The 275,973-nt window shown below is 51.8% G+C and overlaps 11 protein-coding genes across 49 annotated transcripts in view; 6 read left to right on the plus strand and 5 right to left on the minus strand.

The window, feature by feature from the left end:
- Positions 1-11,814: 11,814 nt before the first annotated feature.
- LOC310677970 (trypsin-like) lies at positions 11,815-15,829 on the minus strand. Of its 6 annotated transcripts, none has more exons than XM_083441217.1 (5): positions 15,645-15,829; positions 14,007-14,157; positions 13,523-13,776; positions 13,005-13,144; positions 11,815-11,992 (listed from the first exon to the last, which is right to left on the minus strand). In XM_083441217.1, the coding sequence occupies exons 1-5, from the start codon at positions 15,685-15,687 to the stop codon at positions 11,843-11,845; spliced, it is 738 nt and encodes a 245-aa protein (XP_083297343.1). In that variant the 5' UTR covers positions 15,688-15,829; the 3' UTR covers positions 11,815-11,842. The 6 variants fall into 6 exon arrangements, with proteins under 6 accessions (XP_083297343.1, XP_083297339.1, XP_083297342.1 ...); XM_083441213.1 differs by having other exon boundaries at positions 11,815-12,093; positions 13,005-13,180; XM_083441216.1 differs by having other exon boundaries at positions 13,523-13,779.
- Positions 15,830-21,933: 6,104 nt separating this feature from the next.
- NCBP2AS2 (NCBP2 antisense 2 (head to head)) lies at positions 21,934-22,832 on the plus strand. Its single transcript, XM_083443770.1, has one exon. It carries the CDS (start codon positions 21,935-21,937, stop codon positions 22,451-22,453), a length of 519 nt encoding a protein of 172 aa, XP_083299896.1. The 5' UTR covers position 21,934; the 3' UTR covers positions 22,454-22,832.
- A 1,629-nt stretch (positions 22,833-24,461) lies between these two features.
- Positions 24,462-137,529, minus strand: PIGZ (phosphatidylinositol glycan anchor biosynthesis class Z). Of its 4 annotated transcripts, none has more exons than XM_083442172.1 (5): positions 43,033-43,111; positions 41,876-42,537; positions 35,880-35,961; positions 29,856-30,054; positions 24,462-29,462 (listed from the first exon to the last, which is right to left on the minus strand). In XM_083442172.1, the coding sequence occupies exons 4-5, from the start codon at positions 29,974-29,976 to the stop codon at positions 27,856-27,858; spliced, it is 1,728 nt and encodes a 575-aa protein (XP_083298298.1). In that variant the 5' UTR covers positions 29,977-30,054; positions 35,880-35,961; positions 41,876-42,537; positions 43,033-43,111; the 3' UTR covers positions 24,462-27,855. The 4 variants fall into 4 exon arrangements, with proteins under 4 accessions (XP_083298298.1, XP_083298297.1, XP_083298296.1 ...); XM_083442170.1 differs by lacking the exon at positions 43,033-43,111 and adding an exon at positions 35,615-35,721 and having other exon boundaries at positions 24,463-29,462; positions 41,876-41,999; XM_083442171.1 differs by lacking the exon at positions 43,033-43,111 and having other exon boundaries at positions 41,876-42,797.
- Positions 44,307-68,405, minus strand: MELTF (melanotransferrin). The gene is made up of 16 exons (XM_083441058.1): positions 67,149-68,405; positions 64,309-64,463; positions 62,457-62,556; positions 61,744-61,926; positions 60,888-61,044; positions 58,310-58,377; positions 57,690-57,880; positions 57,260-57,440; positions 56,280-56,431; positions 54,343-54,439; positions 53,316-53,510; positions 52,437-52,593; positions 51,975-52,042; positions 51,707-51,894; positions 46,339-46,534; positions 44,307-45,158 (listed from the first exon to the last, which is right to left on the minus strand). Exons 1-16 carry the CDS (start codon positions 67,195-67,197, stop codon positions 45,088-45,090), a joined length of 2,208 nt encoding a protein of 735 aa, XP_083297184.1. The 5' UTR covers positions 67,198-68,405; the 3' UTR covers positions 44,307-45,087.
- Positions 70,563-163,666, minus strand: DLG1 (discs large MAGUK scaffold protein 1). Of its 14 annotated transcripts, none has more exons than XM_083442021.1 (25): positions 163,545-163,666; positions 163,153-163,284; positions 161,197-161,363; positions 140,423-140,593; positions 110,941-111,030; positions 109,504-109,557; positions 106,791-106,841; positions 105,935-106,059; positions 105,003-105,172; positions 104,361-104,497; positions 100,210-100,354; positions 99,233-99,359; positions 96,918-97,074; positions 96,168-96,270; positions 91,504-91,618; positions 85,173-85,349; positions 84,131-84,200; positions 80,414-80,513; positions 76,822-76,863; positions 75,844-75,894; positions 75,209-75,310; positions 73,620-73,792; positions 72,294-72,403; positions 71,733-71,824; positions 70,563-71,605 (listed from the first exon to the last, which is right to left on the minus strand). In XM_083442021.1, exons 1-25 carry the CDS (start codon positions 163,561-163,563, stop codon positions 71,499-71,501), a joined length of 2,787 nt encoding a protein of 928 aa, XP_083298147.1. In that variant the 5' UTR covers positions 163,564-163,666; the 3' UTR covers positions 70,563-71,498. The 14 variants fall into 14 exon arrangements, with proteins under 14 accessions (XP_083298147.1, XP_083298146.1, XP_083298150.1 ...); XM_083442020.1 differs by having other exon boundaries at positions 104,361-104,500; XM_083442024.1 differs by lacking the exons at positions 80,414-80,513; positions 110,941-111,030 and adding an exon at positions 79,955-79,988.
- Positions 163,667-176,629: 12,963 nt separating this feature from the next.
- Positions 176,630-185,345, minus strand: BDH1 (3-hydroxybutyrate dehydrogenase 1). Of its 2 annotated transcripts, none has more exons than XM_083442391.1 (7): positions 184,994-185,345; positions 183,666-183,794; positions 180,981-181,053; positions 180,160-180,270; positions 179,107-179,248; positions 178,587-178,739; positions 176,630-178,239 (listed from the first exon to the last, which is right to left on the minus strand). In XM_083442391.1, exons 2-7 carry the CDS (start codon positions 183,758-183,760, stop codon positions 177,770-177,772), a joined length of 1,044 nt encoding a protein of 347 aa, XP_083298517.1. In that variant the 5' UTR covers positions 183,761-183,794; positions 184,994-185,345; the 3' UTR covers positions 176,630-177,769. The 2 variants fall into 2 exon arrangements, with proteins under 2 accessions (XP_083298517.1, XP_083298518.1); XM_083442392.1 differs by having other exon boundaries at positions 184,024-185,345.
- A 917-nt stretch (positions 185,346-186,262) lies between these two features.
- On the plus strand, positions 186,263-201,269 carry LOC310677853 (D-beta-hydroxybutyrate dehydrogenase, mitochondrial-like; the record flags this gene model as incomplete). Its single annotated transcript, XM_083441036.1, has 5 exons — positions 186,263-186,436; positions 191,642-191,752; positions 194,450-194,594; positions 197,553-197,705; positions 198,278-201,269. The coding sequence occupies 5 exons, from the start codon at positions 186,263-186,265 to the stop codon at positions 198,745-198,747; spliced, it is 1,053 nt and encodes a 350-aa protein (XP_083297162.1). The 3' UTR covers positions 198,748-201,269.
- A 6,545-nt stretch (positions 201,270-207,814) lies between these two features.
- LOC310678325 (very long-chain specific acyl-CoA dehydrogenase, mitochondrial-like) lies at positions 207,815-217,268 on the plus strand. Of its 12 annotated transcripts, none has more exons than XM_083442158.1 (20): positions 207,815-207,914; positions 208,339-208,454; positions 208,915-208,981; positions 209,277-209,349; positions 209,449-209,513; positions 209,928-210,122; positions 210,408-210,552; positions 210,827-210,956; positions 211,047-211,172; positions 211,394-211,592; positions 211,678-211,782; positions 211,937-212,023; positions 212,537-212,599; positions 212,715-212,816; positions 214,019-214,116; positions 214,538-214,610; positions 215,760-215,832; positions 216,204-216,276; positions 216,435-216,510; positions 217,064-217,268. In XM_083442158.1, the coding sequence occupies exons 2-20, from the start codon at positions 208,384-208,386 to the stop codon at positions 217,199-217,201; spliced, it is 1,959 nt and encodes a 652-aa protein (XP_083298284.1). In that variant the 5' UTR covers positions 207,815-207,914; positions 208,339-208,383; the 3' UTR covers positions 217,202-217,268. The 12 variants fall into 12 exon arrangements, 11 of the variants coding, with proteins under 11 accessions (XP_083298284.1, XP_083298289.1, XP_083298290.1 ...); XM_083442163.1 differs by having other exon boundaries at positions 212,718-212,816; XM_083442164.1 differs by having other exon boundaries at positions 209,988-210,122.
- A 7,249-nt stretch (positions 217,269-224,517) lies between these two features.
- On the plus strand, positions 224,518-229,213 carry APOD (apolipoprotein D). Its single transcript, XM_083441305.1, has 5 exons — positions 224,518-224,624; positions 226,417-226,572; positions 226,827-226,948; positions 227,550-227,638; positions 228,582-229,213. The coding sequence occupies exons 2-5, from the start codon at positions 226,450-226,452 to the stop codon at positions 228,815-228,817; spliced, it is 570 nt and encodes a 189-aa protein (XP_083297431.1). The 5' UTR covers positions 224,518-224,624; positions 226,417-226,449; the 3' UTR covers positions 228,818-229,213.
- Positions 229,214-233,716: 4,503 nt separating this feature from the next.
- On the plus strand, positions 233,717-248,939 carry PPP1R2 (protein phosphatase 1 regulatory inhibitor subunit 2). 2 transcript variants are annotated; one of them, XM_083441346.1, is made up of 6 exons: positions 233,717-234,119; positions 234,689-234,796; positions 235,307-235,384; positions 235,569-235,669; positions 237,267-237,461; positions 245,291-248,939. In XM_083441346.1, the coding sequence occupies exons 1-6, from the start codon at positions 233,902-233,904 to the stop codon at positions 245,356-245,358; spliced, it is 768 nt and encodes a 255-aa protein (XP_083297472.1). In that variant the 5' UTR covers positions 233,717-233,901; the 3' UTR covers positions 245,359-248,939. The 2 variants fall into 2 exon arrangements, with proteins under 2 accessions (XP_083297472.1, XP_083297473.1); XM_083441347.1 differs by lacking the exon at positions 245,291-248,939 and adding an exon at positions 243,224-243,293 and having other exon boundaries at positions 233,734-234,119.
- A 2,299-nt stretch (positions 248,940-251,238) lies between these two features.
- The window catches only part of ACAP2 (ArfGAP with coiled-coil, ankyrin repeat and PH domains 2), a 28,853-nt gene continuing 4,118 nt past the window's right edge, over positions 251,239-275,973 (plus strand). Inside the window, exons 1-21 of one of the 5 annotated variants that reach the window (XM_083441286.1) lie at positions 251,359-251,516; positions 258,236-258,293; positions 258,846-258,965; positions 259,439-259,492; positions 261,531-261,589; positions 262,227-262,410; positions 263,466-263,510; positions 263,761-263,856; positions 264,300-264,374; positions 265,642-265,754; positions 267,493-267,513; positions 269,781-269,832; positions 270,342-270,442; positions 271,433-271,538; positions 271,954-272,159; positions 272,269-272,338; positions 273,031-273,125; positions 273,606-273,799; positions 274,439-274,543; positions 275,288-275,368; positions 275,962-275,973. The exon at positions 275,962-275,973 is cut by the window's right edge and continues 182 nt beyond it. In XM_083441286.1, the coding sequence (XP_083297412.1) occupies positions 251,464-251,516; positions 258,236-258,293; positions 258,846-258,965; positions 259,439-259,492; positions 261,531-261,589; positions 262,227-262,410; positions 263,466-263,510; positions 263,761-263,856; positions 264,300-264,374; positions 265,642-265,754; positions 267,493-267,513; positions 269,781-269,832; positions 270,342-270,442; positions 271,433-271,538; positions 271,954-272,159; positions 272,269-272,338; positions 273,031-273,125; positions 273,606-273,799; positions 274,439-274,543; positions 275,288-275,368; positions 275,962-275,973 (1,900 nt within the window). In that variant the 5' untranslated portion in view covers positions 251,359-251,463. Of the gene's footprint in view, positions 251,517-258,235; positions 258,294-258,845; positions 258,966-259,438; positions 259,493-261,530; positions 261,590-262,226; positions 262,411-263,465; positions 263,511-263,760; positions 263,857-264,299; positions 264,375-265,641; positions 265,755-267,492; positions 267,514-269,780; positions 269,833-270,341; positions 270,443-271,432; positions 271,539-271,953; positions 272,160-272,268; positions 272,339-273,030; positions 273,126-273,605; positions 273,800-274,438; positions 274,544-275,287; positions 275,369-275,961 lie in introns of all 5 variants that reach the window. The other 4 variants (XM_083441287.1, XM_083441288.1, XM_083441289.1 and 1 more) reach the window with 4 other exon arrangements.

Consider the following 275,973-nt stretch of genomic DNA (forward strand, 5'->3'; position numbering starts at 1 on the left):
ACCGGATTGATCTGTGCCTCAACTAGGTAAGGTCCTAGCTGCTTATGTCCGAGTTTCTTCTTAGCTAAGGATCTGGTCGGCACTGCGTGGGCCGCTAACCACACCCAGTCTCCCACCTGTATGTCTTCACCAACCCTCCTGTGCTTGTCAGCCTGCAGTTTGTATGCGTGCTTTGCCAGCTCTAACTGCCTCCTAAGCTGCTCGTGGACTTCCTGCAATTCCGCCGCCAAGACTTCCGCTGCCTGTGGCTCCCCCTCCCCCAGTCTCTCTAATCCCGGGAAGGTTCTGGGATGCCTCCCGTTGTTGGCGAAGAACGGCGTCACCCCTGTGGACACGTGCTTCGTGTTGTTGTAAGCGAACTCAGCGAGCGGCAGGTAGTCCACCCATGTCGTCGGCTGTTGATTTGCGTAGCATCTCAGGTACTGCTGCATGACGGCGTTGACGCGTTCCGCTTGTCCGTTGGTCTGCGGGTGTCTCGCCGACGCTAGGTTGATCTTGACGTTCAGGAAACCCATCAGCTTCTGCCAGAAGCTCGAAATGAACTGGCGCCCCCTGTCGGACAAGATAGACCGTGGCAGTCCATGCACTCTGAAGACGTGGTCTATGAACAGTTTGGCGGTCTGTTCTGCCGTGGCCACCTTCGCGCACGGAATGAAGTGGGCCATTTTAGTGAACATGTCCACCACCACTAGCACTGCTGTTTTACCCCTTGAGCTGGGTAAATCCGTGACAAAGTCCAGGGCCACCCTCTCCCACGGTTCGCTCGGAGTCTGCAGCGGTTCGAGCAGTCCCGCCGGAGGTTTGTGCACTGACTTGGCCCTTTGGCAGGTGTCGCACCTCGAGACGTACTCCGCGACTTCCCCCCGCATCTTGGGCCACCAAAAATCTCTGGCAACGAGGTCTGCCGTCTTCTCCTTGCCAAAGTGCCCGGCGGTGGGTGCGTCGTGTAACTGCTGCAGTACTTTCGCCCGGAGGTCGTCTCCCGGTACATAGAGAGCTCCTCTGCGGATGAGCAATCCGTCTCGTACTTGGAACTCGTCGTCCTTCACCGTGCCCTTGTGCACCTCCTCCATCTTGGCTTGTGCAAAGGGGTCCCCCTGCAGTGCTCGACGGACCGCCTCCAAGTCCACGGTTGCTGCAGCGCACGCCCACGCTTTCGGAGCGAAAATGTGCTTGGCCGCTGCTGGTGCCGCCTCTTCGAGGTATTGCGGCTTCCTGGACAGTGCATCCGCCATGATGTTGTTGTCGCCCGGGATGTATTCTATCCTGAAGTCGAAATCCGCGAAAAATTCCGCCCATCTGATGTGCCGCTGGTTTAGGAATCTTGCCGTGCGCCAGTACTCCAGGTTCTTATGATCCGTGCGAACCTGCACGGTGTGCTTGGCCCCGACGAGGAAGTGCCGCCACGCCTTGAATGCTGCATGAATGGCCAGCAACTCCCTGTCCCAGATGGTGTAGTTTTGCTCCGACTTGCTGAGCTTCCTAGAGTAGAAGGCACACGGTCTCCAGTCCCCATGCGGGTCCTCCTGCAACAGTACGGCGCCCACGGCTCTGTCTGAGGCGTCTGTTTCAACCCTCAGCGGTTTGCTGGGATTCACATGCAGTAGCTGCCCTTCGGACGAGAAGAGACGCTTAAGGTTCTGAAAGGACTGCTCCGCTTGCTCCGTCCAGATGAACTTCTTCTTCTTAGAGCTGAGCGTGTCAGTAATGGCCGCCGTCTGCATCGCGAACCCCTTGATGAACTTGCGGTAAAAGTTGGCGAACCCCACAAACCGCTGGACCTCCTTCCGATTGCGCGGGCTCTTCCAGTCCAACACTGCGCGAACCTTGGCGCTGTCCATGGCAAGCCCCTTGTCCGACAGCTTGTAGCCCAGGAAATCCACCTCCTTCCTGTCGAACTGGCACTTCTCTAGCTTGGCGTACAGCCGATGCTCCTGCAGTCTCTGCAGAACCTCCTTGACGTCTCCTTCGTGGGTCTCCTCAGATTCTGAGAATATCAGGATGTCGTCCAAGAAGCAGACGCATGTCTTGTAGAGGAGACCCGCCAGGACGTGATGCATGAAAGCTTGAAAACAGTGGGCGCCATTTTGTAAACCGAAGGGCATAACTCTGTATTCATATGTGCCCAGGGGCGTGAACATGGCAGTCTTCCACTCGTCTCCTTCCCGTATGCGAATCAGGTTGTACGCCCCTCGCAGATCCAACTTTGTAAAAACGCGTCCTTTCCTCGCCGTCGCCAGCAGGTCATCTATCTTGGGCATGGGAAAGGCCGCGGGCTTGGTCTTTGAATTTAAGAGCCTGAAGTCCACCACAAGTCTTTTTTGGGGCGTGTCCCTTTTCTTCACGAAGAATACGGGACTGCCCCCCGCTGCCTTCGACTCCCGGATGAAACCGCGCTTCAAGTTGAGGTCTATGAACTCCTTGAGCTCCTGCAGCTCGTCCTCAGACATGGAATACAGTTTCCCGGCTGGCAGCGTCGCTCCTGGCAGGAGGTCAATCTTGCAGTCATAGGACCTGTGGGGAGGCAGCTTGTCCGCTTCCTTCTCGCAGAAAACCTCCAAAAACGCTGCGTACTTGCGCGGCACTGCTTGCAGCGTGCCTAAGTGTAGCTGCGGTTCGTCCCCTCCTTCTTCCGGGCTAGGAAGGATGCAATGTTCCGCGCAATAGGAGGAGCCGAAGGTGAGTTGGCGCTGGTACCACGCCAATGCTGGGCTGTGCCTGTGCAGCCAACTCATGCCGAGGACTACCGGCGTGTCCGACAGGTGGGTGACATTAAAGCTGATGACTTCTCGGTGATTTCCAATCCGCATCACCATTGGTTGCGTTTGTTGCACCACCTGCCCCCCTAACAAGTCTCTGCCATCCACCGTGACAACGTTCAGGGGCAGCGTGGCTGGTAGCAGTGGTATATTGTGCTGCTGAATGAATTCCAGTCCTATAAAGTCAGCGTTGCTGCCGGAGTCAATGGTGATCGGCACCTCCAGAGTGCGTCCATTGGGCAGTTGGAGAGACGCTGTAAGCTGCACCACTGGTTTGGGTGGGAGGGGGTCTGTGGGTTGCAAAAGTGCTGGGGATTGTTTCATTGACTTGTCTGGCTGGACCCCAGTGCCTCTTCCTCCAGCCAGACTCCGTCGTTTAACTGTTGCTGCGTTTTCAATTGAGCTGCTTCAGCGACTGTTGCCGAGGCTGCAGTGTGCTTGTGGAGCCTCTGGGGACACTCTTTCGCCATGTGTTGAGCACTGTCGCAGATGTAGCACTTCCTGTTCCCTCTAGGAGGCTTCGTTTTGGCTGCTCCTGGCGTTAGGGCTCTGTTAGCTGACTGAGCCCTGGCACCTCCTATCTCCATCGGCTCTTCTCCCCCTCCCTGCGAGGGTGTGGAGTGCGCACGCGCTGCTTCTCTGGGAAAGAAGGGAGGTGCTCTGGCTGGTGCCCTTCCCCAACGCCCTTCTTCCCTGTTCCAAGGGCGTTCTTCCAGATGCACCCCGATCTCCAGAGCCCTCTGGACTACCTGCTGGGTGCTCCTTGGTCTCTCCCCTCTTCCAATCTCCGCTTTTACATCTGCATTCAACCCCTCCCAAAAGAGGTCTCTGACTGGCGCAGAATCTTTTTCCCACCCCAGGGCATGAACCAGTCCGAAAAATCGAGTATGGTACTGCCGCACGCTGGCTTTGCCTTGTCTAAGTCCATGTATGTCCCTCCTGGCAATATCAACATCTACCTTTGATAAAAAGCATGAGTCCATTGCTTTAATAAAAGCCTTCGCATCTTGGAGCGCTGGATCATTGTCCCTCCATAGATTCCGCAGCCACGTTTTGGCTTCCCCATGCAAATGGGACAAGATAAACCCCACTCTCTCTCTCTCATCTCTAAAGTCTTTGTCAAGGAGATCCAGCGCAAACAGCAGGTCTGCTCTGAAGTTGGGGTACTGCTGCAAACTCCCGTCGAAATGCGATACAAGGCTGCCTCCCCTCCTCCCCAAGCCAATGCCTTCTGCCTTGGATCCCGTTTGCCCCTGTTTAGAAAGCACGTCCAACCTGGCTTGGAGATCCCGGCAGGAGGTAACCATTTCCTCCTCTCTCTTCCTGGATGCAATTACCTCCGTGCTGAGGTGCGTCACCGCTTCTTGCAGGGCTTTTATCTGCTCTTCCGTCGTCATCTTGCCTGAGTTTTGTGAGCTCTGTAAGCACCCCTCCTCTGTCCTCGCTGCGTCGACTCACGTGGCGAGGTTCTTGGTGCCAAAACTTTAAAAAGGAGACAGAGCTTACTGTCAGAGCTGGCTCCGGGTCCCAGCTCACCAAGGACCAACGCTAGCCGATCGTACAGTGTCAAAGTCTTTATTGAAGAATAGTCTCCATTTACAAGTCTCAGCGTCCCAGCCCTACGTCTGGACTTTAGACCGGCGAAGCTCTGTCTGGATCTCCACCCCCTGTGCACCAGCTTAAGACTCTAATCTTACTCCACCTCTTCCTTCTCTCTCTCTTCCTCTGGGTTTTACTACCCCCCGGGGTCTCATTCCTCCTGGACTCTTCCGACGCAGAGCTTGACCCCTCTGACTCCTCCCCCTCTCTTCGGCGGGCTTTAGGACCTGGCTCCCTACCCGGGCTGCCCACCTTGCCGCCCTCCTGTACATTTGAACTTGGCGCGCGCGCGCGTTTTACTTTCCGGATGACCGTTTCCTCGCTCCCTGACGAGGGTGTGGTCAGTCCTGCCTCACGTTCTCCCTCTGCCTGCGCGCTCCCTGATCCCGCTGCCTTGGACTCCTCCCCCTTACTGCACTCTGGGGGGGACGCTGGTCCGGATTTCCAGCTGCTACTCTCTGAGTCCCCTCTGGTCCCTTCTTCCCGAGGTGTCCCCCTGGGCACTCCCCTTTCCCTGACCATGGGGGCCCCTTTCTGTGAATCCTCCGAGTCACTGGAGAGACTCAGAGACCTCGGACTACTGTCGCCGCTGACATTTCCTTCCGACTCCTCCCCCTCGCTCTCCGTTTCTTCCCTCTCCTGTGACTCTGCTCCTGAACCCCTGACAGCGACGATCTTATTTCTTTCTAGGGTGGAGGATTATTATAGTCATATCATGCAAAGGAAATAGAGAGAGTTTTTTCCTCCACCCCCCTTCATTCCAGCCTTACATTCTCATGGTGGTAATTCATCAAAAGATTTACTTATCCATCCGTCACTCCCGATCACAGATATGCATTAATCAGCAGTCTTTATCGTCGAGCTTCACTTGATATATGTGCTTCAGCCTTCTTTCCGATCCGTTATTTCCAATTAGTTCCAATTATAATTCCAAGCTGAAGCAACCAGCACGCGCTGATTGGAATCGGCGTCGGGAAGATCTGATTCCATCGAGGGCTGTGCCAAGTGTTCCACACCCCCGTCTCTCGGATCAGGGGGTGCATTGTGAACACTGCTGGCAGGGCAGCCCCCCCCATACCCTTGGGGGGGGGGGCAGGAAGGCTGCCAACTTCCCATAGCAGCCCTTTAATACCTCGTATGGGTCAGAGAGATGTTATTGTCGGCCATCTTCCAACGCGCCACCTAGTGGCCCCCCAGTAAGCTTGATCTTTATTGATCTGTTGCAACAGGGTACTCCCCTCACACGCAGGAGAGGAAGAGGACCCCCAAAATTGCTGTGCAAGGGCTTATAAAGACTTTTGAAATTCCCATTCTCTAGATCAGGACCACCCCCAGAAACATTATGCATACATCACAGAAGGGGTGTAACCTAAGACCACCCCTCAGATACATCCCACCTACATCACAGAAATTTAAATGTTGTTTTTCTCCTGTCACAGTTTATCTCCTGTCTGGCAAGTTACTTGATTGGATTGCCTGGGGTGCCTGGCCATTCTTTTGTAGTGGTAAAATACTTATTTCCTGGGCCAGGTCACAGGCTCACACCTTATTCAAACAGACATATCTTGTGAGGAAAGAGACAATGGGGAGGCTTTCCAGTTTAACCTTGCAGAGAACGGATTTGGTCAGTTTAGGAATCAAAATGGTTCCAGGTTGGTCTTCCTGTGTTGATCTATGTATATGCAGTTATGAACATTACCATCTATCTAATACCATAAAATTCCTATCACAGTGGTGTAGCCTTTTTAATCCATGGGTAGGAATAATTGTTGCACCCGAGCAGAGACAAAAGGAGCCAAACGACACCAAGGGGTTAATCCAGAGAAAGAGCGTTTTATTCTGCCATCCGGAGGGGCAGAGGCACCTGTGTGATTCAGTTCACAAAAGACAGGCCGCACCGAAAACATTTTACAAGCAGGCTTTATCCTTTTTTCAAACCCCCTTTCCCCTCTCCCCCTTCACACATTCTTACATAGAATGTTGCTTTTTTCGTTCCCTGGTTCTGTTCCCGGAAGTATGTTGCAAATCAATGTACCAGGACAAGGTTGCTTAGATCTGGGAACCCAAAAGGTTTTCTGTTCTCAGCTCTAGGTTTGTTACAGCGTTTTTGTTACAAAGAGGACTGCTTAGCTTGTGCTTTTTGTCTTAGAGGAAATTGCAGTTTTTAAAATGCGTACGCCGAGGCCTGGCTGGGGGGGGGGGAATTCACAAACAGTTTTTAGGGCTTTCTGGGGTAACCCTAACTGTACCCCTTCAGTGGAATCATTTGGGTCCTAGTCGTTGAAGGCTTTTCTTTGCTTCAAAGAGCCTTCTTCCCCTGGGGGCTCCCCAGCTTGGGCCTCCCCCCAATTCTCTGCATCCAGACAGTCCATGACACCCCTGTCCTGAGACCAAGCTTCTGGTCAGCAGAAGCAGGAAGGCCTAGAAGGCCTGGCAAGGCCTGCACAAATCTCTCCAGCCTAACTGTTAGCAGTCAAATGCTGGGACTCCTCCCTGTGATAGGAATTTTGAGGTATTAGATATATGTTAAATGTTCATGAGTGCACCAACCAAGCACGTACATAGATCAGCACAGGAAGACTGACCTGGAACCATTTTGATTCCCAAACTGCCCCAAACTGACCAAATGTTTTCTCTGCAAGGTCAAAGGGAAATGGAAAAGCCTCCCCATTGTCTTTTCCTTCACAAATCCTGTCTGTAAGGGTATGTCTGTGTTTGAATAGGGTGAGCCTGTGACCAACCCAGGAACTAAGTATTTATCATTACGAAAGACTGTCCAGGCTCCCCAGGCAATCCAATCAAGTAACCTGCCAGACAGGAGATAAACAAGGACAGGAGAAAAACAACATTCAAATTTCTGTTTTAAACATCGCTTGAAATAGTCGCCAGGTGCTCTGTGGGCCTGAGGGTGTCTCAGCCAGGAGGAGTCTGTGGAATTGGGCTGCTGCTGCTGCTGTGTAAACTAAGGCAGAGTGGCTCCAGGACCGCAGTTAATCTGTAAGGAGCCGCTCTGAGCACTCTGTGTATGCTCTTTGGCTGTGCTGTTTAGGAGCAAGTTTATTTTCTCAAGTCAAGTCTCATTCTGTTTCTAAAGAAGACTCTGCCTTGATTAATTCACCGCTGCACGACAACCACTGCGCGACAGCTTCCATCGGCTGCCAATCTCCCAGAGGTCTGGGGGAAGATGGAATTGAAGCAAGAGTTTCTTAGCCAATCAAATGACCAAGGATTTGAGGGAAAGTCGTCCTTGATTAGTTGCAACTAGTCTCCAATCTCGAGAGACTGAAGCGATGTATGCACTTCAGGCCAGACCTTGGACCCATTTCGAAAGGCAAGCCCCTCATGATGTAGGGGCAATGAAAACTGCTGCTCTGACATCATTTATGACACAGGATGGAATTCTACAACGCCACTTTCTTATCTTCAAAGAGTCTTCCATTCTCCAGAGTTGGCCAGTTTTCTCACTTCCTGGGTGAATGTGACCTAGGTTGCAAGGATTTCCTAAAGAGCAGTCACTTACTGTTCTCTTCTTTCAGTGTTGGGGTCTCCCTATTAGCTTTGGGGGTACATTCTGTCCTTTTGGTCTCTTCCGAGCAATCTTAAATCTTACAAGCTTCTTTTTAAGGCATTCATTCTCTTGTTCCCTGTGTCTTCCTTGAGCTATTTTAACTCCCCTTCATTAGCAAGATCTTGCCTTCCAAGATAATATCTGCCTCCTATCTCCTGACAAGGTTCCAGCTGCTAGTTTGCTGCTGTTGTTGTTGTTTAGTGGTGTCCGCCTCTTTGTGACCCCCTGGACCAGAGCACGCCAGGCACTCCTGCCTCCCACTGCCTCCCGCAGTTTGGTCAAACTCATGCTGGCAGCTTCAAGAACACTGTCCCACCATCTCATCCTCTGTCGTCCTCTTCTCCTTGTGCCCTCCATCTTCCCCAACATCAGGGTCTTTTCCAGGGAGTTTTCTCTTCTCAGGAGGTGGCCATAGTCTTGGAGCCTCAACTTCACGATCTGTCCTTAGTCTTCCTAAAATAGTACTCATTATAAGCAGTTTTCCAAGACTTTTCTATATTTATAGATAATATTGGGGTACACAACAGCCTTCTGTTCAGAGAGACTCTCTACTCAGCTTTTAGGGTGTCCATGTAAATAGTACTGTTTGAGGACAGTCTCTTATATGGATTTTGATCACCTTTTAAAATCATTAAACTGTACTGTTTTGCTTTCATAAAATTCCATTGTACGCATTCCCTGTACAATTTGCCCTTGGGAGACCAGAGTTTGAATCCCCACGGCCATGGGGTGAGGGGTCAGTCAGTGCCTGTCAGCCTGGTCTACCTCACAGGGCTGTTGTGGGGATTGAATGAGGAGGGAGAGAACCACCTTGGGCTCCTTGGAGGAAAAGGTGGGATAAAAATGCAATAAAAAAGTAGCCCTGGAGCATTTTTGTTCATTACATTGATATCCCACCTTTGCTCTGAGGAGCCCAAGATGGGGCACGTCATTAACTTCTCCCACATTTTGTCATCACAACGACCCTGCAGGCAGGTTAGGCTGGGAGGAAATAACTGGCTGCGGAGAGTCCCAAGCCCGGAAGGAAGCTAGGCTGATAGCAGAGAGCCACTTTAGGAGGGGGTCCTACTGCAAGAGGCCCCACTGCCCCCACAAAACAGGAAAGCGTTGCCAAGGGAAAACCAAAAGGAAAAATCGGGGGAGGAAAGGTGGTGGGGGAAGAATGCGCGCCAGAGAGAAACTGCGGCTCATTTGCATCAACTATTTCTTGTGACTTGCAAATTCATCCAATGTTAGCAAGAGCTAATGGAAAGTGTCAGGGAGCTAGCAGTGCCTTTTACCAGCTTTGTCTGGTTCGCTAGCTGCAGTAGGGCCATTCCTGGACGACGGATTGCCCCATTCCCCACTCCCTATAGCTCTTCAGCCCCTCTTATTTCTCTGAGTCCCTGTCACGGAATAGGGCGGGACTACTGTTCCTCGCACCATACAGTTGTGCTGGTTGAGACTGATGGGCTTTGGACGGATAGTCCAAAACATCTGGAGGGCACCAGGTTGACAAAGGCTGTTCTCTGTTATGGCCTGTGATGAAGTCTTCCTGAAGCAAGCTATGCCTGGCTTTCATCTTTCCCCATTATTATTATTATTATTATCTTCATCCACAAATCTCAGGGCGGTTTACCACCTAAAACTGCAATATAAAAAACACAAAATGCATAATAAAAAGAAGAAAAACAGGCATCTCCCCACACAACACATTTAGAAAGCTGTCAGATGTCAATCAGCCAAAGGCTGGGTTGAAGAGGAACATTTTCGCCTGACGCCTACAGATAGGTCGCGAAGGTGCCAGACGAACCTCCCTGGAGAGAGCCTTCCACAAACAGGGAGCCACTGCAGAAAAGGCCTGTTCTTGTGTAGCCACCCTCCTCTCGGGGAGGAGGCACCCGAAGAAGGGCCTCAGAGGATGAATTTCCCTTGGAAACGCCTTTATCCTTTGTAGAAAGCACCGAGGCCCAGTTCGTCATCCCTAGACCCCTTTGAAAGGTGGGGTGGTCTGTTCTTCTCATCCTGCGGTCTCTCTTCTCTCTTCCAGTTGTCACCCTGCATTCTGAGATCTGGTTTCTGGACCGAGCTTTCTACTGGCATTTCCTCACCTCAACCTTCACCGCTTACTGCCGGCTCCTGATCACCCACCTGGGGCTGCTGCATTGCCAGTATGCCTTCACCAGCTACGGCATCAGCCCCCAGGCTAAAGACCGTCCCTTTTCCTAGGCTCTGCCACTCCTGCTCATTCTGTCTTCACAAAAGCCCTGCGAGGGAGGTCAGGCTGAGAGTGAGTGACAGGCCCGAGGTCACCCAGTGAGCTTCATGGCCAGATGGGAATTTGAACCCCGGCCTCCCGGGCCCTAGACTGACATTCTGATCCACTGTTTCTTCCCAGCTGTTGTCTGGACCCAAGTTTGAGAAACACTGCTCTTACCACTATGCCACACTGACTGGCTGCTGCTCTCCAGGGCTTCAGGTGGCATGGTGGGGGTCTCTCCCAGCCCTCCTTGCAGATACCAGTGAGGATTTGCCTGCAACATAAATGCTCTTGCCTCTGAACTTGAACACTGACTCTTCAGGATTTGGGCCCTGGATCTGCACACTAGACTTCTGTGGAGGCAGCCGAGAAGAGCATTCGCCTTTTTTGCTGCTGCTTCTGCTGCTGCATCACAGCGTTAAGCTTCTGGTCTTCGCTCACCCCCTCCCCAGCCTAGCCCATTCCCTGCTAGGTTGCATCTGTCCATGAAGGCCCCCCTGCAAGAGCTATGCTTCTCAGCCATACTGGCATCCTGTCCTGCATTTACTCAAGTGAAAATCCCACATTGCCCCCTGCCCCCCCCCCATGCTCACTGCCAAGGATTTTGCTGCGCTTGCCTGTGCTTTTGCTGGTTTTGTAAACTGCTTTGAGCGTTTTTGTTCTACAATCAAGCAACACATACTTTTCATGAAATAGTGAAATGGAAACATGGCCACCTGCCCAACCTGAGGAGGTGTGTGCAAATCTCCAAAAACAGATTGGGTTTTCGTTGGAAGGGGACAACACCTGCTTCTGGTGCTCATGAGCAACAGTGAGTGAGTGTCAGCTGCAATCAAAGTGTACTTCCTGCATTGCAGGGGGTGGGCTGGATGACCCTTGGGGATCTCTGAAGCCTACAATTCTCTAGAATCTGAGGCAAACTGACAGAGTGTTTAGCTTGGGTGTTGGTGCCAAATGAAGGCCTTTCTGCGGCAAATAGCCTGGATTGGCATAGATTTTTTCTTTGGGCCTTTCCCTGAACCCATAAATTTGGGACTTGCTTCCAGAAAAATGTGCAGGACAGACCTGCAGCCATTCCATGTAAAGAGAAAAGACCAAAAAAAAAGAGAGACCTCTATGCTGACTTGCCCATTTCAGGATAGTTTCACCCAGGTTCCAAAATGTCACACTGATCTTTACAAAATTCATTTCAAGTTAGTGTGCATATAGCCATAGCCTTATATTACTGTTAAGTTTGCTTCAGATGATTCAATTGGTTTCACTTCTGCCGTATGTGTTTGCCAAAGGACTGGCTGTGGACTTTTTCGCCTGTTCTTAAAGACCACAAAGACCACAGAGAGAGCAACTTGCGCAGGGGAAACGTCTGCACCAAATGCATCAGCGAACCCAATGCACCCAGGTATCCCTCCTCGTGTGAGATAGAGAGTGGTTGCCAGTCAGTGCAGAGCAGCCTTTCTCCACCTTGGGTCACCCAATGTTGTGGGAATACAAGGCCCATCATCCCTGACCACTGGTCCTGCTAATGAGGTCCTGACCACTGGTGGCTTGGGCATGCTGCAGGCCCCATGGTGAGTGCCGCCCAGCATTTTGTCACCCTCCTCAGTGGTGACGCCCAGGGTGGCACACACCCACCGCAGCAAGATACCAGGTCAGAGCTCAATCTGGCTTTATTGCTCTTCAGTTGTTGGCAATTGTGTAGTGGATCCAGTCTTCAAAGATGCAGACCTTGGTGTACAGCCCCAGCCGGTTCTCTTCACTGCAGCTTTTCTTCCAGGACAGCAGTCCTTGGAGGGCTTCTTCACACACCAGGGGGCTGCCCACATCTCCCTAAGACATAGACAACAGCTTTGGGACTCTCCAGGGGACAGGATCAAATCATGGCAATTTCTCACTGTCGTTATTTGAACTCTCAGGCCCTGGAGCACTGCCTGCAGCAGTAGAGAGGGAGCTGTGTGAGGCTTTCCCCAGCCACAAGTACCTCCTGAGTGGTCCCAAGAAGTTGGCTCTTGCAGCTGGAGAATTTCCCTTCCCCTGTTGGGGTGGGTGTACGCTTGCGCTTACAGCCCCTCTGCCCCTCTCAAGAATGCGGGAATGACATAAATGCTATTTAACTTTGATATGGGGAGGATTTGGCACGTGCCTTTTTATTGTACTTTTCAAATATATTATGCTTTGTTGTTTAGTTCTGGTTAATGTCTGGCCAGTAGCTACTAGCCTGCCTACGGAGCATGCTTGTGCTTGTGAGTGAATTGGTTGGAGACAGCTCTAGTCTGAAGGGAAGCATTCATCTATGGTGTGTATGGATGCACATAATTAGACCATGTTACTGAACTCAAAATCAGGGACACCTATATGACCTTACCTCCCACCCAAAAGTGTAGGCGCAGGGGGCCACCAAAACCACACCTCTCACCCATGGCTTGGAGTGGCTAGGAGCACACATGCCCATCTGGGAGGCCAGGCAAGGCATGCAGGCTCCTCTAGGCACCCATCTCATCAGCCCTGCAGGACCATCTCCCAGGTTGGCCAGTGGTGCTATTGGAACTGTGAGTGGAGCGCCAAGTGGCGCTTGGATAGAAGAAATAGAGACAGCAGGTGAGAGTTGCAGGAAGAGAGGGAGGGAGAGAGGAAGAAGAGCAGTCCTGATGGTCATGGAGGAAATCACAGGCAGAGCATGAAAGGTGACAAAAAGCAAACCTTTAGAGTTTCTGGTCCAAGGTCTCTCCCAGCTTCAGATGTACTGATACAGCTTCTGGCCAAGATCAGAAGGGAGTCAAGGTATGCCTCTGCTAGTCTGCTCCCCCCCCCCCCATCACTGGACTTCCCCGTGATGCCTCACCTTGCAGGCATCTTGGCTGCTGTCCAGCTGTCCAGCACAAAGCATCCTGTCAGTGAACCGTCCTGGGTAGACATTGTTGCACGTGGCATCAGATGTGACTGGAAGGTAGGAGCACTGCAGAAGGTTGTCTGTTCCATCAGCTGTAAGCCCAAAATATGTTGATCCTGAGCCGCTGCCTGGGGCAAGGCAGGAGGGAGACTCTTATGCTCAGGCCTCACCCCTCTCTCCTTGAGCTCTTTCTGCTTCAAGGGGGCACTGCCACCTGCCATGAATCTATCATAGTACAATGAATTATTGGTGCCTCCCTCCCACCATTTGCCGTTCATCAACCCTTCCCTTTTTTGCATGGTGTCATTTATCCCATGCATCACTAAGGAACTTCAGTGCCCCCTTGCGTTTCCCCACCATAATCCCTCAAGGCCACGAAGAGGGGCATCTTCCAGCAGCCCCCTGCTCCAGTCTGTCACAGTTGTTGCTGGTCCTGGTTAGTCTCTCAGCACCACCCTCTCTGTACTCACAGTTGCTGCTGATCCATTCTGAAGCCAGGCACCGGGTCTCAGCTATGGCACATTGGCTGGGCAAACTGATGGGCTGCACTAGCTCACCCAGGACAGCTGGTTGTGCAAGCTTGATGAGCATGATGTCATAGTCCAGTGTGTAGTTGTTGAACTGCTTATGAGGGACCAACTTGGCAGCAGCAATGACCTGTTGCTTCTCCTTAGGAGGAGTCTCAGGGACTTGTAGGCCAAGCCAGACCTCCATGTGGTCTGGGCTGCTGGAAGAAGAGCAGGTGGGTCAATAGTGTTCTCCCTAGAGTTTTTCTGCCTCAGCCTGGGTTGAAAGATTCCTTGCTCACCCTCAAGGATTCTTGTAGGCAGGCTGTCAAATGCACAAGTTGCCCTCCTATTTCAAATGAGAACAGAGCAGCCAACAGCAGAGAATGGACTTTATTCCCTGTGGGAGACAGATTGTGTGCAAAGGGTGAAGCAGGCTTATACCCACCTCCTGCTGCACTGAGCTGAGGACAACACCCATTCTTGGCTGATGAGGGCCCCACTGCAGACATGGTGCACTGACTGGAGGGAGACTTCCCATGGCACAGAATCTTGTTGGCACTTGGCACTACCAACCAACTTCTCAGCAGCTGCAACAGCTCAATATATAATTGGTAGAGGAAAAAATCAAGACTTTTTCAATGGTTAGGAACATGCTAAAATGCAATGTGGCCTCGTGAACTCAGGAAATGGTACCCAGCCTATCCCATGACATCTGTCAGCCAGACTACGGTGGCTAGATGAGGGCACTGCATGCAATCTCTTCCTGCTAGTAAACAAAGGCTCAACTTTTTGCCACCATATCCTGCTTTCCACCTCCATCTCCCTGCATAGGAATCCTTAGAATTATTGGTCTCATATTGCAAGTAAGTGTGGCTGGCAACTGTTCCTGATTAATTTCTGCCAGAGTTCTACATACCATCACTCATACTGCTAAAATAAAAGCCACAGTTTTAAACCACAGGAAAGATCATAATGTATTATTGTAGACTATTCCAAAACAGTAACTATAACAAGTAACTATATAGTACACTGCTGGTTTGCCCCATGTAATAGTGACATTTCCTCTTTGTAAAATCAGCCCAAATAATTGACTGCTTTTGATTATTCTGATATGAGCTGTTAATTTATTTTCCTACAACCTGCACATATATATGTACTGTATAAGTGTATTATTATATATGAGAATAAAATCAGCATGAAAACATCATTAAAATGCCAATAAATACTAATTAGTTAACAGAGTTGAGATTCCTGCATTGCAGGGGATTGAATTAGATGACCCTAGGGGTCCCTTCCAACTCTACAATACTATGAAATAAGATTCATGTTACAAAGGCTTCTCTAAACATTAAAGTTTTCAAAAGATGTCTGAAGGGAGGGATGGCTCTTGGTGGCAGGGAGTTCCACAGGGCAGTGGCTGCCACACCAAAGGCTCAATCCCTAATGATGTCCAGCTAAACCTCAGGGTTTATTGGGGCGAGAAGTCCAGCAGAAGTGCCCCATCAACAGATCTTGGTGGTCACGTTGGAAAGTAAGTACTTTGGGGTCTCAAGGTACCTTGGGACCAAGTTGCTTAGGGATATGTCAGTTTCACACACTGTTACAGAACAAATTCAGTGATGGACAGCACATATTGACCAAATGCTGCTATGGTAAGTCTAACACCATTGAGCTTTTTTAATAAAGTGAGACTGGGTGAATAGTCTGAATGGTCAGTGTAGAGAATGGGTTTTTGGGTTGTATCCAACTAAGTAATACTCAGAGTAGTCCCACTGAAATCAGTGGACTTAAGTTAGGCATGTCCATTAATATCAGTGGGTTAAATCTGAGTATGACTGACAATGGAGATAGCCCTCCTGCATTTCTGTTTCCTGGCTTAACTGCCTGGTTCTCCTTCCCCTCCTCTGTTGCCAGGACACCTCTACTTGCACACTGAAATCTTAGCCCTCTTCTGGATTTATGGCCGTGGATTTGCATTCCAGCTTCTGTACTGCAGTTTTGTTCATCCTCACCCAACATTTCGTGACTATTCTTGGGCAGATAAATTGTCCAGATTTTTTTTTTTGGGGGGGGGGGATTGTACCTGCAAGAGCCGCCAGCAGTAAACTGCAACCCAGCCACAGCATGTTCTCTTCTCTCAAGCTGGCCTCACTGAGAATGCGGAGTCCTGTGTGCACCTGGAAGTTGTCTAATCTCCCAGAATGGAGAGAAGATAAGAAAGAATGTTTGCACAGCTTTCACATTGACTTTTGTCCATGCAGTTAGGCTATTTTTAGTAACATTTCTGAAGGAGATAAGATTGCTGCTCCTTTGGGTTTGTAGGAGGTCTGGGCTGCAGGTTCCCCAGGTTTTCAGAGCATTTTCTATTCAGACCCAGCATGGGGGCATTGAGCAGCTCTTTCAGCCTGACAAATCATCAGTAAAAACAATTACAGCCTAGAAAATACTACAGTGGTACCTGAGGCGCACTTTCGCTAATGAGGCCTCCCGCTGCTGCCAGCCGCTGGCACGCAATTTCAGTTCTCATTCTGGGGCAAAGTTCTCAACCCAAGGTACTACTTCCGGGTTAGCGGAGTTTGTAACCCAAAGTGTTTGTAACCCGAGGTACCAGTGTATAAACAAAGCGGCAACAAAAATATGCTAAACATTGCAATTACAGCAAAAGTCATATTATATGATTAACAAAGCATTTATAATCTATAAAACAGTATTAGCAACTAAAAAAATAAACCAAGCGCTGTTAATACACACACTCTCCATGCCCCCATGACTCATAATCTTTCACTCTATTCAGTTCATTGAAATAAACATAATGTCCATTGCTTAGCCAGCCTAGCTAGATGCTGCAGCAGCTGGTATCATTAGGTGGTGGGCCAGGGCGGAGACGGTGGGACATAGACTAACATCTACCTTTGGGTAGCTCTTCCAGGTGTTGTTGATGTGGAACATGTTCATGTCACCCTCAGGAGGTCAATTCCCACTCAAGGAAGTCCAAGATGAGCCTGTCCCTCCAGAGCAGCAATCCTGCTGACATGTGCTTGAACAACTTATTCTAGCGGCAATATAGGTATTCTATGAATTTGAGAGGGGAAACCCCCCCCCAACCCCAAGAAAATAATAAATCATAGAATAGAATCATAGAATCAATGATAGGGTTTTGATTCATAGGGTCATTGTCCTTGCCCTTGCAATGCAGGAATCTCAACTAAAGCATTGATTTGGAATATGAAGGGAAAATACAAACGGCAGACGAATTATGGGCAAGCTTATGGAAAACAACCTGGCTATGCTAGGGCTACTAAGAAGCAATGCAGGGTCACTGAGGGCCATTGGTAATGCAAGAGAACTGTCCTTCCTGTTAAGTTGTGGGTTGACGGGGGCCACCAGGTGGCGCGTTGGAAGATGGCCGACAATAACATCTCTCTGACCCACACGAGGTAATTAAGGGGCTGCTATGGGAAGTATGCAGCCTTCCCGCCCCCCCCCCGGACAGTGGGGGGGCACTGTCTTGCCAGCGGTGTTCACAATGCACCCCCTGATCCGAGAGATGGGGGTGCTGAACACTTGGCACGAGCCCTCGGTGAAGTCAGATCTTCCTGACGCCGATTCCAATTAGCGCGTGCTGGTTGCTTCAGCTCGGAATTATAATTGGAAACATACGATTGGAAAGGAAGCTGAAGCACATATATCAAGTAAAGCTCGACGATAAGACTGCTGATTAATGGATCTCTGTGACCGGGAGTGACGGATGGATAAGTAAATCTTTTGATGAATCACCACTAGGAGAATGTTTGTTTGGAACGAAGGGGGGGGGGTGGAGGAAAAAACTCTTTTTTTCTTTGCATGATGTGATATTAATAACCCTCCACCCCAGAAAGAAATAAGATTGTTGTGTTTTAATAATCATAAGCAGGATTTTAAGAACTGTGTGGGATGGATTACAATAGGAGGGAAGATTTGAATGGTGAGAAAGAGGAAAATTTTTATGACGCAGTTAAAAAATGGCGTCTCGCCAAGACAGGCTTGCCGGAGAAAGAAGAACAGGGGGAAGAGAATCAGGATCGTTCGAAAGAGAAGGAATGTTGGAATGCAAGTCCGACCTGACAGAGCCCCCGGATTTATTTTATTTATTGGGCTAGCCTGAGAAAAAATAAAGGACACACTGAAGATTAACTTTGTTTATGGAAGCGTTGAACAGAGGCTGTCCCTGAACTATATGGTCTTTGAAGAGCACAAACCCACACAGAAATGCCAGTTTTTCAACCTGTTTGTGAAAATCATCAGAGATCGCAAAGAAAGGAATATATGATAACAACAAGAAGAGAAAGAAAGTAATAAAGGACTATCCGGATCGAACTGGATGGAACTGTCTAATTAAAGCAGTAAAATAAGTGATGCCTGGAGTTCTCCGGAATTTTGGACTCGTGCGGAGCTTGATGTATGGGTACCCTCAACAAAATTTAAAATTTGACTGTATAATTTGGAACTAATGTGATTTGAATAATGTGATGTGATTGGCCTGTTAATAATTTTTTTTTTTTTTTTTAAAGTTGTGGGTTGACATAGCAGACGACACAGCGATTTCTCCAAAGCAGCTCTTTATTTTGTAAGCTGGAACAGAACTGAACTGAGGAGCTCAGTCAGCCTGCTTATATAGAGCTACAGAACAATTATAACTGTTGCAACGTTCTAAAACTATCCAATCACGGAACGTCACTTTTCCATCCTTCATTTGTATACAAAACTATCCAATCACTAAATGTCACTTTCGATCCTTCATTTGCATAACTATCTACAGTATCCCCCTGCTGGCCCAGGGTGAGAACTTCAGTACATAACACTTCCCCCCTGCCCAGATGTACAAACAGAGACAGGAGATTTGGAAGGCTACTGGGGTAGCAGAGCATGATGTCATATGTAGAGTTGGGGGCTGAGAACAAAGGAGAAAACCATTTTGGCAGGATGGCTGAAGAGAGGCTGGGAGAGATGCCTTGGACTCCACTGCTGCACTGCTGTGGGGAACAAACCCCTCTTGGATGACCATGTTGTTAGATCTGGACTCCTTCCATCCAAATTCAGGTGTAGATATGTCAATATATCATATTTCTTAAAGCTACAACAGCCTCCTCCATGCCTTCATTCTCAAGGGAACACAGACCCTGGGTAAGTGCCTGGGACTCCCCTGGACTCTTGCCAAACCTCAGCGGAGATTGTGGGTGGCGTCCAACCAACAGGTGATATATAGATGTATTTATTTTGTGGAAAGATAACAAAGCAGTTCTGGTATGTTTCAGGGACTTTCCTCTCTCAGTTATTAAGCTGACATTTGGGAATGCTACAGGCAAGGTTTTCCAGGCCCCCATATGCATCAGGCATCTTCCATATAAAAGACTGAGAGCCAGTGTGGTGTAGTGGTTAAGAGTGGTGGACTAGTAATCTGGTGAACTGGGTTCGCGTCTCCGCTCCTCCACATGCAGCTGCTGGGTGACCTTGGGCTAGTCACACTTCTTTGAAGTCTCTCAGCCTCACTCACCTCACAGAAAATTTGCTGTGGGGGGGGGGAGGGAAAGGAGATTGTACGCCATTTTGAGGCTCCTTACGTAAAGGTAAAGGGACCCCTGACCATTAGGTGCAGTTGTGACCGACTCTGGGGTTGCGGCACTAATCTCACTTTATTGGCCAAGGGAGCCGGCGTACAGCTTCCAGGTCATGTGGCCAGCATGACTAAGCCGCTTCTGGCGAACCAGAGCAGCACACGGAAACGCCGTTTACCTTCCTGCCGGAGCGGCACCTATTTATCTACTTGAACTTTGACGTGCTTTCGAACTGCTAGGTTGGCAGAAGCCAACTCCTTAGGGTAGTGATAAAGTCATAGAATCATAGAATCATAGAATCATAGAGTTGGAAGAGACCACAAGGGCCATCGAGTCCAACCCCCTGCCAAGCAGGAAACACCATCAGAGCACTCCTGACATGTGGTTGTCAAGCCTCTGCTTAAAGACCTCCAAAGAAGGAGACTCCACCACACTCCTTGGCAGCAAATTCCACTGTCAAACAGCTCTTACTGTCAGGAAGTTCTTCCTAATGTTTAGGTGGAATCTTCTTTCTTGTAGTTTGGATCCATTGCTCCGTGTCCGCTTCTCTGGAGCAGCAGAAAACAACCTTTCTCCCTCCTCTATGTGACATCCTTTTATATATTTGATATCATATCACCCCTTAACCTCCTCTTCTCCAGGCTAAACATGCCCAGCTCCCTTAGCCGTTCCTCATAAGGCATCATTTCCAGGCCTTTGACCATTTTGGTTGCCCTCCTCTGGACACGTTCCAGTTTGTCAGTGTCCTTCTTGAACTGTGGTGCCCAGAACTGGACACAGTACTCCAGGTGAGGTCTGACCAGAGCAGAATACAGTGGCACTATAACTTCCCTTGATCTAGATGCTATACTCCCTTTCCTTTTAGTATTACTGTCCATGGGATCTCACCCAGCACTTCCCTAAGTTTTATGAAGTCAGCTTTCTTAAAGTCAAGAAATTGAGTCCTAGTATGCTTGGCTGCTCCTTTCCGCTGTATAGTAAACTTCAGAAGAGCATGATCACTTGCGCCTAATGATCCTTCCACTTCTACCCCAAATATAAGTGCTGGCCATCAGGGCTGGAGTGTGCAGAGCTTTGGTAACCATATACCACTGTGCCTATCATTTATTTGTCTGACAAATAAATTATTATTTTAATTTCTCTATTGCTGCGTTGAATATTTCATTCCAGCTAAGCGTTAACCACAAGCAGGGTGCTACAACACTTCTGTAACCGGGACCAAACCCTGCAGTTTTTGCACACAGAGTAGCAGACCATGGTGGAGAGCTTGGGAAAGGGTCTATAGCAGCTCAGGACAGGAGCCCAGCAAGGGGCTCACAAGCCTTTGGTTGAAGGCCACAAGCAGTTCATTGAAATCAGAAGCCCCCAGCTTTGGCATCCTCAGAGGATGCAAGTGCACCGCCTCCTATGCCTCTCTCAGGATTTCCTCATGCACAGAAGTCACAAGAGAAAGTAGCTTTTCTCCATTATTTCTTTCCCCAACAGGAGGGCCTTTGGGTCCCAACTCCAAGAGTGACATTTAAACAGTTAAAAATTAAACAACTGCCCCATCCATTCCCTCTTTCCCATCATTCTCTTCACACTCCCAAATCTCTTCCTGAAAGGGGAAGGGGTGGCTTTTGTCTCTCCCCTCTGCAAGTACCTGATGAATCTTCTCTTTATTCAGGAATAACTTTCTGATAGCAAGAGCTATTTGACAGTGGAACACTCTCCCTCAGGAGAATGTGGACTCTCTTTCATTGAAGGTTTTTAAACATTGGTCATCTGTCATGGGTCCCTTGCAACTTTACAATTCTATGATTCTATCATTCTGCCAGAGGTGTACTGGGGAGAAGGGGAGTCCCAGGGCTGCAGGGGGAGGATGCATGGATCTCTTGCCCTTCCCATGTAGGAGAGAACTAAGTCAGGGAGCCAAGGTTCCTCCCTCTCTTCCTCTCTGCAAGGCCTGGGAGGGGGCAAGTTTGCAGGAGGTCTGCAATGATATTCTTCATTTGTATCAATATGCTGCTTGCAGGGGCAAAACTAGGCTTTATTTCACCAGGGTCAAAAATGCTTAGGATTCTGGTAAAATACTGCAAGCCTTTACGCAATGACCTGGGAGTAAGCTCTATTGAGTTCAGTGGGGCTTACTTCTGAGTAGACATGTTGCAGTGAAAGGCTCGATTTACAATAAATACTCCACAAGTTTCCTTAAAAAATTGCTGGTTGAGCTGAACCATTCCATTTAAAAAATGTGAGGTGGATTGGCTACATTTTTCTTCAAAATTAGAAGAATGCAGGAATCTCAACTAAATGAATCTCCATGACAGATGGCCATCCAACCTCTGCTTAAAGACCTCCAATGAAGGAGAATCCACAACCTTCAGAGGGTAAAGACATGGCAGAGGCTAATGTATCAATAAGATAAAGAGATATAAACAGCAATAAAGGATATTGCTATTAACAGAGATAAAACTGATGTGCACGCATTAGTTTCATTGCTTTGACACATTTGGTAATTTTTACAAGTTACAAAATTGTATAAAAGGGTTGGCAATGCATATGTTCGAGGCCTGGGGCCTTTGGGTTTTGACCTGGAGTTACCGGTACTGACCTGCTCCTGTAGAATTAATTCAATCAATAAAGTGATACCTCTTAGGTGCCTTACTGCTTATCTCTGGTCTTGACAGTATATTTCAGACAACTAAAATCCTACCTAGGAGAAACTGCATTTCCATGACAAGGAGATTTTAGTTCTCCTAACTAAAAACCAGAGCTTTTACTATACGGTGGCAAGGTGATGTCTCTGCTTTTTAAGATGCTCTCTAGGTTCGTCTTGACTTCTAGCTGCCCTTTAGCCAAAGGCCCGGAAGCTGCGTTCACTCCCGCCCACAGGACCCGCTACTCTATGGTCAGGCGGACCAAGTCACGCCAGTCAGGGCGCACGCGCGGCCTTCAGCTCCCCCGGCCAATCCCGACGCCAGGCCAGCACGTGACCTGCCCGGCGCCTGCTCCGCCCACTCGCCGCTCGCGAAGCGGCTCCTTCTCCCGCCTGGAGTCTTCGGTCGGCGGAGGCCGCCTGCCTTTCGCGGCGAGGATGGTCCTGCGCCGGCTGCTGCTCGCCCTGCTGAACGACCACCGGCTCCTGGAGCGGCTGGCGGAGGCGAGGCCTATCCGGGCGGCGGCGCGCCTCACGGCCGCGGCCCTGACGCGCGGACTGCGCCTGCGCGACACTTTCCTGCGCGAGCTGAAGGAGGAGGCCAAGGCCAGCGGCTGGTCCAATGAGGGTCGCGGAAAGGACAAGGGGCGGGATCCCTGAAGAAGGCCATTCAGGAAGGACGGAGCCCAAGACGGACGCTGAGGCGGCCAATAGCGGACTCGGGCCCGCCGCGTCCCCTGCCGGCCAATGGGCGAGGCTGCCAGCGCCCCCTGGAGGAGCAAGCGGCGAATAAAGGGGGCGGCCCGCTTTGCCCCGCCCGCTCCGCGTTTGTCTTGCGCGCGGGGGAGGGAGGCGGCGGTCGCCATGGCAGCGGCCGGATGGAGGCTTGGCCCCGACCCCGTTTTACGGCTGTGGAAACTGAGGCTGGCGAGGTCCCTGCGCTGAGCTGAAGTCGCAGGCCGAGCCCTCCAGAGACGCAGCACCCCCCGCCCCGCTCCCTCCCCGGACAGCCTCCCCGCAGGGGGACCTGGAGCCGCCTCCGCCCATTGCAAAACTTGGGGGGGGGGGCAGGAGCAGTTGAGTCCCCCCGAGATTCTCCTGCGGCTCTGCTTGGCGGCAGAAGCAGGCCCCGCCCTCTGGTCCCGCTCCTGTTCCAGCAGCCGCTTCGCCTTCCTGTAGCAGGGAGTTCCACAGGACTGGGCCAATGACACCAAAGGCGCGACTCCTTGTCAGACGAGCCTCACCAACTCAGGGAATGACCAACGATGGTTCTGCAGATGACCTCTGTGATTGAACTGGGGTATGATGGGGTATCCTGGACCCAAGTTGTTTGGGGCTTTGTCAAGCAATGCAAGGACCTTGAACCTGACTCAGTAGTAAATGGACAGCCAGTGCAGCTGTTTGAACAATGGCCAGATGCCCACCGCCACCACTGCAGTCCGGTCGCTGCGTTCTCCCATCAGCTGGTGCTTCTGAACCAAACCCAAAGACGGCTCCACACAACAGTGTTGTGTTTCCTTAGAAAAGTTTGAGATGGCTCACAACTTAAAAAACATAAAATACAATAAAACAATTGCAAAACTGAACAGAATTGCAGAGCAAGAAATAAAAGCAGTTAAGACAGTGGCAATGCTGTGTTTAAAAACACCCGTAAAAAAGAAATGTAGGTCATTGCTAAAGTCTGATCTTTAATGTAAAATGCAGCATCTTGAATTGGGCTCAAAGAATGAGGAAGTCAGTGCAGTTGCTTTTGCTCTGGAGTAACATGTTCCCTCCCAATGCCTGGTTTTTGTCAGCATCTTAAGCTGTAAATTTTGTGCAAACTGCATCTGCTGTCCCAATGTAATAGCCAGCTCTGCATTCCCCAGTTTGTGGCACAGTTGGCACACCAGCCCCCTAACTGTGTGGTGCCACTTTGGCATCCAAATCCAGAAACAGCTCTGAGGCTATGGACCTATCCAGGAGAGGCCAAACCTGTTTCTAGATGGGTTGTTTTCTTCTTGTGATTTGGAAGTTGTACTGTTTGGAACTGCCTTTGCCTATTTAGCCCTGCGAGGAAAACCTCCCCTGCATAATTGAAGGAGCAGACAGACCAGGAGGACTTTGACTTGTGCCTGGAAATGGAATGAGAGCTAGTGGAGCTCCCAGTATGTGCATCCATCCAGACTTAATGATCAGGCCAAAGTCACCATGTTTTGCAGTAGAACTGTGGGATAGGGGGCCTTGAAACAAAATGCTGCAATTGCCACCAGGGATGCTTTTGTTATGGGCTGCTCCAGCCAGCCTGGAACAAGGAAAAGAAAAAGCAGTTTTCTTAAAACAACAAAAACCCTTACCTTCTTGAAATCTTCACAAGCTTGGCTATATATGTAGCCTAAAAGGCTTCAGTTGAGGGCTGACTGCCAGTTCCAACCTGAAGTACTTTGAACATAATAGAAAGCTACTTTGTACCAGGTCTCTAAGGTGGAGATTTTATCCTGGAAGTTTCTTTGTTTACAACATACAAACCATGTGCTCTACCAATAAACTGTGATTCCTCCACCTATTATGGTTGTTATTATTAATGTTATTTATATTTATCATTACAGTTCAGTTTTAAAAACCACGAACCCGGTTCCCCAGATTACGAGTCAATCGCTCGTAACCACTACACCACACTGGCTCTCTATTGCTCTGAGGAAGGGAAGGATACGTTCTTTCCCCCACTTCTTCCCTCCTGAAGCCTTGCATGTAGCAGCAGCAGCAGCCTGGAGGGGGCAGTGCTGCCCTCCGAACACCAGTGTCACTCCTACTACCTGGATAGGACTGGCATGAACCTGTGGGGGCCACCAATGGAGCAAATTGGGGGCAGGCTTCGGGGCATTGATTTTATTATATATATACATATGTGTGTGTATCATAAAAATGTATCGCAGCGCTTTACAACATAAACACACAAAACCCAACAATAAAATAGCAACAAGTTAAAAGCAAAAAGAAATGTAAAACACTTTCACAGGTCCAGCCTCCCTACTGCCCTTCCCCATGCCAGCCCATCCAGGTAAGCTGCAGCAACAATGGTCAGGAGGACAGCTCCACATGGGCTACTGCTGGGGCACCAATAGGGTTTTTCTGGGGCCAGTACACTAGATAGATTGGGCCCTCTAACCCACTTGCAATAGAGGACACTGATTTGCATAATAATTGCAAATGCTTTGAGTCATGCAAAATTATGTGATTTCTTGCAGGTGGTGTGGAGGACCCAAAAATAAATTGGTGGTGACACAAGTAATAAAACAGACAGAACGTGAATAGATGAAGCTTTCCCCATAATTGTATTTCTATTCTGCAAAAGGCTTGAATTTCTGCCTGCTACACAGTTGGTAAAGGCAGTAGAGCCAGGGGCATGCTTTGTGAGGATATTATTTATTATTATTAATTTTATTACCCATCCTTCACCAGTGGGCTACAGCACTCTAAACCTCAAAACTGAGGACAGTTACAATCACAGGAATAGGGTGGGCTCTGAAAATGCAGGTGTCAAAGGCTATGGTAAATGTATGTAGAGCTTGTTTTTACCACCACGTGTCCTAAAACACCTTCAGGGTAGTTTACAAAACAAAAAAAAGCAATTACATTTTTTAAAAAACCAGCATTTAAAATTATTATTAAACCAAAACTATCCTAAATCACAACAACGGGCAACAGTATCATAACAGCAGAATCACAGAATCGTAGGCTTGGAAAGGACCCACAAGGATTATCTAGTCCAACCCCTTGCAATACACAGATATACACAGCTATCAAAATTCCCAATACAGATTCCACAATAGGGGAACAACCACTTGTATCTAATCTAACCTCAGAGGACCGCTTACTTATGAAGGGCTTAGGACCAGGGGAGGCTTACACCAGAGTGCTCAAATCTTTGCGATCGTCAGACCCAGCATTTAAAATTATGCCCAGAAACCAAGGGAAAGCCACTGCCAGGGCTGGCCCAATACATTTTGTCACCTGAGGCAAACCATGAAATTCCCCCACACCTGAGAAGAAGGCAGTGGCTGCCGGGGGGGGGGGCAGATCTAAAGCACTCTGCAGCTGTCACTGCCAGCACAGCAGTGGGCAATGCATTCCTTGGAGGCTGGATTTGCTGCTCTTGTGGCTTCTGCCAGTAGAGGCAGCCAATTTCTATGTCTTCTAGTGGAGAATTCACATTGCCATCTGGGTTATGGGTAGAAAGGATGCCAGAAGTGTTTGCACATTGTGGCAGGGGGAGCGGCGGTGTCACTCCAGAAGGAAGCCACGAGGGTTGCTGTGGCAGAGACTGACCCAAGGCATTTCATCTGGAGGATTTGAGGGTGCTAAATAGCAGCTCCCCACCTCAGTACAGTCTTAGGCGTATCTTGATTTTGGACACTTTCATTTTCTAGCAGATAATGTTCCATGCCATCAATACTGATGCAATCATGTGCCCTTTGGTTCCTTACTAACAAAGGAGGAGTTTGGCAGTGGCAACTGCGGTGCATAAAGCAAACTTTTTGCAAGGGCCTCTTTCTGGCTTCGAAATGCAAAGAGCACCTTTCAAAGGCAGTTGCCACAAGTGCCCTGGTCAAAGTTTTCTTAAACTGAGCTTAATTTATATTATTGTTTATAATTATTATCCGGTCTTTGCACAAAGTTTTCTCAAGGCAGCTTAGAATCAATTTTAGAACACATTTTTATAAACAACACTATAAAACAATTTCTTCAAAAGAAACAAGCAAACAACAATAATGACAGATTGAGGTGCTCATGAAACTCAGGTCAGAAGAACAGGTGACAGGCAAATATTCCTGACGAGAGTGTCCCACAGTCTGGTTTCTCTCCAGGAAAGGCCTTGTCCCCGGGTGCCACCCACTCAATTGGCTCTGGTAGAGGTATCGGGTTCAAGTGGCAACAGAGTTTCTGAAGGTGATATCAATGAACTGGCAGCTTCCGAGAGGGGTAGGCAGCCCTTCAAGATCCTCTGATACACCTCAGACTTTTAAAGCCCCAAACAAAATCAGTTTCTTGAATCATGCCCAGAAACAGAGTGTGTGTTGGTGGATGCTGCTGCTCATCTTGGTAGCAGTTTTTGTCTCGATGCCAATTCTAGAGCAATTCACCAGGTCTAGCTCGTTCTTGCCATTACACCAGGCTGTTTCCACCAGGCTGTCTGTAAACATGTCAGCTGGCCCATCTTGGCTTGGAGGTTTCTCACATTAGCATATAAACACATATTTCCACGCCTGCCTCCAAATGTCTTGGGCGCGAGCATTTTAGCCCAAGGAGCTTTGGCCTCTCTGAATTGCTATCAGTGTCCCTGCACTCTAAATGCCTCATTCTACCCCTCCCCTATTTAAATCATCATGGATCTTTTCTCGCCTTCATCCTTATTACAGGAGAGGAGGAGATATGTTCCAAACCAGATCCTCCTTAGTTTCTTTTGGCTTTCCCTGCAAAAAATTGCTCTGCCACCTTTTAAGTGCCAGCAGTCTGGTTCCACACTGGTTCAAGTGAAGCCCATCCCGCTTGTCCCAAAATGTTCCCTGGTGCCTAGAGTTAATCCAGACCTTTCCTCTCCACACCCATGTCTCATTCACGCATTGAAGCTCCACAGATGTGTCTTTCTAGCTGGCCCTGTACATGGACCTGGTAGCATTTCAGAGAAAATCACACATCTAGCCAAAGTGCCTGTGGTCAGTGGCGCACTGGGGTCCCTAGAAGGCAGAGGCAGGCGGAGGCCCTGGGACACACAGCTATGAGACAAGATGGCTAGATTTTTGGCTGGAACAGAACAGAAGATGCTGGAAACTGAGAAGCAGGAACTGGGATGGATGGCATTTGGGGCACTTGGAAGTTGAAGAAAGGAAATGGGTTGCTTGGGGAACACAGGACTGTGACACAGTGTTTGGTGGGTGAGGTGTATTGGGAGATTTCTGCCAGCAAATGGAAGCTACAAAATGCACCTGCTCTATATAGGGTTGAGAATAACTAGGGTTGTTGTGGACTGCATGTTTGTGCGCCAAATGTTCTTTAGCTTCTTTGCTTAGCTCACCTTGATGCTAGATGCTCTTTTTATTTCTCTCCAGATACAGGATATGCAGTCCTAACTGGCTTCTCCACTTTTCACTAAGGAGAAAGGACATTTGTGGTGGGTCTTCCATCGTCAGATGTGGAAATATTACTGTCTCCTTCTTGACCAGTAACGGACATTGCTCTATTATGGTTCTGACGGTGCCTGGGATGATAACCAGCACCTGGCAAGTCATTTCCTTGCCCAGTTCTCTATTGACACAGGCAGGACCATTCACTATGGATCCCAGGATCTGGCAAAGGAAGCCTTTCTCGGCCCCAGCCATGTCGACAAGCTCCACCAGCGTGTTGCTCTTGTTAACATTAAGCAGAAACCTGGGAGGCATGTAGGTCCGAGCAAAGAGTAGTGTGTAGTGTGTGCGATGGCTCAGGGACTCTGGGGAATGGGTGAGCTGCTCCAAGTGGAAGAGGCAAGGGACTATGCCTCCCTGGTGGAAGCAGCCAAAGAAAAGGGCACCAAAGAGATTGAACACAAGGTTGATGGATTTCCACTGCTGGGCCTGTGTATGCTGCGTGACCAAAAGGACCAGAGGCAAGATGAGAGGGATGAGGAAGCGAGGTTCTTGATGGCTGAATAAAGAAAGAAGTGCCAGAGGGATAAAATAGAAAGCCAGCAGTGCCAGTCTGCCTTCTGGGCATGTGATAGCTGAATGTGAGCTCCTCTTCAAGGCCTTCAACCACATAAATTGGCTGATGTGCACTTTCAGGAGCTTGATGCCATTGCTAACAGCTTCTACATGAAGGATCCCAAAAAGCAGGACCCCGTTAACTGCAAAATGTGTAAGATGTGGGTGAGTCCCGTGTTGTGCAAGGTTATCAGGGTTGAGGTTATAGGTGAGGAAGTTCAAGGGGGTCACAACGACACTCTGGCGCAGCCTGGCAAGGATGCTCAGTGGGCTGGCCTCATAAAAGCTATGCAGGCTAATTCCTGACAGGGGAGAAGTGAAATACCAGGTGTCAGCAGCTATGAAGAAAACAGCAGTGAAGGCGGCACTTGGGGCAAGACAGAGAACATGGTGTATTGTTCTTCTAACGCTTTGCTGGCATGTAGCACCTGCACATACCCAATGCAACAACGGCACCAAAGCAAATGCCAGAAACGTTGGCCTGTTAAAAAATCCAGCAACTATGATCATCCCAATAAGTCTGTGATTTAGAGGATTCTGCCACCGATAGGCTGAGGCCGAGGTTTTGCTGGCTGCTTTTGAAGACACTAGTAGAAGCAGCAAGGCAAAGAGAAGTCCTTCCACAGTGTTAGCAAAAGTCCTCGTGTAAAACACAAGTGTGACGTAGGAGCCAGCAAGCAGAGCCAGTGAGTTCCACGGATCCGCTCCCCACAGAGGAGCCAGCTGGTAAACACTGTAGTCAAGGATGAATGAGAAGATGGTGAGGAGGAGGCGGGGTGAGACGAGGAGGGTGTAGCTGGTGATGCAGCTGGTCGAGAGGCCCAGGTGCTGAAGGGCTTTGATGGCCCAGAAAGCAACTCCAGATGTGATCAAGGGAAACACTACTGTCCTGCAAGGAGACTTGGGGAGGAATTCCCAGGGGTGGTAAACCTTTAAGTCCAATATGCTGCCTGAGGAGGAGTGGGGAAAGGTTAACACAGTTAGCAGCTGGAGCCCTGTCAGCTAGAAACCTGCCCCCCACCCCAGTGACTTGCAACATAAGATTAGAAAAGTTAAAAATAATTGAAGCCTTTGACTCACTAAAATAAAAACAAATAAAGAATCTAATTAAAATCAGAACCAACTGCAGAAGATCAATAATTTAGCAGACTCAGAATTGCTCTTGTTGCTCTTTATAAACCAGGCTGCCTATATGTGGCCTGTTTGGAACAATGGAGGAAATGGAAAGCAGCTCACCTGCCATGTGGTGGCGGCCCTAGAATTTAACTCGTCACCGACCCCCCCCCCCCCCGCTCCCAAAGACAAAACCTTTTCATACCACATACATAAGATGTCAACTTTACCTGCCATGACCTCTGGAGACTGGAAAAACTCATCTGGGTGCAGGTAGCCAGTCTGAGGAAGAAGACACCAGCCAACTCTAAGCATGCAAAGAACTCTCCAAAAGGTTTTGGGTGAAGCCATCACACTTTCACCAGACCTGCCTGGATTGGAAGGTTGTCCACTGGAAACAGCAGCAGTCCTAGTTGTCAAAAGCCAGCCCTGAAAAGGACAAAATACTTATAGCACAAAACCCGATTGAGCATTGTTGGTGACAGAAATAATTCCTAGTTAGACTAATATTGACACCTTTTTCAAGCCTCACCCCTTAAGATAAAAAGTAAAGGTCCAACAATAATTTACAGTCTTTCCTCTTCCCTCCCCTCTCAAGAGCAAAGGGAAAAAAAGCAAGTTATAACTGTATATCCTTTAAAATTGCTGCTGCCGCTTTGCCGTGAGTCTTGGGGCGGACCGCTCCCCCTTGAAGCCCATTTTCCACCTTGGGCCTGGGGGCGGGCCCCATACTCACCTCCGCATACTCAGCCTATGGGGCTCCAGGGAGGCCTCGGGTGTGTGGGGTGGGTGTTTAGTTGGGTGTGGGAATTTGTTTAATTTAATTATGTTGTGTTTGTAACTTTGTTTTTTGTTTTTATAGTTTTATTGTTCTGTTAGTTTGTTTTCTGTATAGGTTTTAATTTGATTTTAAGGGGAGGGGTCAGGGCTGCCCGGGAGTGGGTCCCAGCAAACAAAATGGCTGGGGCAGGTTCCACAGGGGGGATGCACTGGGACAACCGATCTCAGTGATCATGGGTAGGAGGAGGAGTTACGCAAAGACCAGACCATGTCATTACCGAGGAAGCAGGCTTAGTCGTTGTCTGAGGACTATCCCTGCCTCCAGGTCTGGTCCTGACCGGACGGATACTGGAATCAGCAAGGGATACCCACACGACCTGAAGGTGCTGCTGTGCAATGCCAGGTCAATGATCCATAAAACCATTGTGATCCATGATTTGATCGTGGATGGAGGATTTGACCTGGCATGTGTAACAGAAACTTGGTTGGATGAAGCAGATGGGCCTGTCCTTGCCACTGCTTGTCCTCCAGGTTTCTCTTACACACAGCAACCCAGGCCTTGTGGGCGGGGAGGAGGGGTTGCAGTGATTTTTAGGAAGTTATTAGTTTGCACCAGGCGTCCTACTGGAAAGACCCAGTTCTCTGAGTGCATGTTCGGGAAGTTGGGCAATAGGGGCAGTACAGGATTCCTATTGGTGTACTGACCTCCCCGCTGCACCAAGGATTCCTTGCCCGAGCTGCTTCAGGTCGTGGCGGATGTTCTCCTGGAGACACCTAGTTTGGTTGTTGTCAGGGGTTCAGGAGCAGAGGCACAGGAAAGGGAGGAAATAGAGAGCGAGGGGGAGGAGTCCGAAGGAAATGTTAGCGATGACAGCGGTCCGAGGTCTCTGAGTCTTTCCAGCGAATCGGAAGATTCACAGAAAGGGGCTCCCATGGTCAGGGCAAGGGGGGTGCCTAGGGGGACACCCCAGGAAGAAGGGGCCAGAGGGGACTCAGAGAGCAGCAGTTGGAAATCAGGACCAGCGTCCACACCAGAGTGCAGTAGGGGGGAGGAGTCCCAGACATCGGGATCAGGCGGCGCACTGCCAGCGGGAGGACATGAGTCAGGATTGGCCACGCCTCCATCGGGGAGCGAGGAAACGGTCAAGAGGAAGGTTGAAGGCTGGGCGCGCGCGCCAAGTTCAAATGTACAGGAGGGCGGCACAGTTGGCAGCCCGGATAGGGAGCCAGGTCCCAAAGCCCGCCGAAAAGAGCGGGAGGAGTCAGGGGGGTCAACGTCAGCGTCAGAAGAATCCAGGAAGGAAGGGACCCCGGGGGGTAGCAGAACCCAGAGGAGAAAGGAGAGACGGAAGAGGTGGAGTAAGGCTAGAATCTTAAACTGGTGTACAGGGGGCGGAGATTCAGATGGAGCTTCGCCGATCTAACCCTAGACGTAGAGCTGGGGCGCTGCGGATTGAAAATGGAAACTGTACTTCAATAAAGACTTTTGTACATTACTACCGGCTAGCGTTGGTCCTCTGTGAGCTGGGACCTGGAGCCAGCTCTGACAGTTGTCCTAGGGGATTTTAACATCCATGCCAACACGACCTTACAAGGGGCTGCTCGGGACTTCGTGGAAAGCATGGCCTCCATGGGGCTGTCCCTGAATAAGTCTGGCCCAACTCATAGCCACGGGCATGCCTTAGACCTGGTGTTCACCTCTATGGATGTTGGTGATCTGACACCAGGTAAAAGTGAAACCAAAGAAGTGCCATGGTCAGATCACTTCCTGGTGCAACTGGACTTCTCTGCGACCCTTCCCCTCTACAGGGAGGTGGGACCGATTCAGATGGTCCGCCCCCGCCACTTAATGGATCCAAACCGTTTCCAGAGAGTGGTAGGGGATGTTTTATCCCATGTTGATGGCCTTTCAGCCGATTCCCTGGTGGCCTGCTGGAATGTGGAGTTAACCAGGGCTATTGACTGTTTGGCTCCGAAGCGCCCTCTCCGATTGCATGGAGCCCGGACAGCCCCGTGGTTTTCCACGGATCTGAGGGCAATGAAACAATCGTTGAGACGGCTAGAGCGCCGGTGGCAGAAAACTCATTCTGAATCTGACTGGACATGGGTTAGAGCTCAATGTCGAGCCTACCAAGTGGCAAGAGCGACGGCGAAGAAGACCTTCTTCACCGCCTCTATTGCATCTGCGGAAAACAGCAGCAGGAGACTCTTTCAGGTGGTTCGCAATTTAACGGAACCACCTGCTCCATCAGGGCCCAGTACGGGCCACATAATCTCCTGCAATGACTTTGCAAAGTTTTTTGCAGATAAAGTCGCTCAGATTCGAGAAGAGGTAGACTCCACCATGGGAGCAGGGCCGGGGCGGGAGAGTGCTAGAGTCCTGTCTAGTCAAGTTGTGTGGGATCAATTCCAATCTGTTACCCCCGAGGATGTGGACAGGCTGCTTGGACAAGTGAAACCAACCACTTGTCTCCTTGATCCTTGCCCATCCTGGCTTATAAAAGTTAGCCGGGAAGGACTGGGTGATGGGCTTCGTGGGGTGGTGAATGCTTCCCTCAGTGAGGGAGCCTTCCCAGACCCGCTGAAAGAGGCGGTTATTAAACCGCTTCTTAAAAAACCATCTTTAGATGCGGTCACGATGGCCAACTATCGCCCAGTCTCAAATCTTCCATTCTTGGGCAAGGTGACTGAGCGAGTGGTTGCTGAACAACTCCAGGCACGCATGGAAAAAGCGGACCATTTGGATCCCTTCCAGTCGGGATTCAGGCCTCATCATGGGACTGAAACTGCCTTGGTCGCACTGGTTGATGATCTCCGGCGGGCTAGGGACAAAGGTGAGAGCTGTTTCCTAGTTCTGCTGGATCTCTCAGCGGCGTTTGATACCATCGACCATGACATCCTTCTGAACCGTCTTGAGGGGCTGGGAGCTGGGGGCACTGTCATACAGTGGTTCCGCTCCTTCCTCCTGGGCCGTGTTCAGAAAGTGGGGGGGGATGAGTGTTCAGACCCCTGGGCTCTCACTTGTGGGGTGCCTCAGGGTTCTGTCCTCTCCCCCATGCTTTTCAACATCTACAAGAAGCCGCTGGGAGAGATCATCAGGGGATTTGGACTGGGTGTCCATCAATATGCAGATGATACCCAGCTCTACCTCTCTTTCAAATCAGAACCAGTGAAGGCGGTGAAGGTCCTGTGTGAGTGCCTGGAGGTGGTTGGAGGTTGGATGGCGGCTAACAGATTGAGGTTGAATCCTGACAAGACAGAAGTACTGTTTTTGGGGGACAGGAGGCGGGCAGGTGTGGAGGATTCCCTGGCCCTGAATGGGGTAACTGTGCCCCTGAAGGACCAGGTGCGCAGCCTGGGAGTCATTTTGGACTCACAGCTGTTCATGGAGGCACAGGTCAAATCTGTGTCCAGGGCAGCTGTTTACCAGCTCCATCTGGTACGTAGGCTGAGACCCTACCTGCCCGCAGACTGTCTCGCCATGCTCTGGTTATCTCCTGCTTGGACTACTGCCATGCGCTCTACGTGGGGCTACCTTTGAAGGTGACCTGGAAACTACAACTAATCCAGAATGCGGCAGCTAGACTGGTGACTGGGAGCGGCCGCAGAGACCACATAACACCAGTCTTGAAAGACCTACATTGGCTCCCAGTACATTTCCGAGCACAATTCTAAGTGCTGGTGCTGACTTTTAAAGCCCTAAACGGCCTTGGTCCAGTATCCCTGAAGGAGCGTCTCCACCCCCATCGTTCTACCCAGACACTGAGGTCCAGCACCGAGGGCCTTCTGGCGGTTCCCTCACTGCGAGAAGCCAAGTTACAGGGAACCAGGCAGAGGGCCTTCTTGGTAGTGGCGCCTTCCCTGTGGAACACCCTCCCAACAGATGTCAAAGAGAACAACAACTACCAGGCTTTTAGAAGACATCTGAAGGCAGCCCTGTTTAGGGAAGCTTTTAATGATTGATGTATTTTAATATTCTTTTGGAAGCCGCCCAGAGTGGCTGGGGAAAAAATATTATTATTATTATTATTATTATTATTATTATTATTATTATTATTATTAAATATAGAAGAAGTGGTTACAAATCACCGGCGCGGGGGGGGGGTGCATCTTAAAGATCAATCACTTAAGCTTCTCAATTTGACAACCCCCTTCCTTTATTTCTGATGGCAGACTTTTTATTTGTACCTTTATTTTTTCCAACAGCTTATTCCCATGCAAGGCAGCATGTAGACTCCCTTTTCGTTTTCCAGTCAATACAACAAATAGTTTCAATAGGCTAAATAATTCACAATTAATCCTTTTGTTCCTTTGGTTAAAATTTTGGAAACTGACCACTCCTGAGACGGGGCAGCCTGCTGCTGGACTGTGTCAGAGCCCAGCAACCACGGCTCCACCACCGGGACAACCTGGCTCCTCGTGGGACCAAGCAGGCCCATTGGGAGCTTGTTTGGTCACCACAGGACGCATCAACATCCTGGTCATCCCCAGACCTTCTTCAGGGTTCTTGTTGCCTCCGGGCTACTCCAAAACTCAAAAAAAGCAGCAGCTTCTTTAAAAGAGGCCTTACCATCGGAAATAACTCTGCTGGTTGGCTCCTAGAGGATGCCATGCAAGCTGCAAACTGAGCCTTCTTCGCAGCCCACACTACCAGATGGCACACCTGATTATGTGCTTTGTTCAGTTGGCTTCAGAGCACGACTTGAATCATTTGCACACTAATCTTTGTCCAGCTTGCTTCATAGTCCAGAGTTCCCCAGGATGCCAAGGGGCCACTTGAATTTTACTAAGCTGGACAGGATACTTGGGGGTAATTGTGTCATCGCATTGCATAGCGAGACCGGGGCTTTGACATGATCACAGCTTTATCCACCAGAAAATCCCCAGAGCTTTCAAAAACATATCAGTTCCATCAGCCTCTGAGGGCAGGCCATCTAAACAGGCCCACCAACCTTTCAGCAGGGAGTTGCCAGTCCCATTCCAAGCTTTATTGGGCAATGATCCAACCATGAAAAGGGAGTGCATTTCACCCCAGACCATCCTTTGTCCATTTCACATATCACTTTGGGCAAAGACTACAGCTCCTTGATGTAGACCAATGGCCACTTGAGACAGTCGCATGAGCTGGCCTAGTGGGAGCCAACATAAGAATATTGAAGTCACCCAGAACTATCATCCTAGAGTCATCCATCAGTACCCCAGATATTACCTTGGCCAGCTCCATCAGAGAAGCTGCTGGGCAACAAGGTGGTCAACAGACCATCAGCATTCCCAGTCTGTCTCTTTGGACCAATGCCAGGCGGAGATTCTCTGAACCTGTCCAAAATCACGAGTGGCTTTTTGGTAAAGGAGATGGTGCTTTATGCACAATAGCTACACACCCACCCCTCAACCCTCCCCCATCGAGCCTTGTGCTGTACCAAGTACCCATATGGTCACAGCTGGGTATGGTCAAGCTCTCCCAGCTCACTCACCTAAGTCTCAGTAATGCAAGCCATGCCAGTCTCTTCATCCATGATAAAGTTGTAGATGATCATGGCCTTATTTTGCACCACTCTGAACAACAAGAAGAAACACGTTGGCTAATAATATACCAACAATAATTTTATGACACTATACTGTTTCGAAGTCTACTCATGGTGACAATTCCCCCTCCTTTATCAGCTGGTTTTATGATAATGTTAGTATCATTTGATAAGTCATTAAGGCAGGCATGTTGGGACTTGGTTAAATTGTCCTGGGTCCTAGGGCTCCTCTTTTCAAGTTTATCCAAATCACAGATCACCAATTGATGAAACAAAGTGATGGAAGGATTAAAACTGGGCAGGATAAAAGATGATTTAGGTCTAAATTGCTGTGGCTGTTGATCTCTGATACCAAACATGTCACATAACTTAATATTACACACAAATTTATGTAACTCTACCCTGGTGCGAAAAGCATTATAGTGATGCTTAGGAACAAAATCGAGACCCAATTATAGGCACTGCTTTTCTTCTGTTATTAAGGAATGTGAAGAATTGCTTACTATTAGTATTTTGTTTCATCAATTGGTGATCCAACCTCCAATGACAATGGGTAGATCACTGCCAGGTGTGTTTTTTTACTGTGAGTAGATTGCAGTCTCTTGGAAGTTGGACGTGCCTGACATATCCCATATATATTTCATGCATTCACCTGTGGAGCCAGGTTGAGGAGCTTCATAGTCACATACATAGTAGAATTATATAGCTGATCAATCTCTTACTGATAAATTGTAGGGAAAACTAAGGGCACTCAAAATTAAAATCATTGAATCGTAGAGTTGGAAGGGTTCCCAAGGATCATTCAAGGATCATCCCAGGAAATTCAACTAAAGCATCCATGACAGATGGTTAAAAACTTCCAAGAAAGGAAAGTCCACCACCTCCTATTTCACTGTTGATCAGCTCTCACTATCAGAAACTTCTTCCCCTTGTTTAGTTGGAATCTCCTTTCCTGTAACTTCAAGTCACTGGTACCACTACTCCCCTCTGGAGCAGGAGAAATCAAGCTTGCTCCATCTTCCATGTGACAGCCCATTAGATATTATCATATCTCCTCTCATTCCCATCTTTCCCAGGCCAAACATACCCTGTTAACATATTCAACCATTCCTCATATGGCTTGGTTTCCAGACCCTTGACCATCTTGGTTGTCCTCATCTGCACACATTCCAGCTTGTCAATATCCTCCTTAAACTGTGGAGCCCAGAACCAGACATGAGATTCCAGGTTTGGTCTGAACAAGGCAGACCACTTACTTCCTCACTCTGGATACTATACTTCTGTTGATATAGGAATATGGGTGGTGCTGTGGTCTAAACCACTGAGCCTCTTGGGCTTGCAATCAGAAGATTGGTGGTTCAAATCCGTGCAACATGGTGAGCTCCCGTTGCTCTGTCCTAGCTCCTGCCAACCTAGCAGTTTGAAAGCACACCAGTGAAAGTAGATGAATAGGTACTGCTGCAGTTGGAAGGTAAACAGCATTTCCATGCGCTCTGGCTTCCATCACAGTGTCCTGTTGTGCCAGAAGCAGTTTAGTCATGCTCGCCACATGACTTGGAAAGCTGTCTGTGGACAAATACTGGCTCTCTTGGCCTGAAGCAAGATGAGCGCCACAGCCCCATAGCCGTCTTTGACTGGACTTAATCATCCCAAGATCCTTTACCTTTACCTTTTTTTACTTCTGTTGATGCAGCCTAGAATAGTAGTACCTTTTCTTGCTGCTGCATCACACTGTTGACTCTTCATCATCATCATAATTTATTTCTACCCCACCCATCTGGCGGCTCCCAAGAGAATAATAATAATAATAATAATAATAATAATAATAAAGCGACAAAACATCAAACATGAAAAACTTCTCTTAACAGGGCTGCCTTCAGGTGTCTTCTAAAAGTCAGATAGTGGTTTATTCCTTGACATCTGATGGGAGGGTGTTCCACAGGGTGGGCGCCACTACCGAGAAAGCTCTCTGCCTGGTTCTCTCTTAAGCTTGTGGTCTACTAATATCCCTAGATCCTATTCACATGCATTACTGGTAAGCCCGGTGTCCCCCATTTTATATTTGTGCAGCTGGTTCTTCCTGCCTAAATGCGGAACCATACATTTGTCCCTACTGAAATTCACTTTGTTAGCTTGGACCCAGCTCTCAAATCTGTTAAAGTCATTAATGAACACTCTTGGTGTTGTCAGTCAACTAGCTACAATCTACCTCAAAGTTACATCATCCAGCCCCCACTTTACCAGCTTCTCCTCAAGAATACCATGGTGGCCTTTGTCAAAAACCTTACTGAAATCAAGATACACTATATCCACAGCTTTCCCCTGATCCACCAAGCTTGTAACTCAATTTTTTAAAAAAGAAATGAGATTTATCTGGCACCACTTTTTTTAAAAAAACCCATGCTGGGTCTTAGTAATCACAGCATCCTTTCCTAAGTGCTCACAGACCGACTGTTGAATTATCTGTTCTACGAGCTTTTCTGGTATCGATGTCAACCTCGCCAGGCGGCAGTTACCTGGCTCTTCTTTTTGCAGATTTGCCCTCCTCCAGCCTGCGGGGACCTCACTTATTCTCCAAGAATTCTCAAAGATTTTAGACAGAGATTGCATCCGCAAGCTCCTTTAGTACCCAGCTTGTTTCATGCTGCTCCTTATCATAAGACTCAAACCAATGGAAGAGTCCCACTAAACATGTGAAGAACTTTCTAACAGTGAGAACAGTGGAATGGACTCCCTTGGAAGGTGGTGGTCTCTCCTTCATTGAGGATTTTTCAACAGAGGTTGGGTGGCCATCTATCAGGAATTCTTCAGCTGTGATTCCAGCATTGCAGGGAGTTGAATTACATTTGTGGGTCTTTTCCAACTCTTCTATTTTAAGAGTTTATTGGTCTATGACGAAGGCTTTATACATCCAGCATCTTTTAAGTGGGTATGATGCATCCCACACATGCATGTCTTCTGCCTTGGTGGTACCTGCATCCAACTGTCATTTAATTGAGATTTCCCTGATCCATAGATACTGCAGTAAGGTGGGGAAAATCTAACATAAAACCAAATGCTACCAAATGGTGAGCATATTGAAGTGCGTTGTGTGGGCATGTATTTTTACCCCTGTGATGTGATGGTTTGCTAGGTGCCATTTGTCCCCACACCCCCTCTTTCTGTTGGTGAGATGCTTTAGGTGAGTTGCTGGTGGCAGCAGTCATGACACACACTTAAAAAAAACAGTCTACTGTTTTGTGCAAGTTTGGCATATTGGAAAAATTTGTATTTCCAAAATAAAGTTTTAAAAATGGCTGCCAGCACAGGTAGTCAAATGCCCTCTCAGCAAAGCTCAGGGAGGGTGGGCTGGAACCCACACGTTTTACAGAAAATATGTTCAACACACTGTTCTGTCAGAAAACTCACATCTATTTTTTAAAAGAAATTGGCCATGTACAAAGGCAAACAAATACCTCCATGTGTGCCCACAATAGACCTCAGATTTCTGGCACTCAGGGAGTGCGGGAAGTCCTGAGTGAGGGGACAATAGCCTCCAGGCAAGCACAACCCACTAGTGTGCTGGGAAACATTGAGGAGTTCAAGTGAAAGTGCTCATGTCAACAAATGTGAACAAAAGCCCACATGGAAAACATGGGATCTGTGTGACCCATGTGCAGGTTATCACTCTGGTGTACCCACAGCCTAACACAAACTCCTGGATAGAGTTCTTCTGGGGCAGAGCAGGAGGGAATGAAGCCAGACCCACAGAGATGTCTGGGGGAGGGTTTTATATAGGAAGCTGACGGATGCAGGGATTTTCATAAGGACAGTTCTCAGTGAAGAATCTCTGGGTGCAAGATGTGGTACTGCATCAAAAGATTAGATTTCCTTATCTGGTCTGGCACAGCAAGGCAAGGAACTGGGTGAGTCACCACTGGGAAGCAAAAAGCCAGGAGCTAATCACAAAAACACACCCTGTGTTGGAAGAAGATAGGGGGGAAGGCAAAGGTGGAGCAGAAAGGAAAAGAAGCTGGAGGAAGGAGTTGTGGAAGTACAGGAGTGTGTGGTGGAACAGCGTGGGATAACCAAGGGAGCATAGCAGAGGTGCAAGAGATCACTCCATCCATCTGCTGTGACAGAACCATCTCATCAGACCTCTTCTCCCTCCATTGTCACTTGGGGGCAGCCATTCCAGCAAACAGTCTTCATGGGAGACGTGGGAAACACAAGGCTCCTTGCATCCACTTGGCTGGTGGTCCAGTGCCATTAGGCATTTACTGCCTCTGAGCTGTGCCACTGGCCAATAGAAATTGGTGCCCCAGTTCTGATTTTCCTCTTTCCTCCTTGTCCCTTTGTGTGTTGTTTTTCTTCAATTGTAAGCCTGAGTGGGAAGCATCTTCTGTGATTTTATGTAAGCTGCTCTGAGAACATTTATAATCTGTTCTTCAAATTCTCTAAATAAATAAATACATTAATAAAGCACCTGGGTTTAGACACAGGAGACACTCCGAATGCTTTATTCTTTTGTGTATGTTACTCTATTAATCCTGTTACACCTACAGCTGAATAAAACTTTTAAACTATTGGACTTGGACTGATCTATCACCACTGCCTGTTCAGATGGACTCCAGGTTCAACCTTCAAGCAGGGCAGCCAACTGTTGGAGGGTGTTGGGGTCACATTATAATATATCTCACTGGTTCTACTCTTCTAATCTTCTGGAGGCTGCCTAAGGGGACCCAAATATCCATGTTACTTTGGCCACTGGGACACATGTAAGGTTCTACACTTAGGCAGAAATATAAAATGGGGGACACCTGGGTTGCCAGTAGTACATGTGAAAAGGATCTAGGGATCTTAGCAGACCACAAGTTTAGCATGAGTCAACAATGTGATGCAGCTGCAGCAGCAAAAACAAGTGGGGGGAGATAATGCTATTCTAGGCTGCATCAACAGTAGTATCCAGACTGAGGGAAGTACTGCTCTATTCTGCCTTGCTCAGACCACACCTGAAGTCTTGTGTCTGGTTCTGGGTGCCACAATTTAAGGAGGATACTGACAAGCTGAAATGTGTGCAGATGAGGGCAACCAAGATGGTCAAGGGTCTGGAAACCAAGCCATATGAGAAATGGTTAAGGGACTTGGATATATTTAGCCTGGAGAAAAGGAGACTAAGAGAAATGACAGCCACCTTCAAATATCTAAAGGGTGTCACATGGAAGATGGAACAAGTTTGTTTTCTCCTGGTCCAGAGGGTAGGGGTCAAACCAATGGCTTCAAGTTGCAAGGAAGGAGATTCCGACTCAACATCAGGAAGAACTTTCTGACAGTAAGAGCTGTTTGACAGTGGAACAAACTCCTTCGAAAGGTGGCGGACTCTCCTTCCTTGGAGGTTTGAAAGCAGAGATTGAGCGGCCATCTGTCCCGGCTGCTTTAATTGAGATTCCTGCATTGCAGGGGGGGGGGATTAAATGATCCTTGGCATTCCTTCCAACTCTAGACATTTCTTCCAACCTCTGGGCATTTTTTTTACCTGAGAACCTGGGTACCGATTGTGAACCCCCTGGAAAGAGGAAAGAAGGTGACCAGATGAGAGCTGAGCAGTGGACTATCCCCTGATGGAGACAGTGTTGGGGCCAGAGGACTGACAGTTGAGGTGAGGATCCCTGCAAGCGGAAAGATGAGGCAGCACAGCGCAGTCACTTTCTTTCGCTCTAACCCAGTGCTTGCTGCTCTGTAGTGCTGTCTGTGTTATATTGCTCCATTATAGCAGATACAATATAGCCATTAGGCATATTTAATATCAGAAGGGATAATCGGGGAAGGGAAGAGGGTACTCCAATTGCCAGCCCTGGCCATGATGATTTGGTGGGCAGGCCAAGAAAGTTCGCAGACCTGTAATACAGTCCCCCCCCCCTTTAGCTGCTCTCCATTTTAAAGACCTCGTTGCCACATGAACGTACCCGTGAGCATTGAAGTACTGCTGTTAAATGCCAGTCCTGTGCATGGTCGAACAGCAGCTCTTGAGGACATGGAGGAGGTTGCTGACTTGTCTTGCACTGACAAGATCTGGCTGGACCAGGCAAGCTGGATTCTTGGGACAGCATCTTCAACCTAGACTCCCTGACCAGGAAGCCATTTTTCCTGGAAGAGGCTATTGTAATGCCAATCTCCTTTGCGTCTCTGTCAATGTATTGCCCATGCCACTGCCAAGTTAGGAGTCTGCCTGAATTGGCAGAGCTGGCTTCAGATTTGGTGTTTCAGGCTGTCAGGCATTTGGCTCTTGGGGGCCTTCAGCAACACCAAGCACCCCCACACCCCCGGCAGTGCTCTAACCACCACAAGGCGATCCCAAAGCATTGTGATCCCTATGTGTGTGGCAGATCCCATTGGACTTGGGGTTCTCTGCTGGGCAAAATGATGGCAATCCAAGAATGGGGGAAGCAGCTGTGTGATAGCCGGTGTGACTGGACGAGGTGTGGGCATCCAGAGATTCCGAGCCCCGGCCTGAAAGTCCAGCTGCTTGGCTTGGCGAGGCGGTCAGATCCTGGCTCTCCAGGGCACTTGTGGCCTTTGGCTTTCCTGCCGGCACAGCTGCAGATTCTGCCGAAGCTCTGCTCCTGCTCTGGAACACAGAGGTTTCCTGGGCAGTCGGGGCTGGGACTAGTCCGAGCCCCCCACCCTCCCTGCAAAGCGGCGCATGGAGCCTCCCAAGGACCCTTCGGGGCCCTCCAGCTTAGGAACAGACTTGGGGCCCGGCGGCGGCGGCAGCAGCAGCAGACCCCGGAGGGTCCTTCGGGTCGGGCCTCCTGCTCGCCCGGTGGCCAACCGGGCGCCCCCAGGGGAAGCCCCCCAGCAGCGCTGCTCTCTCCGCTCGGCGCTCATTCGGCCGGAGCGAGCGCAACCCCCTCCCGCCCCTTCGGAGGCGCCCCGCCCGCCGGTCTGGCCCCCACCTCCCAGGCCGCGCTTTCTCTCCCGGCCACGGCCACCATTCACACGTTCTGGAGAGGGACGCGCATCTCCCGGGAGACGAGGCAGCCCCGGCGCCGCCCTCCCTCTCTCTCTCTTCTCGGGCCGGGGCGAGGGGCGGGGCCGGGCAGGGGGCGGGGAGGCGGCTTACCTGGGCACCAATGGGCGGGCGCCATGCAAATCTCCTGCTCCCCGGGACGCCAGCGCGCCCTCGCCGAGCCGGGAGGTCCCCCAGGGCAGCCGAGAAGAGCGCGCTAGAGCGGCGGCGGCTGCCACGACGAGCAGAGCTCCGAAAAGGCTAGAGGGGACCGCTTCCGGAGGGTCGGGAAAGACGGCGCGGCCTCGGGCGGCAGATGCTGGCCGGGGAGCCCGGGCGCGGGAGGGGCCAGGCCGCCCTTCCCCGGGGAGGGAGGGCCGGGCAGACGACCCCTGGCCGCTGCAGAACGCCACCTGCTCCGGTGGTGCTTCAACGCTGTGTTGGGCAGATTACACAATTTGCAAAACAACGAAGACCACCCTCTGCCAAGATGGGAAAGTTCCCGCAGAGCAGCTCAGGGAATTGCATGAATGCTGGGGGAAAGTCAGCCATTCCTCAACTGTAAGGTGCTGAGATACTGACCTGCACTGGTCTCCTCTCTCAGTTAGCCCTACACTCTCACACACACTCGATGTGACATCAGATAATGCCATCCATTTCCTTTGCACTGAATGATGTGTCCAGTGGGGAGGCCAAGCCTTCCATTTCCACCCCTCAAAACCTGCTGGAGCTCATAACAACCAGCACTTGGGAACAGGTGCCATGGAGGACAGAGGCCTGGAGGCTGTGCTGATCAGTAGAGAGAAGAAATTGTGATACAGGTGCCTATTCCCATCAGACGGAGATGTTGGGTTGTGCAATTAGAGTCTGTGGCAGAAGGACAACCCTCTTTGATCCAGATTATCTGCACCTGCCCCAGACTGGAGATTATGCTTTATTTCAACCTTTTCAGAGCTGGGTTTTGACAACTAGGGATTGTCGTCGTTTCCAGTGGACAACTGCCCAATCGAGGCAGGTCTGGTGAAGCTGAGATGGCTTCATCCAAAGCATTGGGGAGGGTTCTCTGCATGCTTAGTGTTGGCTGGTATATTCTTTCTCAGACTGTTCATCTGCACCCAGGTGAGTTTTTCCAGCCCCAGAAACCATGGCAGGTATGGCTGACATCTCATGTTACTAAGGTTTGCTGTTATTGTTGCAGCAAAATCCTGGAAACTGCAGTTACTTAACTTTGTCCCTTCACGATAGCTACTGCAGGCATTTACTAAGAGGTTGTGCCCTTTTGTTGCTTATGGGAGGGCTCTTTGGCGTTGGATTTCTAGGTGCTGCAACATATAGCCAAGATAGGCAGGGCTGGAAAATGCCTTCCTTGCCATCACCTCTCTCTCCTGTTTATTCTGTTTATAACCTGCTTTTTTATTCATAGCGGGACTCTCAAGGGAGTTAATAAATACAGTAATTGTGTTAGTCTAGTTAGTATAAAAAGATGGACACAGTGATGCTCTTCAAGCAATCAGACATGCAGCTGCTTGCCTCCTCCCAGCACACCTGAGCCCAGGGCCATAACTGCAGGCAGACAAGGGGGGGGGGAATAGAGAGTCATTTCTGGATCTCTGGATGCAGAGCCAAGCCTCCCAAAAGGGGCTGCAGTCAGACATCACAAGGAAGCCTGGCTAGTCCTGGAGGGAAGGAGACAAGTCACCCCCCCAGCTCACCTACTCCAAGCTTTTGCTCCTTTTACTTAAGCACAGTTAAGGATGTGGCTATTTTTAAATTTGCATTGTTGAAACAAGTCTGCTTCATAAGCCATCGCTTGGAGTTAACTTGTTTCAAACAAATGTCAGTTATGAATAACCAGTTTGTCAGTTCTGAACGACACGATAATTAACCAAAATGGTAAGCAAAAGCTTCTGAGCCCCCCCTCAGGACTGTGCCAGAGAAGGAGAAAGGAAGGCTAGTGCAGGAGCCCTGGAGAGGCCAGGCTTGTTCCCACCACAATGGAAATGCTTTAGCAACCATCGTTTGTGGTCTGAGGAAAAAGGAAGGCCCAGCATGCTCCACTTCTTCCAGATGGATCAGGCCAGCTGATTTGATTGCTTTGTTGACTTTGTGGTGGTGGTCCATGTTGCAGCTGCCTTTTGCCTCCTGGCATGTTGGCATTCAGCCAGTGGATCACGGACAGCAGAATCCAGCAAGACCAAGACTTGTCATCAGCAGCAGGAGGAAGACATTCACTGACAAAGCTGGAATGTAACATGGACATAAAGATATAAGCAGGGCCTGCAGGACCAACAACCTGCTCTCCCATTGGCCAACGGGAAGCTGGTAGGAAGCCCAGAAGCAGGACCTGCATGGAATAGCACTAGTTGCATTTGGGATTCCCGACAGCTGAGATTCAGAGGCAAACTGCTTCCCACAGTGGAGGTAGAGCAGAGCCATCAGGGCAAGGAGCCCCTGACCCTCCAGGAATTTGTCGAATCCTCTTTTAAAGCCATCCAGGTTGGTGGCCATCACTGTCTCCAGTGGGAGGGAGTTCCAGAGTTTAACTAAGCTGTGTGAAGAAGGATTTTCTTTTCTTTGTCCTGAATCTTCCAACACTCCGTTTCATTGGATGTCCACAAGTTTCAGTGTTGGGAGAGAGGGCAAAAAGCTTTCCTCTATCTACCTTCCCCATGCCATGCATAAGTTTATAAACTTCCAAGTCAATTGATAAAGTAAGTTATGGTTTATGGTAAAATTTGTAAAGTTTTTTTCTTTGTGAAAAATTAATTAAAAATATTTTAAAAGCAAACCGACTTCTATGCTACACGGAAGGCGTGAGGATCACTGTGTTCCACAGAACCTTTGAGGCCCAGATATATGCAGGGACAAGGATGCCTATCCTCCCCTCACTCCTTCCCCAGATTGGTGAGGGGGGAGCAGTCTCTTTCCTCTCAGCTCAGTGCTAGGACTGGGATATGGATTGCTTCCTCTCCCCTCACAGCCCAGGATCAGGGATCCCTCCCCCCCCCCCAGGGACCCTCAGGAGTAGCCAGACACATTCATTAACAAAAATTCACACAAGCTTTTAAAAGGACATTGTTTCAATGGTGTTTTTGCACCCCAGGCTCCTTTGGGAGAAAGGGTGGGATATAAGTTGGATGAAAGTGATGATACTATACTTAGAAATGGCAGAAATGGGCAAATCAACTGAACTGATTCAATGGAGAGCAGGGAGGCTGTGACATACTCACTGTGTTGAGAGACAGGCCTGTTTTGTCGATTATGGGAATGACAGAAATGGAACTGTCATATAATAAACTAGTATGCTGATGTGACCCACACAAAGACACTGGGCATGCTGGATATAGCCCATGGGTCACCTCTCCCTGCTGCAGGGACAGGAGGGGGGGGGGGAGAGTCCATGGGGCTTCTCAGACTCACCTGCACCAGAGCACCTGGAAGCCCTCAGGCCCTGCAGGGCCTCCACAAATGGCTCCCCCAGCCAGGAGATGGCCGTCCTCCTCGCCCCAACTGGCACAATGGCAACGGTGGAGTCCCTGAAGATCAAATCTTTCCCTTTGAAGGCTGCAGAGTTGAACATTTGGAATCCGTTTTCATTGTGGTCGCCAAAGAAGTCCTGAAAGCCAAGCAGAGGTCCCTGGTTACACCCAGGAGCACCTCTCCTTTTGGAGCGGGGGGAGGGGCTGAGGAGCTGCTGCCTGCCAGAGTTTGCAGTGAGCAGGCAGGGGGGTTCCCAGCACCTTGTGATTCCCAGCACCAGAGCGGGGAGAAGCAAGAAGTTCGCTACACTGGGTTGCCTTGTTTGGCTCACTATTATCTTAATTCCAAAAGGTGAATATGCTTAGAAATTATGCCTCACAACTAGATGGACTAGAAGAAATTGGGGGAGCTCTGACCTTAAGCAAACACTGGCTGATTGCTCTGTCACTGCCATTGTAGTGCTAGGCTTACACCATTTTAAAATGATACTGTTCTAAAAAATACTATGCTGCATTGCTTTAAGTTGTTTTGTTTCCCTCTAACTTCAAAATACCATTATCTTCTGAGAAGATAGCATGCTTTCAGGGAAGCTTTGTATACCAATAAATTGCTTTCTATTATCATCTTGAGTGTGGTTTTTATCACTGGCCGTTTAGGGAACTTTTTAATGTTTGATGTTTTTTTTCTGTTTTTAATCTGTTTGGAGCCACCCAGAGTGACTGGGAAAACCCAGCTGGGTGGGCGGGGCATACATTCTTCTTCCTCCTCCTCCTCCTCCTCCTCCTCCTCCTCCTCCTCCTCCTCCTCTTCTTCCTGAACCTCTACTGGAGGACCCAGTGAAAATTTGTGCGCCAACCAGGAACTGCTCAGGTAAGCAACTAACACTTTTAGTGGGTTACAGGTAGGTAGCCGTGTTGGTCTGCCATAGTCAAAACAAAATTTTAAAAATTCCTTCCAGTAGCACCTTAGAGACCAACTAAGTGTTATTGGTATGGCTTTCGTGTGCATGCATACGAAAGCCATACCAGTAACAAACTAGTTGGTCTCTAAGGTGCTACTGGAAGGATTTTTTTTTTTGTTTCAACTTTTAGTGGGATTCCTTTTTGTGATCTTATCAAGTGTTGTGTTCATTCCTTTTTGTTGTCTGCATTTTAAACTCTGTTTTGAAATTAATTTCATGTAAAAAACCCCCACAAAGGTTCAGATCATATTTTGGGATCATATTTTTGAATGAGACAATTTATACTTTTCAAACATTCCATAAGTGCTGGAAATATAAATGGATAGTTTTGCTAGCGTCTTGCTTTGTAGCATCACAGATGAACCTAATCTGTACTCCTGAATCACAGATTAGTCCTCACTCGCCTGGAGGCTCCTGGGCCACCTCCAGACCAAGAATCCTTCCCACTCACAGCCTGCAGTGCTGCTATAAATATTTACTCAAGGAGGAGGCTGAGTCTGCTGGGCTGCCAGGGATGGGTGACGCTGCAGTGCTCTGATTCCTTGGATTTTTCCATGAGAGTTTAAACATAACCAACAACTCCGCTCTACACCTTTCTGCAACAACCTTTGCATTGTTCATCCCCCCCCCCCATCATTCATCTGCCCCTTCTCCTCCATTACTGAAACCTTTTCCTGATTTGATTTGATTTTCATTCCATGCTGACGGCACCTAGATGCCCATTTACTATTTCCACGCTTGAAGCTTATAAAAAAAAACTTAGCAAAAGCCAAGCCTGGCTACTGAGAAATACCGCTGCTTGGCTGCTCCACAATCCTGCTGTGACCATGTTGATCCTATTCTCATTTCTTGTTCACTTGCATCCAGAAGTTAAGCACAGACTGGGATGGCCTACCTAGCAGGGATGATGTAGTCTTGGATTTCCTGCACTGCCAGGTGGTTGGACTAGATAACCCTTGAGGTCCCTTCCAACTCTATGGTGCCAAGTGGGGTGGGGGGGTGGAGAGTTTCCTATTAGGGTACTGTCAGAGCTGGCTCCAGGTCCCAGCTCACAGAGGACCAACGCTACCCGGTAGTAATGTACAAAAGTCTTTATTGAAGTACAGTTTCCATTTTCAAGCCACAGCTCCCCAGCTCTACGTCTAGGGTTAGATCGGCGAAGCTCCATCTGAATCTCCGCCCCCTGTACACCAGTTTAAGACTCTAGCCTTACTCCACCTCTTCCGTCTCTCCTTTCTCCTCTGGGTCCTGTTACCCCCCGGGGTCCCTTCCTTCCTGGATTCTTCTGACGCAGACGCTGACCCCCCTGACTCCTCCCGCTCTTTCCGGCGGGCTTTGGGACCTGGCTCCCTATCCGGGCTGCCAACTGTGCCGCCCTCCTGTACATTTGAACTTGGCGCGCGCGCGCAGCCTTCGACCTTCCTCTTGACTGTTTCCTCGCTCCCCGATGGAGGCGTGGCCAATCCTGCCTCATGTCCTTCCGCTGGCAGTGCGCCTCCTGATCCCGATGCCTGGGACTCCTCCCCCCTACTGCACTCTGGTGTAGACGCTGGTCCTGATTTCCAACTGCTGCTCTCTGAGTCCCCTCTGGCCCCTTCTTCCTGGGGTGTCCCCCTCGGCACCCCCCTTGCCCTGACCATGGGGGCCCCTTTCTGTGAATCTTCCGATTCGCTGGAAAGACTCGGAGACCTCGGACCGCTGTCCTCGCTAACATTTCCTTCGTACTCCTCCCCCTCGCTCTCTATTTCCTCCCTTTCCTGTGCCTCTGCTCCTGAACCCCTGACAGGTACATTGTTGGAAACAGGGTTGAGAAAGTGCATCAAAACCGGACTTCCGGGTTGGCGCTTCTGGTAATGGCGGATTTCCTCCATCTAAACAGGAAGTCCGCCTTCCGTTTTGTAAAAAGATCAAAGCAAAGCCGTCGTAAGCTAAAGCCTGGGAAAAGTATTCTGCAAAGTACTAATTTTCACCATTTAAGATATTGAATACCCCCTCGGAAGCAGGGGAAGAGGGGGGAACTCTTTTGTGGATGATTTAAACCTGCAGGAGAGTGAGGAAGATGACTTAATTTACCACTGTCTCGAGCCTGGGATCGGGCTGTCAAAGAACTTTACGATTTGAAAAAATAACAACGGGGAATGGAACACATCTTGATGGACGGTTGAATAGAGATATATAATTTTTTTTGCATTGGCTTTGTGATACTTAAAAAGAAGAAAAGTTGAATTGTAACTTTGTAACTGGATTCTGGCTGGAAATAACAAAAAATAGAAACTGTTGCCGATAGAGGGAGCTTCAGAAACTGTTGTAACTGTTACATTTGAGAGGTGGAAATTTCCACCAACAAACAGAGGCTGTGAAATAAGCGGCCTTGAAGAGTCTTAAGATTAGAATGGAAAAACAAGAAGCTCCAGGGAACATGTCTGATAAAATAAATGCTCTGTTAGAGCAATTGTATGAAACGAGAGACTTGACGATAAAGAAAGTGGACACTCTTGAACAAAGTGTTTCTGACTTGGAACAGAATGTATCTGTCTTGGAACAAAAAGTGAGTAGGAGAAGAAGATGGAACGAACTGTTTCGGCTCTGCAAGAAGAAACTCAAGTGGAGGCTTTGGCCCCAGTGAACCAAATTGATGGATACAAATTGAAGTTTGAGGTTATGGACTTTGAAAGCCAGAATTGGAGAGGCAGTGCCCCACTTGGACCGAATAAGGCAAGATGGGTGGACTTTCTGTTGGACTGCGGGAAAGTTCGGAAAAGTGGAGCTCCACAACCTCAAAGGGACTGTGGAGTATGTCTTGGAACACCTTTTGGATTACAATTCTGATTATGGAGTATGGGCAAACATGCTGAAATGGAATAAAGGAGCTGCTGAGAAGAAAACCCTTTGGGATTTAATTTTAGGTACTGAAAGAAATCTGCAGACAGAACAGGGAGAAGAGTTAAGAGCCTCGGACATAAGAACACCAGGTTGATGAATTTTATGGAACTGACAGAAAAGACTGATAAAATTGGCAGAAAAGACTGATAAAATCTGAAACCAGGGAGAAGAAATGGTGGAAAAAATTGGGAATTTTTAAAACAGTATTTAGTATAATATTGTATAGTTAAGGAATGTTGGGAGATGGTGGAATGAATTTATATGACTTTAGTGGAAACATGATAAGGACTTGAGGTTTCAGGATCTAAGGGTATAAGACTTAAGGTTTTTTTCTTTTTATTAAATTGGAGTATAGATAATTTCTTAGATGTCGATGGGAGGATAAGGTTTAAATGGATTAAGATAAATAAGTGAGTAAGCAGTGAAAGATGGAAAGAATTTGCTGACTTAATTATTAACTGGAATACAAAAAGGGAGGTGGGAGGAGGTCGAGGAAATAAGTTATTGAAGGATGGAATCGTGAAAAATGGAATTGTTTCTTTTTTAAATGTTTTTGTTTTTTCTTCTGTTGGTGGTGTGGAGGTGTGGTGTATTTTTTAATTTTTCTCTATCCTTGTTTCTTTTTTTATTTTTGTTGTACTTTGTCTTTTTCAATTTTTTAGGTATTTGTTAAAATTGGAATAAATATCATTTTTTTTAAAAAAAAGAGAAAGTGCATCAAAACCAAGCCCACAAATCTCAGGAGCAGGAAGCGTGGATGGTAGAAGGGGGCTTCATTTACACCCTGCCTTTTTGTTTGATCCTGACCCACAAGGGGAGTGAGCAGAAACAGAGCGACAACACTAAGGGCTTTAACACTCTGTGTTGGAGCATTTATTTTGCCTCAGAACTTTCCCCACGAAAACCCACTCTTTAGTGCTCAGTCAGAGCAAATGTCAATTGGGGTTTTCTTGCTCCAATTGAGCTTTAAAGAGTGGGGTTGGGGGGGAGGCTGTAGATCAAAAAGGGTGTGTGTGTTTGGACACAGAGCATTAAATTGTGGGCCATGCCTGCAAAGAGCGGAGGAAAGGGAAGTGTGGATAAGCCCCAAGTTCAAATAAACCAGCAGCAGAATAAACTACCTAAACCATGTGAAGGCAAACGGGGATCCAAGAACTAGCAGGGACCTCTGCTGTCTGATCTTGCATCCCCACCAGGGGTCAGTGCCAAGGGGTGTCGGGGCCCCTCCTGAGAGCACCAGGCTCCTTGCTGCCAGCCTGGCCTCTGAGGGCAGAATCACCAGAGGAAATGCAGACAGAAGGAGTGCCCGGCAGTGCTGGATCAGGCCAAGGGGGCCCACCTCCCACTGGCCACCCAGGGGCCCAACAGGAAGCATAGCAGTGAGAGAAAAGAGCGCCCTCCAGAGGATGAAGATGGTGATGGTGCCCTCTTGTGTTTTCTCTCTTCTAAGCCATAAACCGGTACCTGTGCAATGTTCAGAAGTCCAAAAACAGCCAAAGCATTTGTGTCTGGGTGGACCATGATGGCGTGGGCGGGCACCTGTCCCCAATGACAGTGGGCAAACTGGCTAACTTCCGCACGGGCACCATTTGGGCACAAGAGCTGGAAATCCCCCGAGCGCAGCTGGGAGGCCCAGGAGCCCATGTTGTTCCCTGGAAGGACAAGAGTGCTCAGAGAGTGGCTTCAAGGAGAGGGAGGGAGGGGTCACAAAAGAGAGGAGTGGGTAACATACCATCTGTGTTTTCAAAGACTGTGGAGTGCTTGACAAAGGCCACATCGCCTTTACCCTCAGCTAAACACCTGCAAAGAACACCAAGAGGGTGACCTGGGAAGCAGGTGGCAGAAGGACCTCCAGCAGCAGCAAAGCAAGGCATGGGGACACCCCCCCCCCCCCGTGGAATGGCCAGCGGCAGCCAGGAGCTTTGGCTGATGTGAACAACTTCCATAGTTGGTTTTGTGGTTGTGGGCTGAGAGGAACCAAGTCCATCCCCCTTTTTCTGTACTGAAAATACCCTTCCCTGCTGCAATCAGTGCCATCTGACTTGGAGAACACATGTGCCGCTCTGTCTCAGGGAATGCCCCATGCTCTCCCCAGAGCCTTCCAGGTGGCAAGCAAGAGGAAAGACCCCCTCCTCTCTCCTGCCAGGCACTTGAGGCTCAGGCCAGCTGGCACCCCCCTGCCAGTCCCCGTTACCTGAAGGCTCCAGCGTGGCCATAGTAACGTTCTTGGCTGCTGGCATTGCACTTGTATTTGCCACTGAGGTCCCCAATGCAGAGCTCACACAGGCTGTCCAGGTAGCCGTCTCCCGGGGCCCCAGGAACGCAGCTGCCAGAGAAGAAGGTGCTCACCGCTGGAACGAGAGGAGGAGGGCGAAGCCGGGCATGAGCCCATGAGGGTGTGGTTCAGCAAGGCCAGGAGGAGCCCCAAGAACAGCTGGGCACTCGGAAAGAGTGACTTGGAAGGGGCCCAGCCCTGCCTGGATGCATGAGGCTTCATCAGGTCCCGGATGAGCCAGGATGAGGGCAGAGCTTTGGGCCAAAGTTCTCCTAAGCCAAACTCTGACTCACCTGAGAGGCTGGTGGGCCACAGCTCAAGGGCAGAGTCCCTGCTAGGCATGCAGAAGGTCCCCGGCGCAACCCCAGGCAGCGCCAGTGAAGACTCCCTGCCTGAGACCTGGAGTGGACTAGATAACCCCAGGGGTCCCTTCCAACTCTACGATGCCGTGAGACTCCAGAGGGCGAGTTCTGTTGTCAGCACAGGCAAGACTGAGGGGTGGGGATCACTGGCCTGCTTCAGTACCAGGCGGCTTCCTCTGTTGGGCCAGAGGGTGCCTCAGCACCTGCCTTACCTGGCCTGGTGGTGGTCATCCCATGACCCCCCTCGGGGGGGCAGCCAATTGCAGGAGCTGGGAGAAAGACAGGGGGAGAAGGGGGGTCAAGGGCCCCTCCACCCTTTGCTCCCCCTTCTCTCTCTCTCTCTCTCCAGCAGAGGTCTGTGTATGCACTCCATGTCTCCCTTGGCCCCAAAGGGTCAACCCAGAGTCCCAAACAGCAGCCCCCTCCTGCCCCCTACCTTTGGGGATGTTGCAGTCCTGAGGACGAATGAACCCCTTCTTCAGCAAGAGGCCAATGGGCATCTTCCACCCAGCCATTGTCCCATAACCTGCGTGGCAGGACTTCCTTCCTTGCAGCTCGTAGATGGTGAAGGCGTCATCAGCCACCCGCCTCACAAGGGCCACTGCGTAGTAGGTGCTGGTGGTGTCCTCATCTGGGGGGGGGAGCACAAAAGAAACCCTGAGCCCCCTCTGCCCCCTCCTTTAGCTGTTTAAAAGGGGATCTCTAAAAGAGCAGCATTTTGGACAAGAGCGTGAAATGAAGGGGTCAGGAAAGACAAGGGGCACCATAGAGGCACAGGGGTCATTTCTGTTTACACAGTGGAGGGTCGCCCCCCCCCCCGAGACACACATGCTTCCCTCCTTGGGTCCTCCTTGTTCAATGACTGTTGTCTTAGAGGAAAGAGGGAGAGCTGGGCAAAGACTGGCAGCCAATGTGCCCCTCCAAGGCACAGTACGAGACTGGCAAGGCAAGCCCCTGCCCCAGTCGGGGTTACAGGTGGGCAACGTGTGCCCCCCCAGCTCTTGAAGGACTCCTTTCTTGTCCTCCCTGGCCAAACCTTCTGGGGCCAGCGTGACCCAGGAACCTGACAGGTTGCCCACAACTGTCCTCAGGGGAGCCCAGCCCCAGCACAAAGGCCGGAAGGAAGCCCTCGGCTTGTGAGCCCCACGGGGCAAGAGAGCAAGGGGGAAAGGAGTGTGGTGGGTCTCCTGTCTCCTTGAAGATCAGCACCTGAGCGCAGTCTGAGCCAGAAAGCTGAGGCCTCCAGGCTCTTTGCGTCTTCGCTGCCAATCACCAATTGCCCCACGGACCTTTGCGCTTGGGGGCTCCTCCTGGAGGCCTGGAAAGGTCCTTAGAGAATCTCTTGGTTCAGCTCTGTGGTGCCCAGCTGGGCGGTGGCCACGTTTGTGGGCACTGAGTCGCCAGCCGGCTGGCCACAAAGCAGCTTGCACACAAGAGGCCTTCAGTCCTGCCAGCCTCCTCACCTGCGTAATGCTCGCCAGCAGCCGGCACCAGGCCGTATGTCTCCCCGGCCGTGTAAATATCCTCTCCGGCCAGAGACACAACGTCAATGTCTCTGTTCTGAAAGGAAATCAAAACATCCTTTTAAGACCCGGCTGAGTCACGTTGGGGGGGGGGAGCGGAGGTGCTTGCCTGCCCCAATGCCTGTCCCCAAATGGCCCCCTTCTGCACTGTCCTGTCTTGCTCACAGGACACAGAAGGAAATGGATGCAGAGGGGCAGGCTGAGACCCAAAGGGGATGGCAAGGAGAAGCCAGTGCAGCCAGCCCTCCTGTGGCCTGGTAGTCTGTTCCCCGCCAGATACGTGACATCCATCCTGCCCTCTAACCCATCTGGGCATGGCTGTCTGATAGCTTTGCTTCGGCTTAGTCCATGCCCAGATGCTCACATCCCTCTGCTTCACTCCACCTCCCTTGGGCTAAGGAGGGCTCCCTGAGCACAAGCCATGAATTCCAGATTCCCAGTCGGAAATCACATGGCACATGCTGGGAAGAGCTTCAAGAGGGTAAAGAGCCATTCAGCGGTGGACGGTGGACTTCCTCAGAAGGTAGTGTTTTGAGCAGAGGTTGGATGGCCATCTGTTGTGGATGCTTTGAGCTGAGATTCCTGCACTGAAGGGGGTGGACTAGAGGACCCTCAGGGGTCCCTACAATTCTAGGATTCTCAGTGCCCAAAGGACCACCTCGGTGCCCATGCAACTCTGCCAGGCTGTGAAGGCAAGACTAGCCAAAGGCTCTTCTCTAGACGCCAATGACACCCGCCCCCAGCTCACTGCCCAGACCTCCACCCTGGGATTCATGGATGGTGATGCTCTGGGCTTCACCTGCTGTTTTTACCCAACGTCTTTTATTGGTTTTGATAGGTGCAGGTTTTGTGATTTTTTTAACGTTGTTATTTGGCTGCTGGTCATTATTTTGAATGAATAAAGCAAAGGGCCGGCATGTCTTTCTCTAGTAGCTCTGGTGCTCCTGGTGAGGTGAGAGGCATTTGCACCTGGAGGGATGTGCTTGGGAGGCTGTGCGTCCAAATGGCGCCAACCCCCAATGGAAGAGGAGCGGGGAGAAGACGAAAGGCCCCCACTGCCCCAACTGGCGCCCGGTGCTTCAGGGCCGCTGCAAACTCTCTCAGCCAAGGCACCGATTCTGCTATGTCCAGGCCCCTATTTGGATGTGGAGAACAGGAAGGAGCAGCTGCCAGGAGCTGGCTCCCCCTGCCTGCCCCCCACGGCCAGAACAAACTCTTGGCTCCCATGGCCAGTTGCCCCGGTCCTGGGGGGGGGGGATTAAGCCCCATCCATCACCAAGGGCAGGAAGAGGGGGCTCCCTTGCCCAGCCAGGGCCACAGGGAGGGAAGAGCAGAAGGATCCTGGCAGAGGATCCTGGGCAGCTGCCTCCCCTTCCCAGCACTGTCTCCCTGACTGGCAGACATGGCCCTCCTGGGGTTTGGGGCGAGGCCCTCCCACAGCCCCACCTGGAGTTGCCCTCCGGGATGGAAGCTGCATGCAGAGCCCTGAGCTGTTGCCCTTCCCCTTCTGACTGTTTCCCAGCCCCCACTTCTTCCTCCTGCCTTTTCTCTCCTTGGGGCAGTGCCTCTCTCTTTTATTCCATCTGTCTGTCTCTCCACCCGCCTTTCAGTTGCCCTGAGCGGCTTTGAGAGACAATATTTGCCTGGAAAGCAGAATGAAAATAGAAAAAAGAGATACAATAGAACACTACCACCCCATGTCAGGTATTCTCATGCAGCCTAGTCAAACAGCCTGCTGCCTGCCTGGCAAGGACCCTGGGATGAGACCCCTCCCCATCTCCCTGATGGCCACCTGAGGTCTGCCCAGGTGCCCCTGGGCCCTGCCAGGAGAGGGCAGCAGCAGCCCCCAGGCTAACCCATCACGCTGGGCACCACACCTGGATGCGCTCCATGCACTGCTCGGGACTCTCTGCCGAAACACACTGCAGCTCCGGCTTCAGCTGCTTGTCCTTGAAGGCCGTGGCCATCTGGCTGCATTTCCAGATCTCCTCTGTAGACAAGACGCACCAGCGCAGGAAGGGAGGCAGCCCTGTAGCCCCAGAAAAAAGAGCGGCTGAGAACATGGCAGGCCCACGGCAGGTCCAGCTCCCAGGCAAGCAAGCAATGGGTCAGCAAATCCCACGCTGAGGGTGGCATGACTGAGATCCTGGGGGTCCTTGTGCAAAGACACGGAGAAGAAACTCGGTGCCTGCCACGAGGGGGAAAGAGCACCAAGCTGCAAGTGCACTCTTCTCAGAAAGGCTGCCATCAGGCAGGTGAGATGTTGTCTAACATGTCTCACACTCATCAGAAACACCTGGAGGGCCACAGGTTAAGGAGAGCAGAGCATCTGGAAACAGATCAAGGCCCTGGAGCACATGGACCTTGGGCGGGAAAGGTTCAGGAAAGCACCACCAAAACGGTCAGAGGGAAGATTGCAGTGCTGGGGACTTCTCTTTAAACTAAAAAGTCCCAGAGGCAAGGAAGAGGCAGCATGATAGAAGTTTATAAAATTCTGCCTGGCATTGAGAAAGTGGAGAGAGAGAAAGTTTCCTCCCTCTCTTCTAACTCTACAACTGGTGGACCCCGCCTGAAGCTGAACATTGGAAGGCAGACGAAAGGAAGCCCTTCTTCACACAGCACAGAATTCCCCTGTGGAACTCCCTCCCACAGGAGGCAGCTCTCACCACGAAGCCTCCTTGACCACAGACACCCAGGCTAGTTTGCCTGCCCTGCCCCATTGCTGACCCTCTGCCCAGCCCTTGTGGCTCTTTCTCTCCCACCCAACTCCCAGGGCCTCCCCTCCACCCAGGGGCTGATTCTGAGATAAAGGAGCCACCGCTCTTCCTTAGAGGGACAACCCCCAGATGCCCCATACTTGTAGGGTCACAGTCCAGTCCCCGCACGACATGCATGTACTCTTCCCCCAGCCAGGCCTGGTAGGACTGCCCCACAATGGGAACCAGCTCCATGGTGGAGTCTTTGAAGAGAAGATTCTTTCCATCATAGGCTGAAGAGTCAAACATCTGGAAATCAGCACCTTCGGTGTTAAACCTTTGCTGCAACAATGACAGAAAAGGAACTCCCGGTTAGGAAACTTGGCTCTTCTTAACACCACAATCTCCCCCAAGTCTGCAATGGAGGGAGAAGAGCCCAGAGAAGCTCAGCCTTCCTCTCCATCTCTGCAGAGCAGGGGACACTGGGAGATGCAGCAGGCCGTGGGGGTGGGGTGGGCAGCCCTCATCTCCAGTCAGGCCAGCAGCTGAAGCAGAGGCCGGGGAGGGGGCCGGGGAGCCAGAGGGACCCACCTGCCCCTGGCTGAGCAGCTGGAAGACGAGGCTGGCATTCGCATCCTCCCTGGCCACCACGGCGTGCGCAGGGACACGGGCCAAGTGGCAGGACCTCCACTCCGTCACGGCCGCTCTGCTGCCATCCCGGCAAAGGAGCTGGAAGTCCGTGGCCTGAAGCCCCAGCGGGATCCACGAGGGGGGAGCTTGGCCTGGAAGGCAGAGCAGAGCACAGGCAGTGACCCACATAGGCCGGGGACAGCTCCCCTCCCTGCAAACCAGGACTCCCACGGGCACCACTGGAAGGGAGACCGCAGGAAACTGCGCCAAGCGGAGCAGTTTTGTCACTGTTCTTGCTTCATGCCTTTGTGTTCCATTTATTTTAAAAACTGCCCCAGGAGAACCATTAGCAGAAAGGCACTTATTCCCTCCCCAGGTGAGGTTTCCCTTCTCACCTAGAGATGCAGAGGGAATAACTCCCTCCTGACCCATAAATCCAAAGTTGTTGAATGAAGAATTCAACTCCTGGAAAAGGAGTTCGTGCCCCCTCTTCGGTCCCTCTCCCAGCACCTGCACATGCCTAAATCTTCACCCAAGAGGCCACCGGCTCCCCCTGGCAGAAGCAGCGCAGGCTGACTCACCCTCGGTGGCTTCGGCGACTGTGCTGTGCTTCACAAAGGCCACCTCCCCTGCTCCGTCCACCAGGCACCTGAGGGGGAACCGAGGCACAGTCAAGGCCCCACAATGGCTGCAGAAGCACAGCGTGGTGAGAAGCTTTTGGCCGCTGCTCCCAGGAGGACCCTGAGTGAGGATCCTGCCCCAAGCCAGCCTCTGCCTCTGCCTGCCCCACTGCCTCAGCCCTAAACAAGTGGGGCAAGAAGTCAGAGACGCCCATTTGCAGGGGAGCAGAGTGCATAGGGGAGTGTCAACCTGAGCTTCTCCTATGGTTTATTACTGTAGGTCATCAGGACATGAGTCGGAAGGTTGGCATAACTTAATATGGCAGGATATCCCCATTATGAACTTTCTTGACCCTGGTATTAGTCTGATCTCAAAGACATGTCCTGGAAGACATTGAAGAACATATGTGTCAGGGGTTCAGGAGCAGAGGCACAGGAAAGGGAGGAAATGGAGAGCGAGGGGGAGGAGTCCGAAGGAAATGTCAGTGATGACAGCGGTCCGAGGTCTCTGAGTCTTTCCAGTGAATCGGATGATTCACAGAAAGGGGCTCCCATGGTCAGGGCAAGGGGGGTGCCCAGGGGGACACCCCAGGAAGAAGGGGCCAGAGGGGACTCAGAGAGCAGCAGTTGGAAATCCGGACCAGCGTCCACACCAGAGTGCAGTAGGGGGGAGGAGTCCCAGGCATCGGGATCAGGCGGCGCGCTGCCAGCGGGAGAACATGAGGGAGGATTGACCACGCCTCTGTCGGGGAGCGAGGAAACGGTCAAGAGGAAGGTTGAAGGCTGCGCGCGCGCGCCAAGTTCAAATGTACAGGAGGGCGGCACAGTTGGCAGCCCGGATAGGGAGCCAGGTCCTAAAGCCCGCCGAAGAGAGCGGGAGGAGTCAGGGGGGTCAACGTCTGCGTCGGAAGAGTCCAGGAAGGAAGGGACCCCGGGGGGTAGCAGGACCCAGAGGAGGAGGGAGAGACGGAAGAGGTGGAGTAAGGTTAGAGTCTTAAACTGGTGTACAGGGGGCGGAGATTCAGATGGAGCTTCGCCGGTCTAAACCCTAGACGTAGAGCTGGGACGCTGGGGATTGGAAATGGAAACTGTACTTCAATAAAGACTTTTCTACATTAATACCGGCTAGCGTTGGTCCTCTGTGAGCTGGGACCAGGAGCCAGCTCTGACAATATGTAAATCTAGCCAGCATTAAAAACTAATCAACACCTTGTTACGGAAATTACGGGGGGGGGGGCACATCTTTAAAGTTAAATGTTACAAATATTATGCCTGAATGTATCCTTTCAACTTGACAGCTCAGGGAAGTTACCTAGCTTTAAAAATAATATAAAATCAACTCCTTTGCCAGTTTCCTCCATTCCAAAGCTATTTTCCCCTTAAAAAAGGACTCCAGGAAGTGCCCAGAGGTGACAATTGCTGAGCTGATTGTTGGCCAAGGAAAGCCTAATCCCATCACCAAACTTGCCAAGGGGCCAGACATAGAATCATAGAATCATAGAGTTGGAAGAGACCACAAGGGCCATCGAGTCCAACCCCCTGCCAAGCAGGAAACACCATCAGAGCACTCCTGACATATGGTTGTCAAGCCTCTGCTTAAAGACCTCCAAAGAAGGAGACTCCACCACACTCCTTGGCAGCAAATTCCACTGTCGAACAGCTCTTACTGTCAGGAAGTTCTTCCTAATGTTTAGGTGGAATCTTCTTTCTTGTAGTTTGGATCCATTGCTCCGTGTCCGCTTCTCTGGAGCAGCAGAAAACAATCTTTCTCCTTCCTCTATGTGACATCCTTTTATATATTTGAACATGGCTATCATATCACCCCTTAACCTCCTCTTCTCCAGGCTAAACATGCCCAGCTCCCTTAGCCATTCCTCATAAGGCATCGTTTCCAGGCCTTTGACCATTTTGGTTGCCCTCCTCTGGACATGCAAAGGAAGTTCTATTGTACTTTGGGTGGTGGGACTTCGGAGGTGTTTGCCTGTGCTAATCTTATACCTGAGTCTTGTCCTGCCATGTCTGCTTATGCTAATCTTATACCAAGGACTTGTCTGGACATGTTTTCCAAGGTTGAACTAGTGTAACCCTTGTCTACCCCTCCCCTTTTGTGACATGTCAGTGATGTAGCAATGATGCTGTACGAACTGTATTCAGGGATATGGTGGGAAAGTTTTAAAAGTCCTCAGGGTTCAAATTTCCTCTTTGAACCTATTGCGCCACAAACTTTGGTCTACAGCTATTTGCTCCGGTTGGTAGCTGGAATCCTTCCTTTATTTTGCAGGGACCTGCGGACTCTGCCCGATGAGCTGGGTGACTGAGCAGCTTCACACCTAGATTTTTCCGTAACAACCTGAATGATTGCCACTTTAGCACAGGGTAGGGTTTGCTGCCTGCTTCAGTTGTAGTGTTGCTGCCTGAAGAAGCAGCATTGATACATTCTGTTACTTTCATGTCATATAATAAGCCAAGCTTTCTTTATTCCTCAGCATTCATAGATTTCCAGGGGAACGGGCCCCACTCTCTTGTCCCCCAAAGGTACCTGAAGGCGCCCATATAGTCGTAATATTCCTCGTTGGGGCTCAGCTCACATTTCCCCCGGCCGGCCCCGTCTCCTCTGCAGAGCTCACAGAGGTTAGCTGGGTAGCCGTTTCCACTGGCTCCAGGGACGCAGCTGGCACTGAAATAGTTGCCCACGGCTGGAAGAGAAGGAGGAGTGAGGGGCTGGACCCACAAGCCAGGCCAGAGTACCCCCGCTGCCAACCCTGGCCCCAGGGGAGAAAGCAGCTGGAGAAGCAGCCTTGCTGGGCTCAGGTCAAGGCTGGAAGGAGCTCTGAACACAAGGAGGGACGGCCCTCCCTCTGCCCAAGAGAGCCGCCCTGGCCCAGCTCAGGGGACACACCTGTGCAGCTCACAGCCAGCCAAGGAGCCACAAAGCTCCACATGCACACACAACCCCTGTTTCCCTCTGTGCTGAGCACAAACCAATGCTGGGGAGTGAGAGTCCTCTTCTGTGTGTGCGCAACTGAGTACATCAGGCCCCAGCATGTTCAGGGCTCTGCAGGTGATGCTGTGCGCCTTCCCCGACCCCAACACACACACACACACAAACTGTGGGGTGGGAAGAGAACCCTCTCTCTCTCTGGGACTTTTGCAAAGCAAAGCAAGGCTCTGGACTTGGCAATTGCAGAGAACATGGTCAAATTCTGCACACAAAAACCTCCTTTGGCAGGACACGGGGGTGTTTCTGTGCCAGCTGCAACCCAACCACAACCCCAGTCCAGAATATTGCATAAATGTACGGACATCTGTGCAACTGCTCAGAGGAGCAGTTTGACTCTCTGCAATTCAGAAACTGGTGGCACGTCCTCAACCAGCCCTTTGCAGGCAGGCCTCACCTGCAGCTACCTCGCAGCCCATCACTGGCATCCGGCCGCTGTCGCGAAGAAAGCCAATGGGGACGTTCCAGCCAGCTGTCCTGTTGATGCCCGTGTGGCACGACTTGGTCCTCAGCAAGCTGTCGATGGTCAAGCTGGAGTTTGTTCTCACAACAGCCACTGCGTAGTAGGATGTGCCAACATCTGCACAGGGATGGTGGGAAGGGGGCCTGTCAGTCTGAGGAAGGGCCTCAGCAGGATGGCACCCTGGATGCCACTGGAGTCCTGTCCAGTCAGCATGGGTTTTCATGCACACAGTCACTTGGCTGTTCCCCACATTTGAACTGTACTCAGTGCTTGACTTGGCCTGCTGGAATCAATTGCTGCTGCAACTGGGAAGAGCCATTGCCCAGGTGGGCAGTGAGTGAACTGGATTTGGCTCAGAGAGATCCTGCCTCCCAGTGCTGGCCTTGCTGGACTGAACTGGCCAAGTCACTTTCTCCACTGCGTTCCTCCACACAAAATGGAAACACCAGTGCTTCTCTTTCCACGTGGGTGTTGTGAGGCTGGATGCAAGGAAGGTGGCTGTGCATACATAATACAGATTATGTGGCACTGATCTTCCCCCCAGCACCCCTGTGTTATCAGCAGAAAAGGCATTTGTGGCACACAAGTGGAGCAGCTGCTGGGTCCTGCCTGAACAGAGGGACGGATGCTGGCAACAACTCACTTACCTTGGCCATAGGCTTCTCCCACCACTGGCTTCAGGTTGTATTCCTTCCCAGCCTGATAAATGGTGCCGCCATCCACGGCTGCCACATCGGCCACACTTGCCTGTCAAGGAAATGGGAGGGCATTTTAGGTACCTGCTTGGCAGCCCCTTAGGAGGGAGTTGCAGGCTCATGCCAAGAGACCCCTCTGCCCAGCCCAGCCTCCCTCCTTCAAGAATTTGGTAAGCGGGTAGCCATTTCCACCAGGCTTCCTCAAAGACACCAGCCCCCAAGTTTCCCTGGGGTCTCATTGAAGCCTCTGAAGGTAGTGTGAAGGTAGAGAGAGAGTTAAAAATAAGCTGAGACCACATAGTGGCCATGAAACAAGAAAAGAGTTTACTAAAGTGGGAAAAATACGGATTTTTAAGAAAAAGAGGTGCAGCGTGTTTCCCTTTGGAGACAAATAGCAAAAGAGAACCAATGAAAATCCCCCCCCCCCACTTTCCCTGGGCTAAACATTCCCTCAACTCAGCAGGCTCTCTGGGGAATCCTGCTCTCGAGTAGCAACACTTGGTCTGCCAATCCTGCAGCTCACTAAGGTTTTCCTTCTCTCTCATGCAGAGTTCCACCTTGAACTGCCCAACTGCCAGGATGACGACATCTGGATGCAACCCCCCACCCCCATCATCATGCAGGCTCAGCCCAGTGGGATACAGAAAGCCAGAGAGCCTCTCAAACAGGAGACTGACCTTTCCCACATCCACAATGGGGTTTCACCGTCTTGACCTATAATCCCCAAGGAACCACCAAAGAAGGTACGTCACAGGCAGCAAGATATGTCTGCCCATATCTCACACATCCGCACAACAGCCCTGGCTAGCAAAGTTCAGTTCCTGGCCAGAAGGAGCTGCCTTCCTCCTGGTGGCTGATCCCAGATCCTGCCCACCTCATAGTCAGCCATTAAACAACCGGGTGAACACCACAGGAATGTTTCAGCACAGCCAAGCCGCCAGCCTAGCCTGGCCTTGCTGATGTGCCTGAGGGAGGGAAGGAGGTGACCAAGGGGGAGCAGAAGAAACAAGGATTCAAAACTTGAGACTGGAGGAAGAAACAGAGGCAAAGGCATCACCCTGTGCTCTGCACACCTGCCTGCCTGGCAATTAAGAGAAGCAGCAGGGAGGAAGAAGCCCGCCGCTTGCCACTTTCTCCTTCACAACGGCTGGGCAAGCCCATCTCCCAACCTCCCTGTCTCTCTGACAGCATCAGCAAAGTGCAGCCCAGCTGGCATCAGGCTGTCGGAAGGGGAAGCAGGGGCAGCCGCTGAGTGCTCAGGACACAAGCCCAGCAACACCTCTTGCTGTGGTCCCCAGCAATTCCTAACACATCCATAGGATGTTACTGCCTGAGACGCGGGTGGCGCTATGGTCTAAACCACTGAGCCTCTTGGGCTTGCCGATCGGAAGGTTGGAGGTTCAAATCCCCGCTCCAGTTGCTCTGTCCCACCTCCTGCCAACCTAGCAGTTCGAAAGCATGCCAGTGCAAGTAGATAAATAGGTACCGCTGTGGTGGGAAGGTAAATGGCATTTCCATCATGGTGTCCCGTTGTGCCAGAAGTGGTATAGTTCTGCTCGCCACATGACCTGGAAAGCTGTCTGTGGACAAACACCGGCTCCCTTGGCCTGAAAGTAAGATGAGTGCTGCAACCCCGGTCACCTTTGACTGGACTTAACTGTCCAGGGGTCCTTTATCTTTTTACTGCCTGAGAAAGAAGAGACTCTACACCCAAGGGGACAGGCAGGGCCAGAACTTCCATCCAATCTTAGCCAGAAATGTTGCCTCCCCTCCCCAACCCCAGACCCAAGCAAGTTAGACTTACATTGATCATCGATATGCAGTCACTGGCTGAGACACCTCTCACACAAGTCAGCAGGGGTCGAATGTTGGCCCTGAAGAAGGCTTTGCTCATGTCGCTGCACTTGGCAAGCTCTTTGTCAGAGACTGTGCACCAATTCAGCTGGTCCAAGGCAAAGACTGAAAAGCACACACGTGCCAAGTGAGACAGGGAGGAACTGCTGGGGTTGAGCATCTGATCAGGGCCTGTTTGTGTCCCTGGGGAGGGTCCCAAAGTCCTGTAGGACCTGAGCGAAAGGGCAGTGCTCCAATAATAGTAGTAGTAGTAATAATAATAATAATAATAATAATAATAATAATAATAATAATATTTTACTCCGCCCGTCTTGCTGGGTTTCCCCAGCCACTCTGGGCGGCTTCCAACAGAATATTAAAACAGGATAAAACATCAAAGGTTAAAAACTTCTCTAAACAGGGCTGCCCTCCTCTTGCTGTCTTCAGCAGCTGACATCCAATGGCACAAGGCCTCCCACAGAAGCCACGGACAGCCTTCTCCTCCAGGAATGCGCTTCTCTGTCTCGAAGGGTGTCATTCCCACTTGTCCATCTAGACACGAGGGGCTGTGCTGGGCCTCCCCAGAAGGGATCTTTTATCCCAGACACAGGGACCCCTGTGAGACAGGAGCCAAGCAGGGCCTATTGTTCAGCTTGGCCCGTGTCACCTGGGGGCAGAGGGGTGGAGCAGGATCCTTGGGGGCTGTTTGTAAAGAGCAAGGGTGGCTGTATCCTCTGTAGGGCTTTGCTGCTGCCGCCCAGGGGCAGACCCACTCCCACCCTTTGCTTATGGAATGGCTTCCTCAGTCAATTTCATGTGGTGAATATGGGTGGCAATTTACCACCCAAGGTCACTTGCTAAGCCTCCACCTTTCCTCCTGATGTGGCAAATCCCAGGTGCCATCATGTGAGGTCATATTCAGTTGTCCAGCAAGAGAAAATGACCAGCAACATTTCTTCAGGTTCTCTTGATGATGGTAAAAATGATGATAGGAACTTGGCCAAAGTGGTGTTTACAGGTCACTCTGTTTCTGTATCTTTCTGTCCCATCTTTGCAGTGAAGACAAAAGCTGAGGCCACCTGGTCCTTGCACAAATGGACCAAAGCTGAGCAAAGCCAAATCATTTAGTTTCTACATACATAATATCTCCTGGCTTTTTCCCTGACGAGATTCAAAGTGGCTCATTTCTCCCAACTCAGCATTGTGTGGAGAACGACAGCCCAGACTGCCACTATATTTCCACAAACAACATTCCCATCAGCAGTATTAAAACTGGGCCCCCAAAGTTGCTGGAGAAGAGCTAGGTGGCCTGGGGCCTTTCTGCCATGGATAGGCAAAGAGGGGACGGACCTTCTTGCCTTTTCCCCTCCTGAAAGTTTTTGCTGCTGCCTTCAGCAGGATGGCTGAACCCATCCTTTGGCACGTCCTGGTCTCTGTCTATGGCCCAGCAGCCTCAAGTGCCTCTGAAACTCAAAGCTTGTAGCAGAATCTTGTAGTTCAGTACAATTCCCCAAACCTACAATTTGCTCTTGTAAGACTGCTGAATGAGGGGATGGTCAATACGGGTGGCCTTATGGAGGACTGGAACAGAGGACTGCACACAAGGCAATGGCAATCCACCCTCCTTGGACCTCAGCCTGTGTCTTACCCTCCCTAAGCTTGTTTGCCAGGCATCCTGGACGCCAGCTGCCTCTGTCCAAAGTGCATGGCAGCTGCCCAGAGCGATCAGTAGGATCAGCACTAAACGCCCTGCCTGGCCTTGCCCCGCAGGCGCCCTTCCCCATATTAGCCTGATCCTAGAAACATTTCTGAAGTCTTCAGGGGTCCACGCTGCGCCCATTGTACACCACTGTCCTGGGATTTGCTAGAGGGACAGCGGAGCTGGACCTGCGTGGCTGGTTGGAGGCCAAGTGGCTGACCCGGCAGGACTGAGCAGCTGCCCCAATCACTCTTCTTGGCCAGAGGGCCTCTCTTCCCTGGACACCTAGGGAAGGGCTCCTTTTGTCCAGCAGCATACAGAAAACAAAATTTCTCAGATCTGGGACTCCTCTTTGGGACGGTTTGCGTGAACCGTCCGTGTGGGCTCTGCCAGAATCCACATCCCCTTTGGATGCCTTCTCTCTTCTTCACTCCTTTTTCACTCTTTCCCTTGATTACATGTCTGATTTCATGTGGGGGTTTCTGGCCATCTCTGCCCACCCCCGGCCTGCCAAGAAAACGGGTGATGTGGGACGACCATTTCCTCATTTCCTGAGAGAGCTGGTTTTAAACGAACACGCTCCTGGAAGCCAAAGTCTACCCCAAAGCAGGAAGAACAGCAGCCACTGCCCTAGCGGGTCCTTTGCTCTTTGGACAGGCCCCGCTCCGAGACTCCCACGGCTGAGCCAGAAGGGGAAAATAAGACTCTTGACCCTGACAGGGTGCTCTGCCAAGGAAGAGTGGGATCGGGCCCTTGCCTCACGAGAGAGTACATGAGTTGGTATTCCTATTGGTATTCCTATTGCCAAATGAACACTTGAGTCATCCTGCTTGGATCCGTGCATCAGCCAGAAGGGCCTGTTCCCTCGCTGGGGCCAGAATCTCTGGGGCTGCTCCCTCCCAACTGCCCTGTCGTGGCTAGGAATTGGGCCATGCTTAAGCTAGAGAGAGGCTGGGGAAACCCCAAGAGTGGCAACCAGCCCTAAAAAGCCACAGGGTGCCTAAACCCACCATGAAAGGGGGGGTCCCTTCCCCCCACCTTGAGAATTCCCAAGAAGAAACTTCCTTCTCCACGGAATCTGACCCTCATCAGAGAAGAGAGTTTCAGCCTACCAGCTTGAAAGCAGAGCAGAAGGGCAGAAGGACGGGCGACGCTCTTCATGGTGGAGGAAGGGAGCTCTCTGGAAGCTGCTGCTCAGCCTTCTCTCTTGGATTCCTCCTCTGGAAAAGGAGGCAGGTGATGCCACCCTGCATGTCCCCACCTCCAGGGGGAGGGGGGAAGACTTTGGATCTGGCAAGGTGAATGACTGCCTTCAAGGAACGCCCCCCCCCCCCCAGACCTGGCAGTCGGGGGACAACAGAGCTTGCCATTGCTTCACTACCACCTAGTGGCTTAGCCGATTAACAGCCCGTGCAAAGGCATATCCTGGAAGCTGCTGCAGCCTAGTGGACCAGCAAGGGCAGGAGGGGCTCCTGGGACCTCTGGGCAGCCTCCTCTTCTGCAGCAGATGCAGACAGAAAAGCAGCAGGCGGGAGAGGCAGCAGGTGAGCACCGGGGGTCCCAGATGGAAAGCCAGCCTCTGCTTGGAGGAAATTAAGGCAGGTTCAGCAGGCGGGAAAGTGCGCAGAACAAGAGAAGAGGAAGGAAGTTCAACAGATGGTAGCAGGAATCTCCTCTACCACAAGATCCCAGATAGGTGGGGGATTCCCCCCCCCCACCGCGCCTCTGCTGCTTAAAAGCCTCCAGTGAAGAAGTCCATCACGTTCTGAGACAGAGTCTGCCTCACAGCTGGCACCAGCATGAAGGTCTTTGTGATGCCTAATTCTGTTCCTTGTGGTGTGAACCTGATGGCCCATATCCTGCCCTCTGGGCAAAAGGAAACAAGCCCTTTGGGTGGCTTTCCTGGTGCTCTTAACAATCCCCCCCCCCCAATTCCTCATAGGACATTCTTCAGAGGACACTTCTCACCACATCTTCCAGACTGTTGACACTCTTCTTAAACTTCTGTGTTCAGAATCAGACAATCTAGGTGAGGTCTAATCAAAATGAACAAATGGCACCATATGCCTTCTTACAGTCAGGAGACTACACATCCATTAATGCAACCTGGAATTGCATCAGACTTTTTTGCTGCTGCATTGCACTGCTGGCTCTACTCCTGGGTTGCTCATGCTGTGTTTGTGAATCTTACTCTTCCCACCTAAAAAGTAGAACTTTGACTTTCATCCTTGCTTTTAGTATTTTACTCTGAATTTGAATTGCTTTTAATTTTGGGTGGTTGGCAACCTTGGGGGTTATTTTGAAAACTGGAATGTGTATGGGATATTCTTAAAAGGTAAATAAAATAGCAGCAGTCAGGGTGGCAGGGACAGGATGTGTTTCGGGTGGGGATGAGACAAGAGGGTTGAGCCAAAAGTGTGTGTGTGTGCTACACAAGGGGGTGCAGATGGAGCTCCTGGGGGGAGCAACAGGCAGAGGGTCAGAGGGCACACACTGGCTATGCTGGGATACCTCTGTACTTTCAGAATCCTGCCTGAGGGAGCAGTTGCTGAAGGCCAGCAGGGACCCTAATCTACACTCTGGCACTGGGACCAAAAGTCGCATGGGTCTTTGTTTTTGGGAAAACTGCTGTGGGGAAAAGTTGTATGGGCCACTGTGCCCTGTGCAAGGGAGCAACAGAAACAGGAGAGGACTGTTGTCCTCATGTGCTGCTTTTGGGCTTCCAGAATGTGAGATGGAGGCCTAGAGAGGCCCCTTTGGGCAGATCAGGCTACAGAGATCTTCTCTTCACACAAATTTGCAAGTGAAATCTTGAGGCTGGAAGGGATGGCGTCTCCAAATCACCCAAGGGGAAAAGAGCGACTGAAAGGTTCACTTACTCCTTCTCTTTCAAAACCAAGCAGGTGCTGTGCCCAATCTCCAGTTAAAGGCATGGTTTTTGACATCACGGAAGCAATTTGCCCGATGGGTTTGGAGGTCCAATTGGGACATTTTCTGCAGATGGGATGGGCGAGGAAACAGTTGGGGAGCTTCTTCCTCTTGACTGCACTGCACTGATGAAGTCCTGCTCTAACAGGAACTCCCGCGACTTAAAATGAATTTCAACAGGGACAAATGTAAGGTTCTGCACTTAGGCAGGAAGAACCAGATGCACAAATATAAGATGGTGGGCCCCTGGCTTACTTGCAGTACATGCGAAAAGGATCTCGGGGTCTTGGTGGACCCCAAGCTTCACATGAGTTAACAATCTGATGCAGCAGCAAAAAAGTGATGCTATTCTAGGCTGCATCCACAGAAGTCTAGTGTCCCGACCAAGGGAAGTCATAGTCCCACTCTCTTCTGCCTTGGTCAGACCACACCTGGAACACTGTGTCCACTTCTGGGCACCACAATTTAAGAAGGGTATTGACAAGCTGAAAATGTGCAGAGGAGGGAGACGATGATGATCAAGGGTCTAGAAGCCAAGCCTTATGAAGAGTGGTTGAAGGAGCTGGGTATGTTTAGCCTGGAAAAAAGGAGACTGAGAGGAGATATGATAGCCATCTTCAAATATCTCAAGAACTGTCACTTGGAAGAGGGAACAAGCTTGTTTCCTCTTGCTCTGGAGTGCAGGACTCAAACCAACGGCTTCAAGTTACAAGAAAGGAGATTCCGTATAAACACTAGGAAAAACTTTCTGACAGTAAGAGCTGTTTTGACAGTGCAACAGTCTCCCTCGGAAGGTGGTGGACTCTCCTTCCTTGGAGGTTTTTAAGCAGAGGTTGGATGGCCAAATGTCAGGGATGATCTAGTTGGGATTCCTGCATTGCCGGGGGTTGGACTAGATGACCCTTGGTGTCCCTTCCAACTATGATTCTATGACTCGGGCAACTTATGCTGACCTTTGGACTATGCATGTCTCCTGCTGCCTTTTTAAAGGTTTATTAAGAAAATTTATGTTCTGCTTTAGTGTTCAATAAGTCAACAGAAGAAATTTAAAACCAAACTGAAAGATTACAGAATCACAGAACTGTAGCACTGGGGGCGACTCCACGGGTCAGTATCATTCAGTATCATTCCTAGTTTGTTGCTATCTCCAACCATCCACTAAAAAGCTCAGCTCCCTCATCCTCTCTCTCTTGGAGGATTTGAACAGCAGCAGCAGATGGAAGCTCTTTACGAAGGACTCAGACTGCCGGCTGGGGCAACGGAAGGAACCAGAGCTGCGCCTGGCGAGTGGGAGAGGAAAGCTCCTCTTGCTCCCACCTCCACTGAGAAGCGGAGGGCCAGTGCAGGGGAACTGCCAGCTCTTCCGGGGCGAAGATGCACGTCCTCCTAGGAGCAAAGAGGAAACTTGAGAGCTGGGAGCTCCTGGTCCACAACTGGGGAGGGGAGGGAGCTGGGCAGCTCACAGGGCCACCATCACCTTGGGCACTGCAAACCCTTTCAAATGCGACGATAAAGCAGTTCTCTCAGGGATCCTGCAAACCAGCTGCAAGCAAAGGAGTTCTGTGCACAGCAACATAAAGAAATTCCCACAGTACAACTTTAGTTAAAGAAAGTTTAATATATATATATATATATATTTGTATGTATATAATATGTTTTATTATAACAAAATAGGCAGTTATTGTGGGTAAAATATTCATTAAAATCTGACTTCTAAGAACATATTTATATTTCAGACTCTGAATCGTCTCTTATGATAATCTTTCAGAATATTTTCAGAACAAAATTAATCATTCCTATATGAAGTACAAGCTTTTAAAGCACCTAAACTGTATTTGGATTCAAAAATGTAATGACCGTTACCCATTGATGATATCAGTAAGACACTCCAAATAGTCTTGTGTGTGCTAGTTTAAAAACAGGAGATACTCTTGCCCCCAACAACGGCATCAGCAAAAAATGAAAAAATAGACTATAAAGAATATTCTTATGAAATTATGAAAATGGGTTTTCCCTTGTGAAATAATGGCAACTCCATTTACATTATCTTGGACATTTGAACAAAAATCTCCTATTTAACTGCCTGTAAAATAAATGTGTTGCCAACAACAGAAAACTACAGAACTACGGCCTGCAGCCACCCCGTGAATCAAATCATGCAGGTCAAGTCACGCGTGCAAAACTGCTCACCATTTACATCATTAAGACCACTTTTCTTTTGTTAGGAAATATTTAAAAGGGTGTATATAAAGATTTGTTTTCTCAAAATCTCTGAAGGATACTTTCCCTTAAACATTAAGGAGTTTTACCACAAAATTCTCCATTTCGTATCCACACAAGCGGATCGAGCCACTGCCCTTTGACCCTTGAGAAAATGGCCGCCCGCCAGCAGCTTGTGAGAATCCACACCATTGGAACAAAAGGGGGCACTGGGAAAATGCTACGGGAGCCACGGGGGCCCATGCAGGACAAGGGCTGCCCCCAGGTGGGAAGCACGGGAGGGGGGAGGCACAGCGGCCCCCGCTGGGCGGCCTTCAGAGCTTCTCCTTGGCGGGGACCCAGATGTAGGGGCTGGAGTGCTCCTCAATGACTTGCTTGACTTGGTTGTAGATTTCTTCCAATGTGTCTCCTTGCACAATAGCTGTAGAGGAGAGAAGGAGGAGGAGGAGGCTCTTGAGGGCCTGGACTGGCGCAGCTCTTGCACCACTCCCCCCAGCACTGAAACCCCCCAGCCGCTGCCTTGAAAGGAACACAGCTGAGCAACCAACCTGTGAAATGTTCGGTGAATTCTTGCTCCAGCTTCATGGCTCTCTCAAAGGTCTTCCGAGCTTGCTCATCCGTCAGCCGCTTATTCATTTCCCTGAAATTACAGCACAAATCAAACCAAGCTACTGATGACAAGGCTCAGCCATTCGGATGTGATGTTTAAAATGAAGCACCTTCCTGCAACCCCTGGGGGGCACCACGTTGGCGACTCCTGAGCTACCCTCAAGCAGCAGCTCAGGAGCAGCAGAGTCACTCTGCTCTTCTCCAGAAGGCAGAGCCAAAAACCAGAAGAAGGAAGGACAGACATTTTGCTTTTAAAGTTTGGCTCTGTCTTCTTCCTGCAGAGGATTGGACCTTTGCTGGCTGCTTTTTTTCTCCTGCTGAAAACAGCAGGATATTATGGGTTGTGAAATACACTTAGCCCCCAGGGAAAGCTCCCTTCCCGGAGACCGTGATTGATGACCTTCCTGGAAGAGGAGGCCACATGCCGCAAGGAGGGTCACCAGAACATGCGCAGAGAGGAAAAGGTCGGAGGGGGCAGGACAAGGCCAGCTTTCACTCACATGATGTTCTCCACTGATTTGGGTTTGATGAAAACGGAGATTGGGTGCAACTGGGCGATTTGGAGCCTCTTGATTGCGTTTCCGGAGACATCGAGAATGCAGTGCTTCCCCTGAGGCACGGAGGGAAGAGGCATCTTAGAGCAGAACATCCAAGGCATCGCTGCTGGCAGACAGCGCAGCCAAGCCTGTCTGCATTTTAAAGCCCGGCGGCTGAGACTGAGCACCCTTCCCCCTTAGTTTAGCTATTTGCAGACATTCCCTGGAAAGCCATTTTCTTGGGGTTGAGAGGAGGCCTGTTTGGCAAACCTATGGGGACCTGTGGCACTGCCTTAGGCAGCAACTCTAGGCCCACTTCCTCCGCAGTGTAGCGGCAAATTCAGAAAGAAGGGTCCCATCCTGGCAGCCACACCCCTTCCAGATGAGCCAATAAAAAAGAGCTCTCCCTGGCCTTGCCCAAGCTCCTCCCCGTCAGAATCACCCTGGCCAGCTTTCTCTTTGGTTCCCTGTGGTGGAATGTAGCAGAGCTGCCTTGCTTGCGCTGCAGGGCGCCTTGGGACTCCAAACCCTTCTTTGCTGAGCTTCCCTTTGGGACTGCCATCCTAAGACTCACAGTAACTGCATCTGGGCAGAGCTGAGTTGGAGGAGGAAACCTAAGCAGGGGAACTCCTGATCCAACCTCTGGTATTGCCCCCCCCCCCCCAGGTGCAGATCTCAGCCAACATGCTTCAAAGGGAAATGCACAAGCAACACAGATCTCTTTTGCGTGTGCCGACCTGCCCCTTTCTCAGAGGGACCTACAAGGCAATCCTCAGTGGCCAGTTCTGCTCCTTTCCCTTGGATGGACTCCAGGCAGCACAAAGGGCATGGAAACATTTTCTCGGGGGCTTAAAAGCTCTTATTCGAGGCTGACAGGGTGCTGGGGCCAGGAGGGACTTTGGACCGACTTCTTCTGAGTCATGGTGTGATGGGGGCAGACTCAAAAACCATACATATCCCTTTAAAAATCACAATATTTTGGGATTTCTAAAAAGACCCAGGTAGTGCTGGGCACTAGCTTTGCTGTATAAGATCTTCAGATATTTTCCATGACACAACTGAGGCAATGGACTGAGGGCACTGACTTCATGACATTTAGTTAATAGAGATCTTTGGGCTCAGGAGGCAGGCTCCTGAAGCGCTGGAGGCTTAGCGGAGGTCCCACAGCAAGACGCCCTTTCCTCCTTGTGAGGCTGCGTCATGACTGATTGGGGAAGGAGACCCTGGGGCAGACCAGGACCACCCCTCATCTCTCCCAAGCAGACTTTGGAAAGAGAGGAGCTCCTTTACCTTCTCTGCCACCTCCCGCACGGACTGGACACTCGTTCCATACAGGTGGTTGTTGTACTGGCCGGCTTCAATGAACCTGTGATCCTGGATATCTTTCTCCATTTGTTCTCTGGACGTAACAAAGTGGTAATCCCGACCGTCCACCTCGTAGTCTCGCTTTGGCCGGGTCGTATCTTTGCGGAAAGAGACAGGCAGCTTTTAGGCAGGCAGGCAGGCAGGCCCAACACACAGCAACCTCAACGCTGACTCCAAATACTGGCACTGAGCACCTTCCGCTTACTGCGCACAACAGTGGGAGGAAGCAGATCCAAGGTGGGATCCTGGCACCCTACAAGTGCGTTGACCTTCAAGTGCTAGATCAGAGTCTGACCTTCACATCTAGGGCTGACTGAAGCTTCCAGACGGCCTTCAAAGGCAGCCCCATGTGGAACGCAGGGCAGCAGTCCTGTCTGGATACAGGAATGAACCCAGCCTGCCTTCTCTAGATTGGCCAAAGTGGAGAGAGGGCACTGTGTCAGCCGCCTCCAGAACAGGCTGAGCCCCCCCTCACCCAGCAGCCAACTACCTGCCTTGTGTGGACCAAGCCCTAGCTTGCAAAGCCCTATCTCCCCCTGCACTGAGTCCATTCCATTGCCTTCCTGGATTGACAGGAGCGAGAAGCACTGCTGGGTGTCGTCTGCACACTGGTGACGCTCCAGTAGGTTTGGAAAGGAAGAGCCCAGGGATGCCAGCAGGCAGGGGGAATGAGGAGACAAATGGGGCCAGGGCAGGGGAATCTCATGGCCTCCATGGGCCAGATCCTTATCAAGATGGGCCACATGGGCCAGATCTGACAGGCAGGCAGTGGGGTGTGTGGGTGTGCACAGCTAGCAGTCAAACGCCCCGCGGCAGCTCTGCAAAGTGCCCTTTGAGGCAGCCTCTCCCTTCCATTCACACGGCACTTGGCACCAAGAGCCTGAAGCCCATCTCCATGACTGAAGAGGCAAAGTGCCCTTTGAGCCAGCTCCCAACCCCCACCCCAATTAAAGGACAGCACTTTGCTCTGTTGCACCCTTAAAAGGGAAGGAAAAGGGCTACAATCTTTGCTTATCAGCTGATGAGCAGATTAAATCCTGCTGCCGAGGCTGCATGATCCCGTTCCCTGTGCAGGATCAAAATCCTGCCCTCAGAAGGTGCCAGGCTGGTGTTAATACAACATTCTAAAATCAGTTCAAATCAAATTAATGGCAAGATGCTAGGAGGATGCTGTGCCCAGCAGCTCCTCATGGCTCCTGACTGAGAAAGGGTCTTCTCTCCCCCAGGGAAAGCACTTGTGGCTTGTGCTTGGCTGGGGACTGCATGAAAGGGCTCTTGAGGGCAAGAGGCATCTCTGCTTGCAGCCAGGCAATGCCCAGAGCTGCCCAAGGGAGGCCCTGGGTGTCTCCATGCCAAGCAGGAGGACTCTGGCCCCCGCAAGGGCTCTGCCCTCACTGCTGGCTCCCAGCCCAACAACACCCCTGCACTGTGACCCTGGCCTGCTCTTTCCCAAGCTGAAACACACTTTTGCCTGTGTGACAAAAGCTTCCCTGGTAGGCCTTTGCCATACATACGTGGAACGCAGGATCCGAACTCGTCAGGGAATTCGGAGATGAGGTCGTCATTGATCCGGTCTTTCATCGGTCCCAGAACAATCACAGGCCGCGTGTAGTTGACTGAAGGGGGAACAGAGCCAGGAGTCAGAGAGGAAGGAAAACAACCAACAACCTCCTGTCCCTTCCCCCCCAAGTTCCTGGGGGTCAAAGGCTCGCCTAAGCCAGCCTCCCTTCCCCCCCCCCCCCCCCGTCCACCTGCCAGCAGGAGTCCCTGTTGGGCATTCTGCTCCTTCCAGAGCTTTGCTCGGCAAGAACGCAGGTGAAGGCCTTTCCTGTGGCCATGGCCAAGTTACGGGAGACATTGATCTGACGGCTTCCCCTTCCGACGGCAGGGGCAAGGAACCTCCAGCCCACAGCCCTAGTTGGGACAGCACATGCCCCCATCCGCCCCCCCCCCTTGAGGTCCAAAGGAAGCAACTCCAGAGCAACGGCTGGGAGCTTGAAGGGAGCCCTCTGTACCTCCTAGTGCAGCCAAGGGCACTGGGTGCCAACCAGCCTGGTGGTGCTGAAAGCGAGCCCTTGGGAGGTGTGCTTGCAAAGGAGAGCCAAAGGCCTCTGTGGCCTTTTTGTTTTATATGCAACATGCTACAAACCTTCCTGCTGAGTAACAGGCTCGTAAGACAGGACGTATTCCTCTTGGCCACCTGCAAATTCAGATACACCAGTTTAGAGCTGGAATGTAGTGTCTGCGTAAAATAATACAGATGTACACACGTCTCTCTCATATATAAGACTTTTCAGGATAAAAAAACTGGTATAGAAGCCAGACAGGAAATTAATAAGCACCACTCTCTGTATATATCTGGTGAGCCACAATCTACTCTTAATTATATTTCAATTAAGGTGAGTTTATTGTGGTGATCTTAATAGGTATGCCTCAGTTTAAAGTAACATATAGCTAAAGAAGCGACTGGGGGACGCTGTTTGTCACACACTCAACATTTCGCAGGTGGCCACAGGCCCAGAAATTATGAGTGACCCCTCCTGCCACATTTCTAGAATCTTATTGAGGCTAGAAGACACAGGACTCTATGGTCAGGCGGCTTGAGAGTGCTCAGGGAGTGGAAGACTTTGGATATGATGCCTTAAGCCAAAAACTACGTAAGAAAATAAAAAAACAAAAAAACACAAGAACAGACTGTCACTGAAATTAAACAACAGAACAACGGAGTAAATTAAGTACAAGTTTAGGCCAGCAGTGCAGCAATGCGGCTAAAAGAGAACCGGTCTCTTGCCTGGAGTGGAGCTTCCTGAGAGGCGAGGGGTCTGTGAGGATCAGCTGCTGATCCGACCCTCTCACACTCCCAGCAACCGGCCTATCCAGCAGAGCGGAGGCACCACGGAAGGAGGGGGTCCGTTGCTCAGGTGCCCTGCCCAGGTAAGCTGGACTGGGGAAGAGCCCCATCGCAAGAGCCAAAGCTTGACCCCCCGGCAGAGTTCAGGTACGCTCTGCTGCCCAATGGGCGCCTTGAGAGATGCTTCTAGCTGCAAGCACAGGGAAAGAAGCCAAGCAAGCCTTCCTAGCCAGCCCCAAAGGGAGAAGATGTGGGGAAGGGCCCCAAGACACTCACGGTAGCTGCTTTCGCTGTCGCTGGCGTTGGACGTCACGTGCTCTGAAACGGGAACAGGAAGGAGAAAATGAGGAGCTGCACCAGACCAGAAAGAATTCCCAAAGAAAAGCAAGACCAGGACAAGTGCCAGACGGGGCTGCCATGACTTGCACTCTGCAGGGAAGAAGGCTCTCTCTCCACATTCAATGAATGCGGCAGGGCTGGGGCTGGGCTGAGTGCACTCTACCAAAAGGCAAGAGGACGTCTGGATGCAGACGCAGAACAAGGTGGCCCAAACCCCAGAGGAGTTTCTGCGACTTCCCAACTCCGCCTGGAGCTCAGAGGCAGTGGGAGAAGCACAGGGCACAGAGGGAGCCTCCGTCCACATCCAGGCCATTGCTGCCTCCTTGGGGATCTGCCAAACCTGCAGCATGTGTCATGGCCAGAGGGGCTGCCACCACAAGGGCCAGATGGAGCCGGGAAAACCGGTGGAGCTCAGTGGGTCAGGCTAGAAAGGCCACTGCTCTGCCTCCCCACCGCTGGTCTAAACTGCTCACACCCCACCTGCAGCGACGCACCAGATCACCTGGCAAAGGCACACGGCAGGAGCTGGGAGGGGGCAAGAGGGGTCAGAAAGGGGTTCAGCAGTCTATAGTGTGGAAGAACCTGCTGAAGCCCACGTCCTCTGAATGCAACTTTGGCGAAGGCACAAGCATTTAACTTGTCAGGAACTATAAACGTATTTGAAGAAGACCTGGCCTAGCAAATCTTCATCTTGGAAGCATCCCCAGGGAAGGCCGCCAAAGTCACTGCCAAGTCACTGGGCAGGAGACAGGTGACTCTTTGCTTCATGGGCTAGAAAGCTGTGAGCTGCCAGCCATTACAAGCATGCAACAATCTTTTTGAGCTTTCAGAGCACTCCTGCCACACCAAGAGGTATTCCAAAGAAGGATAGATAAGGATACTCTGGAGGCACAAGGACCCACCAGGAACCCTCTTGTGTGGAGACAAGGCCACATGGCAACACTCAGAACTGGAAGTGGTTTCGGCTGTAGGGGAACCTCAGGACCTCTCTGTGCTGAAGGTGATTCGGAATGTGGAGGTAAGCCTCTTCTAGGTCTACAGAGGCATGAAAATTCAGACTGCAGAGCGCCCTGCCAATAAAAAGTGACTCTATCCTGAATTTTTGATGGTGGATGAATTGTTTGAGGAATTTCAGGTATAAGACATGTTGCATTTGGGTACCATTAAAAAAGATAAAGTCAGTCCTCAAGAAACAGTCTTTGGGTGTCACTGCCTCAACAACCTGAACTCTGAGAAGATGAAGAATGGTCTCCTGCATTCTTTGTTGCTTCAGCGGAGACTTGGACATGGGGCGGAAGCAGTTCCCGTCCTGTAGCCAAACCCTAATGACTTGTGCTGTTGCAGGTCATGGAGAACTGCAGGAGTCCGCCCCCCCCCCCCCGGCATAAGACTGGCCTCTAGGTTGCTGTTGCTGGAGACCAGCTCCAGAGGATCTGAAAAAAGAGCTGCTGAACTTGTCACCAGGACGAGCCCATGACAGACCCTGGAAACAGGGCCTCCTCCAGTTCTGGCAGCTGAGCAAAAATATTGCCCTGCCCCCTGGGGCTTTCTCTATCTGAAAGGCCGATAAGAGAAATATGGCCCTTGAGAGGAAAAGTATCTGTGAAAAGAGCACCCATCACCCCACGACAGGAACCCTGACAGGTTTATGGTTTTATGTCTATGCTCTGGGAACCGCTAGGTTAGATTACTGCAACACGTTATCAATAGGGCTGCCTCTGAAGGCAGGTCGGAAACTTCAGCTGGTGCAGAATTTGGTGGCCGAGCTGCTCACAGGAGCAAGACCATCTGAGCATGTTGCACCTATCCTGGCCTGACTGCGCTGGTGGAGTGCCTTCTGTCAGCTTCAGTTGGGGCTCAGGATCTCAACACCTTAAGAACTCCCTCTCCCCATACAAGCGGACCCAGATCCACCCTTGTCATCTGAGGCCCTTCTCTATGTCCCCGTTACCTGGGAGGTTTGGAGGGTGACAGCATGAGAACAGGACTTTTCTGTGGTGACTCCCTGATTGTGGAACGCTCTCACCAGAGAAGCTCGCCTGGTACCATCATTACATGTCTTTAGTTGCCAGGCCAAAACATTCCTTTCTACCCAAGCCTCTGGCCATTAAACAATTTATGGTCTGTTAAAGGAGGGGAAGTTATTATGCTTATTTTATCATTATGATTTTTATTATGTGTTCTTGGTGTTGTACATCACCCTAGAATCTTTTGATAAAGGGCAGCAAAATAATAATAATAATAATAATAATATATTTAGGCACCTTGTGAAAACATTTCTCTATCACCAGGCGTTTGGCTGATTAACATTCTACAGCCTTTTAAATTGTGGGAGGGTGGTTACTGGTCTATTTTTGTTTGATCATGTATTTTGTGTTCTCATTTTGCATTTTTATGTTGTGAACTTCCATGTGATCTTTGGATGAAGAATAGCATACAAATTTATTAAATAATAGTAAAATAATAATAATGATGATGATGATGTTTTCTTCAGGATCAGTAAGCGCCTCTTTTAAAACATCCCCACCAAAAAGCTCAAGTCCCTCATAGAGACTTGTTGAAAGGGTCCCCCTGGCCATTGTCTCTGCTAAGCCAACACCAGGGGAGCCGTGGAGAAGGGAGGAGAACCCCAGGGGAGATCTACGGCAGACCTGCATATGGCTAGAGGCTCTAGCCAGAAAGAGGAAACAGATCAAGCAAGCTGCTTGACAGAGGCATAGACTCCCTCGGAAGGTGGTGGGCTCTCCTTCCTTGGAGGTTTCCAAGCAGAGGTTGGATGGCCAAATGTCTAGTTGGGATTCCTGTACTGCAGGGGGTTGGACTAGATGACCCTTGGTGTCCCTTCCAACTCTACGATTCAATGACTTTTGTGCTTGCAAAACAGGGAAAGGTTTCCCAGCCTCCCAACTAAAAAGTAAATGGAAGTGGCATGACTTGGAGGAGGAGATGGCAAACAAGTGTGGAGGAAAGAGACCCCGGGAGGAATGAGCCTGGGCCCCTGGAGGAGGAGGCCTTTCCTTCTGTCTCGGTGAGGAGGGGCTCAGGGGCCTCTGGGAAGAGGGTCACTTACTCAGGCCTTTTGATCCCATGTCTTCAGGGATCTCCTGCAGAGAAGTTCCCAGAGGGCAAGCAATAAAGAGACAATCACAAAGAAAATAACCGTCAGTAGCATATCAACGAGGGGCTACGGCAAGGTGGTCCCAAGAGCGTCCACAGGGGTCCAGGGGGGTGCCCAAAGCTCAGCCAGAAACCCATTTAAGGGCAGCACTTAAACCTCCTGTCCCTCAAACCCACCTCTGAAAGCCAGAGTCCGCCTGCCTTTTAGCTGCAGCCAACAGAACTCGCTGCCCCCCCCCCCAAATCAGCTGCGGAAGGAGAGCTGGGCCAGCCCCTCCCTGAGGATGGCGGCATCTCTGCCCCTGTGGCAGCTCTTGGGACCCCTTCAAGGCAAGGCCACGTCTGGCACGCAAGGCAGGCCCCCCGGCACATCCGCAGCTGGCGCTTGCCCTGCCCCCACCCACATACTTACGGTCCACATCACTGGTTTCTTGCTCACTCTGGTCCTTGTTCTTGTAGAAGGGAAATTTTCGGGAAAAGAGGTTCTTTTTACGCTTGTCATTGAATGACTGCTGAAGAAGAGAAGGAAGGAGGGGCAAAACAAAGGAGGTCGAATGTCCAGTGTGTCACAGAGGCCCAGTCCAGCAGCTTGGCAGAGGCCGACTTCTAGGACCACAACATGCAGCAGTTCGAGGCTGGCTGGATCCCCTTCCTTAGGAGGGGAGGGGGCAGCTCCCAGGCGGCAGCTGGAGCCAGGGCTGGGGCACGGAGGGAGAAGGGCCTGGGGAGCAAGCGGCCAGCTCCATTCTGAGGAAGCACTGGCTGCGGGGAGGGGCTCTGTCTCTGCAGGCTCCCCACAGGCCGCCGGATGCTGCTGGCAGGAGTGGGAAACAGACCCCCTTCAACTGCTCCTTAGGAAGAAGCAGGAAGCAGCTACAGGGACCTCTTGCAACACAGACTTTCTCAGAGCAAGTTGTGGGGTGGCTCTCCTCTGCAGGGGGCTCCGCGGTAGAGCATCTGCTCTGAATGCAGAAGAGCCCAGGTGATACCCCCAGGATTTCCAGGGAGGGCGGGAAAAGGATCCCTGCCTAGTACCCTGGAGATCCTCTGTCCGTCAGTGCAGACAATACTGAGCTGGGTGGACCACTGGTCTGACTGGGCATAAGGCCGTCTGGTGTGCTCTTCTCCCTGTTCTCTCTGAAACTCTGGCTGAAAGGCAGTCTATGCAACGGAGACAAATAAAAGGGAGCCAATGTATCCACCTCCATCTTCTCAGGAAGGTTTCCTGGGCATTTTCAAGGTCAGGTGAAGCCACAGCCAGAGGCACAAAGCAGCCTGAGTCGTGATGTCAGAGCCGGAGAGCAGTGCCTGGAGGGAACATCCACGTGGCTCATAATCCAAGCACCACAAGCACAAGGGGTCATTGAGACCCCCCCTCAGCCACCTGACCCCACACAATGCATGAATATCCAGAGGGACCAGGGACCCTCAGGGGCTACAGCACAAAGAGGATGTCAGAAGCAGCCCAGCCATCTGGACCCCAACCGCTGGCAGCTCAAGCCAGTCTCTTAGCTGCCACTGAAGTCCAGCAGACCCAAATGCCGTGGGACCTGCCTGGGCCACGTCTGATCTCCTCTTCCTGCTGCAGCCACCTGCTGCGTGTCCCTGGTGGCAGCAGAGGAATGGGCAGGGGCAGGGCAGAAGAGCCACAGCTGAAACTCGGGGTTCTTGCACTGGAGCCCCCCTTGGGAAGAAGCTGCGAGCCAAGCCCTCTCCCCAACACCTAGAGAATCATGGAGCTGTCAAGTTGGAAGGGACCCCGAGGGTCATCTAGTCCAACCCTCTGCAATGCCAGCAAACTGCTGCAGGAGCTCAGTTTAGTCAAGCAGAGCACACCATGAGCAACGTGCGCCGTTGCCTGCTCTGTTTTTAAACCGTTTGGACTGGAAGGCCCAGGGCGCAGCTCCCCACGCAAATTCACCTCCCTGGTAGGAGCTGCCCAAGCCTCTACCTCTGGGAGATCACGGTGCTGCAAGGCTCCTTCTGGCTAAGAGGGACACACTGGAGCTCTCCTGTCTCCCAGACAACAGCCATTTCCTGTTGTGCAGCGTCTGGAGAGCAACAGCCTCACCTACTGCATGCTGAGTGGTTAGAAGTCGGCTCCAATAGCAAAAAAACAAAACATGGTTAGAAGTAATTATGTTTTGATTTGCAGAAAATATCAGCCATGTGTTTTAAGGCTCTTACAGGCAGGAGAGTCTTGTTTTTAGTACTAAGAGTGTATTAACTTTATTAAGCTCTCACAGCCTCTTTGCAGAATTGCATCATTAGTACAAATGGGTTAGAAAAGGAAGCAGAAAAAACCCCACAGGGTAGCGGCCACTCGACATTCTCCTCTTACGCCGGGTGCTCAACGCGGCATAAGCTGATTTTGCCCAGGCAAAAGGACAAGCAGGTCAGTGGCTGATGCCTGGCATAAAAGGGGTGGGGGTGTTTGAAAGAAGAAGAGATGGAGGGGGGGGAGGGACAAGCACAGCAGCTTCAGTTTTCAACACCATCAATTTTGCCTCCTTCTGCTTTGCCATGTTAGGTGCTAGAATTAAGACCAGGCTGCCACATTGCCAACAGCAAGCATGCACAGAGTTCCCAGGAAGGTACCAACAGAGAGGAGGAAAGGGGAGGAGAGAGACAGAGAAAGAGAACTGGCAGGACAAGAGGAAGGCCGCCCTCTCCAGAGGGCCATGGGAAGAGGAGGGAAGACAGACGGGCAGTTCTCTCTCAATGCCAAGCGTAGTCTGGTTTCCACTCAGGGTCATGCATGGGTCTGGTGCAGGGTTAGGACATGGGAGCCGTGTGCAAACTTGGCAGCAGTCAACATACAAGGCTGTGACTCCAACACAACCAGTTTTCAAAACGGCACGGGACCAGGGCTGTGTGTGCAACACCCAAACTCTGTGAGCTGCCCCAAAGGCCCGTTTGCACAAAGCAGTATTTGGCTGCAGCAGGTGACTAAATGTGTTCTGCTCTTTCTTGCCATAGGGTTAGGGCACCCCCCCCCCCGCCCAGGGCCTGAGGCTTCCCCAGGCACAAGGGCTGAAATGTGGCTCTGGAAAGGAGACCAGGGAGACCCCTCGGCTCCAGCCCCACATCCTGCAGCTTCCCTGCCCTCCTGCACACACAGCCCAGCCTGGGACCAGCCCCGTTCCAGCACCAGTCTGCTTAAACCCATCCCAGTGCATTCCCAACAGTTCCTTTTCACACAAAGTGTTCAGTGCATACATTTCATGCGGGCGTCTGTAACAGATGTCTGTTAGCACAAGTCACGGAAATATTTTTTTAAAAATAATGTTGCTGGTGTGTTAATTTGGAGTCTACTGTAACAATCTGTTCTACCCTTAAGATTTTGGTATTTCACACAGCTTTGTGAAAAGATAAAACATGGCTGATGGTCCACCGAGTCTCCTCCCCTCAGCTGCTCTTCCTCTCTGGTCAGCTGGCCTGCTCCACCCTCTCCTGACTCTGCTCTCCCCTTCCCTGCTGCCTCCCAGCTGCCCACAAGCATGGGGTTACGTACCTTCAAGGCTGTCTCTGGGCACCCAGGGGCATCAAGGAAGGAGCCAGGAAGCCACAGCCCTCACCTTTCCTCATGATGCCCCTTCAAGGGACAGAAGCCAGGTGGTCCCACAAAGGAAACAAAACAGCCAAGTGCACAACATTCCATGGACCATCTATCCATCCATCCATCTCATGCGCTTTCACTCCAAAAGGCTTTTGACTTGAGTTTTCTTGGGTGGCCCCTGGGTGACCAGACTCTCCTGATTCTAAAGCTGTTTTTAACGGAGGATTTTCCAGAGAGGAACAGACCAGGAATGCTGACCAGGAATTCTCTTGTTCCCCAGTAGCCAGTCCTGTACCCTGACAGGAGGCCTGCAAGCGGGGGCCAAAGGCAACACCCCCGCCTTCAGAAGCAGGTGCTAGTGGTTCCTTTGTCCCCACTGCCAGCCACCGAGAGGGCTCTCCTGCTCTACCCTGGATTTCTCTAGTCCTGTCTCCACCTAGGAGATGCCAGACTCACAGGGCGCTGAATCGCTTTCCTGGCCAGTCACCCCACCAGCCTGTAGGGCAAGTGAGCATGCAAGGCTTTCCTTATGAGTTTACAGTAGCAACAGCGTAAAGAGTCCAAACTCACCCCTTTGTCACCTCTTGCTTTAGAGTTGAATTTCACTGTCTTTAAACGAGCTCGTTCCTTCTTCTCAACCCTGCCAGAAAAGCACAAAAAGATAGTGCGTCTACAGCACCTGCACTCTGTGCTAAATCCCGCTGCGCCCCATGGCAGAAGCTGGTGTGGGGGCAATCTGGAAAACACATGGGCCTTGGAGGGAGGCCACGGGAGGCATTGGCCAGCTTTAGCCTGAGTGTCAGGGCAAAGGAGCCTAGAGTCGATTGCCTTCTTTGGGTAGCAGAACTGAATGGCTGCTGGAGGGTCAAGCCACCTGTTGCGGGGAGAGCCCTAGCCCTCCTGCAAAAGGTGGCTGCAGCAGGGAAGCAGCAGCAGGGAATCATTCCTGCAACCTTTGTTGTCTTCTCCAAGTCTCATCAGGGACGGGAAGGCCTTGGTGGCAAGCGCCAAGAGTGGCAGCCTCAGACACCAGACCAATATAGGCTGGCTGCTGGAGTCAAGGAACACGGCCAGTTCCAACCAAGCAGCGGTGCTCCTGGTGACCTCTGCTCTTCCTGCCAGGGGGCGGTGGAGGTTTCTTCCCAGCGCACACTGCAGCTTTAGAGGTAAGGCTTTGCTCAGGACAGTGAGAGGGGAGGAAAAGGCTGGTTTGTTTTGTTTTAAACCTGCATGTTAAAGGCTAAGACCCACTTGGTCTTACCTAACCTAGAGTTAGGTAACCTAGCATGCTAACCTAGAGTGAGTATTTTGGCTGCTGGAGCCCCATGTGAGTTGCCATGGTGGTCCCTGGAGCAAACCAAACATGTCCTCTTGCTGGCAGGAACACTGCAAGATATCAGGGGCACAAGCCCAACTGCCGAATTATGCAGCCGCCACAATGTGGACCTGGGAGGGGGCGCACCTCTGTGCTACACCTGGGAAGCATTTTAAAACACTTAAACATGTCTGCAATAGGGAATCACAGGAAACAGGTAGTCTCCTCAACACTCCCTCTTGTTGAAGGTCGTGGCCCAGGAAGAGAGGAAAACCCCCGCAGGAAAGAGAGAGCTACCTGCGCTTGCTGGGGATGACGCCAACCTCGTCCCTCTCGCCATCTGGCATCACCGGCCGTGCCTGCCACCACTCATCATCAGAAGCGTTGATGACATGGAGGATGTCGCCAAATCGGAAATTCAGTCCCTGGCTTGGGAGGCCACTGTCTTTTGTCTTGTCGTAGTCAAAGAGGGCTCTGGAGGCACAAGGGGAGCGCATTTGATGAGTAAGGAAACAAATAATAATAATATTATAATAATTTATTATTTGTACCCCGCCCATCTGGCCGGGCCTCCCCAGCCACTCTGGGCGGCTTCCACAGAAACCAAAAAACACTAAAATATCACACATTAAAAACTTCCCTGAACAGGACTGCCTTAAGATGTCTTCTGAATGTCAGGTAGTTGTTTATCGCTTTGACATCTGATGGGAGGGCGTTCCATAGGGCGGGCGCCACTACCGAGAAGGCCCTCTGCCTGGTTCCCTGTAGCTTTGCTTCTTGCAATGAGGGAACCGCCAGAAGGTCCTCGGCGCTGGACCTCAGCGTCCGGGCAGAACAATGGGGGTGGAGACGCTCCTTCAGGTATACTGGGCCGAGGCCGTTTAGGGCTTTAAAGGTCAACACCAGCACTTTGAATTGTGCTCGGAAACGTACTGGGAGCCAATGTAGGTCTTTCAAGACCGGCGTTATGTGGTCTCGGCGGCCGCCCCCAGTCACCAGTCTGGCTGTCGCATTCTGGGTTAGTTGTAGTTTCCGAGTCACCTTCAAAGGTAGCCCCACGTAGAGCGCATTGCAGTAGTCCAAGCGGGAGATAACTAGAGCATGCACCACTCTGGCGAGACAGTCCGCGGGCAGGTAGGGTCTCAGCCTGCGTACCAGGTGGAGTTGGTAGACAGCTGCCCTGGATACAGAATTGACCTGCGCCTCCATGGACAGCTGTGAGTCCAAAATGACTCCCAGCTGCGCACCTGGTCCTTCAGGGGCACAGTTACCCCATTCAGGACCAGGGAGTCCTCCACACCAGCCCGCCCCCTGTCCCCCCAAAACAGTACTTCTGTCTTGTCAGGATTCAACTTCAATCCATTAGCCGCCATCCATCCTCCAACCGCCTCCAGGCACTCACACAGGACCTTCACCGCCTTCACTGGTTCTGATTTGAAAGAGAGGTAGAGCTGGGTATCATCTGCATATTGATGGACACCCAGTCCAAACCCCCTGATGATCTCTCACAGCGGCTTCATATAGATGTTAAAAACCATGGAGGAGAGGACAGAACCCTGAGGCACCCCACAAGTGAGAGCCCAGGGGTCTGAACACTCATCCTCCCCCACCACTTTCTGAACACGGCCCAGGAGGAAGGAGCGAAACCACTGTATGACAGTGCCCCCAGCTCCCAGCCCCTCAAGACGGTTCAGAAGGATGTTATGGTTGATTGTATCAAAGGCCGCTGAGAGATCCAGCAGAACTAGGAAACAACTCTCTCTCTTTTTTTAAAAATAATGTTTATTGCTTTTCCAGCAGTTACAAAGAAACAATAAGATAAAAAAACAAAAAAGAAAGAAAAGAAAAAAGAAGGGGGGAAAACAATACAATACAATACAATACAATACAAAAACAATTAAAAAAAACATCAAACACATCTATCAGTTTCAACATCTTATCTTTCATTCACTTAATTCCACGACCTCCTCACGCCTCCCTTTTTGTATTCCACTTCTATTAATTATTTCAGCAATTCCTTTCCATCTTCCTCTGTTTTCTGTCCTATAATCGTCTTAATACATTCTAACCTTATTTTTCCCTTTAATACTCTATTACTCTATTTACACTTAATTCCTTATAACATTTCTACTAAAGCCATGTTATTTCATTCCAACACTTTTCTAACATTCATAGTTTTACATTATTTCTATAAATTGTCTTTAAACTTTTTCCAATCTTCTTCCACCAACTCTTCTCCCTGGTCCCGGATTCTGCCAGTCCTTTCCGCCCATTCCATATAGTCCATCAACCTTCATATTTAAAGAGGAACTTTACTTTGTCCTCTACTGATCTTATTTTTATTTTCCTTCTTTGGAAACTGAAAAATAGTCCTTTCCACCTCAATTTCCACCTGAGGATAATTTTATTCCTTCTCAGCAGGGCAACAATATCGCCATAGTTAGGCCAAGGATCCAAAAGATATTTCAAGGCATCTTTAGACAACTCTCACCTTTGTCCCTAGCTCGCCGGAGATCATCGACCAGCGCGACCAAGGCAGTTTCAGTCCCATGGTGAGGCCTGAATCCCGATTGGAAGGGATCCAAATGGTCCGCATCCTCCAGGCGTGCCTGGAGTTGTTCAGCTCAATCACCTTGCCCAAGAATGGTAGATTTGAGACTGGGCGATAGTTGGCCATATTGGCCGGGTCTAAAGATGTTTTTTTTAAGAAACAGTTTAATGACCGCCTCTTTCAGCGGATCTGGGAATGTTCCCTCACAGAGGGAAGCATTCACCACCCCGCAGAGCCCATCGCCCAGCCCTTCCCGGCTTGCTTTTATTAGCCAGGATGGGCAAGGATCAAGGAGACAGGTGGTTGGTTTCACGCGTCCAAGCAGCCTGTCCACATCCTCGGGGGTGACGGATTGAAATTGATTCCATGCAACTTGACCAGACAGAGCTCTAGCACTCTCCCGCCCCGGCCCTGCTCCCACGGTGGTGTCTAGCTCCTTCCGAATATGAGTGATTTTATCTGCAAAAAACTTTGCAAAATCGTTGCAGGAGATCTTGGGGTCTTTACAAGGCCCCGGTGGTAAAGGTGGTTCCGTTAAATTGCGGACCACCTGAAAGAGTCTCCTGCTACTATTTTCTGCAGATGCAATAGAAGCGGTGAAGAAAGTCTTCTTTGCCGTCGCTATCGCCACTTGGTAGGCTCGACGTTGAGCTCTAACCTGTGTCCGGTATGATTCAGAATGAGTTTTCTGCCACCGACGCTCCAGCCGTCTCAGCGATTGTTTCATCGCCCTCAGCTCCGAAGAAAACCACGGGGCTGTCCGGGCTCCATGCAATTGGAGAGGGCGCTTCGGAGCCAGACAGTCGATAGCCCTGGTTAACTCCGCATTCCAGCGGGCCACCAGGGAATCAGCTGAAAGGCCATCAACATGGGCTAAAGCATCCCCTACCACTCTCTGGAAACCGTTTGGATCCATTAAGTGGCGGGGGCGGACCATCCGAATTGGTCCCACCTCCCTGCAGAGGGGAAGGGTCGCGGAGAAGTCCAGTTGCACCAGGAAGTGATATGACCATGGCACTTCTTTTGTTTCACTTTTACTTAGTGTCAGATCACCCATGTCACTAGAGGTGAATACCGGGTCTAAGGCATGTCCATGACTATGAGTTGGGCCCAACTTATTCAGGGACAGCCCCATGAAGGCCATGCTTTCCACGAAGTCCCGAGCGGCCCCTTGTAAGGTCGTGTCGGCATGGATGTTAAAATCCCCTAGGACAACCAAACTAGGTGTCTCCAGGAGAACATCCACCACGACCTGAAGCAGCTTGGACAGGGAATCCTTGGTGCAGCGGGGAGGTCGGTACACCAAAAGGAATCCTGTACTGCCCCTATTGCCCAACTTCCAGAACATGCACTCAGAAAACTGGGTCTTCCCAATAGGACGCCTGATGCAAGTTAATGACTTCCTAAAAATCACTGCAACCCCTCCTCCCCTTCCACATGACCTGGGTTGCTGTGCGTAAGAGAAACCTGGTGGGCAAGCAGCGGCAAGGACAGGCCCATCTGCTTCCTCCAACCAAGTCTCTGTTACACATGCCAGGTCAAGTCCTCCATCCACAATCAGGTCGTGGATGGCAGTGGTTTTATTCATCATTGACCTGGCATTACACAGCAACACCTTCAGGTCATGTGGGTTTCCCCTGTTGATTCCAGTATCCATCCGGTCAAGGCCAGACCCGGAGGCAGGGATAGTCTTCAAACAACGACTAAACCTGCCTCCTCAGTAATGACATGGTCTGGTCTTAGCGTAACTCTGCCTCCTGCCCATGATCACTGAGATCGGATGTCCCAGTGCTTCCCCCCCTGTGGAACTTGTCCCAGCCATCGTGTTGGCTGGGGCCCCACTCCCAGGCAGCCCTGATCCCGCCCCTTAAAAACAAAACACAAACTATACAGAACCAATAAAACAACAAAAAACAAAAACAGAACAATTATACTAAAATTAATCCCCAACCAAATATCCATCCCACCCACCCACCCACAACAAAGGGGAAAAGGAAAAAAAGAAATAAAAATTTAAATTGCCACTGACTGCTTGAGGACATTTTAAAACACATTAACCACTTGGAACAGGGAAGCAATGGCAGAACACTTCCCACACTTCCCCCAAAGTTTGTTCCAAATAAGGGCCTGGGCCAGTTGGAAAAGGCCTTGGAAGGGAGCAGGCCCTGCAGTCCTCCCCACAGCCGATGGTCCCCACTGGCAAGCTGTCATCACTTGTCTCCCTTGGAACTGCCTTGCAGTCAAACTGGGCGGTGGCAGAAGAGGAGCCCCGTCCTTCTCCTCAAGCAGCTCCGCCTTGATGCCGGCTGTGTGTGAGCAAGCACCTCCCTCTCCCCAGGCACAAGGTCTCTAGTGCTGAGCCCCCTTGTGCTCCTGGCTCTCTGCTCTGTCGGAAGGGGTCCAGGAGTCGCCCAGGAAATAACTTACAATTCTCCTCCTAATGCACTCAAGTGTTTAACAAGCCTCGTGGCTCCTCCTAGACCAACACACTCACTGCAGCATCAGTGCTCATAGACCAGACAGAACTCTAGTCTGTGGCAGCTTATGCCATCATACATTTGCTCAGGACCCTTTGTTATTGCTGCAAAAGACAGATCTGGCTATTCCACCTTAGTCATGAGACCTTGTTGTGGTTTGACATTGCTACTTTTAAGTCTATTAACAGCTGCAAAGATGGAAAACCCAAGAGAGAAGAAACCATTTATTCAAAAGCCCAAGGAGTTTCAGAGAAATTTGTCAAGGCATCATTATGAATTAACATGGTCTAGTCCTCCTCTTGCTGATCAAAACCTCAGTCTTATGGACATGAAGCACAGGGTTTAATCTGCACCCTACCAGCACCAGCAGGACAAATAGGCCTGTGCCCAAAGATTTGACTTGAGCCTCCTGTCCTTGCCTGGAGACTTTCACCCCGTCTCCCATGGAGGGAAGAACACTCAAGACCCAGCAGACCAAACAAGGGAGCCAGCAGTCAAGGCAACTGTTCAGCCACTCTGCGAAGAGGGTGCTGGACTAGATGGGCCGGATTCAGCAGGCTCTTCTGGTGTTCCGGATGTCAGCATTTTCATTCTCCCGTTGCTGGATATGTGATTGTTACATCACATGTCTGTGTTTATTTTCCAGGCTTGGAAAGTGTACTTTTGTACTTACTTACTTACTTTCTCTCTTTCTCTTGGAGAAGATGTGTGAGGACGCCATGATTGCTTTTTTCTGTATATATTGCTTAATAAATTACTTAGAATGCCACACCTAAGCTCCACATCATTTCTGCTCTACTCTGCTGGAAGACGCCTGGAGAGGTTTGTCTTGGTCCGTGGTCCCCTCTTTATGTACCAGGCAATGAGAGAATGGGGCAGTTGAGCTTACAGAAGTTTCTGACAGGCAGGTGGCCTCCCTCATCTGCAGCTACTCTGACTGTTCAACAACATCAGCCGCCAACCACCGCCTCTCCTTCTCCCCAAGAGAAAGGCAGAACGCCCCCCTCACCCTCTTGCAGTCAGCTGCCCTTTTGACAAGCCTCCCGACTTCAGCAATGGAGGCACAGGCTGCCTGCCAGTGGCCCTTCCTCAGCAAGCGCTCTGCCCCGGAACCGCTAAGCTGAAAGGCAACTAACCAGCAAGCCCTCCAGTCAGTCACATCACCCTCCTCCACCTCCGTCCATCATGGAATCCCTTTGACCACTGCTAGCTCTCCATAAGCTAGCTTGCCATTCTGGGTGACAGACAAAGGTGCAACCCTGGTCAGCAATTCTGCCCCTTGGGGAGGTCAGAGTGCAACACATGCCTGCAGAACCAGAATTCTGGGAGACACCTGCTGCCCTCCTAGGTGCATGCCAGCAAACCTTGGCAACTTCCTCTGGGATATTCTTGAACTTGAAAATTGCATTCAGCCAAGAAAGCCAATTTTCCCAAGACCATTTGATTGCTCCAAGGTGACTGAGCCAACCACAAAGAAAGCGCCCAGCAAAGCTGCATCCTGTGCAGCCGCCACAGTCTCCGCATCCTCTGAGGAACAAGCCCAGTCACCAAAGAGCAGCTCCTGGGCAAGTCCCACCAACAGGCTCAGAAGGCAACTTACCTGACATAGAGAGACCGCTTCTGGCTTGTCCGCAGGGACCCTGAGCCCGAACTGATGCTGCTGCTCATCATCTGCTCTCGCAAGTCGTGTATTTTAGCTTCAAAACGGCTGTATTCTGACAAACAGAAATGAAAACCAGTCAGCATCTTGGAACCCTACAACAACAACAGCAGCTGCTGCTGCTACTGCAAAGTGTGCTCCCTCCAAAGGCTTCAAGTTCTGCTGTGTTTTCCACAGTCTAGATTTTGTGACAAACGGTGAAGTCTCTCCAGCACTCTTTCTCTCCCTGGCATAAAACCAGAATTTTAACTCTCTGAAAATGTGCACACCACATTTCAATTGAAGTGGCTCAAAACAAAATGGTTTAAACCACAGTATATATAAATCAAAATATGAAAAATAAGCACACACCCAAGTCCCCAGAGCCATGCAGAATTACAATATGGAATTCCAAGACAGACCCAGCACTGCCCAGAATAGGCAGACTTCAGGCTTGCTGGATCTACTCTGCCCTTCGCCAGAAGAGCCGTCTTCACAAGGCAGGACAACTGGAGCACAAAAGGGCATTTTGAGCCTAGGACTGAACTGAGCTCATCGCCACAGTCCGTTCTGGGTTGGCTTTATTCATTTCAGTAGCCTAACGTAGCTTGAGAAAGCTGTTTGTTGTTGCTATTGGTTAACCAGCTGGGAGTCAGAAACCCTCCTTGCCGATCTACTGGCAGATCCCAATTGCCTTCTGCCGACCACCAGCTCAACAAGCTACCCCTACCCCCCAGGTATGCCTGCAGGGAACATGCCTGGCAAACGTCTGGGGGAGAAAATTCCCCTCTCTGGATACCAACCACCAGACCACTGTCTGTGGCAACAAGACAACACCAGAAGCACCAAGGCTGCTTCTAAGCAAGGAGAATCCTTTGCACAGCGTAGCACCAGGGGTTCTGTGAACACTTCCTGGCCAGCCAGCCAGAGCAAGGAGCCGGCAAAGGGCCCTTGCAGGGGCAATTCTGGCAGAGATTTTTTGCAACGACTTGGTTGCCACCTGCAAGAAAACACTCCAGCTGCATCTCCCTCCTTCCTCCCACTCTAATCTGCACTAACTGGATTGCCTTCTCCAGCAAGACAAAGCCCCGACCAGGGGCCCCTGCTAACCCTGGCAGTGCTGCGTTTGCTCGTCTGATCTCATGGCGATCTCTCTACTCACATGCCTCTCTCCAGCTGACGGGTCCAGCCAAAGGAAGCCAAGCACCTTTCACTAAAGCAGCCAGGAAGCAGCAGAACTCACGGCAGCTCTGCTTCCCAGTCCTCCTGGGCAGAAGCCACACCTCCGCCGTCTCTGCCTGCTGCCCACGTGACTCGGATTAAAGCCAGTCCAAGCTGGGAGCACATGCAGAGCAAGGGAAGGGGAGCCCATCAGGACCATCACCTGCTCCAGAAGGTGCAGAGAGGCTTGTGCCAATGGCAGCCTTGGCAATCCTGACTTCCTCCCCACCCTCCCACACAATTGGCTGCAGAGTCCAGATCACGATCCCATCAAAGAGAAACTGGACATCTCTTGAAAGAACACAGTGGTCTCTTTCATACAACGGCCAGAAGGAAAAATCAGCAGTGAAGGTCGTAGGCTTGGATGAAGAAACACAAAGCACCTCTGGGGAAAAGGCAGCCTGGGTGCCGGGAGGGGCTTCCATGCCCAACTCACCCAGCCGCCTGCCTGCCTGCTGCTTCTGCCCTGTCACTCCACGGCCATTATGGAAATGGCACACATCCAACTTGGGCGCATGGCGACAAGCAGCTCCTTCCTTCGCCAGCAGCGCCACCTGCTCTGCTGACAGTGGCTGGACTCCCAGAAGAGCCACACCAAGGGGCCAGGGGCTTGGCAGCCTCCTGCAGGGCAGAGCTTTGGAGATCAGCAAGTGGTGGGAACCTGGCTGGCTCAGACCCTCCTTTCTATGGCACAAGCCTATTTCTCAGGCTCCGGCTTGAAGTGCTATTTGAAAGCAACACTATAAGTAACTTAACTTAGTGCACAGAAAGTTGACTTTTACCTGGGAACTAAAGCTTCCCACCTCCAGCTGGCACAGATAAGCAGAGTAGACGATTGTGATCGGAGAACGGGTGCTGTGCTGTTTTCACTGTAATTATCAGTATGTTCTTAATAGACCTTTTATATTTGTATCAATATATAGTTTTAATTCTATGTTTGTTTTCCAATGATAGCTTCATTCTCTCTGTGTGTTTTTAGCTGTTCCTATTTTATCTGTAAGCTGCCTTGAGCCCGTCAGGGGAAAAGGCAGGGTATATGTCAGGGAAGAGTTACAAGTTTCCAGTTTCTGAGAGGGAGAAAGCATTCCCCAAGGCGGGGAGGAGAGCAGTGAATCTAATAGAAGAGAGGCGCTGCCCAATTTCTGTTCTCATCCTGAAGCAAAATTCGTAACCAGAGGTACTGTTTCTGGGTTAGTGGAGTCTGTAACCCGAAGCATCTGTAACCCAAGGTACCACTGTACTTTAACTTCCGATTCACCGCATTGTACCTTTTACACCTTATTTATCTATATGAACTTTCTTATTTTTTCCATTACTTATCAAGAGTAATTTTTACTTTTATGGTTTCCTTGTAATTCAAGATTCAATCTAAATCTGTCAGGAGATTTGCATTATCACAGTACTTTTTGAGATATTCTTGGAATATTGTCCAATCTTTACTTGTTTTGAACAGTCAACTCTCTGCCTCTGGAAGAGAAGATGTTGGGAGCAAAGGTGTTTCTGTCCCTCTTCAAACGTAGCTCAGTGCAGATTCTGGGAGCTCGTGACCAGGGCCTGCAAACTGGCCTTGCAAACAGGGGGAAGGATTGCTGGAGGAGACTGAAGAGAGTGAAGCCTGTGTCTTTGGGAGCCTGAGGGTGTGGCTGCTTGCTCTGCTGGAGCACAAGATCAGATGGGGAGGAGTGACAGCTGAGAGGAAGCCAGCCTGAGGGAGCAGCTAGCAGCCAGCAGCAGTCAACCTTAACTCAGTGCAGATGCTGGGAGCTTGCCAACAGGGACGTTTGCAAGGGTGTTTAATGGGAGAGTGCAAGGGGGAGGCCCAGAGCGCTGTCTCTCAGTGTGGATAGGGCCAAGAGACATGGAGGGTGAGGGAGCTGCTGCAGTGACCTGCAACACCTGTGCTATGTTTGTCTTTAAACCAGATCTTGAGGGGGAGGGACAAAACACAAGACAAATGTCAAAAGGACACCTGACCCTGGGGATAAGAGCTTCATTGATGCACAGGAGACTGAGGTGGTGCTCTAGAAACCTGCTAAAGGGCAGGAAGGAAATAGCTGCAGGGAATGTCTCATGGTTTCAGTTGTCTCTACACAAATGCACAGAATATGGGAAACAAGCAAGATGAACGGGAGCTTTTAGTACAGGATGGCAAATATGGCCTGGTAGACATTGCTGAAGCCTGGTGGGATGAGACTCATGACTAGAATGTAGGAATTGAGGGGTATAACCTGTTCTAAAGGAAGACCGAACAGGAAGGGAGGAGTAGCAGCATTATATATAAAGGATGCGTACATTTGAAGAAATCCATGACCTGGAGCATGAAAAGCAGATTGAGAGTATATGGGTAAAAACTGTAGGAGAAACAGTGACCTTACTGTCGGTGTCTGCTATAGACCGCCAAGCCAGACTGAAGACTTGGATGGTGCCTTATTAGAGCAGATCAGTATATCTCCTATTTTTGAATGTTTGGTAATCATGGGGGACTTCAACTTCCCCAATAACTGTTGGGACTCACGCCTCTGCCAAGAATGACAAATTCCTCTGTTGCCTCACTGACAATTTTATTTCCCAGGTGGTGGAAGAAGCAGCAAGCAGATTATCTATCTCGGTCCTCACCAATAGGGAGGAACTGATCAACAAAGTGGAAGTACCTGGAAACCTGGGAGAAAGTGATCATGTTCTCCTGGGTTTCAGGATACAGAGGTAAGGGAAAACTGAGTGTACTGCAGTCAGACACACACTCTGGACTTTAAGAAGGCCAATTTCAAAAAGCTGAAGGAGCTACTGGGTGAGATCCCAGGGTCAGAAATACTCAGAGAGAAGGGAGTCCAAGAAGGATGGGAGTTTCTAAAAGGAGAAATATTGACGGCCCAAATGCAGACAATACCAACAAGAAAGAAAAGTGGGGGGCATCGAAGGAAACCAATGTGGCTGCATAAGGAGCTTATGGATGAGCTGTGAGTTAAAAAGGGCAGGTATAAGAAATGGAAGAAAGGGAGTATACACGAGGAGGAGTATACATGAGTAGCCAACAGTTGCAGGGGGGAAGTCAGGCTGGCGAATCCCTTTAGGTCAGTCATTGGCACAGGAACAGGATTCCGCTGCAGATTCCAGGAGCAGGACACATCCCTTGGCCACTTGCAATGTCGACCTCACCTGCCCTGAGCAACTGGCATTGTTCCAGCACATGTGGGGAGGGGGTTGCAGTGTCCTTCTCTGAAACACTAACCCATGGTGGGAAACCAACCAACTCGGGGCTTCATGTGGGCACATTCTGCTCACGTTCAGAGATGTTCTTTCTGCCTGCTGTGGCCAGTACCCTAACCCCCTTCCCCTCCCCCCACGCCTTAATCAACGCAGCTTTCCCCTGCAGGACAGGTGGATTAACTCAGTAATTCACTTGCCTTCTGGACGGTATTGAGCCACTATGGTGACAGCTTGGCCGGCATTTTTCAAGGCAGCAGCTGCTTCTTCGTGAGTTGCAGCTTTGAGGTCTACACCATTTACCTGCAAAACAAATGTAAACACAGAATATTTAGGAAAGCAAGGAGGGACATTGTGCAGAATGTGAAGGCTGGGATCTTTGAGCAGGGGCAGGATGCTGCAGACTCCGGCACCTTCTGCTGACCTATCCTAGACCCTCAAAATTATGCAAACTGCACAGAGAACTTGGTTGGTGGGTGGTTTATAAATATTACAGATAAATACATAAGTAATAAAAAGGCAGTATGGTGTAGATTGTAGAGGGCTGGATTCTAGGACTTGGGAGACCAGGCTCAAATCCCCACCGGGCCATGAAGCTCGTTGGGTGACCTTTGGCCCATCACTGCCTCTCAGGCTAACCTACCTCACAGGGTTGTTGTGGGGAATAAATGAGGAGGGCGAGAACCATGTAGGCCACCTTGAGCTCCTTGGAGAAATGACTGGATAGAATGCAATGAATAACTAAAGCAAGACCTTCCAAGGGACAACCTGTGGACTGAGATGCTGGTGAGACCCAGAACTGTCCCCCTGGTGGTTCCAAGAAGCACACTGCCCCACACTCAGTGCCCCACATGGGCTAGCTACATGCTGCCCACCTTCCTCAAGGGTCAAAAAAACAAGCAGAGTCAGAAAAAGGGAGAGTCCTGCTCTTCCCCTTTCAGTCATCTTACTGAAATTATACGGTCTCCTTTCCTGAGCTCGCCACTTAGATCTGCAGGCCCCCCTGCAAGGATGAAGGAGACAAAGATGCCCTCGCCGTCTTCTCCTCCCACTATGTTGAAGCCAAGCCCTGTGGATCCTCGATGGAGCACCAGCTTCCGTGGCTCCCTGAAAGATGGAGAGAATTCCCGCCATTAGCCTGCCAAGATTAGGGCTAGAACTCAAAACACCTTCTTAGACTTCAGTCAGTTAACAACAACGACAATGGTAATAATAATAGTAGTAGTAATTGTTCTTTTATTTGTACCCCGTCCATCAGACTGGGTTGCCTCAGCCCCTCTGGGCGGCTTCCAACATATATAAAAACATAATAAAGAAAAGAATAAAGAAACTGCCAGTCATGAAACTGCGAGGCTGGTCAGTCAGAAGCCAAGGCTGTCTTGGCCAGACAGGGCCTATGAGGAATATGGTTACCCTTCCTTCTTCCACCTGCCTGTGTCTTGCCCACTCCTCTGTCTGAAGCCGATCCGCCTCCACCAGGTGGACCAGGTCCCTGAGCGGTTCTGCCTGGTGAAGCCTTGTAAGCAAAGAGGAGGGTGTTGAATGGTCACTTTAAACTGTGAAGGTCCATTATTGCTTCACAAGTTGTGTATGTCTTTAAGAGCCAGGGCAAATAAAGAGACCAAGTCTTACAGCTGTGAAACATAGCAGGTGCTGCTGAGTTGTGTTAATCAAGCTGTGTCAGCAATTGGGTATAGTATATAAGGAGCAGCACCTAGCTCCCCTCCCATTACCCTGGGGGATGGGTTGGTGGTTGGGTCTGGTGTGTCGTTGGTGTGTTTGTTTTCTGCTGCTCCAGAGAAGCAGACAAAAGTAAATGAAAGGTAAAGATATGGAAATATTGGATGTGTTTTTAAATGTTTTTTTTTCTTGTTGTTTTGATGTATTGTATTTTTTGTCTTTTTATTTTCGATGTATTGTTTGTTAAATTTTTTATTGTTTTTTTTCTTTTTTCTGTAACTATTAAACTTCTAATAAATATTATTTTTAAAAAAATTACATATCACTTGGGAAGACAGGTGAACTAATGTCAGTGTAGTGGAAGAAGCAAAGATCACCCATGTCAAAGCAATGATTCTTCAGCATCAACTTCATTGGACTGGTTGTGTTGAACCATCAGTGAGTTGTTCCAAGAGCTCTGCTAGCACCAGCTGAATACTCAAGATAAACTCACAACTGGTGGCAGCTGTAACACTAAGCTTTCATGCAGCACACTTGGGAAGCAGGTTAATTGACCAGCTCAAGGAAGGGAGTTGTCGTCATCCATGGGAATGGGATACTAGGCTCCGGGCCTAATTAGAGCAATATCAGCCACCTGTGGGGAAGCTTGGCTGTGGTGGAGATCATGGCCACCTGTGGGCTGCTCTACTGCATCAAGTACATTTGCTCCAGTGCCTGGGGGCAGACAAGCCATCTTCTTGCTGGGGAGTCTGCCCCACAGAGTGCTGGAAACAGGGGCAAGGAGGGAGCCTTCAGACCTTTCGTGGTGATTTCCCCCCCCATAATAATAATAATAATAATATAATAATAATTAATTTATACCCTGCCCATCTGGCTGGGTTTCCCCAGCCACTCTGGCCGGCTTCCAACAAAATATTAAAATACAATAGTCCTTCAGATATTAAGCGCTTCCCTAAACAGGGCTGCCTTCAGATGTCTCTTAAAAGTCTGGTAGTTGTTTTTTCCTTTGACATCTGGTGGGAGGGTGTTCCTCAGGGCGGGCGCCACTACCAAGAAGGCCCTGATCTGTAATAAACCACCAATCAACCTGGTAGCGTGGGAAGCCTTCTTTGGGAATCTAAGTTTCTGAATCCCTGTGAGCCCACCTATGGCTCTGTGGGATAAAACAACTAGGTATGTTGTTCAAATGCCTGATTATCATCTTCCAAAGCAACTACTCTATTCCCCACTTAAGAATGGAAAATGAAATACTAGTGACAACAAAAGATGTTTAAAGACGCTCTCAAGGCAAATCTAAAAAAAAGTAGGACAAACACTGACAACTGGGAATCACTGGCCTGCGAGTGCTTCAACTGGAGAACAGCCTTTACCAAAGGTGTCATAAAGGCGTCATGGACTTTGAAGACGCACAAACTCAGGATGAAAGGGAGATACGTGCTAAGAGGAAGGCATGTTTGGCAAACCCTCGCCATGATCAACTCCTGCCTGGAAACCTATGTCCCCACTGCGGCAGGACGTGTGGATCCAGAAGAGGAGGTGCAGGAGCCTTGTGGGACATTCTGCAAGGGACCCAGCAGCTCCCTACCTGGTGATCTCATCGTCTCCGAGCATCCCTTTGGGGATAGGGGAGTATCTCCCTGGCGACGCTGGCGGAAGGGTCTGTCCCAAGTAGGTTGATGGGCTGATGTGGTTGTCGGCAGGCTGAGAATAAGCTGGGAAGGAGAGAAATGTAGATGGTGAACTCTGTGCAAGTGTCATATGTGGGAACTTAACTTATTGGCACATCAGAAAAAACTGTGCAAACCATTTGCGCTGAAGCCAAAACTTTCAACTCTGCCAGTGCCTCCTTCGTAATGTGTGGGCCAAGCCATCTCCTGCACTCAGGGGGAGGAGACGAAACTGACCTTCTCAACAGCTGGCTGGGGGGGGGGGGCTGGCTTCTTTGGATGGCCATTTAGATGGGCTAAAGTTGTGCACAGGATCCAGTGTTCCTTCAGCTGGACCACAGCTTCCTTGTAAATGCCTGCTGAGTTTTAGGTTATGGCATGCCTCAGTGTGTACCTACAGATGCATCTATCTTAATTTCAAGGAGGCAGCAGGGGATGCTGCCACTGGGTGGAGCTTGGCATCTCCTGCATGCAAAGCTACAGCCCTCCTGGCCCCATCCTGGTTCTAAGAAAAACAACCCTCTGCACAGATACAATGAACTTGGGAGTTGTATCCAATTAAGTCCTTCCTACTCAGAGTAGGTCCATTGAAAATAATAGCCCTAAGTTAGTCATAGCCACTGTTTCAACAGATTTAAGCCTTGTTTTCTCTTAAAAACTAATGAGATGATCACATTTTCCCATATACGGGCCACCTTGAGATTTTGTAATAATTAAGTTACTATTTCTTGAAAATGATTGCTTACGTCATTACATAACCGAAAAAAAGGAAACGGACCAGCAGGCACAGAATCTGAAAATCTCCTTTTACAAGCACACCGTACAAGGTATGAATGCCTCCGTCAAAGGAAGGAGCCGAAGTGCAGTAATGGCCGGTTGCCAGAGAACAACTCACCGTTGGTGATGTCTGGCGGGGCGTAGCTGTCGTTCATGAACATGCTGGTGGGTTTTGCCACTTTCAGGTAAACAAAGTCGGAGGTGTTTTTTAAGGCAGTCACTGCTTCTTCATGTGTCACTTCCTCTAAGCAAACGCTGTTGACCTAGAGAGGGGGGGGGGGGAGACCCAATGAACTCATCCCTAAGAAGTCTCTGACCCCACATGTACAACAGTAGGGAAGGAGCCTGCGCATTGCTCAGAATTCAACCTCCTTGTGTCTAGAAGGGCCTCAGCTGCCCACTCTGCCTGGAAACAGCTTTCACTGGCCTCAACCGGCATGGTCTTTAAAAAAAAGCCAATTTGGGACGTCCAGGAGCAGTGCGTTCAAAGGCGCTCTCAGAGGAAGACAGGGCATTTATCTTGCAGGACCTTGTGCAGGTGTGGTCCCGTGGGGTGCCCCCACAAAATCCTCCTGAAATGGTTACCCACTAACAGTTTCTCAGACTCCCTTCCTGTGAGTTCTGGCACTGAGATCCGCCCTGTTTCTTTTGCTGTGAAGACAGGCACAAGAGATTCCCCACAATCTCCTTATCCTCCTTTGACTTGCTTGCCATTCAACTTTAATAATTATACTACAATCTATGGCCTTTTAAACTATGCAACAGAAAGGAGCAGCCAAGCATACTAGGACTCAATTTCTTGACTTTAAGAAAGCCGACTTCATAAAACTTAGGGAAGTGCTGGGTGAGATCCCATGGACAGTAATACTAAAAGGAAAGGGAGTTCATGATGGCTGGGAGTTTGTTAAGAGGGAGATAGTAAAAGCACAACTTCAGGCAATACCAATGAGACGGAAACATGGAAGGTGCCTAAAGAAGCCAGGGTGGCTATCTAAAGAACTTTTAACTGAGTTAAGATTAAAAAAGAATGTGTACAAAAAATGGAAAAGGGGGGAAACCACCAAAGAGGAATTCAAACAAATAGCCAGCACGTGTAGACACAAAGTCAGAAAAGCTAAAGCACAGAATGAACTCAGGCTTGCTAGAGAGGTTAAAAGCAACAAAAAAGGCTTCTATGGGTATGTTCGTAGCAAAAGGAAGAACAAAGAAACAGTGGGGTCACTCAGAGGAGAAGATGGTGAAATGCAAACAGGGGACACAGAAAGGGCTGAACTCCTCAATGCCTTCTTTGCCTCAGTCTTCTCCGATAAAGAAAACAATGCCCGACCTGAAGAATTTGGAGGAAATGATTCAGCAGAGGAAACACAGCCCAGAATAACTAAGGAGATAGTACAAGAATACTTGGCTAGTTTAGATGTATTCAAGTCTCCAGGGCCAGATGAACTACATCCAAGAGTATTAAAAGAACTGGCAGATGTGATCTCAGAACCACTGGCAGTCATTTTTGAGAATTCCTGGAGAACAGGCGAAGTCCCGGCAGACTGGAGGAGGGCAAATGTTGTCCCTATTTTCAAAAAGGGGAAAAGAGAGGACCCAAATAATTACCGCCCAGTCAGTCTAACATCAATACCAGGGAAGATTCTGGAGCAGATCATTAAGCAAACAATCTGTGAGCACCTAGAAAGGAATGCTGTGATCACCAATAGTCAGCATGGATTTCTGAAAAATAAGTCATGTCAGACTAACCTGATCTCATTTTTTGACAGAATTACAAGCCTGGTAGATGAAGGGAACGCAGTGGATGTAGCCTACCTTGATTTCAGCAAGGCATTTGACAAGGTGCCCCATGATATTCTTGTAAAGAAGCTGGTAAAATGCGGTCTTGACTATGCTACCACTCAGTGGATTTGTAACTGGCTGACTGACCGGACCCAAAGGGTGCTCATCAATGGTTCCTCTTCATCCTGGAGAAGAGTGACTAGTGGGGTGCCACAGGGTTCTGTCTTGGGCCCGGTCTTATTCAACATCTTTATCAACGACTTGGATGATGGACTCAAGGGCATCCTGATCAAATTTGCAGATGACACCAAACTGGGAGGGGTGGCTAACACCCCAGAGGACAGGATCACACTTCAAAACGACCTTGACAGATTAGAGAACTGGGCCAAAACAAACAAGATGAATTTTAACAGGGAGAAATGTAAAGTATTGCACTTGGGCAAAAAAAATGAGAGGCACAAATACAAGATGGGTGACACCTGGCTTGAGAGCAGTACATGTGAAAAGGATCTAGGAGTCTTGGTTGACCACAAACTTAACATGAGCCAACAGTGTGACGCGGCAGCTAAAAAAGCCAATGCAATTCTGGGCTGCATCAATAGGAGTATAGCATCTAGATCAAGGGAAGTTATAGTGCCACTGTATTCTGCTCTGGTCAGACCTCACCTGGAGTACTGTGTCCAGTTCTGGGCACCACAGTTCAAGAAGGACACTGACAAACTAGAACGTGTACAGAGGAGGGCAACCAAAATGGTCAAAGGCCTGGAAACAATGCCTTATGAGGATCGGCTAAGGGAGCTGGGCATGTTTAGCCTGGAGAAGAGGAGGTTAAGGGGTGATATGATAGCCATGTTCAAATATATAAAAGGATGTCACATAGAGGAGGGAGAAAGGTTGTTTTCTGCTGCTCCAGAGAAGCGGACACGGAGCAATGGATACAAACTACAAGAAAGAAGATTCCACCTAAACATTAGGAAGAACTTCCTGACAGTAAGAGCTGTTCGACAGTGGAATTTGCTGCCAAGGAGTGTGGTGGAGTCTCCTTCTTTGGAGGTCTTTAAGCAGAGGCTTGACAACCATATGTCAGGAGTGCTCTGATGGTGTTTCCTGCTTGGCAGGGGGTTGGACTCGATGACCCTTGTGGTCTCTTCCAACTCTATGATTCTATGATTCTATGGTGGGGTATTATTTTCTTTTGTTATTATGGTGCTATTTTTCTGTTATTGCACAGTGCCCTGTGATCTTCAGATGAAAGGTGGTATAGAAATTTAATACCAAGCATCCTAATCTAAGGGTCCAACTGCCGCCCCAACAGTATCCTGCTACTAACACCTTTAAAGGACTTCTGGTTGTTGGTCTTAATGCTTTTAGCAATGTGCTCCTTAAATTCTTCTTTTTTTAAGCATCTTACTGTCTGCTTGCACTTTTTTGGCAAAAGCTTGTGTTCCTTCGTGTTGCAGGATGTGCCTACAAAGTACAGCAGGGAGCTCAACATGAGCCCCCCATTCTATTTTCTGCCACTGCCTGCTGGAAATCACCATCGGGTGGAATCCTGCTTCTAAGCTGCCTGGTTGACCACAGCAGGATGCTGGCCCAGATGGCTCTCCTTTGGCCAGATCCAGCACAGAGCAGCTCTGCTCTTGTTCTCACTGTACTTTTTCATAAAGGCATTACAATGGGGGCAGCTTTATTTTATTGGCTGAAGGGCTTCCTTTGGGGTTTGGCTTCATTTTCATTATTCCTTATCAAGAGCTGTCTTCTTAGCTGTCTTTAACTATGCTGCTATATTATGTAATCCTAATCTCTTAAATCTCCTGTCATTTAATTATCAGGACTGCTTCCATTCCACATTTCCTCTCAGTTATGATGCTCAAAACCATAATCCAAAACAAAGTCCCTTGTTTACAAGCCCAGTTCCAGGCCAGACCCTGGACAGCCTGATTAAATGGCCCTGGCTGGATTCTCCCAGGAATGGCTGAGAGCGGCACAAGGGGCCAGCACATGAGCCCTAGTGCACAGACCTCGGGGTTTTCTATAGTGAAGCATATCTTGTTTTCAGTTCTCTACTGCTGTCTTTGTACATTAGCGCCTCTTCTGTAGACTGAAAGTGGCCTCTTAAGGACTGTCCAGCCCTCCCATGTTTGACTTCCCATATTACAGTGCCATTTAGAGGATTTTCTTAGCTGTGCAAGGTGTTCTGAGTCCAGGGCTCGTTTCCCAGCAAAGAAAACTGGATACATCTGGCTCTGATAAGCCAGAGGCAGTCAAGTGAGCTTTGCAGTCTTCTCCATGATAAACCACTGACCTGCCAAGATGCAGCAGGCAACACTGCAGAGACTCAGGGAGACCCCCAAGGCTGCTTTGTAGCTTAGAAATGACTCACTGGCTCCCAACAAAGAGTCCTGCATGAAAGGAGGGCAACCCCTGGCTTTGAGGACAGCCTCTGTGGAGCTGTGCCAAAAACAGAGGGATACTGCAACTTCAACTCACAGCCATCAGTTTGTCTCCAATCTGGAGCTTGCCATCCTTGTGTGCTGCACCTCCTTCAATGATCTTGGTGACATAGATGCTGTTGTCTCCAGGAATGTGCTGGTTTCCAACACCCCCAGCGATGCTAAAGCCAAGACCTGCTTCAAGAGAGCAAAGACCGTCATCAGCACAACTTCCGCAGGCTGTCTGCAACTCTACAACCAGCTTGCATGTCAAAGTATCTGACCACAGTCCAGAGGAATGGTAGAATGGTAGAGCTGGAAGGGATCCCGTGGGACATCTAGTCCAACCCCCTGCAATGCAGGAAACTTGGCTAAAGCACTCATGACAGAGGGCCATTCAACTTCTGCGTAGAATGGTCTGGTGAGAATCAGGCAAGGGCAGGGACACCCCCACCCCCCAGTCCATGTGCTGGAAGGCTCACACTCATCCACCAGTGATAACTTGGGGTTGAAGGCTGCTCAGAGGGAGGCATGGGCTCTCTTCCAGCTTCCACAGGAGTGGCTGGAATTTCCAACCAAAACCACGCACTGCTGTGTGCAGTCCAAATGCCACCCCTGCTCAGGCCTTTGAGAACTGCAGGCAGGCTAACCACCATCCCATCCCTAAACTAAGCATGGCTTGCTCCCTTCCGCCACAAACCTTTGGGGCCTTTCACGAGCTTGATCTCCATGATTTTTTCCGTTACTTGCTTTCTTCTCTTGACATGCAGCCGGACTACGGAGCCTGCCTCCTTCAAGGCTTCTACGGCTTTGCTATGCGTCACATCACGGACGTCCACCTCATTGACACGCAAAATGCAGTCGTTCACCCTGCAGGTGGAGAGCAAAGGTGGCCCTGAATGGCATCCAGGTACACACACACACACACACACACACACACAGACATGTGCTTTTGTCCTCTCAGAATGCTAAATCCATGGGCTCATTGAATGGAACTCAATGATGGAAGATGGAAGGTAAGACAAAAGTACTGCTTACACAGCACACACACACAAACTAAGATTCACTGCCATAAGATGGTCACAAACTTGGATGGCTTCAAAAGAGGAAGAGACAAATTCATGAAGGAGAGGGTTATCAATGGTTATCCTCTTTCTCCACTGTCAGAGGCATTAATGCTTCCAAAAACCAGTTCCTGGAAACCACAAGCAGAGAGGAGCTGCTGTTGCACTCAGGTCTTGCTTGTGGGCTGCCCATAATGGGCACCTGGATGGCCACTGGTAACAAGATGCTGGGCTAGAAGGGCGCCCTTTGGTCTCGGAAGGCCTCCAGGGCCACTGGCCTAGAGCTCCTCCCCCTTTGGGCCTGCTGCCTGCGGCTGATGGGAACACCTGGAGGGGCACAGGTCCCCCAGTTCTGCCTTATTGCCAACCCTGGAGAGACGGCTAATGCTGAGGTTCCAGGCTGCTGCAAGCATCCTCCTAAGAATCAGGAATCAGGACTGGATGAATCCCACACCAGCTCAGCTTGCTCTCTGCAGGAACAGCAGCCATGCTGCCTCTTTTCCCGGACTGTTGCGAAGATGGACATTAGATGGAGCCAAAGCCTGGAACACAGAAGGAACTGACGTACCGCAATCTTCCATCTTGCGCAGCAGCTCCTCCCGGGATGATCTTTGTAATGAAGATACTCGAGTCGTCCCCAATGTGGGGGTTGTCCGTACCTCCTGCAATGCTGAAGCCAAGTCCTGAATTGCCCTGGGGGAAGAGAACCGAAGCACCTGTGATCGACCAAGAGGGACACCGACTTCAAAGTATACTTTTGGATGAGCTAAGAGGGGTTGTCAGTGTGTGGAAGGAAGCAGGAAATGCTGTATGGTGCCAACATTTCCATTTGACAGGGAAAACTGTTAGCTCCACAGGAAAATTAACAGTAAAAGGAATGAATTTAAACTTATTTCATTATGATTGTTGAAACAGCACATGAAGGTCTTGGCACTAGTGAACTCTCCCCGCATCACATTCCTGATGCTTCATGACAGCCCAGGAATCTGTCTGGCAGAAAAGCTTGCAGCTGGAACTTTCCATCTCGTTCATTTGCCACAAGGATCAGTGCCTGGCTTATAGCCCCACCCAATGCAATGGCAGCTGGACTTTGAGCAAGGATTTGAGCTGTGGCCCTTCCAACAGGCTCTACTCCAGGAGCCACGTGTGTGAGGAATGGCAGCTCCAAAAAGCCACGGCGGCAGCAGGATGGGTGGCATGAGGCCAGGCAGACCTGCCTCTCCTGCCTGCTTTGGCCAGGGCATCATGAACCACGCCAGGCAACAGAGCTCCTCTGGCAGATGGACATTAAGAAGCCATAAGAGCAGGGCAGCAGCCAGATCCAACCGCAGCAGCCAAGAGAGGGAAGCAGAAGCAACCCCTCCCAAATAGGGAGAAAAAACAAATCCCTTGGGAAATCAAAGGTTGTAGGAGCTCCTCCTTACCCTTTCCAGTGTAATTTCTTCATATTCAAAATCTGCATCTGTGCCATTGACCTACATGAAGACAAAAGCATGAAATGTTTGTGGATTCTTCAGAGGAAGTGTGTGCAGCAAGGCCCCGGCTGATGGCTGCTGACACCATGTTTGATGGTTCACTCTGCTAGGCGCAACTGCCGCGGGGACCATGCAAGGGGAGGAGAGATTGCGAAAATATTAAGAACTCCCCTTTCCTGCTGGTGTGTGCATGCGCACTAGAGACAGAAATAAATACAAGAAGCCCCCTCCCCCCATTCCAGAAAGAGAAAAACACAGCAAAGCAACAGATGCTGACAGACCCAGTGACTGACTGGCTAACTTGAAAAACACCAAATAGTTTGCCATCTGACTTGTCCACCTTCTTCAGAGACTGACTCTTCCTAGCACTCCCTTTGGGTAGATGAGGAAAGGATGCAGTCACCTGCTTAAGACTAGTGGTGTGGATTTTCTGGGGAAATGTGACTGGATAAACTCTGAAGAAAACTTTCTGCTGCCTAAATTTGACTTACTGTGTTTATTTGACATATTTAATAAACAAAACTTGAAAAGTTTGCCATGCTAGTTCTATGTGCTACCGAAATATCTGGATAGTTTGTGTTTTAACAATAGCTGCAAAGTAGCTGAGGAGTTCAATAAAAGTGCTGTTCAAATGGAATTCAAACAAATCCAAAGTTCTACACAATTGGGTTCCTTCATTACAAATCTTTAGGCACCAGGCTAAAACTTCCCTCTTCTCCCAGGCCTTGGGCTGATTCAACACTCTATGGCCTTATAAACTGGGAGGGGGGATGGTTTTTGCTTGTTATTACGGTGTGTAGTTTTGTGTTTTTATACTGTAAACTGCCCTGTGATCCTCTGATGGCTTATCAATCTCCTTGTTATGGAGGTAAAACCAATGCAAAAGAGATCCATCTGCAGGCGCAATCCTGAGCTCCTTGGAGAAAGGGTGGCATGACTAGATTAAATCAAAATCTTCACACAGCCCTCAGCAGCCAGTCCTGGGCATCCCTGCAGCTTGTTCAAAATGCAACACTCAGACATTTAGGTGCCTAAACAGCTGCTTGAAGGACCACTCCTGTTCAAGCCACCAATCAAGCAAAATGCCACGTTTTGCTCCTTCCTGCTGGAAGCAGACTCTGCGTTCAACATGTGACCCTGCTTCCAGGGCAAGAGGCTGCCAGCCCAAAGTCATCAACATGTGGAACCTGATCTCCTCCAGGCTGGCTCCAGACAAAGCAAAGGCTCTCAAAGGAGTCCTTGGTGTTGCATTACTCCGCTGGTGAGGGCGACAGGTCGGGAACAAACAGCCCTTCGCCGAAGGTGCTGCTGCCGTGTTTCTGCACTATCTGAACACAGGAAGCAGAAAGAGCCGACCAGGAAATGGGTCAGCCGACTGAGGGGTGGGGAGGCCACTTTTAAGTGCACCTGACGCTTCTGGAGTGTGGCAGCTGCAAAGACCACTGCATTGCACTGGGCTCTGGCCCTGCCGGCAAAGGAGGGTTGGAAATGGGCCCTGTGCCAAAACAGAGAACACCTCCATCATGTGAGAAGCCACCCTGGGACTTGTGAGGAACAGTTCTCCTCCACTGTCTCAAGATGAGCATAAGAATGGAAGAGAGTGGGGTCATCCAGGGATTTGGAATGTGCCATTATCAACGTGCAGACGGCACGTAACTCTGCTTCTCATTCACACAGGCATCAAGAGGCCCCACATTCATCACCTGAGGCCCTTCTTTGTGTGCCTCCTTTGAGCGGTGGATGGCAGCATGGGATCAGGCTTTCTCAGTGGTGGCCAAGTGTGGGATGCTTTCCCTGGACAGATGCGCCTTTAGGCACAGTGAAGATGTGCTTCTTTGCCCCGGGCTCATCTTTTAGATGAGAGGAATGGGAGCTGTGCTATGTTATTGCAGGATGGGCACTTTATTAAAAAAAAAAAATTAATTCTTTAAGTCACTTTGAGACATTTTTTCCTGTGGTAAGCATTTTATTTTATTTTATTTTTAAATAGTTATTAGCCAGCATGTCTTGCTTGTGAGTTTCCAAAGACATCTGTCCAGCTACTGTTGCCAACAGAATGTTGGTCTAGGGCAGGTGTGGGGAATTGGCCTCTCCCGGTGTTGCTAAACTACAACTCCCATCATGCCTGGCAATGGGCTATGCTTGCTAAGCCAATGGTAGTTGTAAGTTCAGCAACCTCTCAAAAGCTCCCCAATTCTAATCTAGTGTAAACTTTGGCTTGAACCAGCAAGACACTTTGTATGCTGCCACCCACAAAACTCCGTGGCAGTGCCCTCTTCCCTTTACACCCCGGTCTGGACATCTATCTCAGCTGAGCTAGGAGCTGATGGCAGATGCCACCCCATCGTGGGGCAACCAATGCCCAGTGCTAGCTCTGCAGATGCCTCAAACCTATCAAGTGTAACTGGTTCACCCCCAACTTCTAACATGGCAAGAGATTTTCTCTCTTTCCCCCCAGAGAGAGCTTTCTAATTTCCCTGCAGATAGAAAGATAGATAGCCCCCCCCCCCCCCCCGGTGATATGGGAAGCTAAAGCATAACTGCCTAAATGTGGATTCACCACTTTTTTTAATAAAAGAAATTAGCACAGCACAGAGCACATGTTTTCACTGAGCTTCATTGGAAAGACATACAAGGCAATGAAATATCAATAGACACTTACGTAGGTTGGGGTCTCCGAAGTTTCGGTGTTCACCACCACTGGAGGAGGATTTGCCTTAGGATTAAAAATATAACGGCCGTGCATTAGAAGGAATGCCCAAAGGGAAGCCACAGAGCCTTGTTTCTTTCTGGGCAGATGACTGCCGCTCCCTTTAAGGGTTGCCCACTCTGCAGTGCAACAGGGTCAAGCTGCTTGCTCCTGAAAGCAAATACCAGGGAACACCCAGAGGGAGGAAGAGGCCAGTTGCAGCTGAAAGAGCAAAACGGATCCCTACCAAAGCGGTTAATAAACTGCAGCCCATTTTGAAGCCAGAGTGCAACAGGCATGCTTTGCTGAGACAATCCCAAAAACCTCCCCAACCCATATATTTCTCTGCTCTTGTGAGAAGACAAATGTTATGTGCTAGAGCAAAAGCTGGGCATCCCTTACTGCCTGCCTGCACTCCCCAACCCACCTTTTAGTTCTCTTCATTTGGACATGACTTCTTCTTTGACTCTTCTCAAAAACTACTAATGTTAGACTGTAAGCTCCTTGGGACAGGGACCTGTCATCTTATTCACTATAAAGCACCAGGACACTGGTGATGCCATACAATAAACATTAACAGTTATTTTTCCAGGCTTGCAATCTGCTTTCCCTCTGCTATAGTCACTGCTCTGTTATATATTGCTGCCTTTAGTATGTACAGATCTGTTTGAAGCGCAGAGCAGAAATCTATATAATAAATTCTACTATTTTATTTTATGATTTCTAGGTCGGCCAGTGTCAAAGGGTCTAGCACCAAAGGGTCAAGCCTACAAGCTGCTCACCTTCACATTCCAGAACAGGAAGCAGTTCTGATGCAACTGCTCCAGACCAACAACTTAGAGAGTGCTTTGCTGAGCCAAATATAAGGAGGCATCTTTTATGTATGTGGAGAATGACTCAGCTGAGAAAAGAATTAGCCTGGATTAGCCAGCCTACCCATCTGCCTTTTACAGCAAGGCGCGCCGTGAGTGCCAAGGCCCACTTCCCCTCCTCTCAGTCGGACCATGAAGTCAGCGGGCATCTCCCTAGAAGAGCCTGGCCTCTGAGCAGGTCCCCCAGCACCGCTGTGCAGCAGGAGTCCTGAGAGGTCAACAGGGCTGCGTCTTCATGGCAGGGGCCACAGCAGTTGAGCCAGGCTCCTGGGCAGCGGCTCTCCGCATGGTCAGGCGGTGCTCAGCTCCTGCCTGGCCTGGGGCCTTCTGCAGGAGAAGCTTTCCCCTGCCCCTGAGATGCACATGCCGTCAACCCAAGGAGGCAATGCAACCACTCCATTCTGCAGCATGCCCCAACGGGGAAGAAAAAGCTATGCTGAGTTCCAAGGACCCCTAGGACCAAGCTGGCATGCAATCACAGAGACAACCATAGCAAGACAGGCCCTGGCATGCCAGGGGCGGGGTGAGGAATAAAAACCTGTGAGATGGAAGATGGGATGAGTGTGGTCTCAGCAGGGACTGGCAGGACAGAGACAACGGGAAGAGAAAGAGGAACAGCTTCTGGTATCTAAAAGCATGAATGGAGAGAAGTCAGGAGTTGAATCTAAAGGTTGCGGGTGGAAGAGGCACTCCCCCCCCCCCGGGCTCTCGCGGATGGAACTGGCCGCAGAGCAGACATTCCCCAAATGCTGAAAAAACGCCTAAGACCCCAGCACACGTGGCTCACATTTGGGGCCGTTGTAGGCAAAAGTCCATCAAGGGCTGCTCTGAAGATCAACTTGCAACCCCAGCATCTTTTGGAAAACACAAACATACACACACATTCCCCTTTTCTTCTCGCCATCAAGGCACAACACAACGGCTTATCAAGTGATTCTGAGGGTCAAGGCTTCCCCATAAAAGGGGCTGGACTAGCCGTCCCCTGGGGTCTCTCCCAACTCTACAATTCTAACTTGGATCAAGCTCCACAAATTCAGGAAACTGGAAGCGAAGGCTGATGCTGTGCCATTTGTGCCCCTTTACCAATGAAGATGCTGTGCAGTGTTGAAAGTCACAACGGCTTGTCAGTTACTTTCCTTGGGCTTTCAGACCCCAATCCATAGGAGGAGGCTAGAGTGCCGGGGTGGAAGCAGCAAAGACGCCCCACCTTTTCCTGTGTGCTGGGAGTGGGCCCAGGCCAGTATGCAGACTGCGCTAGACCCTGGCAGAGGGAGGTCTCCCTCAGAGAGGCACTGCTGCAAAGGACCCCAGGAGTCGGGGCTGCAGCTGTGTCTCAGAGACCCAGGACAACATGGAGCATTTTTGCCAGTCCCAGGCTCTCCTGGATTTGGCACTGCAAGGCATAAGCAAGCACAGCTTGTGGCACATCTGTTATAGTCTTCTTGGCTTCCAATCAGCTGGATTTGTAGAGCTGAGGCCAACATGAGGTAGACCTAACTGTGGCCTTAAACCAGCAGGCCTCTCCCCCTCCCCCTCCGCACAGCCCCCAGCACCCTTGGCACTGGGGGGGGGAGCTGGAGTCCAGCAACCAGGGGAGAGACACAGGTTCCCAATCCCTGTCCAACCCCAATATTTTTTTTACTTTTGGGGGGGTTTTTGTTAAAAGAAAAAGAAAAAAATACAGATACAAACAATGGTTTTCCTATCAGATAATATCTTATAACCTAGTTCATATGTTAACTGATATAAAAAGACAATCAAACTCCAGTGCCCATGGCTGTACAGAGGCTATATAAACTGACATCTTTTTTATCACTGAATTTCTCTGGTTTTGAAAAGGGAAATTGCCATTACAATGTTAGCAATTGCCGCTGCAGGATCCCTGGCAGGTGGCCATCCAGCTGCTGCTTCAAAACTTCCACGGAAGGAAAGGCCACCCCCTGGAGAGGCTGTCCATTCTGCCGCTGAACAGCTCTCACTGCCAGAAAGCTCTTCACCTGCTTAGTGGGACTCTGCCACTGGTTCGAGTCCTGCCTTCAGGAGCAGCAGGAGGCAAGTGGGCTCTTACGGTGTGCTTGCCTGGAAAAGCCTCACAGGGCAAAGGTGGGCCAGGCAGACATCACTATCCTGCTTGCTCAGAAGAGCACAGCACCCACCACTCTAAATTCTGACTTTCCTGGAAACCTTCTGGTGCCAACGGGTCTAGGCCTAGTTTAAAATGTCCCTCAAGTAGCCTGTCATTCTAATGAATGCTTCACACTGCTTTTAAATGTTTTTATGGTGTTATGCTATGCACTGCCCTGAGGATTTGCAATAGGGCGGTATATAAACACTTGAATAAATATATAATATATGACCCCCTCCAAAAAATGGGAGGGCGAGTTATCAGGATGCTCCCTCACCCCTGAGTCTTCACATCCTTAATTCCACCCCTTGACAGGATCACTGGCCACTAAAAAGTAATTTTTGCACAGCCAGCAGTCTGCAAAGCCTGGCTGCACACACACATCTATCAGCAGCAACAAAGCAGCACTTGAAGAAGCATTCGAGTATCTCTTCTTCCTGCTCCCCACACCCCTAATCACCAGAGCCCATAAGCTGCTCACGCTGCACACTCTAAACCGGGAAGACAACAGATACCAAGCGGGCTGACAAAAGCGGAGCAGGAGGTCATATTTTTGCATCCGCAAAGTCAAACCCTCAGACGTTGGGGGCGCCCTGGGCTTGCTGGGAGCCAGAGCAGAACTGCGGCTGAGTGCCCCTTCCTCCCCTTGCGTCCCCCTGCCAGGGGGGAATCGGGGGGTGGGTGGGGGGTGGACCACAATGCTATTAAGACATCTCCACCTACCCAGAGGCATCCAGCACACACAAGGCTGAATCCACAATCACTCAAAAGAATAATGCACCTGCCATTTTTACTTCACTGGTCCTATTAGGCACTTCCACAGAGCAAGGAAGAGTGAGCAGCAAGTACTGTAACAGAAGGAGGGGAGACCTTTGGGTGCCTTCCTCCCACAACAGCCAGTCCAGGTAGGCCTCTCAAGAGGGCTGCCACCCCCTGAGGTCCCCTCTAGCCACAGGCAGGGGAGGCTCTTTCTGGGAATACAAGGCAAACCTTTAGAAGGAAAGCAGAGAGACCACACAACTTACCCAGCTTTCCACTGCCCAAGCCCTCTCACACTCTCCTTTTGAGTCCTGCAGAAATGCACCCAACCCCAACATCAATTTCAGGGAGTTTATTAAGACTAAAGGAGAAAGGAGCAGGACTGACAGCCATCACAGAACGTTGACGGCAGAGTCCATCTATCCTATCCCTCCAGGGAGACTCACCTGGAGCCTTCATTATACACCTTTGGGTGCCAGGAGAAAATGTTCCTCTATAACCAGGCCTTTTGCTGATTACACACTCAAACGGCCTTGGAAATGTGTTTGTGGGACGGAGATTATTAGTTTACTTTTGTTTTTCCCTATGTTCTTTGTGTTCTTCTTTTGTAAGCTTATGTTGTGAACTGACCTATGATCTTCAGATGAAGAGCAGTATAAAAAAGTTAATAAATAAATGGCTGTTGCTGGCATCCATCTGCCTCGAGAGACAACGGAGTTTTCCTCCGGGAGTCAAACCGCTGCCAAAGTGACTCCCCAGGGCACAAGCCTGGCCAGGGTGTGAAGCAGAAACAGCTCCCTTGGGCATTATTGTAAATGTTCAGCACATGTAAATTAATACTACTAAAGATGCAAGCAAGTGCCCTAAAGACCTCTCAAGCCCGGCCACCCTTTAGAAGCAAAGGACAAGCATGCCGGCCTCTAAATTGGGGCCACAGGCAAATTATTTGGCCTAATTTTACGGAGCCCTCAACCAAATGCCAATGGCCCCCTAGTGAGGCAGAGTGACCTGGGCCAAAAGGGAGGGGAGAGGGGGTCAGAGAAAGAGGGGCAGGATCCTGGCCAGCACCCACTCTGTTCCCTCTCCTGGTTAGCAGATAAGCGTGAGAGAAAAGGCTGCCAAGCCCTGGTTCAGCTGAATCCTCTACAAGCACACAGCATGTGACCTGCTTTATAAATAGGTTATTGGAATTGGACAAAATCAATATGGTCACTGGAGAGCCCTGCTCATCATGTGCTGCCCCTTGTTTCCTACCCACAAACACTCAGCCACCAAAGAATCAGGCACCCCCCTCAGTGCCCCCCACTCATCCAAATACCTTTTAAAGTGTTTAAAAAACCACTCCTGCTGCTGAAGCCCCCTGCAAAGGGTGGGCTCTGGGGGTTGCACAATTTTACAGTTCCATTCACAGAAAACCAAATCCTCAGAAAACCAACCTGAGGTTTCCTGCACACTCACTCACAACCACCTTCCTTGGCCTGACATCGTGGCAACTCAAGGGAGCAGGAAAGCGCTTCAGGAGCACGCCAGCCCCCTTCCAGCTGACGCCTTGCGGCTGAGTCCTGCATGGAGGGAGAAGGAGCTGGGGCAGAGCCGGGGGGGGGGGCTTACCTTCTCCGAGGAGCAATTGGACCACGAGCTGTCGGAGCCCCACCCGCTGGCAGCCCTCACCTTGGCGGTGCTCTTGGTGGGGCTCTTTTTCACACTGTCGCGCAGGTTGGTGAACCTGCCCCTGTGCTTGGATGCCACAGGCAACGTGGCTGAAACACAAGGCAGCTGCCCGGCTGCATCCTGGGGCTGGAGCCCCGGAGGTGCGTCTGCCCAGGCCTTGGCGGCAGAGCCAGCATGCCTCAGAGGCCCCACTTCACAGCCGTCAGGAGCCCCACAGCAGCACTTGCGTGGGGGGGAACAGGCGGCCATCCGGGTGCCCAGCTAAGCTGCTCGGCCAGCTAAAAGGGAGCACAGGCAGAAGCGGAGAGGCAGTGGCACATTTCCTCCGGACAGCCGAGCAAAATGCTCTCCTGGCCAGTCCAGCAGAAGCCTGGCTTTGCACGCCCTCTCCAGAGACAGAAGGCGTCCCATTGGGCAACACGCTGTCGGCCCCTTTGCCAGGCAAACAGAATCAATGCTCTGCAGAGGGAAGAGAAGCTGCGCCAAAGGTCACCTGGCACGTCCACAGTGCCTTTATGCTGCAAACTCCAACACGGCAAGGAAGCCTGAGACCCTGCGCCACGACTGAGCATGAGGGCAAATGCTCATCAGCGCATCGCATGGCTGCAGGTGTGCTGGGGAGGGCCAGGTCTGCTTCCCAAGGCCAGGCCAGCCCTTCTGCGCTCAGATGGAATGCTGCCTCCAGGCCCTGCAAAGGAGGCAACCAAGATACCCAAAAGCTGCAACCACCCCACCCCTCAGCACTGCTGGAAACACACTGCCTCTCTCCAAAGGAAAAGCCCCCCTCAGAGAGGGCGGAGGAGGAAGCGTCCCTGCTGGAGGAGCTACCGAATGAGGGAGGGTGTGGTGTGGTGGGCTCCAGCTGCTCCAGAGACCTCCCAAACCATCCTGCCCCCAAGCTATTCTTGTGGATTGCAGCTGCTGAAGACAAAGAGTGGTAGAGTACAAGAAGGCCACAACTTTGATCCCTACCTCCAAAGGCTGCTGTGCTTCTGTCTTGGAGGTGCAAGGGGCTGCCGGGTGGGAACTAGTCCTTAGAGATGGGCTCTGTGGATTAACAAGAGGGTCTGCATCCACCTCACTCGACAGCTCAGAATTCAGGGGGCAGTGGATGCAGCGGAGAGGCGCAGGGGCCCACCTCTGTTGAGACACTCTGGGGCCTCTTTCCCTGGGTTTACCAGCTCTTGGACTCACTGGGGAGGAGACCATTTCTTCAGCCCCTTCCTGGGAAGCAAGGGTCATGTGTGACTTCCAAGACCTCCTCTGAGGCAAGCCAGAGCCACCACTGTGAGGGAACAGGAGAAAGAAAACTGGACACCAACGTCTGCGGAACAGCTCAATCCAAGGTGGCTCCTGACCTGAAGATTCTCCTTCCCCAAAGTTTTTAGGTCGCTGTTTCCTCCTGGCATTCTTAGGACACAGAATTCTTTTGGTCTGATCATTCTGGTGGATCTTAATGGAACTTTCCTCATCATGGTACAGTCTGTTCAACTTCCGAAAACGTTTGACAACCAAGGCGCGGCTTCCAATTGGCTACAGAAGCTTCCTGCACCCAATTGGAAGCTGCGACGAATGTTCAGGATCCAAAGAACATTTGCAAACCAGAACACTCACTTCCGGGTTTGCTGCGTTTGGGAGTCGAAATGTTTTGAGTTGCAAGGCGTTTGGGATCCAAGGTACGACTGTATATGATCTTGTAAGGGCTATGCCCTAAAAGGGGACACATAAATCCTTGAGATAAATGAATAAAAAGCTGGCAAAGCTCAGGTGCATCAAACACCTGGGCAGAACACAGCAAGGAGCACACGATTAGCTGCCTCTGGATTCATCACATGGCCCCAGGACAAGAGACCTGTCCCCAGTATCCCCTGCATGGGCCAAGCTGCTCACAGCCTGATCTGCCACAGGACATAACATGCGCCTTACAATGGAGGAAAGACAGAGCAGGACATGATTTCACTCTGCCTCTTATTAGGGAGGAGAGGAAGGCCCACAGAAGGTCATCAACTGGCCCCAGATAAGGCACTTTCCCCCTTGATGAAACCTTAACTTAAGAGACAAGAGGAACGTGAGCGCAGGAGGGTCTGATTCCCGCTGGTTTCACGTCAGCAGGAGCTAAAAGGAATTACTGGAGGTGGGGACCTAGGTGGGATATCACACAGTTGCTAGGTAACCAAGGAAGCATCTCCTATTGCTTCTTTTAAAACTGGAAGTAAAATATGATGCACCATCTCACCTAAAAACATGAACTGGCAACCTATATTATTTTTATTCATCCAACATCACAGGGGAAGAAGAAGAAGAAGAAAAAGAAGAAGAGGAAGTCTGGAGAAAGGAAGAGGGGCAATTTGGTGGCTCAGGATGACATCTGTGATATACTGTAAAAATGTGAAGGGAAACATCTGCTGGTGCTTCTGCATTTGGTTGTGTGTCTGCATGACAACGAATCCATCACTGGAGAATCCCCAAGCCATTTCCGCACACAACTGCACACAAGAGGGCAGGATGCGACCCTCTCCAGACTCCAGGGCCTAAGTGTGAGGAGCAGAGGGCTGTCCTTTCGGCCTCACCTGGCACTGCAGAGCTGCCTCCACATACACACCACCAAGAACCACATGCTGCACACAGCTGTGTGAGAAAGGAGCCCCGTTTGCCTGCTCGTGAGTAGGGGCTCCACATGGCTGAGGCACTCGACTGTGCAGGTGTCCCAGCGGCATGGAGCCTTTCCACACACAGGCAGGCGCTTGCCCACCGGGCTTTCTTTTCACACAACCATCTGCAAGAAGCACCGGCTTGGGGAAAGCACCTGACCTCAGAGAGAGGGACAAAGCTGCAGCCCCACTCCTGGCCCTGGGAAACGGCCGGCAAATTGAGGCACAATCTGGGCTCTTCAAATCTACTGACAGCTCACACAATCCCTGCCAAACAGACACCACTGGCAAGAAGCACTGCTCTACTTCCCAGCAGCGAGTGGGAAGGCAGAAAAAATCTGAGAGATGCATAATAAAAACAACAGCCATGTCTTTAAATACACCAGAAGCAAGAGACCAGCCGGGGAGATGATGGAGCATTACACAAGGGAGCAAACAGAATACTTGGGAAGGAGAGAAGCGGAATTTAATCTCTGTGTGTGAGAGAGAGAGAGGGGGGAGAGAGAGATTGACCCCAAAAATTGAGCCACATGCCAACAAGGGCTTATTGACATTAAAAGTTAACCAGTCACCAGGTCCCCACAGCATCCACCTGCGAGTTAAAGAATGTAAATGGGAATGCTGGTCTTCTAAGGAAATTACATAACTTGTCCCTAAAATCAGCCTACATTCTAGAGAACTGGAAAGTAGCCAAAGTAAGACTTGAGACTGAAGAAATTACAGGCAGGTCAGCTTCAGGCCTGGCGATATATTGATATATCGCCCAGGACTGGTATGAGGGGCTCACCACAAATGGGGGTTTCACTCAGCGCTATATCACGGGGGAAACCTCTGCCGCTCCTCAGGGCCCCCCCCCCCAGCACTCAGCATGCCTAGGGAGAAACAAGCTGCAGCCGGGCCGGGCTGGAGGCAGAGGGACTCAGGAGCCACGGTGGTTTTACTAGCGATATACCACTGAGTGAAGCCGCCATCGTGGTCAGTCCCCCCGCCCCCAACCAGTGCAGGAGTGTAGCTGCCCTTGCCTCAGCCAAGCAGTTTGACGGAGACCCAGACCCGCCACCAGTTCACAGGAGTCATCGGGGGGGGGCGTAAATCTGCTCCTGCTCCCAACTGAGGAAGCCCCAATAATTTTCCTGCTTGCACAAGAGCAGCAGGAGGATCCAGACTCACTCAGCTGGGGGGGGGGAGCAAGTGGCCTCTTCCCCCCCCCTTCCCCTCACCGACGAAGGCGAATTAGCCTTGCCAAGGGAGCCTATCAGGGCTCCCTCCATCTTGGGGAGTGGTCTGGCTCACTCAGCTGTTGGGCGCAAGCCTCCCCCCCCCCCCAGCTGAGCAGGGGGCTTGGGCCCTGCAAGGCTCTGGGATGAAAGAGCCTCGGCTCCACAGTGAGAGCTGTGGCAGTTTCCCCCACCACCGCAAAGGATGGGGCCAATGCAGCTTTTTTCAACATCATGATATATTGGCAAACCGCGATGTCTGGCTGGTGACACACTGCGATGTTAAAACCTAATATTTCCCAGCTCTAGTTAGCTTAATATTTGTTCCAGACCGAAGGGTGGAAACTTGTGAGATACAACTCTTGAGTCCTGCTGAAGCTGGATCAATGTGGCTTCTGCAAAAGGAAATCCTTACTAACATTTCAGACTGTCATTTTAGAATGCCAACAAGCAAGTTAGTAGACAGATGAACTGGTAGACAGCAAATTCTTGTACTTTCAAAAGGTTTCCACCAATTCCCTGACGAAGGTTCTTGAGCAACCTTCACAGTCCTGGAATTAGCAGGTAAGCCCTCATTTGAATGGGTAAATGGTTAAAGAATACAAAACAGAGCATGAGATCTACAACAAGGTGTTGCCAAAGAAAATGCTCTTGTTTGGTGTGCAGGCAGCCAGTCTTGCTTTTCACCCACCTGCCAGTTTTCTATTCCCACCCCCCACAAGCCAACAGACCGTCGGGATTTCTAAGACACGGAGCATGTTCAATCGTCAGTAGGATGTGATGACACAGGTTGACACCAGCCCTCAGTTTGTGCTCCCCCCCCCCCTACTTTTGCAAACCTTTGTTTGCGGGGAGGGGGGATGCTGCACAGTCTGATACACCCCCTCTGGTTTCTCCGTCATCTTGTTTGGGCTACACAGCTGCCAGAACTCGGCACCTAATGTGATATGATAGCAGAGTAGCTCTCACAATGGAGACAGATAAGAACGGGCGCTTTTCAAAGTTTTCACAAACAATATGGAGTTATGGGTGAGCTGAGAGGTGACCAAATTTGCAGGTGATACCAAATTATTCACAATACAGTATGGAAAATCCAAGTGGCTTTCAGCGTTCTAAATAGAGCTCTGCTTACTAAGAAAATGTGATGCACACAGGAAGAATCTCAATCCCTCTCCTCCTCCAGCCACCCCTTCTAGGGATGTTGAGGGTTGGCGAGTTGAAATTAAACACACAGCAAGCCTTCCTGATTGCAATTTAGAAGCATTTAAGCTCAAGCAACACCTTGGAGAAAAATGCCAGACCAAATTGAGATTTAACTGCTCCACGTGCATAGATAAAGAGTTTCCCAAGCCTTTTGCAATAGCATGTATGTTTGTTATTCACCGAAATTTTGCATCTCTGCCTGTGGGACAGCAAGACACCTGCTGACTCCTAACCATCCACCCCAGCTAACCCTGCCCCACCCAGCTAATCCTCCCCATTCATCCCTGGCTCAGCCATTCCATGGTGGGTCATTGCCAAAAACCTTCTCCTGAAAGCCACTGGAGTGCTTAAAGGCTTTCATACTCTGCAGTGGCAACCGCAGCTACTGGGCTGCAACTGCCCACAATGGATGCTGCAGGATCCCTGCCACAAATAACGGCATCAAGCTGCTGGGGGGGGGGGCGTTTTTGTCCCTCGGTGTTTGGGCACCTGTGAGACGGGCGCTACTGGCGCCAGCAGGGTGACTCCAGAGCAGCACCTGGCAGCACTCCTCAGCAGCAGCAGCCACCAGTGCCCAGAGTACAGGGATTCCCGTGATCCCTGAACACTGGCCGAGCGGCTGGGGGCAATGCGAGTTCTTGCTGCCCCCTGCACTGAAGCATCCAGACAGGCCTGTTCTTTCCATGTTTCATACACTAACCACCTTGTTTTACTAATTCAGACCCGGCTGCCAATTCATTTGCAAGCCCAGCCCCACAGGCTGGTTTCAACCTACAACTCTTGGAAATCTCCTGCATCACCTCTCCCCACACAAGCCTCCCTGGGAGCCTCAGGCCTTTGTCTGAGCACTTAGCCACCCCCACCCTGTGGACCTCCCCCCCCCCCAGAAGAGGACCAAATGCCAAGCCCAAGACCTCTTCCACAGGAGAGGGGCAGCTTTATCTTCCCTGGCATTGGTTCTGAGGCTTTGGGGGTGCACCTGGTCATACTTAATTATTCTGGAGGAACGCAATTAACAAGTACTATTGTTTTAGCTGATAAACTTTTGATGAATTACATTATTATATATTTTATTGCTGGGAGCCAAACAAATACAATAAATAACAAAAATTAGCCACCCGACCCCACCCCCACTCACCTTTCCCCCCATCCACCTCTTTCCCCCTTTTCTTCCTAATGTCTCAACAAATGAAACTGAACTGTAAGAAATGTTACTTGAAAAAAAAGAAGAGAGGGACATTGCACATACTTTTGTAAACCAAGAAAATCTTTAATAAAAATAAATAAATAACAAAAAATAAATAAATTCCATTTCTATGGGTTTGTGGGTGTGGGTGTATGCTGTGGGAGATGTACTTGCTAACAATGTAAAATAAATGGATTTTTTAAAATAAAAAGGTGACTCCATTTATGCAATCCATTGGTACTAAAAAGTTGAACAGACAAGTCCCGGGGGGGGGGGGGGCAGACAGGAGCGAAGGAGCCTTCAGTCCAGGACAAAGCCTCCCTCAGGGGTAGGAGTGAAAATGGTGTTTCCTAATTAATTTTAAAACTAATATCCCACCCTGTGCCTTGGGATGCCAGGGCAGGTTACAACAAACACGCAAGCAAGGAGGACTCAAATGAGGGGACTGGTAAAAAGGAAGGTGAAAAGAGGGTCAAATCTCTCCACAATGCCTGGGGGTTATTCAAAGCCACCATCGTAGGAACTCAGCCAGGACCATCTGAGGGAGGTCCACAGGGCGGCCACAAGAAGAGAGGCCTTGACACTGGTGGTTCCCCAACTCTGCAATGCTCCCCCAGGTGCCAGACAACGTGCTCCTGTCACCCAAGCATCAGATAGCAAGTATGGCCATATCCAAGTCTTCATAGGTGTTTAAGAAGCATCTGTTCTTTTTACATTCTTGCAAGATTTTGGCTAATTAATGTTCCTGTATACATATACATGTGTGTGTGTGTCTTACATTTTATATTAGGAATGCCTTTATAATTAGACGTTGTTTTGAGCCGATTTTGTAGCAAGTGACAAATCAATGTAAAAAACAGTCATGATGGTTATGTATACTATAGATGAGGAAAAGTGTCACCAAGGTCAGCAGGATACCTGTGTGGTCAGCAAGCAGTCAGGGAAGCTGTGAGGAGGCCAGGAGGCTCCCTTTAAAAACCAGAAGGGCTGCTCACATGAGGGGAACAAAAAGGAACACAAACTTTGGCAAAAGGAAGACAAGCAGACAGTAAGGGGTACAAAAAAAGAATTCAAGCAGCAGATAGCCAAGACCATTAGAATCCACAATAAAAAATATTTCAATGAATCAGGGGAAGCAACTGGACCATTTGAGAACAAGGGAGTTAAAGGTGTGCTAAAGAGGTTGGAGCAATTCCCCTATGAGAAAAGGCTGTGAGGGGCTTTTTGGTTTTGGAAAAAAACAACACCAAACTATTTTTAAAAACTAGTTTAGGTGTGGCATGATAGAAGTCCATGAAATCATGCCGGGTGTGGTAGAAATAAAGACAACTTTGTCTTCCTCTTACATAATACTAGAAGAACCCAGAGGTATCCAACAAAGCTAAATATTGGAGAATTAAGGATGGGCAAGTATTTCTTCACACAGCACAGACTTACAACTATAGAATTTACTCCCAGGGGTTGCAGCGATGGCCACCATCTTGAATGGACGGCTTTGAAAGGGTTTAGCCAAATTGGTGAAGGATTAAGCTCAACAGCTTCCAAATATGAGGTCTCGGAATAATAGCTGTTGGGGAACAACAGTGGGGAGAGTACTGATGTCCTGCTTGCAGGTTCCCCATAGGAGCATCGGGCTGGCCACTGCGAGAACAGAAACGTGGGCAGACAGGCACCAGCTGCCGTCTGGACCAACCTAAAGGCCAGCCCCACGTAGAGCCGACTGCAGTAATCCAAGCTTGAGGACAACTGCACGGACAACTGTGGTCGAGGGATCCGAACTCAGGAGCGGCTATACTTGTCTTGCCAGAGTAGATGAAAGCACCAAAAGATACCAAACTTACTGAATACATATGCCAAGATCAAACTAAAGCAAACTAAAGCGGAATCAGATGGAGAAGAGAAATTCAGCTGGTTCAACGATTGTCAGCATCTTTGGAACAATCTGGCAGGAAGTCTAAGTCAACGCTCTTGCAGGAGCATCAGAATGGGATGATGCTCCTGGAACAAGAGAATGGGATGCTTGGGCAGCGAAGAGCAACAGAATGCAAGCAAAAAAGTGGTATGGACATCAAGGGCCTGAACATGTGCAAAGAAGGATGAGGCCAGAGAGCTCATGAGGTGCTGCAGCAGCACTAAGATTTAGCTGGCAACTAGGGGCCTGGGGGACACTGGGCCTCCACTGGGCTGCAGAGAAAAGAGAGAGAAGAGGGAGAGCTGGAAGCCAGGAAGCACCCAGGCTCAGCCCCAAACTCACTAGGACATTGCAACCCACCTGCCCCCTTCCCTCTCTGCCTATATCTGCAATGCAGGCCTGTCTTGTGGGCTTGTGGCTGGTATAAACCACGGAGGTGGGAGAACTCAAGTCGAAAAGGCAAGTCCTAAGTAAAGACTGAGAAAAGGCCACAAGGGAGCATGTGGGTGTCAGATATTGAGAAAGGTGCCAAAAAGGAGGAGAAAACTTGCCCTATCTATATCCACCCAGGAAGGAACATGAAAGTAACGTGCTTGAGTTACAGGAAGGAAGCAGCCCAACATTTTTTCATAGCTCTCAGAGCAGCCCAGCAGGAGCCAAGGCTGCCTTGCAAAGCTGTGGAAATTCACCCCTTGGAAACTTTTCAAACAAAGTTGGGCAAGTTACAATCCCAGGGATGCTCTGGGAAGAAGAGTGCTCTCCTTTCCTGCCCTCAGGGTGGGAAAGTGAGCTCATTGCCCTCCCGGCCTGGTCGTTTCCTGGGGCTCTGCAAAGACAAGCCTCCCGGTCTTGGCTGCTAGCTCCTGTAAAGAGGCATTTCCAACTCTGTTCTCTTCCTTTATCTCACCAGGCCTACCAAGACCCCGTTGGGGTCAGACATCTCAGCCATGGCGACCCAGAGCAGAGTCAGGACTCTTCACTCCAGGACAACGCTTGCCCACCCAACCAAACAAGGCCATGCAGCCTGCTACTTGTGCCCTAGGTTGCCCTCCTAGCCTCTCCCTGGAATCCAGCTGTTTGACTAAGTCTAATTTTGCAGCCTCAATCGTGTCAGACATTTGTGCCAAAATCCCTATTTATGTGGCAGGTCAGAAGAAATGTTAAGCCACCAAGCTGGTATTCATGCAAGTTTTTAATATGCTCAAAGCCAAATCCAGGCACCTATGAGGCTGACTGCAATATTCCTTCCTCTTCTAACCCTGCCCTAATCCTGGCAGCTGTGGAAGGAGATCCCATTGCCAGATCCAGCCCTTCTATCAATGGCTGCCCTCCCTCTCCTCTCCCCCCCCCCCCCCGATTTCAACAAGTGACGCTTTACCTGGCTGGAGCTGGCAGCCACAGAGATGCAGTCAAAGAAGAAGAAGCGATGCCTGCGAGTGAAGAAGGCAGCAATCTGCTGCCAGCGCGAAGTCTCGGCCTCCTCGGAAGGCAGGGCATCCCCAGAGCCCTTCTTTGCCCACAGCTTCTGCTTGGGCCCTCCTGAGCTATGGCCGGATCCAGTGTTGCCGCCCCGACTGGTGCGCGAGTAGAGCAGAGTGTTGTTTCCAAAAATGTAATTCATCTCTGCAGCCCAGCAGGTGGCTGGCTGGCTGGCAGGCAGGCAGGCAGGCAGGCAGGCAGGCAGGCAGGCAGGCGTGGGTCCCCGTCAGCTGCTGAGCCACAGTGAGTGATCAGCCAAACGGCAGGCAGGATTACAGCTGCATCACTCAGGGAAGGACAGCAGCCAGCCTCACTCACTCAGGCTCCTCTCCAGGCCAGCTCCCATCCATCGCGCCCATGGCCAGACTCTTGCCGCACCTGTTACTCCCCCGGGGGGCACTTCCATGGGTGGAAGGCAAAGGGGCAATCCTGCCACCTTCCAGGCTATTATCTGCTTCTGTGGTCTGCCAAGATCAAAAACCTCCTCCTTTTGTCAGCAGTGAGGCAGGCGGAATGGAACTCAGGGAGCGAGACCCATTAGCAGGTAGAGAGGGATGCTGCCGGCATCAGACAACAGATGCTCTCTGGGGACGCCTGACAAAGCACAGCGCTGGGCGGGTGGGAGGAACACCCGGAGCCAATCGCCACCAGCGCCTGTGCGAAAAAGCCAGAGGTGCCTTGCGGCTGCTTGCAGCCGCTCCAGAAAAGGGGGAGCAGCACTGCCCACCCACCTCATGGCCAAACAGTTATTAATAATATGGAAGCATCTTTAAACACACACAGACCAGAAGCCCCTTTTAAGCCTCAGAACAAATCTCTGAAACTACACAAGTGGCAGTTTCGACAAGCCCACCAAGCAGGTTCCATTTCTCACCTATTAGAAACTAGCAGCAACAGTAATTGCTCATACTATTTCCTCCATCCCATAATAAACCAACAAGCAGCTGCTATATTGTGTATCGTTAGGTGTTCACAATCCCTGCCTGCAGGCTAACAAGGCAAGACTGAGACACCCGTAAAACAGGATGCATCTCACACAAAGGGGAGGAAGAAAACTGGAACCAGAGATGGAGATTCATGTCACTGGGGGAAAACACCACGCCCAAATAATTCTCTTGAAGCAAAAGCCCCTACGCAGAAGTGCTCCTGCATCCCCATCGGGCCACATCCTCTCCTTTTAAGGTGATGAAACAGCCCCGTGAATATCCAAAAATAAGGTGCCACAGAAGAAGATTAGAAAGACTGGGGTCACAAACTGTACTTAATACAAAACACAGCTTCTAAGCTGCTCAGTGTGGTACCCAGCTTTGCACACACCAAGCTCTCCACTAACCGCCTCTCAGCTACTGAGCCAAGTTCAGGGTCCAAGCCCTAAGCAACTTGGAAGCAGGGTCCCCGGACGCTGGTCACTTTGTGACCCAGAAGAGGGCTCTTGCTGTGGCAGCAGCACCCTTGGCTTGAGAGATGGAGACAAGCAAGGCTAAATGCCTCTTATAGACGTTTGTGTTTACCCAAACTTCCCTGGACTCCGATTCCTGGTTCTTAAGCTTTCTTTTAGTGTACTACTAAGTTATCTATGGTAAATAGTTTTATTCTCTTCTTGAGCTTCCTAAAGGAAAATGTCTTGTTTTTCTTTTGCTCCTGATTATATTTTAACTGCTTAAGAGATTTATGTTTATCTTAAGCAGCACATAAATTTCATACATAAATTAATGAATACAACCACCTAATGGAAAATCTGTATCTCCTCGAGCTGCTGACTCGCAAATAACAAGAGAGGTTCTCCAGAGAGTCATTTTGCTTTGGCTGCTGCCCATCACTCCGAGTCCTAGCACTTTCCATGCTGTTGCAAGCTTCCCTCTCCAGAGAAGGGGCCCAGCTCAGTGATGGAGCACACGCGGCAGGTGCAAAAATCTCCAGGTAGGCAACTCCAGCCTGACATCACAACAGCTGCTGCCAGTTGGTACAGAGACAGGACCAGGCCAGGTGGCCTAAAGGTCTGGCTAGGGAATAAGGTTGCTCATTGTGCTCCCCCTGCTCTTTGTCTATCTGATACTGCAAGTTGCCCCACAGACTGACTGCATAATAATACAGTCATACCTCATGTTACGGCCACTTCAGGTTATGTGTTTTCAGGTTGCGGACCGCAGGAAACCTGGAAGTACCGGAACGGGTTACTTCCGTGTTTTGCTGCTCGCACAGAAGCGCTAAATCGTGCTTCACACATGTGCAGAAGCGCCAAATCGCACCAACGCAGACGCGGCACTTCAGGATGCGAACTCTGCGGGTTGTGGACGCGCCTCCGTCATGGATTATGTCCGCAACCCAAAGTTCCACTGTATATACATGAATATTCAACAATGCTAGTTGAGTGGTTTCTGGAAGGAATTATTCAGATAATTTAGAATTATGGTACTGTATTCTGTAGGCACTTGAAAAAGTTCTAGATGGATGTTTGATCACCTCCCCTAAGTCATTAATGGGATAAAAATGCAAAGAGCTCCTTGGGACACCAGAAGAGTCTTCTGGATAAGGCCACGGGCCCATTCGGTCCAACATTCGCTGCTCACCTGGCCAACCAGACGCCACTATGGGAAGTCCCCAAGCAGCTCCTCTCTTCTCCTGCAGTTCCTGGAACTGGTTTTCAGAACATGTGAGAGTGGGAGCCTTCGAGGACTCATGCTCAGTTCAGAGGTTACTCAACAGACAAGCAAACATGGAAAAACCTTCAATAGTAGGAAGCTGGAAAATTATCAACTCAGAGCAGCAGCAAACCTCTAAAACCTCTTACTGGCTAACAGCAACATACAGTGATTTAGTATCCTCCAACGTCTCAACAATATGCAATCAAAATTAATTTTAACTCTTAAAGTTTCTCCTTTAGTGACTGTCAGGAGAGAAAGGTGGGGCCCTGGGCCTGTGTGTGTCTTCCTTACTCGGGCCTGCGGCTGAGTCAGCATCAAAGATAAGAACCTCTGCTCTAATTTGGGCCTGGCTTAATGTGCAAGATTTAATTTATTTTAGTTTAAAATTACATCCAGTCTTCACAGAAGCCAATGACATGTGAGGCTCCTACAAGGAGCCTTGAGAGGGAATGTAAATAAATGACTTTTGCTGCAATCTGAGAGGTGGGGGATTTTGCTTTCTTTTTACAGAATTTATTTACATGCAAAAGCTATACCGTAATAGGGACAATGTAATTAACAGATGATTAACATTACTACATGAGCAATAATATCATGTTCCTTGTTGCAAAAGTATCGTGTTATTTCTCTCACGTATCACATGGGGACATCCCAAAGGAAACCAAGCTAAGATTACTTTAATGAACACTGTCAAAACAGAAACAGAAGCTATCACAGATAAAAGCTGTGGGGATTTTTTTTACTGGAATCCAAACCAGAGGGTGGGGGGGCTTAGCCTACTTAGAGCAATCCTAGGAGGGATGGCTGAGGGGCCAGAGGATGCTGTGGGCCTCTCACTTCTCCACTGTGAAGGGGGGGGGTCCCTGCAGGTGGAGCAGGGGGGCTGCCTTTGGAGGCCACAATACAGCAGTTGCAGGAGAAGAAGGTTTGGCTTTTGCCAGTGAGGTTACAGTGACAGAGCAAACAGATTCAAAGCTTTAGTAGGAAACTATTTTTATTGGAATACTTACTTGACAGCTTTGGGGGTTCGACTAGACGGCTCTTGGGGTCCCTTCCAGCCCTATGATTCAATGTCATACCCTTACCTTACCTTATTTAAAAGAAAATATATAGGCACTGAATACGGTCAACACGCTAACTGTAGCATGCTGGACGGCTGGCATTATGTTCATTTATTTATGTTCCTAATTTATTTCAGGAAACAGTGCATTTCTAAAAATTCAAAAATTTCCCACCCCACATAACTGATGTTCTCCAAATGCTACTGAAATGGATGTGTGTTAAGCAAAGATGCTCTTTGTTGGGCTTCAGCCAGGGAGGCTAAACCAGTCACTTCAATGGGACTGGCAAGCAGCTTGACCCACCAGCCACTGAAGCCACGTGCAAACTGGGATGACGCAGGGCTCACTCTTAACAGGGCTCTTAAATGGCCGGCACCTTATTCATAGCTGCAATGGGCACCACGGGTAGAAGGACAAAGACTTGAGACCAAAGAGGGGATGCAGTCCTGAGGGTGGTCTTTTCCGGTGCAACGTGAAGACCTTATTTCCCCAGGGCTTCTAGTTTTCAAAACAGACATTTTGGCAGTGCTGTTTTTTTTTCTGCTGTGGTTTTCACTTTGGATTTATCTCTTTGGAGTTGTCTTCTACATCTTGTCTAGAAGTTTTCTTTTTCTCCTGACCAGTGGATCACAGCAAGGAGAATGTGGGAGGGAGAAAGAGGGTTGGAGACAAGGAAGCAGCCCTTGGATGGAAGCACCACAACAACAGGGAACTCACAGGGTGGGACGGGAGATCCTATTGCATATCCTGCGAGTTTTGTGTTGTGCTCAGATCAAGCAAGTTGCCTGCCAGTTGGCTTTATCGGATGACCCCAATCCCTAGTAAAAGCTTCTACCTATCCCCTTGCCTGGGTCCACACTCAAATGAAGAGTGGAGGTATCAGGTATATGTACTTCAAGAGGGGAGAGGATACAAAGGCTAATAAATGTTCCAATCCTTGAATGACAGAGATGTGGAACATTAAGCACCATTCTTTCTTTTTCTTAAAAAACCCACACACATTCAAAGCAAAAAAACAGCACCTCTGGGGGAAGATGTGGCTTGGTCCTAGGAGCAAACAGATTGAGCTCTGGAAGATTTGGCACCCCCACCAGAGAAGCCCAGCATCAGTCAGGCTCTGAATCCAGCTGCATCACCAGGCAATGAAGTGCACAAACATTACTGTACAAAAGCAAAGGACCATCGGAAGATGCCCCAAATCTTCCTGAATCTGACTCCAGAGATCTCCCCACCTCTGGTCTTGCAAACACCCCTGTAATAAGCGTGGTTTAAATATTTGTAAATTGCAGAATGCCAAAAGAAGATACATGTTTTCTATGTATCAGAAGTATCTCCCCTTGAATTAAGAACCGGACCATCATTAGGCTATGTTAGTTCACCTACCAAAATATGAAGATTGAAGTGCCTGGACTCCCGGACACTCTTTAGGATCCTCCTGCTCATCTTCTGAGCATGCCACATTGAAATGAACATGGTGGCTGTCAGAGCTGGCTCCGGGTCCCAGCTCACCAAGGACCAACGCTAGCCGGTAGTACAGTATCAAAGTCTTTATTGAAGAATAGTGTCCATTTACAAGTCTCAGCGTCCCAGCTCTACGTCTGAGCTTTAGACCGGCGAAGCTCTATCTGGATCTCCGCCCCCTGTGCACCAGCTTAACACCCTAATCTTACTCCACCTCTTCCTTCTCTCTCTCTTCCTCTGGGTCTTACTACCCCCCGGTGTCTCTTCCCTCCTGGACTCTTCTGACGCAGAGCTTGACCCCTCTGACTCCTCCCCCTCTCTTCGGCGGGCTTTAGGACCTGGCTCCCTACCCGGGCTGCTCACCTTGCCGCCCTCCTGTACATTTGAACTTGGCGCGCGCGCGCGTTTAACTTTCCTGATGACCGTTTCCTCGCTCCCTGACGAGGGTGTGGCCACTCCTGCCTCACGTTCTCCCTCTGCCTGCGCGCTCCCTGATCCCGATGCCTTGGACTCCTCCCCCCTACTGCACTCTGGGGGGGAAGCTGGTCCGGATTTCCAGCTGTTACTCTCTGAGTCCCCTCTGGCCCTTTCTTCCCGAGGTGTCCCCCTTGCCCTGACCATGGGGGCCCCTTTCTGTGAATCCTCCGAGTCACTGGAGAGACTCAGAGACCTCGGACTACTGTCGTCGCTGACATTTCCTTCAGACTCCTCCCCCTCGCTCTCCGTTTCCTGCCTCTCCTGCGACTCTTCTCCTGAACCCCTGACATCCATCCCCCCCTCGAAGCCCCCCCTTCCCCCCTCCCCTTCCTCCGGCGGGGGTGCTGGGTGCTCCGTCGTTGTGGGGGTGAATGGTGGATACAGTTCGTCCCCCGTGGCGTGCATCCAGTTAGAGAAATCCGGCTCGTCCTCCATGTCTTCGCCGACCTCGTTCTCTTCTGCTTCCATCTCCGTGCCGCCATGCTCAAACCCCACGTCCTCCCCCATCACGTCCATGTCCCTCTCCCCCTCGTTCCCCTCTGGGTCCGTTGCCTGCCAAGGGCCCCTCAGCCACCTCTCTTCACCTCGATTGTCCCACCAAAAGGAGCGGTCTGAGGCAAACCCCGAGGGCGAGCCCTCCGGTGAACGTGTTTCTAATGCTGGTTCTTCGTCCGAGGTGAATCCCTGGAACGTGCTGGTAGAAAGCGTGGGTGTGAAAAGCCAGTCGTCGAAATACTCGGCTGGCATGGGCCTGTGTGGGAACAAGGCATGAAACTCCTCTTTGAGGAGTGGCTCGTCCAGGGCATAGTCCGGCACCCAACTGTTGGCGCTGGCCGGGGTACCTTCCCTTGCGAGAAAATATTCTACTCCCTCTTCCCCCCATCTCGAGTCCAAAATCTCTGTGACCTGGTTGATGGGTTCCCTACTTGGCGACTCCCTCCTTGGGGGGATCTCCCTATACTGGTCTGGTGCCGTGCCTTGCGCCTGAAATCGGTGAGGTGCTTTGTAGGGCGTGAGCACCGACCTATGGAATACTGGGTGCATTCTGGATCCTTCCGGAAGTGTCAACCGGAAGGCCACCGGATTGATCTGTGCCTCAACCAGGTAAGGTCCTAGCTGCTTATGTCCGAGTTTCTTCTTAGCTAAGGATCTGGTCGGCACTGCGTGGGCCGCTAACCACACCCAGTCACCCACCTGTATGTCTTCCCCCACCCTTCTGTGCTTGTCAGCCTGCAGTTTGTATGCGTGCTTTGCAAGCTCTAACTGCCTCCTAAGCTGCTCGTGGACTTCCTGCAATTCCGCCGCCAAGACTTCCGCTGCCTGTGGCTCCCCCTCCCCTAGTCTCTCCAATCCCGGGAAGGTTCTGGGATGCCTCCCGTTGTTGGCGAAGAACGGCGTCACCCCTGTGGACACGTGCTTCGTGTTGTTGTAGGCGAACTCAGCGAGCGGCAGGTAGTCCACCCATGTCGTCGGCTGTTGATTTGCATAGCATCTCAGGTACTGCTGCATGATGGCGTTGACGCGCTCCGCTTGTCCGTTGGTCTGCGGGTGTCTCGCCGACGCTAGGTTGATCTTGACGTTCAGGAAACCCATCAGCTTCTGCCAGAAGCTCGAAATGAACTGGCGCCCCCTGTCGGACAAGATAGACCGTGGCAGTCCATGCACTCTGAAGACGTGGTCTATGAACAGTTTGGCAGTCTGTTCTGCCGTGGCCACCTTCGCGCACGGAATGAAGTGGGCCATTTTAGTGAACATGTCCACCACCACTAGCACTGCCGTTTTACCCCTCGAGCTGGGTAAATCCGTGACAAAGTCCAGTGCCACCCTCTCCCACGGTTCGCTCGGGGTCTGCAGCGGTTCGAGCAGTCCTGCCGGAGGTTTGTGTACTGACTTGGCCCTTTGGCAGGTGTCGCACCTCGAGACGTACTCCGCGACTTCCCCCCTCATCTTGGGCCACCAGAAATCTCTGGCAACGAGTTCCGCCGTCTTCTCTTTGCCGAAGTGCCCGGCGGTTGGCGCGTCGTGTAACTGTTGCAGCACTTTCGCACGGAGCTCATCTCCCGGTACATAGAGTGCTCCTCTGCGGATGAGCAATCCGTCTCGTATTTGGAACTCGTCGTTTTTCACCGTGCCCTTGCGCACCTCCTCCATCTTGGCTAGAGCGAAGGAGTCCTCCTGCAGTGCTCGACGGACCGCCTCTATGTCCACAGTTGCAGAAGCGCACGCCCAGGCTTTCTGGGCGAAAATGTGTTTGGCCGCTGCTGGCGCCGCTTCTTCGAGGTATTGCGGCTTTCTGGACAGTGCATCTGCCATGATGTTGTTGTCGCCTGGGATGTATTCTATCCTGAAGTCGAAATCCGCAAAGAACTCCGCCCATCTGATGTGCCGCTGGTTCAGGAACCTTGCCGTGCGCCAGTACTCCAAGTTCTTATGATCCGTGCGAACCTGCACCGTGTGTTTGGCCCCGATGAGGAAGTGCCGCCACGCCTTGAATGCTGCATGAATGGCCAGCAACTCCCTGTCCCAGATGGTGTAGTTCTGCTCTGACTTGCTGAGCTTCCTGGAGTAGAAGGCACACGGGCGCCAGTCCCCCTGTGGGTCCTCCTGCAACAGTACGGCGCCCACGGCTCTGTCTGAGGCGTCCGTCTCAACCCTCAGCGGTTTGCCGGGATTCACATGCAGTAGCTGCCCTTCGGACGAGAAGAGACGCTTGAGGTTCTGGAAGGACTGCTCCGCTTGCTCCGTCCAGATGAACCTCTTCTTCTTTGAGCTGAGCGTGTCGGTAATGGCCGCTGTCTGCATCGCGAACCCCTTGATGAACTTGCGGTAAAAGTTGGCAAACCCCACAAACCTCTGGACCTCCTTCCGATTGCGCGGGCTCTTCCAATCCAACACCGCGCGAACCTTGGCGCTGTCCATGGCGAGCCCCTTGTCCGACAGCTTGTAGCCCAGGAAATCCACCTCCTTCCTGTCGAACTGGCACTTCTCCAGCTTGGCGTATAGCCGATGCTCCTGCAGTCGCTGCAGAACCGCCTTGACGTCCCCCTCGTGGGTCTCCTCAGATTCTGAGAATATCAGGATGTCGTCCAAGAAGCAGACGCATTTCTTGTAGAGAAGACCCGCCAGGACGTGATGCATGAACGCTTGAAAACAGTGGGCGCCATTTTGTAAACCGAAGGGCATAACTCTGTATTCATATGTGCCCAGGGGCGTGAACATGGCAGTCTTCCACTCGTCCCCCTCCCGTATGCGAATCAGGTTGTACGCCCCTCTCAGATCCAACTTTGTAAAAACGCGTCCTTTCCTCACCGTTGCAAGCAGGTCATCTATTTTGGGCATTGGAAAGGCTGTGGGCTTGGTCTTTGAATTTAAGAGCCTGAAATCCACTACAAGTCTTTTTTGGGGCGTGTCCTTTTTCTTCACAAAGAATACAGGACTGCCCCCCGCTGCCTTCGACTCCCGGATGAAACCGCGCTTCAAGTTGAGGTCTATGAACTCCTTGAGTTCCTGCAGCTCGTCTTCAGACATGGAATACAGTTTCCCGGCTGGCAGCGTCGCCCCTGGCAGGAGGTCAATCTGGCAGTCATAGGGCCTGTGGGGAGGCAGCTTGTCCGCTTCCTTCTCGCAGAAAACCTCCAAAAACGCTGCGTACTTGCGTGGCACTGCTTGCAGCGTGCTCAATTGTAGCTGCGTGTCTTCCCCTCCTTCTTCCGGGCTATGAAGAATGCAATGTTCCGCGCAATAGGAGGAACCGAAGGTCAGTTGGCGTTGGTACCACGCCAATGCTGGACTGTGCCTGTGCAGCCAACTCATGCCCAAGACTACCGGCGTGCCTGACAGTTTGGTGACGTTGAAGCTGATGACCTCTTGGTGGTTCCCAATCCGCATCACCATTGGTTGCGTTTGTTGCACCACCTGCCCCCCTAACAAGTCTCTGCCATCCACTGTGACAACCTTCAGGGGCAGTGTGGCTGGCAGCAGTGGTATATTGTGTTGCTGAATAAAATCCAGTCCTATAAAGTCGGCGTTGCTGCCAGAGTCAATGGTGATCGGCACTTCCAGAGTGCTTCCGTTGGGCAGTTGGAGAGACGCTGTAAGCTGCACCACTGGTTTGGGTGGGAGGGGGTCCGTGGGCTGCAAAATCTCTGGGGATTGTTTCATTGATTTGTCTGGCTGGACCCCAGTACCTCTTCCTCCAGCCAGACTCTGTCGTTTCCCTGCTGCGTTGCTTCTGTCACTGTTGCCGATGCTGCAGTATGCTTGTGGAGCCTCTGGGGACACTCTTTCGCCATGTGTTGAGCACTGTCGCAGATGTAGCACTTCCTGTTCCCTCTAGGAGGCTTCGGTTTGACTGCTCCCGGCGTGAGGGCTCTGGTAGCTGACTGAGCCCTGGCACCTCCAAGTTCCATCGGTTCCTCTCCCCCGCCCTGTGAGGGCGTGGACTGCGCCCGCGCTGCTTCTTTGGGATAGAAGGGAGGTGCTCGGGCTGGTGCCCTTCCCCAACGTCCTTCTTCTCTGTTGTAAGGACGTTCCTCCAGATGCACCCCGATCTCCAGAGCCCTCTGGACCACTTCCTGGGTGCTCCTTGGCCTCTCCCCCCTTCCAATTTCAGCTTTTACTTCTGCATTCAAGCCCTCCCAAAAGAGATCTCTCACTGGCGCAGAAGCTTTGTCCCATCCCAGTGCATGAACCAGTCCGAAGAAACGCGTATGGTACTGCCTCACGCTGGCTTTGCCTTGCTTAAGTCCATGTATGTCTCTCCTGGCAATATCAACGTCTATCTTTGATAAAAAACACGAGTCCATAGCTTTAATGAAAGCCTTCGCGTCTTGGAGCGCCGGATCATTGTCCCTCCATAAATTTCTCAGCCACGTTTTGGCTTCACCATGCAAATGGGATAGGATAAACCCCACTTTCTCTCTTTCATCTCTAAAGTCTTTGTCAAGCAGATCCAGCGCAAACAACAGGTCTGCTCTAAAGTTGGGGTACTGCTGTAAACTCCCGTCAAAATGGGATACAAGGCTGCCTCCCCTCTTTCCCAATCCAATGCCCTCTGCTCTGGATCCAGGTGGCCCCTGTTTGGAAATCACGTCCAATCTTACTTGGAGATCCCGGTAGGCGCTACTCATTTCCTCCTCTCTTTTTCTGGATGCAATTACCTCCGTGCTGAGTCGTGTCACAGCTTCTTGCAGGGCTGATATCTGCTCTTCCGTCGTCATCTTGCCTGAGTTTTGTGAGCTGGAAGCACCCCTCCTCTGCCCTCGCTGCGTCAACTCACGTGGCGAGGTTCTTGGTGCCAAAACTTTAAAATTGTGAGATAGAGCTTACTGTCAGAGCTGGCTCCGGGTCCCAGCTCACCAAGGACCAACGCTAGCCGGTAGTACAGTATCAAAGTCTTTATTGAAGAATAGTGTCCATTTACAAGTCTCAGCGTCCCAGCTCTACGTCTGAGCTTTAGACCGGCGAAGCTCTATCTGGATCTCCGCCCCCTGTGCACCAGCTTAACACCCTAATCTTACTCCACCTCTTCCTTCTCTCTCTCTTCCTCTGGGTCTTACTACCCCCCGGTGTCTCTTCCCTCCTGGACTCTTCTGACGCAGAGCTTGACCCCTCTGACTCCTCCCCCTCTCTTCGGCGGGCTTTAGGACCTGGCTCCCTACCCGGGCTGCTCACCTTGCCGCCCTCCTGTACATTTGAACTTGGCGCGCGCGCGCGTTTAACTTTCCTGATGACCGTTTCCTCGCTCCCTGACGAGGGTGTGGCCACTCCTGCCTCACGTTCTCCCTCTGCCTGCGCGCTCCCTGATCCCGATGCCTTGGACTCCTCCCCCCTACTGCACTCTGGGGGGGAAGCTGGTCCGGATTTCCAGCTGTTACTCTCTGAGTCCCCTCTGGCCCTTTCTTCCCGAGGTGTCCCCCTTGCCCTGACCATGGGGGCCCCTTTCTGTGAATCCTCCGAGTCACTGGAGAGACTCAGAGACCTCGGACTACTGTCGTCGCTGACATTTCCTTCAGACTCCTCCCCCTCGCTCTCCGTTTCCTGCCTCTCCTGCGACTCTTCTCCTGAACCCCTGACAGTGGCCTTATTAGAAGTTGCTCCAAAAACGTCTTGCAGTGGAGAAGCAAACAGCCCAGCTCAAAGTGGAATCACAAGCAGCAGCTGTGATGGACGGACAGACGGGCACTGCCTCCCCCCTCCCAACTGCCTTAGTGCCTCTTGATTAATCCAACTTCCGTCTGTTGCACGTTCTGCCCACTTCAGATCTACAGATTATGCTGCTCCCAAGTGAAGAGTCTTTCTTGCCCAGTTATCCAGGTCAAGGAGCCGCCCACTGAGCACCCTTCTGCTCCCACCTAGAGAGGAAAGATGCCTCACCTCCAGCCAACAAAAACACCTGGAACCTGTTCTTCATCCGTGCTTTGCAAACAGATCCCAAGCTGACCTTGGGTTGACATTGGGGAACATTTACTACCCAAAACAATGCTTGTAGTGCACACACTTCATACTGGGGAGCTCATCATCATAGACATGACAGATCACCATAGATCAGCTGGTTCCCAATTAGCTAAGTATTGTAGACTCTCTGTTTTTCAAAGGTCAAGCCATGGACCCTCTACTTTTTAAAATGTTGATCTCTCTATGGCAGTTTTTGTTACGTGTATGGTACCACACACCCCCGGGTGGGTTATGCGGACCCCTTGGGGTCCACGGACCAACAATTGGGAAGCACGGCCATAGATCATAGTCTGCTTCTGGATCAGTTGTCTGTGTGGCCTGGGAGGCGCAGGGCAGCTGGAGCTCCCATCCTTCCTGCAGACCTGGTCTCAGAGAGTGGCACTGGGGGACATGTCTCCAGTCTCTGCCTCGCCTGGACAGCCTGACGTGCGCTAGACCTCCTCTGCCTACCCATTCATCTGTCACTAGCTCCAGACATAGGAATGGCTGCAACCAAGCCTCCAGCCGTGACGGCTCTGGAAGCAGCCCCAGGGCACATGGGTGCCCCTTCCAGGTGGAGCACCCCCCCCCCGAACAGGCAGTCTCTCTCATTCCCAGGCCCAAGAACCACCCACCCACCCACAAGAGCACCTCCAGCCTAGTCAAAATCCCACTTCAGTTTGCTGGCCCTCATCCAGCCCACCACAGAGTCCAGGTGCGTCTCCCTCGCTACACCACAGATGCCATAGAAACTGTGCTGAGTATTATCAGCATACGGATGGCACCACTGCTGGCTGATGTTTATTGTATGTTTTAGTTTTATTATGTATCACATCCTGGGACTACGTACATGAAAGGTAGGAATGAAACTGAACAAACAAACAAGGCTGCATTCACCTGCCAGTTTACTTCGTTTTCATAACTTTTCCTTAACTGTTAAGTCCACATTATATTTCAGTTTTCACACAACGTAAAAGCCACTTCTCAAACTATCGTAGTGCAGTGCAAGCTTAGTGATCACTTTCGCTTCCAGAAAAAAACTGTTTACAAATAATAGAGCAAGTTTAGCATTTGTTTCCTTATGTTCCACTATATTCCACTATAGTTCTGGAAGTGGCTGTTACATTGTGTGTAAATTCAAACCTAACATGGAAATCAACAGTCGGGGAAGGCCATGAGAATGGAATCAATGGCCATGTGAATGCAGGCAAAGCAATATTTGGTAACCTGAGAGGCCTGTGGCCAAGGTCTTCCTTTGCAACATCTCCACCTAGAGGCCATTACAAAAGCAAATGCACCGCCAAAGATTTCTGTTCAGAGGGACAACCACCACAGAGCAGAGTTCGAATTCCTCAGCCAGCCAGCCAGTCTCTGCAGGCCCACAGTTTACATTCCATTGCATTAAGCCGCTTCCAGGTCCCTGAGGATTCTGCCCCTAGCAGAGGAAGGCAGATGAGGCAGCTGCCCCCACCCTCCGAATCCCTGAGCAGGCTGCTTCTTCCTGTCTTTCTGGGGCTGGGAGACCTGCTCTGCCAATTCCCATCCTCCCCTGGGCTGGTTCAGGTAGGAAGAGGCTGGCATGAGGGTGTGTTTCAAGGCAGGGCTGGGGAGAAGGAAAGGCCGGGAGGCACCTGCCATTGACTGCTGTGGGTTACTTCCAAGTTCTGACACCAGTTTCCCGTATTCCCTGCCTGACACTGCTATCGGCCTCAGTTCTTCAAGCCCCCTTCCTGTCAAAGTGAGTCCAGGCTCACCTATCTGCCCTACATTTCTCACTGTGAGGATGGCAGAGGCAAGTAACTCATTCAGCCTCTCCTTTAGCACACCTCAGGCCCCGATGTGTGCAGGGTTAGAAACAGAGATAGGAAAGCCAGGAGCTAAAGGGCACCTTAAACCAAGGTTATGGGCGCAACACCGGAATGTCTAGGCGCACTTTTTTATAACAAGAATACAAAGCTGAAAATGAATGAACTGCAGCTAAAATATTATGTTCATTTTTCACATGGTCTAGTCCTTTGTGTGCCCCCCTCCCTAATATTCTTAAGAGGGTCTCTTCTCCAGTCGTCAGAGAGTAGCTGGAAGTGGGGAGGCAGAAAAAGGTCCTCCTTTCCTTCCACTCTGCAATTTTAATCTGAAATCTTAGGCACAGTATTTGCACCCAGAGCTCAGAGACTGTTCACGCTAATGAAATTCCCTGTCACAAAATGTGCCTAGAACAACGGGAGTTTCAAACACTGGGTGTGTCCAAAGCCCAAGAAGAATTTTGCATGATGCATCATTCAACATACTTCACATGCATTCTTATGAAGCAGCTTGACAGAAGCAACCCTATTCTGCAGGTGGTAGCAATAGGGAGGGGGCTGAGGGTACAGCTGCTTTCCTAAGGCGGCCTTCCCCAACCTGGTGCCCCCCGGTTGGTGAACTCCAACTCCCATCAGTCCCACCCATCACGGTCAATGTTCAGGGATGATGGGAGTTGCAGACCAGTTGCAGCTGGAGGGCAGCATGTTGGGGGAGGATGACCTGAGGAGTTCATGCCCAGCCTCCCAGCACACCAACTGGACTGTGCCAGCTGCACCACAACCTCCCATGGCAGCCTCCCCTCTCCTGAACTGCTTTTACACCATCCACCTTTCTGTTGTTTAAACAAGGACTCTTCTTGTCTGGTTCATCATGGTCCTTCCATCCCGGCCCAAGAGCCATTCCGCTTTTCAAAAACCGTCCACCAGCTGCTGCTCCCTGGTACTGAAAGAACTGCTTCAGGGTCCCGCCCTTCTCACAGCTGTCCCCTCCAGCCCCACTGGCAGCTTGTCCATAGCCCTCTTGAACCCACTGCCCAGAACTCACCACCCAAGGCAACCTTGCTAGTGCTGAGCAGGGAACTCCTGAATCTCAGAAACCCACGCCACTCCCACTGCTGCCACCATGATGCAAAAGGTCAATGCCTGGTCAATGCCAGGTCAGTGCAGGCTCAAAATGTGCCAGCAGTCCAGTTCCTATGTGTGTTGTTCTGAGCACCCCTCTTTTAAGGTCACATATTATTATCAGAGAAACTGTGGGGTGGGGGATAAGTGAAGGCAAGTGACAACAATAAGATGTAAGCCATTCACTGTTCCTGCTCAGGCTGCACAGAAAAAGCATTTTGCTTTCATTCTGATTGTACAGATAAAAGATAACAAATGGATTTCTACAGGATGGGGTATTCGTATGTGAAAACAGTCCAGATCCACTGATCCCCAGGCATGCACCTCCAGATAGTGGAAATGTCAGGCGCCATCCTGGTACCCAGGCATCTTCACTTACTCGTAAGTAGCTGATAGCCAGTAGTAAAATGCCCCTGACACCTGGCTAATTTCGCACATTGTTGGGAAACCCTGCTCTCAACCCTAAACTCAACTGAATAAAAAATCTTACAACAGAGGAATACTCGGGTTTTCATGCCATAACCTAGAAATAGACTAAGAATTTGCAGACAAAATCCTACACAGCCATCAAAACAATGATTTCTGAGAGAGTGAAACCTTAGATTCCTCAAACAGGAAGAACCGGTTACCTTGCTTCAGAGATGCAGTAGGAAATGAATGAATAACACGTCAGAACTTCATGTTATGATGAGAACCCACCAATTAGAAAGACATAAGGGTAGGACTTGGAATGAACATGAAATCTTTACAGCAAGAAGAAGGCATGCAACTTTTCACCGGACACCGGACACATCATTCCCAAAGAGCCTCCTACCTTGGCTGGCGAAATGTGAGAGTGGGACACAAATCCATGGACGCTCTCGACTTGAGAGAGGCTCTTCTCAGAAACATGCACAAGCTCTGGAGCTGCTGCCTCACTGGGAGTTTCCCGGGGGGAGCCGTGCTCTGGCGAAGGAGTGTCATCGTCATCTTGAGAACGGTATTTCTGGGGGAGGAAAAAGGTTCAAAAGGAGACCAATTTTACAAGGCAAACCTCAACAACACAACTTGCTTCCCCAACTTAAGAGGGGAAGAAGGCGGCAACAAGAGAGCTCTGGCTTCTCTGCAACGGTCCCAGCACAGGCTGCCCAAGTTGCGCAGCAAGGTTGCGCCCCCCCCCCCCCCGCTTGTGCAGCAGAGTCCCTGCCAGACTCCACCTCCCCATGTAGAACCACCCACTTTTACTTCTTTATGGCATTTAAATTCCATCCTTGTGCAGACCAGAATTCAAGACACCTTAAGTCAAAATGACAGACATACTCATCCCAGAAAATGCCATAAAATATTATTATTATTATTATTATTATTATTATTATTATTATTAATTTCATTTCTATGCCACTTTATGCTTTTAAGAAAGAAATCTCCAAGTGGATTGCAACCTACATTAAAACATCAAATAAACCAATCCAGAATAAAGCATCAATGAATAAAGTCAAATAAAAAGTATACATTCAAGCAAAATACAAAACAAAACAAAATAGCAAAATAAAGAAACAAATCCTGGCAGACACCACAAGCCGCCAATAAACATTTTAGCCATTAGAAAACCAGTTCTATAACCTAAACTAAAGAGCTTGGACAAAAACAAACCATTAGCACATTAACAACCAAAAGCCAAGAGAAACACAGATTTTACCTAGTGCCCACAGGCTAGTGAACAAGATGCCAGGAGAACTCCCCTGCCAGGGTGGGGTGGGGAGAGGGGAGAGACAAAGGAAGAAGTTTTCTCCAGAAAAACCCACAAGCGAAGGACCCTGAAGACGCTGGGCAGGATCACAGGCCAAGAGGATGTCCTTTGGAAAACCCATCTGAGACCATTTCTAAACCACCATTTAGAACTGTGCCCAGAAATGAGCCAGGAGCCAACAGAGTCCCCTGGGAAGAGCAAAGCCAACAGGCTCATAACCACAAGCCCCTGGTCAACAGCCTGGATGCCCTGCTTGACCCAGCACAAGCACTGAGGAAAGTGAGTCAGGATGTGACTCACGTGGGGACACCTGGCACGAGGCCATCCTGGAACCAAAGGGAACCGCAGCTGATGCACCAAATGATGCTGGGAAAAGGCATCCCGGTGGACCAGTCGCCAAGGCCATCTAGACATAGCCAGCAGGCCCGGGATTTCCATTGAATCTTTGAGGAGGGGCTAGACTTGAAATTATATTATGAAGCATCGTGCCTCTGTTGGTTGAAAGAATGGATGAAATTAGAAAACATAGAAATGTTAGATTTGGAAGGTTTTGACAACAGATTTGGTTGGCACGCATATTTGTGGTTGGATAAGAAATGAGTACATAAGGGTTTTGAAAATCATATAATTTGAAGATCTCTCATTGAAGTTTGGGATAGATATAAAAATTTATTGGAGCCAAAAACCCCATATTGGTTATCTCCATTGGAGGTGTTGAGCGTGAAGAAGATTAACATGAGGGGGAATTGGGTGACATATGAGAGTTTAATCATATTGCAGACAACTTCATTGTCCAGAAAGTGGGAGAAGCAACAAGAGGAACAGCCATTTTAGATCTGGTCCTAACCAATGTCGATGACATGGTTAATGGGGTAGAAGTGGAAGGATCATTAGGCGCAAGTGATCATGCTCTTCTGAAGTTTACTATACAACGGAAAGGAGCAGCCAAGCATACTAGGACTCAATTTCTTGACTTTAAGAAAGCCGACTTCATAAAACTTAGGGAAGTGCTGGGTGAGATCCCATGGACAGTAATACTAAAAGGGAAGGGAGTTCATGATGGCTGGGAGTTTGTTAAGAGGGAGATAGTAAAAGCACAACTTCAGGCAATACCAATGAGACGGAAACATGGAAGGTGCCTAAAGAAGCCAGGGTGGCTATCTAAAGAACTTTTAACTGAGTTAAGATTAAAAAAGGATGTGTACAAAAAATGGAAAAGGGGGGAAACCACCAAAGAGGAATTCAAACAAATAGCCAGCACGTGTAGACACAAAGTCAGAAAAGCTAAAGCACAGAATGAACTCAGGCTTGCTAGAGAGGTTAAAAGCAACAAAAAAGGCTTCTATGGGTATGTTCGTAGCAAAAGGAAGAACAAAGAAACAGTGGGGTCACTCAGAGGAGAAGATGGTGAAATGCAAACAGGGGACACAGAAAGGGCTGAACTCCTCAATGCCTTCTTTGCCTCAGTCTTCTCCGATAAAGAAAACAATGCCCGACCTGAAGAATTTGGAGGAAATGATTCAGCAGAGGAAACACAGCCCAGAATAACTAAGGAGATGGTACAAGAATACTTGGCTAGTTTAGATGTATTCAAGTCTCCAGGGCCAGATGAACTGCATCCAAGAGTATTAAAAGAACTGGCAGATGTGATCTCAGAACCACTGGCAGTCATCTTTGAGAATTCCTGGAGAACAGGCGAAGTCCCGGCAGACTGGAGGAGGGCAAATGTTGTCCCTATTTTCAAAAAGGGGAAAAGAGAGGACCCAAATAATTACCGCCCAGTCAGTCTAACATCAATACCAGGGAAGATTCTGGAGCAGATCATTAAGCGAACAATCTGTGAGCACCTAGAAAGGAATGCTGTGATCACCAATAGTCAGCATGGATTTCTGAAAAATAAGTCATGTCAGACTAACCTGATCTCATTTTTTGACAGAATTACAAGCCTGGTAGATGAAGGGAACGCAGTGGATGTAGTCTACCTTGATTTCAGCAAGGCATTTGACAAGGTGCCCCATGATATTCTTGTAAAGAAGCTGGTAAAATGCGGTCTTGACTATGCTACCACTCAGTGGATTTGTAACTGGCTGACTGACCGGACCCAAAGGGTGCTCATCAATGGTTCCTCTTCATCCTGGAGAAGAGTGACTAGTGGGGTGCCACAGGGTTCTGTCTTGGGCCCGGTCTTATTCAACATCTTTATCAACGACTTGGATGATGGACTCAAGGGCATCCTGATCAAATTTGCAGATGACACCAAACTGGGAGGGGTGGCTAACACCCCAGAAGACAGGATCACACTTCAAAACGACCTTGACAGATTAGAGAACTGGGCCAAAACAAACAAGATGAATTTTAACAGGGAGAAATGTAAAGTATTGCACTTGGGCAAAAAAAATGAGAGGCACAAATACAAGATGGGTGACACCTGGCTTGAGAGCAGTACATGTGAAAAGGATCTAGGAGTCTTGGTTGACCACAAACTTGACATGAGTCAACAGTGTGACGCGGCAGCTAAAAAAGCCAATGCAATTCTGGGCTGCATCAATAGGAGTATAGCATCTAGATCAAGGGAAGTTATAGTGCCACTGTATTCTGCTCTGGTCAGACCTCACCTGGAGTACTGTGTCCAGTTCTGGGCACCACAGTTCAAGAAGGACACTGACAAACTAGAACGTGTACAGAGGAGGGCAACCAAAATGGTCAAAGGCCTGGAAACAATGCCTTATGAGGATCGGCTAAGGGAGCTGGGCATGTTTAGCCTGGAGAAGAGGAGGTTAAGGGGTGATATGATAGCCATGTTCAAATATATAAAAGGATGTCACATAGAGGAGGGAGAAAGGTTGTTTTCTGCTGCTCCAGAGAAGCGGACACGGAGCAATGGATACAAACTACAAGAAAGAAGATTCCACCTAAACATTAGGAAGAACTTCCTGACAGTAAGAGCTGTTCGACAGTGGAATTTGCTGCCAAGGAGTGTGGTGGAGTCTCCTTCTTTGGAGGTCTTTAAGCAGAGGCTTGACAACCATATGTCAGGAGTGCTCTGATGGTGTTTCCTGCTTGGCAGGGGGTTGGACTCGATGACCCTTGTGGTCTCTTCCAACTCTATGATTCTATGATTCTATGATTCTAATAATGAAGGTGGGAAGTAAATGGAAACTGAAACCATATGAGGCGGTGAAAGAATATGTTAATGATTGGCTGCATTATTTTCAGATTAATGAAATGTTTAAAAATGATATAGTACAAAGAGGTTTTGCTGATAAGGAATCAAGGTTTCAACAGAAAATATTAAAAAATGAAGTTAAAATCTTATCTAAAATGTATAAATTATTATTGGAATGGTATACAAAGGATGAAGAGGTGAAATCGGTTATGATAGATTGGGCCAAAGATTTTGGATATAATATACAACTGAATGATTGGATAAAATTGTGGAAGGAAGGAATGAAATTCACTGTGTGTACCACAATAAAAGAAAATGTGATGAAGATGATGTATAGATGGTATGTTACACCAGTGAAGTTAGCAAAGATGTATAAAGTAAGTAATAAATGTTGGAAATGTAAGGAAAAAGAAGGAACATTTTACCATATGTGGTGGGAATGTAAAAAAGTTAAAAGCTTTTGGGAAATGATATATAATGAGATGAAAAAAATGTTGAAATATACATTCATTAAAGAAACCAGAAGCATTTTTACTAGGAATAACAGGAAATGAAGTTAATAAGAAAGAATGGAAGTTGTTTTTATATGCAGTAACAGCAGCAAGAATATTGTTGGCCCAAAAATGGAAACAAGAAGAATTACCTACGATTGAAGAATGGAGAATGAAATTGACAGATTACGCGGAACTTGATAAATTAACAGGAAGGATCCGGAATCGACGTGACCAGAGATTCACTGAGGACTGGATTAAATTTACAGAATATATGCAAACATTATGTGACAATCAAATAACGTTTGTAGGTTTTCAGGAAGTTCTGTGAAAATGTAAGGTAGAAATATTGTTAAAAAAATAAGGGATAAATAAGGTATTAAGGTTGTGCAATATTAAGTGAGAAATGTGGAAGAAGTAAATAGAATGGAGAATCATCAGAAAGGCTGAGGGAAGTCAGAAATAGGACGTTGGTGATAAATAAGATGTTTGTTTTGTATGTTTGTTTTTATAATGGAAAATTAATAAAAAATATTTTTTAAAAAAATCTTTGAGGAGGGGCAGGGTACTTGCGTGAGTGTTGAGAGGCCAAGCCATCCCACCTTACCCAGGGGGGCACTGGCTGAATGGGGTGCCAGTGGGTATTTATTTATTTCATAAAATTTCATTAAAAATTATATACTGCTTGGGTGTAGAAAAACTTCACAGCTTATCCCTACTGCGTGTTTCAGGTTGGAGACTGCCTGAGCACTCAAGCAAAAAGGCCATGCTCTGCCTTTTGTTCAGAGCCAGGCGCTGGGAATTCAAGTGCTCTCTCAGCCCTGCGGCTCCCAGTTCTCCCTCTGCAGACAGAGTGCTGCCAACTCCAGCATTCACCCACCCGTTTCAGTGCAGTGGGCAAATGGCAGTTTGCAGCCCTCCCGCCTCTTTTGCCCAGCAGTCTGAATCATTCTGAGAACAAAAGATGGCCAGAGGAGGAAATCAGCTGTCACGGGGAAGAATCAGACCATGGAGCCAAAGGATTATTTAAAGAAGAAGACCAAGAGGAGGAGACCTTCCTCCTCCTTGATGGAATAAATATCTGAAGTTCTGCACAAGAACTGTGAAAGGCACACAACCACTGGCACTCAGGAAACAGCAGCTGGAGCTAGGAGCCATGTGTCGGTCACTGTTTCATTAGGCCAGTAACAGAAGCCAAAGATATAGTTCTTGCTTTCTGCCAAGGCAGAGGATACTGCAAATGTGAGTAACACTGAAGCTGGGCTGGCGTTGGTACAGGTCAGGCTATAATACTGCTCACATGTCCTAGGCATGTTATTTCTTAGCCCGCTTGGGCAAAAAGCATACCAGAAATAAGCACTTCTAAGTAAGCTTCTCCATTTTGGGTTTGGCTTGCCTGGTCCTTCAACCACCACAGTTAGCACCGTTAACAGAGCATTTTAATCATTTCCCATGGACTGGATATGCTTCAGGAGTAACAGCAATAAACAACTGGGGGAGGGGACCTACAAACATACCTGCAAGCACCACCGGGACTCCCCAGGCTTCACCGGCCTCTGGGACCAATCAGTTTAAAATGGTACTTTGGAAAAAGACACCCGCACACAGAGTGCTTGGGAGCATATGCAGTGACAAACCTTGGCAGCCTTGTGGAAACCACAATGGAATGTGGAGATGAACTGCACCTCACCCCAGGCCAATGCTGAGGAAAGGGAAACATCATGAAACCTCAACTTGTGCCCCCCAAAGTTATTGTTCCATCACTGGTGGGGAAGAGAAGGAAACAAGAATCTGAAGTTGAAGGCAGCATCTATAACCTCTCCAGGGCAAGTTTTCTCCTGGCATATTAAACCTCCTCTGCTTACAACCAGCATGCAAAACACAGCCTGAGTGGTAGGGAAAGTCTTAGCTGCCATCCAGACACACTATTTATTTGTTTAAAATTCCACAAGGTCTCGGGGCAGGTTACAACTATTTTAAACCACAACATTAAAATCTGTTACAACAAATCATGGTCAAAAACATAGGGTGGGTCCAAATATGTCTCAGGTGTCAAAAGCCAGGAAAAAGAGGTGCATCTTCAGCATATAACAAAAGTTACACAACAAAGGTGCCAAACACACCTCTCTGTGAAGGGACTGTCTAGTCAGCCACTAAATTAAAGAGTCCGCCTAGCACTGGGTACTTGCAGGCCACACTGGAAGTTGGAAGAGCTAATCTACAAACTGCTGAGATTTCACATGAAACATGCACCCAACAGGAAGATTTTTTAAAAAGAATGGAGCTGAACATTTTTGCCATTCCCCAAGAGGGGCAGCTGTGAGGCAGCTGCCGTCACTGGAAACTCTTTATTGCCTTCCTGCAACCCTCTCCTCCACTTCCCTCCCATTGCCAACCCCAAAGCCGCCGTCCAATCACTGCACTTTCCCTGCAACGTTTCAGTTGCAAGTCAGTCCTCAAGAACCCTGGCTGGGTCAACTGAGCTTGCCTGAAGGTCCTCTCAGAGGCAAAATGCATGCCTCAGCTCTTCTCTCTCTAAAGTATCTGCAACATGGGATGGAAACCAATCGCACCCTGAGGTATCTCAACCCACATAAGGAAACCCCCAAATACTGGGTAATAACATGCATTTCACTTTTTTTAAAAGGAGGGAAGAAAAAAAGCCATCAAGTCAATCCAAATGGATGCTCTGCATTAAAGGTCACTATGCCCCCTTCACTGCTCCATCAGTTTGTCAACCCTGCCCCCAAAGCCCTCAGGTGTTCCCCCAGGGAGCTTCCATTCTGACATGATAGCCACAAAATAAAGCAGGAGCAAAACATTTAAGATGGCAATTAATAGAGCTACTTCCTGCTGTAGATACCTTTTTATTACTATAAGCCACCCCAGGAGCTCAATAAACAAAAGAACAGGGTATGAATATTACAAAGTAAAAACTGTAACTACAAAAACATGCCGTGCTTTGCCAGGGCAGTGCTTCAGCCTTCCCCAGAGGTTTTTCTACTCTGCCTTTTAATTGTTCTCCTGCAGAGGGTGCGTGTGCAATATCCCTCTTCCACAAGGCACACAGACCGAGCAGAGATCGCCGCTGCCTGCCTGCCTGCCCCCAGCACGTCACCAAAAGCATATGACTTAATCCCATCCCATGGCATAATTCTATTGCTACAGATCCCATTAACAAGGAGATGCTGCTAATTTATTTAGATGTGCCAGAGGTTCGCCAGAAACCCCGTTCGGACCCACCTTGCATCCAAACATTAAAGAGACAGTGTTGTTGCTGCATGCTACTTTGCAGTGGCACAGCACTGGAGAAAAGCAATCCACGTTTTTTGTGCTAGGAGACATCTTTTCAGACCCAGGACACCTCCATCATTCAGCAACCGAGATTCAAGAAGAATGCTTTTGGAAAGAAGGGCTTGCTGCCTGCCTTGGACGTGTGAGTCCATGATCCTCTCAACAGAAAGCTGAGACAGAAAAACAGCACGGAATTATTTCTCGTGGCAGAAGTCCCCACCGCCTGCGGGATCGAGCCGAAGAGGTCCATGTGTCCCTTTCCAAGAGGGTGGCTCCCTCTTCAGTTAGAGAAAAGGCATCAGCATGAAGAGAACTCTGCAAGGGCTCCCTTTTGGAATCCTCTTGGCCAAAAATCTCCAGGGAGGGGAGCAGGGAGGGAGGGAGAGAAGGGGATGAGGCAGTTCCACCTGCTGCAGGCAAAGTAAGCTCCGCTACCTCCTCCATAAGGATAAAAGCGGCTCATCTGGCTGCAGCCACTGCTCCGTTGATGCCAGATGCTGAGGGGGAGGGGCAAAACGCTGCAGCAACCGACCCATCATCATCGCAGGGGGCACACACAAGCACACGCCAGAGAGAGAGAGAAGCTCTAGCAAGCACATTTCAGACTGTAGCAGAACTTGGAAATCCAAGTAAATGCAGCCAGCTTCAAAATATCCAGCCACTCGCTGCTCATTTCCTGGTCCTGTGACTTCTGTCTACCTGGAAGGCAGGGAGGGCTGGCACCTGGAACAGCCAACCAATATATGGGGCATCCTGAAGCTGTCTCTCTTGGAGCCCATTTCCATTGGTGAACGGAGACATCGAGTATCAGAAGAGGTTTCATTACAATGGCAGGGCAACGGAGGGGCAGCAGTGTTAGTGGGTAGCAAAGAACGATGTTAATTATTGCAGCCTGCATACGTGGAATGCTTCACAGTGAATCAGCACCAGGAATGAAAAGCTGACATCAATGTGGGCAGCCATGAATCACCCAGACATTCCCATCAGAATAAAAGGGGCTTCCCTTCTCACCACTGTGCCTTCATTTCCAACCCACAGACTGCAATAAGAGTTATTAGCACTGCAGGGTCCTGTTAAATCTATCCTGCCTAACAGCCAGTTTTGCAGGGCTGGACAATGGCTTTGGGGCAGCAGGATTTATTGCTGAGACTAGATAAGGATTTGAAATAAAAGGGCAATCCAATAGCAATATTCACTGCTGCATTAAAGAAATTGCAGGAGAGAGGGTTTATTGTTTCATCTGTCACCTCAAACAATAAGCTCTTGCACTTAGACCTGGAACTGGCAGAGCTGACCGTTCATCTGACCGTTATGCTGCCGCCTAAGGGGGGTCCATCCATCAGCACATGGCACTTTTGCTGCAGGGTCCCTGCCTGCACTGCTTTGGAACAAAAGCAAAGGGAAGCAGCCAGGGCAAGGCCATGTGGTGCCCCCCCCACCCCCGACCACCAAGTCTAGAAAACAGACACAACCAAGGACAGTGTGGCCCTGGAAAGGGTAAAAACAGGCGGAAGTTCAATTCCACTACACTGCTAATTTCTCAGAATAGTTTGGGCCAGCTTTGTTCTTTTGCGCTCCTCCCCCTAGGAGGCCTTTTTAGCCTAAAGCGCCCTGGCAGCACTTATTTGGTCCAAGCATGGCTGTTTTATTCCGGGATCAGTTATTTTACTTGGGCTCAGCCAGCCCTCCTAGCCAGGTACACACGCAGAAGAGGGGGCAGAAGGACCACACCTGAACTGCATGTGATTCCTTCTCTCCCCGACAGGGAACCTCTTCAGCTTCAGGAACACCTTGGAAGCCAAGCGATGGACTGGAGGGCCACATCCAGTACACAACAACTGGCAGTTAATGTGCGTATCATTTTCACAAACACCGCAGGCAGATCATTCCACGTGGTTTTAGAATAAATGATTTAGACTAATTGCCCTCAAAACAGGAACACTGCAGATCTTTTTTCCAAATGCCTGGTGTGTTTCCATTTGAGTTCATCCATACCTATTCTGTGAAGGCCTGCTTTCTAAAAAAACATAACAGTCAGACAGGCTCTCCAAGATTTAGCCAACCTGGGCAAGCGGCATAAAAGGAGCAGGATGCGGTCCTTGGGTCCGTACAGTGTTGGGGGTGGGGAATCACAAGCTCTCAGCCCGTTTTCTTGGATGATGCCTCAGGACCCACCCCGCCAGGCACACCCAGAGAATGCATTTGAGGCACATTAAGAGGTTGTCTTGCCTAACAATACGATGGACAAAGACTCCCACTTCAGCAAGGCAAGTCAATGGCTGCCTTGCAAACATCCGCTTCTCCAAAGGACTTGCTCACAACCATTCAAACAAGTAGAATACCAATGCATAGAGGATTTTGCCATCTTTTCTAATTGAAATCAAAGCAGCCAATACAGTGGTACCTCGGGTTAAGAACTTAATTCATTCCGGAGATCTGTTCTTAACCTCAGGTACCACTTTAACTAATGGGGACTCCCGCTGCCGCCACACGAATTCCGTTCCCATCCTGAAGCAAAGTTCTTAACCCGAGGTACTATTTCTGGGTTAACGGGGTCTGTAACCTGAAGTGTCTGCAACCTGAAGAGTCTGTAACCCGAGGTACCACTGTACATGGAACTCTACCGGACTGATAGTGCCTACACTAGAAACATATATGGTTCACAGGAAACCATGGTCCACAATACATCTCTAAAGCCAGCTTTAGAAACAGAAAATGCATATACAAGGAGAATTTGTCTCACAGGAAAAGAGGCCCGTTTAATTCATGGAAAGTGTATAATAATCAACAGTGACAATATGCTAAAGCCCTGAAGTACATGTCTGATTCTGTGACATCTGGTTATATGGAACTGGGGGCTTGTGCCGGATGGTTTAAGGTTGCCGGCTCCCTCCAGCAGGATCAGCCTCTGAGGTGCTGCTGCTCCAAGGGGAGAGAAGATGCAGGCAGCAGCTGCAGCAAGAGAGGCTTGGGGGGGGGGTGCCCCATTTTTGGAATTCCATTCTTAAAAGAGGTTCAGTGGCACCCTCTTCATTTTCTTCTCAGCATCAGCTGAAATCCAGGCCTTTTCATTCTATTTGGTTTTAATTCTGATTGTTCCATCTGCTGTAATTAGCTATTTGCTGTGTTTTTAATATTATACTTTGTGAACAGCTGAGAGCTACAGCTGAAGAGTGGCTAATATAGGTTTGAAATCAATAAAGCTGGAATAGGCTTACAAAAGATTATGGAAGCAATTCTGGGGCCAGCATTACACTTTAGGTCTCTCTAGGTACATATAAAAGACTCAAGATGAAAAAGGTTGCAAAGTCACAACAAAGGGCTACAAAGCTTTCAACATTAGGAATACAAAGTTTGGCATAAATAGAAGATGTTTATAAAGCTCTGAAAGTTTTTGTCCTTATTTATTATATCTAGATGCTTTCCTGCCCTGATATTTCTGAGCACACATGAGAGAAAGTTATCATGTTATTGCAGTAATCTCATCCAGACACAATGAGGATGCTCACAGCTCGTCTTCTGTCTTCCACAGAGAATCAGCCACCTGCAAACTGCTATTGCAAAGGGCCCACAATTCCTTTCTTCCTATTGCTCAAAATGGATGCAACACATCCAACCCTTTCGTTTTCCTCACAGTGGTTGTCAGAGTAAGACATGCCTTTTGCCAGCAGCAGAGGGCAGCATGTCTTCTCTATTCCTGAACACGCTCCAGAACCACAGAATCACAGAATGGCAGAGGTGGGAGGACAATGGTGGTCAGGATCTAGTTATAAACCTTAGCTTCAAGATGTGTAAATGCTAGCAAAGTTATAAAAGGTCATACTTCGGAAGTAGAGGTGTTGAAAATAATTATAAAATACTGACGGTATAGTAGGGGAGGGAGAGATGCCAAGGTGGGCTGCTGTTTCTTGATCATCAAGATTTTGAAAGACGCTTCTGTTTTGGAGACTACCAGTCTTTATACCAGCTACAGTCATCCTGGCAAAAATGCATGTTAATATTATATGGCAAAGAAACTGCCACAACTCACAATAAAAGGTATGTCTGACACCTACATTATTTAGCTTCCGAAGACACACCTCTTTACCCTGGCATTTGACAAATGAAATGTCTATTACCCACCTTATTACTGTGATTGTTAATTTGTTTAACACTGTTTTAAATACTGTGTTTTAATGTTATAACCTGCCCTGCGACCTTACGGTGAAGGACAGGTAATAAGCAGTTATAATACTAACGATAACAGTAGCACCCAGCTGTTACATTAGGCCCATTGTAATCAATAGACAAGTTACTTTCCAGCGGGTTTTCTCTCTCTCAGGCTCACTATCGCTAAGGCATCAGGAAGAGCTACAAGAAGGCAAGGCTGCCCTATTACTAACCAAGGCTTTTCATTTGCTTCAGGTGTTTATAACAGAATGTGATAAAGCATAGGACTATTAAGGGAACATTAGATTCTTTCTACATAATTATATTGATATTACAATAGTGAGGTATCACTGACAGCTAAAAAAACATCTGCTCCTCACCAATATTAAAAATATCTAAATGGAAGATTCATGTTCCAAGAACAGGGTGCAATATGCTGAAAACCACAACACACACATGCGAGACAAAATGAGTTAAAGAAATGTAACTTTAAAACATACAGAATCCTTTTGTAGCATATTGAACAACTGATTACTTTGAGTAATACAGAGATTGAACTGATGTGATTAAACCACTTATTTGTAATCTTCTTAGAGCAGATGGTATTTTTAGTGCCCCAGATGTTAAATTTATGGTTAAAATTATGATTACCTGTGAAGTTTTGTTGTTTCAAAAGTGTGAAAATTAAAAAAGGAACAGCATAATCTATTTTCAGTATATTTTATATGCTTTTCTTTTACATGTTTTTAATTTTCTTGACTGTTTTGAAATGTTGCAATTTTATTAAACAATGGGTTATACATTTCTTAAAATAAATAATACATGACCTGAACGCTTCATTCTGCGCGGCACCAGCTCACACTGCTTGAGACAAGTTTCTAAACCCCAGAGCAGCACCCTGCTATACAGAATGAAGTCAAAACCTCTTGGAAGGTTCACCATTAAAGCTCAGAGCTTGGAAGGTCCAGAGAAGTTTTCCTACTCAGGGACTGACACTCTAAATGTGCAATGCCAGTTATCTTAATGACATCAACCCTGGATCCAAAACAAATACAACACTCACTTAAACATTCCCTGAGCTCAAAACAGAACTCTAAGATAAAGCTGTCAGGCAAAAGACAAGACTTCATCTGTTTCAGCCATCAAGGCAAAACCCTTTGAAGACGACATTTGCGCAAACAGAGAGTAGGTATGAAAGGATGCATTCATTTGCCTACCATAAGAAAAATTCACAGGCTTTCACATCTATTGCTCTAAAAAGCCATCACCTGTAAACTGCCAAGATACTCTCATTAAAAGTTGTCAGATTCTATTCTTGATGAAGTAGTTTTCATTTCATTCCAATGACTGTGCTTGCTGAAGGCAGAATTACGGGGGTGGGGATGGGCTTTTAAGTGTCTCACAGGAAGAAAAAGGTCTTCAATAGTACAGAGCACGCCAGTCCTCTCTCAGCCCACCTTTTCCGGGACCCCCATTCCGCTTCCCCAAGTCAGGACGCTTGGCCATTTGCAAGCAATGAGGTAGACTGACCATTGCAAAGCACTGGCCAGCATCAGCACAGCCAACATGGAACCTTTGTGTCACAGGACATTTAAAAATGGAATCCCAATAAAGCTTCCTCAGATTAAGATAACCATTAAAAAGGGAAGATTAAAGGTTATGTAAAACTAGCATATGAGTTCTATTCTGAGAGTTCAAGCAAAGCAGCAAGAAGATGCTAGCATTTGTATGCATTCAATACCATAAAGTATCAAGTTGAAGAGAAAATACATCCATTTACATGCACTCGTTTTGTGTCCTGCTAAGCAAGCTAAGATATCCCAGAGGAGGCTTGAAATGAAATCCTCCCTACAAAAAGTTGCAAAGCATGGAAGTTAACATACGGCTTCCCACAAACATAGCCCTGCTGAAACTCCGTCTCTTACCTTGGTGGTTACAATGCAAAGGCAGTCCATTGCTCCACACAGCCAGTTAGTTTACTTTAAGTCCATTATTTGGCCTGTGGTTGTTTACTGAAAACTGGGGGGGGGGGGGGAGAGAGAATAAGGGGGGAAGAGGGGGGAAGAAAGAAAGGGGGGGTCACAGCATCAAGACCTGTCGCAGGATGCAGCCAAGGAAGAAAGAACCCAGAAACAGGTTGGGAAATGAGAAATGCTCCCTAGAACAAACAACTGTAGAGGAAGGGGGCTTCTCCAATGTGCTCCAAATTATTCCTGAGGTTTACAATTAACCTGCTTCTTTATGCAGTTTGATCCAGCACTCCCAGTTCTAAAGACGGCTTGATGGATGAGATTCAAAGCTGTATTTAATTAAACATATTTTGAATAAACCGCTGAATAAAAGAATTCTCTCCCTCCCCAACGAAGCATTCCAGCGAATGAAAGCTACAGTTACATGCAAAGGTTTCCCCCATTAAACAATTTCAGCATCTGGAGTCAATAAGATAACAGATGGAATATTCCATGTAGAATTTCTGAAGGGGTGGGAAGTGAAAACAGAGCTTAGGAAGACAAACAACAAAGCTTGATTTTAACTATTTTTAGCACTTGCCCGTCTTGAATGTACCAGATTTAACAGGGTGTGGCTCAAAGGCAGCACCTGCTTGCACACCAAAGACCCCCATTTCTTTCCAATCCAAAGGGCTCAGGCAGCAGGGCTGAGAATCAGTACTGAGCAAGACCGACTAGCGGTTTGTCTCTGCCTAAGACAGCTTCTGCCTATGTCCAAATGACTCCAGAATTATTATTATTATTATTGAGTAAACACTAAAAAGACTCAGCAGGGGCTGCTACAACCAGACCAACAGCACTCCTGCAAGCTTTGCTGATCACAGTGCAGGACAAAGTCACAATTTACATAAACTGTGTGCTCTATCCGGTAGACCCAGTGAGATTCATGGCCATGGCTAATTGAGGTCCATTAATTTAAAGGGGTCTACTGTGAGTGCAACTTCGTTGGCAGATGAGGAACCCAGCGACTCTGACCCTCTGGGCTACCGAGGCTGGCAGCCAGGCTGAGGAGCTCTCCTCCTCCCTCACCTTGCATAGACCAGACCGTCGTGACCTGAACGATGAAGAGATCAGAAGTTCACCGTGCAGGAACCAAGTCCATGTGTGTGTCTGCGCTAAGACTACAAAGTAGCTCCACAGGTGTGAGCGGGAGCCCCTCTTAGCACCACTGACAAAGCGTTAAGTTACCAAACTTAAAAGGAACAAGACACAGACTTGAAGGAGGAGGGATACTCAGGAGAGCCTTTCCTCCCCCTTCCTTGTCTAACTGCTGCCTGTTGAATCTTACCCTTTCTAGGTCACCAACCAGCCCAAAAACAAGAGGGACACTTTGAATATATGATCAATAGTTAAATCCCGGGATTCTGGACCAGCGCACCTTGCACCTCCAGCAAATCCCTTGCAATTTACAGAGCATCAAGCCAGCTCTCCAGACCTCTGCTTCTCCCTGAGAACAAGGCAAGTTCCTGGCTTTACTAACTCTGGTCTTCCAACAAGGTGGAACCCAAAGCCACCTAGATGCACAGGAATTTCTCAAACCTGAGACTGGCAAACACACACAAACCGCACTGGTCCAATTATGAAACTTTATTAAGAGTATACTGTGGTACCTCAGTTTTGAAACAGCTTAGTTTCCAAACAACATGGAAATTGAACACCGCACACTGGGAAGTCAGTGTTCCGGTTTGCAAACTTTGCTCCGGAAGCCAAACGTGCTCCTGAGCTTCCGTTTGTACTGATGCACTGCTAATTTGCGTGTCCGTCCGTCCGTCGTCCCCCCCGCATTGTAATGGAAGCCTTCTGTTTCCGTTCTGAGGTGATATTTGGTCTTTCGTTTTTGCTATTTTTTTCATTTTTGTGACTGTGGGACTCTTCGTTTTATGGGACTCTGACTTGCGACTTGTTTTTGTGACTAGAATCCAGTTCAGCTACTGACTGATTGTGTGACTGTGGAAATGGATAAAAGACTCCCATCCAAACAATGACTATCATCAGTGCAGGTAAGGGAAAAAAATAATTTATTTTTATCATCTACACTACTGTTTTATTTATTTTATAGTACAGTACATTGATTATTGTTTTCATTTTATGGATCAAAGGTCTTGTTTCATAGCAAAATTAACGTTAAATTGCTGTTTTAGGGGCTGTTTTTAAAAGTCTGTAACGGATTAATACATTTTGCATTGCTTTTGATGGGGAAACGCGCCTTAGTTTTGGAACGCTTTAGTTTTAGAACGGACTTCCGGAACAGATTAAGTTTGGGAACCAAGATACCACTGTATTAGAAAGAGTATACAAGGAATTTTGGGGCTGGCCTAATTGGCCAGCGGTTTATAGCCGGGTGGGTGGGGCACAGGGAAGTGTCTTGCAAAGGCAGGCGGCAGCGTCTAGGATGCGGCTTGTTTTAATAACGTGTAGCCTACGGCTGGATTTGAAAGAAGGTCCTACTACTCCTCGCACTTTTTTGGAAAAAGTCCTTCAGGCTTTTGGCTTCCAAAATCCTGCCAAGGAGAGGACTATATGTGGGGTGGGCGAAAAATTCGCCTTGGATTTCTAATTTGAACTTCCTGAAACAATATGTGAACTGAAATGCATCCTTCTTTTCAGAATCCACACTTCTCCAAATTTTGTGGTGCGTTTCCCCAACCAACAATTAAGGCAGTGTAAGACAAATGCTGATATTAGTGAAAACGACACACAAAAACACATTATGAGCCTTGCATGACAGAGCATTGCATGCATGACAGCTGAACAGAAGTCATGGGCGTGTGCCAAGTGCAATGAGCTCTTGGTCCTCCAGGTACAAGTTTCTTCAGCTGGAGAAATTGAGAAGGGGTGGGCAGATTTGAGGATGAGGCCCCCAAGGACGTGGCAGCAACATGCCACTCCCAGGATGACAGCTCCTCTGCCGTCACAGAGATGCAGGTTCTCAGGAAAGGAAGGGAATGATTCCTCAGAAGGAACTCTTGGAGGATGGAGCACAGCATGCTCACATGCTGAGCATATGCCTCTGGATTTAGAATCATAGAATAGAATCATAGAATGATAGAGTTGGAAGAGACCACAAGGGCCATCGAGTCCAACCCCCTGCCAAGCAGGAAACACCATCAGAGCACTCCTGACATATGGTTGTCAAGCCTCTGCTATTTGTGACAGGCCAGCACCCACAGTACATTAGGGATAAGTCACAGTGTGGTCCTGGAAGCAAAATTAAGGTTGCTAGGTAGAACATTGGAATACGGTACCTCCAAGGTATTTTGCATGTACGACCAGCAGAACAAACAGAGTTAAGGGATATCCATGTACCTTGGTTCTCAAACGCCTTGGTACTCAAACAACTTGGAACCCAAACACTGCAAACCCGGAAGTAAGTGTTCCAGGGTGCGAACTATTATCGGAAACCAAACATGCTCAGTTTTGAGTGTTACGCTTCCGTTTTGAGTGTTACACTGAGGTCTGTCTGTTTTTGCGTTTTTGCAGCTCTTTTTGTTTTGTTTTTGTGACTGTGTGGAACCTAGTTCAGCTGATTGATTGATTGACTGCAGTACATTGATTATTGTTTTCATTTTATGGATCAGTGGTCTTGTTAGATAGCAAAATTCATGTTAAATTGCTGTTTTAGGGGTTGTTTTTAAAAGTCTGGAACGGATTAATCCATTTTGCATTACTTTCTATGGGAAAAGGCACCTTGGTTTTGGAACGGACTTCCGGAACAGATTAAATTTGAGAACCAAGGTACCACTGTATGGATAATACAGTGCAGGAGAGAGGAGGTATTCTGGGTTCCTCTGTGCTGAGAAACATTTGGGGGCAAACCAGGATGTACAAAAGGGGATGATTCTACTTAAAACTGAAGTTAAAATCATACTGGAAGTTAATATCAAAAATGTGGAAGAGCAGCTTTTAAGCCGACCCCTAGAAGAAAGCCGCCAGGGGCTAGTTCAGGAGGAATCCTACATCCTAAAGGCAAAGCACACTTGACCATCCAAGCAGGGATAGGGTAGGACTAGGCGCAATGAACGTGCAGCAGGAACCAGCTGCCTCTCTAAGAAGGTCTTGAAAGATCATGGGGACTGTCACTTCCTACATCAAAGAGGACACGGAATCAAACAAACTAGACATCTCAGAAAGGGTAGACTCCCCCTTGGATCATTCTGAGGGGCAAAACAGAATGCTAAGCTGGAGAGACCCTCAGTTTGATCAATTTTATCACATATAACGTCAGGTGAATATCTCAACTTGAAGGTGTTAAACATTCTTAAGCATCATTTGAGAGTCGATCCTACTCCAATGTCAAACAGAGGCAGGCTGAATAATGAAGACATGCTGTTGCCCCAGAACAGAACTGAGAGAGACCGGATGGCACTGTAAGCCTTCACTGCAAACAATAAAATCCAAAAATGTATGTGCCTTTGTTTTACAGCTTCTTTTCAGATTGCTCACTTCCACCTTTGGCAACACACAGAACATTCCACATCCCTCCATAACCTCAGTGGGGCAACAGATGACAAGGTACTCTTGTGGACATTTCCACTGGAACAGACAACTATGACATACTGCTATCTCTTGATGCCACAAAAACTCAGAGAGTTTTGTAGGTTGATTAAACTGAAGGACAGCAACATTCCTGAAATTCCACCAACTAGCAAGCTTCATAAGCCTGGGTTCCCCACAGACATGGCCCTAATTCTAGTCACTGAGATAATAATAATAATAATAATAATAATAATTTATTATTTATACCCCGCCCATCTGGCTGGGTTTCCCCAGCCACTCTGGGCGGCTTCCAAAAGAATATTAAAATACTGTAATACATCAAACATTAAAAGCTTTCCTAAACAGGGCTGCCTTCAGATGTCTTCTAAAAGTCTGGTAGTTGTTGTTCTCTTTGACATCTGGTGGGAGGGCGTTCCACAGGGAGGGCGCCACTACCGAGAAGGCCCTCTGCCTGGTTCCCTGTAACTTGGCTTCTCGCAGTGAGGGAACCGCCAGAAGGCCCTCGGTGCTGGACCTCAGTGTCCGGGTAGAGCGATGGGGGTGGAGACGCTCCTTCAGGTATACTGGACCGAGGCCGTTTAGGGCTTTAAAGGTCAGCACCAACACTTTGAATTGTGCTCGGAAACGTACTGGGAGCCAATGTAGGTCTTTCAAGACCGGTGTTATATGGTCTCGGCGGCTGCTCCCAGTCACCAGTCTGGCCGCTGCATTCTGGATTAGTTGTAGTTTCCGGGTCACCTTCAAAGGTAGCCCCACGTAGAGCGCATTGCAGTAGTCCAAGCGGGAGATAACCAGAGCATGCACCACTCTGGCAAGGCAGTCCGCGGGCAGATAGGGTCTCAGCCTACGTACCAGATGGAGCTGGTACACAGCTGCCCTGGACACGGATTTAACCTGTGCCTCCATGGACAGCTGTGAGTCCAAAATGACTCCCAGGCTGCGCACCTGGTCCTTCAGGGGCACAGTTACCCCATTCAGGACCAGGGAATCCTCCACACCTGCCCGCCTCCTGTCCCCCAGAAACAGTACTTCTGTCTTGTCAGGATTCAATCTCAATCTGTTTGCCGCCATCCATCCTCCAACCGCCTCCAGACACTCACACAGGACCGTCACCGCCTTCACTGGTTCTGATTTGAAAGAGAGGTAGAGCTGGGTATCATCCGCATACTGATGAACACCCAGCCCAAACCTCCTGATGATCTCTCCCAGCGGCTGCATATAGATGTTAAAAAGCATGGGGGAGAGGACAGAACCCTGAGGCACCCCACAAGTGAGAGCCCAGGGGTCTGAACACTCATCCCCCACCACAACTTTCTGAACACGGCCCAGGAGGAAGGAGCGGAACCACTGTATGACAGTACCCCCAGCTCCCAGCCCCTCAAGACGGTCCAGAAGGATGTTATGGTCGATGGTATCAAACGCCGCTGAGAGATCCAGCAGAACTAGGAAACAGCTCTCACCTTTGTCCCTAGCCCGCCGGAGATCATCAACCAGTGCGACCAAGGCAGTTTCAGTCCCGTGATGAGGCCTGAATCCCGACTGGAAGGGATCCAAATGGTCCGCTTCTTCCAGGCGTGCCTGGAGTTGTTCAGCCACCACTCGCTCAATCACCTTGCCCAAGAATGGAAGATTTGAGACTGGGCGATAGTTGGCCATCGTGGCCGCATCTAAAGATGGTTTTTTAAGAAGCGGTTTAATAACCGCCTCTTTCAGCGGGTCTGGGAAGACTCCCTCACGGAGGGAAGCATTCACCACCCCACGAAGCCCATCGCCCAGCCCTTCCCAGCTAGCTTTTATAAGCCAGGATGGGCAAGGATCAAGGAGACAGGTGGTTGGTTTCACTCGTCCAAGCAGCCTGTCCACATCCTCGGAGGTAACAGATTGGAATTGATCCCACGCAATTTGACTAGACAGGACTCTAGCACTCTCCCGCCCCGGCCCTGCTCCCACGGTAAAAAAAGAGACACAACCGTTCACTCTTCCATGACTTCTATATGGAGAAATAAGAAGACTGTACAACTTGGAAGAAGTGAGGGAAGGTGGGCACACCCTACCTGACCCCCATTTCCAATTCTGGTGTTTCCAGCCCACTGCCCAAACAGAAAAATAATGCAGATTCCCTGCCACACAAGGATACAAGCTTGGCAACCATCACTCTTTGATTTACTGTCAAACTGACTGTACAGGAGATCTAGATTTAAGAATGGCCATCCCACTGGCTCAAGAGCCAGAGCAAACATTTTAAAGTCATACCTCTGTGGTTGGGCTAAGGCTGCTTGGCAGTGTTTCAGAAGTCACTGTTGTGCTTGGAAGGCTGGAGAAGTCCCATGTATTCACAGGCTGTACAAATTCAATCTGCTTTGAGCGATCAACACTTTTGGGATTGTCAAGTAAAGTCACTTCATAAAATTCTTGAATATCTGGAGAGTGAGAAAATATGGTTCAGCACTTGATTTTCAGAAAAGATACTGTATGCAGTTGTTGCTTTCCACTTGATCTTCCTTCCACCTTCAATTTATAATCAGATCTCCATCAGAATAAGGGAGCATCTTGTGACCAAAAACACCAGCCCCACATGGCACACACACAAAGAGACATCCTAACTGTCAGTGGCAGAACCTACAAAGCCTGTAAAGAAAGCACAACTTTAGGATATACAGCCAATTATACAAGATGGGGGGGGGGGCAGTAAATTCTTAGAATGAGAAAACCTTTCCAGGCTTTCTAGCATCTACCTGAGAGTTCCCATGGAAAATAAATGTGAAGTTGCTGAGCTTCTAACAGAAAAATTTAACTGAGATCAGGCTCCACACCTGACGACTGGAAAACAGCCGGTGTAATACGAATGACTGAAAACATAAGATAGGGGACACCTGGCTTATCAGTTGTGCATGTGAAAAGGATCTAGGGGTAGACCACAGGCGTAACGTGAGTCAACAGTGTGATGCAACAGCAAAAAATGTTAACGCTGCATCAACAGAAGTTGAGTGTCCAGATCAAGAGAAGTAATAGTCCCACTCTATTCCACCTTGGTCAGACCCCACCTGGAGTCCAGTGTCCAGTTCTGGGCACCACAATTTAAGAAGGATGCTGACAAGCTGGAATGTGTGCAGAGGAGGGCAACCAAGATGATCAAGGGTCTGGAAACCAAGCTTTATAGGGAGCAGTTGAAGGAGCTGGGTATGTTTAGCCTGGAAAAGAGGAGACTGATAAGAAATATTGCAAGGGCTGTCATATGGAGGAGGGAACAAGTTGGTTTTCTCTTGCTCTTGAGTGCAGGACTCAAACCAATGGTTTCAAGTTAAAAGAAAGGAGATTCCAACTAAACATCAGGAAGAGCTTTCTGACAGTTAACATTAATAGTAATTATTTTATTATTTGTATGCCGCGCATCCGACTTGGTTGCCCCAGCCACTCTGGGCAGCTCCCAATGGAATATTAAAAACACGATAAAACATCAAATATTAAAACTTCCCTATACAGAGTCAGAGAGTTGTTTATTTCCTTGACATCTGACGGGAGGGCGTTCCACAGGGCGGGTGCTCTTTGACAATGGAAAGAGGTTGTGGACTCTCCTTCCTTGGAGGTTTTTCAGCTGAGGTTGGGTGGCCAACTGTCATGGATGTTTTAGCTGAGATTCCTGCATTGCAGGGGGTGGGACTAGATGACTCTGGGGGTCCCTTCCAACTCTACAATTCTATGATTCTATTCTATGAAGCGGAAGCAACAGGCTTCTGCAAGGAAAAAGTCTGTCTCACAAACTATGCTCTCCAAGAGCATCAACAGGCAGACAGACAGAAGTGATCTGACTGATATTGCGTACTTTGACTTTAATTTTTTTTTTACAAGATACTTCTTCAAAGACCTTTGAGTAAACTTAGCAATCATGGATTAAGAGGAGAGGCCCTTTGTGGATTAGGAGCTGGCTAAATGGAAGTGAAAGTTTTCCAAATGGAGACACAGAAAGTGGAAACTGTGCCTTTTAAACTTGCTCATAAATGATCTAGAGTCAGGGACAAGCAGAGAGGCAGCCAAGTTTGTCTAGACACAGGAACTTGCCAAACTGAGTGAATGTGCTGCAGAAGGAGGAGGACAGCAAATGCAATTCCGTTTCAATGAGCGTCGAGGGCTGGATGTCTGCGCAGAAAGGCTCTCGGCGTCCCAGCGGGTCCCGGAGCCTTCTTCCCTCCCCAGCTGCCCGATACTCGCCTATGAGAGCCTGGAAGAGGCTGCTCTGGAAGATGCCGATGACTCTCTCCACGGAGCTCCGCAGCTGCCTTTCGTCCGCCCGGCTCAGCTTGGCGCGGTAGTCCTCCAGAAGGCGCAGGGCGCGCTGCGTGTCTGCAAAAGGGGGCACCGTCGATGCACAGGGGCTCCTCCTCGCGCCCCGCCCGGCCCTCCCCGCGGACCGCGCTCTGCACGCGCTCAGAGGCTCCCTCGCGGCGCCGCCCCCTCCTCCTCCTCCTCCTCGGCGGGGCCGGGGCTGCCCGCCGCCCTCCCGCCTCCGCCCGCCTGCCCCGCGGCGCCGCCGAGGAAAACTTTCCCGGAGGAGGCGGGCTGCCGGGCGCGCGCTCTCGCCCTTCTTCCCTCCGGCGCCTCACCTTGCTTGCGGACGGGCATGGCGGGGCGCGGGAGAGCGGCGGGGCCCGCCTTCGCCTCGCCCTCCACGCCGGCCCTGCTCCCCCGCCGGCCGGTGGGCGCTGAGGGGGCTCCTCCGCCCGCCCGCCCCTCCTCCTCCTGCTCCCGCCCGACTCCGCGCCGCCGCCGCCGCCTCCCGCTCGCCCCGCTCCGCCGCCGCCTGGGCCTCCTCCGCCTTCGCCTCCTCCGCCTTCGCCTCCGCGCTCCCTCCGGGGGGGCCGCTCCGAAATTCCAAACTTTCCAGGCAAGATGGCGTCGCGGGCCTGGCCGGCGGAGGCGGAGGGCGGGGCAGACACGCCCCTCCCGCGCCCGCCCGCCAATCCGCGCCGCCGCCCGCCGCCAGCTACCTACGGGGCGGGGCGGGACAGGTGAGAGGCGGCCGGACGGAGCCCCGCCCACCAGGCCCCTCGCGGAGGAGGAGGAGAAGCGCGCCCGAGCGAGGGCTTCCCAAGGCGCTAGTCCTCAGCGGACGGGGCGGGAACCCGCCTGGGGGGCGTCTGGAGCGCCCGAGGCAGCCAGCCCGTCGGGGGTCCCGTCTTCGCCGCCAGCCCCTTTCGACTCTTCCCGCCTCGTGGCGCCCGAGGAGCAGCCGGAGGTCCGCTGTCCCGCCGAAGCTGCTGAGAGGGAAGGGTCCCTCCATTTCCACAGTCCCCTCTTGTCCTCTCCGCCGGACGCCTTGGAAGCAGGCCGGGCCCGGGGCGCAGAGCTGGAGCCGGGACTGGGAAAGGCCCCTCTCCGCCAGTGCTCAGCTCAGCCACGGGCCTCCCTCCGCAATCTGGGGCAGGTAATGCTGCTGCTGCTGGAATAACGGCAGCGCACCTCACCCTCGCCAGCAGCCCCGGGTCCCTGCCGTGCATTAGGATCACGCTCCCCCCACCACCTTTGGAGCAAGATTTTGCTCATGGGTTGTGAGCGGCCATGAGATGGGAGGGGGTCGCTGCCAGGCCGGGTCATCTCTGCCCAAAGGGAGTCAGGTGGTGGTGGGTCTTCAGGTGGCCAGAAACCGGCCCGAAGTCCAGCACTGGTGCAGCTGCTTCCCACTGCTTGGGGGTGGGGTGGGGAGGGGCATTTGGACCCCAAAGCATGAAAATCTTGCAGCCTACCAAATGCATGCTCTGGGTTCCAGACTCTGGATCCTGCTGCTGCATTTCAGGAAAGAGAGAGCAAGTGCCTCTCCTTCAGGGGAGATAACATCTCTTGGCACAGCCTTCTTCCTCACTTCAGGGCAAGGGCCATTGTTTGCTCTCTCCACAGATGGGTTAATGTGCCTTGGGAGAGATGCCCTTGATGGCTGGTGCATCTGGAGGCTGGCCAGACCGTTGGATGGGCTGCCATGAAGGCACCCACAAGGCTTGGGCTGCTGGGCAGGGAGCCAGTCCACAACAGTATCAAGGTGATGTTCAAAATAAAAAATATAATACGGGGGGGGGGGGGGCTTGAATTAAATTTAACAGGTGTTGGATCAGCCAGTGTCAACCCCAGGACTGGAGGGAAGGAGGAAGGATGGCGGAGGTCTTGGGGGATCCAGGAACAGGAATGGCCTCTTGCTTCTGTTTCCTGAGCCAGCCCAATTTTGCCAGAGGGTTGGTGGACCACTGGATGTGATCACATATGCTGCCCCCACCTCCTCCCAATGCAAAGGCGAAAATCCAGCTTTGCCTGTAAGGGCTCACAAAGGAGAGGTTTCTGTGAGAGTGAGTGCGGGGAATAGCTGCTCCTGTGGTCGGCTGGTGGGGATGGAAGGGCTACGGCTTGGGGTGGGGCACCTGCTTGGCATGCAGAAGATCCCTGGCCCAGTCCCTGGGGCATCCCAGGTGGGCAAGGAGAAGCTCCTTTGCTGGAGAGCTGCTTCCAGCCAGGGCAGGTGATGCTGAGCTCAAAGGCTCAGTGACCTGGAGCTTCCAGAATGCTTCCCGGTTCCCAGGGAAGGAGGCAGCCCTGCCTGGGCCAACTGCCATGCGGCAGCGTCCACAGGAAGATCTTCCTCTCGTTCTTCTGCTTGGAGGCCAACGCTGAGCTGCCTCTGGATGAGGCTGGAGTTGGGTCTGGCCAGGGAGGTGGCTGAGCTGATCATGAGCAAACCTTTCCACAGCCACATCTGGGGAATGACGTTTGAGATGCTTATTTCTCATGATTGCAAAGGAAAATTCTTCTGAACAGCCAAGCTGTGCCTATGAAGCTTTGGCGTTTGTGGAGCCAGCCCCACTGGAAAGTGTTGGGGGGCAGAGAGATCACGTAGCCAAGTTCCCAGGTTCCAGGCTGGAGGACTTGGGCTCAGACTGGCTAAGCCTGGCATTGGCCCTTTGCAGGTGGAGTTTTGCCAGCAAAATGGACCCAGTAAAAATGTGCAAAGGGATATCGCTCAGGGTTTGCCCGCAAAGCAGTTCTGTGGGATGGACCAGCCACTCTCTAGCCTTTTTACTGATGGGGAGGGAGGGCCACGCAGAGGAGCCTGCTCCTCCAGAATCAGGCCCCCTAAAAGGGTGCAAGACGTCTGAGCCACAGGGGCAGCCTTGCTGAGGGGAGGGAAAGAGGGAGCAAAATCCAGAGATTGGCTATCCTTGCACTTACCAGGAGACTTTCCAGGAAAATGTTCAGGGCCGTTATTAGGGGGGAAATAGACATGGAAAAGCAACACGCACTAGGAAGCACTGAAATCAAGTAAAAGCACCCAATGTTTGGTTTTCAGTGGGAATAACAAACACTCTTCACTTTCCAACAGAGATGTTACACCTGCTTTTTCTTCAGAATAGAAGAGCATTATAGAAGCACAAATAACCTGATGTGTAGTTTCCTGCAGAATTCTTTCTCAACAGTGGCTCATTCCCTTCCAGTGTGGCTGTTGGACTCTGTCCCTTCAGCACTGCCAGCCGCACCTCAGTTTTGGGCTGGGCAGAAGGCGCCCTTTGTGGCCGGCCAGAGGAGCTGAAAGAGCCTGAAGCCCCCACCCTCCTCCCTAACCACTACTCGTGCTGGCTGCCTGGGCTGATGATGGGAGCTGCCATCCCATAATACCAAGATTTGTGGCCCCTTCTATTTGTGCTGGGTGAGGGAATGGTGGTTGCTCAGAGGCCGTGCTGCACAGTGACCAGAAATTGGTCCTGACTATCAATGCTGTGCATTGTGGCTTGTTGCTGATCTTCATCTAACTGCATCCAGGTAGACTTTGAAGCCCCCAAGGCTCCCTTTTGGGCCACTTCAGCATGTATTTTCTTCCCAAATTTGCTGAAGGTGCACTCCTTCCTGCCCCCCCCCCCTCGCCATCACAACTGCTTCCTGCCATCCTGCAACTCTCTTGCATGAAGCACGTTTGTTGCTGTTCAAAGATTTATGGCGCATCCTTTGAAGATCCGGAAGCTGCTCTGCACTGCTCTCAGCCACAGGTCTCCCTGGGTAAAGGATCCCTCCTGTTCTTGTCCTAGCTCCTGCCAACCTAGCAGGTCTCCCTAGCGCCACCTCGACAGGCCTCCTTTCCGGCCTCTGCACCCTCAGCTCAGACCGGCTCCTCCAAGAAGCCTGCGCAGGACAGAGACACAGACCCTCCAAGTCCCCTTATTTTCCAGGGAGAATCCCGCATTTACAGAAGCCATCCTGGCTTCTGATTTGATCCCAGAATGTCCTGCTTTTCCTTAGGCTGCCCCTGTTTTCATTGGTGAAATGTTGCAATGTATGGAGATGCAGCCCGTTCTGGTATGTCATGGTGGACAATGGCACCGTCTGCGTGGAGCAAAGGGAAAGGGGCTTCTAGATCCTGGTGTTCACAGCCCCGTCTGCCAAAGCTGAAAGGTTGGTTCCAAAACACCACCAAGTGGGTCTGTGTGCCAACAGCAGCCAGTGCAAGTGGAAATAAGGGAGGAACTGATCCCACAACAAGCCTTGAGCCTTCCAGTTCATGCTCCCACTTTGCCAGGAGAGCAGCCACATGTCACTCAAGGCACAAGGTTTTGAGGGGGCCCCATGCTCCATTTTTCAGGTGCATCCCTCCCCCATGTTTTTTACATGATAGGGAAGGGTCACACTCAGCAGGATGGGGTGCAGATGCTTTAAACAAATGAATAATAACTAAATAAAGGCTAGTCGGTATCTTCAGCCTCATTCTGCCACTCAGGCAATGTTCAGGATCTTTCTTGCTGCAACGATGCCAGCCAGGATCACCCGGCAGCGCTCAAAGTATTTGAAAGAAACCCCAAATCTCCACTTCCCGGCGCCTCAAGAGCAGCGAACCCTGAAAAGGCCAACCAGAGCCCAATGGGCAGCTTCACGTTGATCTAAGTAGAGAGCAAATTAATGTGGGCTTGGCCAGAGGATTAATGGCAGGCTTTGGCTGCCGCAAATTCAAACAACCTCTCTGGTGCCCTTTGAGTTGTGCTTCCAGCAGAGCCAGCAGGGCAGAAGCTCCTTCGCACCCCACCCTGTCAGCAGTCTCTGCTGCGCCTGAAGACCTGCCCTCTTGAAATCAGGGGGTGCAAAGCTGCTGTGCTCTCTTCCCCTTCACTGGAGAGGAGTGGAGGGAGGAAAGGGCACGGAGGCCGGACCCTGGCATGGCACCCCTCCCTCCCTTGGCCTCCCTTGTCCTTAAGGAGCTGGGCTGGGGAAGGGCAGCATCTGCAGAGGCCTCTGCCACCACCAGGCAGGAGGAGGCTGCTGGCTGGCCTTGGAGCTCTCAAGAAGGGCTGTCACTCAGAGGAAGCAGAAGTGGTCATTTAGAAAGGGGCACCTGCCTTGCAGGAGCAACAAATGCCCTCATGTGCTGAGGAGATTCATCCAGTACAGAGCAGGACCCTCAGTCATAAGGAACGTAAATACTTGGGTACACGGTGGGCATGCAAATCGCAGGGTGAATTGTCCGCCTGGGGTGAAGGCTGCAAATGTTGCCTAGATAGCCTGATAGATTTCAGTCTGGATAGCTCAGCTGGTTAGAGCACGGTGCTGATCATGCCGAGTTTGCAGGTTCAGTCCCTGAATGGGACAGCTGCAGATTCCTGACTTGCAGGGGGTTAGACTAATGGTTCTCGGGGTCCCTTCCACCTCTACAATTCTATGATTTTATGATCACACTAGGCACAAGATGATGGCCAAAAATGAGATACTGGAAGCCGGATGTAGATTGCTACCTCTGAAAGTCAGAATCTCTATGGCAGCTTTCTGATGCAGTGCTGCCGGTTCCACACACAGGGCCAGCCAGCCAGGCTCCCCTTTGTGGTCTCAGTGAGTGGGAGAGACAATGGTCTCGGGAGGAAGGCTTGGATCTGTTAGGCACTAGGGAACATGCTGGGACAAGCCCAGTTTGAACAAAAGGGTCGGGCTTATCTGGATATTCTTCGTCTTCTCTTTGGCGATCACTCCTGGCCGAGTAAGTTTGTCTTCCATAAACACAGTCTTAACAGTGAGTCTGTAAGTGTCTGTGAAAGCCAATTCTGGATCCACACATCCTTCCAGAGTGGGGACATAGGTTTTCATGCGGGAGTTGATCATGGTGAGGGTTTGCCAAGTGTGCCTTCCTCTTAGCTCGTTTCTCCCTTTCGTCTGAAGTTCATGCTTCTTCAAAGTCCACAACACTTTTGTTAAAGGCTGTTCTCCAGTTGGAGCGCTCACAGGCCAGTGTTTCCCAGGTATCAGTGCTTATACTACATTTTTAAAGATTTGCCTTGAGAGCATCTTTAAACCTCTTTTGTTGTCCACCGGTATTACATTTTCCATTCTTGAGTTGGGAATAGAGTAGTTGCTTTAGAAGACAATAGTCAGGCGTCCGAACAACATGACCAGTCCAACAAAGCTGATGTTGAAGAATCATTGCTTTGACACTGGTGATCTTTGCTTCTTCCAGTACACTGGCATTAGTTCACCTGTCTTCCCAAATGATGTGTAAAAATTTTCAGAGACACCATTGATAGAATATTTCGAGGAGTTGGAAATGGTGTTTATAAGTGGTCCATGTTTCACAAGTGTACAGTAAAGCTGGTAGTATGATAGCTTTGTAAACAAGCTTTTTGGTTTCTCTGTGAATGTACCTTTATCTGGTTATAAACTCTATAGGAAGGACAGAAAAGGACATACCAGAGATGGTGTCACTCTGTATGTCAAAGAAGGCATCAAGTCGAACAAACAAGAAATCCCCAAAAGGGCAGGGTCATTGTGGGTGTAAATACTGGCCCCCAATAGTAGTTTGGTACTGGGATGCGCTTTTATCTGCCTGATCAAAATGCTCAAGGATGAAGAAGAACATCAAGGAAGCATCTAACAGGAGAGACCGTGTAGTAATGGGCAACTTCAAGTCACATAGAATTGGCCACATATGTGCTCCCATCATGACAGAGGTACTATTTCTAGATAGCCTAAATGACTGTAGCTCAGAGCAGTTGATGTTGGAATTGACCAGAGGGGAGGTGACCCTGGACCTGGGGCAGATTGTATCTATCCCAGAGTCCTCAAAGAACTCAAATGTGAGGATTGGAAAATAGCCCATGTTACACCAATTTTTAAAAATGGATCCAGGGAGAAAACTGGTGGAAAGTACCGTTAACAATAAAATAACCCAACATATAGAAGCATATAGAAGAACAAGCCTTACTGAAGCAGAGGCAACATGGTTTCTGTGACGGAAAGCCCTGTCCTATTAGATTGATTGATTTCATTTGTATCCCATCTTTTTTCCAAAGTGGCATACATGGTTCTTCCCCTCCTCGTTTAAACAGGGACTAATTGAGCATCTCTCCAAGGGAGTTATGTACATACACACCTTTCTTTCAGGTGAAACACAGAATCAGAAGAAGCAATTTCTGGGCACATGCAAGTCACAATATGCTAGTTCTCAATTAGTTTCCCTGCTAGAAAGAAACCACAGCACTCTTGAGAGTATCAACAAGCAGATAATTCTGATCCAGTTGATCAGCTTTAATTAAATAACTAAATAAATAAATTGGTGTTGCTGACACTCTCCTTGCATGTCAGCTTAACCCTTCATCCACCAGGTCTCCCTCCAACTTGAGGAGCTGGGCCAAATGGACCATTGCTTTGATCCAGCAAGTTCTTCTTTTGTCCTTGGGTTTGGGTGACCTCTGGCCTCTGTAGGGTGGTGGGTTCATTAAGGTGGTCTGATCCCAGGAAACTTATGGGTCCAGGTGGTTTCCTGGTAGCTTAAGGGATCTTTCATTGATCTGGCCAGCTGCCCTGTAGAAATCCTAGCTGAATCCCTGAAAGCGGAGCTATTTTAGGCAGTTGACAGGAGACCTCTGGGGTGTCCTCTCCTGACTGGAGCCGGGGGGGGGGGGGATGAGATCTGTATTGGCAGAGAATGTGCGCCAGTCACGTCCTTGCTGGGAAAAGAGACCCCAGGTGACCCCGCTAGGAGGCATGCCCTGCTGACCTCTTGACTGTGGTCTTGCGCTGCACATGAAAGCTGCCAGCACAGGAAAGTCCATCAGCCAGCCAGTTAGCCACCGGAGCCTCTTACTCCTGTCCTGGAGAGTTTCTGCTTGCTCCTGACCTAATTTAACAAGTTTCATGGGAAATGAGGAGGTCCCAACCAAAGAAGAATGGCAACTTTAGTTGACAGAATATGCACAACTTGCAGACTTAACACATAGAATAAGAGAACAAGAAGAACATACGTTTAAAGAAGATTGGAAAACGTTTATTGAATATATGTAAAATAATTGTGTACAGCTAAAAACGCTGGCAGCATTAAGATAAATACAACAGTGTAAAGAAGTTTTGATGGGTGCAACAATGGAAAACCGATTGGTATAGTTTTATTAAAATATGCAGGGATTTAAGATATGTAAAAAGAACCATGGAAAGAGAAGGGAAGTCATTGATATCTTAATGTGTATTTGTAAAACAGAAAATTTAATAAAAATGATTTATTATTATTATTATTTCACAACTCTCCTAGTTTCCTGAAGAGCCTCGATCCGGGATGCTCCAGAGAGCCAGCAGTCAGCTGGCCTGGGCAGTGGCTGCTTCCCTTCCTTCTGCCCTCCTCTTCCTTGTGCAAATGGGCAGAGCAGGGAAGCACTGGCAAAATGGCCTTTTGCAGGTGTCTCAGAAGCCTCTCCATGCCCCCGTTCACACCAGCAGCCCCACCCAAAGGTCCTGCTGCACCACGCATGCCACTTTCCGGACGACTTGCTCAAGCACGGCAGCTCCCGCTCTGGCAGGCCACCCAGCCTTGGCTGAGAAGGGGAAATGTCCTCTTCCAGGAGCTGCCCGTTTCCAGGTGAGCCAGCACTGAGGCAACGGGCTCTCCCCGAGGTCTGCTTCCTTCCCTGCCTGTGCTGACCCCCTGAAGGGGCTCAGGAGGAGGAACGCAGCCCGCCCCCCCGGGCAGCAGCACCTTCCTACCCCAGAAACCTCCTTTCTGCCTGCCCTCCTGGTACCCTTTTCCCTCCCGCCAGAGCTCCTCTTCTAGGGGCTTTCCCCAAATCACGTCTTGACAGCAGCATCTCGCCCCTGCTGTCTGGTCTCTGCCAGACCATCGTGGGATGCTGCCCTGACTGTGTCCATGTAGGCAGGGAGTAGCAGACGTGACTGAGATCCAGAGCAGATTCCCTCCTGGGCTGCCCATCCTCCTTTCCTCTGGGGCTGAGAGGGCTCTTGGCAGTCATCCCCCCCCCCCCGCAGGTGCCTGTGTCTTCATTGCTGCTGGAGAATGGCTGGATGCCAGAATGTGGCCCTTTCAATGGGGCTCAAGACTTTCCCCTCCAAGTGGAACAGGCTTTGGGGCTGCATTCGCATTTCTCGCCCTGCAGTGAAAGTAACGCTGCTGATTTATTTACTTCATAAAAGTTTGTTTAAAAATGATTGTATTTTCTCCTCAGAGGTTTGAATGCATTTTGGGTTTTTTTCAGTTTGAAAGTTTGCTTCAGTTGAAAAGCAGGTAACTATAATTCCTTGAAGAAACACTAAAGCTGGAATGTGAAGCATTTCTACTCTGTGAAGGTGAGAACCTGTGGAGGGACAGCCCATCACCCCCCCAACCCCTGCCCCCAATTCTGGGGGGCCTGACCTGAGCCAGCAGGCCTGGCTCCTCCGCCCAGCTGGCCTGGGGGCAGCACAAGGTCCCTGGCCAGCTCTCGAGATCCGCCACGCCAGGGAGGGGGAGCATGAGGGCTGTGCCCGATAGCGGAGCAGGTGCCTCCTCCCAGCTGGGCACAGCTCGCTTTCCGCACAAAGCCCGATTCAGCCACTTTGGGAGGGCCCAAGTCCCATGGTGGTGCCAGCCTGCGCCAAGCAGGGAGACAGGGTGCCTTGGTACATGACGTCTCTCTTGCAAACACCCCGCCTGGCCCCTCCAGGAGCGCAGAAGGGAGTCAGCCTGGCATCTTGTGCACAGATGGACCCTGCCCCCCCCCCGCCCCACACCACCATCCACGAAGAGTTTCCAGGAGGAGCGCCAGCAGGGGCAGGGTCTGCCCCAGCCCCACTCCCCTGGGTCTTCATCATGCCCCCTGGAGCACAAAGCCAGTTCACCCCAGATGGGCCACTTACTCAGATCGGGGCACGAACACTACACAGAGGCCATGTGTGTGCATGTGCATGAGGGAGGGAGGGGGGCGCATAGGAGGGGGGAGTGCAGGACTCAATTGGGTGCCAGTGCAGGAGGCAGAGCAGCAGTGGAGGTGGCACAGACGGGCACTGGTGGGCAGCTCCGTCTTCTCCTGGCTGCAGGTGGTGGGCAGCCCTTGGGATGTGAGGAGAGCCTTGCAGCTGGATCAGGCCAAGGTGTGTGTGTGGGGGGGGAGCCCTCTAGTTTCTCCCTCCCCACCCAGCAGAGAGAAACTTGTCTTCCCAGGAGCTGATCTGGCTGCTTTCTGCAGCATCCTGAATACCTTTTGCTGCTGAGGCCACAAGAACCATATCTGGAGGAGGGTGAAGGCCTGGAGAAGGTCTCTCTCCTCCTCCTCCTCCTCCTCCTCCCCCGCTTTCCGTGCCAGCGTTTGCCCAGGCCAGACTCCTGGCTCTGCTGGGCTCCTGTAAGCTATGAATCCCGAAGGACGACGACAATCAGGGTCTTGTCCTCTCCTGCTGCCCTGTGCCAGGCACAGCCTTTAGCTAAGCAGAGTCCAGAATGAGTGAGGGCTGCAGCTCAATGACAGAGTATAGAATCGTAGAGTTGGAAGGGACCCCAAGGGTCATCTAGTCCAACCCCGTCATTCCGGAATCTCAGCTAAAGCATCCATGACAGGTGGCCGCACAACCTCTGCTTAAAAACTTCCAAGGAAGGCATCTGCCTCGCCTGCTCAAGGCCCCAATCCTGTTTGCTGCCAGCCAGCGCAGAGGCCGGCCCTGGCCAGCACTTTGAGACCTGAGACCTGCACTGCACTCAGAGGGTCGTTTGGGGATCGCTCTCTGCTTTGGTCTGCCGTTCTGTTCACTGACCAGATCCAGGTGCTCTTGGAGCAGACTGGTTTCTTAGATCCATGTATGATGACCTCTGTTGAGAGAGATGGGCAATGTTAATCTTCCTCTCGCAGGTTTCGATATCACCCCCGAATCCTCCTGGAGAGGCTGTCTGAGTTGGGGGGCAAGTGGTAGGGCTCTGCAGTGGTTCCAGTCCTCCTTGGATGGTTGTCTTCAGGAGCCGCAAGGAGCCTTCCATGGGGGGTCCCTCGGGCTCCATCCCACCCACCATGAAGCCACGGAGCGGAGTCAGACGGAGATTTGCAGTGTGTTGGCAGCAATATGCTGGTGATGCACAGCTCTTTTTCTCCTTTATATCCACAGGCCAGGCAGTAGATGTGCCAGAATGCTGCCTTTCCTCAGTAATAGACTGGATGAGAGCCCACCAATGGAAGCTCAATCGAGACAAGGCTCCGGACCTCAATGCCTTCAGAGCCGCCTCTCCCCATGCAAACCGCCCTGGGCTCTGCCCTTGTCACCTGAGGCCCTTCTCTATGTTCCCCCTCCTGGAGAGGTTTGGAGGGTGACAACACCAGAAGGGCCTTTTCTGTGGCAGCTCCCCAGTTGTGGAGTCACCACAGGAGAGATGCTGACCTGGCGCCCTCCTTATATGGTCTTTATGTGCCAGGCAAAAACATTTCTCTTTACCCAAGCCTCTGGCCATTAAATTATGGCCTTTTAAAAGTGAAGAGACTATTATGATGATTTTTTTCTAGATTCAGGTAGGTGGCTGTGTTGGTCTGACACAGTAGAAATATATTAAAAATTGTCTAGTAGCACCTTAGAGACCAACTAAGTTTGTTCTTCGTATGAGCTTTCATGCATACATCTTCAGATACACATGATTTTTTTCTCTGATTGTTTTTTTCCCATTCTTATTCTTATGCTATATAAATTATGTTTTTGTGCTGTACACTGCTCTGGGATTTTTGGATAAAGAGCAGTATATAAGCTGAATACATAATAAATAAATAATAAATACTATAGGTGCCCAGGGGCTGCTGCCGCTCTCCCAAGCAAGGCCGAGATCTTGGGAGCAGAGGGGGCTCAGCTGCTCTGAGGCTGCTATCAGGTCTGAGGCCCAGGGCAAGGCTTCTCTGCCGGCCGGTCCTGGCTGCTGAAATGTTTCTGGCCTCCTGGTGATGGGAGGCTGCTCTGGCAAAGTCGCCCTGTTTCGTGTCTAGCTTTTCTCACCGATTTGGACAGGAATTGCGGGTTGTTGTGTGGCACAAAGCAGCTGTTTCCTGCGCATCCCTTTTCCCCACCAGGAAGGAACTTTCCACCAGGAAAATTTCCAAGAGCATTTTCCTGGCAAGCCATCCAGTGAAGGCAGACAAGGCCTGCCCTTCGTGAAACAGGCAAGGGATCATTGCCTGCATGGCAGAGGCAGAGACTAGATGACCATTGGCGACCCTTCCAGCCCTACAACTCTGATTCTACGGCACCCCCCACCCCCAGGGCCTGGTCCACCCAGCCTTCAGCCGGGGGGGGGAGCAGACCTGAGAAACAGCTGGCCAGTGAAGAGCAGCGGGGGGCAGGAAGATGCATGGGGGGTTCCTGGCCCGAAGCTGGAGTGGGAGGTGCTGCCCTTCCATGCCATCCTGCCATGAGGCTGGGGGCTGTGCAGCTGGGGGGGGCAGCAGTAAGGATGAACTGGGGAGGCTTTTGCCTTCCACCTCGGGCTCTAGGGCTGCTGGCACCTCTTTGCCTTGCCCCCCTGGCCATTTCCCCCCTAAAAAGCTGCCCTTGGCCTGCGATGAGGGGCAGCTTCTCTCATGGGCTCTTCTTGCACTCCTGGCCCAGCTTTGGCAGGCAGCCCCTGACCCAGCCAGGAGGATGGAGGCCTTTGGCACCCGGCACAGCAAGCAGATGCCACAGCACAGAGACCCTCCAGGGTCACCATGCCCAGGGGAATGCTGGGGAAAGGGAGGTGGGGAGCAGCTGCAGGCCAGCCCTGCCAGGCCTCACAAGAAAACACTTTCTCGAAAGGGGGTCCCTTGGGAGGAGCTCCCTCCTGTGGCCTAAAGGACCCCCCCCCCAAGCACTAACCCTATTCTCCACCCCCCAAACCCGCCAGACAGGCTCCCCACAATGCCCTGTGGCAGCTCTGGCGAGGCATGGCCAAGAGACCCCCCCCAGTGGCCCCCATTGCAGAAGAGACTGGCTGCCTAACATGGGGGGGGGGGCTCAGCCCCAGCCAGATGCTTCAACAGGCAGCACAGAGGGCGGTGATATAATAGCACAATGCGAAGTTACAGAAAAATATCTCACCACGGACAAGTGCTCCGCGATAAGGAGGACAGACAAGCAGAGAAATCTAGACGTCGTCCTTTTCTTTACAATCTCCACTTTTCTTTGCCAAGGGAAGAACAGAGAGAGGCTCTTCATCATTCTATTTGTTAGCTTTCCTTCAAGGGAAATATTAATACAGGCACAGATTTGTCCTGTTTTCTAAGCGATTGCTTCTTTACTACTTCATTGTGCAGCTCAATGATTAAGTTCGTCTGTGGGAAGAAACGCCGAGTTTACCGGAACAAAGTTGATGTTGCTTCTATCAAAGACACGAGGGATTGTAAAGAAGACGACGTCTAGATTTGCAGGCAAATATAGAGAAAGAGAGAGAGGAAGGAAGGAGTCTGGCAGCATCTTCCTTGTCACTGTTGTTTAATGTTAATCAAGGCAGAGGATATTTGATCACAGACTCCCCCTCCCCCGTTACAGAAGTGCAGGCCCCCCCTGCCCCCCACTTTCACAAACACTTTCATCAGCTTCCAGTGACAGTTTTGTTCGCCTCTGAAGCATCACAAAAATATCTCCACGTGGCTTTTTTGTACAAAAGTGTGTTCCTAAAACTTCAGTGGAGCAGAGACTCTGCCGTCCTGCTTTGCAGGGCTTGTTCCCTTTCCCAGAGGCCCCCCCCCCCCAGTCCTCGCTCAGTGGCTGGGGGGGGGGGGCATGGCTAGCCTGCGGCTCCTTGGTGTGCGCAACCGACAGCGAGAGCCACTTATTGCTGCAGTGCCCTGTGAGCGCAGTTGGCCCTGGGGAGCAAAGGGGGCAGGCACCCCCCCCCCCCGCCAGCATGCCGGAAAGAGCTTGAACTTCTAAAAAGTCCTCTAAAAAATTCCCTGCCCAGCCCAAGGGATCCTCCTTGCCCTTTAGGAGCATCTGGCTGCCCAAACTGAGGGGACGGGGGCCTCCCAGAAGCTCCCCCGCAGCCCCTGTTCAAAGTGCCCGGCTCAGGAGAACATCGCTCGCTTGCTCGCAGGAGTGCATGGGAATGAGCCTGCCTAGTGGCGGGGGGGGGGGGGAGTGTTTGTGTTCTGGTCCACAGAGTCACCCCCCGGAAGGAGTGTGCAAAAGGCAGGCAAGGCCGGAGGAGCCCCAACGGCTCCTTTGGAGCCCCAGCTCCAGCCCAGAGGGAGGGGCTCTAGGGCTTCTGGGCGCTGGGTGGAAGGAGCCAGGGGCACAGGGTCCACCCCCCCCGCCTGCCACTCAAGGGGGGGGGGGCTCCCAAGGGAGGGCAGCTGTTGATGCAGCAGGGACTCTGACCAAAGCAGCTGAGATGGGCAGGGGGGAAATGGGACTATTGGAAATAAATAGCACTGGTTGGAGACACACCATGCAAGGAATAAGGGAGCCTCAAACGCTTAAATTAACAACAGCTTAGCCCTAAAAATACAGTACTTGGACCTCAACTAGACAAGCGACTACGGAGAAATTTGTACAGGGTAACCCTTAGCATTAGTTTCCCTTCCTGGAGGTGGACACGGTGGCGGGACACTACCGCTCAGTAGATGTAGAGTCGGTCCGAGATGGCGGCCGGCATGTGGGTCATGACCTGCATGCGCAGCCACCAGTAGTAGTCCATGGGGTGGTAGCGGGTGTAGGGGGTGGAGGAGGTCAGGGCGTGGGCGATGCTGTCGATGACGGGCGACGTGTCCGAGGAGCCGCTGTTGCAGTACGACTCCATCTTGGCAATCTGCTCGTCAAAGTACTTGCGGCCGTAGTCGCGGCGCACGATCTCGGGCAGCTCGTCCCACATCTTGTCGGCGATGGCCTGGATGCGCTCGGGGCTGTAGAGGCTGGTGCCCGCGATGAAGTTGCCCGGCTCCACGATGCAGACCTTGACGTCGTGCGGGCGCATCTCGTAGCGCAGGCAGTCGGAGAAGGCCTCCACCCCAAACTTGGTGATGCAGTAGGGGGAGCGCGCCGGGTTGGCCATGCGCCCCATCATGCTGCTGATGTTCACCACGCGGCCTGGCGGGGGAAGCGGGGGACCCTGAAGGGGCTGAAGAGCAAGGGGCGGGGGCCGCCTCAGGGGGCCCCCAACAGGCCCCTTCCCCAGGGGCTTGTGGGGTGGAAGCCCCCGACTCACGCTGGCTGCTGGGCAAAGCTCCCTGACCCAGCCCTCCTCCTCTCCCAAAGACCCACCAACCCCAAAGGCCTCCCTTCACGTAGCACCCCCCCCCCCGGATGCTGCTGGGTTCCTGACACACCCTGCCCAGCAGCCAGCATGCCCAGTGGTTAGGGATGGTGGAGGCAGAGCCTGCAACAGGTCCGGACCCCTGACCTACGGCTATGGGGAGCCCCACCGTCTCACTCACCTTTGGCCCTGCGGATGAGAGGCAAGAAGGCCTTGGTGGTGCGGATCGTTCCCCATAGGTTCACCTCCGCCACCTCCTTGTAGGTGTCCATGCTGGTGAACTCCACCTCCCCAAAGGTTGAGATCCCAGCATTGTTGACCAGGCCCCACAGCCCTGAAGGGAGAAGACCCACGGAGACGTCAGTCATTGCAAAACCCAGTCTGTAATTGCATTTGTGTGCCCCCAGGGGGAGCAATGACCGGGGCTTCAAGCCACAAGCACAGCCAAGCGGGGCTTCCCCACAACTGCCTCACAAGCCAGGCTGCACCAGGCGAGCCCTCAGGCCAGGAGGGGGCTGGAAGGGTTCGGAGGTTGCCTTCCTGCCTCTGGCGTCTTTGCCAGGCCCAGCCAATGCCTCAGACCTGCACAGCCCCACAAGGTCCCCCCAGAGGAGGTGGCTGGGGAGATGGGGGGCCACGTGCGGAGCCAAGGGCTGCCGGACCCCCTTCCTTGGCCGATCTCATGCCAGACCCCCACCTACCCTTTTCTGGCATCTTCAGAGTGGAGGTCATGTAGTCCACGGCCCGGCTAACGTCTTCACTGTCGCAGACGTTGAGCTGGACGGTCCTCATCCGGTCACTCTTCATGGCATCCAGATCCTTGGAGCCGCCCCTTCCCTGCTCCTGAGGAAGAGCGGCGGGGGGGGGGGGGCATTTGTTTGCTTACTGATTTCTTTTGACATCCTTCCAGCATGCAACAATGTCACACGGCTAAATATTCAAATATCCCACCCTGAACCCAGAAGCTGGTGTTTAGGCAAAGTGTGCAGAACAGCGGCCAAATAACATGACGGAATCTTCTCCCTGGCAGTTTGTATGGAGCGAAGGAGACAAAACAGTTCGTGTTAACCAAAAAGTTTTGTACAGTGAGGGGAGTTCCCTCTCTTCATTTTTAGCCATGAGCACAAGGAAACTGTGCCATTCCATTGCAAACGAGACTTTACTTTGTGCCAATTTTATGGTTTTATTTCACCAAAAGTACCCTTTGCCAGACTTCCACCAATTTGGCAGAGGAGGCATTTTGTCTTGCCACCAGGGGGCAGGCAAGAGCTGCAGCCGGCTGCCTTGGGTCTCCCAGCCAGGGGAAGGGCTGCCAGAACCAGCAGGTGGGGGCCAGGCACTCATGAAAAGGCTTTGCCCCCCCCCCCCAACTATTTTGGGCCCTTGAAAATGGTAAGGATGACTGGGATTCTCCTGCAAGGGAAGAGCATCTCTGGCTGCCGTTTGACAGTGTGGCCAGCAGGGGGAGCCCCACATCCCTCCCGGGCCAGGCAGGGGGCTTTGGAGAGGGGTCTCCAAGGGGGACCAGCTGCCTTTAACTAACCTTCCCCCAGGCCGCCTGCTGCCCCACACTTGCTCCTGCCCACATCCACAGGCTCCCTCTGTTTGGGTTTTGGAGAGACAGGGACCCCCCAGGGCCCCCTGGGAGAGAGCAGCTGGCAGCTTGGAGGCACAGCTGGAGGGGGGGTCTGCCCAGGAGGGGCTTGGCGGCTTCGGCTTCCCCTTCCTCCCCCCCCAGCTCCCCCCCCCCTTACCTTGAGCAGGCAGCCAGCATAGATGATGAATCCTCGCTCGTGCAGGTGCTTGGCCAGGGCAAAGCCAAAGCCGGAATCGCAGCCAGTGATGAGGACGGGCCTCTCGCCAATCTAGAGCACAAAAAGGGGACGTTGGAGACCCCCCAGGGAGGAGCAGACCCACCTCCACCCACCTCTCATGAAAAGGGGGTCCCACAACCTCAGGAGGGGCACCCAGAACCCTCCAGGTCAGGACTCCTGCTAGCAAACCTTTGGGGTCTTCAGACACCCCCAGAAATGCCAGCAGCCCCATCAAGGAAACAGCGCTGGGGGGAATTTCCCCAGGTGAACCAGGAAGCCCAGGCTGGCTCCATGGAAGGGTTTTCTGAGAGCCGTTTGACAGGGGAACAGATTTCCACAAGAGGAGAGCGGTGGACTCTCCTTCCCTGGAGGTCTGTCATGGATGCTTCAGCTGAGATTCCTGCATTGCGGGGGGTGGGACTAGATGACCCGGGGGTCCCTTCCAACTCTGCAATTCTATGATCTCAGGATGGACAGCTCAGGTTCCTCCAGGAAACAGCCCAGAAAGATCAGTATTGCTGCTGGCCACAAGGGGGCACCCTGGGAGGAAGCCCCTCACCCCACAAGAGCCCCCACCAGAAAAGGCCACTGAGCTGCCTCCCAGCCCCCAGCCCCACCCTTCCCTGCTGCCTCCCCACCTCAGCCAGGAAGCTGGAGGAAGACCCCCTAGGAGCCAAGAGTGGCCCAGTATCCCCATCTCTGTGCCCCTCCCTGCATGGGCCTCATCCCCTCTTGTGGCAGTGAATTCCACAGGCTCTCACCTCATCCACTTCCGTTGCGTAGGAACGCCGGCCCTGCAGGCGGGACACCGAGGAACAGATCTCAGGCAGGGGCCTGAAAGGGAGAAGGCAGCAGGCCAGCGGCTGGGTCAGCGGAAGCTCCCATCCGGGAAAACTGATCCCCAACATCATGTCCCTCCCTCCCTCTCTCTTTCTCCAGGGGCTCCAGCACCTCCTGGCTGTGACCCCCCCCCGACCCCCAGGCTCGTCTCCCTGCGGAGAGCAGTCCAGCTGGGGAGCCTGGCCGCCTGCCAGGGACGCCGGGTTTTGACTGCTGCCTTACAGGGGGTGGGACTAGATGGCCCCGAGGGGTCCCTTCCAGGATTCTACAATTCCCTAAAAAGGCCTGTCCTCTTGTGGCCCCCATGACCCCCAGGCATTTTGGAAAGATCTGACCCTCTTGAATTAACCCGTCCCCTCACTGGGGGCAAGTGTCCTCTTCCAGAGCCAAGGGGAGGGGCTGGACTTTCTGGGCACTTGTCCATTTCCCTGCGCCCTGATGGCGCTGCGCCCACCTCTCCCAATGGGGCCCAGCCCCTTTCATTTTGCCCCAGAAGGGGGGCACTGCTTCAGACTAAGTCCCAGGCTGCCACCCAGGAAACTGAGATCTTCTAGCTCTTTCTTTGGGGAGGGGGACACACAAGAGCCCAGTCCGTGAGAAGTCACCCAGCGCCCCTCCTCACCTGGGTTTGCTGCTCCCAGGAGGCGTCATGGCAAGAGGCGGTTATTTTTATCGGATGACACCACCCCTCCCTCCCTCCACCCCCCCGGCTGGCCAGGGTCAAGGACTTTTTGCTGCGGGTCCCACTCCCCAAGGGGCTGAGCAGAAGCTCTCTTGTTCTCTCCTGACCACTCTCAGGAGTAGCTCCTCTGCCCCTGATGCTGCCAACCCGAACAGGGCCACAGCGCTGGCTCCGGCTGCCCGAGGGATCCAGCTGAGAGTGTCAGGCTAGGACCTGGGAGGGACCAGCGTTCGAAGCCCCACCTGGCTCATTGAGCCAGTCGCTGTGCCTCTCTGCCTACCCTACCTTGCAGGGTTGTTGGGGGGGGATTAAACAAGGAGGGATAGAACTATCTGTGCCCCCTTGAGCTCCTGGGAGGAAAGGGTGGCATAGAAACAAACAAACAAACCCCCAGTTTCAAGTCAGCTGGAAAAGGCTTCCCCCTGCCAGACAGAGGGAAGAGAGAGCTGGTCTGGGCAGGCGGAAGAAGGGACCTCCCGCCCCCTCCATTTCTCTCCCCACCTGCAATCCCCATCTCTCTTCCTCTTCCTGACTCCAACTGCTGCTCCTGCTGCCAGGCCCCTTGCCCCTTCTGGCCGCTGTTCAGGAGAGGCAGGATCCGCCCTTGCAGCTATTCCCAGCAGGGTAATCTCATTATGATTGCGGCCCCTTCCGGCCTGCCTGTGTGTGTGTGTGTGTTAATTCAGAGAGGCTGGGCGGCTGCAGAGGCCCTTGTGCCCTCTGGGCAAGGAAGCCCCCCCCCCAGCATCTCCAGGCCCTAGAGAGTGCTTGTCCTAAGGGGCAGACCCAAATGCAGGACCCCCCCCCCATCTCTCTGGGCTGGACAGTCCCCCGCCGAGGGACTGTGGCCGAGGGTCACCCTTTGTCCCCACGTCATCTTGCTGATCCTTCCCAAAGGTCAGCCCAGCGGCCGGAGGAAGGGGAGGGGGCCAGGCGGCAGCCTTGGGGGGCTACGTGTCAGGGGGACTTTGGAAAGAGGACAGCCCTTCTGGACTCTTCTGAAACTTGTTTGCTCAACTTGGGGCAGTCCAAGGAGGCCACGCAGAGGCTCCCAGAGGAGCCAATTCTGCTCGGCCAGAAAGGGGGTGCTGAGCGCTGCCAGAGGTGCCAAATGAAGAGGATAAATCCTGGCACCTCCTTCCCCAAGTCTGCAGAAAACGGGGCTTGCTAGTCAGGGAAGAAGCCATTCTTGGGGAGGTCTCTCAACTGGCTGGTCCTGCCTACTGGCTGGAAAGAGCCCCCCCCCCCAAATCCCTGTGCCTTTGAGTCCCTTAAAAATGGACCCTGCACCGACCCACTTCCCCTCAGCGGGGGTCTCTCCCCCCCCCTCACCCCCTTGCCAACTCTGCCAGGTCCTTTTGCCACACCAAGCAGCAGTGCCTTGCCTATCCTCAGAACAACCTGAGCCCACCTGGCCTTCCCAGGGGCCCAGCTAGTCCAGCAGCCCCTGGGAAGCTCCAAGGAAGGAGGAGGGAAGAGGAGGATTCTCCTAGCAGTGCCTTGGCTCCTGAATGGGGCGGTCAGGAGCGTCTTGCTCCATGGGAAATGGACCCCCCACCTTAGGATCCAGAGTCCTGGCTAATCTAGGGAGCCCTGCCAGGCGGGCAGGTGAGGCAGTTTCTGAGCTCTGCCCTGGCATCACGCCCTGATCAGGACGTCTCCAGCAGCCTTTCAAGGGATGGGGCCACAGAGGGCTCAGTGACAGCAGCAGGGGAGGCTGCTTTCCATTTCCCAATTGCTAAACCCTCAGGGCGGCAAAGCTGCAATGCCTGGAGGAAATTTGGGGGTTGGAGGGGGAAGGAAACGGTCCCCTAATCAGGCGACTCTGCTGAAGGGCCCCTCGTGGCCAGAGACAGAGAGGAAGCCCTGAAGGGGCAACTCCCCAGGGGCTCCCCTGCAGACCCCTCCCCACAAGGCCACTTACCGAAGGCTGGCGGAGACATCCTTCAGGTGGGAGGTCTTGGTGGCCAGCTGGGCGAGGGGCCGGGAGATGCGGGTGGCCGCGAGGAGGGTTGCCATGGGTGTCTTCACAGCCGGAGTCTTCCTCTGGGCTCTGCAAGAGAGGGCAGGAGCACCTCACCTTTGTTTGCTCCAAACCTTTATGGCCCCACTGGCCTCTCAGCCATAAAACAGGGTCCAAAAGGAGGGAGCCTCCTCCCCCCGCCCCACACATCAAGATAACAGCAGGCTCCTCACGCAACGTCCAGCCCTTCTGCCTAAAAACACAGAAGGCACTCTGTGTGGGCAACATGCTTTTGGGTGGCATCGCAAACCCAGGGCACCTGGCCGGCCACTGCGAGAACAGGGTGCTGGACTCAGCTGGCACTTGGTCTCATCCAGATATGGGGCTCTTCTCAGGTCCAGGACCCGATTTCTCTTTGTGGAAGACAACGTGGCGGTTGGGGCAAGCAACTGCCTCGGGGGGGGGGTCCCTCTCGTAGCCGCAGCCCCTCCTACGGGGACGATCCCTGTTCAGGATCTCTGTTGCCCATCTGGTGGCCCTGGTGGCCTGGTCTCTGCGCAGGAGCCCCCTGCCTGCTGTACTAGCCCCCCAAAAGCAACACACCCCCCCACCCCCAGGCATGTCCAAGGAAGGGGTGATGGGGCCTGGGAGGCAGCAGGCCAAAGAGGGGCTCCTCCTCCTCCTGGGAAGTGCTGCTCTTGGGGCTGTATAACTGGAGATTGTTTTATGGCAGGACTCATAAAGCCAAGCAGGAGGAAGCGATGGAGCCTGGCTCTCCGGGAGGGGAAGGGGGCCCAAGGGCCTCCGCAGAGGAGGAGAGGGCTAGCAATGGCCACTGGCCGGGATGGAGTCAGAGGCAGCTGTGCTTCTGAGCGCCAGCGGCTGGAAGCCACCGGAGGGGAGAGTGGCTCTTGCGCGCTCGGGTCCTCCTTGAGTTTCCCTTGGAGGCACCTGCTCAGCCACCAGGAGATGATGATGCTAGAGAGGTCCTTGGACCTTGGACCACAGAGCTCAGATGGGACTTGGGTGACCGTCCCTTTCGGGGCGAAGAGGAGTGCAAAATGTGAGGGCACAGCTTAACGTGGCAGCCTTGGGAAGGGCAGCCCCCAGCTGCTTCCCCCTGGGTGACCTTCCCCATGTCCCGCCTCAACTAACCCCCACCTTTGCCACAGGTCTGCCAAGACCCCTGAAGAGGGGGGAGGGAAGCGGAGGTGTCAGGGGGGCAATGGATGCCTCCTGACCGCATCTGTCCCTGAGCAAGGCCACCTGCCCTGCCCTCTGCCCTTTACCTGCGTGGGGCTCCATGCTCATGGAGAGGGGAGCGCACGGGGGGGGGGCTGCCTGCCCCAGAGCTGGGGGGGGCAGGAGCCCTTAGGAGAGGAGCAGCAGCAGGAGCAGGAAAGACAGGAGCAGGAACATCTTCCCGAACCTGTAGGCCAGTGACAAGAGCGACGGGCTGGGGGAGGCCCTGCAGGTGGCAGCGTGTGGGGGGGGGGCAGAAAGGAGAGCGGGTGCTGGCAGGGAGAAGAAGGGCACAGCCAGGCCAGGCCCCACAGGACTCTCCACTCACCAGAACTTGAAGGACAAAGCACCTTATGCAAATGGGGAGCAGGTATGCAAATGCCCTTATGTGGCATCACAAGAACACCGGGCCAGGCGGGAGGGGGGGCCACTCCGAGGCTGCCCGGGCACCGCCGAGAGCAGCCAGCCTGGCCCTTGAGAAGCTGCTGCTGCCTCTGGCCATCTCTTGTGGCCCTTTGCTTGCCAAGCTGCGCTTTGCAGCATGCGGCTCTTCCTGGCGCAGAACTGCAGCCGGATCCCGGCTCGCAGGCAGGCGGAAGATGCAGCGCAGATGCCCGGAGCCAGCAAGGTCAAGGGCGGGGGGGGACACGGGAAGCTCAACTCCCTCCTCCCAAGCACACGGCAAGAGACCAGGAGGGGTGGACTGGATGAGCCTTGGGGTTCCCTCCCGCCCTGGAACCCTCCTATTCTGTGCCAGCGCCCCCCCCGGGCCCAAAGGCTGCTCCCCGCGGGGGCACTGGGCCTGCTTGCCCCCAAGCAGAGGGCGCCTCGAGGCCCCTTTCCCGCCGAGCTGCGCGGCCTGGCCGGGGAGGGAAGCGGGCGCGTCGTGCGGGCTGCGGGGGCCTGGAGCCGGGCTGGGCCTCCCCGGACGCACCTGCCGCTCGCTCGCTCGCCGGAAGGCCGGCCGGGACGCGGCGGGCGCTGAGAGGCTGAGCCGGGAGGCTCGTCGGGGGAGGGAGGCCCGGCGCCGCCCCCGCCCCGCCCGCCCGGCTCCGGCGGAGAGGCAGGCGGGCCCCGGGCCGGGCCGAAGGGCAGCGGCGGCGGCGGCGGGGCTCCCTCCCTGGCCCTGGCCTTCTCCTTCGCGGGCCCGGCTGGGGCGCCTCCTCACCTGCGCGCTCTGGCTCGCTCGCTCTCCCGCTCGCTGGCCGGCGCGTCCTTCCCGCGACTGGCCCGGCCTCCTCCTGCGCTCCCGCCCGGCGAGGAAGTGAGATCACGCGCCCTCCGCTCGCTCCCGCGCCCGCCCGCCTCGGGAGGCGATGCCGCCGCCGCCGCCGCCGCCGCCCCCGGGGGTCCCCGCCCGCCTCGCGCTCGGGCTGCTGCTTCTCCTGCCGCTGCCGCTGCTCGGGCTGTGGGGCGGGGGCGTCGCGCTGGGCGTCGCGCTGCTGCCTCTGCTGGGCCGCCGGCTGCCCCGTCGGGGCGGCGCCCTCGCCGTGAGTAGCGCGAGACGGGGGCGCGGAAGGGAAGCGGGAGCTGCTGCCCCCCCCCCCGGCCGGGCCGCCCTCGCGCTCTCCGGGGCAGCCCCAGGCCCCGCGCTGAACTCAGAGAAGGCCCCAAAGGGGCCCCGAGCGTGCCGCCCTTTGCACCCGCCGGGCCCGGCCTGGGCGAGGAGCAGCGCGGCTGGAGCCAGGGCACCGGGGGGGGGGAGCACACCCCCCCCCCCCGACACAACAGACTTTCTGGCTCCCCGGGCCGGGAGCCACGTGGCTCAGGCAGAGAGCTGCCCTCCTCCTCCTCCCCCCGCAGCCGGGCCTGGTTTGCCTTCCTTGCCCTGGGCAGGATCCCCCCCCCCAAAAAAAGAGCCCCAAGGAAGCCCCTCACCTTCCTCCTCCCTTTCTCGTGGGCTCGGGAGTTTGTGATCAAGTCTGCGCTCTTCCCCAGAACACGTGTCTCCGTCCCAGCAGCCTGGAAGGAGGGGGCTCAAGAAGAGGGGGGGGTCTGGGGTGCCAGAGCAGGCGGCCTGGGAGACAGCTGGGGGGGGGGGGACTAGGTGCCTCAGGCCTCTCTCTCTCGCACACAACCCTGGAGGTAGGACAGGCCCCCCTCAGCCGCCCTTCAGTGTTGTCAGTGGAGAGTTGAGGAGTTGTGCCTCAGAAGAGGCTGCTGGATCAGGCCCCAGGGAGCCCCTCTAGTCCAGCCTCCTGTTCCCAGGTGCCCTTTGGGGGAAGCCCCCAAGCAGGTGGTGAGCCCAAGAGCAACTCTCTGCTCCTGCACTTTCCCAGAACTGGGATTCAGGAGCCGGGCTGGGAAGGGGAGAGTCTAGCCAACATGGCTGGTAGCCCCCCCCCCCAGCCCTCTCTTCCTCCTCCTCCAGGCCATGGATTTCTCCTCTTTTAAAGCCATCCAGGTCAGTGGCTGTCACTGTCTCCTGTGGGAGGGAGTTCCACAGTTTAACTGTGCTCTGCATGAAGAAGGACTTCCTCTTCTGTGCCCGGAACCCTTTGACATTCATTGGATATCCGTGAGTTCCAGTGTTACCAGAGAGAAACATTTCTCCACCCCCTTTCTCCATGGCAGGTGTAACTTTACAAACGTCCATCTACATCACCTCTTACCTTTTCTCTAAGCTAAAAGTCCCAAATGCTGCAATCCACACAGCCAATTACTTAAAGCTGCCTTTCATCATGTCAGATTCCAGGGCAATTGCAAGAAACTTTACAGCAGACTAAAACTTGCAAACTGAAACAATGAAAGGCGTTCAGTTGCGTGCCTGGCGGGGTGTTGTTGGGGTTTTGTAATATTTCCTGTTTCTTGTTTGCTGCCTTGAGAATCATTGCTTGAAAGGCAAGGTGCAAATCTTCAAAGTAACAACAATTGTGGAGCCACCTCCAAGGAAGCTCCGCTGCCTTGTGGGCTAGGAAGAAAGCTGCCCCCCCCCCCGCATCCTCTTTGCAGGGGTCAGCAAGGCGTGCCCCAGAGAGGGTGGGGTGGAGCCCGGAGGCCCAGGGTCTCTGCATCCCCAAAGCTGAAGAGCCCAGCTCTGGAGCCCCTTTTTCTCTGGCAGGGGGGCTGCTGCACTGGCTTGAAGGGAAAATCAAGGAAGCAGATTTTTAATTCTGTTGTGTGATTGATACCATAAAGCACATTTGTCAAACCAATTAAAAACCTTTCAATCCCATTTGCTTTCTTGCCTTGTAATTGCTTAACCAATGAAAACAAATATTGCCAATCTTGGGCTCAGGTGGGGGGGGAGGTTGCTTCCTCCTCTCAATTCAAATCCGTTGATTATGGCAACATAACTGCACATTTTTTCTTTCTTTTATTAATAAATGAAAAAATTTCAGTGCGTTTCTTAATACCAAATTTTCTATCACGTTTACTCTGCAATCAATCACAGGAGGCTGTTCTAGAGTAGTCTGCTGGCAATTGGAGCACATGATGGTTCACAATGGGGTCATGATCATTGTGGTGAAATTCTGAAAAACCACATTTTGTGATTGTACTTAATTAGCTGCCTGGAGCAAGCTGGGAAGGCAGGAGACAGGGGGACACAGAAGACCCTGGCTAACATCTCAGTGTGCGAGGAGCAGTGCCGTGAGACCCAGCCCCAAAACTGGACCCTGGGCTGCATGAAAAGCAGTGCCTGTGCATAAGTGCCAAGTCCCTTTGGGCAGCCCTAACCAGTCTCCCAGTTCACAATGAATGAAAGGAGACGGTGGGGGGTGGCGGGTGTCAGGATTCGCAGGAGTGCTCAGCAGGCTGCTCTGCCTGCCAGTGGGAGAAAGAGTCCAGCTCAGCAATGCCAGGAATGGAATCTGAGACCACCTTCCTGCAAAGCAGATACTCTCCGACTGAGTCACAGCCCCCCCCCCCCAACAAATGGTCTTGCTTGCTGTCATTGCAAGAGAGAGACAAAGTCACTCATTGCAGCCCCCCCCACCTCCTTTTTGGCTTCTGTGCAAAAGTCACATTGGCAACATGAAGGTTTGGGGTTCCTGCGCAGCACAAAGGACTCTATTTAGCTGCAAGTAAACATGGCTCCATGGCTACAGCGAGCTCATTGCTATTAGGAAAGAGCCAGGTTACAAAACGTGAAACTTGATTTACACCAAGAACTTTGCAGGATTTTGTTTTTCCCCCTTGGAGACTTAAGCTGCACTGATCTAAATCCACCCCCCTCTTTGTGGACTGGGCAGCCCTTCTCAGCCCAAGCGGCCAGGAGGGAAACCGAGTCAAAGGGTCCACAAGGCCTCCTGGGAGCAAACAAGACAGGAGAGTGAGAAGAGCAGGGGAGAGATGGAGGGAGATCAGGTCAAGGTGTCTCCTGCCTCCCTGGGAGCCAGGCTAGAGCCAGGCAGTGCCAGGATCCCCACCACAGAGGGGCTCCTGTTCGCCCTTGACAGAGGGCAAACCCCTCCTGTGCCTGAGAGGGGAATGTGGGGCTCAGAGTCTGACCCAGAGGCAGGCAAAGGTCACCTCTGAAAATAGTCCCAGCTGGAAGAGATCACCAAGCCAGTGTGCCTTAGGGTTAGGGCCTCCTTTGCTGTGGCTCTGTTTTGGATCCAGGCTGCTGGAGTTTCTTTTCCTTCCGGCTGATCTGCTGGACCAGAGCTGGCCTTGGGCACCTTTGCCTCACCTCTAGAGAACAGCATTTACCGTATTTTTCGCTCTATAAGACGCACCAGACCACAAGACGCACCTAGTTTTTGGAGGAAGAAAACAAGAAAAGAAATATTCTGAATCTCAGAAGCCAGAACAGCAAGAGGGATCGCTCTGCAGCGAAAGCAGCAATCCCTCTTGCTGTTCTGGCTTCTGGGATAGCTGCGCAGCCTGCATTCGCTCCATACGATGCACACACATTTCCCCTTACTTTTTAGGAGGGAAAAAGTGAGTCTTATAATGCAAAAAATACGGTACGGTACTTAGCCATTTGCACCAGGACACCAGGGGCTTCTGGGGGTGGTAGGGTTGCAGAATAGTTCAACAGCTATTTTTTTAGAAAATTGGGGGGGGGGGCAGGAATATACATTTCCAACATGGGTTGCCATATGCCCGGGTTTCCCCAAACATTTCTACCGATCCTCCAATATTCCATTTGGACATTATTTGGGGGGAATTCCGGACGTATGGCAGCCCTAGGAGTTGAGCAATTTGTGCTTAAAATGTGGTTCCAAACAATCCTAGGTCCCATCGCTCTGCCTTAACTAGTCTGGAGGGTTCCCAGTTTATTGCGCTCCCAAAGGCAGCAGCTGTTGAATCACGTTCAGGTGTGGCTCCGTCCGTTGGTCACCCCCCCCCCCCCGTTAAGCTGGCCTGTCGACTTTTGTGGCTGTGGGGAGGGAGGGCCGGCAAGGGAGGCGTGGAGGCTGACAAGGACTGTAAACACCCCAGGCCTTCTTGTTCCTTTGTGGGCTTCAAAATAGCTCCTGTCCTGGCTGCCTTTGGCCTGCTTCCAGAGCCGAGTTCTCCTTGGTCTGGGTGGGCAGGCCGTGTCCCAAGAGGACTTTCCAGGCCGGTCACTCTTTCCCTCGCCCAGGGTGACGCAGGGGAGATGCCACCGCACATGCCAGCAGCCCAGTCACCCGCCCTTGGCAGGCGGGCTCTCTCTCGCTTCGCACTTCCCATTCGCTTGTCCTTGAGAGCAGTCGGGTCAGGTGAGGCCTGCCTGCCGGTTGCTCAGCAGCTTCCCAGCCCTGAAAAACCGGCTCTGGATCTGGCTTGGCAGCTGAGGCCTGAACCTTATCTGCCGCCACAACTTGTTGCGGCTGAAGCCGCCTCCAGACGGCTCATTGCACAAGGTGCCCAGGAAAGAGGGGCAGGAAGGAGGAAGGGGCCGTGCCCACTGGGTGTCTCCGCAGCAAACACGGCTGGGCCACAGCTCCCTGCCTCTGCGCCTGGTGCCCACAAGGGAGCAGCTCTTAGCCCTTGCTGTGCCACCATGCGGGAGGCTTCTGAGTGAACCGTTGCTTCCTAGGAGTCGGGACGAGGTGCAGCACCTCTGAGCTGGCCAGGAGAGAGCGACAAGTGTGGCAAGCCACAAAATGGGGTGGGTTCAGAGGGAGGGTGACCCCCTTTGTGACTTCAGGGGGCGCAGATCAGGCGAGGCAAACTCTGCTCTCGGGGGGGGGGGGGGCTTGTCCGGCCTGCTTCCTCCCAGCCCCTCTGGGCTTGCTCTTGCCTGCCTCTTCCCATCCTTAGCTGGAAGAGGTAGGCAAGAATGTTCCTGATTCTTTAAAGCCATCAATCTGCCTTTGTTGAGCCTCTTAGGACACGGATGGCTGAGAGAGGTGTGGGAGCAGGAGAGCTGGATTGGGACCCTCCAGTTGGGAGGGTGGTTGGGTGAAGCCGTCTCTCAGGGTGGGTCATTAGGGGAGAGAGGCCGACATTTGACACACCCACGCCCTGCCTGGCCCTCCTGCCGCCTTCCCCAAACCGGCTAAGCGAGGCGGAGGGCTTTGCGATGAAGACACGAGGCTCAGGCAGCTCCTCCCTGGTGCCTTCGCATCTCCTTCCCAAAGCGGAGCACGTCCTAACTAGGGAAGCAGGAGGGCGGGAGCCAACCAAAGGGCCTTGAGGGCCGCACGTGGACCCCTCTGGTCTAGAGCGTAGAGATGCTTTCTCCCTGGCGGCTGAGCCTTGCCTGCTCCTCCTGGCTCTCCGCAGCCTCTGAGGGGGCCCCTTCCTGTCTCCCCCTGCAGGCCGACGGGAAGGCCGTGCTCATCACCGGCTGCGACAAAGGCTTTGGCCAGGCCTTGGCCAGGCGCCTCCACGCCGAGGGCTTCACCGTCTTTGCCGCCTGCCTGCTCAAGGTGAGGGGGGGCTGCTGCTGCCCACCCAGCCGGACGAGAGACGGGCTCAGGAGAGAAGCAGCTGCTGTGCCCACCCTGCAGAGCAACCTTTCCCAACCGGGTGCCCTCCAGGGGTTGCTGAACTACGACTCCCCCCCTCGTCCTCCCCCCCCCCGACCATCGGCGGCGCTGGGAGGAGTCCCACAGCCTCTGGAGAACATCACTTGGGAAAGAGGAGACCGGGGAGCTTAAACCGGGGACTGCTCATATTTTGTGCCCCAAGGGAGGTCGCTTCACCCAGGGGGGCATCCCAGCTGTGGGGGTTGCCATTGCTGCAAGCCGCCGAGTTCTTATTGGCATAAACTCATACAACACTGTGAGTGAGTGGGGTGCCAGCCCCCCCTCTCCCCCCCCAGCAGGGCGCCTGCTTCATTGTGCTCCCTTTTTGCTGCAGCCACCAAACTTGGTTGGATTTTGTGGGGGCAGATTGACTTGGGGGTGGGCGCAGATTAGGCCCCTGGCTGTGCCCAAGGACAGAGCCCCTGAGGCCGGTGGGGGAGGCTGTGTGGGCAGCTCCTTCTCATAGAATCATAGAATCCTAGAGTTGGAAGAGACCACAAGGGCCATCGAGTCCAACCCCCTGCCAAGCAGGAAACACCATCAGAGCACTCCTGACATATGGTTGTCAAGCCTCTGCTTAAAGACCTCCAAAGAAGGAGACTCCACCACACTCCTTGGCAGCAAATTCCACTGTCAAACAGCTCTTACTGTCAGGAAGTTCTTCCTAATGTTTAGGTGGAATCTTCTTTCTTGTAGTTTGCATCCATTGCTCCGTGTCCGCTTCTCTGGAGCAGCATAAAACAACCTTTCTCCCTCCTCTATGTGACATCCTTTGATATATTTGAACATGGCTATCATATCACCCCTTAACCTCCTCTTCTCCAGGCTAAACATGCCCAGCTCCCTTAGCCGTTCCTCATAAGGCATCGTTTCCAGGCCTTTGACCATTTTGGTTGCCCTCCTCTGGACACGTTCCAGTTTGTCAGTGTCCTTCAAACTGGAACGTGTCCAGAGGACACGTTCTGGGGGAATTTGGGAGGTCAGGGCCGGCCATTGCCCCTTCCCCACCTCCTGTCCCACAGACGGGCCTTGTCTGCTGCGTGAGGGGAGCTCCCTTGGCTGGTGAGATCTCTGGGCCTGAGACAACTGCCATTCTTTTTCCTCCTCTTCCTCCTCCTGCCAGAGAGGGCCTTTGGGTGGCCTCCTCCCCACCTTCTTCCCCACCCGCAGCCGCCTTCCTGCCCAGGGTCACCCAGAGGTCACCCAGCCGTCTCCCTTGTGGTTCAGGCCAGCCAAGGTGACCTCCCTCCTCCCTGCCTGCCTGGGAGACCTGGCAGGGCCAGTGAGCCCCCCCCCCCCCCGCTGGGAGGCGGCCAAGCCTGGAAGTTTCCATCCCAAGTGAGGTTGTGCCTGGCCCTGTTGCCGTGGAGACGGTGACGGCTCACTTTCACTTTCCCCACACTGCAGGAGCAGCAGGTGCAGGTTCTTCATCACGGCTCCAGGCCACGTGCCCTCAGCCGCCTCGCCCGGGTCCCTTGTAAACATCCGGGGCAGCGGGGGACATCCGTGCGCAGGCAGAGAGAGGCCCCGGGACTCTTCCTCTGGGCTCCTGATTCCCTTCAGCCCCTGAACCCGTTTGCAAAGCGAGGACCTTCCCCTGCCAGATTTTGTGTCTCCTGTTCCCAGAAGACGGTGACATTCCTGGCCACCCCCATCCCAACTGCCAGGCTTTCCGCCTCAGAATCGCCTCTGGGGACCCTCTGCTCTCCTTGCAAAGGGTTCGTGTCTTCCCTGTGGTTTCAAACGAAGTTGGGCAACCACTAATCCCGTAATATGCCCTTGATCCCGAAGGCTTTCCCTGAAAAGCCCATCAGCCGCTGGATTTGCACAATCGCGGGAATGGCCTTACTGCTTTCAGCTGAGTCTGCAACCCTCTTCATCTGCTTGTACACCCCCTTGGGCAGCCTGTGGCTGTGGGGCAGTTTATGAATCTGGAAATCCCTCCTGATACAGCCGGCCCACATCCTCTGTCCGTTGAGAGGAGAGCCAGACAGGGCGTCTCCTCTGGGCTGCCTGGGCCTTTGGAGCAGAGAAGGGGGGAGCAGGCCGCTGAGCTGGGGGGGGGGTGCAAAGTCCTAGTCCCCTGGCCTGCCTGGTGGAGGGGAGTGGGAACACCCACCAAGGACCCCCACCCACCAGATGGATGGATGTCTAGGAAGCAATATAATAATAACAACAATTCCTTCCAACCACCTGCTAGGCCACCCCTTTGCCATCTCACACAGAGCCCCTTTCCTTTGTTCTCGTAACGGCCCATCACCCAAGCGATCTCCTCCTGGGGAAGTTAGCCTGGCTTGTCTTCTAACACTTGCTGGATCCAGGGCTTGGGTATGTCTTGGCATTCAGCCTGATTCCCCCAACTCATTACACTATCCTGGTTTTCCATCCCCAGATACACGAAGCAGGTTTTAAAACACGGTTGCCAATGCTGCCCTCTTTCCGGCAGACAAGGAAGCAGCAGCTGGGGGTCAGGGAGCTAAGTGCCAGCCCCCAGCAGCCCCCAGCCTGATCCAGGGGCCCCTGGGAGTGGATTGGAGGGGGGGCACTCTTGGCAGACTGTTGTGGGCAAGGGATTTCTTTCCTGTGTCTGTTGAGCAGGACCAAGGAGGAGACGGTGCCCGGGAGCTGGAGCGCCTGGGACCCTCAGGGCGGATGCACGTCCTGCAGATGAACGTCTGCAGCGAGGAGGAGGTGGCCAGGGCTCTCCAACTCGTGACCGGGAGCCTGAAGGGGCCTGAGCAAGGTAAGGGCCCTCTGGCCAGGGCCACGTGGGGGCTGGGGTGTCTCTGCTCCCCTGGAGCCGGGCATCCCTGGGGCAGCTGCAGGGCCAGAGGGACCTGCTTGGTGTCTGTGGGGCGGGTGGCACAGAGGGGAGGCTCATCCTGGCTGATCCTGAGCAGGCAGTGGGGAGGGTGGAGGTCGGGGGGGGGGGCCTCAAAGGGAGGTGGCTCAGTTCCTGGAAAAGAGGCAGCGGATGGAGCTGGGATCACGAGATAAGAACTCAGAAGAGCCTGGCTGCTAGATCAGGCCAGTGACCCATCTAGTCCAGCATCTTCAGAATGGCCAACCAGAGGCCCCCACAGGAAGAAGCCCACAAGCAGGACCCCAGGGCAAGAGCAGTTCTCCCCTCCTGCGGCCCCCTCATCCTCCATGAATTGGCACAGTCCTTTTGGAAAGCCTCGTAGGTTGATGGCCATCGCTGCCTCCTGTGGAAGGGAGTTCCGCAGTTTATCTATGTGCCGCATGAAGAAGTCTTTCCTAGAATCATAGAATCATAGAATCATAGAGTTGGAAGAGACCACAAGGGCCATCGAGTCCAACCCCCTGCCAAGCAGGAAACACCATCAGAGCACTCCTGACATATGGTTGTCAAGCCTCTGCTTAAAGACCTCCAAAGAAGGAGACTCCACCACACTCCTTGGCAGAAAATTCCACTGTCGAACAGCTCTTACTGTCAGGAAGTTCTTCCTAATGTTTAGGTGGAATCTTCTTTCTTGGAGTTTGGATTTCTCTGTCCTGAATCTTCCAACGTTCAGCTTCATTGGATGCCCAGGAGTCCTGGAGTTAGGAGACAAGGAGGAAAACTTATCTCTGTCTGCTTCTCCTGCCAGGCCCAATTGTATAAACTTCCACCATGGTGCCTCTTACTCTAAACTGGCATCTTCCCTTTGGGGAGGCAAGTCCTTGTGGGCAGGAAGGTGGCCTGGGGTGGGAGAGCCGGCTGCCCCCAGGGGTAGGCTGGCTTTTGTTCCTGCACTGACAGTTGTGGGTGAGGGCCAGGGAAAAAGGCATCTTAGCTGCACAGCAGGCATGGGGGGGGGCTGCCTGCCTGGGGGCCTGATCCAGGATGAGGTGTGGACCTCTGATCAGGCTTTAGGAAGTGCCCCCGCCCCCCGTGGCAGCCTCAGAAGCAGCAGCAGCAGCACCCCCTGGCCCAGCCTTTCTGGCTGCTGCTGAGCCCCACATTCCCTGGGGCGGGATGAGGCCGAGGAGGATTGCAAAGAGCGAAGGAGGGCAAAGGCAAGGCCGGGAGGACTGTGCAAGGGGCCGCCTCCACCCAAGGGAGTCAGCAGGAGGAGCAGAGCAGGGATCAGGGCCAGAAGGGAGGAGGAGGAGGAGGCTGGGCCAGAGCAGGGAGGGGTCTCCATGGGTGGGAGGAATGAAGCAGGAGAGGGTTGGCACATGGGCATGGGGCCAGGCAAGCAAGAGGCTTTGGGGGGGGCTGCGTAAGGAGCCCCAAAGATGCCCTCAGCTGAGCCAGCCTCAAAGGACCCCTTCTCTGTGCAAGAGGCAGGAACGGAGAAGCCCCCCACCCCCGCAGAGACCTCTGGCCCCCACCCCAAATGCAGAAATGGTCCCCCAAGTTTTGTGGAGGTGCTGCTCCTGATTCTCTGTACAGGATCCTTTTGACTCAGAGACTGGGAGGTCGGGGAGAGGGGGCTGTAAGGAGGGGAGAGAGAGAGCTGCCCCGTCTCTTCCAGTCCCCTTGGGGGAGAGAGGGGGCAGCAGAGAGAGCGCCTCAGCTCACCCAGCCGTGGGGCTTGGCAGCCCCTGGGAGACTCACAGAATCAGAGCATGGCCAAGTTGGCGGACTCATCTAGTCCAACCTCTTGCAGTGCAGGACTTGCCAGAAGGTCCTTCGGTGGATCTCTCTGGGTGGAACTGACTGGAGGAGACTCTTCCAGCCTCTTTGCCAGAGCCTCTTTGGGGGCTGTTGGGGCAGCAACGGGAGAGAGGAGGGCAGCAGAACCCCCTCTGCACTGGGGCACCTCCTGGGGCTCAGAATTCAAGGACAAAAGACACGGGAAAAGAGGGAATGGGGTGGATCCGTGGAGAGGAGGAAATGGCCTGGGATGGAGACCCCATGGCTCCCCCACGGATGTGCTCCCCCCACCAGCCCTACTCATTTCAGCACAGAATGTGGGTGGGAGAGGAGAGGTTTATTGCAATATATCCCTCCAGGCTCCCACAAGCCGGGACTGAGTTTCAAAATCCCATTCTTGGCAGCAAAATTGAAAGCGTAGGAATGAGTAGGCTCCTTTTGAGCAAGTCCAGCTTCATGAAGCAAGCTGGCTCCCCTTTCTTACTCTTAACAAACTCTTAACAAACAATCAGGCAACAATTTGTAAATAAGTTAAAAATATAGCTTATAATCTTGCAATGGTTCACAGCAATGGCAGCAGTAAAAACTATGCAGGCAAAAGACTTACATTTACAGTATAAGTAGCTTCAGGCCTGAACCCGAAGCTGGAGCAGGCAGAGGCGACTCCGCCTCCAACACTGGCCAAAGGAAGAGAGGAGGGGACAGGAAGTACCATATGGAGGGGAAATGACATCACACAGAACCCTGTCTACCAATTGTGTTTCTATAGTCTGAGTATGTGCCAGTCAGCAATACGGCTCTGTGGTGTTAACCCCTTCTCATGCTAACTAGCAGAATATGCACTTGCTACATTTGGCTGCTAATTTCACCTTTCTGTTGGATTGGGGCCACTTCCACCCTAGAAGTAGGCTTTGAGGCCACCTGACAGGGATGGCGCCTCTTGTGTTTCCCCTCCAGGCTGATTCTGGAGGTTCCTCTGGCGTCCTCATTCAGAAGGTCCCACTTTGGGCCCTGGGAGGGGGCTGGGTGTCCTCGGGGGCAGAGGACCCTGTTCCTGCGGCAGAACCACCAGGACGCATCTCCTGCTTTGCCTGACAGGTCTGTGGGGCTTGGTGAACAACGCCGGAGTCGCCTCCTTTGGGGACGTGGAATTCACCAGCGTGGAGAAGTACCAGAGGGTGGCCGAGGTCAACCTGTGGGGGGCCATACGAGTCACCAAGGCTTTTCTGCCCCTGATCCGCAGGGCCCAAGGTACGGCACTGTCCGCCTCCTGAGGGACATCCTCCTTGTCACCCCCTCCCCCCGCTGCGCTCGGTCCCCTTGCCAGGGTTTCCTGGTGCAGAATTGGGCCGGCAGTGGCCTGGGAGGGGCAGCCAGCCCCTGGGGGGGGGGGCTGTCACAAGCCCTGGCAAGAGCAGCTGAGGAGCCCCTGCAGAAGGTGGGGCAGCTGGGACACGATCCTCCGGCTGCAGGATCCCTCCCTCCAGATCCTGCGGCAGATGGGGCAGCTCTGGAGCTCAGGCTCCAGTGGGCAGCCTCAGCCCGCGTGGATTTGCTCAGCCCATGGGACAGTGGGACTTGGGGCCTTCATCACGGCTGACCTCCAAAGCTGGTTTGCAGTGAAACGGAAAATAAATTCGGTGAGGTGTGCTTCTGTGCACACGCAGAGTTCCTTTCCCTCCTCTCTCAGTCACCATGGGGGTGGTGCTGGGAAGCTCCCCGATGAGTCGCTGACCTTTCCCGGCAACCTCTGCCCCCTTTGAGAAGGCCGGCCCCAGAGAGACTCCCTCTCGCCCAGCGCCTGCCTCTCTGCTCCTCTGCAGGCCGCGTGGTCAACGTGAGCAGCATGCTCGGCCGCATGTCCAGTCCTCTGCGCTCTTCCTACTGCGTCTCCAAGGCCGGCCTGGAGGCCTTCACCAGCTGCCTCCGCCAGGAGATGTACCCCTGGGGGGTGGGGGTGGTCGCGGTGGAGCCCAGCAACTTCATTGCGGCCACCGGCATCCTGACCCGGGACGGAGTCCAGGCCGAGGCCGAGCAGATGTGGAGCGGGGCCAGCGCAGCCGTCCGCGCGGATTACGGAGAGGCCTACTTCGCGGAGCAGGTCCGCCGGATGGAGGGCTTTGTGCGCAGCGGCCTGAGGGACGTCTCCCTCGTGCTGGACGACATCACCGAGGCGCTGACCGCGCGGCACCCCTACGCCCGCTACAACCCCATGGAGGCCCGCTGGTGGGTCCGGCTGCAGGCCTTCACCCACTTGCCCACGGCTCTGGCCGACTGGCTCTACGTCCGCTAGTCCCTCGCTGCCCATTGGCCTGGTGCCCAGTTTGGAAACAAACAATTCCTGCCTTGCGTGGGGTTGGACTAGATGACTCTTGGGGTCCCTTCCAACTCTACAATGCTGTGGTTCTAGGATCCTACGCCCACATCTTGGCAGCCTGCCTGAGAGTCATCCTGGCCCAGAACTAGCCACATGCCAAGTGGCTCCTGAGGCTGGGGAGGGTGTCTCTAGGCAGCCCTGGCAAAGAAAGCAACCCCACCAGCCTTCAGGTTCTTCTGGAGCAAAGCTGCTGGGGGGGGGGTGTCTTCCACTTCTGGCACCTTCTGAATGTGCCCACAGCAAGCAAGGCGGTTGCCAGGAGACCCTGCATTGGGTGGGGTGGGGGAGCCATCCAGATTCTGGGAGTGTAAATGGGCCACTGACTACTTGCAGGGATGCCAGCTGGCCCCCCTCCTTCCCCCCTCCCCCCATGCCAAGGAAGCCAATGGCTGCCTCTGCTCTGGAGGCCTCACAAAGAGTTGCCTGGGTGGGATCTGTCTCTCACAGGGGGCGGCTCTGAGGTGGGGGGCTGGGGGATGTTGCTCAAGGAATTCCAGCACCCACAGAAAGATGGGGAGGGGGTCCCCAGTGCAGAGCATCCCATGCCAGCTGCAGCAGAAACTTCCCCTTGCCCTCAGCTGGGGCTCCCAGGAAGGGCTGCATCAGGGCCTGGGACACGAGGACCCTCAAGCCCCCCCCCCAGGAGTCCTTCCTAGCCAGGCAGCTTCCACCCAGTCAGCCCTTTGACCCCTCGAGCCTCCTCAGCTTCTCCCCTGAGCAAGAGGAAAGGTCTTGGCCAGTTGGGCTGCCTGCCTGCCGGATCAGGCCAAAGGGGCCCGTCTGGTCCAGCCCCCTTTCCTCTCAGTGGCCAACCAGATGGGAAACCCACAAGCAGGATCTGAGCACAAGAGCAACGATCTCTCCTCCTGCACTTTCCCCGGAGGAGCGACTGGAGATGGAACGGAAGACCTTCTGCATACAAAGCAACTCTCTACGTCCCCGTTTCCCGGGGACAGTCCCCGGATTCACAAATCTGTCCCCGGAATGTCCCCGGATTTCATTTAATGTCCCCCAGAGCCAGCCAGAGAGAACGGCGCTACCAGCCTGGCTCTGGGCTGCTGAGACTGCCACTGCTGAAGGGGAACCAGGGACTCCCGGCGCGTCAACTGGGGGAACCGCTGACACACACACCCCACGACCCAAATTGAGCCGGGAGTGAGAGCGCCCGGCCAACTGCCCAGCAGCACTCCATGCCCAGGAAAACCCTGGAGCCGATGCAGGGAGAAAGGGGAGAGGAAAAGGAGGAGGAAGTAGAGAAAGAGGAAGGAGAAAAAAGAGGGGAGCCCCAACCTTATTGTGCCACTGCTGCCACCGCTGAGGGAAAGAGGTAGGAGAGCACTGGGAGGGCAAGGACATGTGGCCAAGCCCAGGCCTGACCCGAGACTACTCCACGGTGGCTAGCACTCCAAAAGAGCAGGCCAGGACCCAGAGGAGACCACAGAAGAGAAGATATGACTTCTTCTTTTAAAAAAACTTTTTAAAAAATTACTCCCCCCCCCTTTTTTTTAAAGTGTCCCCAGATTGTTTGGAAAAAAAAACACTGGTAACCTTACTCTCTCCCCCCCCCCCGCCACTGAGGAACATGCGCCTCCCCTGCAACAGTGGGTGGGGAACATGCAAATTATGGGATGGCAGGAGGCCCTCCTCCCTTCCGTGATCTCCCCTTCGCCACTGCTCTAAGCCAGCCAGGGGGCTGCATGGGATTAGGCTGCAGGTCCCAAGAGCCAAAAGGTGGGGTTTGCGGGTTCCCTTAAAGATCTCTCATAATCCAAGCAAATGTGGCCAAGGTGTCTCTGGGCATACACAGAGTGTGTTAGTCCTGGCGTGAGCAGGCAGCACTTCTGCGTCAGAAGCAGCCACAGTGACCTCCTGGCTCTTCCCTTTGCAAAGGAGCACCTGCCCAGCCATGTCCCTCACGCCAGCTGGACCCCTTGGCAGGCTGCCCCCTAAGCAGGGCAAGGCCATGGCAGGCCCAGGCCGGGAGCCGCTCACCCAGTGGGCCTCTGGCCAGCTCAGGCATGCGCCAGCTGCTCTTGGGCCGTGCGTGTGATGCTGGGAACAAGCGCATGTAATTGGACTCGGCAGTCGCAGGAGGACTGGGCATAGTTTCCCAATGCAGATTCGCTCTCCAAAGACCCCTTGTGCCAACTTACAGAATTGCAGAGTTGAAGGGGACCTCAGGGGTCATCTAGTCCAACCCCCCACAATCCAGGAATTGTAGCTCGCAGAGCAGTATCCCTTTACTTTTCTGTGAGGGAAGCCACGCTTACCTGAGCACCGTGGGGCATGCAAGTGATGCGAGGGGGGTATGTGTGAAACTTCATCCCCACCCCCACCCCCAGCACTGCCATTTGTCTGCACTATGCAATCATTGGAACACAATGGGCACCTGATCATCTGCACACTGAGAAATAAATAAAATGAACCGTTTCAGCCCACCTGCGTCTCCGTCTCTCTGTGGGTCTGATCCTGCCGCTCTCTGGCAGAATCCACCCTTGTCAGAGGAAGAAAGCCTTATCCCAGAGGAAGGTGAAACGGGGGGTTTCTGGGTTTTGACACACAATGCTGGTTCTCCTCTGGGCAAGAGTGGATGCGCTGAGCTGCAAGGGGAGTCGTGCCCTGGATGGAGAGGGGCTGCTATCTTTCCTGGCAAGGCTCCTGGGCTTGCAACGGGGGTGGCACAAGCAGAAAGGCAGCAGGGGCCAGTCCTGACCCCCACAGACACACCAGGAAAAGACAGGAGAACCCAGAGGAAGAACTCCAGCAGAACCAAGCCAAGGGGGGGGGGATTGAAGAAAAGAAAGCATTGCTCAAAGCATCACTACTGCTAGATGGTGCTTTTATCTACTATGACGTAATTCTCACCCTTCAAGAAGCCCACCCTGGATGTTTTGCTGCTCAGTTGGAAATGGCCCCCTCTTGGGTCCGGTGGTGGATTACCTAGATTTCAAATAAGGTTCCTACTAGCGGAAATTATTAATATCAGCCAGTTTTATGAATGGAGACTCAGGGAAAACATGAATGAATGCTAGAATGAACACTAGAAATTGTATGAAAGTGGCTTAATTACAAAAAAAAAGCCAAACCAAGGATCACACACATTAACCAAAGAGGTACCAGGTTGCAGTGGCTGGACAAGCTGGGAACTGCCCTCATCTCCAGGGCACAGGGTCACGGGGCAGAATAAGGTCTTGGGAAATTACAGATAGCTATCAGAAGTGGAAATGGGACAAAAGGACAGCTATCAATGCACAAAGGAGGAAATGTTTAACACAGATAAGGTAAAGGGCAATTACTGTGATTGGATGTGAAAGGGAAACATTAAAGATTGCAAAAGGTGAAAGATGAGCAGAGACTTGTCTTTCTTGCTTGGTAGGTGGCCAGTCAAGCACACAAATTTCTGCGAAACACCACCTCTTTCTGTGACCATGGTGACGTTTGCATTACACTTGTGGGAGTGGATCTTGGGGTGGGGGGACTGAACTTTTAAAAGAAGCTGCTCCCTTTCTCTGAGTCTTTTTGGCTCTTTCAGATTTGGAAACAAAATAAAGACCAGGCTTTTCATATACCTTGGAGGCAGCTAATTGCTTTGCTCTGACCGACAAGCAGGCCTCGCAGAATCAGGAGTCCCTGGAGTGAGGGGTGGGCTGCAGCAGCCCTCCCTGTTTTCCTGGGTTCAGGCATGGGCTCAGGACCCCAATGGGTGGCCTGGATGGGGAGACTGGGGCAGAGGGAGGATGACTCTGCTTCTGCTTCTCTCTCTCTCAGCGGCCTTTAATGCCTCTGATTGTGCTGTCCTCATGGACCGGCTCATGGACCTTCATGGAAATTGCCTTTGTCTAGTCCAGGGGTCTGCAACCTTTAAGACGAAAAGAGCCACTTGGACCCGTTTCCGAAGAAAAAAACAAATGGGAGCCGCAAAACCATTGCAACATTTAAAACAAATATATCTCCGGAGCCGCGGGTGGGAAGGTGACGTCGGGACGGTGCGTGACTAACGCACGCACTGCCCCCATGCGACATCACAGCAAGTACAGCGCCCGCCACAGTGGGGAGTGTCAGGGCGCACAATGCGCCTCCTCCCCTCGCTAGTATCCGCCCCGGAGCCACGGCAAAGATGTAAAAGAGCCACATGCGGCTCCGGAGCCGCGGGTTGCAGACCCCTGGTCTAGTCCTACATTCAGTCTGATAGCCCTGTGGCTCCCAGTCAGTTCAACAGCCCTTAGCATTTCACACCAGCTCCTAGCTGACTCTCACAGAAAAGGCATGGAAGAGGGGAGAGGGGAACACATGACGGAGGGGCATAAGGTTATGCCTGGGGTGGGGAAGGTGAGCACAGAGAAGCACTTCTCCCTCATAATACTAGAACTGAAGTGAATGGGAATTTAGGACAGACGGAAGGCAAGACTTCTTCATGCAACTCTGGAACTCCCTCCCACCGGACGCAGGGATGGCCACCAACTTGGATGTCTTTAAAAGACAATTGGACAAGGCTATCAGGGGCCTTGACATTCTGGGCATCAGTGAACTAAAATGGACGGGAACGGGCGAATTCAGTTCGGATGACCATCATATCTACTACTGTGGGCAAGAAACCCACAAAAGAAATGGAGTGGCCCTCATAGTCAACAAAAGAGTGGCGAAAGCTGTACTGGGATGCAATCTCAAAAATGATAGAATGATCTTGATACGAATCCAAGGCAGACCTTTTAACATCACAGTAATCCAAGTTTATGCACCAACTACTGGTGCTGAAGAAACTGAAACTGACCAATTCTATGAAGACTTACAACACCTTATAGAAGTGACACCAAAGAAGGATGTTCTACTCATTATAGGGGATTGGGATGCTAAAGTAGGGAATCAAGAGATAAAAGGAACAACTGGCAAGTTTGGCCTTGGAATTCAAAACGAAGCAGGGCAAAGGCTAATAGAGTTCTGTCAAGAGAACAAGCTGGTCATCACAAACACTCTTTTCCAACAACACAAGAGACGACTCTACACATGGACATCACCAGATGGGCAGCATCGAAATCAGATTGATTATATTCTCTGCAGCCAAAGATGGAGAAGCTCTATACAGTCAGCAAAAACAAGACCTGGAGCTGACTGGCTCAGATCATCAGCTTCTTATAGCAAAATTCAAGCTTAAACTGAAGAAAGTAGGAAAAACCACTGGGCCGGTAAGATACAATCTAAACCAAATCCCTTATGAATACACAGTGGAAGTGAGGAACAGGTTTAAGGATTTAGATTTGCTGGACAGAGTGCCTGAAGAACTATGGATGGAGGCTCGAAACATTATACAGGAGGCAGCAACGAAAACCATCCCAATGAAAAGGAAATGCAAGAAAGCAAAGTGGCTGTCCAATGAGGCCTTACAAATAGCGGGGGAGAGAAGGCAAGCAAAATGCGAGGGAGATAGAGAAAGATACAGGAAATTGAATGCAGAATTCCAAAAAATAGCAAGGAGAGACAAGAAGGCCTTCTTAAATGAGCAATGCAAAGAAATAGAGGAAAACAACAGAATGGGAAGAACCAGAGATCTGTTCAGGAAAATTGGAGAGATGAAAGGAACATTTCGTTCAAAGATTACCATAATAAAGGACAAAAGTGGTAAGGACCTAACAGAAGCAGAAGACATCAAGAAGAGGTGGCAAGAATACACAGAGGAATTATACCAGAAAGATATGGATGCCTCGTACACCCCAGGTAGTGTGGTTGCTGACCTTGAGCCAGACATCCTGGAGAGTGAAGTCAAATGGGCCTTAGAAAGCATTACAAATAACAAGGCCAGTGGAAGTGATGGTATTCCAGCTGAACTATTTAAAATTTTAAAAGATGATGCTGTTAAGGTGCTACACTCAATATGCCAGCAAGTTTGGAAAACTCAGCAGTGGCCAGAGGATTGGAGAAGGTCAGTCAGCAATGACAAACCTAGACAGCATTTTAAAAAGTAGAGACATCACCTTGCCAACAAAGGTCTGTATAGTAAAAGCTATGGTTTTCCCAGTAGTGATGTATGGAAGTGAGAGCTGGACCATAAAGAAGGCTGATCGCCGAAGAATTGACGCTTTTGAATTATGGTGCTGGAGGAAACTCTTGAGAGTCCCATGGACTGCAAGAAGATCAAACGCATCCATTCTTAAGGAAATCAGCCCTGAGTGCTCACTGGAAGGACAGATCGTGAAGCGGAGGCTCCAATACTTTGGCCACCTAATGAGAAGAGAAGACTCACTGGAAAAGACCCTGATGTTGGGAAAGATGGAGGGCACAAGGAGAAGGGGACGACAGAGGACGAGATGGTTAGACAGTGTTCTCGAAGCTACAAACATGAATCTGACCAAACTGCGGGTGGCAGTGGAAGACAGGAGTGCCTGGCGTGCTCTGGTCCATGGGGTCACGAAGAGTCGGACACGACTGAACAACTAAACAACAACAACATCAGGGGCCACGATCCACAAGGGCCATCTTCCACCTCCACTGCCAGAGGCAGTATAGGAATGCTTGTTGTTGGGGGTGATGACTATAATAATAATAATAATAATAATAATAATAATTGCTATTATTAATTTCTACCCCAGCCACTCTGGGTGGCTTCCAACAAAATATTAAAACATCAGTCATTAAAAATTTCCCTAAATAGGGCTGCCTTCAGATGTCTTCTAAATGTCAGATAGTTGTTTATTTCTTTGACATCTGATGGGAGGGCGTTCCACAGGGCAGGCGCCACCACCAAGAAAGCCCTCTGCCTGGTTCCCTGTAGTCTCACTTCTCGCTGGGAGAGAACCCCCAGTAGGCCCTTGGATCAACGATGGGGGTGAAGATGCTCCTTCAGGTATCCTGGGCTGAGGCCGTTTAGGGAAACGTCCAGGGAGCCAATGTAGGTCTTTCAAGACCGGCGTTATATGGTCTTGGCGGCCGCTCCCAGTCACCAGTCTGGCTGCCGCATTCTGGGTTAGTTGTAGTTTCCGAGTCACCTTCAAAGGTAGCCCCACGTAGAGCGCATTGCAGTAGTCCAAGCGGGAGATAACTAGAGCATGCACCACTCTGGCAAGACAGTCTACGGTCAGGTAGGGTCTCAGCCTGCGTACCAGGTGGAGTTGGTAGACAGCTGCCCTGGACACAGAATTGGCCTGCGCCTCCATGGACAGCTGTGAGTCCAAAATGACTCCTGGGCTGTGTACCTGGTCCTTCAGGGGCACAGTTACCCCATTCAGGACCAGGGAGTCCTCCACACCCGCCCGCCTCCTGTCCCCCCAAAACAGTTCTTCTGTCTTGTCAGGATTCAACCTCAATCTGTTAGCCACCATCCATCCTCCAACCGCCTCCAGGCACTCACACAGGACCTTCACCGCCTTCACTGGTTCTGATTTAAAGGAGAGGTAGAGCTGGGTATCATCCGCATACTGGTGAACACCCAGTCCAGACCCCTGATGATCTCCCCCAGCGGCTTCATATAGATGTTGAAAAGCATTGGGGAGAGGATGGAGCCCCCCTGAGGCACCCCACAAGTGAGAGCTTAGGGGTCTGAACACTCATCCCCCAACACCACTTTCTGGCCACGGCCCAGGAGGAAGGAGCGGAACCACCGTCTAACAGTGCCCCCAGCTCCCAGCCCCTGTAGAGATGATCCAGAAGGATGGCCTGGTCGATGGCATCAAAGGCCGCTGAGAGATCCAGCAGAACTCGGAAACAGCTCATGGGGAGGTCATGGGGAGAGCTGCTGCCTTTGTGCTCCCGTCCTGCTCACAGACCACCCCCTGAAGCATCAGGCTGGCCACTGTGAGAACAGGCTGCTGGCCCAGATGGGCCGCTGGCTTCCCCGAGCTGCAGGGAATATTCTGCACCGGCTGAATTGCTGCCTTGCATGCAGCCATTTGAAAAGCACTGGTGGCTCAGCCTGAGCAATCCTGCTGCTTCCTTTGAGGCATCACAGGAGGCCCTGCAGCAGCCATGGCAGAGCCTTGCACCCAGCCAGCTCCCTCCTGACCAGCCCCTCCCAGGGATCCCTCTCGACCAGCTGCCACCCAGCTCAGCCCCATGAAGACTTGAAGACCTCTGCCCCCTGCTGGCCTCCTCACAGCACGCCTGGCCAAAACAGGCCGCCTGCAATCCTGGAGTGGGGAGCCCCAACTGGTAGAGGTGGGGCAGAGGCACCCCACTCCCCTCTTTGGCAGGAAGATGCTCCGCCCCCCGAGCGTCCAACAAGTCAAAATCATCACGACATCTTCAGCATTTGGAGATTATCACTATTAAAGCCATAATGAAGTCACCCAGCCCTACTAAGAAAGCCTCTGAGCATGTGCAAAGCACGCCCCACCCCACCGTAAGTGGAAGCAGCCCTTGATAACCGAGGGAAAGAGCATGTACACCGTGTCTAAGTGGGGGGGGGTGTATCTGTGGCCGGGGGCAAGAGAGGGGCTTTCTCAAAGGCTCCGTTGAGATTGTGGCAGAGACCCAAGTCAAGCTGGGAGCCTCCTGGGTGGCAGGTCAGGGTGCCGTGACCATGACACCCTGTGGCTCTGGGTGCAGCTCCTGGGACACTTCATGGAGTGACAGAATCACTGTGATTACAATCACAGAGTTGGAAGGGACCCCCAAGGATCATCTACTCCACCCCCATGCTGGTTTGCAGGGAATATTTCCTCTTAGGAATTGGCAGGCCCCAGTGCCAAAAGGGAGGGTGGGGCCTTAACAGGACAAGAGGGCTTTCTCGGGGGTGGTGCCCGCCCTGTGGAACGCCCTCCCATCAGATGTCAAGGAAATAAGCAGCTCTCCTATTTTTAAAAGACATCTGAAGGCAGCCCTGTTTAGGGAAGTTTTTAATGTCTGGTGTTTTATTGTGCTTTTACTTCTGTTGGGAGCCACCCAGTGTGGCTGGGGAAACTCAGCCAGATGGGCAGGGTATAAATAAATTATTATTATTATTATTATTATTATTATTATTATTATTATTATTAAGATGACATCACAGAGCTCTGTGACATTGCCCTGGAAACAGTGGTGTCACACTGTAGGAGCACAGCATGGCTCCCCAGTTAGGGCTCTCCTCCTCCTCCTGCTGCTGCTGCATTTTGTAGGTAAGTTGGGCTCTTGCCTCTTGCTCAACTTGCCTCTTCCTGGAGGGAACTTCTGTCCTCAGCTGTTACCCACCACGGCTAGGCTGAGCGGCTCCCCATGGTGAAGAGGCCAGGCCCCCCAAGGGGCGGGTGGCAAGCCTCAAGGCAGGGCCACCCCTCCCTCCATGCCCAGCCTAGCGGGTGCCAGAGACCAAACCCAGCAAGGAAATAATAATAATCTCCCCCTTGCCCTTTTATGGGAGGGGGGCCTGGCAGGGAGTGAGAGGGGCTGCACAGAAGGGGGCAGGAGTAGGGGCATCTAGCTCCATACTGTCTTCACTGACTGGCAGCAATGGCGCCCCAAGATTTTAGGCAGGGGACTTTCCCAGCTGCCCCTGGAGATGCTGCCGGAGACTGAGCACAGAACCTTCTGCATACCAAGCAGGTGCTCTGCGCCACTGACCTCGGACCACCTCTCCAAGCAGAGAGGATGTTGCGCCTGATCCAGCGAGGGATGGGGCTCAAGTGGTGGAGACAGCTGTGGGCCAAATCCAGTCTCAGGTATGCCTGGCACAGCAGAAACAAAGGCGGGGGGCAGAAGCCCCTCTAGGTCACTGCAGGATGGTGGAGTGGAGGGGGTCTCTGGGCCGTGTGCTGTGGGGGAAGGACCTGGCACAGGGGCTGCTGGTCTTGGCAGGGCACCACAGAGTGTATTGCGGGATGACCAGCCTCATCTAACCAGTGTGCTTGAGTCTGATGAATGCACAAAGGGGTTAATGCCATAGAGTCAGCTGTCCTGCAGGCTTAGCTAGCTCACTCCCCTCACCTTGGCAGGAGCTACTCAAGCCTATTGTTGGGCCTCAGTCCACCTGAGAGGTTCATTGGTCAAGAGGTCTGAGCTGGCTGCTGCATCTCACTGGCTTCAGGGGGGCAGGGGCTGCCTACCACACAGGCTTGCGCGCGCGGGGGGGGGTCCTCAGTGATTTCCTGCCCCCCATGTTTCCTGCCTTTCCTCTTCCAGGCTACTGCCTCCCTCCTATGTTGTGCCTGACCGGAAAAAAGTGAGCTATTCCAGCCATGCCAACAAGGTGAATGGGGGCTGTTGTCACTCAGCCCTGCTTTCCTTGCCCCCGCCCTGCGTGAGGCTGCCTGGGACTCCTTTTGGCTGCCCCCACCCTGAGAGAAGGCATGCTGGGCCAACAGCGGGGGCAGGTGCTTTGGCAGGAGGTGGGAAGCGGGTTCAAGGCGGCCTTGGGGCTCAGGAGGGGACCACTGAGACGGAAAAGCATCCCCTCCACAAGGTGGAGGGAGAGAGGAGGGGACCTGCACCCACTGGAAGCTGCCAGGGCATGAGCTCTGTTGTGCCACCGCCTTTTCTTTCAGGAATCAACATCCTTTGTCACAAACATCTTCAACGGGCACCTGGCCCCTGAGAATGTCTTCCCCTTCCCTTCAGGTAGGCAGCGGGAGCCAGCTCAGCCAGCGGGGGTCTCTGAGGGGTGGGGTGAGGGGTTTGATCCTCCTGCTGACCCCCCAGCCCCTCTGCCCCCTCCAGTTCTCTCCCCGGAGCAAGCGCAGTCCCTGCGGGCCATGGTGGATCCCTGCACCCGCTTCTTCGAGGTGAGTGAGGCTGAGGAGGCCTGAGGTTCCATTTTGCCAAATTAAGCCAGCATTTGTCTTTGGGTGCCCTGGGCATCTGAGAGGGCACACCTGGGCACTTGCCCTGGAGGGAAGCGTATAAAGCTGGAAAAACATTGCTCAGACATGCAAAATCCGCCAAAAGTATCATTTCTCACCTTTTCAGATTTCACTTTTGAAATTCTTTAAAAAACAAAACCTAATTCTTCCGTCTTGGGTGTTGAGTGATTTGCCCCTTAGATCCTTGACTCCAAATGTATCCACAGCTGTTAACTTGGAAAGACCCTTCGGATCAGAAGACAACTCTCTCTCTTCCCCTTTTTCTTTTTGGCAAACCAGTCCTAGCAGGAGGCCTCTTGCTTTAGGCCAAATCTTCCCTGGAACTCCCTGCCACAGGAAAGTGGCCTTAGGGGAGGGTCTGTGCCCTTTGCTTTGTTCTTTTCAAACTGTGGGCAGGAAGTGAACGACCCAGCGGCCAACGAGGAACTGGAGAGCATCCAGGAGGAGACCCTGGCCGGCCTCAAGGACATGGGCTGCTTTGGCCTCCAGGTGCCCGAGGAGCTGGGGGGCATCGGGCTCACCAACACGCAGGTGAGAGGGACTGATGGGGGGTGTCCCGTGGGACTCTGGGGAGGAGGAGGAGGCAGAGAAGGGGTCAGAATTCCCCCTTCGTGCAGCCCCTGCCCACGCAGAGATGTGGGAGCATGTGTGGGTTGTGGGGGGTGTGGGTGGCACTGATGCTCCCGGTGTGATGGGCCAAGGGGAACTCCTCTCCCTGGGGAGACCCTTCCTCCTCCATCTTTGCCTTGTGGGGCTGGGTGAATCAATGGCTGCCTGCCCCGCGTGATGCCAACCTCAGAGCAATTCACCCCCCAGTATGCCCGCATGGTGGAGGTGGTCGGGATGCACGACCTCGGGGTGGGCATCGCCCTGGGTGCCCACCAGTCCATCGGCTTCAAGGGACTCCTGCTCTTTGGCACAAAAAGCCAGAAGGAGAAATACCTGCCCAAGTTGGCAACTGGTAAGATAACCCCCCCTCCCCGAAATGAGACCTGCCGGGGCGGCGAGGGCAGCAGCGCCGTCGGAAGCCCAAACCAGGCGGGGGACGCGGGCGGGAGCCGTCGGGTCTCCTTCCGCCGAGCAGCCGCGGGGGTGAGAGGCCAGCCTGGCCGCCGCCCAGAGGCCCGGGACGGCGGCGCCCAACCTGGGAGGGGCGCTGGCTGGCTCTGAGAGTCCCGGGATCCCGCCGGCCGGGTCGCCCCGTCGAATGAGCGGCTCATCTCTCCCTGCGCCAGGCGAGGTTCACGCGGCCTTCTGCCTGACGGAGCCGTCGAGCGGGTCCGACGCCGCTTCCATCCAGACGACGGCGGAGCTCAGTTCCTGCGAGCGCTATTACACCCTCAATGGGGGCAAGATCTGGATCAGGTGAGGGACAGATCCGGATCAGGACCCCCCCCCCCACCAGGGTGGCCCGGCGGGCTTCCCCGCGCCCTCGCTGACTCCTCCCGGTTCCAGCAACGGCGGCACCGCCGAGATCTTCACGGTCTTCGCCAAGACGCGCGTCAAGGACGTGACGACGGGCGAGGAGAAGGACAAGATCTCGGCCTTCATCGTCGAGAGGGCCTTCAAGGGCGTCACCAGGTGAGCCCCGCGGGGAGAGGAGCACCCGGAGATGCCTGGACGGGCGGCCACGGTCCGGGGAATTGGGAGGAGGGAATAGCCTCGGGACGCGGCAGAGTGCGCATCCCTCGCCCCTGGGACGCGGCTGGTCGTGCCGTCGGCTGCGCGGGGACCGGGATGGAGCCGAGGAGCGCGCCGCGCCGCCCTGCGCCTCCGAGTCTGAGCCCCGCTCTCCCTCCCAGCGGCCCCCCGGAGCAGAAGATGGGCATCAAGTGCTCCAACACGGCCGAGGTGCACTTCGACGGCGTGCAGGTGCCGGCGGAGAACCTGCTGGGCGGCCGGGGGCGCGGCTTCCAGGTGGCCATGCACATCCTCAACAACGGCCGCTTCGGGATGGCCTCGGCGCTGGCCGGCACCATGCGCGGCGTCCTCCGCAAGGCGGTGAGCGGGGCTGCCGTCGGGGGCCGGAGGGAGGGAGCCGCCCGCGCCCGCGCTGAGCCCCGGCCCTGCCCTGACCCGCCCGCAGGTGGAGCACGCGGCCAACCGGCGCCAGTTCGGGAGCGCCCTCAGCAGCTTTGGCACCATCCAGGAGAAGCTGGCGCGCATGGCGATGCTGCTCTACGTGACCGAGGTGAGCGGTGTGTTTGTGGGGGGGGGGGGGGGCGTCGGGCCCGACGCCCGAGGACAGGCCCTGGGGGCGGGAAGAGGCGGCTGCGCCTTGGAGGGATTCCTGGGAGCCCTTGCACCGCCTGGTGCCCAACGGTGCCTCTGCCCGCCCCTTCCAGGCCATGGCTTACGTGCTGAGTGCCAACATGGACATGAAGGTGCCCGACTACCGCCTGGAGGCTGCCATCAGCAAGATCTTCGCCTCCGTGAGTGGATGGGGTGGGTCCACTGGTGGAGGAACGGGAGTGCGGAGGGAGAGGACCACCCCCGCCACCACTATTCCAGTAGGGTGCCATTGTAGTGCCCCCCGGGATGCATGCTGCTCCCCCGCCTGCTCTCCACCCCGTAGCACAGCATGCAGCTTCGCCACTGGGTGGGTTGGTGGGGGGCCTGTCTCACCAAGGAAGCCAGGCCGGCTCTCCCTAATCTCCATCCCTCAGCCACCCTCTCTGCTAGGCAGAAACTGATTGGCCTCGCAGGGGGGTGAGGCACGAGTTGGGGGGCACCCTCTTGAGCGCTTGAGGCGGCACTCCTTGACTCTAAATTCCTGGCTTGCCGCTCCCTGGCCTGTTAGAAGTGCTGGCCTCCTGACCTGTTCCCTGCTGGCCTCCTGCTTCCGGCCCCAGAGGGGGCACCTGTCTGGCCAGCAAGGCCTTTGGGGTGGTGGCCCCAGATCAGCTGAGGCTGCCCTTGCTGCCTTGGGCTGTTTCCGTCCCCAGGAGGCAGCCTGGACAGTGACCGATGAAGCCATCCAGATCCTGGGCGGGATGGGCTACATGAAGGTCAGTGCTCCTGCCTGGGTTCGGGGGGGGGGGGGGGCTTGCAGGGGCGGCTCCTTTTGCCCCAACTGGGCAGGAGCCTCAGGCCAGTGGAGGTGACCTTGCTTCCTTTGGCCAGGAGACGGGAGTGGAGAAAGTCCTGCGAGACGTGAGGATCTTCCGCATCTTTGAGGGCACCAACGACATCCTCCGCCTGTTTGTGGCGCTGGGGGGCATGAAGGTGAGCCCCCACCCCGGCCTTTCACCAGGGCCGCCCTCCCACTGGCCCTGACACCTCCTTGGCCTTCTCAGAATTCACTCAGCCTCTCCTTGGCTGCCACAAGCATCAATCAAAGCCCTCAGGACCCACCACTAGATGGCACTTGGAGCACAAGAAGCTGCCTTCCTGGGGTCCATCTAGTTTAGCACTTCCTACACTGACTGGCAGGGACGTGGGTGGCGCTGTGGGTTAAATCACAGAGCCTAGGACTTGCCGATCAGAAGGTCGGTGGTTCGAATCCCCACGACAGGGTGAGCTCCCGCTGCTCGGTCCCTGCTCCTGCCCACCTAGCAGTTCAAAAGCATGTCAAAGTGCAAGTAGATAAACAGGTATCACTCTGGCGGGAAGGTAAATGGCGTTTCCGTGTGCTGGTCTGGTTCGCCAGAAGCAGCTTAGTCCTGCTGGCCACATGACCCGGAAGCTGTCTGCGGACAAATGCTGGCTCCCTCGGCCAATAAAGCGAGATGAGCGCCCCAACCCCAGAGTCGTCCGCGACTGGACCTAATGCTCAGGGGTCCCTTTACCTTACACTGACTGGCAGCAGTGGCTCCCCAGGATCCGAGGCAGGGGACACTCCCAACCATACCTGGAAATGCTGCCATGGCGGATGGAACCGGGGACTTTCTGAGTGCAAAGGGGGTGCTCTGCCCCCTGAGCCATGGTCTTCTGCCTGCCTGCTGCTGGTGGCTCCCACCCTGTGGAGCCTGAGAGAAAGCAGTCAGAGGCCCCCCAGGAGTGAACCAGGAGCCCAGGCAGATGTCCTGGACAGTTGTCCTTTTGCCAGCACCATATTCAGCCTGTTAGATGGCACACCAACCCCATGAGGTCGGCCGCCATTAGTTTTGTTTTCTAGTGGAGGCTGAGAAGCCCAAAGGAGTTCATGGCAGAGCTTTCTCCCTGAGCCAGGTCAGAATCTCTCTGGCAGCCCTCCCTTGCTGGGCTGCCCCTTCTTCCATGGCTTGTCCGTGGGGCCTTTGTGGGCAGGAACCTTAGAGGAAGTTCCCCAGTTCATGGGCTGGAGCTGCCCTCTGCTCTGCTCCAGGTTGACCCAAGACTCTGGGGGAAACAGGAGGGGTGGGGTGGGGTGCCCCCTCCCATCTCTTTCGCAGAAACAGCCTTGGGGCTGAGCCTCCTCTGAGCAGGGCGACTCTCTCTGCTCCTAGTATGCTGGAGAGGAGCTGCAGCGCCTGCAGAAGTCCCTCTCCAATCCGGTGGGGAAGGTGGAAGCCCTCTGCAAGGAGATTGTCATGAGAGCCAAGCGGTGAGGAGCATGTCTGGGGCTTTTGGGGGGGCTGTGAGCCCCCATGTCCAGCTTAGGGGCAGAAGAGGGTGCCTGGGTTGTTCCTCTGGTCTGAGGGGGAGTGGGTGGCACTGTGGTCTAAACCACAGAGCCTCTTGGGCTTGCTGATCGGAAGGTCGGTGGTTTGAATCCGCACGACAGGGTGAGCTCCTGTTGCTCTGTTCCAGCTCCTGCCAACCTACTTGCACATGAAGTGCAAGTAGATAAACAGACTAGAGCTTTTACCATTTTTTACCCTCTGGTCTGATGCAACAGCCAGGAGGGACAGACTCCCTGGTTTGCTCTACATCAACCTTCTGATTTCTATCTTGAATGTCCAACTGACAGTTCTGTTCCTCTTCCAAGTTCTGCACATCTCCTTTCCTTTCTCCTTCCACTGCAGGAAAGTTGGGCTTCCCAGTGGCCTCTCTCTGCAGGGCGATGTTCACCCAGAGCTGGAGGACTGCGCGACTCTGGTGAGACATCATGGTGGGATAAAAAGGAGTTTGGAGCACAGCTGTGATTGGATCCAGGTGCTGGCAAGGAAGCAAACCTTGGAGATGTACAGAGCTATGTACACACATAATCTTTGTGTGCAGACACTTGTTACATTGCCAGCAAAACTGGTCCCCTCAAAAGCATCAAGTCCCCCTTTGAGCCTATCCTGAGATGCTGTTGCAACTTTAGCTTCTCTTTCCATCGTGCCAGTGAAGAGGACACCCCCCCAAGGAGGGTAAGCTTTTTGGCTCAATGGCCCACAGGATCTGGATCAACCTCATGCGCCAGATTTGACATGTGGTTGGGGCTGCCCTAAAGCCCTTTGCAAAAGCACTCTTTGGAGCAGCTTTGGGCACTTTCTCTAAGTGGACAGGTATGTGGTGCTGATGGTGGGGGTCCATGTGGCAGATAGCAGAATGAAGCCTGTAAGATACAGGCTGCTCTTCCTGCTTCTGCCCCTGATTGTTTAAGAAGGACAGATCTGCTTCAGAGAGTGCTTTTGCAAAGGGTTTTAACTCCTGCCTATCAGCTGATGAGCAGAAATTGAATCTTGTTGCCTTGGCTGTGTGATCCAGTTCCCTGTCCTCCCACCCATCAGCTGACGTTCCCGGTGACATCAGCTGATGGGCAGGTAGGCCTGGCTTGAGAGAAATGTGGGTCAAATGAGACCCCTTGGCAGGATGAAGTGGGCCCATGGATTGAAGGTTCCCCACCCCTGCCCTACGTGGGTGTCTGCATGGGGTGTTCTTCCAGAGCAGGGTGCCAGAGCCCCCTCCACACCTGTTCCCAGGTGGTGCCTGGAAGGGCAAGCTCTTCTCACTCCAGAGGCTCCTGAAGTGCCGGCTGCCTGAGAGGTGGATGTTGTCCCCCCCCCGGGGGGGGGGCTTAGGCTCCTGACCAACAGGACCATTACTTTCCAGCTGGTTCTTTAGCCTGGTCTTTCCGAGATGCCATCTCTGCGCCTGTAGGTGCTGTAAATATGCAAAGAGCAGCTGATGGAGAAACAGGGTGTGGGAGGGGCCTGTAAAGGAAGAGCTGCTGGCCCCCATCAGGACTATTTTCAGCCTGGGGGGCAAAGGGGTGTGGGCATGCCAGGCTAGCCCTCCCTTTGCCCTTCCTCCGTCCAGGTCACCAAGGCCATTGATCTGTTTGGTGAAGCGGTTGAGAGTCTGCTGCTGAAATATGGAGCTGCAGTGGCAGGTACCCCCCCTGCCCCCCAGCAAGTCCCTCAAGTCCCTCCCTGGATCAGGAGCCATGGGGAGCAGGGCCTGACCAGGCAGGGGAGAGACCCCAGCCTGACTTTCTGAGGTGGGGCGTGGAGGCCACTTGTCAGGCCCCACAACTTTCTGTGGGTGTTCTTGGGAAGGGCTGTTGGGGGGCCACACAGTGGGGCAGGTCCAGTGTCTGCTGTGTCATGGGTCGGGCGGGGGGGGGGAGGGTATAATCCAAGTCTGCCTGCAAAAGCAAACTCGCCTCCTTAGCAATTTCTGGACTGAGAAGCAGAGAGGCCAGGTCAGCTGCCCCAAATCTTGCCTGACGCCCCCTCTCCCCCCCCCCAATTCCTCCATCAGACCAGCAGTTCCACCTGAAGCGCGTGGCGGACTCTGCCATCGACATCTACGCCATGGCTGTGGCTCTCTCCAGGTAGGGAGTCTGCCTTTGCAGGGCGAGAGCAAAGGGGCCCACGGTTTGCCCCCAGGCTCTGCAAACTTAGGGGCCTGACCCCTGGGGGGCCTGTGTTGGGCTCTGGGCTCCCCTCCTGTGGGCTCTGGCCTTCCCCTTCTCTCTCTTTCTTCTTCCAGGGCCAGCCGCTCTCTTTTGCTGAAGCAGCCGTCAGCGCAGCACGAGGAGCTCTTGTGCCGCACGTGGTGCCATGAGGCAAGGGGTGGGGTGGGAGGAGGACCCCGTAGCCCCTCTCTCCCCTTGGCTCTGCCTTGGCCCCACAGAGGCTTCTCAGACCCAGACTTCCTCCCCCTGGCTGCCCCTCCCCCAGCCCCCGTTTCCTGCCGGGTGATCCATTCCTCCTCCTCCTCCTCCTCCCAGTCCTGGGGCAGGAGCTGAGCCTTGCAGGATGTAACCAGGTGTGAAATGCTTCTCTCCTCAATTAGCCATAATTGCAGGGAGTTATTTGGGCCTCTCGCCAGAGCACCTGGCTGTGCCTCTTTGAAGCCTCCGCCGGCCTGGAGGAAGCCTCACTGGTGATGGGTCTCCCCCGGGGCCAAGAACAAGGTGGCTCACAGGGTGCCAGCCCCGCGCCAGCTCTTGCCCAGGCAGGGCAGCTGTGCCCTGGAAGGACCCGGAGCTTCCCTCCCTTGCCAGCTTTTCCCTGTGGGCCTGGCAATGCCCTGGGTGCCTGTGGCTGCTGCCCTGTGTTGGGTGGCCGTGACCGCTCTCCCGCGTGGGTGGGTGACGCTCCTCCTGTGTCCCGCAGGCCTTCCAGCGCGTCCGCCAGGCTCTGCGGGAAGCCAATTCACTGGCCTGGGAGGAGTCCTTTGCCGGCATGAAGCTGATCTCCGATGCCCTGGTGAAGAATGGAGGTGTTGTGGCTGCTCACCCGCTGGGCTTCTGAGCTCCCGGGGGGCTTTCAGTCAGGGACTGGAAGGAGCTTGGCATCTATTAAAGCTGATTTAAAGCCAGCTGCCTCCGTTTCCCTGCTGCTCTGGTGGTCTGCCCTGGTCTGGCACAGGCAGCTTCTGGTGCGCCTAGCTCTGGGGTCTGGCCGGCTCCCCTCCTCTCCCACTTTGGACAAGCACTCCTGACATCTTCAGCAGAGGCTGGATGGCCACCCTCCTGGGATGCTTCAGTTGAAATCCCTACATTGCAGGGGGTTGGGCGAGATGACCCTCGGGGTCCCTTCAAACTCTACAGTTCTAGGATTCTAAGACGGCCATTCAGCCTCTGCTTAAAGTCTCCAATGAATGACAGCCCAGAACTCTGGAGCGTTCTCCGCAGGGCGGCCTCACTGGCTCATCTTGTTTCAGTCGGCCTTTCTGGTGTTTATTGGCTAAGTCCGTTTTCATGCATCTACTGTAAATCTTCTTTGCTGCCCTGAGAAGTGATGGAGACCCCTCTTGCCTCCCCCAATTCCTCACTCTAGGGCAGGGGATGACTTCCTGGGAGTCAAGTGAGGCTGCACAGCGATCTTACTCTAGGGCTGCCATATTCTGGGGATCAAAAACTCAGACCCCCCCCCCACATCTCCCTCACTTGCCCCCTTCCTTGCCTGCCTGCTCCCCCTTCTTCCCTCCCCCCTCTTCCCTTTGCTGTCTTTGGCCTCCTGCTGACGATGAGAGGCTGAGCAACCCTGAGAAGGTCAGGCAAGGCCAGGCGACTGGGGAGACTGGCAAGGGGCCTGGCATGCCCCCCCCCCGGCTGCTCCAGGCCACTCGATGCCTGCTCCCTGTTCTAGAATGCAGCGCATTAAAAATATTGAAAGAAGAAAAAACAAAAACAAAAAATAAAACCTCCAAAACCTGGACATTTAATCCAAAAATCTTCCCAGATGGGGTGCTGGCCCCCCAAAACTGGACTTGTCCAGGAAATCCCTGATGTATGGCCCCCTGTCTTACTCAAGGGGATCCTCTTCAGCCCCTGAGGTCTCCAAATGTCACGTTCCTCCTAAAGGGTCTGTGGAACCGGAGGCCTCATCCAGCCTGGTGCTCTTGCAGGGTGACCTGGACCCCAAGGAGCGAGGAGCAGATTTGCTTGTTGAACCACAAGCCAGGAGGGCTCTTCAGGCAGCTGGGGGGGGGGCTTTGATGCCACGAGGCGTTTGGCATCAGTGCAAATGACCTGTGGCTCCTCTGTCCTTTGCCTGCCCCTTGGACAGTTGCACAGGCCTGTCCTGGAATGCGCAGCCGGAAGGAGATTCCCCCTCGGCAGCCGAGCGGAAGGAGGGCAGCTGCCCTGGGCGGGGCGGGGGGGGGGGGCGTTTGCCACACACAGTCAAGGGAAAACTTCCACTGAAAGACAAGAAGCATCTTGGGTCTGGTACTTGCCAGCACCACAAAAGCCTTCATCCATGGCACACCTTGGCTTTTACGTAGGATGACAAATCTGCTCACAAACCACAGAGGACTTCCGGTCCCATCTCACCTGTGGTTGAGCCACCTGCTCCCGTGCGAGCATTTTGAAAGGACCTGATGGGCTTTAAGAGCAGCATGAAAAGTTCTCCCCACAAAAGGACACATTTATCTACAGTTTGCACGTGCTGCTGCATTATTACTCATTTTTTTGTTTATTAAGTTTCTATACTGCCTTCACCCGAGGATCACAGGGCGATTGACAGTATATCTGTAATTTGATGTCTTAATGTATTATTTATTTTGATGTTAGACAGCCTGAGCCTGGTTCTGGCCGGGGAGGGCGGGATATTAATAATAATAATAATAATAATAATAATAATAATAATAATAATAATATCTACATTGTACATGTACAGATGCAAAGGTAGTATAGCTCTCTCTTCTTCCTCTCCCTTGCCTTTCAACCGGACCAGGCCTTCAAAGTGAGGACTGTCCTCCATAAAGTAGGACACCTAGGAGTTGATCATCCACCCAAGTGTGCCATGAGCCACCATTAATCTTCTGCAGTTGAGGAGTTGGGGCTGATTCTGCCTCCAGAAATGCATTTGTCACTTCCTGTCCCTGGGACTCCGGTGGCTCTGATGTGCTCCTTGGAATGTCATGAATGGTTGTCACAACGGATGGCCATTAATTTTCCCAACACTTTTATCTGCCTGTTTCCATGTTGTTGCGAATTAAAATAAACTTCCATTAAGACATTAAAATGGGACGTTGCGTTTGCTATTTTTGTCCTGCATCGGGTTTTGACCAAATAAGACGTATTCCCCTTGAAACATGCCTTCTAGTTATTGGATGTATTTACTTATAAAATAAAATTATCACCCAGCAATCCCATGGAAGCATCTTCCCTCCCTCTCTAGGTGGCAGAGAAAGAGCCTCTGCCTTGAGAGGGAGATCTCGTCTTCATAGAATCCTAAATTGTTGAGTTAGAAGGGATTCCAAGAGTCATCTAGTTTAACCCCCTCAATGCAGGAATTTCAAGTAAAGAATCCATGACAAATGGCCACCCAACCACTGCTTAAAAACCTCCAAAGAGGGAGAGTCTGCAATGGAGTCCTGTTCCACAGTTGACATCTCTTGCCACCAGAAAGTTCTTCCCATTGCGGAGTTGGATTCCACTTTCTTGTAAACTGAAGCCATTGGTTCAAATCCTACCTTCCAGAGGAAGAGAAAACAAGCTTGCTTCTGGGCATGCAAAAATATATATAACGAGCTGCAAAAAAATGTTTTTAGAAATTATTTGTTAAAAGTTAAAAGAAAAGCTTTCTTTTAGGTGTAAGTGTATTAAAGGATCAGAAATCTACTACAGCAGCCCAAATGGTATATATGCTCAGAATTGGAAAGGGGGCACAATACCAACAAAGGAAGAATGGAAAAATATTTAAAAGATGAAAAAATATTTCAAGAAGATTGAAGATGCTTTGTAGTTTATCTGCAAAATTACTGTAAGCATATTAAAAAGTTAACAGTAATAGAGTAAATTCAGCAGTAACAATTATTGGGATATAAAACAGTGGAAATATTGGGAACAATTAGAATATGTAGTGGAAATGAAAATAAGGGGTGGAAGGAAGTCAAAACTAAATGTGTGTTTTGTATTTGGTTTATTGTTTTAATTGTTTTATTTAGGAAAATGAAATTTAGAAAAAAGAAAACAAGCTTGCTCCCTCTTTCCTGTGACAGCCCTTGAGATATTTGAAGATGGCTATCATATCTACTCTCAGTCTCATCTTTTCCAGGCTAAACATCCCCAGCTCATTCAACCATTCTTCATACGGCTTCATAAGACCCTTGATCATCCTGGTCGCCCTCCTCTGCACACGTTCCAGCTTATCAAGATCCCTCTTAAACTATGGTGCCCAGAAGTGGACATCGTATTCCAGGTGTGGCCTGACCAAGGCAGAAGAGAGGGACTCTGACTTCCCTTGATGTGGACACTTGACGTCTGTTGATGCAGCTCTGTGAAGCTTGTGGTCCACCAAGACCCCTGGATCCTTTACACATGCACTACTGGTAAGCCTGGTGTCCCCCACTTCTTTTGAACCCCTGCCCTGCTTCCCTGATGTCTTCCATGACTCCTGTCCTGCTGATATTAGAACTCTGACATTAGAAGGACGGCAAAAGCGGGTGGGCCAGGGAAAGGACCCCACACCTCTCCCCCAGCCTTGAAGTCCCTTCCCTTCCTTCCCAATGGGAGGAAAATGATTTAAGGAATAAAAACAGGGAAAGTGTGGAGGAAGGAGAAAGCCCCCCTCACCCGGGTGGGGAGAGCCTAAGCTGGTCATTGGATGAGGCGGATGAAAGGCCTTGGGGTTCCCCACCCACTTGAGGATTGCATCCTGAACCTCCTTCCTGCCCCAAAGCCATCCAAGACGACGTGTATCTTCACGAAAAGCAGGAAAGGGGAAGGGAGAGCCAAGCTTGTGCACAGCTGCAAGCAGAGAAGGACCGGAAGGCATCTGGGCTGGAGGCGGGGATGGAGACACCTGCCCAGCTAGCTGACTCCTGCCAGGTGATGGGATCAGGTGACGATCTGCGTCTGCGAAGAATGAGGGTTGGAGGAAGAGGACTCACCCGTCCCTCTTCCCACTCCTGTGGCCTCTTACTCAAGGACACCGCAGCGGATTATATGGATGCCATTCAAGTCTTGGGGCTGGTTGCTGCTGCAATATATAAATATATAAAAACAAACAAGAATGTGCTCTGCTCAAATGCTAATGACTCTGAGCTAATTGGCAGGTGACACATTGCCTTGACTGTGACAGGTGCCTGTCCGGACCTTGCAAGGGGAAAGACCTTGCCAGGGCTGGCCGGTAACCCCCCTCCCAGTCCTCCTGGGACGGGGTATGAGGCTGCAGGGAGGGAGGGGGTGCCAACTTGAATGAAATATTGGGGTGGCCCAGGTAAGTCCCACCCCACATAACCAGTCACAAGATGTGGCACGCACACAGCATATGAAGGACAAGGCCCACCAACTTTGGGGGCCCCAGCCCCTCAGATATTTTAGGGGGGCTGAAGGGACCTTGGCCCCTAGGAGTGGGCTCCTGTGGCTTGGTGGGATCTGCCTGGCCACTGTGAGAAAAGGATGCTGGTCCAAATGGGCCCACTTGGGTCAGATCCCGCAGCAGGAGCCCCCAGGCTCTCCTTGCTCTCTGGCTGAATTGTGCAAGGGGTGAAAATCCAGGTCACTGGAAGCAAGGAGATCCCTTTTGCTTTGGGCTTGTGCTGCTCTCAGGAAGGCAACAGGAGTCACACCCACAACAGACGTTTAATGCCCATTGACAGCACTTCCCCAAAGAATCCTGGAGCCACCCTTTACCCCCCACAGAGGGCTGCAATGCCCAGTACCCTGAACAAACTACGGAGCCCAGGATTCTTGGGGGGAGGTCATGTGCTTTGACTTTGTGGCGTGGATGTGATCTGGAGTGAGTGTGTGTGTGTGTGTGAGAGAGAGAGAGAGAGAGAGAGAGAGAGAGATCAGGGTGGATGGACTCCAAAGCCACAGGGAACCCTCTGTGCCCGTGATGCAGACTCTGCCCTTCAGAGGCTCAGGTTGCTGTTCTGGGCAAGGCTGCCTTGGGGAGGCATTAATCCACCCCCGGTTGGGAAGGGCTCCTTTACTCAACACATAGTTAGGCTATGGAAGTCACTCCCACATGAGGCAGTGGTGGCCACCCAACTTGGACAGGAGGAGACGGCTCTCCATGGCTGCTGGCCAGCCTGGCTCTGCTCTGCCTCCACCGTCAGAGACAGCAGCGCTGCTGAATCCCAGTTGCTGGAAGCTGCAGGAGGAGAGAGGGCTCTTGTGCCCGGATCCTGCCTTTGGGGCATCTGTTCATCCACTGTGCGAACAAGATGCTTGACTAGATGGGCCATTGGCCTGATCCAGGAATCTATTTTTAGGGCGTTGGTGTTGCCAGGGGGTGCAGGGGGGCAGCTGCCCCCCTAAATCACGTAAATAAATAAAAATACTTAACTAACTGACCAATAGCATTGCCGATAACTCGGTTCTTCCCCACTAACAAAGCCTGCCTCCCCCAAATAAATTCTGGCTACGCCCGTGTCTTAGGGCAACTTGCTTCCTGTCTGGCTGGAGCGGGTAGAGCTCAGGGGCTGTTCCCGAGCCAGGGCAAGCAGAGAGTGAAACGGGCTGGCTCCTGGGCCATGCTCCAGTCGGCCCCCTGGCGCTCTGGCCTCAATTTTTGGGTTTTTAAACAAGTACAAAAACCATTAAACTCTTATCCAGCAATACACTTATCCATTCTCCTTAGACCTACACTTACACAATCAACAGTCAAAACAGATGACTTTAACGTAACCTCTCCACTGAGAATACTGAGCAGTTGGTACTGTATAAGGAGGTCTTGATTTTGATAAATACCATGGTCCAAGAAAGGGGTCCACGTTTCTTGGAAGGTGTCTCTATTTGTTATGCCTTTAATTCATAGAATCATAGAATCATAGAGTTGGAAGAGACCACAAGGGCCATCGAGTCCAACCCCCTGCCAAGCAGGAAACACCATCAGAGCACTCCTGACATATGGTTGTCAAGCCTCTGCTTAAAGACCTCCAAAGAAGGAGACTAATAATTGCCCTCCTGTCTCTGATGAGATGCTCAGACATTGCTGTATCCCAGATATATTTTATTTTCCCGTATGTTCAGGGGTATTTCAGCCTGGTTCTTCCATTGCTGAGCTATCACTAATCGAGTTGCGGTCAGTAAGAAGCCTATTAGTTCACTGTGGCACAGAGTGGAACCTAAGTCTATGTCCAAGGAGGGCTAAGGCAGGATTTGGAGAAAGGGGTTGGTCTGTAATTGTGGGTATAATGGAGAATACTCTATTCCAAAAGCTTTAAACGTCAGGACATTCTCACCAAACATTAATAAACGAACCAAGCTTTCCACAGCCCTTCTAACATAGGGGTACCTTTACCTCTACCTTTACCCTTCAGGGCATAGTCTGGCCTTCTGCATAAGGATTCAAAGAAGGGAAGTGTGTCTAGGTCCTCTTCCTCGCACTCCAAACGCTGTGCAAAAGAATGAGCCTGAGCTACCTGAAACAGGTCGCGTGAGTGCCTTTTAATTTACCTTGCAGTTCCTCTTGCGAAATTGCTTTCCCTCTGGGAAGCAGGTCACAGATTGTGTAAATGCAGAGGAAGCTGGATGATCCAGGAATGGGACCAGCGGTGAAGGGCTTTGCTCCCTGTTCTCCACACCATCAGTACTGATCTAGTAAATGCTTTGTCAGTCTTCCTTACCTCCTTCAAGGACCAAGGTATGAAATGGTGGCCTCTCATTGAAGGTGTGGGAGGGACAATCTTGAGTTGGACCCCAGGGTTCCTCCCTTGGGCGATGGGATCAAGGGTTTGATCTGAAAAGCAGCATAGAATAACATTAAGTTAAGATGCATTCCCATCCCTCCTTTTGTTAATAATAATACATTTTATTTCTATCCCGCCCTCCCCAGCCGAAGCCGGGCTCAGGGCGGTTCTCTGTCAGGAGAGAGGTTTGTTACTTCTCCTAGTTTTTTTTTTGCTTTCCGACACAAATGCATTGAATCTTTAACTGAAGAGGGGGTGGGGGTGGGAATAGGCAAACTTTAAAAAAATATAATGACTGCCTGGTACTGAGAAGACCGCTGCTGCTGGTGGTGGGGTGGAGCGGCAAGGGCACTGATGCCGAAGAGCCTGCCCTCTGGATGGCACCAGTTGCCGCCCTCCTTCCAGCAACAAAGGGATGAGTGAAAGGGGAGGAAGGTGTGGCTTGCCAGGGCAGGATCCCCAGCTCCAGAGGCTCATAAAAGGAGCTGCCCTTGCAGGGATCCTTTCCAGAGAGGCTGGAGAGCATCTGCTGCTGGGCTGCAGGAGGAGAGCTTTCAGCAGGCAGGAGACACCACCTGAGCTCAGGTAGGCCAAGACCACGTCTCTTTGGGGTCTTCTTCGAAGGCTTGTGGAAGGCAGACTCTCCAGTCTGAGGGGGCTTCCTTCTCACAGGCAAGGGGCAGGAGCCTGGAGGGGCTTGGAGCTGGGCTGCTTTTTCATGCAAGCGTTGGCCCAAAGGGCTCAAAATCAAGTGTTGACCCTCCAGAATGACCAACAGGGATAAATGCTTGACCAGCAGCTGACCATGCACCCCATCAATGGCCAAAGTTTGCTTGTTTATTACTATAATCTTTATAATTTTTGTAAAATTATGGACAGAAGTTCAACATCGCTCCCCTGAGGATTTGGTTACAATAAGAGGCTAAGCCTAAGTGATACTGAACAGAGTTTTTTGACAAAAAAGAAAGAGAAAACAAAGAGCCAAAACGTAAGGAGCTGTTACGGAGTGGTTACACTACCATCAGTTACATGAAATTTTAAATTAGATAGCAAAATTGTTTTTCCAACTAAAGCTCACAATTCGAAAAAGAACTTCTACAAAACAAAGAGAAACTTTAGTCCAAAATGTATTATTTGTTATTAGACCAGGAACAAAAGACGAGCTTGTTAAAGCCTCAATGACACACCAGGCAATAGATATAGGACACAATATAGATTTTAACCTCTGGGAAAAACTCTGGGAAAGTGATGCTACAGCAATAACCGCATGTTATTCTTTGAAGGAGAACTACTTGAAATCGATTCACAGATGGTATTTAACTCCGAGTGGGCCTGCTAAGATGTACAAGACAGAATCAGATTAGTGCTGGAAGGGTAAAGAGGTGGAGGGAATGTTTTTTCATATGTGGAGGACTTGTAAAAGGGTAAAAGAGTATTGGGAAATGAGCCATAATGAATTGAAAAAAATGTTTAAAAGTACTTTCCCCCCAAAAACAGAGTCCTTTCTGTTGGGGATAATTCAGACTGAAATTCCTAGGTGTCAAAAAAGGTTATTTAGGGATGCTACTACTGCAGCCTGTGTTTTGTTAGCCCCCAAATGGAAAACGAGCAAGGTCCCAACCAAAGAAGAAAAACAACCTAAGTGGACAGAATATGCACAATTCCCAGGCTTAACATACAGAATAAGAGAACAGGAAGAACATACATTTAAAGAAGACTGGAAAACGTTTATTGAATATATGGGAAATAACTGTATACAGCTGAAAATGCTGGCAGCAGTGTAAACAAGTTTTGATGGATGCAATAATGGAATACTGAATGGCATAGTTTTTGTAAAATATGCAGGGATTTATGATATGTAAAATGAACCATGGAAAGAGAAGGAGGGAAGTCATTGCCAAGGGCCATCTAGTCCAACCCCTGCAGTGCAGGAATCCCAACACTTTTCTCCTCTCTCGCTTAATGTGGAGGGGTGGGAGATAAACTTTCTTAATGAAATAAAAAGTACATCTTTGGTCTAAGATTCTTTTCCAAAAAGCGATTCTACCTGTCCTACTGGTGATGTTATTTCTGAGTGTGAGGGACGCCTTTCCTTGCATGGGGCTGTTGGTCTCCCTCCACCCAGCGATATTTGCAGCTGCCCTGGGGGGTCTCGCTGAGTTGTGAGCCAATCCATTGCCTTCTGGGCTTCTTGGGTCCCCCCCCCCCACCTGCCTTCTCTCCTCGACAGGCACCTGGGGATGAAGTTTCACCCAAGGCCCCTTTGGCCATTTCTGAGCCTTGCTCAAGGATTGCCAGACCCATAAAACTGGAGTTGGCAGGGACCCCAAGGGCCATCTAACCCCTCCCTGACCCTTCTGCTCTTTTTCCCTGCCAGGAAGGGAGCCTATTTCTGCTCCCGCCCATCGCCATGGCAGTCCACTGGGTGCTGCTCCCCTTTATCCTGGGCCTCCTCGGCGGGACCCGGGGGCAAACTTTCCACATGGGGAGCTGCCCAGACCCTCCAGTCCAGGAGGGCTTTGACGTCAACAAGGTAGGAGCAAACCCGCCCTGACTCTGCCTTCTTGCAGCCAAGCTCAGCAGTCAGCTGGACCACTGGGTGGCGGGGGCAGCGGGAGGAGGGGGTTGAAGGTGGGGAGGGCATTGCCAAGGCTGGGCAGGGCAGAATGAGGTTTCTTCAAGGCTGTGAGGAAGCCTGTTCCAGAGCGGTGCTTCAATCGCAGCCCCACAGAAGAGGCTGGGCAGAATGTGGAGTGGCTCTCTTGTGTGTTCCCTCCCCTCTCTCAGTATCAGGGGATATGGTACGAGATCGAGAAGCTGCCATCCAATTTTGAGAAAGGGAAATGTATCCAGGCACACTATGAGCTCAAGGAAAACGGGAAAGTGAGAGTGGTGAACAAGGAACTCCTGTAAGTATCTTTCTCCTCCTGCTTGGCAGGAGTTCTCCATGGTTTGGGGAGGGAGGGGGTGGCTGGGCAAGAGCTGGGGGCTCCTGCTGGGCTCCTGGGGGGCCCTCCTGCCCCAACGCCTCCCTCTGGCTGCCCCGGCTGAGGGGATGGCAGGCTTGCCTTTATCTAGGTGTTTTGGTGCCCCCTTCCAGGGCCAAAGACCCACCTGCAAAGGCAGCTCACAAAGGGAGGCACAGAAGGTTTAAAACCTGCAGCTCATCCAACAGCGGCAGTTTCAAATTATACATTTAGTTAAAACGAGAACAGGAATAGCTGCATCTCATAGGCCCATTTTAAAACACAGAGAGGGAACCAGGCGCACAAAGTGCAGGAGGGAATTGCACAGGGAAGGAGCCACCACCGAAAAGGCCCCGCCTGCCTCCCACCAAGCAGGCAGATCTGAAGGGGAGGCCTGTGAATGCAACCGCGGCACAAGGGGACTGTGGTCCACTTTCTCCAGACACGGTTGCAGATGTGTCCATGCTGTTTCTTGTTTTGTAAACTGTTTCTTGTCCTCCTTGGGCTGCTCTTTCACCTGCTGCACGTCTTGCTCTCCTTCCAGCTCTGACGGCTCCATCAACCAGATTGAGGGGGAAGCCTTCCAAAGAGACCACCATGAACCGGCGAAGCTGCAGGTCAAGTTTAGCTCGTGTAAGTAAGTGGGAGGCTCCTCCTCTTCCTCTGGAATAGCTGGTCCACCCTAGTCATGGAGGATGGAGCTTGCAAGGCCAACCGTGGAGGCAGAATGGAATCTGCCCCATTTTGGGGGTTTCTGCTGGCTACATTGTGGTTAGTAGTCATTGGCAATCCTCTCACTGCCCACTCCTCTTGGTGGACCATCCAGGTTGGTGGCCATCCCTGCCTCCTGCAGCAGCGAGTTCCATAGGTTAACCATGCACTGTGTGAAGAAATAGCTTCTTTTACCTGTTCTGGATTTTCCAACACACAGCTTCATTGGAGCACCTCTCTGCATTGGCTTTCTCCACAATATTCCAAATTTGCCCCAAAGTTGTAACCATTCCTCACCAGGGGAGCTGTTTCAGCCCCTTGACAATTGGAGTGGCCCCTTCAGCTCCGCAGCGCCCTTTGTGTTGCAGCGCAGTGTCTTCCAGCTGTGAGCATGCCTTAGATTTGGACAAGGGCCTCACACTATTGGCCATTTTCAATCCCTTTATCAATGATCTGCTTCTTTGGCGCAATGTGGCTTCTTTCTACCTGGCAAGGAAGCAGATGGAGGCCTCATTCATTAGAAACACACAGAGAGCCATTTCCTCAATTGCCGGCTGTGAGTTTTGCCGCAAGGATACATCTATTTTAAAGGCTGCCTTTTGCATTGTGATCCAGTTCGGTGAAGTCTCTGCACTGCCCAGCTTCCCTTTGGGACGGCTGGGCTCCGAGTCACCAGTGAACAGGCTCCTTATTCCTTTTGCACCGTGGGCTTCGTTGTTGCCCCGGACAAAAGAGAGGCCTTGTTGGGAAATGAAGGGATGCTGCCAGGCCTCTCTTGTCCCTCCGTTTTCCTGCCGGCCAAGCCAGCCCCGGCTCTTCCAGCGGCTCTTTTGCTGATGGCAATTCCTGCTCCTTTCCCCTCCAGTCATGCCGGCAGCACCCTACTGGGTCCTCTCCACAGACTACGAGAACTACACGCTGATCTACTCCTGCACAAATTTCCTCTGGCTCTTCCATGTGGATTACGCCTGGATCATGTCCAGAACCCGCCAGCTGCCCCCAGAGACTGTGGAGCACCTGAAGAGCACCCTGCATTCCTACAAGATCGAAACGGCTCGCATGATGCCCACCGACCAGGAGAACTGCCCTTCGGACATGTAGCCTGCAGAGGCCCCAACCAGCCCTGGACTCTGCCTGCTCCTCCTCGCTAGCTACTGCTTTGTCTCGACCAGCACAGCCTCTGGGCTCGTGTAGTTTGCCAGCCCTCAGGCCACCGGGATGGGTGGGAAGGCCCTGCGCCTGCTGCCTTGTAGCACCCACCTGTCCTGGGGAGGACCTTGTTGTAGTGTCCTGCTGCCCCATTCCGCACTGCTGTTTCCGGGTTAAAATCTGTCTCAAGAGTAAAGCGAAGATCTCAGAGGAGGCTGCCACCTGACTGAGGCTGCCAGTTGCTTCCTGGAGGGTTGGGAACCTGGGACCACATTCCAAATTCTCTTGTGAGGAAACTTCAGTTTTTCTGCTTAGAATAAACTTGCCTAATCAAGCAACTTGCATCTATACAGCTCCTGATTTTCCTTCATTTATTGTCTCTTGCTATGGTGCTGAAATTGCGGGGGGGGGGGGGGGGGGGCTTGGAGTGAGAACCCCTCACTCCTTTGGAACTTGCACCTCAGAATTTCCAGAACCCCAAAGGTGTGCTTGTTTCCGACCTCCTTGCAGCCTCTTTGCCTGGGGCTGTCAGAGGCTGAGCCAAAGGTGGGTGGTTGAGATGGATGCTGAGGGTTGTTGTCAGTCCCGCTGAAAAGCCGTGTCTAGACCTCCTCACTGCCGTTTAGAGGCAAACCATCTGGGCCTCTGCTGAGATGTGCATTATCTGGCAGCCTGCCTGGTAAAGTGACAGGCTGGGGGCCCCAAGAGGAGTAAATGCCGCAGAGACGGGGGCCCATTGAGCCCGCCAATTGCAGCCAGCTCCCCAAGTGGCCCTTCCACCTGCCGCCCCAGCTTTGCAAACAGAGTCCCTGCTGCTGTGTTTTCTTGGCCAGGGGCTCTCTGGAGCTCCAGTGATAAACACAAGGCATACAAAATATGTAAAAACACCTCAACATTTGAAGCCTTACCTATTTGCAATTTATTTGCAGTTTAGGAGGAACCAGTTATGGTTGAGGTAGTTACAGGTGAGAAATAACGGCTGCCCTGAGGCCACCCAGTGAGGATCAGGCCCGAGTGGAGATGCACCCCCCCCACCCCCGTCATAAGCCTCAGTCACATGTCAGAGTTCATGGTTAACGGCTGAATGTGAAGCCAGTGCAAGCAGCAAACCACAACCCTCTGCCTAGCGCGGGGGCCACCCAGCAGACTGTGGTTTGCTTCACTCCAGACAAACCACCGTCTGAAACCTGAATCCCTGGGCCTGGCTTGTTTGAGGGCAGCCAGCTAGGGACCCCTCTACCTCCCTTATTAATTGTGCATTCCTAGCGATTGGTGCTCATCATGGTTTCAGGCAAGTAATACGTGATCCTGCTCTCAATGCTCTTTACGCCTGCAAGACTTTCTGGGCAGAGACGCTCCTTCGTTTCCTCCCAGCGCCCGCCCCAGAGTGTCAATTCCTGTAGCTTTTCATACTACAACTAAAGAGTTTGCTGTGCCACACAAACCTGCCTGTAGTTCCAGCACTCCTGACTGCCACACCAGTAATGGCTGCTGGTGCAGAAGCTGAGCTGAGCTTGAGGAAGAAGAGCTCATGGAGCATTCACTGCTCCAAGAGTTTGTAAGTGGGACACTGGCCGCTTCCTCACCTGCCCAGCTTCTCTAGGCAGCTGCTGGGTCTTTGAGCAAGCAAGCTGATCCGCCGAGTGGGCCTGGAGCGCCACCCAGTGGCTTGCCAGGAGCCAAGCACCTGGTGCTCCAGAGCCCTTCAAGAGAGTCGGAGCCGGGTCCGCAGGGCTGTGTGGAATCAGGACCCTGACTCTGGCCTCCTCTGGGTTGCTTATTCGCTAAATAATAGCCGGCTGAGCTCTGACACCACTCAGGGCCAAAGCCCTTCCAAGCTGGCTCACATAGAAAGTCAAAATGCAAAACACTAATAAAATTAACTTATTAAGACTATAAATATAAAGCAGGAAGCTGCAAACGTTCTGGCACATCTCCCCATGAGCGTTTTCTCATCTGCATATATTTGCCTTAGCTAACTTATGCCACAAGCAGCAAATGAGGGCCCAAAACTAAGGAGAACAGCAATATTTTAGAAACCTGATGGTTCAATTTCCATATGGCGAAAACAGTATTTTTGAAGCAGGGAGCAAATGGCTTTTAGGTGAAGCACCTGTGTGCCATAGCAGGAACAGTCGGAGGAGAGAGGGGGAGGGATTCCTTCCTGTGTGAGAGAGGAGAAATCCTTCCTAAACGAAATGCAGTTGCCACCTGCCTTTTTTGTAAGGACCTGCATTCCAAGCAATACATACGCAGAGAGAGAGAGAGAGAGAGAGAGAGAGAGAGAGAGAGAGAGATATCTGCAGATCTGCTACCCGGGGTACTTTTGCAGCTGATGGGAAATGGCTGGATGGATTGAACAGACAGAACACAACTTTCAGTCCCTGTAAATTCAAATGCAGCCCCAAAGGCACAAATTCCTGGTTTGCCCAGGAGACAACGGGCAGCGCAGCAACCCTGCGGCTGGCCAAACCTGTCTCTTCTTGCTGGAGGACTGAGAAGTCCCTGCAAAAAGCTGCTCTCCCTCTACCAACCTAGATGGCACCCTCTGGAGCCTGACGCTGTGGCTTCTGGGTCCTACTCCAGACCCAGCCCTGAGCTCCCCCCAAACTCCCAGCTGCTCAAAGACAACCGTGGCTCAGATCTGCCCACCAGTTATGAAAGAATCCCATTTTCCACAGACCACCAACAGCCATCTTGGTCCCTCTAAATATTTTGACCTTTCCGCAGCTGGTGTTCAGATGGATAACTACAGTGACATGCGCTTAGCTCAGCATCATGCAGGGACAAATGCCATGGCTTCCTCTGGGAGTCAGCGAGACTCACACTAACCTGCCTTTATCCCCCTTGGGTCTTCCTCGGTTGGGGGTGGGGGCGGCAGTCTGGTGCCACCCCTGGGGATTCTGTGTTAGCCCTCCTGGCTGCGTGTCTGCCAAGTGCCATCCCACAGCACTGTACCTTTCCCAATCCAACAGGAACACCTCGCCCTCACTCAACCGCAACACCTGCCTTGAGGAACCTGCTCCCGCACAGCCTGACTCTCTCCCAGGCGACTGAAGTGAAGCCACTGCCTGCTTGCCCACTCACCCTGATGCTGCGTGACGGATGCGCACAGGGCTGGCCCATCCATGAGGTAGACTGAGGCAGCCACCTCAGGTGGCAGAATCTATGGGGTGCCTCCATGGATGCCCTCTACCACCACCCTTGCGACTGGAGGGGCGGCTGGTTGGGGTGGCTTCCGGACTCGGGTGAGGCCTCTGCACAATCTTGTGGGGCTCTCCTGAGATATCGCCAGAACGCACAGCTGTGCACGCCGGCAAGAGAGGCTTTGGTGGGGCGGCAAGGGGGGAGATGGGCTGAGCATCTGCAGGACAGCAGTTTCCCATCTCGCCTCAGGTGGTGAAACAGGATGCATGTGACCTTTATTTTTCCCCCTTCTATTTATTAAATTTCTATACCACTGGTTCACGGCATAAAAATACAAGCAGGGGCAGGGGATCTGGCAACCCAGGAGCCCGGCCACTGCGTGGAACTCATCCGAACCGCTCAAGGGGAAGAGGCCTGTCTGGGCAATTTTGTGCTCGGGCCGAGAGAGACTGGCAGTCCCCCCGAGCTCCCAAATGATCCGATGAGCCAGCAGCGGCCCAGGCTCAACCCGGCCATTATCTCAATCACTCCAGCAAGCCGGTCGATCGGTTTGGGCAGGGCTGACAGCTGGCAAGATGATGCGGTTGTCACTCCTTGCAAGGGAACAGGCAGAGACACGGCGTCCTGATTAGCAGCCAAGCAGGGCGGGATGTTCTCCTGCCTGGAGCTGCTCTGCCTGGACGTCGGCCCCTTTGATGCTGCGTCCCCTGAAGGGAGGCTCTTGCAGCGATCGGAGATGGCCGACTTGTTAAAGCTGTTCTGACAGCAGAGCGGCAAACCCTAATCCCCTCGCACACCCGCCCCGTGTGCTTGTTAGCCCAGCGCCTGACAGCCAGCAGTGAAGCCCTCTGACGGCGGTCATGGAGGACCGGAGCTGGGATGGGCACAGGCTGCCGGCTGCCAGGGGAGCGGGCGAGGGCTCCGCACCCATCTAGACAGGCTCTACCGGGGGCAGAGCTGGCCAGGCCCATCAAGGAGCTCAAGGCAGGAGAGAAGGGCCCCGCCTGCCCCGCCTTTTCTTCAAGGCCAGCCTGGCACGCAGGCGGAGGAATGTGTCCCTCACCAGCCACGTGGGTCTGAATGCCCACTTAGCCACGGGCTGTCCAGGCTGTCCGACCTCACAGGGTTGTTGTGAGGATAGAATTCAGGATTAGCCTTCTGAGTGGAGCTGCAGGGGGCTGGACTGGATGCCCTCGGGGGTCCCTTCCAGCCCTTCTATGAATGGGAAGGACCTGAAGGGCCCCCGGAAGGCGGGACCTCCGAGCGAGGGGAGCCTGGTGCGCCCCCCTATCGGGCGAGGCCGGGCCGGAACCAGGCCGGGCAGGCCAACTTCGGCTCCAGGCCGGCCAGCGGGGCCAGACCCCGGGGTCCCGCGGAAAGGGCTCCTCGCCTCCCTGCCTGGGCCCCTCCTGGCGCGCCTGCACTACAACTCCCGTCATCCTGCCGGGCTGGCGCGGGGGCCGACGGGAGGCCGCCCGGTTCTCAGGCGCTGGCCAAGGCCGATTGGCGTCCAATGGCAGCGGTTGTTGTGGTTCGGGTTGCGCAGGCGCAGTTTGCGTTGAGCGGGGCGTTCTGCATCCGGGCTTCCGGACGTCCCGCCCTTGCGCGCTCGGCGCATGCTCAGAATGCTGGTCCTCCCGCCCGGCCTCCGAGGCGAAGAGGGAGGGAGGGAAGGGAGCAGGCCCCGCCCCCGCTTATGACGCCGCGTCGCGCGTGCGCAGAGACTCCGAGCGGCCTCCCGTCGCGCCTCGCCGCCTGAGGAGAAGCAGCAGCAGCAGCAGCCGGAGAGCCGAGGGGAGCGCGGCGTTGGCGGCGGCGGCAGCGGCAGCGAGGCCACGGGCGGGCGAGCGAGCGGTCGGGCGGGGAGCGCCTGCCCCCCTCCCGGCGCCATGGAGGCCAAGTCCTCGTCCAGCAGCGGCCGCCCCCCGGTGAAGGGCATCCTCAAGAACCCCTCCGGAGGCAGCGGCAGCGGCGGCGGCGGCGCGGGCCTGGTGGCGGCGGCCCTGGCGGAGGCGTCCACCGCCAAGGCCAGGCCGCCCGCCGCCAAGCCCGCCGCCGCCGTAGCGGAGGCCCCGCTCGGAGGCGCCTACGACGCCGACGCCCAAGGGTGCGAGGCCGGGCCGGGGGGCGGGGCGCGGGAGGCGGGGCGCAGCCGAGGGAAGGGCGCCGCTCCCGCCCCGGATCAGCTTTCCTTCGGGGCCCCCGAGGCCCGCTCCCCGTGGGCCTCGGGGCGGGGAGCCTCCTTGGTTGCTGCCTGGGGGTCCTGTTTGGGGGCTGCCCTTCGGCAAGGAGTGGCGGGGGGGGGGGCGTGTGCGACCTCGTTTCATGATTGGAACAGGCAGATCAGAGCGGTCATCTGTTCTTATTCCAGATGGGCGGGGTAGAAATAATTTACTAGTATTTTTATCATCCACCTTTTCTCCAAAGACCTCAAGGTGGTCTTTGCCCTTTCTCCCTCTTCATCTTGTCCTTACAACAGCCCTGTCGGGTTGGGGGGTTGTAAGACCCACCCAGTGAGCTTTGTACCTGAGCAGGGGCTTTAAGGGGGGGTTGGATAGATCCAAAGGGTGAGTTGCCCTGCTCTCTAGCGAGAGGGAATAGGGTTTCTGGAAGAGAGAAGCGCTAATGTTTCTCTCTGTTCTAATTCCATTTCTTTCCTTTCTCATGTTCTTTTAGTAAGAAGTCCCAGAAGTGGGATGAAATGAACATCCTAGCTACCTACCATCCAGCGGGCAAAGACTACGGCTTAATGAAGATAGATGAGCCAAGCACTCCCTACCATAGGTAAGCCAGTCATGATGATTAAAAGATAGGTTGCCCTTGTGCGCTTCGCCAGAGAAAGACACTTTTGATAGGCTAAACAGCAGCCTAGAGTGAAAAGATTTCATGGTGTGGCAGGCTTTATGTGTTGCAGGGGTTGCTTTTGATTAATTAGTGCACATTTGTGTGCATGATAGGCTTTGGGGAAGTGCAAGCTCCAATTATAAATTATTTGGAAATATATCTTTCAAAAAAATTATATATCAAGGGAAAAGCCCTTCTACTCTGTTTAAAGAGACCAATTACAGCATTTAATAGGTCTCTGAATATGACATAGTTGGATATCACCTTGATTTTTGTAGATACCTTTGGTATCTTCAGCACAGGAGTTGATTTACACAAAAATACTTGAAAGAAGGAGAGCTGGCATTTAAAGGAATCTCTTTTGACACACAAGTAGCTTGGTGCTGCTTCTTCAAGTGAGGCTGTAGCAGCCAGTTCTCTTGATGTCCTCTCTGTGTCTCACCTTTGCAGCATGGCAGGAGATGACGAAGATGCAGGCAGCGATACAGAATGCAACGAAGCCGTCACTGCAGATGTGTTGGCAACAAAGTAAGTGCTCCTGGGTGCAGGGAGGATTGTTAGGTTTTATGCTACATTTTAAATTTATATTTTTACCTGGACTTGCTTATTTCTTTGGGTGTGTTATGTTACTACTGTAACCTGTCCTGTGATCTTGGGAAATAGAGTGGGCTAAAAGTATTATGAAATAAAATAACCCAATGAATCTGTGTAGGTTAGCAGCTGCAGCGCATGGCAAGGGGCCGAAGATCCTCGCTCAGCAGGAAGAGAGCAGCGACGAAGAGGATGATTCGGAGTTAACTCCTGAAGAACGTGGTAGGTCTTGCTTTGCCAGTTAGAGCCAAATGGTGTCTGTGGAATAGATGAAATGTGTGAAGGGCTAGGTAGTTTTTATTTTTCATATTTGCACAGATGTGGTGGTTTGGTTCTTATCCCTATCTATAGATAGGGCAGAGGATGGTAATTTGCCTGTGACCATCAAGTGGGGCTGGGAGGTGGGATGGAAGCCCAAGGAACAGACTCTTGAATTTGGACCCCAGTAACATAATAGTTATAACCTGTGAAAGATGCTTGGATTTGAAGGCACTCCTGGGGGTTGGATTCCTCTGTCAACACTTGGAGGAGACCCCTTGAAACCAGTGTTGTTAATTGACTTAAGCCCTTTGCAATGAGGGGCTCCTCTTTGAGTATGACTTAGCTGGAGTAGAGCCCTTAAGTGGCAGGTAGTGGCTGGGACCTTCTAACAAGTGGTGTTGGCTTGGGATATCAGGTAAAAGTTCATTCTTCTTAGATCTCTACCTCCCCATGGCATGATAAAGATGCTTGCTGTCTATTTCCACATATGCCATTGAACTGACAGTTATGATTTCAGATATTTTCCTTCCCCTTGAACTTTCCAACTAAATTTCTAAATTTCAGGCTCTTGGTAAGACACAGAGCTTTTTCCAAGTCACCAGTTCTTTTGACTACATAGCATCATAGAGGAGGGAGAGAGCTGCGGTGGTGAATAAGCTGCCTTTTCCTTTAAGGCTACCTGCAGGGGCCAGGGAACAAGTTGGAAAGAATGGTCGCTCTTTGACGGATCAGTTTGGGGATCATGTTCTTGCCTCTTTTTGCAATTAGACGCTGCAGTTCTCTGTGTTCATACCACGGCTTTCTGAAAACTGCTCTTGAGAATAGCTGGCATTTGTGCTGGATATCTCTTTTTTTGTACCCTTAAGCCTTCCCAGTTACCTGCCCTTATGCCTGACTCCAGAGTAAAATGGCTGAGCTTGGGAGCTGCTTAGGCTGGTCTGTCTGCTCCTTCCTTTGACTTTACTAAACAGAAAAATAAGCCACTGATTTCTCAGAGTGAAGGCCCAACAAAATAGACATTGGTGTGGTTTTTGCACAGACTCTGCATACACACCTGTGCAGGTAGATTTTGGCTGCTCAGGTGGAAATTCTGCTCCATTGCGGACCTGAAAAAATTCTAGTTGAGCACCCTGCAGCTGCTGGGAGGGGAAAATGTTCTGGAAGTTCTAGACTGACCAAAAACAAATTCTGTTTGTGCTGCCTCTCTACCTACCCATAGCCTTTGGGATGAGGTCGGCTGTAACTCTCCTTAGGAAATGCACCCTGGGGAATGTGGTAAGTAATTCCAGTTGAACACATTTATGTACATTGTCTCCTGGCCAAACGCAACGCCTCTGCAGGATTTTTTTAAAACCTTCCTCTTGAAATTTTGATTTTTTTTTTTTTTTTTGATGGACCCCAGTTCTTCTAGTTCAGGGTCTTCATGGCAGCAGGCAGTGGCGGCAAGGTCTGCTGCAGCTTTAGCAGAGTGTGTAAAAAGTGAAGTTGCAGGAGGTATCACAATCGAGAAACAATGGCTGATGAGTAGGTCTACTGAATCTGTTTGTTCTCCGTGCAGAGAAGAAGAGGCAGTTTGAGATGAAAAGGAAGATGCACTACAATGAAGGCAAGAACATCAAGCTGGCCAGGCAGCTGATTGCGAAGGAGCTGCATGGTGACGCAGCCAATGAAGAAGAAGATGACGACGATGAATGTGATGATGAGGATGAAGACGATGAATGTGATGAAGAGATGCGGGACACAGTAGACCTTGGTGAGCCAGTTACTCCCAAAGTGCCTACAGTTGGTGCCGGTCAGAGAGCACTTCCCCATTAGCGTCGGCTCTATGAGCCACAGAGTGGAGGGTGTTTTGCAGGGCTGAGAATAGGTTTCAGATTCTTAGGTGCCAGGATGAAATCCCCAGGCAGGCTCCTAGGCAGCTGCTCTAGGGGTTTGGCAGCCTTGGCCATCTCCAGCCAAGTGTTTGCTTTGCATCGCCTGACAACTCTGGTATTTTCTTCAAAATGATATACAGTACCAGCTTGAAGTCTATATCGTGCTGTCGGTTTCATGATTTTTGACCTGGCAATATGTGTTTGGTGAGACATTCATCAGGTAAACATCCTGATATACCAACATATCACAATGTCTGAAATAAGGATGTAATTATGTAGAGGTGAACAGGGTAACGTCCTGGAAAGTGCTGCTTCGTAGCGGTCTAAAACTGACACAACTGATAGAACAGAACAACAGGGACAGAAGACATTGTGAGAGAAGGGATGACTGGCTTCACATTTTTGACATGTTGCAATTTTTTCCATAGTGCATGCGTACACGCACACACACATTGTGATTCGCTATATATTGCCATGCTGAATATTATGAAACTGTTGACATAATGTGGACTTCAAACTGATTTTTGATGATGTTTCAATACATTGCCTATCCCTAGTCTGTGTGTGAGTGAGTACGTTTGGCGCACTATACAAAAATCACAATGTGGGAAAAACCATGAAGCCAGCCCACACTTCCTTGGAAGTTTTCAAGCAGAAGTTGGATGGCCGTCTGTCATGGATGCCTTAGCCAAGCTTCCTGCATTGCAGGGTGTTGAAGTAAATGACCCTTGCGGTTTCTCCCAATTCTGTGATTCTCGCAATTCCTGCAGCGCCTGTTAAACTCTGCCAGCTCAGCTCTCCCCTGCCAGGGGGCAGCAGATCACAAGAGCAGGTGCTGGCAAAAATCACAATGTGGGAAAACCCATGAAGCCAGCCAATGGCTCTACATAGCTCCATCCTTATTTCAGACATCAAGTCTATTGCAATGTTGAACTGGTGATATATCACGATGTCGAAAACCAGATATTGCCCAGCCTTAACAGCCAGCTCTGTTTCCATTGGAGGGACTTGTTCCTATTTGCCTGCAGGGGCCGTTCTCCTTGAGGTAGAAATGGGAACTGTGGCGAGACAAAAATGGGCAGTGTGTTGCCATTCTTGTTTTTCCACTCCTTTTCCAGGTGACTGGAAGGCAGGCCCTTCTAGGATTTGTGCAGCTGGGTGGAGCCCAAGCAGCCAGCACTGCCGTGTCAGCAGACAGACTCAGTGTGTGTTTGCGTGAGAGAGAGAGAGAATTGGGCAGCAGCTGAGCTGGCCTGGAGGTTTCGTTTGCCCTCCTCACACAGCGTTCTGCATGCAGAATGGCTTATTCAGCTGCTGCTGAGCTGGTTTGGCCTTCCCTCTTTGCATGCCTCATTTACCCATCCTCCTTTATCCTCACATGAATAAATTGAATGCTTCTCTCGGAGATTTCAAAGGCTGCTTAGTGGCACTGATTTATTTATTTTTAGTTGGCTTCTGCTGTTGCTGGCCAAGTGGCTTCATTCACAAAGACACTTTGGAAGCAGCAGTGTTAGTGATGCCTGAACAGTTGGGTTTTGAGATTCTCCTCCCAGATGCAACCCAGATATTCTTGTATCCCATGATACACATATGAACTTCAGTTTCCAAGTTCTTTAGTTCTAAGTCTCTCCTTTAGCAGAAATACACCTTTGACATCTGGGCTGGAAAAGGCAGGGAGCTTTGAAAAGAATAAGCCAGGCATAGGCAAAGTGAGCCCTCCAGATGTTTTGGGACTACAGTTCCCATCACCCCGACCACTGGTCCTGTTAGCTGGGGATCATGGGAGTTGTAGTCTCGAGACATCTGGAGGGCCGAGTTTGCCTATGCCTGGAATAAGCACATGCAGAACAGCACTGTGGCAGAGATGGGCGATAGAGGAGGATCTGTGAGTTCTAGGAGAGAGGAGTGAGCCCAGGTGTGCTGTGGAATGGTTGAGGGAGCCCAGGGAAGAGAAGACACAGGTGATACGATAGCTGTTTTCTACTGTCAAGACATCCGAAAGGACCTCTCCAAACAGGCAAAATGGCTAATGCTGTTTGATATGAGGTTCATTCCACGCTACGCCACTGGTGCCATGTGCTCTTACCACTTAGATTTTCTTCATTTTTTAATGTGTAGATACCTATGAGATAATCTCAAATAATTTTTAAAGATTTTTTGGTCCAAAATTGGGCGCAGATGAATTTTTTTGAAAATTTGGTTTTTTGTGCTATTTAGCCTAATGCAATTTCTGCGTCAGTTTAGGAAAAACCTCCTGTTTCGCTCATTTTTCAACCGATTGGGCTTATCTTGGTATCAAAATAAAGGTACTTGTGGTCTCTTTCAAAATAAGGTATAAAAATGGTATTAAGTGCCACATAAAAGGGTCACTGACCATTCAAAGTGAATTTTTGTCAGTTTATTTCTGGTGGGTTTGATAAGCCATAGCATGCAAACCACAACTAAACATGTATTTCATACTTTTATTGTAGAATGGGCTAACCATGTACTTTTTATGTTTTAAAAATAAGGAGGATGTTTTTTGTGGTTATAAAATAAATTGATTTTGAAGTACACTTTTTACACTTTTTTTGTACAGGTTTAAGGTCTCTTTGAGCCTTAAATAGCTCATACATTCGTGAGAATTGTAAAAATTGTACCCTCTTATGTTACAGTGTCATCTGATATATTTTTAAAATTAATTTTTCTTGATTACTTAATAAAAACAAAATACGTCTCAGAGTCTTTGTTTATTTTATTGTGTAAAAGACTTCTGCAATGATATGGTCAAATCTATTTTGTTTCTCATACATGTAATATGGTAATGAGGCTGTGTGTGTGTGTGCGTGCATGTATATGTGACGATAGATAGATTGGATTTTACAATTTAATATTCAACCAAATAACACAATACAATACAACATTTGTCATATAAACATAAAAGAAAAAAAACCCACCCCAAGACTTCCCTGGTTCTTTAAATATTTATTAGTTCTGCTTAATTTTTGTCTTATTTTTATGATCTTATACCTCAATGTACTTAACATTTTTATACCAAATTTTATTTCGTAATTACAATTCCACTACATTTGAAAAAACGTACTTCTTTCTCTTTACACTTCCAGCATTTATTGGAACTAGTTCTATACATTTTTGCAAGCTTAACTGGAGTTAAATACCATCAGTACATCATTTTCATATAATTCTCTTTCAGAGTTGTACAAGCAGTAAATTTTAAATCAACTTTCCATAATTTTTCCCAATCTTTCATTTGCATATTGTGTCCTACATCTTGTGCCCATTTAATCATTACACATTTAACCTCTTCATCTTTAGTTTCCCATTCTAACAATAAATTATACATTTTCTTCAGTATTTTAGTGTTATCCTCTACAATTTCTCTTTAAAATATAGATACAGTATAACTATATCATTTCTTTTTATCTTATTTAAAAACCTCATTTACTTGAAAATATTGCAACCAATCATTAACATGATCTCGAATCTCTTCAAAATCTTTCAATTTTAATTTCCCTTCTATTTCTATTAAAAGATCTCTACACATAAGCCATTTTTCTCTCCTTTTTAAAAAATTGATGTTGCTTCCATTGGTGACAACCAGCACAGTCTTTTGTTCTAGTAAACCTTTATATATTTCCCATACTTTTAAAAGTGATCTCCTGATTATGTGATTATAGAATATGCACTTTCCCTTTATAATTCCACAGGTACGCATGGCATCCAAATCTGTTGTCATGTCCTTCAAGATCTAACAAATCTGTATTTTCCAAATTAAAACCTCCTGGCTGTTGCTGGGGAAGAAGGGGGAGAGGCTCAGAATGAGCATTGTCACAATGGTGTTTAGATGGAGCTGTTTGCCGGGCTCCGTATTTGCTGAATTAAAACCACAAAATAAGAATTTCTTGCTTTTTCTTTGACCCTTGAAGCTGCCAGGGGAGAAGAGAATCCCTCAAGTCTGATACTTATTGCCTAAATCCTTTGGTTTCATTCACAAAAAACTTGTTGGATGTTTTTAAAGTACGTACAAAAATAAATACATTTTTTCTTGCTGATTCAGAAAGGTCATATTGCATACAGTGGTTAAAACAGCATCATTGACCATACTACATTTATGGGAAACAAAATAGCTTTGACCATATCATTTCAGAAGTGTTTTACACAATAAAATGAACAAAGGCTCTGAGACGTAGTTTGTTTTTATTAAACTCACTAATAACAACTATGGAAGTTCAAACAGCAATTAAACAGGGAAAGATTGGGAAGGCACCTGGACCAGACGGATTTACAGTAAAGTATTATAAAATATTAGGTGAACAACTGATATCCCCGTTAAGAGAAGTTATGAACAATATATTGACAAAAGGACTGATCCCAAAGACATGAAAAGAAGCCTATATTACTTTGATTCCAAAACAAGGCACAGATTTATTGAATGTAAAGAATTATAGACCAGTTTTGTTATTAAATAATGATTCACTTTGAATGGTGTCCTGCGCCCAATTTTGGACCAAAAAATCTTAAAAAAATAATTTGAGGTTATCTCATAGGTATCTACACATAAACTTTTTTTTGAAGAAAATCTGTCTCATTAGAGCATGGTCGAGTATTAAAATCAGGTGATTTGGCATGGAATGACTCATGAGTAAGTGTAAAACGATGTACACAGGGACAAGAAATCTAAAGTTTGCATCAGTGCTCCTGGGATCAGCAGCAGATGACCAAGAAGGAGACTTGGGTTCCAGTGGAGACCTTGATGAAGATGTTGAGAAAGGCTAGGGCAGGAATAGGCAAATTCCGGCCCTTCAAATGTTTGGAACTACAATTCCCATCATCCATGACCACTGGTTCTGTTAGCTAGGGATGATGGGAATTGTTGTCCCAAACATCTAGAGGGCCGGAGTTGGCCTATGCCTGGGCTAGGGATTGTTAGGAAAGGGATTAAGAATAAAACTGCCAAAATTGTTATGTTGTTGCACAAATTTGTGGTGCAGTTTGGAATGTCGCCTCAAAAAGAATATTGTAGAGCTGGAAGAAGTTGAGAAAAGGACAAGGGGGTGAAACAACGAACCAGTCAGGAAAGGTGACAATATTTTTAGTTCAGAGGAAAGACAAGCAACAGGAAACATGATAGAGGTATATAATTGGGACTAAAGAACATCTCACAGCGCAGAGTCAAGTTATGGCATTCCCTCCCACAGGAGGCAGAGATGGCGCCAACTTGGGTGGCATTAAAAGAGGATTAGAGAAAAGCTTGGCAGATCAGGCTCCCCCAGTGACCAACCACTGTGGCTGTGCTTCTGCCGCCTCTGCCGGAGGCAGCAGGCCTCTCCAAACCAGCGGCTGGTGTTCCCTGGTGCGTTGCACTCATGTCCTGCTTGCAGGCATCCCTTAGGGGCAACTGGTTGGCCCCTTTGAGAACAGAGTTCTGCCCTAGACAGGCCTTGGACTGGATCCTGCAGGGGGTTCTGCCACCACTTCAACCTCTGGAACCTAATTGCATAGCTCCCCCCCCCCCCCCATAATTTTATCTTTTTGCAAGTGCACTGAAGCAGTGCCTGTCCATCTGAAACACGTTTATGTGCCTATTTCTTGACTGAGGTGAGTTTTTTTTTTTTTTTTACTGTTGTCTTCTTTCTGACAGATTGGGACAGTTGAATAATATGTTAGCCATGACATTCAGAGTAGTAGGAATAAAGCAGATGAGAATCAAATCAAGGCCTAATGAATCTTCCCACCAGAACCCCGAGGACGACGTGCTGGTTAGCTGCTGGCCGTAATTCCGCGGATGACCTTTCTTGTGAAGCTGTGCAGTTCACAGAGCAAAGGAAGCTGAAACATGCGCATTTCTGAACTTCCTGTGAGCCTGAGTCACTTAGAAATCCCTGTAGGATGCTTCATCTCTCTTTTCAGCACAGTATTTGGACAAGAGCAGGCCTTGAATCTTGATTCAGTTGAGGAGGGGTTGCAGTCCTTTCAGCTGGGTCTTTTGGGGGGTGGGTCCTTCTGTGTTTGTCTCCTTCACGCTGGCATGCCGGAATGGGTGGCTAAGTGCAGGAGGTTCTGGCTGCCCAGGCTCCTGGTCTTCTCCCCCAACAAGGCCCTGGGGTGCTTGTGAGTTGGGCGCCTTCTGCTAAGCTCCCTGTGGCTTCCACTTGGTCTCTTACAACCTCCAGTTGCATGACCAGAGCTCCGTCTTTGCCCTTCCCACCACTGCAGAGCCCAATGAAGGGCTTCCCTCTAACATGCAGGCCTGTAGACTCTCTGGCAGCTGTTCATCTTTTCTCCAAGTAGAGGGGCAAGTCTGGGTTGAGTTGCCTGCTCTCAGTTGCTCACTAGCTGCCTCTGAATGGAGGGCTGGGTGTGGGGCTGAAGCCACTGCGGGGTTTAAGCCACTAACTGTGTGGCTTTTAAAAAGACACTTTCCTCGGAATGGGGTCTGAGTTGGAGGCCTGCAGGTTTTTATTATTAAGAATGGGATTTCCTACCTCTCTATGAGGCCCCAGTGATAGGAAAAAGGTGCATTTTCTCCCCTAGTCCCTCTCTTTCCCCCAAGTCCTGTAGGAATGGTGTGGGGAGTGTTTGGGGAGTATCAGGCTATGCTGGTAAGCGTAGTGTGGAGCTCCCTGTTCAGTTGTCTAAAGAGCTGTATGCATCCCTCAACTTAAAGACACCTGCTGTGTGGCTAAGATGTCGGGAAGGAGGCCAGGAGAGACACTTGGGATAGCAAATCCTCATCAGTCGGCTACTAAAACATTGGGACTGGGCAGGGAGGAGAAGGCACACATGATGTCCCAGATCCCAGTGTCTTTCTCTTCATCTTCAGAGATCTTAGCTGAGGTTAAACAAAAATGGCATTGCTTTGGCACAACTGGTTGATCTGTGAGTGGCTGATCTCTCCCCTGCCCGGTCACCTGGTGCACTCCTGTTAGTCGAATATGTTGCTCCCTTCCCTTTTGTCTCTTCAGCCACCTGCTTGACAGTTGTGGGTTATGTGTGTGTGTGTGTATTTATATATGTATAGTTCTGCCTCTCCCTGTTCCTTCCTGCTTAGTCTTCTCTAGGGTAGATGTACCTCCTTGGCCAGCCTGTTCAAAAATGGTGCTAGATTTGGGGCTGGTCCAGTTCTTGCTGGAATTCTGTGTGGCAGATACAGAATCCTGACCATGAGGTGTGGATGCCTTGGTCTCTTGCGCTTGGTTGCCCAAGTTGGATTTATTTCCCAGGTGGCTTCAGGCTTGTAAAGAGAAGGTCACCTGGTATCCTTCCAGGCCTGCAGTCTGGGAGGGCAGCTTTTGTGACCTGGAAGGTGGTTGAAGCATGTGGGTGGTCTAAAAGGCCCGCGTGACGGACATTGGGGTTGGGACCCTTGCAGAGCTGCCCATAAAGCTGGTTGAGGGGTGTTTATGCAGGCCAGAGAATTGCTGGGCCTCATTTCAGAAACAATCACTGGAGGCTGAGAGGACTCTTGGCTTCTGCAGCTAGTGGAGATGATCCATGTGTTTGGGTGTTGTGCACATGCTTTGATGGACTCGGGTTGACCATTTGGAGTACCACCCTGTTCAGATGAAGAAGAAAGATGCTGCATGCAGGCATCTGACCGTCTGGGCTCTGCTCCTGTGAGGGTGAACGCTTGCCCCACAGACGCACAATCTTTTGTGACGTGCAGCTGGTGAGAAATGCCCTGTTTCTTTTTCTCTCTTTCCTACAGCACCTGATCCTAGCGATCCACTTGAGAAAATTGCACACAGCCTAGAAGAAGTCTGCTCAGGACTGTAGCTGATCCTGAAGCCATACCTTTGCACTCACTGCATTGCACACCTGCAGTTGTGACTCAAGTAACTGAGGAGCAGGTCGGCTCCCACTTAGTGTTGCCAAGTGTGGTGGGAGCCGGCGAGACTTTTCTCTTAGGCAGACGGAAAACTCTGCTGAGCTGGCTTGTTCTTGTGCCTGGCAGCCACAGAGAAGACGGCTTCATGCATAAACAGCAGGATCACATGACGTACAATGCAGGTGACTTTGGCACATCCGTGTTGCTCCTCTTTATGGTTTTGAAACAACCAGTCACTTTGCTTTCTCCTATTCTATTTGGCAGGACCTTCTAGGACTTAAAGTGGCCACATGCCTGGTAGAAGGGCTTTGGCATTGATGTGCCAAACTTTACGACTAGAATAGATGAACCCTTACACTGAACCGCTTGACAATTGACAAGGTATTTTGAAGAAAAAAAAGGGATTGATTGATTAATAGGCTTCTTTTTGTAGAATATTTCTTCTTTGTTAATCTTGCTAGTCTGTATCTTGTTGCTGGAGGGGGAGAAAGAGGCAGAGAGGGAGGCGGCATTAATGCAGCCATGAGCAAAATGAAGGAGAAACGGGGCTGTGCATTCCCTCCATGCTTCCCAGAGCTTCCCTGCTGTTATGTGGGGGCTGTTCTGAGCCCGGAAATGGTGCTCCAGCCCTGCCGGGCTGTGCAACATTCTGTGCTTCTGCTTGTGGGCTTGGCTGTGGAGTGTTGTCTTGTGGGCTCTTTCACCCTGAATCTCCATTGAGCTGCGTGCCACCTTGTCATCTGAGGCAGCCCAGGGGCTTGCCACACTTTCCCAAAGTTGGAGGGAAGTCAGCTTTGCAAATCTGCGCTGGAAGCATCACTGGCACTTGCCTCCCACCCTCTCACTGTCCAGAGTGATAGGGTGGCCTGGTGAACTCTGCTGCCATGCAGCCCTAGTGAGGAGCCAGAGCAGCCACCTGTAAGTGGTTGTGGATGGAAGACCAGCCTTCGTGCTGGAGGCCCCAAGCGGTGGGGGCAGGTGAGAAAGAGTCAGGGGTCTGGCTTGTTCCCTCTCTCCAGACCTGAGTAGAGAGACAATCCTGCTTTGACTTTTCATTTTCTAATTTTGATCTAAATTCAATGTGTTGACCCAACTCCATATGACTCTATGGATCTGTTTTGAGGTGGCTTGTTTACTGTGTGACATCTGAACAACACATTGAAAGTTATAGTACTGTATTCCAGGGCCGTCTTAAAACGTTAGGCTCTTTGTACCCTTACAAGAAAGACGTGTGTGTAGTCATTTAATATAGATAAAATGGGGAGGGGGCCGTTGAAACAAGCTTAACCTTTCCACAAAAGTCCAGGCTGTGTGGAATTGCATGTAAGCTTTACCACATCAGAGTCACTGTACGGCTTCCCGTTTGCAGTTTAATTTTGATATTTTAAGTAAAAGTGTAGTTTCCTTTGACTGCATTTTCCCATGAGAAGAACTTGTAGTGAATGTTCTGTTCTTTAAAGCAGCTCTCCAGATGCTGGTTGCACTCCAGCTCCCAGCCCCACCCCTGCCGGCCCTATTCTGACAACATCATGGTGAAGTGACATTGACCTGTATCCCACTTGGTCCCAGTGAGCTGCATCTCCAGGGCAGCCACCCCCAGTCCCCTAGTTGGCTGGCTGAGATTGTGAGTCCTCTGGGCAGGGATGTTGTCTGTTCTGCACAGCACTGACACTAAATAAACAAGTCTAACACCACTGGCTTGCTTCCTCAAGCCATCCTGATTGCTTGCGAAGCTCCCCCTTGGCCCTGGGGGAGTTTAGCCTGTCCTCTACTGGCCCACCATCTGTGGAAACCTCCTTTGGACTTCAGGCTCCTCTGCAAAAAGGGTGGGGAGAGATGCATGCATTTGGGATCTGCACCTCTTGGTTGGCCTGGGAGAGGAGGAGTTGGCTGCATGATGCTGAGGCCAGAGTTGCCTGCCCTGAACAGCCTCTCTGAGCCTTTGGGGCCCTTCGTCTTGCATGTATTGATGGCCCTTTTCCTGCCAAGCTGCAGCATTTTAAAATACCAAATCAAGGTATATAAGCGTTACGAAGAGCAGAGGGGTCTCTGGGAGCTGGTGGCCTCTGACTTCCTCCCTGGGAATGTGCAGGAGGGATCCTTCCAAGTGAGCTCTGCATGAGTGCCGGTTCTTCACCAGGACATGGCAAGTGGAGGTGTCCGGTGAAGAACCTCCTCTGCTCTGGTGGAGGAGGGAGAGAAGCTGCTTTTCAGGCCCCACCCCCAGCGGCTGAATCTCTTGTGAACAGCCTCCTTTCTTTCCTTAGCATGCAGTCTTATAATCTGCCCAGACTATGATCCAAGTATAATTGATTAAGGTTAAGGCGTTGATTCTATATGAATTTCTGAAGATTTTGTATCTCCCCCCCCCCCTTCAGCCAAGTTCAAAACATACAGTGTAACACTTCTAGGCAACTGAAACCAGAATGATTACATTTTATGAACCTCCGTCCACTGTCTGCCCGGCAGGAGGGTTCTCAATCTAACGGCTGAGCTGCCTTCCCTGCCTAAGCACTGCAGTGATTCCCTGCCGATTGCACACTCCACTGTTTTGCAAACGATTTTGATTGGTCAGTCGTTACCCATTCTTTGAAAATGCAGAGTACATTCATCAAAGAACGGTATTTCATTGAAGCATTTAATACAGTTGTACCTTGGATCCCGAACACCACAAACCTGGAAGCGAGTGTTCTTTGGAACCTGAACGTCCAACGGGGCTTCCATGGCTTCCGATTGGCTGCAGGAACTTCCTGCAGCCAATCAGAAGCCGTGCTTTGGTTTCTGAATGGACTTCCAGAACGGATTCCGTTCGACTTCCAAGGTACAACCATAGTTGATTTCTCAAAAGAGGGAGGATTGGGGTTTTAGGGCTATGTCGTGTTTGTGCTTACGGTGTAGGGGAACGGTCAGGCTCATCCTCCTGACTTTAGCTCAAGGCCGTGGTGGGGACTTGGTCCTACTTCTGGGGTGTCACAATCCTCCCCCTCCAGCTTTAACAATAGGTATTGGAAAACACCTGGTGGGTGCTCTGATCTGCCCTGCACAGCACGTCTGCAGCTGGCTGGCTTTTCTTTTTGGCTAGTTGTGTGGCATAGCAAAAGCAAGCTCCATCGACAAGCCTGCTTCTCCCTCCCCTGGCCTTGCAGGCTTTTCTTGGGAGAGGTGTGTGCTCACCCTGAGGGGAAAAGCAAGCTGGCAAGCACCAGGAGAGCAGCCACACACCTCCCAACTTCCTCAGCCAAGCCAGGTACACATCAGTTGTTGACTGCCCTTCCTGTGTTGAACCCACAAAGTCGAAAAGAGAACTCTCAGGGCAGCCTCCGGAGGGGCTGCTTCCTCCTTCCTTCCCGCAAACGAAGGCGCAAAGAGTTGCCAGCAGTATGTTCAGCTGTGGGATACCTTCACCAGGCTCTTCCTGCTTCATTCGCTCACTGTCACTGCCGTCACCAGGATGCAACTGCAGGAGCTCTATGCAATGTCAGAGTGTGTTTTGGGTTGTTTGGTATTTAGAATAAAGTTCTTAATTTAACTGTATGTGTTTTTGCATTTGTTCAGCTGCTGAGGCTGCAGCCAAAGGGGATGTTTCCTCTTGTTCTCCTTCTTGGGGCGGGGGGAGACATTGGATCCTTGTGGACTTTGAACCAAACTCTCCAAAAAGGTGGAAAGAGGTTTCCCAACAGAGTGCCTAGAGCATGGTTAAAAAACCATGTTTAATTTTATTTTTTAAGATGAGAGGTCATACTATTGCAAGGTAAATAATGGACGAGCCAACTGTCTTTTCTGAAGTAGAACCATGTATGGTAATCTCTCAACCTACATGGGGGTTACTTTCCAGGGATCACGCCTGAAGCCAGAATTGCATATTGTCAAAACATTGGCAGGTCCCACCATTGAAAACAAAGGCTTTTTTCTGGACTCCTGCCCCCTTTCTTTCTTTCTTTCTTTCTTATTGCCAAGTGCGTAAAGCTGAATGTGCACAAATAAAATGTGTGTAAGTTGCAGTTTAACTATACAGTGGTACCTTTGTTTAAGAACAGCTTAGTTTATGAACAACTTGGATTAAGAACGCTGCAAACCCGGAAGTAGGTGTTTTGGTTTATGAACTTTGCCTTGGAAGCAGAACATGTTCCGCTTCCTATTGAGTGTGTTCCTTTTGTAAATTTCCCCGCTGCTATGGGGAAACACACCTTGGTTTAAGAACGCTTTGGTTTAAGAACTGACTTCCGGAACAGATTACGTTCGTAAACCAAGGTACTACTGTATATAAATCCTGGTCTGAAACAAACAAAATGCTTTCCCCAAAGCTTATTGAGTCCACTGGTGGTGAATATTTGGGTCTTTGATGGCAAGGAGGGTTGGGGGGGGGCTTGCTATATAATGTTACACTACAGCTCCCCAAATCCCTGACCATTAGCCGTGCTGTCTGGGGCAGCTGGGAGTTGTAGTTCAACCATGGCTGGTGATTTGGGGTTGGAAAGGCAGGGGAAGGGATACATGAGAGCATGGGACTGCTGGCCAGTGGCCCATCAAGTCCAGCATCCTGTTCTCACAGCAGCCCTTAATAGGAAACCAGCCAGCAGGATGCTGTGCTTTCCAGAACCCGACATTCAGAAGCACTGCTGGCCTCAAACTGCAAAGGAAGAGCAGAGCCGCTGTGCCTAAGAGCCGCCCATCGCCCTCTCGGTAAAATGGTCTAATCTTCATCTTTTCAAGCCATTGAGGTCGGTGGCCTTGGCAGCCTCCTGTGGGAGGGAGTTCCACAGTTCAGTTGTGCTGCGTCTGGAAGGTCTCTGTTTTGTAGCAGAGGAAGGGGCTTGGTGAGCATGATTTGTCCAAGGCTGGCGGGGTGGGAAGCCAAACCCCACGTCCTGTTGTAATCTGGATTAAAGGGTGGGGGAAGGGGGGCTTGTCTTTAGACCTGATGTGCTTGGTGGCTTCATTTTGCATTTCTTGTGTTGCTCAGCCGCCCAGCAGAAGGGCGGCAAGATGAATTTAATGGTGCTGATTCCCAGTGCCGGATTTACGTATAAGCTAAACTATAGCTTAGGGCCCCACTCTCTTGGCGCCCACCCCCCCCCCAAAAAAAAAGGAAAGGAAAAAAACCACTGGATGTACATTTCCAAATAATAATAATAATAATAATAATAATAAATTATTTATGCCTCACCCAGCCACTCTGGGCGGTTCCCAAAAAAATATTAAAATACTGTAATATATTAAACATTAAAAGCTTCCCTAAACAGGGCTGCCCTCAGATGTCTTCTAAAAGTCTGGTAGTTGTTGTGGGAGGGCATTCCACAGGGCGGGTGCCAGTACCAAGAAGGCCCTCTGCCTGGTTCCCTGTAACTTGGCTTCTTGCAGTGAGGGAACTGCCAGAAGGTCCTCGGCGCTGGACCTCAGTGTCCAGGCAGAACGATGGATGTGGAGACACTCCTTCAGGTATACTGGGCCGAGGCCGTTTAGGGCTTTAAAGGTCAGCACCAACACTTTGAATTGTGCTCAGAAACGGACTGGAAGCCAATGCAGATCAGCCAGTCCTGAAAGGGGGCGGGGCTTCTGGTTCTGCATACGTCACTCCCGGAGAGGCGTTCCGCTCGACTGCTAAGCAACGGGGCCCGCCCCCTCTCGACGCGGCTCTGCCTGCTCCCGGTTGGCTACGCAGGACGCGACGGCGGCGCGCGTTATAGACGAGCGCTATTGGCTCTCCGGGCTGCCCCTTATCGAGAACGGGGCGGGTGGAGGAAACCGAGGAAAGCGCTTTGGCAGGCCGGGATTGGCGCGAGCGGCCCGCACTCTCCCTCCCCATTGGCTCGGGGAGCTGCCCCTTCGGAGGCGGCCTGCGGAAGAGACCCCTGCCGCCGGCAGCCATTGGCTCGTGCGTAGCGCCGCCTGTGCCGATTGGTCGGCGCGTGGGGCGCTGGGCTGGGCTCCGCCCTCCCTCTCCGCCCGTCCTGCGCCCCGCCCCCTCCCCCCCCCCCCCCGGCAGAGCCGAGTCGAGTCTCTGAGGGAGAGAAGGAAGGAGCGGCGGCGGCGGCGGCCGAGGGGAGGCAGCCATGAGGGTCGCCGTGGACTTCGAGGAGTGCCTCAAGGACTCGCCCCGCTTCAGGTCCGGAGGGCGGAGTCCGGGGCCCCGGGGGGAGGGGAGGCCCCCGAGGAGCTGCCGGGGGGGGGGAACCCCGGGGCCAGCTAGTCCGGCCCCTGAAGGAAGGAGAGCCCGCCGCCTGCCCAGGGGCTCCCCCCCCCCCTGCACAGGGCTCCCTCCGCCCGGGGACAGCCTCTTGCCGAGGGGAAGACGCCTCTCGGGGCCCCTCTCCTCCGCCCTTCCTTTTCAGCACCCCCAAACTCGGCCCTCCAGATGTTTTGGGACTGCAGTTCCCATCATCCCTGACCACTGGTCCTGCTAGCTAGGGATGATGGGAGTAGTAGTCCCAAAACAGCTGGAGGGCCGAGTTTGGGGGTGCCTGCTCTTCAGGCTCGTCCTCCAGCGTGGTGGGGGGCAGAGGGGGCATCCTCCTCCTTCGGCTTCCCTCTGAGGCAGCCCGAGCCTGTGGCAGACCTTCAGGGAGTGGAGTGGAGATTGTCCCAGGCCAGGGGCTCCTTGGGGGGAGAAGAGGCCATGAAGCAGATGGGGGGGCCCCTTGCCACATTTGGCCAAGCCCAGCTGGGCTTTGGGGCTCAGGAGGACCTTGCTAGCCGACACTGGATCCTTGCGGGGCATCAGTGCTCACTTGGATCCAGGCATGGACAGGCTGAGTACCAAGAAAGGCCTGGGTGCTTTTTGTGGTCCTGTGGTTAAGGCCGTTCAACCTCAGGGTGCAAATGAGAAGCATCAAAATAAGTGGTGGGTCCTTTTGTCAGTATAAAACTTGTATGAATCATTGACTTTTCCTAATGCTCAAATGTTCTGATGGACATGTGACTCTTTCATATGTGTTAGACTGTATTTGCTAAGTTACAGTGGGTGTTTCTGTGGATGGTTTGTTGGTTTGTTTGCGTGTTTTGACTTCCACAAGCAGCATTCATCTTGAGCTCAGCTGCTGTGGAATGCACACAAGAAATAGACCGGAACAGACACAAATCTGTGTTACCCATCTCAACCAACCCACAGTAAGCAGTGTGGGGGTCTCACACACCAACCAGCCAACTCTACCTGATCTTGGTTTCGTCCATTTTTGAGCATCTGGTATAAGCACCTGGTGTGTCCTCAGTTTGTGATCTGTCTCTTCAGAAGCTTTGAAATATAGGGGAAAGAACAACTGTTAGCCCTATCTCAAAATGCTGGAAGGCAACAAGAATGTTGTCCCTTCAATCTCCTACTGCCTGCTTGGCTAGTGGCCTCAGATACATCCTGCCATGGTGATTCCATCATTTATTTAGGCATCTTGATGGTTTCTTTTCTCTAGTTGCCTCAGGCATCCCTGCCACTCTTTCCTCACCTTCAGTGTTTCCCATCTACACAATGGAATTTGTAATGCTGGCCTCTCCAGGGCTCATGTATGAAAGACGTTCTTCCATTGCAATGTCATTGAATCCACTTTTCAACATGTGGCTTTTCAGTCAGTGACTATCACGACAAGGAAGGCAGGATAGGAAGTAGCCACAGCGGCTGGAGGGAGACCTGGGCAGTAGAAGCCACCCCCAGATGTGAGTAAGGGACCGTGGCCCCCAGCGCAGGGATTTATGTCGGCTGCTTGGAAATATTGATGCAGGCGATGCCTTAGTTAGACTCCAGTGCCCCGTAGGTAGCAGGGTGCCTTCACAGAGCCGATGTGTTGGCTGTTATGGAGACATTTCTACCCTTAACTTGCAGGGTGTACCCACCCTTCCTGTGCTGCTGTGTGCTTATGAAATGTTTGGTCCCTCCCTTGCCAGACTGGACCACAGTGGCTCTTCTGGTCATGGAGGTTGTCTCAGATGGGTCACAGCCTGGAGCTTGAAATGAAAGCTAGAAGGAAACACCCATGCAAGAGGCGGGCTTATTCTGCAAACTGGCGGGTGGTTTCCTGCCAGACTTCTACCCACTTCAGTATGTAATTCTTGGAATCTGGAGCTGATCAAGTTTAGCTGTCCTTTAAAATGGTTCCTTTTGCTGCTCGCGTTTGCCAAATGAATAGAGATTTCTGTCTTGCTGTCATTTTACCTGAGTACAGAGAAGCAAAGATACAAAGCCGTTCACAGGGCAGGCTCCTGCTCTGCAGGTGTGATTCTTTGTGTAAAGTTACCAGAGAAACGGTTCAGAAGGGTAACTGACAGGGAAAATGGTCTCCAAGTTTTAAAACCCCTTGGACATGTAGCTGAAATGGAGGAAGAAAAAAGGGCTGAGAGGGTTATTTTTGCCAAGTGCTTTGAAATTTGCAGAATAAGGCAGGCATAGTAGAGATGCTGTGTTGCTATGCCATGATAAACTCTGTTTATTGTGAAGGAAGCCAGCCCCAGGCACATTCATTCCTGTACCTTCTCCCAAACTGGCTTCAGGTTTCAATAAACCGCTTTCGCATGGCATCTGAACCTGACAGACTACAGTTTTTTGAAACAAGTCTGCTTTGTAACCTGTGCTTGAAGTTTGCTTGTTTGAAGGAAACCATAGTTAAGATAAACTACTATTTGTCAGATCTGGATGACGTAACAAGCTGTGTTTAATCAGAAATTGGAAGTTGGAGCTCCTTGTGGTGGCGCTGGAAGAGGAGGAGGGGTCTTGTGTGAGTCCAAGGCTTACTCAGCCTTCTTCTCATCTTAATAAACCATAGTCTCTCCTATCTGGATACGGCCCTCTTGGTCTGTTGATGAGGCTGGAGAAATCTCAGGCACCACAAAACTGGATTCAGGCAGCTAGGAATTTTGCAGTCTCCTTCCAGGCTTTGCGGGGCATAACCTCAGTTTCCTTCTGACAAAGACCAGTGAAACTAGACAAGAGAACAGGCCTCAAGTTGACCCAGTTGTGCAAATGACGGATGTCAAATGCAGAAGTTGTTTCAGGGAGGGGCTCCAAGCATCAAACCCTAAGCAGTGTTGCTACAGAGCAACGCGTCAGCAAACTTTTGTTTGGATTGCAAGGAGGAGGAAAATAGTTCTTCAAAGCACTGGAAAGCAGTATTTAATCTGCCACAGCTGTAAGGCAGAGGGTGGGGATGCTTTGTAATGTGTCACTTGCCTTTTGTGCTCTAGTTCGGCGGGGCGGGGGGGGGGAGCCTGTGACCCTCCAAATAGTGACCCTCCAGGATGGTCAGTGGCGGTGAGGGGAGTTGTTGCTCGACAACATCTGGAGGGACAAAAGTTCCCTGTCCCTGTGCTAGCCCAACAGACTGCAAAGACAATCTTAATTGGCATTTTCAGAAGCATAAGCTATTTTAACTTGCAGCGAAATCCATTCTGTGAATCCCTGCAACTTTGGGTAGCGCTCTCCTCCCTGCCTTTGTCTTGCCCTCTTTTAAAGCCTTCCCAGCTGGTGCCCACCGCTGTCCTCAAGAGGGGCGCCAAGCCCTCGGGAGAGACTTTTCTGGGAGTGCGGTAGGCGGAAGCAGAAGTGTTTTCTGCCAAGAACTACTTAAGTTAACTTGCCTTAGGATCCAAGCCTTTACTCCCAAAGATAGACCCTCTTCTTTTTTTTCTTTTTGTAAATGTGTTTTACTGTTTACAAAGAAAGAAATTAACAGATACAAACAGTTCAAAAAAAATCTAGAGGCAACAGGTAAGTCCCGAATTTGAAAACTAAGGAGGGTACATTAACCCTAAGAACTTAACTCACACAAGCTGAAGCAGGGACAGAGCTTCTGCTCCACAATGCTGTGGGTGCTGCTGCCAGTGTGTCCTTGTGCTCTTGGGGCCCCAAGGGAGGAAGGAGGCTGCTTGACTGCCAGCACATCATCCAGCCACTCCTCTGCACGGCTGGAAACGGAGGTGGCTTTGCAGTTGGTTGCTGCAGCCCTGCAAGTAGGACAGACCGTTTTGCAGAATACCGACCCTCGATACACTCACATGCAAGGTGTCTCTCTGTGCCCCATTTGGCAGGGCCCTCCCCAACCCCACGTATATCATGAGCTGCCTTAGTGCTTCAGATGCAGTGTTTTCATTTGGCAAACATTTAAAGCACACAGGGCAGCCATGAAGACTAAGAAAGATCCTCCCAAGCAGAGGCTGGGGTTTAAACGCATGCTAGGAGCACGGGAAGCTGCCTTCTCCTGAGTTAGACCACTTAGCTCAGTGCTGTTGCCACTGGCTGGCAGCAGCTCTCCAAGGTCTCTGGCAGGGAGGCTTTTCCCAGCCCCCCCTGGAGGTGCCATTGAGGATGGAAGCTGGACCTGCGTGCAGAGCAGGCGCTGTGGGTGGACAGGTCTGACCCCTGGGCGCTTGACACTTGGCTCTCCTTTCTTTCTGAGAGGAAGCTGACTTCTGGCAGCCGGATATCTCTGCTTATGAGAAAGTCCTTTCGGAGAGGAGGAGAGACGGGGGCTTCCCTGACCGTTCTCTGCTCCGCTCAGAGATGGAGCAATAATGACCTGCATTGGGGGCCCTTTTCCATGGCAGAGGCTCTGTGTTCAGTTCACTCAGGTTGCTCTTTATTGCGTACATAATCAAACGAAACACAGTTAGAGGAGCAAGCATGGGGCGACTTTCAGTTGGATTCCTGACTGAGGGGGTGAACTGGAGCATTTCCGGATGGGCCTTGTGTTCCCCGGCTGTTTTCTGTGGAGTGTCGCAGGCCAGTCTCCCTCCTGCTGCCTCCGTTGCTGCAGCATTGGTTACAATTACATTGGTTTGTGTGGCGTCTCGTCCTTGGCTGCTCCTCCAGTCTTGGATTGGGTTTCTCTGGTTTGTTGGTGCTGGAGCTCCTGCCACCTCCTTGACCCCACTAGTTGCCCTTCGCCTGAGGTTTGCTCCCTGGATGCTGCGCCTGAAAAGGGTTGGGGCCTCTGTTCATAGCCAGGGGGGCAGGGGACGGCGAACCAGGGTGGGAGGGAGCAGAGCAGCCCAGGGACTGGACAACCTGCCTGCCCCCTTGCCCACAGGGGCATCAGTAGCTGCCCTCACTGTGTGGGGGCCACCCTTCCCAGCCTCTCTCTCTTGCCTGCCAGGGTATAGCATTCAGCTCTTACAGGGCCCTTTCCCCGGTTTTTAATTGGGCACATCTTTTGTAAGGTGTTTTGTGAGCCTATTAGGAGGACAAAGCAGGATATCAGGGTCCTAAATTAAACTTCTAAAACATTCTGCCCATTTGGGAATCCGGATGGCAGAAAAAGTTGAGCCTCCTTGCTGGCCTGCTCCATTTGTTGCAGGAAAAGCAGCCAAGGGAGGGGGTGGGATGGCAGAGCCAGGGGCTGCCTTTCTCTCAGAAACGCCGGCTCCCCTCAAGCTGGCTCCCCTCTCCTCAGCAGGCAGTTCCTCTGGCTCTGCAAAAAGCCATTCAGGCAGGTGCTGGCTAAAGAGGATTTTTAAACTTACCCAAGCACTGCTTTCCTACTGAAGATGCCCTCCCCCCTTCTGTAAGTAAAGAAATGTGGCCAAGGCACGGCTGGCGTCACCCTCAGAACCCTCCTTTCACGTGTCTGGGATGTCATCCTTTGGTTCCTGGGGCTGCTTGTGGGTCCATCTGCTCCAGTTGGTTGTTCAATGGGCTCCAGCCCTTCTGGACGCCACTGGTCCTTGAGGGAGAGCACAAACGGCTGTGGGTCAGGCCGGCCTGGGCCTCGTCACTCTTGTTAACGCCAGGCAAGAGGCACCTGCAGGTTGGTGCTTCTGCCAGAAGCATCCCCGCTCAGCCAGGTGGGGGTCCGTGCATCACGGCTGGCCTGTGTCCGGGGCAGTCTCTTTGCATGGTGCTTTCTCAAAGGAGCCAAGTCAATAACATTCACTTTCTGGCAGGCTGCTGATGCCTAGGAATAATCAGAGTCCATTTGCATAGCTCTCCAGGAGCAACCTTTGCTGGATTTGAGAGGGCCTGTTTTGCAGCTTAGACCCAAATGAACACTTTGCCTCTTTCCCAGCCTCCTCCCCAATGGAAACGGTGAGAAGGGAGGAATGACCCTTTGCTTCATGGCTTTCGTCCCCTCTGGCCCGCAGCTGCAGAGCCTGTCAGCTGTTTCCCGGCTGTGTGGTCCCCTGCAGCTGGACTGTGCATCCCAGTTGCGGGGTGTGTGTGTGTGTGTGTGTGTGTGTGTGTGAAGAGACTTTCCTGGTTAGCTCTGCCCACTGGCTGCCTTCCTCACACCGATCCTGCAGCTTCATGGAAATCAGTGTGGGGAAAGGGCTCTGTGTGAAAGGGGCATGAAAAAGGCAATTTTTTAAACAAAAAGGTAGTCATCCTCCCTCCTAAATGGCAGGAGAGCAATTTTCCACAAACGGGTTTGGCAGCGTCCTGCCTGGAGTGGGGAGAGTGTTTCTGTGGCACCCGGTGGCAAATTGAGGTCCCACCTGGCATTGGCAGTTGCCGTTGACTCCGCTCTGTGGAGGCATCCTCTGAGAGGCGACTCGTTTAGCAAGCAGCCCTGAGTGCTTGGCTGCAGTTGTTGACACCGAAGCCTTCTCCTTCTCAGAGTTGGCGTGCAAACAATGGGAATCTGGCCAGACCTAAATGGGGAAGCCAGTGCCTGGAGATCAGGGCCCGAGTGCAGGGTGTCTCCCTCTGCTACACAGTCCCCCTCCACCCCGTGCCTCTTGGTTGTGCCAGGATGGAGCACCCCCATCCCTCAGATCCCTCCAGGGAGATCCACTGTAAGCCTTTCTGAAGTTGAACTGGCTGCTTTGCGTGTGGTGGGTCTTCTGTTAGCAACGGACGACTTTCCCAGGGAGTCTGGAGGGTATGACATCTCAGTCTGTTTCTCCTTGCAGGGCTGCTTTGGAAGATGTGGAAGGAGATGTGACAGAGCTAGAGCAGAAGCTGGACAAGGTGAGCAAACATTACCCGGGCAGTTCCACCCCCACCTTGCTCCTCAGAGGATCCCTTAGGAAAAGGTTTGGGGAGGGAGAAGCAAAGTTCTGTTGCGGAAGCATAAATCCTTGCACTAGTGGAAGGGGGATATTGAATGCCACCCTTTAGGCCCAACTCCTAGTTGAAGCCAGTTGTGCTCCTGGAACCTGGGGGTCAACTAACTGCCAGTCAACTATTGAGGTGGGCATTGCCATGCGGAACGCAACCAGTTTCTGGAAATTGCAGGTGGGCGGAGTGGCTTCCGTTGTGCTCAGGTCCTGCTGGTGTGCTTCCCATGGGGGGGAGGATCTGAATGGCCCCTGTGAGAACAGGAGACGGGACTAGATGGAGTGCCTTTGGCCGGATCCAGCAACAGGGCAGCAGGGTCTGTCCCATCCAGCATTTTCATCTGCCAAGGTGGTCAGCCAGATGTTGGAGGAAAAGGGCATTTGCTCTTCTTTGCTGCAGAGTAGATATGTTGAGAGACGACCGGGGCCATGAGATAGGAAGACTCTGCTGCTTCTCTTTCAGTTAGTGAAGCTTTGCATTGCGATGATCGACACAGGGAAGGCCTTCTGCCTGGCAAACAAGCAGTTCATCCATGGCATTCAGGACCTGGCTCAGTATTCCAGCAAGGATGCCCTCGTGGAGGTAAGTGCCCCTGCCAAGTGGGCTCAGAAGAGTTCCATTTCCTGGGGTCTAGAGCTTCCCCTTGCCTGGGGAACGGGGTGGGGGCTGCCCGCCTGGGCGCCTGGGTGCCTGAGTGTGGGCGGGGGGGGGGGGGGTGGAATCCACAGCCCGTCCAGGGAGGAGCTGTTCCTAAGAGAGTGTAGGAACTGAAATGGGCTCCCCATGAAATATCTGTTGCTTTCATCTCCCTAAGCTAAGCATACTTGGCTCTTCAGCCTTCAAATGGTAAATATATCTGTTAGTTCATGCTGACCCCTTGAGAGAAGTTGGAGAAGAGGAATGTTTTCAAGAGCAGAATCCCACCCTCCCCTCCCGGCCCCCAGTGCAGCCGCAGTCTCTGCTGATCCCTTTGGGAGAGGGGCTTCCCTGCTCTTCCCTGGGCAGGAATAATCTGGCTGGCCTTGTTGCTTCCTCTCCCCCCCCCCCCCTTGCAGACCAGCTTGACGAAGTTCTCCGACAGCCTCCAAGAGATGATCAATTACCACACTGTAAGTTTCAGAAGTAGCTCCGCTTTTCTCCTCTATGGATTTAGAAAGCTGCTTGATAAAGATGTGTAAGTTTTTCTTCCCTGTGTTTCGAGGACACTCCAAGACACTTAGAAATGAAATGCCTCCTTAAAAGATTTAAAATCTCTCTCTCTCTCTTTATTAAAAAAATGTGTGTTTTGAAGTCCCGATGGAGCGTGTATGACTCGGTTGTTCCAGCTTCCTGGAACATCGCAGCTCTTGGCACTCTCTCCCGGTTGCCTTGGCTGGCCATCTGGAAACTCTGCCTCCCTCCCTCTGTCAGGCATGGGGGTGAATCTGCTGCAGCCGGAGTCTGTGCGGGGCCTTGCACATCTTAATTTCTAGCCGCCTTGACACAGAGGCTTTGTCAGAGATGACTCCTGCAGCCTCCTGGCAGCCTGCCGAGTGGTGTGGCTCTTTCTTTCAGCTGCAGCGAAGGAAGGAAGCGTCCGCCATGCATCTTCCCGGCATGGGGGGAAAGAAGAGAGATGGAAGGAAGTGAGGGGCTCTTCTCCCTCCGCCGACATTTTTGTGGCTTCTTTGCGCAGTCCCAGAGCAGGACTCTGGAGCTTAGAAACCCCAAGTTTCCATCTCTCAGTGCCCCCTTGTGGAAGGCACAGGGCAGCGCTAGTGGGGAAAGGCAGGAAGAACTTCAGTGGGGAGACTGGCTGGACGTTGGAAGGTGCCTTGGAGCAAGAGGCGTCCAGAGAGTCCCGGCAGCTCTTCTCCAAGGCTGAGAGGGCATGCGGTGGGGGGTTCCTGCCTGGGGCATCCTGCACGCAAGCTGTGGTCCGAGGGGAGCCTACTTGGCCCCAGGCGCAATGACTTTCCTTCTGGGCCTGTTTAGGAGGCTGTGGGTTGGGGCCCTTCTTGCTAAGCCGAGTGGAGGGGTGTGCAGTGTGTGGCCTTTGAGGCAGAGGCCAAGGGAGGGAGCCAGGTGGGCCCTGGGGTTCAGTGCAGGGCTGCAGCTGCTCCTCCGGCAGGTGCTCCCCCCCCCCCCTGCAGCCTCACTTCTGTTGCGCCTGCCTTCCATTTCTGATCCTATTTGGGAAGGGGGAAATCCAGGGCCCATGAAAAGTGGGGGCTTTAAAAAAATTTTGGCTGTTCAGTCACCTGAAAGATGTGGGTCCAGCTGAAGGGGCTCCATTGGAAGCAGGAAAGTGCCTGGCAGTCATGGGAGGAGTGAGGAGGCCTCGGGGAGCCTCGAATGTGGGGCTCCTCCACTTGAGCAGCTTGCAGAGCGTTGGGCATGGGGGGGGAGGCAGTACTGGCAGGGTGGGTCTGGGTTGGGGGTTCACTGGGCTGCTGCATCAGAACTGCTTGTCGTTGGTGGGGAGAGGCCTTTCTCTGGCTGGTCTGTTGAGTCATAAAACTATTCCTGTCCTGTCTTTTGGTCACTGAAAGGGGCCCCCAAGGTGGCTTATGGCATTATAATCCTACAGTAGCAAATGCACAAGAGAGAGCATCAAATGGTGCTAAAGAAAACGAGGCAGTGGGGAGGGGTGGGGGGGTCACAGTCCAGAGCTAAAGCCAACTGCCTAAAGCCCTCCAAGGCTCATGGAGCCAGCCGTGAAGGTGAACATTGATACTGTGTGCTGAAAGATAGTTCCACAGCCAGTGAAGTTGTTCAGGAGCCGCTGAGCGAGATTCCCTTTGGCGTGTCCTAGTCACCAACTGGGCAGCTGTGTTCTGGACCAGTCGCTGCTGAAACTGTCTTCAAGGCTGCTCCATAGGCAGCCCATGGCAGTAGCCTAACCTGGATGCCAACAGTTCATGCATGGCAGAGGGCAGGCAGCCTCTGTTGTTTGTACCTTCTCTGGCTCCATGGTGACCTTGCCGTATAATCTGAAATATCCTTTGAGTTTAAAAAAGAAAAGGGAAAGGTGGCAAATCGCAGAAGCACATTCTCTGGGATCTGCTGCCTGGGGACCCTTAGAGAACCGGGAGGAAGAGGAGGCTAGAGGTGCTGGGGCCTGGAGTGCCTTTGAGCCTAACTCTCCAAGCATTTCCTCCATTTCAGATCCTGTTTGACCAAACACAAAGATCAATTAAAGCGCAGCTTCAGACGTTCGTTAAAGAGTAAGTAAGACTTGTGCTTAAAGAGTCTTGGGGGTGGGGGGGTCAGGCTTCCAGGATGGGCTGTGGGCCAGCTGGACTCTTGAGCAGAGGTTGCATGTCTTCAAGGTTTCCTCGTCACTTGGGCATGCAGATGGTGCAAGATCTTGCCTTACCATGGAGTTTTCCCAAGACTTCTGATGCTGGAGAAGAGGCACCCCCAAACTCGGCCCTCCAGATGTTTTGGGACTAGAACTTCCATCATCCCTAGCTAACAGGACCCGTGGTCAGGGATGATGGGAATTGTAGTCCAAAAACATCTGGAGGGCTGAGTTTGGGGATGCCTGCTGGAGAAGAAGCAAAAGCTTTCCTGCAATGGAAGCCAAAGCCCAGCCTGGGTCTCCCAGCCTGGGTTGGGCTTCCTGTTTGTTCCTCTGCCGCTCCTGAGCCACGATGGAAGTGCCAGGCCTCATTCTGCTGAGCCCCCTCACTTGCCCCCAGGTAGGCACTCCTGTGCCCGCTCTCTCTGTCTGTTGTGCCCTCCCCGTCCATGAAGCCGTCTCTGCATTCAGCCCCAGTTCCCCTGTGAAGCCTTCTGGGCGCTGCTGTGCTGCGAAGGGCAGCTGATGGAGGGGAGCCCTGTGTTTCCTTTGCGCTCTAGAGATATCAGAAAGTTCAAAGATGCCAAGAAGCAGTTTGAGAAAGTCAGCGAAGAGAAGGAGAATGCCCTGGCCAAGAACGCCCAGGTCCCACGGACCAAGCAGCACGAGGTGGAAGAGGCCACCAACATCCTGACGGCCACAAGGAAGTGCTTCCGCCACATCGCTCTCGACTACGTCCTGCAGGTGGGCCGCCCTCGGGGGCTTTGGGAAAGGGCCAAGGAAATGTGTTGCTGCTTCTGGGGGACTCTGGGGATGGGGCTCCTCTGGCAGAGGTGGGGCTGCATCAGGCAGAGCAGAGGGTCTTGCTTGGCTTAGCAGGAGACCCAGAGGCAGGCGGAAGCGAAGCCCAGGGAGAGCCAGGGAGAGAGAGGGCTGGCAGTCAGGCCTTGGCTGTGGGCGGGTGAAGGCTCTGAGCAAGTCAGGAGAAGCTCAGCAGTTACCTCTAGTGACTTGGGTATTCTCCATGAAGCCCCCCACTGCCGGAATTGGCGTGGGGAGGGGTCTTTGTGGAAGGCTCGCCAGGGCCCTGAACTGGAGCTTCTAGTCCCGTTTCTGATGGAGAGGCCTTCTCCACTTTCTCTGAAGTTGGCTGTTCCTTGGGTTCTGGGCTGTGAGCAACACCTCCAGGTGAAGTAGCCCACTGAACCCCTTCAAGAAGCCAGGATAGGTGGAAGGACAGCTGCAGGGTGATGAGAGCCTTGGGAGGGGGGCGTTCTGCCTTATTTGGTTGCCCTGGTTTTACGGATTTCTTTGTCCCTGATGTCCAGAAAGATAAATGGGCTTGTTTAAAAAGTAGCTTTGACTGTCCTTCCCAAAGTTAGTTGCCCTTCTAGCAGCCTCACCTTGACTGGTGCAGGAAGAGGAAGCTGGAACAAAGGGCTTTGGGGACGGAACCATGGGCAAGGGAAGGGTCTCTCAAAGCTGCAGAAAGGAGACCTAAGTGGGGAATCCTCCCTGGCTTAGCTGGAGAGAGCTCTGGCTTGGAGAGGAGTCAGGCCAGTCCTCTTGGGAGGCCAATGAGCCACCCACCTTTGCTGGAACTCCGGGTGCTCTGGGGCTGCTCGCAAACAAGAAGCGTCCCAGGTGCAACGTTGGCTTGAGCTGGTCTTGAGTTCCCCATCCTTCTGCTTGTTTTGTGACTCCTGCTGCCAGCCTTGCGCTGCTCCTGCAGAAGCTCCTAGTTCTTCCTTCCCATGCTCTGTTGCTGGCACATTGACACGATTCATTTTGCCCCCTAGATTAACGTTCTTCAGTCAAAGAGGAGATCAGAGATCCTAAAATCGGTAAGCTTCTCATGCCCCCGCCAGGAAATACTGCAGGCTTGGAACTGATGGGCGAATGTGTCCCTGAGGGACCTGGGTCTGGTGCCAGGCCTCGCTCCTGTGGGAGCTGCTGCAATGAGTGGCTGTTTGCGTGGGGCCAGTTTTGCCAGGAGTAGGAGGGCAGAGGGAGGGTGATGAAAGCTTGGCATCGAGGGCGGAGCGTGAGGGATGCTGGAAGCCCCCTGAGACCTTGCCTCTTCCTCCCTGCCAGATGCTGTCCTTCATGTATGCCCACCTGGCCTTTTTCCATCAAGGCTACGACCTTTTCAGTGAACTTGGACCCTACATGAAAGACCTTGGAGCTCAGGTAACGACTGCAGCGGGTGGCTGGCTCTCTCTCCCGGGGACGGAGCTGGCCTTCATGCTCTCTCCTCTGGCAGTGGAGCAGGGCTCTCTCCTCCTCCTCCTCCTCCTCTGCTGCTCCTGCCGTGAGAAGGGCTGGCCGGGCAGCTGGCTCTGGAGCGGCTCAGGCGGCATGAGTCATCCTTTTCTCCAGCCGGCCCTTGCGCTGCACCAGCCCCACCGCAGGTCCCTGGCACCTTGGCTATTCTGGGAAGCCAACTCCTTGGAGCAGCGGCAGGAAGCGGGCAGGCCCTGCCCAGCCTCAGGTCGGGAATCTGGCAGGTAGGCTGCCAGGGGAGGGGAGCTTGCCTGGGCAGGGGGGCACCCTGGCACACCCAGCAAGGCGCCCCACCTCTCTGCCCTGGAGGTACAGGAGCCCTCACTGCCAACTCTCTTCCTTTCTTGCAGCTTGAGAGGCTGGCTGTAGATGCTGTGAGGGAGAAGAAGGAGATGGAGCACAAACACTCCACCATTCAGCAAAAGGTACTGCAGGGGACGCAGGAGGCAGCCAGTCCACCCACCTGGTCTCTCTCTTCTGGCTGCATTGAAAAAGTTTCCCAGTGTGCTCCTGCTGCCAGCAGGGCCTCCAGGGCACTCTCCCAACCCCCAGTGCCAGCTGCCCAGGGGGCACTATGGGGAGGGAGAAGCCAGGGCTGCCCAGGTCCTCTGTGGATGCCCACTCTGGCCCTCCAGTGAGGCCAAGGTGGCCGCCAGCCACTCGGCGGGACCAGAGTTTCTCCAGCCGCCAACGGAAGCTGTCTCTGTAGAAACAGTTAGGCTCTTAGAAGGTTGTCACATGTCTTGAGCTGGACTGGGTGCTGTTTATTTTTAAATTAAGGATTTGCCTTTTACATGTTTGTCAAGGTGATTTACAAACATAGTTAAAAATAGTTTTAAAAACAGTACAACCACCCCTCCCCAGAAACAGTCACAGAGAGGTTTGAAAACACCCCTATTATTATTGCTTTTGAGTCTCGGCCCTTGAAAATGTAAGTAAGCAGCCCATTCTGAAGCTGGTCTTGGGAAGACCAAGGCAAAAGAGAACCAAGTAGTCCAAATTTATCTTCTGTACCATGAAAATAAATAAAAACAGTATTTTAAAAGAGAGAGAGAGGGAGAAGCAAATGGCTTTCCGTCCAGGTGGCTGCTGCGTTTTGGGGGGAAGTCGGAGGTGTCCTCTGCCTCTCGGCTTCTCAGGGCACAGGCCGGATTCTGCTTTCCCGTGTGATGGTGTTGCAGATCCCTGGGACTGTGCTGCTGAGAGCTGCCTCTGGAGGGGACCCCAAAGGGAGAAACTCTTGTCATCTGACTCAGGTGGCCGCCTGCTTCTTTCCACCAACCTGACCCAGGAGCTGCACTCCAGTTGGGCTCAGAAGCAACTTGCTGAGACCCCCAGTTCTCCTTCCCTGCCCAAGGCAGGGCTGTGCAGGATTTCTTGAGTTGTGGGGCTCAGCTGCCCCACCATCTCCCCCACAGCTGCCCTCCCATGTCAGCTTGCAAGGGGAACCCTAACAGCTTGCCCTAGAAGGGCAAGCGAGACAGGAAGAGTCCATTTCTTTGTGAATGAGGCCTTCAGGCGTGAAGAGTCTCCGCTGTCCCTGCCGTCACCAGAAGGAGACTGGTGCCCCATATGCTGCCGCTCACTTTCCGCTTCATGGCAGACTGTCGTATTTTGGGGTGAGGGGGAGCGGCCTGGGAGAGGTGCCCCATCTTGCTGCCCTGGTTGAGCAAGGTGCCTCTTTTCTGCCAGGACTTCTCCAGCGATGACCCTATGCTAGAGTACAATGTGGATGCCGCCAGTGGCGTCGTCATGGAAGGCTACCTCTTCAAGCGAGCCAGCAACGCCTTCAAGACCTGGAACAGGTACCCGGCCTCCTCTCTGGCCTCCTCCTCCTCTTCCTGCTGCTACCACTGTCTGTGGCCTGGGCTGGGCTTGGCTGCTCTCTTCCCCTTCCCACTTGTGGCTCTCTGGTCTCTGGGGCAGATGCATCACCTTCTGTCGCCTCCCCTCCCCTCCCCACGGGACTAATCCCTTTAACAGCACATGGAGGGGGTCACAAATTTGCACCCTAGTTTTGCTGTCAGTGAGCTTCTCTCTGCTGGGTTTTTTTGATCATCATGAATTTTTCTGCCCAAATCCCCTGTTAACCATCATCAGTGGGGAAAGGGGGGCCTGGAATGGGGGGTATGTGGGGTGCAGGCTCCCTAGGAGGGTCAGGATGAGCTCACAGCTCCCGGGGGGGGGGTCTGCTGCACTTCATTACCTGCCAATTTTCAGTGGGAGCCTGGCATTACCTGCCAAAATCAGATGGAGGCGCTGTGTGTGCCTGTCGGCTTGGAAGCTGCCCCTTGAGGCCATGCCGCCCTCACCCACCCTGCTGGCTGCCTTGCGTTGCCCTTTGACCCTCAGCTCAGAAATAAGGAGAAGAGAGGCGGTGGGGGCTGTTCTTTCCCCCCATGAGATCTTCTGCAGCTTGCTATTTCCAAATGGGACCATGCTCTTTCCCTGCCTGCCTGCCCCAGGCCATACTGCCTCTTGGATGGGCACTGACTTCCCTGAGCCAAAGGAGCGTGCAGGACCCTCGTGGAGGCAGCGTCTCCCGGCGTGTCCTGCCCCTGGACAGCAGGGGAGTGTCTGCCCAGATCCTTGCCTAGTGGGGATTTTAGTAAAGGAATGAATTGAACTCTTTTCCCTATTGGGGTCTGGGTCAACCCTTTGCCAGGCTGGCAGTGAGCTTAAAAGTCCAGATCGGGCCTTGTTGGGAAAGAAGCCAGACTTGGGCCTTGCTCTGTGCTTGGTGTGTCCCTTCAAAGGGTCAAGCAGGAGCTGTTTCTGAGCCTGGCAAGTGGAGGGCTCTCCGTGGTGAAGGAGTGGCTCTCGCCTTGCCCATTGCATCCTTTGCAAGATTTCCAACCTGCCCTTTGCCACGAGGTTCCAGGAATATCTGCACCTTCGGGAAGCATGGGTGTCTGAGCCCTTTGAGGTGTGTGCGTGGTGGCTTCACTCCTGGGGGGCAGGAGGGTCTACCGGGGAGAGGGCTGCCTTGAGGATGGAAGGCTCTCTCCAGAGATGCCCGCCTGGCACCTGCCTTGCCCTCCCGGTGCTAGCCAAAGAGCAGCTGAGACAAAATCCCAAGTCTTTTGGTCTGGCACCATCTGGCTCATCAGATCTTCCTTTCTTTCTAAGACTTTGTTTATTATTGTTCTGCTTTGTGTTTAGCTCTGTTTTAGTTGTGTTTTCCTTTTACATAAGCTGCCCCTGGGATTCCTGTTGAAGAGGAGGGGGTGTCTAGAGGTTTCTTTAGTTGCAGAGAATTCCCACATTTTCTTTCCTGTGTGTGTCTTGGAGGGCTCCACGTTGCAGCAGCTCCCTAGCCACTTCCTGGGGTTCCTTGGCTGCCATAAGATGGCAACAAGGAAGAGAGAGAGGCCCTGTGGCTTAGCCCTCCCTACCTGGGTCAGCTGAGATGGGACGCCTTTGCTTCCTCTTCTGCTCTGCTCTCTGCTTATTTGTTTGCGGGGGGCTTTGTTTCTTTTTAACATGTTCATTTCTTCACCTCCTTTCCCCCACCTAACCCTCCCCATTTTCTCCACCTGACAGGAAAAAGCCCGATGGCATCAGGTACCAGCCAGATTCCGGCATCCTCTCCCTCCCCTCCTTCCTCTTCCTCTTTGGCCCAGCATGCAAGCTCTGAATCTAACCCTTAACCCTTTTCGCTCCAACAACTTGCAATGGATGGCAAACCACGTGTCTCCGCCCCCCTCGGGAGTAACGGCCCCTCCTGCTGCTGCTCCGTGGCTGAAGCAGGTTTGGTGGTTTAGGACCACCCCCCCCCCCGGTGTATGAGGGCTGCCCTTTTCTGTGATACAAGAGGGGGCTGGCATTTGGTAGCTGCAGTGGGTCAGAATGCTGTAGGCTCCGCCTCTGAGGAGGGGCTTCTCTGGAACCAGCGGAAAGCTGGCTGGGATCTCCAGGGACCCTGAAGTATTTGCCAGCTCCACAGCCGGTGTTGTGCCCTTTTCCATCTTGGCTGCTCCCCCCCCCCCCCCCCAGCAGTGCAGGATAACTTTCCCACTTCCTTCTGACTGCGCAGCCCTGGGGTTAGAGTGGAGCTCCGGGATCTCTGGGCTGCCACGAGGGGCTCAGTTCCTGCTTGCTCTTCCCAGAAGAAGGGTTTCCCTCTGAGGCTGAGTGAGCTTCTGGCCAATGGCAATGTCATGGGGGGTCTGGGGAGGGGGAGGCTGCAGTGATGTCTCAAGGTCTCCCAGCTGCAGCTCCTGCTGCACCTCCTTTCCCCTCTCCCCCCCCCCACCCCCGGCCCTTGCAGCTGCTGACACAGCTCTCCTGGCCACAGCGGAGGGGTGGAGGTAGACACCCATTTGAGGGGCAACCCAAACATGGAGTTAGTTGGGCTGCAGCCTCTGGACCAACCCCAAGGGGAGCCCCACCTCTAGCACATGGCAGCAATCCAGCCCTGAGGCTCCCCATGCATGGACAGCTGTGGTCTAAGCTATTTGGATGTGGGTCCCAGCGCTGGATGAAGAGCAGTCACGGCCATGCGAGGCTTATTCCCCAACAGATGCATACTCACACTCTCTCTCTTCAAGACTGACCAGGGTCTGGTGACTTCCCAGCAAAACAAGGGGGCAGGGAGTTCTGCTACAAACAAAGCTAGAGTCCCACCCCCTCTTGGCTGGAGGGTCCCTCTCCTGACCGGCCCCATAAGGAGGAAGCCTGCAGGCCTGCCCACCTGCCCCCCCGGCAGCCGTTCTGCGTTTTGCCCCATTGCACATTGTCCCCCCCCCCTTGCCTTCGCCCCTAGGCATGGAGGACTTGCCTTCTTCTTTTCTGTCTGCCTGGACTAGATGCTTGATCTTACTACTTTCTCCTCCAAACAGCAAACGTCTTGGTGTGTTTTGAAACGCATCCATCTTAAATCTGGGCTGATGATTAACCTTGTGTAGGCCTAATGTCTGGAGTGTTGCTTTGGAATAATGAAGTGTGTTAAGATACAGTGGAACATGGCGGAGAGTCTCACGCTGAGACTCCGGGGACCACACGGCCTTCGCTTGCTCTCCTCTGGGGCATTGTCAGGGCTCGATCTTGTTTAGGCGAGAGCCACCTCTGGATTGTGGAGCGGAGGTGCAGCATTGACCAGAACTGACCGTCTCAAAACCTGCAACTCTCACCGTTATTATTTGCCGGACAGTGCAAGGATCTCCCCAGCTTCAGGAAGCGATGCTGCAGGATTGGCCTGCCGTCTCTGTAGGGCAGACCTAGAGGCCCTTTCTGCTCTGGCGCTTCAGAGGCTAGGTGGGGGCAGGCTTAGGGGGTCATCTTGGTCTTTTCCCTGTTTTTTCTTTTATTTATTGCACTTCTATCCCTCCCTTTTCTCCATGGAGCTCAAGGTGACACAGACAGGCCTCCTCCTCCTCCTCCAACTTGGAACAAGTGGGAGTCAGACATCCAGATCCCCCCAGGAGCTTCTCTTTCACCTGGCTTTGGCTCTGCCCCATGGCGGCCATGCCCAGAGCCCCAGAGCCCGGGCCTGAGCTGGGCACTCTCTCCCTCCTTCCCTGTGCCCAGCTCAGGTGAGGCACTTTCAATGCGCAAAACACTCTGACAGCTCCTGTGGCGCTTGTCCCGCCAGCAACCATAGGCAGAAGGCTCTGCTAAGGCTAGTGGTGATTTGCTGAAGCCCCTCCCCATGACCTCCTGAGACCCCACCCTCCCAGAGCCAGGCCCCGGGTGTTCTCTGTGTTTGTGGACTGGGGGGCTGCTGCCGGGGAGGGTTGGGGCTGCTGTGTGCCCAGGTCCTCTCTCTCCCTGGCTCCCTGGTTCCTGCTGCCAGGAGAGGGCTGTTGATTTTCCTCCCTTCGCTTGTGCAGGCGCTGGTTCTCCATCCAGAACAATCAGCTGGTCTACCAGAAGAAGTTTAAGGTGAGTCCTGGGGAAGCATGCCTGGGGAGGGGGGCAGAAGCCCAGGGGAACAAAGTGGGGGGCAGAAATGTCTGGGGCTCTGATGGCCCAGGTGTGAGATGTGGCTGGAGATCCTTTGGGCTCAGCAGGCAGGAGGGGCCCCAAAGGGGGGGTTCTGACCCCCATGCCTTGGGGACTGATTTCTTTGGGCGCACCCAAGGAGAGCTGGGATGCCTTAAGTCTTAAGAGACCCTCAGGCAGCCTTCATCCGTGGGGTGCCCTCTGGGCGCTGCCATCCTCCTTCTCCCATCACAGGAGCAGAGGAAGCTGCCTTAGGCCAGTGGCCGGACTTGGTGTATCTGGCTGAGCCTGCCCACACTGACTGCAGCAGCGTCTCTCCAGGCTTTCTGGCAGCCCCACTGGGGACTGGGTGTGGGCCCCATGGAGCTGCCGGGGCCCTTCTCTCATTTCTGGCCAGAGGTGTTCCTGGGTGAGCTTCCCTCAGGCTTGGCCCCTTCCTTTCTCCCTAGGATAACCCCACGGTGGTCGTGGAAGACCTACGGCTCTGCACAGTCAAGCACTGCGAAGACATTGAGAGGCGCTTCTGCTTTGAGGTCGTCTCCCCAACCAAGTAAGGGGGGAAGGCGATGGGAGAGATGGGTGGCCCCTTGGGATGATGAAGCCAGAGAGGCAGAGAATAGCTGAGGGTGGGGTGGCTCTGGGGGCAGAAGGGCCAAGGCGGGGGGAGAAGCAAGGAGGGGGGAGAGGACAGATAAATCATTGGTTGTCATCTAGGCTCATCGTCAATCACTCTTCTAACTTTTGATGGGAAGGTTCAGTGAATTGTTGCCAAAAAGTGAAATAAAATATATTCTAAAAGTTAGCTGATAACGCATATTAAAGTAAGATGCCATGTCAGTTTTTTTGTTTCAACATGTGTTTAAAATAGAAATTGGGCCCAAATTTGGTTTATTTTAACTATTTGGCAAAGGGGCAAAGGGGCAGAAGCTCCCTTTCCTCCGCCTCCTCCTCCTCTTGTCGCTTGGCAGGCGGTTTTGCTTTCTTGGGAGGATTTGGAGGCCTATCTCGGCTCACCTGGTCCAGCTTCCTGCTGCCCCCAAGCTGGGGGCGAGGGGGAAGGCGGCAGCTCAGGGGCAGAGCATCAGCCTTGCTTGCAGGAGGTCAGTCCCCAGGCTGGACAGAGGTCCCCTGAGCTGCCTCTCCTTGTTCCTGAGGCTCAGCTCTGGGCTGGCTGTGCCAGGGGGCCTTGGCAGAGCCTCAGGTGGTGGAGATGGGCAGGATGGGTGTTGGTGTGTGTGGACTTGCCCGGCCATCTGGAGGCTCCTTCGCCAGTCCTTGCTTGGGGCCTCTGGAGCAGCTTCTTGAGGCCCTCACAGACATAGACCCACGTGGCTGTCCATGCATGAGGGTCCTGGTTGCCCATCCGGGGCGCTTGATGAGTGGTTGGGGGCTTGCAGGCACGGTTGGTGCAAGGCAAACTGGCTCTAGGTGTGCTCAGCACCCACCCACCCACCTGGCTTTCTTTCTTTCTTTCTTTCTTTCTCTCCCTCCCTTTCTCTCTTTCTCTCTTCTCTCGTCTCTATCTGTCTGTCTCTCGCAGGAGCTGCATCCTTCAGGCAGACTCGGAGAAGCTGCGGCAAGCGTGGATTAAGGCGGTGCAGTCCAGCATTGCCACGGCCTACAGGGAGAAAGGGGACAGCACAGAGGCAAGTGGGAGAGGAGCCCTTTCTCCCCCAGCGCAAGGGGCAGGGCAGCCTTGCGAAGAGCATCCCCGCCGGCAAAGGGCTCTCTAGGCGGCACAGCCTCCTGCTCTCCCTGCAGCGAAGCACACGAGGACTTCAAGCTCCTTTTAGTGGATTCCCTTTGGGGCCCAGAGGAGGGTCCCTCCCTGCAGCTGCAGAAGAGGAGCTAGGGGGAAGGAAGGCCTTCCGTGGCTGCTGCCTGTGTGGGGCAGATAGTGGGGAGCTTTGCCTTTCTGCCTTCTGCAGGCTGGGCTGCAGGCACAGGCGCCCAGAGAGCTGCCCAGGGAGGAGGAGGAGGAGGCAGCCCTTGACGCCTCGGCTGTGGCGGCTTTGCAGATTGGCCGGTGTCACACGAGTCCCTCTTTCTGCTTTTCTCCAGGTGGAGGGGAAACCGTCCCCTTCCAGGGGGAGCCCGGAAACGGGTGTGGAACCCAAAGAGAAGCTGCTGAAAGGAGAGAGCTCTCTCCATAGGGTGCAGAGCCTTCCCGGCAACGCTGTCTGCTGCGACTGCGGCTTGGCAGACCCCCGGTGGGCCAGCATCAACCTGGGCATCACGCTGTGCATCGAGTGCTCTGGCATCCACAGGTGGGCAGGCCGGCCAGGCTGGGCAGCTCAAGCCCCACACCAGGAAGGGAGGGCACACGGCCCACCATGGCTGATTTCACGCTCATTCTCCCTTTTCCCCTCTGCTTAGGAGCCTGGGTGTCCATTTCTCCAAAGTCCGCTCCTTGACGCTTGACTCCTGGGAGCCAGAACTGCTCAAGGTATTTGCCCAGCAGGTTGGGGCAGAAGAGAGCTGCAAGGAAGCCCCCTCCTCCTCCTGCACTTTGGGACCTGGGGGCAGCCCCTGGGGCCACATGGGCCTGGGAAGGGGAGAGAAGGCCCCCCTCCGAGGGTTCAGGGGCTGTCTCCAGGGGCGGGGGGAGAGACCATCCTGCGCAGGGTCCTACTGGTGGCAGGGAACGTAATATTCACCTGTAAAAAAGTATACCAGGCAGGGTAACATTTGCATACTTCAGAGTTGAAATTGTGCTGTTGACGTGAAATGCAATTGGTCTTTTTTCTTTAAACACTTAAGAATTGGTTGAACAATTTATTTCGTAAAAATTCACTGCTTGATTGCAGGAAAAAATCCTCAGAGTGGAATCCTTGGTGTTTGCATTGAGCCACTGCCATTCTGGGGGCGGCACAGAAGATTTTATAGCACCTGTAAGGCAGACCAGGCCTTTCTGGCTTCCAGTTTCAGTGAGCCGCCCTCCCTCCTGTGTCTGGTCTTCTCTATCCAGCCAATGGGAAGGAGGCAGGCTGTGCCCAAGGTGGCTGACGTGTGCTACCCCCCCCCCCCCGGAACCCGGGACGGTTTCTGCCTTTGACCAATGAGGTGCCATTTAAGGGCAAAGGTGACCCTGAGCAGGTGCTGCCCTTCCTTTCAACTCTCCCTTAATTTCGCTTGCAGCTGATGTGTGAATTGGGAAATGAGGTCATCAACAGGGTATATGAAGCAAACGTGGAGAAGATGGGCGTCAAGAAGCCTCAGCCTGGAAGCCAGAGGTAGGCGGTGGGATCGTCGGGTGGCAGAGTTGGCAGGGACCACGAGGGGCATCCAGTCCAAGCCCTTGCCCAACGTGGGGCTGGAACCCAAATTTATATGTGGATTTTTAACATGCTTTTCAAAAACAACAACACACACGTTCCTAAACACCTCCAGGTATAGGGTGGCATATAAATTCAGCTAATAATAATATTAATAATAAATCCCCTTTGTTGTAAAATATGCATTTTAAAACATGTTTTGTTATCTTTTGAGGGCCCAAGTACTTGGTGCAGTGCAAAATTCAGTGCAGTGCAAAATCTGAGGGAGGAACTTGATTCTGACCCCCGTCAGAGATGCAAGATTGATTTGTTTGGGGATTTGCAAGCTCCATGAGCCCCTGCAAGGCAGGCCAGGAGGCGCCGCAGAACACAGACCACCACCCCCCCCCCAGAGACACACAGCCCTGCGTTCTCACCTGGCCTCTTCCCCTTGTGCAGGCAGGAGAGGGAGGAGTACATCCGCGCCAAGTACGTGGAGAAGAGGTTTGTGGAGAGGTGTCCTGCTGCCTCCGGAGGGAAGCCTCGCTCTGGGAGCCAGGGGCCTCAAAGGCACAGCGGCAGCCCGGAGGGGAGAGGCGAGGAAGAGGAGGCCCCCCCAACAGCCAAGGAGCAAATGGCGGCAGCTCTGAGAGGTAGGGGCCCCTTCCGCCAAAGTGCCGCGAGAGAGAGGCTTGGTGGGGAGGAGCCAGAACTCTCCTCCTTTCTCTGCCCCCCTCTTCTGACTTCCGTCCCTCAAGGGAATAAGAAACAGAGTCCGGATCATGTGGACATTCTGCCTTTGCGAGGAATGGGAGGGTTTGCTCTTGAGCTGCCTCCTGAGGAAGGCTGGCACTGCCCAGGCAGCTTGAGAGGGAGGCAGTGGGAAGCCTTGCTGGGGGGCAGGCCTCGCTCTGGGGTGGAAGGGGAGCACTGGGGCGAGTGGGGGGAGAGCCTTGTGAAGACCCAGGTGGGTGCATCATGGCAACGTGTGGTGGGCAAGGGGCTTCAGGTGGGCTCTGCCACTGCTGTGGAAAGGACCAGTGGGGCGAATGTGGGGAGAGATGGACAAGGGGCGGTCAGGAATTCTCCTAGGTTTGCGCAAGGCTGGATGAAGCGCAGAGAGGTCCTGTTTCCTGCAGAAGCTCCCTGGGTGTCGTTCTGGGAGGGATGCTGTGCCTCTGCTGCCCACCCTGTACTAACTGGCTGCTCCTCTTCCTCCTCCTTTCCTTCCTTCCTTCTTTCCTTCCTCCTGCCTGCTGGGCTCTGCTTTGCTAACTTGCATGCCCCCCCAGGGGTTGGTGTCACTAGCGACGAGGCGAGGCGGGAATCCCTCTTCTGCCCCGATGAGCTAGATTCACTCTTCTCCTACTTTGATACTGCCTCAAAGCTGCGGAGTAGTAAGTACCTCCCTCTCTTTCTCCCTCTCTCTCTCTCTTTCTCCCTCTCTCCCTCTCTTTCTCTCCTTCCCTCTGAGCTGTCTCTGTGCCTCCTTCTCACCTGCCCAGTGTCCTGCTTGGCGCTTCCCTTTGCCTGTCCTTCACCTGCTTGTTGTGTACACCTTGGAAGGGAACCTGGGAATAGATGAGCCTGCAGGATCAGGCCAGTGGCCCCTTGAGTCCAGCATCCTCTTCTCACAGGAGCCGACCAGCGGTCTGTGGGAAACCAGCAAGCGGATCTGAGTGCAAAAGCAGCTCACCCCCCTCTTTTAAAGCCATCTAGATGGGTTACTGCCTCCTGTGGGAGGGAGTTCCACAGTTCCACTATGTTCTGGGTGGGAAAGGGCTTACTTTTCTCTATCCTGAGTCTTCCAAGATTCTTCTTCTCATTGATTGCCCACAATCTGTTATGAGAGAGGAAGGAATTTTTTTCTCCATTCTCTCTCATGCAATACATAATTCTACGAACTTCCATCATTTCCCCCCTTACTCACCCTTTCTCTAAACTGGAAAGTGCTGCAACCGTTCTTCACAGGGGAGTCTTGCCACCCGCTTCCTTGTTTTGGCTGCCCTTTTCTGAATGGGAGACGGAGCCTGAGAGCTGTGAGGTTTTTCCACCTGGGGTTTGGGAGGTGAGACCCCGCCGGAGTGCTTGTGCCATGCTGCTGTGTGGGCGTCTCATGGCCGTGCCGATTCTTCCCACAGTGCGCAGCAACGACAGCGGCTTCCAGCACAGCAGGGAGCAGCTGGCCTCTGCCGTCTCAGCCAGCACCTTGTATGAGCCAGGTGGGTTTTGCGGGCGGAACACCAATCTAGGCAGCCTGGCATGGCCAAACCGTTGTCTCTCCCTCCCCGCTGTGTCCCAATGGTCTTGTTCCCTGTCCGCCACCTCCCAATCCGGACCTCAGGGGTGCACAATCATAGAAGGGTCACCCAGTCCAACCCCCTGCAGTGCCAGGATCAAAGGAGCATGGCGAACTGACATTCTTAGCCTATTTTGTGCCCTTCTGTTTGCCCTTTTGGAGCTCTTCACAATCTCTCTGTTTCAACCGCCCTGAACAATTTAGCGTCACCCGCAAACTTGGCTCCCTGCCTGCTCACCCCTGACTCTAGATCCTTTATGAACAATTTAGAATAAGCCCTGGTCCCAGTCCCGATCCTGGGGGGACTCCGCTTTCTCCCTCTGGAGAACTGTCTGCGGATTCCTGCTCTGCTTCCTGAAACTCAACCCAGGGGAGGACCTCTCCTCCTCTTCTTCCTCGTCTGCTAAGCTTCCTCGGGAGTCTTGGGTGAGGTGCTTTGTGAAAGTCCACCGGATCTCCTCTCTCTGTGAAGGGTGTTTGGGGAGTCACACCTCCTTCTCCCCCCCCCCTTTCCAGAGGCTGAAAGGC

Source organism: Podarcis tiliguerta (genome assembly GCF_965153285.1).
Source record: "Podarcis tiliguerta genome assembly, chromosome: 5".
Classification (NCBI taxonomy): Eukaryota; Metazoa; Chordata; class Lepidosauria; order Squamata; family Lacertidae; genus Podarcis; species Podarcis tiliguerta.

What these genes read in the sequence shown, in the direction of transcription:
- LOC310678325 (XM_083442158.1), top strand. Translation starts at nt 208,384, where the DNA reads ATGTTGCGCCTGATCCAGCGAGGGATGGGGCTCAAGTGGTGGAGACAG. An exon ending in TGTCTTCCCCTTCCCTTCAG is followed by an intron (nt 209,350 to 209,448) that starts GTAGGCAGCGGG and finishes TGCCCCCTCCAG; the next exon opens with TTCTCTCCCCGGAGCAAGCG. An exon ending in TGGCGCTGGGGGGCATGAAG is followed by an intron (nt 212,817 to 214,018) that starts GTGAGCCCCCAC and finishes CTCTGCTCCTAG; the next exon opens with TATGCTGGAGAGGAGCTGCA.
- BDH1 (XM_083442391.1), bottom strand. Translation starts at nt 183,760, where the DNA reads ATGGCAACCCTCCTCGCGGCCACCCGCATCTCCCGGCCCCTCGCCCAG. An exon ending in TCTGAAGATGCCAGAAAAGG is followed by an intron (nt 178,740 to 179,106) that starts GTAGGTGGGGGT and finishes TTCTCCCTTCAG; the next exon opens with GGCTGTGGGGCCTGGTCAAC. An exon ending in TCTCATCCGCAGGGCCAAAG is followed by an intron (nt 178,240 to 178,586) that starts GTGAGTGAGACG and finishes TTCCCCCGCCAG; the next exon opens with GCCGCGTGGTGAACATCAGC.
- LOC310677970 (XM_083441212.1), bottom strand. Translation starts at nt 15,687, where the DNA reads ATGCTGTGGCTGGGTTGCAGTTTACTGCTGGCGGCTCTTGCAG. An exon ending in TCAGCTCAGTGCAGCAGGAG is followed by an intron (nt 13,780 to 14,006) that starts GTGGGTATAAGC and finishes CTCTTCTTCCAG; the next exon opens with CAGCCCAGACCACATGGAGG. An exon ending in AGAATGGATCAGCAGCAACT is followed by an intron (nt 13,181 to 13,522) that starts GTGAGTACAGAG and finishes GCCTTGCCCCAG; the next exon opens with GCAGCGGCTCAGGATCAACA.
- NCBP2AS2 (XM_083443770.1), top strand. Translation starts at nt 21,935, where the DNA reads ATGTCTCTGCTTTTTAAGATGCTCTCTAGGTTCGTCTTGACTTCTAGC.
- PPP1R2 (XM_083441346.1), top strand. Translation starts at nt 233,902, where the DNA reads ATGGAGGCCAAGTCCTCGTCCAGCAGCGGCCGCCCCCCGGTGAAGGGC. An exon ending in GCAGATGTGTTGGCAACAAA is followed by an intron (nt 235,385 to 235,568) that starts GTAAGTGCTCCT and finishes GAATCTGTGTAG; the next exon opens with GTTAGCAGCTGCAGCGCATG. An exon ending in GTTAACTCCTGAAGAACGTG is followed by an intron (nt 235,670 to 237,266) that starts GTAGGTCTTGCT and finishes TTCTCCGTGCAG; the next exon opens with AGAAGAAGAGGCAGTTTGAG.
- PIGZ (XM_083442169.1), bottom strand. Translation starts at nt 42,019, where the DNA reads ATGCTGTCCCAAGAATCCAGCTTGCCTGGTCCAGCCAGATCTTGTCAG. An exon ending in CAGTACTTCAATGCTCACGG is followed by an intron (nt 30,055 to 41,875) that starts GTACGTTCATGT and finishes TGTCCTTTTCAG; the next exon opens with GGCTGGCTTTTGACAACTAG. An exon ending in GTCTCCAGAGGTCATGGCAG is followed by an intron (nt 29,463 to 29,855) that starts GTAAAGTTGACA and finishes ACTCCTCCTCAG; the next exon opens with GCAGCATATTGGACTTAAAG.
- DLG1 (XM_083442020.1), bottom strand. An exon ending in GCCTTAGCCCAACCACAGAG is followed by an intron (nt 140,594 to 161,196) that starts GTATGACTTTAA and finishes TTCCTCCCCCAG; the next exon opens with AAATACCGTTCTCAAGATGA. An exon ending in CTCACATTTCGCCAGCCAAG is followed by an intron (nt 111,031 to 140,422) that starts GTAGGAGGCTCT and finishes TCATGCTTTTAG; the next exon opens with ATACCAGAAGCTGTTCCTCT.
- MELTF (XM_083441058.1), bottom strand. Translation starts at nt 67,197, where the DNA reads ATGAAGAGCGTCGCCCGTCCTTCTGCCCTTCTGCTCTGCTTTCAAGCT. An exon ending in ACTGGACTGTGACCCTACAA is followed by an intron (nt 56,432 to 57,259) that starts GTATGGGGCATC and finishes CTGGGGCTACAG; the next exon opens with GGCTGCCTCCCTTCCTGCGC. An exon ending in AGTCTTTGAAAACACAGATG is followed by an intron (nt 51,895 to 51,974) that starts GTATGTTACCCA and finishes TTGTCCTTCCAG; the next exon opens with GGAACAACATGGGCTCCTGG.
- APOD (XM_083441305.1), top strand. Translation starts at nt 226,450, where the DNA reads ATGGCAGTCCACTGGGTGCTGCTCCCCTTTATCCTGGGCCTCCTCGGC. An exon ending in GTGGTGAACAAGGAACTCCT is followed by an intron (nt 226,949 to 227,549) that starts GTAAGTATCTTT and finishes CTCTCCTTCCAG; the next exon opens with CTCTGACGGCTCCATCAACC. An exon ending in GCAGGTCAAGTTTAGCTCGT is followed by an intron (nt 227,639 to 228,581) that starts GTAAGTAAGTGG and finishes TTTCCCCTCCAG; the next exon opens with TCATGCCGGCAGCACCCTAC.